The 288358-nt window shown below is 34.1% G+C and overlaps 1 long non-coding RNA gene across 2 annotated transcripts; it reads left to right on the top strand.

Moving 5' to 3' along the window:
* Positions 1–140839: 140839 nt before the first annotated feature.
* On the top strand, positions 140840–272952 carry LOC141498270 (uncharacterized). 2 transcript variants are annotated; one of them, XR_012471598.1, is made up of 4 exons: positions 140840–140892; positions 181624–181727; positions 234251–234358; positions 272775–272952. It is a non-coding gene; the product is annotated as an uncharacterized LOC141498270 (long non-coding RNA). The 2 variants fall into 2 exon arrangements; XR_012471599.1 differs by lacking the exon at positions 272775–272952 and adding an exon at positions 251215–251284.
* Positions 272953–288358: the final 15406 nt, after the last annotated feature.

Here is a 288358-nt window from a genome sequence, read left to right as displayed (position 1 = left end):
AATTAGTATTATTTATATTTTATTGAATTTTTATTTATTTTGTTCAGTGTTTCTCAATTACTTTTTTATCTGGTTCAGATGCACTTGAGAGTTTTTGCATAGGCGTTTGACACATATGATTATAACAATCCAAATCTGAAAAAGAGTTCCATCTTTTGACATTGCTCATAAGGATCATCCAGCTTCTATTAGAATTTCAGTGATGGACTATTCACTAGCTAATAAAGTGCTTCATTCCACTTTGAGGCAGTCCTAATTTTCAGGAATTTATTCTTTTTATTGAGCAAAGTATTACCTCTGAAAGTTTTACTGATTATTGTTTCTAGTTCTTGACTGTCACGTTCAAGCAAAACAATTCTTCTTCCATAAAATGGACTTTGAATTATTGATAAAAACAATTAGTTCCATTTTAGTCTTCCCTCCAGGTTAAATTATCCAGTTCCTTAAAATAATTATTTATGATAATCATTTGGACTCTCCTCAGTATTCTTGTTGCTTTTTTCTTTGCTCATTCAAGCATGCCCATGCTCTTCCTAAAATTTAGCATTCAAATTTTAATACTCTACTCAAGAACTAGAAACAATGCTTATAACCAACAATTATAGTGATTATAGAGGCTAATGTATAGTAGAATTGTAGCCTTTTTCTATGAATATTATGTATTTATCACTACCCACAATAAAAGACTGGTTATTCTTAATTTCCCCAAAAATGGAATTAATGCAAACTAAAATGCATTAACTTGTTTTGACTTCGAACCATTCATTCATTCAGTGTTTTCCTCTCTCTCTCTCTCTCTCTCTCTCTCTCTCTCTCTCTCTCTCTCTCTCTCTCTCTCTCTCTCTCTCTCGATAGTATTACCTGTCTCATTTACTTTCCAAGTGCCTCCATAACTCCTTTCTTCTTAAGCATTTTCCTTTCTCATTCCTTCCATACTCTGGGATTCACTGAGATTTGGCTTTTTTATGATGATAACACACCCTAGACCACATTATACAGAATTACTTGCACTTTTGCTTCTATTCTCTGGCTCACTGGTTGTGGACTATTATTAGATTCAGCATATCACTTAGAATCCAGAAAATTTTGGTCATTGATTCTGCTGTCTGATACATAAGCTAAGCAACCTTGATTCAGAACAACTGAAAATTTGGTTAATGTGCCATCTATACTGTCATCCAACTTATTGATTTAAATGATTAACTTAAAAATACCAAGGATGGAGCACTTAAAATTGATACTGATAAATGTTAGATTCTTCAGCATAATCAATCAATTTTAATATACTAATTTTACTGTTGTCTAGCCCTCATTTCTCAATTTTATCAAAAAAGTATGTTTTGACTTTTCTCAAAGATTTGCTGAAATTTAGATTTATTTTTCCAGTCTCTAAATCTAGTATTCCTGTCAAAAACAGAAATAATATTCACTTGGTATAATTTCTAGGGCAATTTTAAGTTACTAAAGTTTAAATCTACTCTGAAACTTTTGGAAAATAATAAACTTGAAGAAACCATGAAGACTTTTAGTAACATGACTTCTTTATAAGTTCTCTCAGTAATAGTTATCAACCAAAGTTTAAAAACATACTCTAGAATTCTATCAGCAATTAAAGTCAAGCTCCTTAGCTCATAATTTGAAGACATCACTTCCAATTTCATTCCACTTTGATTAGCTTTTTAAATAACCAGGATACTATAACCCTCTTGAGTTCTGTGGCGCACACACACACAAATACATAAATATACACAAACACACAAACTTACACATATAGACACACATTCTTTCTGTACTTGAGAATATTGTGCAGGTACATGACCATCCAGTTTGGCATGTCCCAAAATTCTTGGAGTAGATTCAAACTTTAGAAGCTAAAAATAATGAGTAGGAATAAAGTTAGGAATAAATGATAGTTTTGGGGGAAAGATAATGACTTCCATTTTGACATGTTGATGTAAATTATCTAATGGATATTTAGTTCAAGATAACTAAAAGGCAGTTAGAGATGAGAAATCAGAGGTCAGTAGAGAGATTCAGGTAGGAGAGGTAGATTTGAGAATTAATTAACTATTAAGCATAGGAAATTAAATCCATGGGAGCTAATGAGATCACCAGGTAAAGTAGAATAAAGGGAGAAGGGAATAGGACACAGTTTAGAATCCTGTTCACCTGTGGTGAAAAGGTGAAATCTGCAGGAGGATCTAGCAAAGGAAACTGAGAAGAAATCATCAGATAGATAGAAGGAGAACACAGATAGAGTGGTGTCTCCCTCCCACCACCACCACCACCACCACCCCAAAAGAAGAGAAAACATTTCAGGCAGTTATAACATAACCAAAAGCACACAGATAGGAAAGTACAGAGTTCTGACTTTAGAGAACATAAAATGTTTTAATTTAGCAGAAAAAAAAATAGAATCAAAGATCTAAAGCTGGAAAGACCTCCAATCATTAATTTTATTTTATTTTTTACTGTATAGAGCAATTTATTGAAAACTGTCAGAGATGCAGAAACCATTTCTATTATCTTGGGGTTAGCAATATTCCTTCGATCATGACAACAGTATAAAGAAAATGTTTTTTGTTTTTTTAATTGCTTATAATTTTTGTTTTTATCCATATTTTACTTTTCCAAATACATATTATGAAAGGTTTTTTTAACATTTATCTATATGCCTATGTATATTTCTAGGTTACAAAATTTCATTTTGCCCACACGTCCTACCACCCTCCCTTCAGTGTCGAACAGTTAGGTTTAATATTGCATTTATACTTTTATGTTAAGCATATTTACAGGTTACCTATTTTTGGTATGAAGAATTAAGATTAAGGGAAAGAAATTGAAAAGAAGTTTTTCTTTTTAAAAAGTGAATGCAGGGGTAGCTAGGTGGTGCAGTGGATAGAGCACCAGCTCTGGAGTCAGGAGTACCTAAGTTCAAATCCGGCCTCAGACACTTAATAATTACCTAGCTGTGTGGCCTTGGGCAAGCCACTTAACCCCATTTGCCTTGCGAAAACCTTAAAAAAAAGTGAATGTAGTGTTCCTCGGATTCTGAAGGATTTTTTCTTTTGTTTTGCTTTTCTTCCTCTGGATAAGGATAGCATTGTTTAATTAACATTAATAGAATTTCCCTAGTTCTCTGACCTACTGAGAGCAGCTGCACCCAAATCCCAATGTTATTAATGTGTACATTGTTCTCTTGGTTCTACTTCCTTTGTTCAGCATCAGATCCTGTAACTCATTCCATGCTTCTCTAGGGTCCAACCATTGTTTCTTATAGAACAATAATATTCCATAGCATTCATGTACCATGAATTATTTAGCCATTCCCCATTTGATGGGCATCCCCTCAATTTCCAATTATTTACCACTACAAAAAGAGTTGCTATGAATATTTTGGAACATGTGGGACTTTTCCCATTTTTTAATTACTTCTTCTGGGTATAGGCTTAGAATTGGGATTGCTGGGCCAAAGGGTATGAACAGTTTTATTGCTCTTTGTGCATAGTTCCATATTGCTCTCCAGAAAGGTTGGCTCTGTTTCTAATTCCACCAGCAATGCATCAATGTCCCAGTCCTCCGCTCTTCCTTTCCAACAATGATCATTTCCCCTTTTTGTCATCTTAGACAATCTGATAGGTATGAGGTGCTAACTCATAGCTATTTAATTTGCAGGTCTCTAATCAATAATGATTTGGAGCATTTTTTCATATGATTGTGTTTAGTGTTAATTTCTTCATTTAAAAACTATCTATTCATATTGTTTGACTATTTATCAATTGGGGAATGACTTGCAACCTTATATAACTGATGCAGTTATCTATATGTTTTAGAAATAAGACCTTTATCAGAACTCCTAGGTGTGAACATTGCTTCCCAGCTTTCTGCTTTCCTTTTAATTTTGGCAACATTGATTTTATTAGCCAACTATTCATTTTAAAGATAAAAAATTAATTATAGTATCATATCTCTAATAAACAACAGATGTGAGATTTGAACTTTCTTTCTCTGACTCCTGAAACATAAAAATTATTTTAGCACCTTTTATGAGAATTATTTGAAAGAACTGGGAATATTTGACTGTAAAAATACTGAGAGTGGGTTATGATATTTGTCTTCAAGCATTTTAAGGTCTGTCAAGTCAATGAAGGTTTCAATTTGATCTGTTTGACCTGGAGAAAAATATGGAAGTGTGTAGAAATTATAAAGAAATATATAGAGACAAAGTCAATCTTGATATAAATAAAGACTTTAATAATTAGATCTAAATAAAAGTAGAATAGGCAAGGGGTATACCTCATTAGAAATTTTCACACAATCAAAAGATGCTTTTTCATCTTTGGGTTAGAATATATGGTCCCCAATGGATAGAATACTGGCCCTGGTTTCAGGAAGACCTGAGTTCAAATCCAGCCTCAGACACTTAATAATTGCCTAGCTGTGTGACCTTGGGCAAGTCACTTAACCCCATGGTCTTAAATAAATTTAAAAAATTTTAAAGGAATAAATGGTCCCTGACATCCTTAAACTTTGAAATTCTGTTATTCTGATTAGCAAAAGATAAAACTGTAAAGGTAGGTTAAAACCAGATTGTACATAGACTGGAATAGCAGGCAAATGAATTTGGACTTTATTCAGTAGGCAATGGGAAGTCTTTACAAAGTAATTTATTTATAAGTCATAGAATTTGATTAACATATCTTCACAAATATCGTAGATTTGGTACAATGCCCTCTCATATTATAATTTCTCCTAATGTTATTTCTAATAATTTAAACAGTGTAATATCATACATAATACATGTCAATATACTTTGCCAATAAGAGATGTGATATTGCTATGCTACTCTTTCATATTTAAGATGCATGAACTTGAGACTTAAGAAAAGGCTCTCACATCCTGTTAACCAGAGCAGCCAGAAAGATAATTGTGAGTAAAGTTAAGTGAATAACTTTTTCTCAGCTAAAAGTTTCATTACTATGAGTTTGAGAAGACTACCAGATTGATGTGATTTCTTTTAGTGTAATCCTTCTAAGGAAAAAAAAAACGAAACAGTAGCAGGCAGTTTTCATATATTAACTTGGTAAAAGGAATAAAATATTTGAAAGGAGTGAATATGTTGCTAAATGTCTAGGCAAAGGATGAGCAAACAGGTGTGTCTTAAGAGGGGATTAGCAAATCACAATATGTCCTAGGCATCATCTTTCATCTCTTAAATTTAATTTCAAAAAAAAAAAAAAGAAAGAAGGTATTGACCTTGGTATTAGGTGAATATGAATCCAATTTATGTCTCTTAGTAGTTTTGTGGTTCTGGGCAAGTCATTCTTTGAGCCTTAGTTTCCTTATCTGTAAAAAAAATGAGATATGGGCATCTAGGTGGCACAGTGGATAGAGAGAAAGTTTGGAGCAAGAAAGACCTGAGTTCAAATACAACCTTAGACACCTCCTGGCTATTTGATCCTGGGTACGACATTTAACATTTTTACCCCAGTTTCTTGTCTATAAAATGTATTAAAGAAGGAAATGTCAAGTGACTCCAGTATCTTTACCAAGGGAAAAAAGACCTCACATGGATGAGACATAACTGAAATAACTGAACAACAGATAACAATGGTCACTAACTCATGACTTGATTTTAAGCATCAAAGGAGATGATATACACAAACTGTTATTTGATTGCTAGCTATTATTACTCTGTGGGTGTTTTGCCACCTCTGTGGTTAAAACTCTATTTAATTCTGAATTAATATTTCAATTTAGATTGGGGGAGGGGATAGTAAATTACTTGGATTCATACTTTTGAGACTTTATCAAATGAACTACACTCCTTCCACCTTTTCAGAATTTCATAAGAAATATAAAGACTTAGAACAAATATAGGCTAGCAAGAAGAAATTCCATCATGTTGGGTCTCTGAAACTGCAGAGGATGGAATACTTGTAAACACGGTACCTTGAGCAATAGTTGCCTTATGTCTTATAGTTTGAGGCCAAGAATAGCATGATAAACTTAGAATGTGTTTATCTCTTGGCAGCCTCCTTTCACTTGCAAGCTGGGAGGGACCAAGACCAATAATTTTCCACCTACAAAGTGTATCTATGCTGGCAGGCAGTTCAATGAGTAAGTCAATTTGAGCCTTCAGATCACAACCACTCTCAAAGACAGATGGACATTTTTGGAAATGATGATGCTATCTTAAAGCAGAGTTTGAGGTTGCAATGTCCTATAGGACAGGCAAATAACCAAAAATCATTAAAAATTTAACACACTTTAAGCTGTGATAAGGATGAGGAAGTACATGTCCCAATTTTCACATTACAAAATTCATTGCTAATGGAAGCACATAGAATGGTACAAATCCAGATGTTTGATTTTTTTTTCTTTTCTTTAATTCTTCTGCTTGACTCTTGTGCTTTCATATTTTGTTTATAGAAAAAAAAATATTCATTGCCTGTCCTTCATTGTTACTTGGTTCTTCCTTCGTCTTTTACTTTCTTTGTTCCTTCCTTCCTTTCTTCTCTCTCTTTGTCTCTCTTTTCTCTGTCTTGCTCACTTTCTCTCTCTCTCTCTCTCTCTCTCTCTCTCTCTCTCTCTCTCTCTCTCTCTCTTTCTCCCTTTTTTCTTTCCTTCCTTTTCTTTCCTTCTTTCTTTCCCTCTTTCTTTCTCTCTTTCTTCCTCATTTTCTCTTTCCTTCCTTCTTTCTTTCCCCCATTCTTTCTTTCTTCTTTTCTTCCTTCCTTCCCTCTTTCCTTTCTTTTTTCTTCCTTCCTTCCTTCCTTCCTTCTTTCCTTCTTTCTTTCTTTCTTTCTTTTTTCTTTCTTTCTTTCTTTCTTTTTTCTTTCCTTATTTCTTTCTTTCTTTCTTTCTTTCTTTCTTTCTTTCTTTCTTTCTTTCTTTCTTTCTTTCCTTCCTTCTCTCTCTTACTTTCCTTTGTTCTCTATCTGAAACATGATAGAAATGCAAGAATACTCATTGACCTCCTCCCACTACATACTGTCACAGAAGCTTTGACTTGTTCCATTTCTGACAGGAATAGTAGCCCTTTAACTTGATGACACCCCCCCCCCCCCCGCTCTCAAGGAACTACCAAATTGATGCTGGACTTACTGCATAAGAGATTGTCCGCCTCAGTACTTCTGAGGTAGAAAAACAGGCATGTGTACCACCTGTTTATTTCAAAAATAACACTATGTTTGTAGGGAGGGAATAACTATTTAATAAATGCCTATTATGCACCAAGCACTATGTAAAATGTCTTACAAGTACTATCACATTTAATCCTTATTGCAATCCTGTGAAGTAGGTCCTGTTATTATTCCCCTATTGCAACTGAGGAAACTGAGTCAGAGTGAGGATAAATGACTTAACCAGGTTCACAGCACTTAAAATTTTCTAAGGCCATATTGAAATCATGTCTTATTGAATCTATGCTATCTAGGTAACTCTGACATAGGCAAGAAAAGTTTGAGAACCACTAGCCTAAATGTCCTCTAAAGTGTTTCCTGAATGTTTATGATCCCAAGGTGACTCTATTTTTTCTTTCACATTACTGTGCCCATGAACAATATCAGTTATTAAAAAAGAGCCAAAGGGCAAAAAAGTTGCCATTTAAAGGACTGTTAAGGAACTTCTTGTTATAAGCATTTGAGACATCTGCTAAAGTTAGGTTTATTTGTGTATTAGGGGTGTTATGTTTCAAATTACAAGAGATATTTTGAGATCATAAAATAGAATTCTTTTTTTATCCCACTGAGTTTGTTTTTTTTTCAATACAATCTTCCATTCCACTGACACAAGTTAATTGGGCAGGATTTACAAGTACAGGTATAGCAACAACTTATAAGTAGAGGTATAATCTCATTGCTTAGGAACTTCATTTTTTTGCATTTTTCCCATAACAGATCTAGTAGAGCTAGAAGATTACAGCCCCCCAAAACTGGAAGATAAAAATAATATTTTCTTTTAAAGAAATACCTTTAATTATAAATTTCCAAATTCAATTCAAATTTGATACTATTTAAGGAGACAGATTTGTTCATCTGATTTTCTTTCTTTAACCTCTTCTTTTCTGGTTGCTATACATTTGTTCCATATGGAATAAAGTGAAATGATTTGTCATAGATTTCACAGGATATTAAAAATAATATTTTGAATTGATCAAGGAATATCTAAAGCAACAGATTTTAAGAAGTTCCAGTAGGAGAGTCAAGGTTCTGTGAATAATTTCATAATGAATTCTTTAATAGAAATTAGCATCATTAATTCATTTTTTTACCTCAGGGCAAAACTAAATAAATTATTTGCTAACCCAGTATGTTCTGCTTTGTCTCCACACCCAAAACACAGATATACCCTACTATCCATTTTTGCCTTGCTAACATAGTTTTATTATCGTTATTTGTTAATACCAGACATATCTGTTGTCAGACTATTCATCTGGAAAAGATCCTTGATAAGCATGTAGTTTATCCTCTGATTCAATGTCTGCTCTCCTTTCACTGGAAAAATAAGCCCATAGGTTAAAGATTTAGAGCTTTAGGAAGCCACTAGGACAAGCTCTTTCATTTTACAATTAGGGAATCCAAGATTCAGAAAGTTTAAGGCATTTTCCCAGGCACACACAGTCAAAGATAGGATATTTGAATTGGGCTTCTCTTACTCCAAGACTACCTATCTATGCTAGGAACCTTCTAATGGTCAGTATCACTACAATGCTTTCTTTGTACCTGCTTTACTCACATTCTTTCTCTAAGAGAGTGTTCCAGTAGATTTGTGATATCATCAGTTTGGGTTTATCCTTCTGTGGTGAAGATTACAACCCACCCACATGTTCTCACCCTATTTTACTATTGTATATTTCTTGCCATAATTTCATCATAAGGAATTCATTTGGTATGCTAATGAACTTCCTCTTGGTCTTTCAAAATTAATTGTGTACTAATTCAATCCAATTTTATCTCTCTAAATAGTACCATGATTTCTCTAAAATAGACAAGGAATTTTCCATGTTTTGAATATATTATAGTAGACATAAAGAAAAAATACCTTTATAGCAGGGACTGGGGACTTCTTGCCTGTTGACCAGGTGCTACCAAGGCAGCTTCAGATGGGACTCAAAAATCAATAAATCCAGAACCTTTTTAGGATTAGGGTTTTTAAGAAGATACTTTTATATGGCCTATGAATGACATTATAAAAATCCTTGGCAGAAACAATGTTTCCTACCCCTGCTTTAATGAGTCACTTAAACCCCTTAGAGGGGATTAGGTAGCTCAAAGGATAGAATATTTGATATAAAGTCAGGAAGAGCTGAGTTCATATCTCACTTCAAACACTTAGTTTTCTTGTTATATATAGTGTGAATTTCCAAAGTTTGAATCTTTGGGTGTATCAAATACTAAGTTATTATGGTCCTTTACAATTGTGCATTGTGTACCTAATTTATTCCACTGATCTACCTATTTCTTAGTCATTACTAAATTGTTTTTGTAATTACCACTTTGTAATAAAGTTCAGCATTGCCAGGATGCTTTTCATCAACAATTTTTTATGTCTTCCCTTGGTAATATTAATATTTTTACAAGTGAATTTTTTTTATTTTTTAAATTAATATAGGTAGAAATTTCATTTTTATTATATTGGTTCAATCAACTCATGATCAATAAATATTTCTCAAATCATTTGATCTATATTTGTGTAAAAGATGTTTTAGAATTGAGTTCATAAAATTCCTTAGTTTGTCTTGGAAGACAATCTCCCAACTATATTATATTATCTATAATTATTTTAAATAGAATTTCTTTATCTCTTGCTGCTGGATTTTTGCTGGTGATATATACATATATATATGTTGATGTTTTCTATGGATTTATTTTATATTGTTTCAACTGCTTTTAAAATTTATTCTCTAGACCCCCTAAGTATGCCATCATATCACATGCAAAGAAAAAGTAATGGATTTGTTTCTTCCTTGTCTATTCTAATTCCTTCACTTTCTTTCTAATATAATATTGAATAGTCGTAGTAATCACTTTACCCCTCATCTTACTGGGAAGGCTTCTACCATATATACATTGCAGATAATGCTTTCTCCTGGTTTTATACTGATTCTACTTTAAGAAAGGGTTCTTTGTTCCTATGTTTCCTAGTGTTTTTACTAGGAATGGGTGATGGGTTTGGTTAAAAACTTTGTATGCATCTATTGAGATAATCTTATGATTTTATTGGTTTTGTTATTGATATGATCAATTATGGTCAATTGATATGGTCTATTCATAAGGTCAGCTGTGATAATATTAAATCAGTCATCCATTTCTGGTATAAATTCCACTGATCATAAAGTATAGTTTTGTATTATATTGCTAAAATCTCCTTGATAATATTTTTATTTGTTTTTGAATCAATATTCATTAAGAAATTTGGTTTTTAGGTTTTTTTTCTCTACTATTGCTTTTTTCCTGGTTTTGGTATCAACATCATATTTGTGAGATAAAAAAATTAGTAGGACTACTCTTATATCTATTTTTAAATACTTTATAAAGTATTAGAATAGTTGTTTAAATATTTAATGGAATTCACTTGTGAATCCCTTTGGTCCTGGGACTTTTTTCCTAGCTGACTCATTTATGCATTGTTCTATATCACTTTCTAGGATAATCTATATTCTCTTGTTAATTGGGCAATTTATATTTTATAATGTTAATTCATTTTACTTAGAGTGACAGATTAAACAGTATTTGACTGGGAAGCACAACTCCTATTAATTGATGGTGAATTTATCCTTTTCATTTTGATTCTGATAATTTGGTCTTCTTCTTTACATAAAAATAACCAAAGGTTTATATTTTATTTTTCGCAAAAATAACTGATAGTTCTGTTAGTTCAATGTTTTGACTCAGTTTTTAATATTCAATTTTATTAATTATTCCTTTGATTTTAAGAATTCTCCATTTGGTTTTTAATAGGGATCTTTAATTTGTTCTTTTTCTAATTTTTTTTAATTCAACCTAATTCATTGAACTGCTCTTTCTCTATTTTATTTAACTAAGCATTTAGAGTTATAAATTTTCCTTTGAATACTACTTTGGATGTACCCTATAAATTATGGAATATTGTAGCATTGTTGTCATTCTCTTTAATAAAATTATCTATTATTTCTATAATTTATTCCTTGACTCATTCATTATTTAGGAGTAGATTATTTTTTCTTTTATTTCAATAGATATTTATTAAATATATTTTGTTGAATTATCATCTAAAAATATGTTTATGATATTTTCATTGTATGTGAGATTTTAATGCCCTAACAAATGACCAATATGGGGGAAACTGTCATGTAAAGTTTAGAAAAAATGTATATACTGTTGTATTCCCCTGCAAGTTTCACCAGAAATCTACCATATATAATTTTTTAAAAATCAGATTTATCTCCTTAACTTCTCTCTAATTTATTTTATAGTTAGATTTATCTAGTTCTGAGAGGAAAAGTTGATGTCACCTACTGGTATATTGTTATTGTCTATTTTCTCATTTAACTCATTTGACTTTTCCTTTGAAAATTGAAATGCTATGCCATTTGCTGTATAAATATTCACACACACATACAAACACAGACACAGACATATACATACACATGCACACACATATATGTAAATACCAAATATATTTATGATTTTATTTCATTTTCTATGTAGTTACTCTGCTCCTTTCATTTATTTAGGCTCCTTTTTATTTTTGTGTTGTCTGAGATCATGATTGCTACTGCTCTCTACTTAAGTTGAAACATAATAGTTTCTGCTCCAGTCCCTAATTTTTCTCTGTATATCCTTCTGTTTCAAATTTACATTGTTTCAAGGAAACAACATACTTTTGGATTCTGGCTTTTAATCCATTCTGTTATCAAAATTCATTTTATGGGTGAGCTCATCCTATTTACAAAGTTATGATGATTCGGGAACAGCTAGGTGACACAGTGGATAGAGCACCCACCCTGGAGTTAGGAGGACCTGAGTTCAAATCTGGCCTCAGACAGTTAATAATTACCTGTCTGTGTGACTTTGGGCAAGTTACTTAACCCCATTGCCTAATAAAAAATATTTATGATTATTAACTATGCATTTGCTTCTATCCTTTTATTTTTCTTGTTTATTCTCTTCTCTCTCTCTCTCTCTGTCTCTGTCTCTCTGTCTCTCTGTCTCTCTGTCTCTCTCTCTCTCTCTCTCTCTCTCTCCCCTCTGTCCCTCCTCAAAAGTCTATTTTTCTTCTGAAGTTACTTGCCTTAAACTACCCTCTCTTCAATCAGTGCTCTCCCTTTATCCCCTTCTCCTTCAATTTCCTTGAGATAGATTTCAAATAAATGTGTAAGTTATTTTCTTTTTGACTCAGTTTCTATGAAAATAATGTTCACATGCTTCCTAACTCTCCTTTTTTGTGATTTTTTTTGAGATATAATTGTTCCTATTCTTCCTCTCCTTCCACTTTCTCTCACTACAGCATTCTTTTTTATCCCTTCATTGTTTTAGATCATAGTTTTTATAAAGTAACATCCCATCTGTCTTTCTAACTATCTTATAACTTCTAACTATGCTAATAATGACAAAGCTCTTAGAAGATACAAGTATCATCTTCACTAGAATGCTTGAAAATCTTTAATTTTATTGAACGTTCATTTTTCCCCTGAAGGATTATATCCAGGTATGTTACAATTGTTGAAATCCTAACCCTTTTTCCTTGTGGAATTTCATATTATGAATCTTTTAACACAGAAGGTGCTAAATCTTGTGGAAGCCTGATGATGGTTCCATGATATTTGAATTGTTTCTTTTTGGCTCACTTCTTAAGGAGAGACATCATGTATTTAATTTGTGAGGTTTCTGTATAGTAGTTAAGATTGGGGCCTATAAGTCCTTTCATTTCTTAAGGCTGAACTGTGTATTCAAACTTGTTGAATAGAGCTTTGCTAGTTTCTTGATTATTCATCTTTCCTACACTATATAAACACTTACATTGAAGTTGTTTGTATGAAGATATATGGTGACCATTTGGAGCATCTTATTAGGTTCTTCAAAGAATTTCTCTACTTCCTCATGTCCTACAGTAGATATTGTGTTGTTCTGGAGCAAATAAATAAGCTAACTAGTCATTCATCTCTTCAAATAGAAACTTGAGGTAGGGTGGTAGAGGGGGTTCCTCATTCCCCTAAGATGCATTGTCCTTATATCTTCTGATTTCAACTGTACTGCAAACAATAATATAAGTATGATCAGTTTCTTGCATAAAAATAATGAATTGTTGGTCATTGAATATATTGAGTATATTAAAAATTAAATTAAAAACTGTTATTCTTAATTACTGAAGAGATGGAAGGGAACTCCACAGGATTAAGGACCATTTCAGTTTTTTCCCCATCATATTCTGGGTCATTTTAACCCATGAATTAATTCTCTGGTGGCAGGCTATATGTACTGGTTCTTAAGCAAGGAAAATAGTCTGTCGTGAGGACTAAACTCTAGCCTATTCTAGGATGATATAAACTATCAGAGTTTACACTCTTCTGAGTTAACTTTTGTAGACCCATGATGCGATAATATAGTTAAAATTGTGCGCATACATGCCAGCAAACATTTTACAAGTATGGAAATTGAGTCACATAGATTATTTGCCCACTCCTGTATAGATAACAAATAAGAGATACAGGACCAGAACTCATATCTTCTGAATCCACAACTAGAGTTTTTTTCCTATTAAGGCAAACAACATCATTGTAATAGTTTCTTTTTAGATATGCTACAAGAATAAAAACTAATATGAATTGACATTTTTACATACTTGTAATTGCTGTTTTTACAAATTTCAACTAAAATCTTACCTTAAACAAGAAACTTTTTCCCACCCGCCCAATGCCTTTCCTCTGTTGATTTTCTCTAGTTTATCCTGTATATAGCTTGTTTGCACATATTTGTTTCTATTTTGTTCCAATTAGTTTGTGCCTTAGTTTCCCCAGAACTTAGTCCAAGATCTTGGATGTAGTGTGCACTTAATAAATGTTTGTTTATCTGACTTAACAGCTATATATTTTCTGAAAGAAAACATGAATAGTTTCCTGCACAAAATAAAACTCCTTGAGTCAGGGATTATTTATTTTTGCTTTTATATTCCTAGTATCTAGCACAGGGTCTTACAAAGAGTAAGTACTAATTAAAATCTTACCAGTTGATTATTTGGCACTTTCAGTGAATTTTATATTTAATAACATATCTATTACAAATTTTAGATGAAGAACTTTAATCACTGTATAGATAGAATATATAAATGACCAAAAAAGATGTTATTCAAAGTGAATTTGATTACAAACATGGAAACCAGGCAGGACAATTCTAAAAATAAACCTTAGAATCTTTATCAACAAGTAAAGCATTCTTGGTGAAAAGAGAAACAAGAAACATAGAGCTTATCCGCTATTGCACTAGATGTCAGAATGCATTCATATGAAGGAATGTCAATGCTGAAGATAATTCTTATAACCACATAGTGCATAGGAGCATGTACACTAATGGGAATTCAGACTTGAGATGATTAATATTGGCACAAGTGAAGTGGACTGGAATATAATGATTCCAACTCACTTCCCTATAGGGGAAGTAAGGAAGGAACAGAGAACATATGTGATTGTTGGCGTGGCCAGCCTATTAGGCAATCATTTAATCAACAAACATTAAGAAACTACACTATGTGCTGGATATATTTTTGTAGGTATATTAAGACAAAAGTGAAATGATCCTTATCCTAAAGGAGCCTAGATTCTATCTAGAGTGATTATATGTAGAACTGGACATGGAACCAGATAGATAAGAGTTCTGATTTACCCTCAGTTCCATGACACTAAACAAGTCATTTTATTTTGTCTAAATTTCCTCATTTGAGAATTGAGGATAATAATAATACTTAACATCTAGAATTGAGGATTAATGAGATATTTATAAAATACTTTGAAAACTTTAAAAGAGTCATATAAACTCTATTATTGGTTATCAATGAAGGTAATTTAGGGAGATAAGTATTAGGAGAAAGAAAAGGAAAATACTCCATTTTAAAGAGGATTGTATAGCTCCAATGGAAAATTTTCTTGATGTTAAAAACTGTACAGCTAAAATCATCTTGACAAGGTAGTTGCTCTCATTTCTTAATGAATATAAGCTTTTCTCGTCTGAGAGGATAGCTATTGTGATGGAGTCTTGTTAGCCCAACCAGAAATGAACTTCAGTGCTTTGGGGTACCTCAAAGGATAGACAGAGATGAAGATTGCCTCCTTTTTTTACTGGAGAAAACATTTTTCCAGAACAAAGTAGACTTGGTAGGGAAAACTCTAGTATTATATAATCAACAGAGAAGACCAGAATATAAAACACCAGTTTCTAATGCAAAGCTCAGCAAAACTTTTTGATCTTAAAATCATCTTTGCTGAGCAAACACAGAACAGGAAAGCAGCTAACTACCTTTCAATTTGTTTTCGCTTCCATTGGCTTGGCCTCCTGGAAGTTTTATGTTAACTTAATTTAGCCTAGCACATTGTCTTACATATAGAAAGCATTCAATAAATATTTTTTAAAGGGAATATGAATTAGTTATTTCTTTGTATCAAATCTGCAAGAAGCCATCTCGATTTGAGTGATGAAGAAGTACTGAGAGGCAGATTGTATTGTTTGGCTCTGTTTCATTCCATTGGAAAGAAGGACAAATGTTTATGAAAGCTTTTCCTTGGCTGTACTTTACCCGCACCTGTATTTTATGCAAAGAAAATGTTTTCTTTTCTAGGAATATTTATTCTGTTTAAATTCAAAATATATAGAGAAAATTTGATAGTATTGTGTTAAGAAACAGGTTATCTTGGACAGGACCAGCAAAGATAGTACAAAGGGAAGAAATAGTGCAATCTGGTTCTACTCATATTTGCTCCACAAAGATTTAAAAGCAACAGACAAATTAGTGATTAGGAAATCTAAAAAGAAAGCCCAGAGGGCAGTCTTCCAGTCCAAGATCATTAATTCAGTTCACAGGCAAGTGATGAGGGCAAGGACTGTGGAACAAGTTGATCTACAACTCTGTTAATCTGACAGTAGTGTGGACTTGCAAATTCAGATCCTAGTTATTGGATGAAAAGGGGGAAAAGGCTCACATTGGGGAAGAAGGGAAGGGAGAACATGTCACATGACTAGTATTCAAGATTAAAAATATATATACAGATGAGAAGAGGGAGAGATAATAAATATAATAGGATACATTAATCTGAATTGATAGAAAAAGGAAAGGCATACAGATTCACAAAAAAAGTTTGCTTTTGGAATACAGTCAATTCAACAGGGAATTTTGGAAAATGGGAAGAGAGAAACTAATGGATGAGAGGAAAAGAGGATTCAATATAATCAAAAAAAAAAACTCCAAACTTGGAGGGTAGAATCATAAATTGGAGTACAAAGGGGAAAAAAGGGGGACTGGGTTTTCAATAAGGGAAAAGAAAGGGGGAGGGGCATCAAATTTGATTACAACAAGCACAAAACACTTGTCCTTTTTAAATAATCATTGTTTAAAGAGGGGTCAGGAAGCAAAAGGAAGAAGAAAAGGATGGAGAGAAATACATGATTAACAATTAGGCTTACCTAAATCCATATGTGTATCATAGCTACAAACATAAATGTGAATGGGAAGAAACCACTCATAAAATAGAAAAGTACAGCATGATGGATTAGAAAACAAAATTGGAAAATATGTTGTTTACAAGAAACAAAACTTACAGTTATAACAAGGAACTGTAACAAGATTCATTTATTCTTGAAATGAATTCAAAATGGCAGATGTAAAAATGATCTCCAACAAAGAGATAAAAAATAGATGATTAAAAGTGATAAAGAAACTACATTATGCTGAAGATAGCATAGAAAATGAATTTAAATTAATTAATACTTATTACATATTCACTGATTGTTATATCATGCAAATATTTAAAGGAAATGTTTAATGACTTTTAGAGAGAAATAGACAGTAAAATTTAAATAGTGAGATACAACAACGTTCATATTTCAGAACTAGACAAATCATTTTCTTATTTTCCAGAAGCTATGTTTCTCTTAATGCAACCCAAGAGAACATTATATTTCTAGGATACCATGTTATGATATGGTTCATAATGAGTTTTCAATCCATTAAACCCACTTTTTCCCTAAAAATTCCTATCTCACCATTCCTAGCTCATCTAACATTAGCAAAGCCCATTTTTAAATATCCAAGTATAAGATTCACATTTATCCCTATTAATCTTCATGTTATTTGATTCAGCCCATAACTCTAACCCATCAAAATATTTACAGATCCTGACTATGCCATCTATTTTATTGGTCATTCAAAATAGATTTATATCTAATTTGATAAGTGGACAATCAATACCAGTATCCAATCTATGATTGAATCAATCTATTATTGGATCAATCTATGGTTGAATTAAAAGGTAGATGTGATACGAAAAAACAGAATTAAGGAAGCTGCTCTAATTTCTAGAACAAATAAAGAATTTTAAAAATATTTGCCAATTTAACTGGTTATTTTGTAGTTGTGAAGCAAAGCAGTGTTCAGATTTCTTGGATTTGATTAAAATACTGTAGTTTCTTCCAGATGATATAAATTGATTGAAATTGCTTTGCCAAATATTCCTGTGTGATTTACTTATGCAAAAAAGATATGAAATGGAGTACTCTACACAGCATGGGTAATACCTAGGAACTATTCCATTGAACATATCCTGTTACACTGACAATTTCTAGAAACATGTGGCTCAACTTTAAAAGACTTGCACTTTGAGATAAAAATTTAATCCTCTTTGTAACTACTCTCTCCTTCTCTCTTCCTTGCCTCTTTCAGTGTCAGGACTCTTAGGTCCTCTTTTTAAAAATGATAGGAGAATACTTATAGCTTCCCTCCCCATGTATGTCAGTAACAATGCAGCTGCAAGCAATGCTAGTTATGGTATACATGTAGACTTAGGTAAGCCTCAGTCTAGTTCTTGAGTGCCTAAGTATTGTCTGCTTTATGTTTCTTTCTGAAGTATGGATGATTGAATCAAGAACTTGAGATGACTTTTTAAGGGACTGATGCCTTCTCTATTTGGACTCCCTGGCATCTACTTTCCCACTTTTTGGAGCTGGGTACATGTAGGAAGGGCCTAGAGGAAGTTGTTTTCAGAACCAAGGTGGAGATAAATTGGTGCAATGGTCCTGCAAAATATTGCATAGTTTTGAGTTCTTTCCAGGAAATTATTGCAGTAATTATGCTATTACTGCTGATTATGTCTTTATTAACGTGTACTTGTAAGTTCATTGTACCAAATATTTATTTTGAAAGAACAAAGTAAATAGCTGCCCTATACCTTTTGCACATTATATACTAATTATCTTTCTACTCTCACCTCATATCTTTTCTCCTTTGAATATTCCCTTCTTGACGGGAACCAATATAAGTAATATTCTCTGGAGTTTCAGAATAAAGATGTGAAAACATAGTAAGGGCAAAAAAAAAGCCAAACTTTCCCCAAGACTGAACACAGTCTTGTATGTGAGGATCTTAAACTGAGCAAGATCTCATAGAAAGAGAAAATGAATACTCCAGTCTCACAGATGTCAATAGCTGTTCAAATTGTTTTACATATTCTCAAACTTGAGAAACATGTGAATATATAAATAAATGTATACATTATTTATATGCATAATAAGAGGTGATTTTTTTCCTCTTTCATCAAGAATAACTTTCATGACAAATGACCTATTACCAATAACCAAAAAAATTAAACTGTTTTGTAAAATGAATTTTAAAAATGTATACATAATTTAAAATTTTTTTTAAATGCTTTGAATTTATAAATCTCCAGAGTTGTACTACACAAGTTTCCTTAGGTAGCTCACTTATCCCTTGGAAGTTTGGCTTTTTCATTGGCAGGATAAAATGTATTGAGGAGAGTTCTTTACACATAGGTGTCTATGAATTTACATGTGTAAAATACGACATCTAAAGTAATCACCATTTTAAAAGCACTAATTGAATTTAATTATACCTAGAAAGTCTATATAATTGTTCAAAGATACCAATGAGATTCTTTTTGCTTGCATTTAAATTCTTAGCATTTAACAGGGCCTGCCTTAAAGTAAGGTTTTAATAAATGCTTATTGACTAAGTAAGAATAAAACATTTTTTGCTACTTTCATGCTAGGACAATTTCGCATGCTAATTCATATGGATTGGTGGTCTTTTAACCAAATTAATAATATTTCATCTTGTGCAGATATTGGAGATATAAAAACTTAATGGGTCCAATATATAACCTTTTTAGAATTCATGAGTGTTGTTTTCAAAACAAACTTGAATTTTTCTTCAAGAGCTGGCTTGTTAACTATTGGCAAAATAAGGCAACCAGTTTTTAAGAAGACTTAAAAAAATTCTCTTGGAGCAGCTCTAAAGACTCCTTGGACATCAAATGGCTCCTAAGAATCAATATTTTGATGATTTAACCATAATTTAATCATAAACATATGGATTCACTTCATTAAATGACATATGATATTAACAATTAAGGCAAAATGTTCTTGGCATAATTCAGTTGGGGTTTGAGCTCATCAAAAATGTTGAAAAATATTTGATTCTGAGGTGTTCAATATTCCAAAATACAGCTGGGTTTGCCCACCACATTTTAAATGGTTCTTCCTTTACCATCTTTTACTAAGGCTCAAGAAAGGCCTGAACTGCATCCCTCAAACAAATCATACTTTCATACTTAATGAGTTTCCTGGAATGTTTTAAGCTTATTGAATTCACTTTTAAAACCATATTGTTGAATGATGCAAATGATACTATGAAGTTTCTGATGAATTGCCTTACTTTCAAATATATTCACAAATAGCAAAAACAGCTCACAATATTTGTGCACTTGGCAGATTGATAAGCTTAGCTTGCTTATGGAGCAGTAAATTGAGTTTGAGTCATGCATATCTATGATTTTCATAGCTAGTAAAAGATCTAGAGATGTATGCAGTCATTTAACCATTTGGTCAGCTGTCCTCAACTTTTCTAAGTTTGAGGACTTCCATATGATAACAATCTCTTAGTATCCCCTGATTGATAAAATAAATAATGATAATCTGACAGTGTTCGGTATATGCATAGATCCAAAGTTATATACTCAATAGTTCTACATATAGACTCAATAATTCAATACTTCTAAATAATTATATACTCTACCACTTCATATGACTTGAAGTCATCTCAAAATATCTTTAAGTTCCTGTTTAAATTTTCACTAAGTGTATTTAACAGATTAAAAACAAGCACAACTTAGAAATATCAAGTATTTAGAAAAGGGATTAGTTGTACAAAGAGGAACTATGTCTTTTGTTCTATGACACTCAATCTCAGTGGGTAAATTGACCCTTCTCATGCCATTTTATTTCATGTGATCCTCTCACCAAAAAATGTTCTTCTCCTTGAGGTTGCTGGCTAGATGCTTTATTGCCTTTTTTCGCTTCAGTTGACTTATATGAGATTCTGTTCCAGCCCCTTACTCATTGTGTATGTGACTGTGTGTCTTCTTCAAGTATTACTTATAAACAACCTATTGTAGGATTCTGATTTTTTAATCCTCTCTACTATCAACTTCCACTTTAAAGGTAAGTCCATCCCAGTCACATTCATAATTATAATTACTATGCATTTCCATCCTGTTTTTTCCCTGCTATTTATCCTTTTCTCCTTTCCCTCTGTACCTCCTCACCTGTGTTTTGCTTCTAACCATTGTCTCCCCCGATCTTTCTTCTGACTAGTCCTACACCTTTTTCCTACCCCCCCTTTCCTCTCCTATTTCCTTTAGGGTTAGATAGATTTTTGTACCCAATGAAGTGTGAATCTTATTCCACTTTGAGTCAATTCCAATGAGATCAAGGTTCAAGTGAGGTCCACTGCCTACCTCCATATTTTTCTCCGCTATAATGAAGAGATACTTATGTGCCTCCTCACATGAGATAATTTACCCCATTTTACATATCCCTTCCTGTATTCCCAGCATAATACTTTTTCACTTCTTAATGTTTCTGTCATTCCCTCAAATTCTTCTTATCCCTGTAGCCTCCATACATTCCTTCTAATTGTACTATCAGTGGAACAATTCTTAATAATTACAATCATCATCTTCCCATGGAGGGATACAAACAGTTTAGCTCTATTGAATCCCTTAGGTTTTTCTTTTCCCTTTTAACCCTGTTTCTCTTGGGTCTTCATATTGAAGATGAAATTTTTTGTTCAATTCCATTCTTCACTGTATGAAGACATTTTCATTGCATGACCTTTTTTTTCCTTTAAAATTATTAATTTATTAAGTTAAATGCCTCATTAAATATGCTTAATTTTCCTTATTTATATTATTAAATGTTTATTTAAACATGTATAATTTTACTTATAGGTGATTTTTGATTGTAGTCTTGGTTCCTTTGTCATTCAGAATATCATGTACAATGATCTCTAATTCTTTATTGTTGCAGTATCAAAGTGTAATCTTTATTATGGTTCTCCGATATTTGAATTGGTTCTTTCTGGAAACTTGTATTTTTGCCTTCATCTGATGATTATGAAATGTGAGTATATTGTTTTTATTTTGAGATCTTTTTTCTGAGGTGATCATTTAATTCTTTCTTTTCTTTAATTTTTTAATCAATTATTTCTGCAAATACATACTATGAAAATTTTTCAGCATTCATCCATATGAACACATACATTTTAAGTTCCAAAATTTCTTTCACCCTTCTTTAACAGTCAAGTTAACATTGTCTGTACATTTTTGTGATAAACATGTATATAGATTAGTAATTTTCAAAATGAGGAATTAGCATTAAGGGAGATACATAAGAGATATTTTTTGTAAAGTGTTCATCAGGCTCTGAAGGGTGTTTTTTAATCTGTTTTGGTTGGGGTTTTATTTCTTCTGGATGGGGATAGCATTGTTCATAGCCGGTCTAATACTGTTGTTCTAATTCTCTGAATTGCTGATAGATGCTGCTTCCATCAAAGTTGATCATCTCACACTGTTGTTGTTAATGTTCTCTTGTTTCTGCTCCCTTCACTTAGTATCAGATCCTGTAACTCATTCCAAGCTTCTCTAGATTCCAACCATTTATGGTTTTATATAAAACAATAATAGTCCATAGCATTCATTTTATATAAAACAATAATAGTCCATCGCATTCATGTCCCATAACTTGTTCCATTCCCCTCAATTTCCAATTCTTTGACACTTCAAAAATTGCTGCCATGAATATTTTGGATCATGTGGAACTTTTCCCTTTTTTATGATTTCTTCTGGATATAGGCCTAGAATTCAATTGCTGAGTCAAAGGGAATGAAAAGTTTTATTGCTCTTTTGCATAGTGCCATATTATTCTCCAGAATGGTTGGATACATTCACAACTCCATCAGCAAAACATTAATGTCCCAATACTCCCACAACCTCTCCAACATTGATCATTTAACCTTTTTTTTCACCTCAGCAAATCTGATATGTGTGAGGTAATACCTCAGAGTTGTTTCAATTTGCATTTCTCTAATCAATAATGATTTGTAACATTTTTTCATATGCTTAAATATAGCATAAATATCTTCATTTGTAAACTGTCTATTCATATCCTTTGATCATTTATTAATTCTGGATGGTTTGTAACCTTATGAATTTGATTCAATTCTCTATAATTTTAGAATTTATTTATCAGAACTCCTAGTTGTAAATATTTTATTCCCAGCTTTCTGCATTACGTTTTTGGCAGCATTGATTTTATTAGTACAAAAACTTTTTTTATTTAATATGATCAAAATTATTCATTTTATACTTTATAATGTACTCTATTTCCTGTTTGGCCATATATTTGTACCCTTTCTATAGATCTGATAGATAGAGTATTTCTTGGTCTATTAATTTATCTATAGTATTACCCTGTATGTCTAAATCCTGTACCCATTTTGACCTTATTTTGATATAGGGTATGAGATGTGGATCTATGCCTAGTTTTTGCCATACTATTTTCCAATTTTCCCAACAATTTTTGTCACATAGTGAGATCTTATCCCAAAAACTGATGTCTTTTGGTTTGTCACTCAGTAGATTGCTGTAGTCATTTACTGAGATTTCTTTTGAACCTATCTTAATCCACTTTTCCATTACTCTATTTTTAAGTAGTACCAGGCAATTTTGATGACTGCTGCTTTATAGTAGTATAATTTCACATTTGGTAGAGCTAGGCCACTTTCCTCTACTTATTTTTTTCATCAGTTCCCTTGCTATACTTGACTTTTTGTTGCTCCAGATGAATTTTGTTACTATTTTTTCTAGCTTGGTAAAATAGTTATTTGGTATTTTGATTGATATGACACTGAATAAATAACTTAATTTGGTTAGAATTGTCATTTTTATTATATTAGCTTGACCTAACCATGAGTAATTGATATTTTTCCAATTATTTAGATCTGACTTTATTTGGGTTTATAATTGTGTACATACAGTTACTGGTTTTCTCTTGGGAGATAAATTCCCAAGTATTAAATGTTGTCTGTAGTTACTTTAAATGAAATTTCTCTTTCTGTCTCTTGCTCTTAGTTTTTGTTGTTCATATATAGAAATGTTGATGATTTATGTGGGTTTATTTTCTATCCTGCTACTTTGCTGAATTTTTTAATTGTTTCAAGTTTTTTTAAGATGATTTTCTTGAGTTCTCTAAGTATACCATCATATCATCTGCAAAGAGAACAATTGCCAGTTCTGATTCCTTCAATTTCTTTTTTTTCTCTTATTGCTAAAGCTAGCATTTCTAATACTTCATTGAATAGTAATGGTAATAATGAGCATCCTTGTTTCACACCTGATTTTATTGGAAATGCTGCAGTTTAGCCTCATTACATACAATATTTGTTGATGCTTTTAGATAGATACTATTATTACTTTAAGGAAAATTCCATATATTTCTGAACTTTCTTTTCTTTTAATAGAAATGAATGTTATATTTTATCAAAAAATTTTTAGCATCTATTGAGATAATCATATGATTTCTGTTGGTTTTGCTATTGAAACATTCAATTATGTTGAATGTTTTTCTAATATTGAACATCCCTACCTACCTGGTATAAGTTCTAACTGATCATGGTGTATGATCCTAGGAATAATTTTCTGTAGTCTAATTGCTAAAATTTTATTTAGGATTTTTGCATCAATATTCATTAGGGATATTGGACTTTAATTTTTTTGTCTGTTTTAGTTCTTCCTGGTTTAGGCATCAGCACCATGTTAATCTCATAAAAAGAATTTGGCAAAGCTTCTTCTCCTATTTTTAAATAGTTTATGTAGAATAGGAACTAATTTTTCCTTAAATGTTTGGTAGTAAATCCATCTGGACATGGAGACATTTTCTTAGGAATTTTATTGATGGTTTCTTTGATTTCTTTCTCTTAAATGTGGTTATTTACCATTTGGGGTTTTTTTTAATGGTAATGAGGTTAAGTGACTTGCCTAAGGTCACACAGTTAGGTAATTATTAAGTGTCTGAGGCTGGATTTGAACTCAGGTTCTCCTGACTCCAGGCCCAGTGCTCTGTCCACTGCACCACCTAGCTGTCCCTGACATGGGGTTATTTATGTATTTTATTTCTTCTGTTAATCTGGGCAGTTTTCATTTCTGTATATATTCATCCATTTCACTCAGGTTATCCAATTTATTGGCATACAGCTTGGCAAAGTTGTTCCACATTATCTCTTTATTAGTGATTAGTTCACCCTTTTCAATTTTGATACTGATAATTTGGTTATCTTCTTTCTTTTTTTTAAATCAGATTAATCAAAGATTGGCCTATTTTATTGGCTTTTTCATAAAACCAACTCTTAGTGGTTTAATTACATACCCAATTCATTGATAAGCTGTTTCTCTGTTTTATTCATATAGGCATTTAAAAATATAAAGTTTCCCCTCAAATCTGTTTTAGTCAATCCCATAAATTTTGGTATGATGTATCATTAATATCATTTTCTTGCATATAATTATTAATTACTTCTATTAATTGCTGTTTTATCCACCCATTTTTAAAATTAAGTTATTTAGTTTCCAGTTAATTTTGGTTTATTTTTCCATAAACCTTTTTTACATGTAATTTTTATTACATCGTGGTCTGAGAAGTGTGCATTTATTATTTCTGCTTTTCTGCATTTGATTATAAGGTTTATGCCCTGGTCCATGGACAGTTTTGGTATAGGTAACATGTACTGCCAAGAAAAAGATATGTTCTTTTCTATTCCCATTAAGTTTTCTCCAGCAGTCTATCAGATCTAAGTTTTGTAATATCTCATTCAACTTCTAAACCTTGTTTATTTTGTGGTTAGATTTATCTAGTTCTGAGAGAGGATGATTGAAGGCCCCCATTATTAAAGTTTTGCTGTCTATGTCTAATTGTAATTCACTCAGCTCTTCCTATAGGAATTTGGATGCTATGCCACCAGGTGCATGCATGTTTAAAAATTACGTAGTTTCATTACTAATCATGTCTTTTAAGATGATGTAGTATCCTTCCTTATCCCTTTTAATGAGATCAATTTTTGCTTTTACTTTATATGTGATCAGAATAACTATCCCTGAATTTTTTTTTACTTCAGCTAAAGCATATTATATTTTGCTCCATCCTTTTACCTTTACCTTTTGTGTAGCTCTCTGTTTCAAATGTGTTTCTTGTAAACAACATATTGTAGGATTCTATCCACTTCCATTTTATGGGATGGTTTATCCCATTCACATTACAATTAAAATTACTAATTCTGATTTCTTTCTCCATTTATATTTTTCTCTTTCCTTTCCTCTTATTCCTCCTCACCAAATTTTTACTCATTTTCCCTTTAACTTTTCTTTTTTAAAATTTAATTTTCAGTTTATTTTCACTTATACCTTCACCTTCCCTTTTATCAGTCCCTTCTTCCCTTATCTTTCCCTCCCCCCATTGTCCCTCCCTGTAGATTAGGATAGATTTTTAAACCCAAATAAGAATGTATCTTATTCCCTCTCTGAGTCAAATCTATTGAGTTGAATTTACTCAGTGTTCACACCCTCACTTCTTTCCTTCTAAAGCTATAAATCTTCACCAGATGTTATTTATCACTCAAATACTATTAATCAGGTATCATTAATAATGGCTTAATTAATTAATTTATTGTTTGATAAACTCATAGCATTATCAGAGTACTATCACAGATTGATTGCTTGATTGCTTAATTATTTGATAAACCTCATTGTCTCATAGTAACTAAAGTACCCTCCCCTCTTCTGCCTCATTGAAAGTATACTTTTCAAGAGACTTGAATTACATCAAATTATAATCATTTTTTACTTTATCCCTTTTTCAATTACCCTCCAAGGAAACACAATCCTCATGACTCAAAGAATCATCCAGAGCCAAATTATTTCATGAACTATTTGTGCCCCTTACCCCAAGAATATTTTCTCCCAATATTTACCTCCCTCATCCAGGGGGTAAATAAAGTAAGGATTAAATCCAACCCTGATTTAATTACCCATAAATATCTCAATGGCTCTGAAGGTTTCACTTGAGAACTTGACAAATGATTGTGACTTATAAGAGACATTGACTCAGAATTGCCCAGAAGAATTAAAGTGTGTCAAAGGATATTGAGATACTTCAGTGTGGTGTCATTTTGGACCTCTTCAATGGAGAGCCAAGACCCAACTATACCTCTATCTTTGAAATCCTGTCTCTTCAATTATATTCAATACTTTAATTGTCCTAAAGTTCTAAAGAATTAGAAGTGTTGTGTCTTCCCTTTTAAGGTTGTATACAATGTGCTGGTCTTGATCAACATTTGTTTTGTTTTGATTTGCTTTATTTCTTCCTCTTTTAGTTTACCTTTTTATGCATCTCTTGAGCCATGAATCTGGCTATTGAATTCTCTGTTCAGTTCAGGTCTTTGTGTCAGCAAATTCTTGAAGACCTCTTTTTTGTTGAACATCCATCTTTTCCCCTAACAGTACATACTGAATTTTACAAGGTAGCAAATTCTTGGTTGTAATTCCAGGTCCTTTGCCCTACAATATATTATATTCCAGGTCCTTCAGTTTTGAGGCTGATAGGTCCTAAGTGAGTCTGATTATGCTTCCTTTGTATTTAAATTGTTTCTTTTTTTGCTGCTTGCATCATCTTCTTCTTTATAAGAGAGTACTGGAATTAAGCTATAACAATTCTTGGAGTTTTTATCCTGGGGTCACTTTCTGCAGGGGTTCTGTATATTCTTTTGATGGTTATATAGTGATCTTGTCCTAGCAGATTTGTACAGTTTCCCCTAATAATTTCCTGCATGATGTTTTCTAGGCTCTTTTTCTTCTAGGCTTTCTAGTAGTCTGATGATTTGTAATGTATCTCTTCTGGATCTATTTTCCAGGTAATTTATTTTTCCCATAAGATACTTTATGTTTTCTTCAATTTTTAAAAATCTTTTTATTTTACTTCAAAAAATCTTGTAATCTCATAGATTCATTGGTTTTTTATTAGTCCAATTCTAATGTGGGGGGGGTTTATTTTCTTCAGTTATTTTTGTGTTTCCTTTTTAAAGGTGTTGAATTGTCTGGTCATTTTTTCATAATTTTCCTGCATGACTCATTTATTTTTTCCATTTTTTCTTCTTCCACTCTTCTTTGGTCTTTAAATTCTTTTATAAGCTCTTCTATGAGCTTTTGGATTGGAGTCCAATTCATAGACTCTTTTGAGACTTCCCTTGTGATTGATTTTTCACTGATTTCTTCTTCTGATATGGTATTGTTATCTTTATCTGCAAAGTAGTTTCCTATATTGAGTACTCTTTTAGCTTTTTTGCTCCTGGGGTATAGGGAATATAGATTCAAGCTTTTTAATGGTATGTCTGGGATCTTATCCTGGGCTTATTGTTGAACAAGATGTCTATGAAGTCCACATCTTGCCTTTGAAGAAGTAAATTTCCTCCTTGTCCAGCTTCTGACTGAGCAATTTTTTGTTCCCAGTCCAGTCCTGTCTTTTGCCCCAGTGTTCTCAGGGTTCAGATTTTGTTTGGAGCTGGGAATCTTCCCTGATGGCTTGCTATCTAGCTGCTGGGATCACTGCTGTTGTCAAACTGTCTGGACCTAGACTGCACCATGGCTAAAAGCCTTACCCTGGCTTTCCCACTCTCCTACCTCCTTTACTTCCTCTTTTCCCCCCCAAAGAGACAGACCTTCACTGAAGATGCTCCATGATGTTTACCATTGAAAACTTCTTTGGATCTTCTCTTTTTCTTGGCTCTGTAGCTTGAATATCAGTGCTAAGGCTTCATTTGTCTCTGATAGGAAAAAGCTCCAGGAGTATGCTAGCTTCACACCACTATCTTGACTCTACCCTGGAAATCCTCCTGGGAATTCTTTCAATGACTATTTTGTGCTCTAGTTCTAGATCATCAGAGAAATTTTCCTTGATAATTTCCTGAAAGATGTTGCCCAGTCCCTCCTTTTGATTATGGCTTTCAGGTAGTTTAATGTTTCTTATATTGACTCTTCTTTATCTCTTTCCCAGGTCATTTGTTTTTCCCATATGGTGTTTAACATTTTTTTTCTATTTTTTTCATTCTTTTCATTTTGCTTGATGGATTTTTGGTGTATCATAGCATCATTAGCTTCCACTTGCCCAACTCCAACTTTTAACTCAGCTTAACTCTAAGTTTTCCTTTTGTACCTCCTTTTCCATTTGGCCATTACTTTTTAAGCAATTTCCTTTTTTTTCCAAACTGATATCTCTCTTTTTTAACAATTCTGCTTCATCACTATCCATTACTTTTCCCAATTTTTCTTCTACCTCTCTTATTTTATTTTAAACTCCTTTTTTGAGCCCTTCCATGTATTTTTCCCTAAATGAGCACACTTCTCATTGTTCTCTGGGGTTCATTGTTGCCCTCTTCTGAGTTTGTATGTTTATCATTCCTGTCACCCTAATAATTTTCTATAGTCAAATTCATTTTTGGTTATTTTTTGTTCATCTTTTTTGACCTATTCCCTTACTTTTAAATTTTTAACTCTTCTTCTAAACACTGTTTCAGGCTTCTTGTTCCAGGAGCTGCAGGTACTGATTATTTATTTGGTGCTGCACTGTTGTTTCTTCAGGTCCACATAGGATCTGTCTGACTTGTGCTGTGCTGAGGTGGGGGTAGGAGGTGTCTGGCACTGCTTGAGGTCATAGGGGTTTGGTAGATTATCTCAATGAACCAATGACCCAGAGATGGTTTCTGGTATGAGCTAAGGCCAGTGGGGTGTTCCTGTCTAGGTTTCTGCCTGCTTGCTTGGGGTGGCACTGAGACACATGGCAGACCTTGGTATTGGTAGTTGCCTCTTACCTGGATGTTCTGGGTTATGTGTGGGATCCTGGCACTTATGTCTGCCCATTTGCTTAGCCACCTGTCTGTTCCTGTCATTGGCATCTATTGATTTGCTATGTTGAAGCACGTGGAGGTTCTGAAAGCTGCCATCTGTCCATTCCTTTGGCAATGCTGAGGCATGTGAGGAATCCTGCTGTTGGCATTTGCCTATTCCACTGCAAGGGGAACTGAGGATCTTAAATTGGTTTGCTGAGGCAGGAATAAGTGCAAGCTTGTTGGGTTTCATCCTGTTTTAAATTGTGTTCCTCTCTTATCTGAGAGAGATAGACTTTTCCTGCCAACCTTTCAAGTTTATTGATGTTTAAGATTATATCACCTATTCTTTTTGCTGATTCTGTTTATCCAGGATTTGTTTAGGAGCAATAGTTTATGTTTGTTTTGAGTGTAATATGGTAGAGCTATGATGTTTTCCTATTATGCCACCATCTGGGTTCCCAGAAACCCAATTATCATTCTAAGAGTTATTTTATTCAGTTATATTTTTGTAAACCTCTTTTTCCATTTGTACAATTCTACTTATTAAGTTATTTTCTTTTTTCAAACTCTTGACACTTTTTTCATGATTCTCTTTCATCTCATTTCTTTTCTTAATTTTTCTTCTACCTCTATTATTTGATTTTAAAAAGAAATCTTCAAGGAATTCTTTTTGGGCCTGAGACCAATTCACATTTTAATTTGAGACTTTGGATGTAGACATTTTGACATTGTCCTCTTTGAAATTTGTATCTTTATCTCTGTCACTATTATAACTTTCTATGATCAAGTTCTTGCTGGTTTGTGTGAGGCATTTTTGTTCATTTTTCAAGACTACTGGGGTAGAGGAAGTACTGGTCCAAGCTTCCTGTGCTGTTGTTAGCAAGACTTAACTGCTTGCTTGGTACTGTGTTAGGGCTTTCAGAGAGCCTATTTATTTACCTGCTACTGCACCATGGGTGTCCTAGTACTGCACGGGAGACAATGGGAGCCTATTCACTCACCTGGTATCTAGTGTTACACCAGGACCCAGGTGAAAAAGGTTTGGACTATTTGCCTGGTGCTGCACCTGTCCACAGGGCCTTGTCACTGAACTGTGCTAGACCTCCAGGTCTCCCACTGGCTTCCTGGAGCAGAATATGTTGCTGGCTTGTTAGGACACTGTTTGTTTGCATTGGGTCCCCCTTTACACCTTAGGAAAAAGAATTTTTCTGTGAAATTTCAAATTTGTGTTAGAATGGAAAGCTGTTTTACCCTAGCTTTTCTTTTGTTCGGCTCATCCAGAATTCATTTTGAGAGAGCAATTATAATTGTTTAGAGGTGAATTTGGGAGAGTTGAAGATATTTCTTACCTTAATCATTCATGTCGACTACTGGAAGTCTTTACTGTCTCATTCTTCGTATTGCACTAACCCTCCTGTCTTGCTTAATGGATCTCCTTCCTCAAGTCTCTCCCCATTCTGGTCAAGCCTTCCTACTGTTGCCAAAGTAATTTTCCTTAAAGATAGATCTGTCATGAAACTCAAACAACTTCTTAAAGCCCATAGAATAACTTAAACCCTTCTTCTAAAGATCTATACTAACTGTCTTCAATACATTTTTCTAGCTTTATGAGACATCACAATCCGTCTTACACTCATTGATCCAAGCAAATTTGCCTTTCCAATGTTCTTTATCCATGAAATAAGTCTTCCATCTCTACATCATTGTACTGTCATGCTGCCTATGCCTTATGTCTCCCTTCTTGTTTTCTTCTTTTCATTTAAGATGCAGCACAAGCATCAACTTGTACAAGGAGGTTTTTACAATCTCTTTCACCTTCCCCCCCCCCCCTAGTTCTTCTCCTACTCAAATCCAATTGCTAGTTTCCTACCTCTCAAACTACTTTGTATGTAGTTAGGTAGCATGGTGGATAGAGTTCTGATCCTGATGTCAGGAAGATTCATTTTCTTGAGTTCAAATCTGGCCTCAGACACTTATTGACTGTATGATCCTGGGAGAACCAAGATATTTACTCTGTTTGCCTCAATTTGCTCCTCTGAAAAATGAACAGGAGAAGCAAATGGCAAGCCACACAAAATCTCTATCAAAAAAGCTCCTAATGAGGTCATGAAGAAACAAACATTGATACAACTGAATAAGAACAAATGCATTTATCTGTATTTATGAAGTTTATATCATATATATTTTATTGAAGTGATTGTCTCTCCCATTAGAATGAAAACTCATTATGAGTATGTATCATCATTATATTATTTGTATTTGTTTCTCTGATACTCATCACAAAATAAGTATTAATAAATATTCAGTTTTTACTAATTGAGTTCCATTGTCCACTTCCATCCAGACCATCTTCAGCACATTATAGTGTAAAGGGTAAGCAGAATCAGAATTCAAACCAAGATTTTTTTTTCCTACAAATTCAGGCCTATCTATAATATTTCATGTAATTTATTTGATCTTGGATGTGGCTTCAGTATCTCTATAACAAGTCAGTTGGACTAAAAAATCTGTAAGATCCCTTCCACATCTAAATCTATAATCTTGTGATCCTCTAAAGAATAATAACCTACAGAGTCAAACTATCCCTTAGAGAAGATTTAACCTATAAGGAAAATTTTTCCTTTTTCATAAGTGATGTTAAATAACATCTCTCCTAATGGTCTAGCATAATGGAAATGTGTTTGTCCTTTCTGGGGCAGATGGTCCAACCCTGTGGAAATCCTCATTCTCTACTAGGAACCAATTTTAGGAAACAGAACTTGGCTTGGTAAAATGTCAGCTCTTTCATTTAGGACTTTACTGGGGCAGAAATTCAAAAGGCTACAGATATGAAATTGCTCTCCAAAGTTCATCTCAAGTCATGAAATGACTATGTGATTTGGCTGAAAATTGTAGTTTGTGATACTATTTTATAAAGCCAGACCCTAAAGAAGGTCTCCTGAACATCTCCCCACCAAGACCCTCCCAATACCTCATTTCTTTTTGACTCATAAATCCTATCTCAGATAATCAGATAATTTTTGAGGGGGTATATTTAATATAAGGTATCCTCAAAATCACATAACATACTAATGATGGTCATCATATTCCTATACTCAGAGAGGAAAATTAAGTAAAAAAGTAAAAAAAGAGCAATTATTACAAGATTCAAAACCAAAACTTATATACATGCTATATAATCTGCTCATAGACTGGTGATTAGCATCAATATATATAAAATGCAACGTGGTTAGTGTCAATATATATAAAATGAGAGGAAGGAATTCTGCTAATTCACCATTTCCTATTTCACCTCTTTCCTGAGCATTTTCCAATACCAATCTTGTTTTTATTTCTGATGACTCCTCTCCAGTGTCAATTTTTTATACCATTCTAATACTACTAGAAAGGTACTGCCTCCTGGGTACTTCCTCCTAAAGGCTTCCCTGTCTTTCAATAGGGATTTAACAAGGACTTTAACCAAAGGAAAGAAGACCTAAAAGGGAGTAAGCTCCAAACAACACTGACTTTCCAAGGCAGGAAATGTGTTCACAGTTGATAGCCAAGGGGGGAAAAGGGATCCTTTTTCTACATCCAACCCTTAAATAGTTCATTCACTCTCACATGTATAAACTAAAACAGAAAAAACACATCAACAAACAATTCAAGAGTGTGATGATCCTTTTATAGATCCACAGAGTTCCAGTTAAGTGATCAATTACAGAAATCATCTTCTTATAATATATATCATCATGTCCAGCAGTAGGCAGAGAATATGCATGCTTCAAGTACTCGTTCTAAAAGACCATTATACTTGTTAACAGAAAAGAAAAAACATTAAATTATGCTTTCTTCACTCTGTATCTGTTCTTAGAAGTCTTCAGCCTCATTTCTTTTAATTTCTCACATTTATTATTTCTTTTATACACATGTTTCTTGCTCACTTAAACTAAAATTCCTACTATAAATATTGTGATATATATTATCTTATTGCTATCATTCTTTGATATAGTTTATTATGCCTATGCTTTCCATTCAAATCTGTATCTTTCTGTTCTCTGAATTAATAACCAAAGTAATTGCAAACTACAAAGAATATGTTTAATATTTCTGTGCTTTTACTTTTGTTCATACTATTTTTCCTGTAGAACATGATGTATTTTGATAAAAGCATCATAAACTACTAAGATAAGTGATAGATGATTTATTGGAGCCCTATTTTATTTCAATCAATTTTAATCAGTTTGATATGATTCCACAGGAATGGTGATTATAAGTTCTGAGAGAACTCAGAGCTGTGAACTGCAGATTATAAACACACTTGCTTATTCATTGAAAGCCAATTCAAGGACCTCAACTTTTGTTTTGCTTTATTATCTTGACCATGCTGAGCATGACAAAGCTTATTCAATTACATGGAAAGTCCCTGAGCTATCTTTTTTAATCCCTCAGTCCTCTGTCTTTATTCTATTGACCAACTTGGGAGAAGACCATGAGAGTATAGCCCAATGACTCTGCCAGGCCTGACATCAATCCTTCTATAAACTCTTTGGTTCATGTAGATATTTTGGAATATGCTTAACAGGCCAACCCCATGGACCTACTCATAGGCTTGGTAAGACTTTCCTGAAAGGTCAAGATAGGTGTGTAAAGGTCTCCTCGCTAGCCTGTTAGTCAACCAATGGCATTCTTTGGGTAACAACAATTAGTATTTGTATTTTTATTTTTGACCTTTTCCACTGGTATTGTCTAAGTAAGTGCTATAAAACTAAGGCCCTGGAGGAAATGGACATCTTAGATAGGACAGAATGTGTGAGGTCAACTTCATTAAAGGAGAACATGGAGCCTAATGGTTCCATAAAATGACATTGTCTCAGAAGTCTGCCTCAATGTGTTTTGTTTTGTTTTTTGCAGATTGGGCAGTTTTAAATTTGCTCTAGTATTCATATTTTCCTCACTTTTCCCATGAAAATATACCTTAAGTCTTTCAAATCTAATTTGTTCAATAGCTTGATCAGTTCTATATTTTTTTGTTATTTATTTTTTTCTATTTGGTTTACTGAGTGATTGGCATTAAGTTTTTCTACATTAAATATGTAACTGTGTCTTTTTTAAAATTTGGTTAACTAGAGATCATCCTTAGATGGTCTCCATTACCTAATGGTGGTTACCATTAATGGTTCTGTGGATTCCAAAAGACAAAATTTTGAGAGGGGGACTGTGCCTCTGTTTGGATGCTGACGTGCTCCATGGAAGGAAACAGGTCCTTGGTCTATAGTCAGTAGTGTTCCTTGGGAGAAAAGAGGTATTGGGGAAGGCTTTGTTCCACAGGTTTGGAGGGGTAGCAATGTGCCAGAGGAGCTTCAGTCTTCTGGCAACAGCCCCAGAGCACCTGGCAGCAGAAGCAACAGACCAGGAGAGGTACTTGTGGGAGTATGCCAAAAATACTCAAAAGCTCAAGAAGCACCCCAAAACCAGGCACAGGCTGGGGAAATGAGTAAAGAGAAAAAAGGAACCTGGCCATACACAATTACTTTGGTCCCATGGAGGACCAAACTAAACAATCTGAAGATGAGAAAGTCCAAGCTTCTTCATCTCAAGATTCCAAGAAATATAGAAGTTGGTCTCAGGCTATGACAGAGCTCAAAAATGACTTTGAAAATCAAGTAAGGGAGGTAGAAGAAAAAAATGGAAAAAGAAATGAGATAGATGCAGGGAAATTATGAAAATGAAGTCAATAGCTTAGTCAAGCAGAACCAAAAAAATGAAGAAAATAACATTAAAAATCAGTTTAGGTCAAATGGATAAAACAGTTCAAAAAGCTGTTGAGGAATAGAATGCTTTAAAAAGCTGAACAGACCAAATGGAAAAGGAGATAAGAAATCTCTCTGAGAAAAACAAATCCTTCAGATGTAGAATGGAGCTAAAGGAAGCTGATGACTTTGAAAGAAATCAAGACACAATAATTCAACACCAAAAGAACGAAAAATTGAAAGAAAATGTGAAATATGTCATTGAAAAAAAAACTGATCTGGAAAACAGATCCAGAAAATATAATTTAAAAATTATTGGACTACCTGAAAGTCATGATCAGGAAAAGAGCCTTGACCTCATTTTTAAAGAATTTCTACAGGAAGATTGCCCTGATATCCTAGAAGCAGAGGGTAAAATAGAAATTAAAAGAATCAACTGATCTCCAGAAAGAAATAAAAAAAACAACCCCATGAATATTATAACCAAGTTCCAGAACTCCCAAGTCAAAGAGAAAATATTACAAGCAGCTAGAAGGAAACAATTCAAATATCATGGAGCTATGGTCAGCATTACCCAGGACTTAGCAGCAGCTACATTAAGGGTTCATAGGGCTTGGGATATAGTATTCTGGAAGACAAAAGATCTTGGAATGCAACCAAGAATCAACTACCCAGCAAAGCTGAACATCCCCTTCCAGGACAAAAGATGAACTTTCAATGAAATAGAGTAATTTCAAATGTTCATGTTGAAACAACTAGAGCTGAACAGAAAGTTTAATCTTCAAGTCCAGGACTCAGCTGAACCATAGAGGGGGTTGATGAGAAGGGTAAATTAAGAGGGACTTGTTGATGAACTGCATGTATTCCTGCATGGAAAGATGATACTGATATTATTCATATGAACCTTCCCATTTAATAGAGCAGGTAGAAGGAATTTTTATAGATGAGGCTTAGGAGAGAGCTGAATTTGAAGATATAATACATTGTCAAAAAAGGAGTCAATGGGTAAAAGGGAAATATACTGGGAGTAAGAGAAAGGAGAGGTAGAATAGGCTAAGATGTTTCATGTAAAAAATATTTCATGTAGCTTTGCAGTAGTATGGAAGGGGGAAGGCAAGGGGGAATGAGAGAGCCTTCATTCTCATCGCAAATGGCTCAGAGGGGAAACAGCATACATACTCAATGGGGTATAGAAATCTAGAAGAAAAAGCAGAGAAGGGGGGTGGGGGGAGGGAAGGGTGATATGGGTGATAGAGAATAGGTTAGATCATAGGAGAGGATAGTCAGACATAACACATTTTCTTTTTTTTTTTACTTTTTGCAAGGTGGTGGGATTGGGTGATCTGTCCAGCACCATGGGGATGGGTGGTTTCAGTGCTCTGTCTGCTCTGCCACTCAGCTGTGCCAAAGCATATTTTTAAAGAGGGACAGAATGAAAGGAGAAAGAAAATATAATAGATGGTAGTGGGGAGGAATGGATGGAGGGAATTATAATCAGCAACAGCAACTGTGGAAAAATATGGAATTAAGTTCTATGATGGACCTATGATAAAAAATGTGATCCACCTGAGACAGAGCTGATGGTATTCAGAAGACAGATTGAAACACATTTTTTTCTCTCTTTCATTCACTTTATTTCTCATGAGGTTTTATATTTTTGTAGGGGGAGGGAATATTATGTTTACTCTTAAAATAATAATATTTTAATAATGTATAAATAAATTAAAGAAAATTTAAAAAGTTATAAAATAATTTAAAAATTCAGTTATTTCCTTATAATTTTATGCTATATCATTTGTTGCATCATGTATAATAATAATAATAATAATATTGTTCCAAGGTCTGTGGCACTTATAAGCATTATGTAATTTTTCTTTTTATGTCTCTTGACATTGCAATTTTTTGTTTCTTTCACCTGAAGAATGGCTGCATCTCTTGCTCTGAGGGAATCATTTAATGTGTGGTAAATTTTGTTTAGCAAAATTGTTGGATTTTATTTTCTTACCCATTTTTATATTCATTCTTACTTTATTGTATTATTTTTAAATTAATGGCTATGATTGTGTTTCCTTGAACTTATTTCTTTTGTATTTATTTTTTTAGGTTTTTGCAAGGCAAACGGGGTTAAGTGGCTTGCCCAAGGCCACACAGCTAGGTAATTATTAAGTGTCTGAGACCAGATTTGAACCCAGGTACTCCTGACTCCAGGGCTGGTGCTTTATAAACTACGCCACCTAGCCGCCCCTTTTGTATTTATTTTTAACCCATTACTCATTTAATTCTTTATCCCTATGATTACTTCTGCTTATACTAATTTGGCACTTGCCTGTTTTCATCAGTTGTACCTCTCCCATTATTTTATCTATCTCTTCTAACTCAAAGTATCTAAAAAATATATATTTCCCCTTACTTTTGACCCTTTTGTTTCTCTAGCTTGGTAAACAAGTGATTCAAAATCCTCCCTTTTCACTCTTGAAACTTCTTACTTTAACATTAATTTCTGGCACACTTTATTTTAATTCATTATTTTCCTCCTTATTTTTGGTTATTATGAGGGATCTTCTTAATTCCATTTTCCTACTCAGTGACTTTACTCTTAGATATTTTGTATATACCTTGTTCATACCGAGTTGTTTGCATGTTGTCTCCCCTATTCAATTTTGAACTCCTTGAGGGTAGAACTATCTTTGCTCTTTAATTATATACTCAACATTTAACACCATGCCTAGATGCTTAGTATGATTCTACTATCTAGCCTTATCATCAACGCTTCTAAGACAAGTCCTAGGTCTTTTCATCTAATTCGCTATTACTAACTTAATATTTCATTTATGAGGGAGGCAATTCTCAAAAGCAAAAGCTTTGCTTGGAGAAGATGGGCTCCTACTATATTTATTCCCTCCAGATGAAGCCCATTATAAGGTTGAATGTCTCAAAACAGACACAAATGTGCCCTCTCCTCCTCCACTAAATTGGAAACCTTCATTGATATCACCTTTTTATCTCCCTTTCTAAACTAATGCTTGCCTTTTATTTCTCACATCCCAGACCTTCCCTTTCCTTTTTCTTACCTTACTTTCATTCTTCCACATCCCATTTCTGTAGAGACTGAAAAAATTAATATTCATTCTCTGTTCACTTATTGACTGATTTGATATCTGCAGATCCTCTCACTTGTATTTATTTTCATTTTAATGAAATGCATGTGATTTTCTCTGTCTGACATTGTCCTTCTATTGTTACTTTTCTCTATGAACATTGGACTTGTACATTTTGTAGTTCATGCAGTAAGAGGGGCTTAGGGAAATTCAAGGAGAGGTCTTGCTCTTAATCAGAGAAAAAAGAAGAGGAGAGGAGAAAGGAAAATGAATCTGTGGGTGGTCAGAAATATGTAAGCACATCCCCATGGGGTTAAGAAAGCAGCTGGTTTGACTGTGTCCCTTACATGGTCCCAATTAGAGGAAGAGTTCACCCTATAGACATCTGAGGCAGTGCAAGAGTAAGGGCCTGAACACAGAAGCAGAATGGTGCAGGAGACTGTTGGGAATTAGGAATGGGCTCTCCCTTACTCTGCTCCATCACTTGATTCAGAATATGCTCCATTTAAGCAATTAGATTTTCAGAGAGCAAACATCTTGATTCTAGGCTGCTTTAAGTGCTGCCTTTCATTTTCCCTCAGAATCTTTTCCCAGAAGAGATCTCAATCTGTCGTAGGAGAAGCAAATAACACCTAGTCCATTTATGAAGTCACTTTAGGCAAGTGATTTTTTTTTATTTTATTGAATTTCTTCCTGATCCTCTTTGATCTGGCTAATGAGAGAGAGAGAGAGAGAGAGAGAGAGAGAGAGAGAGAGAGAGAGAGAGAGAGAGAGAGAGAGGAGGGAGAGGAAGAAAGATGTCATCCATCCATTCACTAGTATTTAACACAGTACCTTGTGAATTTTTATTGTCCTTTTTTTCAGTGCTGTACAACTCTTTGACTCCATCTGAAATTTTCTAGGCAAAAATTATGGATTGGCTTGCTACTTTCTTCTCTGATTTTCTTTAGAGGTGAGGAAACTGAAACAAGTAATGTTAAGTGATTTGTCCAGGATCACACAGCCAGTAAATGCCTGAGGGCACATTTGAATTCTGAAAGATGAGTATTCCTGACTCCAGGTCAACACTCTACTGGCTGCACCAACTGGTTGCCCACCACAGCCCCTTTACTGATTGTTTAGTGATTAATTACCAAGACTTATTGTTTTGGAAAAACAAAATGGCTAAAAATTGTGACTCAAAAGTGAATCAGAAATGATTTTTTTAATATGGATATGCAAATGGTGATGAAAATAACAAAAGTTCCAATGATTAACTTTGCAGTAGTTGTGTATATATGCACCCAAACTAAGATCATTCTTTATCTCCTGCCTCCCTTTCCTTTTCTTTTTCCCTCAGAAGTGTTTGTTTTCATGAGGGTGGAGGTTGTGGGAAACAAAACTTTTGTTAAACCCAGAACGGTCTTTATTTCTTATATTCTACAAATATCCATGGTTAATTGAGTAATTCTACTTTTGGCCAAAAAGGTGTACAGAAAGAGGTAAAGGGAAAGTGGGGAATGAAATGGCTGAAGTGAAAGTCCAGTCCTTATAAGACATCTACAACATGAAATACATATGACAATTTTCCCCGTGGACTTCAGAGCACATACAGATATTCTATGACTGTGTTTTGCTCTGTATCAAAGAAAGACAGGGCAGCTAGACAAAGCAGTAGACAGAATATGGGTCCTGGAGTCATGAGGACTTGAGTTCAAAACTATTCTCAGGCACATAATACTTACTTAGCTATGTGGCCTTGGGCAAATCACTTAACCCCATTGCCTTGCAATATAAAAATGACTTTGGGTTTGACTGTTTAACTAGAAGTGGATACATATTCAAATATCCCTATAGACTTGACTTCACTCTTCTTCTTGACAGTGACTGGGGCAAAGACTGGCTAAAGAGACAGTTAATAACTGTCCCTGGTGTCTGGTATGTTTTCTACACTGTATTTCTTTTAAGGTCCACAACCTGGACCCAACCCAATTTTCCAACCTCATTGTACAATATTTCCTCTTGTACATTGTGATCCTGTTAGACCGTATTTCTCTTAGTTCCTCATATACAACATTCCATCAGCCATCTTCCTGCCTTTGCAATAGCTTCACGACATATCCAGAAGAGTCTGTCCCTACTTCAGCCTCAAAGATGATTAAAGCACTTTTTGTCTCTTCTTCAGGATGAAGGTTTTCCAGATCCTCCCAAATGCTATTAGAGAAGTTAGTTGGCACAGTGTATACTATACTGGGTCTAGAATCAGGAATTCTAATTTGACATTTCCTAGTTGTGTGATCCTGGAAAAGTCACTTAATCCTTGTTTGTCTCTGCAAAACATGTCACCTATCTCATAGATTTGTTTAGAGAATCAGATGAAATAATATTTGTAATGCATTTTACACAGTATCTGGCATATGCTAGGTCCCTTTTTCCCTAGTGTCCTCTATCCCTAATTAACTTGTATATAACAAGTTTGCATTTGGTTTTTTTATTTGTTTTGTATTTAAGCTCTCTGTTGTTATTGTATAATTTTATGTCCTCTTTGTCTCTCTTTCCTCTCCCCTTCCCCTTTAGAATGTTAGCTCCTTATGAGGTGAGATTATTCCATTCTTTGTTCTTTTATCCCCTGTAATATAGTGCCTGGCACATAGTCTTGATTTACTGATTGGTTGATAAATTGGTTGATTTGTTTGGTGGGTTAAGTTGTAGTCAAAATGGATACAGCTACAAAAAAGTTATGTATGTAATGATAGATTTTAAAAAATGGCTTCTCCTTCTCAGACATGTAGTAAACTCTACCTGAACTTAGAGAATGGAATACTTTCATGTCATTTGTGGGAAATATTTTTTAAGTCAGGGTAATGAGCAATCTAGAAATAAGCAGAAATATATATATTATATATTATATAATATATAATACATATTTTTATAATTTCATTAAACAATCCAACAAAGTGTTTCTAAAAGATAGGGTTGTAAACTGATACAGGTCCCATGGATAATGAATGTTTTTTTTTTCCCAAATGACAACCTATATTTAAATAAGGGCCAGAAGAGGTTATTGCATACCACATCATTGGTATTCATAATTTCCACAGTGTCATCCTCTAATATAAAAGGTCACAGCAATAAAGCATCAAAACCTATGTAATAATGGCATCCTCCAGATTACAGTTTCCATCTACCCCTAAATGGTGACTTTGCTTGGTCAAGAGGGTTTTGAGTAGCAGATGACTTTAAAAGCCATTCTTCCATGCCAAGCACATTACACTGTTAAACAAAGCAGTAAGCCAAGGAAGAAATCTATTTGATCCTAATGATGAACAAAAGTCCTAGAATTCCTACAGTTCTGGAAGCTGGACAATATTTCCTATGCTAAATGGCTAAGAGGGTATGTGGCTAAAGAGAGAGGTTCCAATAATAGCATATCTTTAAAATGTTTACTAAATGTTATATCTCATAGCTATAAAGCATACAGTATGTAAAAAAAAATAAAAGTTCACATCTATAAATTCACTTAAATTCCCAGAATCTCTTCTATAAAACTAATAATGTTTTATATTGGGCAGCACTAGCCTCTTACAGATAAAGAAACTTACAATCTATACTCACATACTTAATGACTGACAAATGTATACTCACATACTTAATGACTGACAAATGTTCAACTAACAGATTTAACTCTATTTAGTATGCTTTTAAAAACTTTGTAAACACAATCAAAAGCAGTGCTAGAAGTAAATCTTTGGGGGGGAAAAAGGAAATGTCCATCTATTGCTTATAAGAAAACTCCTAGATGGAGAATATTTACTCTGTGTAAATCTGCATACCCAGCTAAAGTCCATCAATATTAAAATAGATAGAGAAACTGAGAAAATTAGTAAAGAGTGAAGGATTTAGATTATTAATCTTGCCAAGGGAAACCACAGAAATGAATTCACACTTATTTCTAATATACTAAATAATATTTTATGGATTATGAGTTCCAAAGATTTTTTATATTGAAAGTTTCATAAAGACTGAATTCTTATGCAAAAAATATTTGTTTCCTATTTTCTGGAATATACAATGCTGTAAGAACTTACTTATGAAGAATTAAGGGATTTATGGGAAAGTTTAGATGAAATGAATCAGAATGATATAACCAAGAAAATAATATATACAATGTAAAAGGAAATAATAATAATTCACACTGAGTGCTATATAAATATAATGGACAATCATAGATTTGGAGAAGAGTAAAGAAAATTATTATCCCTCTCTTTGTTGCAGAGGTAGAAGACATGGGTTCTAGAACATTAAATACATTGACATGCAATTATTTGCTTTGGGTAAAATGTGTGTTTCCTTCACTTTCTTTTGAAATATTTCTTACAAGGAATGGCTTACTGAATAGGGAAGTCAGTAAGGACATATTAAAAAACAAATGATATAACCAGAATACATTCATTTTAAAGTAAAATGGTGATGATGATGGCGATGATGATAATTCCCCAGTTCCTTGAAATATCAAAACATAATATTGCACACCTACATTCAAATCAATTCCACTTAAAGACTAAATTTGAATTTCTGAAATGCAAGCAGTCAAATTCATGGCATATTATGTGAGCTTGACAATGAATAAAATGGAGCTTTTTGCAAATTTTGCTATCCTCTGTTTAGGTACTAAAGAAATTCTTGATCTAAATAATTCCTATACAGTAAGAGTTTCATCTTGTTTACCTGTTCTGAGATCTATAATCATCCAAAAGCTAAGTACCCAAATGTTGTGCTGATCTCTTGAGAGATTAACCCTTATTCTTCCCAAGTGGTATAAAAAAATGTATCCCAAAGCAGACTTCATGAGATAAAAATGCCAACTGCATCTCTTTAAACTTTCAAAAAAGACTGATTCATCAAAAGATAAGAAAGTGCTGCTCTTTCATTAATTAAGCCTTTTTCCATTTAAATTAATCACTTTCCTCAGGTAGGATTTGCTGAATGTGATTTATGACAATTATGGGATTCAGGTTTCCAGTTTTATGCCAAAATCCCATAAGGGGGTCTTTGGGTCAAGGGAGTAGAATAGTATTGAAAGTATTATGCCAAGATTCAATTGAACAGATATAGTATAATGTGATGATGATATTTGTCCTTCATTTTTGAAGAAGACCATGATATCAGGGGAGATGATACCATGGCAAGCACATGAACTGGGTTTTTGCAACTGCTGTGCTGTCACCATCTTCACTTTCTCCTCCAGAGCCATCTGAGTCCAGTGACCAGATATGAATCAGGACAACTGGATAGCCCTGGATTCAAAGCAATCAGGGTTAAGTGATTTTCCCAAGGTCCCATAGCTAGACAGTGTCAAGGCTAGATTTGAACTCTTCTCCTCCTGACTCCAAGGCCAGTGCTCTATCTTCTGTGCCACCTAACTGCTCCCAACTATAAGATCAGGGGTGGCTAGGTGGCGCAGTGGATAGACCACTGGTCCTGGAGTCAGGAGTACCTGAGTTCAAATTTGGCCTCAGACACTTAATAATTACATTCAAGTGGCCTTGGGCAAGCCACTTAACTCCATTTGCCTTGCAAAAACCTAAAAAACTAACAAAAAAACTAACTATAAGATCAGAAGAACCAAGATGGGAGAGGGTTAGGAAGCAATGCAGAAAATTTTTCTCTACACAATCCTCCTAGAAAATGTACAAGACTGAATTCTGATGGGAAAATTCAAAAAAACCATACAGTGAGTAATTTATTCAAGTCAGTTCACTTAGGAAGACAAACAGGGAGGTCTGTGGATAATGCTATATGGGTCAAGGTAGAAACAAACCATTTCAAAACAAGAGGCTGCACATCTACAAGAGGTGATTTCAGATCCATACTGAAGCATCTGCAGTCCTACATTGAGTAGCTTTATTGGGGACAAAGCAGATTCCCACTTCGAGTGTCTAGTCAAACATATAGAGGAATATCAAAGTTAGAAATTTCAGAAGCTTAAATTTCAATCTCTCAGTACCTTCATGTGGCTAATAAGGGCAGAGTCCAGTAGCAATCTATCTTGCTCAGAACCAAATTCAGGTCAGGAACTTGCAGAGAACTGACAGAAAGACAGCAATAAATTTGTCCTGAATCACTCCACTTTAAAGTCAGTGAAAGCTTGTAGGATCCTAGAATAACAATGTCTCAAAAAGTACTAACAAGACCAATCCAGATCTTATTTCTAGTACTGCAGAGATAGGTACTAATGTCAAGTCTAAAGTTAGGGAATAGATTAAAAGAATGTGCAAATAAACAAGAACCCCATCATGATGAGCTATTATGGTGACAGGGATGCTTAAGACATCAATGAAAAGAATGACTTCAAAATATCTAAAAATTGTTTCAGAATAAAATACAACTTGGAAGATATGAAGCAAGTTTTTAAAAGAGTTTTAAAAATCATTTTAATAAATAAAATTAAAATTTTAAGAAAAAATTAAAAAGAAATGAGAGCTATCACCTTATTATAAATTATGTGCCTTTGTGAATATATGATAATAAATAGGATTCTAGATACTTCAAGCATTGTGATTTCAATTCATTTTTATTCAGTAAACAATTTCAATTACCTTTATTCTAATTCTAACCCAAACTTGGAACAGTACCCTTCTAGGAGGGAAGCAATTATTTATTCTGAAATATGACTCTTAGTGGCAACAGTTATAAGAGAAAGGAATAGACAAGGATAGAGGGAAAAGAGAGGGAAGAGAGTGCAAAACAGAAAGAGGAAAAATATGACTATGATATACATTGTAGATCTAAGTATTCAACTTAAAGAAATTTTAAACATTTTTTGGTTTTAATTAAAGCTCATTATGTTGAATTATGTGTTATAATTCTTCAGAATAATCAAATATTGATGTACTAAATGGCCTAATGGGAAATGACCAAATATGTCATTGCCATAAAACTTTGAGTTCTCAGACATGTCACCTTACTTTTTTGTTTTATTGATGTCTTTTGTTTTTATATCACAGGCATTTGAGTATATAATCTCACATACTCCTATCCCAGTAAATCTTTCTTTAAAAAAAAAAGGTGAGGAAATTCAATTAGTTCTTCAATTACATTTGAGAGTATCTACAGTCTTCATTTCAATATCTCTAAGAAAAGCAGAAAGATGTGTTTTCTCATCTCTGCTATGGAGTTGATTGATCAATAAATTTAAACTGCCACCAACTTCTTTAATTGTTCTTTTCCTTAACATTTTTATAGTTGTATATATTGTGTTCCAAGTTTCATTTGCTTGATTCTGAATCAGTTCATTCCAGTTCCTCCATATTTCCCTGAATTCTCATGCTTATCATTTCTTACAATGCAACTCTATTTTATTACCTGCATATATCACAATTTGTTTAGCTATTCCCACCAAATGGAATTCCCCAAGCATAATTATAGCTGGTGAGCCAACTGAATGTTAGTGGTTCTTGTAAGTAATAGATTAGTAAAGTATATTACACTTCTAGCAAACAAATAATTAGATGAAAACAATTAGAAGTTTGATAATACATAAATATCAAACTTGAAACTGCAAAAGGAAGAAGCCTACATTTTTAAGTGACATATTTAGCAAAAGAAACAAATGAAAGACCTTATGGCAAGTTCATTTTGCTTCCAAGTGTTTTCTTTTTTTCTCAGTAAGGTGACAGCTTTAAGTTAAAAATATTGTTCAGAGTCATTATTTTTATGGCCTAAATGTTATCATTTGAAAATGTATATTATAATCATATTTAGATAGTGCTTTCTTTTGTTTAGAAATTACTTAATATGATACTTAAATAAGAAATATATTTCTGATAAGTTTTATCTCATCACATTGGTTCAAGTAATGACCATTTTAATACTTTTAAAAAATGAATTAATCATTTACACATGCATTCTTATCATAAGGTTTTTATGTACAAAAAATTCCCTAAATCATTCCACCATGGTAAAGAAGAAACAAATTTTGTTTTTGCTTTTTTTCTTGTTTTGTTTTTTTAAACAGACAAAAGAGTAGATAGAGGGCTAGCTTTGACTTCTTGAAGATGTGGGTTTAATTTTTGACTGTCATATAAGCTGTGTCACCATTGGCAAACTACAACCTCTTAAGTGATTTCCCTAAGAGAACTTCCTAACTTTATTAACTCCAGACATGTTGCTGGTGTTCTTAAGTGGAAGGATTAACTAATATTTTCCCAAATGTTTAAATCTGAATCTATTTATGTTAAAAGTATCTTTTGTAAATTTGTTCATATGATTCCTAGGTATTTTATGTCAATAATTGTTTGGTTTTTTTAATGTAATTTCTCTTTCCATCTCTTGCTGTTGGACTTTACAATATATAGAAGTGCTGATGATTTATGTGAATTTATTTCATATCCTACAATATTACTAAATTATTAATTTTTTCAAATAGTTTTATAAGGGGATTTTCAAAGAATTCTCTAAATATGATCTTGTAACATCTAAAAAAAGTTATAGTTTTGTTTCCTCATTCCCTATTCTAATTCCTTCAATTTCTTTTTCTTCTCTGTTACTGTAGTTAACATTTCTAGTTCAATTTTGAATAACAGATGTGACAATGGCCAACCTTGCTTCACTCAGGATTTTATTGGGAAGGTTTCTAGATTGACCTCATTACAGATAATGCTTAGATAAATATCACTCAGTTTTAAGAAAGCTCAATTTATTCATATGAACTCTAATGTTTCAAATAGAAATGGGTACTGCATTTTGTTAAAGTTTTTTTCTGTATCTGTTGAGATAATCATATTATTTCAGTTGATTTTGAAATTGATATGACCAATTATGCTGATACTTTTCCTAATATTGAATCAGCCCTGCATTTTTGTTACAAATCCTACCTGGTTATAGTGTAAGATTCTTGTGAAATATTGCTGTTATTTCCTTACTAGTATTTTATTTTAAAATTTTATATCAGTATATATTAGGGAAAATCACTTCTAATTTTCTATTTTGATTTGTCCTGGTATAGGTATCAGAATCATATTTGTCTCATAATGAGACTTTGGTAAGACTCCTTTTTCCCCTATTTTCCTATATAGTTTCTATATTGCTGGAATGCATTTTTCTTTAAATGCTTTTGTAGAATCCACTAGTGAATCTATCTGACCCTGGGGATTTTTTTCTGCAAGAGTTTATTGATGGCTTATTCAGATTCTTATTTTGAAATATGGTTATTTATGTGTTCTACTTCTTCTGCTAATTGAAATAATTTATATTTTGCATATATTAATTCATATTACATTTAGATTGTCAAATAAATTGACATATAATTGGGTAAAATAGCTGCTTACAATTGTTTTAATTCCCTCATCAGTGATGGTAAATTTTCCCCTTTCTCATTTGATACTAGTAATTTGGTTTTCTTCTTTACTTTTTTTTTAAATCAAATTAACCAATAGTTTATTTGGGGTTTTTTCATAAAGACCGTTTATAGTTTTATTTACTAGTTCAATGGTATTCATACTTTCAAGGCTATTCATCTCTCCTTTGATCTTTTAGATTTCTAATTTGCTGTGGATAACAGTATGACAAAGACTAGGTATAGACCAACATCTCTCACACTATAACAAGTTAATATATAATAATATAACAAGTCAAAATGAGTGTATGACTTAAAGAGAAAAGATGATATCACAAGCAAATTAAGAGAGCATTGAATACTTGATTTATCAGAACTACAGATAAATAAAGAATTTAGAACCAAAAAATAGGGTGAAATTATTTTTTAAAAAAGTAGATAATTTTGATTAAGTAAAGTTAAAAAGGTTTTGTACAAACAAAACCAATACAACCAAAATGAAAAGGAAAGCAGAAAATTGGGAAATTTTTTTACAAATATCTCTGATAAAAGGGTCATTTTTAAACATATAGAGAAATGAATCAAATTTATAAAAATGCAAATCATTCCCTAATTGATAAATGGACAGTTTTCAGATGAATAAATCAAAGCTATTTATAGTCACAAGAAAAAATATGCTCTAAATCTTTATTTTTGGAGAAATGAAAATCAAAATAATTTTGAAGTACCACCTCACATCTACCAGATTGACTAAAATGATAAAAAAAAAAAAGACAATGATAAATGTTTGAAGAGATGTGAGAAAATTGGGACACAAATCCACTCTTGGTGGAGTTGTGAACTACTCCACCCATCCATTTTTGGAGAACAATTTAGAACTACACTCAAATGGCTATAAAACTATGATATCTTTTGATTCAGCATATATTTTTGATCTGGATGGGTCTAAATGCCAAAGAGATCATTAAAAGGCGGCAGGAGGGAGACTCACATGCGCAAAACTATTGATAGTAGGTCTTTTTACAGTGGCAAAGAATTGAAAATTGAGGCAAATTAGGGAATGTTGAACAAAGTATGGTATGTGAATGTGATGGAGTTCTATATCTCTATAAGCTAGCATGAGGATCAACTAAGGAGCATAGTGGATAGAGCATTGGCACTGGAGTTAGGAGGACCTGAGTTTGAATCCAACCTCAAAAACTTTAAACTAGCTGTGTGATCTTGGGAAAGTCACTTAACCCCATAGTCCCACAAAAATAAGAAAAGAAGAAAAGAAACCATGAGCAGGAGGACTTCAGAAACACCAAAAAATTCTGCTAAAACCGATGCTGATTGAAGTGAGTAGAAACAGGAGAACATTGTACTCATTAACAGCAGTTCTATATGATGAACAATTATGGTGGACTCAGCTCCTCTCAGCAGTTCAGTATTCAAGAATTCTAAAAGACTTGTGAAGGAAAATGCCATTAACATTCAGAGAAAAACTATGGAATCTGAATAGCCAGACATGCTATTTTCACTTTTTTTTAAAACTTGATTTTGAGGGGCTTTTTTTCCTTTTTCCTATGGATTTCCCCCCTTCTTTCACAATGTGACTAAGATAAAAAATGTGTTATACATGAATGTACATGTATAATTTATACCCTATTGTTCACTATCATAGGTAGAAGGAATGGAAGAGAGGTAGGAAATGTGGAACTCAAAAGGTTTCAAAAACACGAATGTTGAAAAAAACTGTACATACCCTTTGCCACAATATCAGTTCTAGTTATATATCTCAAAGATATTTTAAAAAGGGGAAAAAGGACATTTTGTACAAAAATATTTATAGCAGCCATTCTTGTGGTAGCTAATAACTAAAACTCAAAAGGATGCCTATCAATTGGACAATGACTGAACAAGTTATGTTATGGGTGTGATGATATATTATTGTACTAAAAGAAATGATAAGCAGTATGATTTCAGAAAAACCTGGAAAGATTTCTATGAAGTGATGCAAAGGGAATGCAGAAGCAGGATAATGTTGTACATAGCAATTGTGAGTGACTAAACAATTCTCAGCAATATAATGATACAAAACAATCGCAAAGGATTACTGATGAAACATGCTATCTACTTCCACAGAAGGAACTGATACTATCTGAATACAGATATTTTTCAATTTTTTATTCTATTTTGAGTCTTTTTTACAAAACAACTAATAGAGAAATGTTTTGCATGACTGCATATGTATAAGCTATATCAGATTGTTTACCAACTCAGGAGCAGGGAGAGAAAGAGACTTTAGAACTCAGACCTTTAAAAATATTTTAAAAATTGTTTTAATATGTAATTGGTGAAAACTAAAATATTATATTAAAAAGTGAAAGGAGTCTCCATCTAGGAAGTTTCTTATACTAATGAAATCACAAAATGCAAAATCAAAAAAACAAAAACAAAAAGCACAGCTGTAAAACTCAGACATTTCAATAAAGAATTCAAATAAATTTGTCTCAACTAGTGGATATTCATCATGAATAAATCCATCTAATCACAAAATATAAAAAATGTGCACAATGATGCCATGAACTAATAAATTCCCCCTTTGCACCATAGACAAAGGTTTTAAAGACAGCTGATGACCCAATAGATAGAACCCCCAGTTCTAGGATCAAGAAAATCTGTGTTCAAATCTGACCTCACTCATTAAATGTGTTGGGCATCCTATTTCATCTGCCAATGTTTCAGCTTTCTCATCTGTAAAAAGGAGGTAATAAAAGCGCCTATCTTCCAGAACTGCTGTGAGGATAAAATTAGACAATATTTCTAAAGTTCTTTGCAAAGTCTAAAGTTCTGTATAAATGTTATTTGTTACTGTTGTTGTTATTAATATTTATTATTATATGTTTGATTTATTATTATATGTTTGAAAGAGATAGCATGGCTTAGATAGAAGGCCAACTTTGGAGTCAGAAAGACTTGAGTTCAAGAACTGACACATTTGATATATATGTATCCCATGATCAAATGTGTAAAGTACTTTGAAATGTTTATATATATATATATATATATATATATATATATATATATACAAAGATATATATGTCAATTATTTGTGTTGTCACTTAATAACTCAGTTCTCTAAGCAACTCTCTCCATTACAGATGAGTGGACAATTTGTTGAAAGAAATTTTCATCCTGAGAATTCCCCAAATTTATATAATTAATGTAATTATATAATTAATACAAATTTTTATACATTAAACTCTCCCTATTTATTATGGAGTGTTTCTTAGTTAAAATAAAATGATTAGACATATAATGGGATGACTAAGATGTGGACCTCTTTTTATTTTCCTCTCTTGTTCAGGGTAGGGGCAGTTAGGGGTTCAGTCAATAAAGCACTGGACTCTGAATCAGGAAGACTGTTCAATTTCAAACTCAGACACTTACCATATTGCCCCATGTATGAGATGCACCTTAATTTGGGGCCCTGAAATTTACAAAAAAAAAAATTTATTACTCAAGTTTTATTCATCATGAAATTCAAGGAACTTCAGGCTTCTTTGGGGCAAGCCTGGTGCATGGACACATGATTAATCCATTCTGTTTCATGAACCTGAAGCACCAATTGTGTCCTCCTTTGAAATAGGTCACTTCTTTTTTCATCCTGCCTCCTGCTGAACCATCTTTGTGGATACAGGAATTCCACTTGCCTTTTGCTCTTCAATTCCCTCTCAAAATCAGGTCATTTTCCTGAATTGCCTCTCATGACCTTCTTCTACCGTGATGTTTGCAGTAGGGTTTCTTCTTCCTTTAGCCAGTCTCGGATTGTTTTCTCAGTTGGAGGAGGACAAAACTTAACTTCAGCAGAATGATTGCCATTCCCTTTTGCAAATTGGATCACTTTTCTGTATGAAAATCTTTACTGAGCCATTTCTGGGCAAAAAGTGACAAAATTTAACCTAATATATACTGGTAACAAATGCAAAATAATGAGCACAAAATCCAGTGTGAAGAAGCAAGTAAAAAAACCTACAACCTTTGTTGAAACTCCCAGTTTTATACCCCAAATTTTTTTAAAAAATGGTGCATCCTATACATGGGGAACTATAATACTAGCTGTGTGACCTAGGGCAAATCACATAATTTTGTTTACTTCCATTTCCTCAACTGTAAAAAGAGTTAGAGAAGGAAATGGCAAAACACTCCAGTATATCTCTGCCCCCCTCCCCCCAAAAAACAACAACCCAAAATAGGGTCAAAAAATGTCAGCCATGACTGAAACACAGCAAACTCTGGGCAGAGAAGACAATGGGTTTCCTGGCTTAGATGAAGAGAAGCATTGTGAAAGAAGTACCTCTTAGGGTCTTTGAATCTGTTCTTTGGCATCCCATTCATCTCACCTTTTTCTTTGAACTCCTGTTCTCAGCCCCCTTCCTCTGCCATCATATAGGATCACAGTGCTGTGCATGTCCATTCTGAAAAACAACTCCTAAAAACACATAAGCATATAATTAACAGGACAATAAGTGATTGAAGAGTCATAATTTGATAGAATTTGGAGTTGGAATTGTCTGTAAACTTTTGTAAATTAGTCTTTTAACTTCTCCAATCAGGTAGTTGAGGTCCATCCTGAGATTCTAAGGTTCCTGACTAAGCCCCAGAACTCTTTCCACCACCCATTTATCTCAAAGGTTAGCAAAATAACAAGCCAGTGATTATTTGCAAGCTGATTATACCTGTACAGTAGGGGTCTGAAAGTTGAAAGAAAGGGCATTGTTATTTTCAACCTGGAAAATAAATGATCAAAAAGTCAGTTTTTGCAACTACTGTTAACTCTAAAAAACAAACACACAAACAAAAAAGAGAGTGCAGATAGATTGTTACATCCAAAATTAATTCTGAAAAATATAATTACAAAAACAAAGTCAAAGGGATAACAGTGATCGTAAGGAAAAGATTTACTTTATTCCATTAGAGGAGGGAAACTAGACACATGCCAGGAACTCAACTGATAACAAAGAGACCTCTTTAGTTTGGGCAAATTTCAATAAGTATGCTAGTGACTATGTAGTGAGTAAAAGACCTGACAAAAGAAACAATGAGACAAGTTTGATTCATAGAAGGGTTTCATGACCAGAACAGGGGTACTGCAGGTGCTTGTCCAAGCTCAGAGACTACCTAGTACTGGTCTGAAACAATTCTGGGATTTTACTGCAAGAGAGTTCACCCAGAGAATGAGCACAAAAGATTGTGGCTGTGCCAAACTTAGGACACAGTTTGCTTGCTGTCCCTTAGCTCTGGAAACTAGGGTTTCTTCTAATAGTAAAAAGAAAGATATTAAAAAGAGTTTGGCATGGGATCCTAACAATAGCTACATTCTTCTTGTCTGTTGAAATTTCAACATTAAAACTAACTTAAAGCTTAGATTCATAGTGAAATGTAAATACTCTGAACATATGAGACTTGAAGCTGTCATTAGATTTTTTAATATGAATAAAGAATCAGAAAACAAGTTTTAGCTAAGAAGAAAGGGATGAAAATGAAAGGATTCTCTCTCAAAGGGATAAAAGGAAATTTAATTTAATTTAAATCATAGGAAATTTAAGAGCCCTCAAAGACAAACCTTCTCAATGACATGGTTTTACCTTATTTATGCCTTAACATTGATAATTTTTATGGACTGTGATATTGAATTTTGATTATCTAAATGTGATAAAATGTGGGTCCTGGCTTTTAATTATGAACCATGAATTCAACATTAAAGCTTTAACTTAAAAGTTTTGATTCATGGTAAAATCCAAATATTCTTTATATTGATAATTCTTAAGGCTGTTATTGGTTATTACACTATAGTTTGTATAAAGAATTTAAAAACAAATTTTAGCGAAGAGGAGTAGATGAGTCTAAATATTCTGAATATCTCCAGGGGAGAACAAAAGAACATTCATGGAAAGTTGTGTGTCACCAAAGAAACTGTATTTATGACAAGGCTTAACTAATGTGGGCTCTAGCATTGGTTCTTTCTATAGACTGCCCTGATTTATTCTCCAAACATAAGAGAAAAATGGCTGCTGGTTTTTTCATAGGCATAAAGAACTTTGTTCTCTGTCATTATATCTTATACTTTACATATTCTGGTAGTGTCAATAATTTTTTTCTCCTTTCATAGAAAAAGATCTGTTCTGAGATTAAACCATCAACATATAGTAATGAGGAGATTTTACCTCAAAAAAAATCTTTTCTTAGATGTCATCACTACCCCTCACTTCTTTAGGGTTCATTCTCATGAACCCCTCAGTAAATCTTTCTAGATCTATTGATGCAGCACTTTTGTAACAATTTTAAGGGAGAACAAGTACAGATATATGATAGGCTGCTCCTCGGGATGGAATTAGCATACTTAAATACTACTTCTAAGAAGAATACTGTTTCATCGTGTATCTTAGTTCAATTGTCAATTATCTGTAACAACATAAAATGTCCCATGATAATATAATAGCAGTAAAGCCTATTTTTTATAAATGTTAAAACCTAGCCAAGTGGACTATCAACACTGCTGTCAATTAATTGTCAATTACTTTTACAAAGGTAAAGGAGAGCAGTTTGTTTTCTCTGCAAACAGTTCATTGAGAAGATTGTTTTAATTATAAACCTCTCACGTCCTTCCACATTAAGTGTCTTGCTAGAGGTTGAACAGTCATTAATGTCTCTCAAAGCAGAGCTTTTTCTGCAATTGTTTAACAGCTATTTTGCAATTATAAGTAGCATTCCACTTAAAACAAAATTACAGTCCACAATTATTTTTGTAATGAAATGGAAATATCGAACTGCATGTAACTATCTGGAAGTGGGAAGATACTTAATTTCACTTAACTTCCCACAGAGTAAAGGGTTAATTTATTAAAGTATATAAGAAGATTACTGTAATTATTGTGTATTGGCTTCTTGGTAAGTGAGAATAGCTTTTGCAAATTTGAATTTGAAGTTTTTTAATACACTATGCATATTACCTGAATGTAATTCTCTTAAGACATTAAAAGACACATTTTCTGTACCTTGTGTGCTCAATTACTGTGCATGTACCTTCAGCTAATGGAAAATTTCAAAAATTAATTTTGATGCTCTGAATGTATTGTGAAGTAACATGTATTTTCAATTCTGAGTTGTAATCCTCAGATATTTTTATTGTTATTTTTATTCTTTTCTACTTTACAATTTTGTAAGATTAAGATTTAGGAAGAAAATAGTTTAATTATTTAAATTGCATCAAAGAACAGAACTCAAATCCTTTGGATTTTCATACAAAGCTACTAGTTTTTTAACCTGTATGCAATTTCTTGGGTACAACATCCTCAGTCCTTAAGAACTGGGGGAAAATACCATATAACCTGCTCAGCTTAGTAGTTCAACTACTCTTGTTCTTAATGGACTGAGCTGAGTAGGTATGTATATGTATATGAATACATGTATGTACAGGGACATTCTAATAGATGTGCTAGGATTTAGGAAGGGCATTTATAAAAGAAGGACACATACAGGACAGGTACAAAAGAATTGCTCTGAACTAAGGATAGTGTTAATAAGGTCAAAGCCTAGACCTAGAGTGAACTCAGATCTATTTTCCAAAAAATTCTAAGTTCAATCCAATTGGAATTTTTAAAGTACGTTCAAATTAAGTAGAAGAATAAGGAAGAAAGAGGGACTGTTAGAAGGCACAAGTTAACAGCAAAATCATTATCAGTTATTTTCATCTCTATTAAGAATTATCTTCTAACTGAAAGATGTAGTGTTCAATTAAGAAAGGATTGGAGCCCAATATAAGTGAAGAAAACATGACAAAGTACTTGGCAACTTGAAAGGAATTGCTTTGCTTGAAGTTGTTGTTACTGTTGTTACTGTTGTTACTGCTTCTAATAGCAAATTACATGAAGATTATTCAAAGAACTTGAAGATGTGATTACTTAACCACTCCTAATAATCTCTCAGGCAGGGAGGACAGAATGCTAGACAAAGACCTGATTTTGAATCTAAACTCAGATACTAACTGAACCTAAGCAAATCACTTCACCTAAACCTCTGTCACTGTTTCCTCATCTATAAAATTGGAATAATAACAAGAAGGAAGAAAATAGTGGTTAAGTCTCTACTATGTTTCAGTATGGGGTAGCTAGATGAAATAGAGGATAGATGCTGGGAATTGGAGTCAGGAAGACCTGAGTTCAAATTTGGTTTCAGACTCTGGGCAAGTTACTTAACCCTGTTTGTCTCAGTTTTCTCATCTATAAAATGAGCCAGAGAAAGAAATGATAAACCACCTAAGTACCTTTACCAAGAAAATCCCAAATGCGGTCCTTAAGAGCTGTATAGTACTGAGGTAATAGAACAAAAACAAAATGTTTCAGTCATTATACTAAATACTTTCAAAATATTTGTCTTATTTGATCCCCACAATATTCCAGGTTACCATTAGTATCCCCATTTTACAGTTGAGGAAACAGAAATAGTTATGGATTAAGTTACCTGCCTAGGATTTGAGGCCAGCATCCGAAGTCAGAATTGAACTCAGAGCTTCCTCACTACAGGTTAAACCCAATTCATTGTGCTACCTAACTGTCTCTTATAGCAGCAGACTGGAAGACCTAACTCTATACTAAGGAAAGGCCAATCTTCCCTTGTAGATAAACTGTGACTAGGATCCCTGCTTCCATGTGACTTATCACAAGTGTTCCCCCTCTGTACTCTGTCCTGAAACTATGATTCAGTTACTTGTGGAAAGCAGAGTTGTCCATCTGTACCAGTTGTATCCTGTGCCAGTAGAGTGCCTTGTCATCTCTATTTTGACCAGTTGTCCAACTCCCTTACTATTTTTGAAGCTGCTGTTGTTGCTGCTACTGCAGCTGTCTTGATTATCTCCAAGGTCCCCTACTAGTACTCTGGCCCTACTTCAGACTTACAATCAACCTGGTGATGTAAATCTCTCTTTCAGGCCTCCTAAATTGTCTTAGTCTAGAAAAACATTTCCCTCTGATCTTTTTCTGATTCTGCCACTCCAAACTTTGATTTGAGATGTTATTTTAAAGTTCTTTAGAGGGGGATGTTAAGAGAGTTCAGTTAGGTCTTGCCATGCTTTGCTGTCTTGGTTTTATCCCAACAATATTTCTTCTATTGTACATCTTTAATTGAATAGTTTAAAAAGTAAATTTGTGAATTCCAGAAGTCAGAATAAGTTCACCTAAAATAAGTAATAAATAATCACCTCAATTCTTCTCTCCTCCACCTCTTCATCTTCTCCTCCTCGTTTTCCTCCTTTCTTGTTCTTGCTCTTCTTTTTCTTGTTGTTCTTCTTCTTTGTTATGTCAGTGAAATACTATAAGAACAAGGCAACTAGATTTGAGAGAAAAAATTAGAAAAAAGTCCTTCGTGATATACACATGGACCAAGTAAGATGGGCTGAATATCAGAAGGAACATAGAAATAAAGTTACATGACTTTTTAGATAGTTGAAAAGTCTTAACCAAAAAGTTTTGAATAAAGAGAAGAGGGGTTCTCTGAGTAGCATGTGGCAGGGCTTTGATGAAAGCAGTTCTATTTTATTCAACAACGTTAATGTCTTACATAAATGTGTAGAAAAGCATATGTATTAAATATTTAGATAAAAGATTTGGAAGGAATAATTAAAATACCAAAAGAAAGATAAAGATCCAAAAAGGTATGAATATATAACTGTGCCTTAAATGCAAGATGGAATCCGATGGTTTAAAAGTTATTGATATGATGCTCTTTGGAAACAGTAGAGTTGTATTAATGTATATTTAAGTATATTCTAAATTTAGTACCATTCATTATTAAACATTCATTAAACATCTACTATTTAAGGTATTGTTTCAGGGGCTGTTATATGGAAAGCTTCATTCATAAAAGTCAACTCCTTCAAATCTAAAAATCAATAATACTGACTGTATTTGGTACCTACTAACTGTGTAAATGAGTCACAATCCCTAGTAGCTTTGATTTTCTCATCTTTAATGTGGGTATAATAAAGAACAATGGACTTAAAATAAAAAGACTACTGAAGACACTTTTGAAAAATAATCTGAATTTGGAATAGTAAAGTCCATATAAAGTAGAATAGAGCATTGGATTGATTACACATATAAGACAAATTCACTGAATAATATCTTAATTCTCTACTGATGTTTGGCTGTGAAGATTAAGATGAATGAATAAAATAAAACAATATAAAATTGTTCTCTATAGAAATGTAGAACTTAAGTGGAAATACTTATGAGTCAAAACTTCTGAAACCGGGGGGCAGCTAGGTGGTGCAGTGGATAGAGCACCGGCCCTGGAGTCAGGAGTACCTGAGTTCAAATCCAGCCTCAGACACTTAATAATTACCTTGCTGTGTGGCCTTGGGCAAGTCACTTAACCCCATTGCCTTGCAAAAAACTTAAAAAAAATTGTGAAACCATTTGATTTGTCAAGCATATATCAAAAGATATAGCTGTTTATCTGGCTATATGACCCAATACTAAAAAGTATTAAATTTACTTGATTCTAGGACTATATTGCATATCTATCATGATACATATTCACATTTTAACTAATGATTATCATCATCTGAGTAATAAGCAAGAACATGTGGCTAGAGAGAGACAAATTGGAAAATTGCTATTGGCAAAAGGTTTTAAGCAAACATCCTATTGATGATAGGCCATTTTAATCATTTTTATGTTATAAGAAAAGTTTTTCTATCACATATTTACCTTTTTCCTATACTTGGAAACAGTTTGGATTTGAGAGCTCTCAATGAATAATCAAAGGCATCTATTATATAGTTTACCATAAAAACTTAAAGATATAATTATAATTCACATTTATGTACTCAAAGATGTCCCCATGACTGTTGTTAGATGATCAGACTGTATTAAGTTTAGAGAAGTAAAAATTTTGGTCACATTAACTCTTGAAAATTAGGTATAAAATTATTGCATGGAATATGATTTACCTCACCTTGAAAAGGGAATACTTATACTTTTTAGAATCTTGTACGGAAGTGTTTGTATAGTGCATTGCATTTTCCTCGCAACATTTTAGTGTTATTAGGCTTTAAAAATGAATGGATCCTGAAAATTGTTTGGGCTAACCCATTTACTTTACATTCAAGAAAACTGAGATTAGACAGATTTAGTGACTTGTCCAAGGTATCACAAGTATTAAGGAAAAACCAGGATTGAAACCTAAGTCTTTGGATTTGTCAATTCAGTATTCTTTATTATCCCAATTTAATAGATAAGAAAACTGAAAATTAGAATAGTTAAGTAGAATTCACATAGACAGTAAGTAACAAAGGCAGGGTTTAAATCTGGTTTTCCTGACTAGTATCAATCAGATGTTCTGTTGGATTCAAATCTGTTCTACACAAAAGAGGTATACACTGAAAGGAAGAGTTAAAAACTTCAAGGAAGTATAGCTATTTTTCTCCTTACATAATTTCTTTGCACCTATAAAAAAGGCACTGAATTGGTCAGTGCCACTTAAATAATAATCTGCTTCTAGAAGGGCTGATCCTAGAAGGAAGTCAAAGAGATATATGAGTATATGGGGAAATGATAGGGAAACCAAAATTCTAAAGTTTAATGCAGTAGCTGGTTTGCAGTAAATCACAGATTACTAACAACTTATGCAAGTTTTACATGTCTATTCCATCTGCTATTCATTAAAAAAAAACTTATTGCCATGGCAACTGCCACATGCCATGGTATTTATGCTACATCTGATGTACAAAGCATAGTTTGTGTAGGAAGGAGTGTGTGTATGTATATGATGTGGCAGCTGTCGTCTCTGCCATTTTGTTGCTGCTGTAGAATCAAAGCAAGTAGTGGTTATGAATACTCATTTGAGTAGTGATATTTGTGCTCATTTTACTAAAGCCTCAGACAAAACTCAAATGATAACACCTGATTGGCCTGTGGCTGTAATTTTCTTTTAGAGATTGAAAATTGGATGATTAGTTTGATAGAAAAAAAAAGTTTGTTGTTTTTTCTAGTACAATTTCCTGATGTAAAGTTAATACAACTAGAATTATTTCTTTTAATAAAAAAATCAGTCATTGACTTGGTGGTATTGATAACACCATCAATAATATAACTAATAGTACACATTTATTTTGAACTTCGACAGTTAAAAAATGCTTTTAATATTCATCAAATCCTCATAATCTGGAGGGATTTTATCCCTATTATAATGAAGAAACAACTAACACTCAATGAAAGTAGCATGGCACAGTGAAAAGTCAGTCAAAAGAAAAGCATTTATTAAATACTAAATATGATCCAAGCATTATGCTGAGTGTTAGAATCACAAAGAAAAGCTAAAAAAACAGGTCAGGACCTCAAAGAACTCTCAAACTAATGGAAACAGAGCAATGAATTTAAATTTGAGGTTCAAATTTTGTCTTTACTATTTATAATCTGTGGGACAATAGACCACCAATTAACTAATTTTGGCTTCATTTTCTTCATCTCTAAAAAGGCAATTCTAAAACTATGGTTCTATCTTTTGACCAAGCAATATTTCAAGTCAGGTAAATTTCATAAGGCTTAAGACCAGATTGCTGACTTCAACCACAGGTTTCATTCTAATGCACCACACGCCCCCCACCATAGATAGTAGAGCCTAGAATTATAAGGAAACTTGAAGTTCACTGAGTCTCAATCGATCTTTCTGTTTAAAGAAAATTAGACTGACATTAAATGATTTGTCCAGAGTCTCTAAAATACTAAGTAGTAGATTTAGGATTTTAATACAAAATTCCTTATGTCAAATGCAGGACTTTTTCCTAGCACAATATTGTATTGTCTCCTGTTATAATGGTTCAAATTTCATTATAGTGATAATCAATGGGATTTCCAAATCCAAAATCCTTTGTTGATTTGGATTTTTATTTATTTAACATTGTTAGAAATGAGTATAGAATCAGCAAAGACTTGAACATCTTTTTCACTATTCAAACATGATTGTACTAATGATATATTCAGCATAAGTAGATATTGTCTCTAATTTTGTAGGTTATTCAAATTTGAGAAAGATATCTATTAGTATTAAGGATTAGAACAAATACAAATTGTTTTATAAATTCATAGAGCTAGGAAAATTAGTGTTTATTTAACTTCATTTGTTGGTAAAGAAATTAAAACAAAGAGAGGTAAAATGACCTATTTTTTCAGGGTCACATAAATAGATAGGTGCAGAAATTGAATGTGAACACATATATCTTAACTCTCAATTCAATGATCTAACCAATAAACCCTACTGTTTCATGACTCATACAATATATTGTTAATAACTCTTTTTAATGGAATGGGTTAAGCATTCATACACAAACACATATTCACACACAAAAATAAAAATTAAAACAATAATCTTCTTAAACACCAGTCAAATCAAAAACATGACATTTTAGTTAACAGACATTGCCTGCAACTACTGAACTTAGTCAAAAAAGCTGTTTTTAGAATTTTTAGGTCAATCTTGATGGAAAAATTTGGACATCTCAAGATAGCTTTTGAGGTTCCTATACTAACCAGGGTTTTTTTTTTTTAAATGAAAGATCATATGCAGTTTTTGATGCCCATCTGAAGTAAATCAAACTTTCATAACACTGGAAAGCATTTCCAAATCTAGATATTCAAAAAGAACTAAACTAGCATTTTTTTAAATTATAAATAGAAAAAAGTAGTATATAGTACAGATAAGATTACAGTGGCATCCAGATCATCTTAGTTCAAAGTATCATTGAGTTTTATTGTTGTTTTTAATATAGCTTAATACATTACAAAGAAAGGAAAAATTAAAATCCCTCACATTTCCTCAGTGGTGGGAGTTGTACCCAGGCATGAAGAAATACATACCATCATCCTCACAGTAAACCAGATTTAATAGAGTGATCCTTGACTTTTCCTTTTCCCTCTCTTTTAAGTTATTGCAGCTACATGGTGTAGTGGATAGAATACTGGCCTTAGAATCACGAGGTTGGGAGTTCAAATCCAGCCTCATACACTTGACACTTGATGTGTGATCTAGGACCAGTCACTTAACCCTGATTGGCTCACATCCAGGGCCATCACCAGTTTTCCTGATTCATATCTGGCCAATGAACTCAGCTGGTTCTGGAAGAAAAAGTGACTTGACATAGCATCTCCTCACCCAAATCAAATTCATGTGCTAGTCATGGCATCACATCCCTGGTGTCATAGTCTTCTTCAAGAATAAAGAACAAACATGATCAGGTAATTGCTAAGTTCTGAAAATTCTAAAAGCACAGGACTCTACTCAAACAACCACCCTAGTACAAAGTTAATCATTTCCTTACAGTAGATTTGTAATGGGTATTCTTAGTTCCAGTTTCTTCCCTCTTCAAATATTTTGGGGAAAGATCAAAATAATCTTCTTAAAGCATTCATCCATCCAGATTAAACGCCCACACACCCCTGGCTTTAAAACTATAAGTGACTATTGCTTCTAGATGAAAATAAAAACTCTTAAGCCTAGCCTTTGACATTCAATAATCTGGCTCTGATCTATTTTTCCATCTTTATTTCAAGCTACTCAACTCTTCATTTTCTACTTTCCAATCACAGTGTTCCCCAAATATTTTTTTTAGAAAACTAATCATTCCATGTATAGTCCTTTATCTCATCCCCTCGGGTCCTTCTCTTTCTCCAAGACTGAGCTTAAGTATTATGTCTTCTAAATCATTGTTCCTGGACTAGCTGAAAACATTCTTTTAATTGACATATTATCCTAGAACCCTCAGTATGAATCTATTTTTTGCTATCATCTCTAAATTTCTTGTTTTCCTGATTACTTTATGGGTTGTCTCTGCTTTCCTCTTTGAAGAGAGCAGTAAGATACATATCTTTGACAATATAGAATGCACTTAAATATTTTTAAAGATGAATCAAAACAAGTTTGCAATTTTTTTTTTAGGTTTTTGCAAGACAGATGGAGTTAAGCTATATGGCTAGGTAATTAAGTGTCTGAGGCCAGATTTGAACTCAGGTAGTCCTGACTCCAGGACTGGGGCTCTATCCACTGCACCACCTGGCTGCCCCCTCGTAAGTGTGCTGTTTGCTTATAGATAGATAGATAGATAGATAGATAGATAGATAGATAGATAGAGATAGAGATAGAGATAGATAGATAGAGATAGAGATAGAGATAGAGATAGATAGAGATAGAGATAGAGATAGAGATAGAGATAGAGAGATAGAGATAGAGATAGAGATAGAGATAGAGATGTATAGATATAATAAAAATATATACATAATCAAATTAGATAACATGTGAAATACTTTGCAAACTTAGAAGTATTTTAGAAGTTAGTGACTACTACTCTGGGAAGATGTAGCATCTCATCTGTGATTTTACAGTCATGCAAAACTACTGATAAGGAAAATTATTTAATCAGTGGAGATCTATCTCTGTTCTGCTACTTATTTTTATAGTGTTCCTGGGGTCTTGAGGAGTTAAATAATTTTTCCCAGGTTCAAACAGCCAGTATTCTGAGGTCAATTCTCTAATACCCCATCCCACTGCATTTCTATGTATCCCAGTCATTCAGTCAAGCAATGCAGTGACATAAATCTATTAGTGAATAGCCTTTCAATTCAATCCTACATACAATTCACTGAATAAGATGTATGGTGAGTACTGGGAGGGAAGAGTACTAGGGGAGATAAAAAGATGAATAAAACATAATCCCTGCCCTCAGGAAGCTTTATATCTAGTAGAGGTTAAAGAATATACATACCTACTATACAAATTAAAATGTGGAAATGCTAACTTGGAAGAATCTGGTGCAATTTCATGAAAGAGCTGTCATTTAAATTTGAATTCAGAAATTTCACGATTAGAGAGGTGAATGACAGTGCAGGGGAGGCTATGATGGGCTGTTAAATGTTTAACTAACTACTGTCTGAGGGAAAACTGTAAGCATAGCACATTTTCAAATCTAACTCTTATTAACTTTTTTTCCCAAGCTTCCCCTAAGACAACTCTGAAGGGAAGAAATTCCCTAGTATAAGGAATAACAATAGCAACTTGGAGGGAAAAAGAATTATTTTGTGGGAGTTGGCAACAGACTGATGTAGTCAGGGTGTAAAATATATGGTGGACACTAGTATGAGGTAAGAATGAAGACGCGGGAGGACATTATATTTGTAAAGTTCTGTTGAGTTTGAGAGGTTTATACTTTATTTAATAGGTAACATGGAACTGTGGAACAGTTTTTGAACAAAAGAATGAGATAATTACAGCTGTACATAAGGAAAATTAAGCTAGCAACTGTCATGATGAATAGATTAGGATCTGGAGGGGTAGGCATCATCCTTTGTTTTCCAGGAATATGCTATTATATAAGACACTTAATATTATACAGGGCAACTCTTAAGACATTCTTGATGATACAAGTAATCAAGAAGGGTTTATTATAGTCCCTACTGCACATTCACTGACAATGACAAATCTGCAAACCTTCTGAGAGTGCTGCATCATTGAAAATGAAGCAGAGCTCATGGGGCAGAGTTATCACTTGCCTAGCTTTCAGCTGATTTTCACATGCACCAGTTTGACCCATTTGTGAAGGGTTGTGTCCCACAACAATCCTGGCAAATAGACATGTGATGATGCCAAGATGCCTTGATCTGAAATTTGATAACACATTGTGGTAACAAAGTCAAAGATCCTATCCATACTTGTATATATGTGTCCACTCTTTGTTCAATATAATTAACAGAAAACATATTCAGATTAGCTTCAACTGAAAAAGTACAAATTTTAAAAGTTCATTAATTCAATTCATTTCATTGTTTTAACTGATTTTCATCAAGACCCTTGACACAACAAGATGGCACAATGGATATATTACTAAGCCTAAGGGAGAAGTACCTCAGTTCAAATCTGACCACAGGTACGTAGTCATTGAGTGACTTCAGACAAGTTATTAATCTGTATCTCCTTCAGTTTTCTCAATTGAAAAACTGGGATAATGATGGTCCTATATCAGAAGATTATTATAAGGATCAAATATGACAACCTTTGTAAAAGTTTAGCATGGTGTCCTAGCACATGATGCTTAATAAATGTTTTTAACCCTTGCTGCCACGGCAAGATTTGTGGGTCTTCTCCCTCTTCAATGAAAGTAGTGTGCATAAAAATCATAGCAACAACAGCATTAGAAGCAAAAGCAGTAATTTTTCATTTTCAAGATTTCTGATTTAACTGGGCTAAGAAATACTGATTGAGAACTTTCTCTACCAATGCAATTTGACAATTTCTCTTCGATTTAAAGAGCCCTGAAAGTGACCCAATCCATCAAGAAAGATGAGAGTGAGATAATGATGATGATGATGATGATGACCTTCCTCAAGGTCCAATGAATCATCAGTGAGAGGAAGTACAAAAGCAAAACAATAGAAAGCCAATCAGATTTCATGAACCATAAAATCATTATTAGCTCCAAAGGCTGCCCAGGAACCTGTAGACATGAAATGTAGACAGAAAGGGCTCTGACAAGAGCATTTACTTTACTATTGAAACAGGTAAAATATAATTGCTCCTATTAATCTAAAAATTATTTGAGATAGCATAGGCTCACTCTGCTTAAGAATGTCATAATTATCAACTTAGTCTGCTTCATGTTTGATACCATAATAAATTGAGACATTAGGGTAAATCAGAGATTTCCAAATTAATGTTAATATTAGGTATTAATATGACACTTGCTGCTAATGTTTTGGTATAAATGATACTGACCACTAAAGTGGTCAAACTATATAGAAAATGAGCTAAAGAAATTAATACCTTTTTTATCTACCCATATCATCCCTGGAACAGAATTGAAAACATATCTAATCAATTATAGGCAATGATTTCTTGTTGTGCTTGGAAGGTTTTTAGATCTATTATATTCTTATCACCAAGTTATACAATAATATATATCAGATCATGAAGTATATGTGTATATATCAGATCATGAAGGGTGTGTATATATAGGTATATGTGTATATATATGTATATTTATGAATGCATATGTGTATATTATATATCCACATGTATGCATATATAATGCATAAACCGGTACATATATACATATATGTGCATACATACACAAACATATGGACACATTCTCACACACATATGTAATTTCATTCTTCAGTATAGTTTAGATGAAATAAGACTGGGAATAAGGAATCACAGATCTGAAATGGGAAAAACTGAAAGCAATGAAAATCTGTACTTAACATAAACTCCAGATTTGCTACCAAATAATGAAACACATGACAAAAACAAATAAAATGTCTCAAATGATTTTGAAAAGGAGATGAGTATACTTAAAATGGAATTTCATAAAGTCTTCCTTGAGCATGAGATCAAAATCCAACAATTAGACTAACTAAAGTAAAACAGAATAATTGTTATTGCTTTTTAATATAGTATATAAAGTAACCAATAAAATTATTTTAAAAGAGTTGAAAACAATTAGGCACCTTACGCAATAAGCATATAATGTAGTCATTGCCACCATAAGTACAATAGAAACATTTTAACATATTCTTAAAAATGAGTATCCAATGTTACAAAAAGCAAAAATGACTTGAAGAAAGTTTTGGAGAATTGCAGAAAACCATTGGAATATTATATTAATATCTAGCTTCTGTAAATAGCATACTGGAAAGGAAATGGCATACTATTTTTGTCAAGAAAATCCCATAGACAAAATGGTTCATCAGATCACAAAGAATCACACATGACTGAACAACTGAAAACAATTAAATACTATGAAACCAGAATAGCACATCATTCAATTAAAGGTGAAGAAAGAAAAATAATTGTAATACAATCTAAGGAAGGAGAGCAAAATACAGTGTGTCCCAAAAGTCTTAGCGCAGTTGCAAGTTTTAAAGTTATTATTTTGTAAGTTTTAATAGTTTTTAGCTGTACTGAGGTGTCAGACTCTATATTTCAGAAATTCTTGATCTTGTTAACCAACAATAAAAAGCAAACACTTAAAGGTTGAGGTGGTACTAAGAGTCAAAAAAAATACACAAATTAATAACAATAAAATTTTAAAGAAATAAGCAAGAGAAAACTCTTAAAAGAAGATGTGGAAATTTTCTTATCTTCTATATGGACAAAATATGCTCAAAACAGTAAAAACAAAAACTGGATCAAGCAAAATTAAGAAAGTAAATTCATAATTAATATAATGAGTGCATTAATATAATGATGCAATAATAATTGCAACAAGGCCTATGATTAAAACCAATCTTTCTGCAAAATTGCAGGAATGCAAAGACACTTAATAATTGCAATGACAAATAAACGACTAGCAAAGGACATTTTCACCATCCTCTTAGGAAGAGCTCTGATCCCACCTTTCTTTTTTTTGATTTTTGCAAGACAAATGGGGTTAAGTGGCTTGCCCAAGGCCACACAGCTAGGTAATTATTAAGTTTCTGAGGTCAGATTTGAACTCAGGTACTCCTGACTCCAGGGCTGGTGCTCTATCCACTGCGCCACCTAGCTGCCCCATCCCACCTTTCTTAACAAAAGACATTACATATTTATTATCCAAATATGATAACACCAACAACCCCTAAAATATGAGTCAAGTACATGTTTATGTACTATCTATAATACATTCACAGTTTTTATCACTAGAAAAATAATAACATGGCAAAAAAATTAGTATGGGTCAAAATGGAGTAATAAAAAAAAACAACCAAGTTGGGTAAAGAGCACCATATCCCTGGGATTTGGGCTCTGTATGTTGATCTATTTTCACTTGGGTCTGTTAGAAGGTTGTGGAGATTGTTTCATTTGTCTAGCACATGTTGCTTCATCTCCTATTATCAGAAAGCTTGTGATTCAGTTACAGACTAATGGTTTATACATGTTCTCCAAACATATAATACACAAGTATAAGGAGAACGATTTAGTATTTGATATCCACAGGGGAAAAATGTTCACTAAAATTTGTCACCATTTCACCCAAAGGCAATAAAACTGTGTATATTCTTTGATCCTGCACTACCACTTCTAGGTCTGTATTTCAAAGGAATCATTATGCAAATTCTTATAGCAACTCTTTTTGTAGTAGCAAAAAATTGGAAATTGAGAGGATGTCCATCAATTAGGGAATATAAATCATGTTATATGAATATGATGGAGTATAATTGTTCTGTAAGACATCATGAGTGGCCAGACATCAGAAAAGCCTGGAAAGACTTGCTTGAATTGATGTTGAATGAAGTGAGCAGAACCAGAAGAACCTTATACACATTAACATCAACATTGTATGATGACCAATTATGATGGATTTGCTTTTCTCAGCAGAACAATGATCAAAGAAAATTCTGAAGGACTTATGATGGAAAATACCATCCACATTCAGAGAAGGAACTATGGAGTCTGAATGCAGGATCAAAGCATACTATTTTCAGTTTTTAAGATTTGTTTTACTTTTTTTCCCCCCTCTAATGATTTTTCCTTCCTTTCTTTTATATGTCTTCTGTCATATCATGATTGATATGGAAATATGTCTAACATAGTTTTTTCATGTATATAAAAGTGAGTTAATTAATATGGAATTTATATATGTTTATTCATATAAATATAAATGTATATATAAAACCCAAAGTAGATAATTCACTGACAAAAGGAGAGGGGAGGAGGAGAGAGGGAAAAGAATGTGGAACTCAAAATCTTACAAAAAAAATGAATTACTGAAAACTATCTTTGCATATAGTTGGGAAAATAAATAAATAAACAAATGAATGTATTTTAAAAATTGTTACCAAAACAATCACATCAAGAATAATTTATGTAAAATGTGAAATTTTTCAAGGAATGAATTTGAACCCATTTTGATTCTACCGAGCTTTAAATCCATTATTACTTGTCTCAAAGAGACTGAGTATGTCTCCCAAATGAAACACGGAGGCCAACCATAATATTATACTTTTTCTTGATGAACTTAGATGGCATCAAGTAACATGGCTCTACATAGTCATTGAACAGTACCTTCATTTTCTGGAATCTTTTTTTCAGTACCATTTGGACTTTATTAGCGTAAAATTTCTAATGTACAACCAATGAAGACAGAGACTGGAAACAGGGCCTGATATGAATTCTAAGATACTCAATTGCCCACATTTATTCAAATACCTCACAGTGTTGCATTAATTAGTTATTATTAAAATACTTTGACAGCTTCCTTTCAGGAAGTAACTTTTATCATACCTTTCTTAACAAAAGGCATCATATATTTATGATCAAAAATTAAAATACAAGTCATATCTCCAAATCCAGGTCAAGTGACAATTTTGAAAGGTCAAAAGTCTAATTTAAGCATATTTTTTACAACCATTCTGAGTGAATGAAAAAGCATTACTAAATGCTATATGTGAAGTTCAGGGGATACCAATAGAAAAATAAGACCTGTTCTCGGAGAGCTCGTTTTATGTGGAAGACAACACATATAGGAGGTTTAACTATAAGGTAGAAAGCTGGGAATCCTTAGAGTATAGCAGCAAAGCAGGTGTTAATATTTCTTTTATGCTATTTCTAATGATACAATAAAATCCATTTTTCATGTTAAAGAATTTGTCAGTACCAAGGATTTCAGAGGTCAGAATTTTCTTTTCTGGGTCTTCAGCAACTGAGACAGTTATAGAAGTGGAGGGCTACAATCTGAACAGAATAATGGTTGCTACTATCCCTGGGATTTGGGCTCAGTATCTTGGTCTATCTTCACTTGGGCTCGTTAGGATTGTGGATATTGTTTCATTTATCTAGCACATGCTGCTTCATCTCCTGTTTTAAGGTGTGTTCCAGTATCAGGTTGACTCTCTTGCCAGTCCAGTCAGTGGCAATTAGTTGGTAAAGCTCTATATAAGAGGTGCATGACAATGAGGGCTCAGGGATAATGAATGCTTAGGTAGTGAACCTGGATGGCAAAAATGGTAATAATGCCCTTAAGAGAAATACAAAATTTCATAAGGATTTGGAGGTTATGAAATGAAATCCACTTTGGACATGTTTATCACCATCTTATAAATGTTTTGAAGTGGCTTTAAGAGGTCAATTTTTAAATACTCAACAGGTATTTGGAAAGAATGACTCTAGCCCAGAAGATAGACTAGGAGTAGATAAATATTTGGAAATAACCTGCATACTGTTCATAATTTAACCCACAAAAATGGAAGAAATCTACAAATGAAAAAATAAAGAATAGAAGAGAGCTAAAGACAGAAACCTGGGTTACACCAACAGTCTAAGGACAGTGAAACAAAAAAAGGAGATGGAGAAGATTTGTTCAGACAAGTAAGAGGTGAAACAAAAGTGAACAAAGTCACAAAAATACACATAGAAGAGGATGTCCAGGAGGAGTGATCAAAAATATTAGATGGTGCAGAAAGGCTAAAAATGATTAAGAATGAGAAAATGCCAGGAGATATGATGGATGGCTCTACAAAAATTATGCCAAATAGCGCTCTCATCTTATGAAGTCTTTTCCCAAATATATCAAAATAACACTTGGGTTTGATGATTATAAAATCATTCATATATGCTGAGAAAATATCATAAAGAGTGAAAGTTTTGAGCTTAAATCGGTAAGGTCAAATTAAATGAGGAAAACATAGAAATTAATCAAATTAAATATGTATTTGTTGTCATTTGACTTAATAGTTCTTAATATACTTCTTTGCAACTGTAAAATAGATCACTATAGATTTAAAAAGTATTCTCAAAATTATTACAATAGTAATGACTCAGAAAGCCTATAATACTAAGGCAGCCATAGAAAGATTAATCCTTCTTCATCAAACAGTAGTAAACTGATTGATTTAACATTCTCAGAGAACATGATAAGCAAGTTAAAATTTATAATAATACTTTTTAAATAATGACATCCTTGAGTAATATTAAAGTTTGATCATAGGCACACTACATTTAATTATCTTTCAAATGGTTGATTATAATTAAAAGAAGTTTACTTCTGGGTGTAGTCTATGAAGAGGCTATGAACAGGAAAATCTATGAGTGACATTTGCATGAAAATAGCCAAGCATATCCTGATAAAGAAGTATTAAATAATAGGTAAAGTAATGTTTATTTATGAAAATGGGGAGAGGAGGAGTTATCATGATAATTAAGAACAAGTCATTGGGACTGGAATTTTAATAAGAAATATTTATCCTTGAGGAGTTCATACTTTGAGATCAATGTAAATTAAGCAAATAAAAAGTAGAAACTGTACAACACACCACTACAGAAATGTAGCACTTCCCAAACACCTAATTAGAAACAGTAGCTAGAGTTTTACCTATGAAACTTTCTTTCATGAACAAAGAGCCCTGAAAAAAGGGACTTGCTTGCATTTCGATGTGTATTCCAATGTTTAGAATCCTGCTTTGCACAAAATAAATGCTTAACAAATGTATTTTCACTCAAATAAAGTAAAATAGTTCTAGTTGATCTTCATAACATTTCCAATAGAGGAGGCCAAGCTTTAAGATATTTTAAAAGATAAGGAAACTGAACCTTCTCCTTAACTTCTCCAAGGTCACAAACTTAACAAGTATCACAGGTTGAATACTAAGATAAAATATAGATATGGCTATAGCTATGTGTATAAATGTGTATGTATGTATGTATGTGTATGTATGTATATATATATATATATATATATATATATATATATATATACATACATTCACATAAAAGTACATATATTAAATGTTCAGGAAATACCCAAATTGGAAAACTTCAAGGATGTATTAAATTCTTTGCACATAGTTGATACAAATTTCCTTTCTCTTCTTATATGATACTATTGTTACAAAAATTGTATAGATGCATGTTTACACACACATGTATTTCTCAATTTTGTAGCTAGTGAAGCAACTCTTCTTTGTCCAATTTCTATTCATGTAGTTTACCAAATTTAAACTTTAAGAGAAAAATTCAGGGGGTGGTAGGAAACAGTTCATAATTTGCCAAAGCACTTGCCAAGCTGTAATTCAGCATGAATTAACTGGTATTGATACAGAGAATCATGGGCATAGGAAATATTAAAATTAGTTGGAAACAAATTTTGTAAAATCTTTTATTTGTACTGTTAAAAAAAATCTTCACTCTTCCTCTATGACTCTGTTAAAACACTCCATCTTGACCTCCAGGCTGACCTTGACCACATTCTCATTGGTTAAGCAAGAAAGATTATGCAAGTGTTGAAATATCATCTTGAGACCACCCAGGCCAGAATCAGAGACCTTCCTGAGAGGGGATTTAAAGAGATTCTTGCAGAGACTTTTTGCTTTCTGCTTGGTCTTGCAGCTGAACTGTCAGGATTAAATTAGCAATCCACGTGATTTTCTTTAATCTCTAACTTCTCTATCACTTTCTTTATATTGTAACTATTTCTCAATAAATCTCTTATTTTAAACTTGCATTCCTGGGTCAGGTAGTGATTCTTCACAGGAAAATACCGAATTCCACTGCAACAGTATAATTAAACTGTAGATTTTTTTTCCCACCACGTCCATGTAAGGTGCACACAATTTGTCCATATACTACTAGTATAGCTACATTAGCCAGTCAAGCTTGTACAAATCTCTCTGAGTGTCCAACCACACTGGAAACTGCCAGATGGAATTTCAGGTGTCTACATCAACATAGCTGTTATTAAATTATCTTTTGTGATGGTACCTTAGGTAGTCATGTCTCCATGCAACAGGGAGTTAGGGAAGCATCTTCAGCTTTTCAAGCTATTAAAACCTCTTGCAGGTGTGTTTGAGAGCAGCACAGCACAAATTTGGTTCCACACTATAGGGCTTCAATAATGTGGAACCCATTCACAAAGGGGCAATTAACACAAACAGTATGGGGGGAAGAAACAACCAGAGTTGCAAACTAAACAGAACTTACACTGCACTTGTACCCCCAATTACATTGCAAAGCACAGATGTTTATCCCACAAAATAAATGGCATTGGCAGTTTTGGGCTATGATACAATCCTATGGGGTCTAACCAATGTGAATAGGTAATTTCTACTGAATTTGTTTTTCTCCAACATTAAAAAAATCAAATTGGTATTCTCCAATATTTTTGATGATTTAACACTCAAAGACTTTTACCATGCATTTGCTGCAATTGGCACCCTCTCCTCTGAACTATATTGAGAATAGAATTGAGATTCTCATGTGAAGTTCACAAAGTCTCAGATCAAAGAGAGAAATGAATGCACTTAATGAATATGTCACGGAAAAAGTGTTGGCATCATCTTCTATGATTATTTTTATTCCTGGATTTGAAACACTACTCTATTACTTTTGAATATTGAAGAATTCTGATTAGCCTCAGTTGACAGTGATGATCATGGTCAAACATCTTCAAGCTGCCCAATGTTATTTTCTAGCTTATGTGACTTCTAAAAGAAACTTTGATTTTCTCAGTATGAGATCTGTCCTAGTAGTTTCCCTGAGACAGAGGTTAAATGACCTGACCAACTAGTCAGTGTCAAAGGCAGGATTTGATTGTATATCTTACTGACTCCAAGTCCAGGCCACTTATCGACCACATGACATTGCAGCAAAATAATAACAACTTTAATTTTCTCAACATATTTGCAATGCTTTCAATAGTACATTTGGAGTTTTCTTAGCAAAGATACTAAAATGTTGCACATTTCCTTTTCCAGTCCATATAACAGATGAGAAAGCTGAGGCAAACAAGGTTAAGTGACTTGCCTAGTGTCACAGCTAGTAAATATCTAAATATCTAAGATCAGATTTTATCTCAGATCCTGCTACGGCAGGGCCAGTGCTCTTTCCACTGTGCCACCTACTGAGCACAGGTTGAAGGAATCTAAGAATTTCTTCTAATGTCAAATGAAATGTCTTTTTTAAAAAACTTTTAATCAATAACAGCTGAAAAAGTTTGATTATTGAATGAGAAAGATAAAGAAATGAGAAAAAAAGATTTACATATATATATATATATATATATATATATATATATATAGACTTGTTACTGATGATGATTTGGAAAGAATATTAGTTTTTGAGTTGGCATATAATTATTTCATTTTTTAACATCATTATGCTGATTCTCTGACAATTTTGCTTCTCAAAGAATTTTTTCTCTTTTGATTAATGATGCTTAATTTTTTAAAATCCAGTTTGTTGCTATAAAGAAAAAGAAAATCCCTTGAGCCAGTAGTGAAGTATCTTATGAAACAAAAATGAGAAAGGTTAATTGCATCATTATCCAGTTTTTAGAGTGCAAACATTACTCAAAGTAGTCTATGCCCTGCCCCCCTCCCCACCTTTTCAGTCTTCTTATACCTTACTCCCTGGCACACATCCTTGGATTCAATGACACTGGCTTTCCAGTGTCACATTGGGCATTTTTTCTAGCTGCTCCTCTTGCTTGAAATGCTTTTCCTCCTCATCTCTGCCTTTTAGTCTCAACTAAAATTCCATCTTTTGGAAGACTTTCCAGATTTTCTTAATTCTAGTGCCTTCCCTCTTCTATTTGCTATTTATCTTTGGACAGCTAGATGATATTGCATATAAAGCACCAGAAATGAAGTCACAAAGTCTCCTTTTTATGAGTTCAAATATGACCTTAGGTACTTACTTTGTTACCATGGCCAAGTAACGACCCTATTTGCCTCAGTTTCCTCAACTGTAAAATAGGAGGAAATGGCATACCACTCCACGATTTCTGCCAGGAAAACCCCAAATGGGGTCAAGAAGATTCAGACTTGATTGAAACATCTGAATAACAATAGATTTATCCTGTATAGAGCTCATTTTGTATAAATTTGTTTGCATGTGTCTCCCCCATTAAACTGTGAGCTTCTTGAGGGCAGAGACTGTCTTTTTTCTTTTCTTTTTTTTTGTATTTCTAGCATTTGGTTTTATATCCTGACACAAAGCAGGAGCTTAATAAAAACTTATTGACTAAACATTGGCTGGAAGGAAGTTATATATGTTGAAAGATGTATTAACTTTTCCAGATTTCTAGAGAGATGTGGCCTTGTTTTAATTTCAGAATTATGCAATTCCAACATCTCAGCTGGTTTGATAGTACATACAATCCTTCCCATATCTACAAGTTCACTAGGCTATTCATCTTAGTTTTAATAACTTCCAGGTACAGGTTTATATGTGCTTTCTTTTCTATAACCTTATAAGGTTGTCTACCAGAGAACAAAACTAAGAAACAGTCTAGTATTTTTTTTAATTTTTAAATAACTTGTGTTTCCCAACTCCAAATCTTTTTTCTTGCTACACAAAACTTCTTTCCATAAAAAAGGAAAGTATTTACTTCCCTCCCTATTCCACCCCATCTATGACTAGACCACATAGAGAGAGGAGACTTAGACATTTTTTTACTTTCCACAAATGGTAGCACTAACTTATTATTTTGAAATTCCTGAGTAAAACCAACATGAAGAACCCAAAAGTGTAAAATCCTAGCCTTAACTTTCTCCAAGTTACAAGCAATATAGCAAGCAAATTAAAGAGTCAATACCTAAAACCAGCTCTCTTAGGCACAAATGGTAGTGCCACAATGAAGAATAATTGGCAATTGATCCTACTTTTTTATAGTTTATAAAGATGTTTTAGTCATCTATTTCTATATACAAGTGCTTTACAAATTTGGTCCTCTCATGTGAAACATAACATTTTTAAATTGAAGAGAAAAGACTTTTTAAATGCAAATACATTTTAATTTATTTATGGTCACCACATTGCCTACATACAAAATGCAAACTTCATAAAACTAAATTTGTGATATCTTAGTTAATGTAATTTTCAGCTTCCCTTTAGGATCTAAAGATCTTGGTTATCCTTGATTGTTTAACTGGCTAATAATATTTCTTGTTCTTCATTTTTCAGTCATGTCCAGATTCCTCATGATACCTTTTGGAATTTTCTTGGCAAAGATACTATGGTGGTTTGCCATTCCATCTCAACTTCATTTTACACAGGAGGAAACTGAGGCAAGCATTACATCTAGTAAATGTCTGAGACTGGATTTGAACTTCCAAAGAGCAGTCTTCCTGATTTCAGGCCTGACACTATTCATTTGCTAACTGTCTCAATTAATTGTCATATATTCAGTACAATTCAGCAAATTACCCAGCACTATGCTTGGCACTGTGACTACTAAGAACAAAGGATAACTTCATAAATGCTTTGTGCCAGATTCAGGAAGGGAAAATGCAAGACAAGTTCTAATATTAGAAATTTATTTATAAATTACCTTTCCACTAGAAACAAATGTCCAAATAAAGAAAGAAAAAAGATTGTTCATGAAATTGGTATGTACTTTTTTTTACCATACATAGTTTTAATAAAAATTCAATATATTAAAATATCTCCCTACTTCTTTGTGTCCCTTATATACTTCCTTTAACTCTTATTTTTTAATGATTCATCAGTTTTTTCTCTTCCTCCTTTTATTAGTATTATATATCTCTACTTCCCAGTACTCCTGAACTTCACCCTCTTTCAAGAAGTTCTTTCTATTAACAAATGAACTATACTCACAGAAAGAAAAGACACACATTGACTACATCTGAAAATTTATAATCCATTCTTCATCTGTAGTCTAACACCGTTCTATGAAGCAATGGAAAAACATCATCAGTATTCTGTAGCTGTGATTGGTCATTGCAATGGTCTTTTAAGTCTTTCATTTTTATTATTCTTTCTAAAGTTCCAGTCTTTAAAATTATTCCAATTTTTTCTCTAAATTCATCATATTTAGTAAGATAAAATAAGATGCTATTATATCCACAGACAATAATATATTTAATCACTCATCAATTGAAATACCCCCCCCCCTTTGATTTCAGTTTTAACCGGAAGAAAAAAGTGCTATTATAGTTTTGTACAAATGAGTTCTTTCTCTCGTCTATCTTTTTTGAGTATGAACCTAATAGTGGAATGATGATCTCTTTTATTTAGTTCACCAATGCAGTCCAGAATAGTTGAATCACTTCATAATCCCATCAATAGTAAAGTCCTCCCACATCCCATCTTAGTATGTCATTTAGTTGTTGTATTATTTTTTCAAATGTGATGTATGCATAATAGAATCTTAGACTTGTTTAAATTTGCCTTACATTCATTATTGATTTGGTTATTGATAACTTAAGTTTCTGCCTCTCTAAACTACCCGTTCATATATTTTTCCCATTTATCTATTGGGGAATATAGAATTGAATTACCTCCTAAAATATCACTAATATCAGATTATTATATGAGAAATTAGCCCCTGAATTTTCCCCAAATTAACTACTCTTTCTATTTTTAATTGTATGAACATTGTACAGAAACTTTTTCATTTTATGTAATCAAAATCTTCCATTTTTTTATCTACTAATGTTTTTCTCTGTCAATTGTTTGCTAAAGAATTTTTTCATAGCTTCTCTAAAATATTTCTGATATAAACTTTACATGTCTAGGTCCAACATTCATTTGAACCTTATTGTGTTATGTTTTAATTTTTTTTATTGTGTTATTTTATATGAATTGATGACCTAATCTGCATTCTACCAGAGTCTATACCAGATTTCACCCCCCACCAAATAAATTGCTGAATAATCATTCAACCTTTACTTCAGTTTCCTTAGCCCAAATCTACCTTCTCTCTAGTCTCTCTAGAGACTATCATTTTTTATAAGACCACGAGAATCATAATTAATCAATATATGGGCCAAATTATGTAAAGCTTTCAAAATTATGGAATCTTAGAATTGTTTCAATTTATACTTCTCTAATCGTGATTTAGAGTACTTTTGTCTTACAATGTTAGTTTTTGCAAATAGAAGTGGTGATGACAGACATCCTTATTTATACACGCTTAATTGGAAAATATACTCACTTGTATATATAAAACCCTTGGATTTAAATATATGCTATTTACCATTTTTAAGGAAATACAACTTTTCCTATTTTCTAGTATTTTTAATAGAAATGAATGTAGTGTTTTATCAAAGTTTATCGGCTCCTAATGATATAATCATGAATTAGTTTCTTTGGTCATTAATAGTTAATTAAATTTGGAGTTTTTCTAAATGAAACCACATTGTATTCTTTTATAAAAGTGTAATCTCTGTGATATATTGTTTTAGTCTCTTATATTATATTTTATTTAAAACAGTTGTATCATAGTTAACTAGAATTACTGGGTTTTTAATTTTCTTTTGCTGGTTTAACTTTGTTTCATGTATCAAGACCATATTTGTGTTACTGTGTGTTAGAAGTTATTTGATAAGCTCTATTCTTTTGCTACCTTTGCAAACAGTTTATTGCAATATTGAATGCTTGGCAAAATTGTGAATTCATAAAGTACTGGACTTTTCCTTTGGAAGTTCACTTAGGATTAGTTCAATTTCTTCTGAAATCTGATTGTCCAAATTACTTGTTGTTGTATTAATGTGGTTATTTTATATTTTGGGGATTGCTTTTAAGTTATCAGGTATATTGGCATATGTTAGGACCAAAGCATTTCTACTAATATACATGTTTTCTTTTTTCATTTGTTGTGAATTTTTCATTTGATAAATTTTTTAAGCTATTTTATTTTTCCTTTTTCTAATCAGATAAGTTAATATTATGTGAATGAAAATGTATAGATATGGTCCTAGTTTTCATTCAATAACTCAATGATTTTATTCTTGTTATGTTTGATTATGATAACCTCTAAGTTTTAGGATACCTTTTTTTGGTGGTTAATAAGTATTTTTAATATTTGACTTTCTAGCATTTTTAGCTGTGTTCTCAATCCATTGAGCTAGTCTTTCTTTTTTATTTTTGGTAAAATTGCTTAGAGATAAAATTAGGTACTGCTGTGATTCTGTTGCCTAATTTTGATATCTTCTCTCAGCAACATCATTATCTTCAGTACAGAGATTATGTAATATAATTTTAACGCACTCTGATCAATACTATTTCATACTATTTCAGTCTTTCTGTATTTGTTTTCCTAAGACATTATCAATTTTGTTTATCCAACATAAAGCTATTATAATTGATAGTTTCTTGAGTTTGTATACCCTATTCTCTTTCACTAACCATCTTTTATATTTTTAACCAGTTTTAATAGTTTTGATGATTATAGCTTAAAACTAAATTGTGGAATTTGGTTCTGATTGACACTCATTTGTTCCACTTTTTTTGATTATTACCTTTGAGATTAGTGACCTTTTGTTTCTCCATATGAATTTTGTTATCAGTTTTTCAACTGGAATAAAACTGGAAGTTTGACTTTCTGTAAACAAACTATAAATTAATTTAATATTTTCATTTTAATTGCTTTGGTATGGCCCACCTATTGGTAGCTTTTTTTCTCCAACTATTTCAGTCTTTATTTTTGCAAAAATTATTTCACAGAAGTATTCATATTTAGTATGCATTTCTTGATAACTAAAGTTCTCAATATTTTATAATTTTGAAGTGAGTTTGAAAAATATTTTTGTCAATATAGAGAACAAACAATGTTTATATGAGCTTAATTCATATCTTGTTATTTATTGAAGTTATTCATTGTTTTAATTAATTTTAGCTAATTTCCTAGGGTTCTCTAAGTAAACCTTAATTATTTCACCTCAATCTATTTTCCTAGTCAGTTGCTTTTCTGATGAAAATTTTCACACTTCTATTTTCTTTTGACTTTATTTTGTTTCTTTAAAGCTCAGAGTCATTAGCTTTCACTTGCTTAATTCTAATTTTCTTTTTTCTTTTTTTTTTTATGTTTTTGCAAGGCAAACGGGATTAAGTGGCTTGCCTAAGGCCACACAGCTAGGTAATTATTAAGTGTCTGAGACTGGATTTGAACCCAGGTACTCCTGACTCCAGGGCTGGTGCCACCTAGTAGCCCCTAATTCTAATTTTCAAAAAAAAATATTTTCTTTAGTGAGAGTTTGAACCTCCTTTTCCATTTTGACAATACTGTCTTTTAACTTCTTTTCTTCAGTATGTTTTTGAGCCTCTTTTACCATTTGATCAATCCTGTTTTTAATGTTATTTTTCTTCAATTTTTTTACTTCTTTCCAAAGCAATTAATTTTCTTTTAATAATTTAAACAAAAAGGTCGATGTCATAAGTAAATGAGGGAAGTATGCAAGATTTTACTTGTCAGATTTTTTTTATAAAGGGAGAATTTATCCCAAAAAGGAAAAAAGACTTTACATACAAAAATATTTTAGTAGTTTTTTTTGTGATGACAAAACATTAGAAATTAAGGGGATGCCCACTAAACAAATTCTGGTATATAATTGTGGTGAAATATTATTGTGCTATAATCAATGATGACAAGGATGATTTCATAAAAACCTGAAAAGTTATACAATAACTCATGCAAAGTGAAGTAAACAGATCTAAAAGATAACTGAAGAATAGTGTACACAGTAGCTACATTATTGTACCATGATCAAATGTGAATGACAGCTTTTCTCAGCACTATAATAAGTCAATTCCAAAGGACATATGAATAAAAATGCTATCTACTTCCAGAGAAAGAACTAACGAGCCTGAATGCAGATTTTTAAACTTATTTGGGGTGGGGGTTGTCTGTGTTTCCTTTAACAACATGACTAATATGGAAATATGTTTTGCATGACAGCACACATTATAACCTATATTAAATTGCTTGCCTTACTAGTAAGAGAACAGAGGGGAAAAGGCAGAAAATTTGTAAGGCAAAATTTTTAAAAGTTTACATCACTTTTTCAGGTGATTTTAAAAAATAAAATACACTGCCAAAAAAAAGGAACTCAAAATTTTAAAACACAGATGTAAAAAACTTTTTACATATAATTGGAAAATTATATATATATATATATATATATCACAAATACATATATACATATGTATACCTGCATGTATATATATATATATATATATGCACATATACATATATACCCAGATAAAGAGCCAAAGAGAGAGGCAAAGTCAGAATTACAGAGAAAGGAATAGAGAGAGAATAAATTTGAGATGATTTCAGAGTAGGCACTGAAGTTAAGGATGACTGAAAAAGACTTCTTGGAGAAGATAAGATTTAAGGGAAGTTAGGAGAACAAGAAATGCTTAAGAGAGAGTTTCAAGGAAGGAGAAGAACAATCAGAGAAAATGGAGATGTAGTGTCTTATGCAAAGACCAACAAGGAGGCCAATGTCACTGGAAAAGAAATGAGTTCATGGATGAAAGTCATGAGTGAGAAGATCAGAAATATAGGAAGGATTGAAGTTATTAAAATTTAAACCAAAAGAGCAACAATAAGAAAATGTTCCTGCTTAAATATACATATTATGTGACCAGATCATCTTGAAAATATCCTTCATAGCAAGAGAATATTGGTTTTAAATTTGTTTGGTAAGACTTTAATATTATTGCCATAACTACTTAAAAGTTCCTTTGAACTTTTAAATTCTTTTAAAAACTAAAGTGTGTGTCACTATTCTGTTTAAATTTGTTTCATTTTTCAAATTAATGTGATAATTTCCAAAAGGAAATCATATCAGAGATTTCTTTAGCAAGGCCCTTGATATCACTGATGGGATTGAATTGGATGATCTCTTTAGGTCCTTTCAGGCTATAGGATTGTCATAGTGAATGCCTTCATTTGACACAAATCAGTTAAATGACTTGCTCAAGACCCCACAGAGTCTAGTAAAGTGTTGATTCAAATTTAGTTTTCTTTCCATCATATCTACATGCAATTATTGTGATGGAGCTATAGCAAAAATCTGAGAAAATAACCTTTAATTTTCTCTTTGCCCAAGACTTACTCATTCATTAAATATGAGACATAAAATATTGTGCCTACTCTTAAAACTAACCCTCTTTTCAATCTCTCAACATTTCTTTTAAAACCTGGGAGAGGGCTCTAAGTCACTATTGATTAGAGAAATGTAAATTAAAACAACAATATGGTAACATCTCAAACCTCTCAGATTGGCCAAGATGAGAAAAAGGGAAAATGATCAATGTTGGAGTGGTTATGGGAGGACTGGCACATTGATGGATGCATTGCTGCTAGAGTTGTGAATGGATCCAACCTTTGTGGAGAGCAATATGGAACTATGCCCAAAAAACAATAAAACTGTTCATACCCTTTGACTCAGCAATTCCAATTCTAGGTCTATATCCAGAATAAATCATAAAAAAAAGGAAAAGTCCTGCATGTTCCAAAACATTCATAGCACCTCTTTTTGTAGTGGCAAAGAATTGGAAATTGAGGAGATACCAATCAATTGGGTAATGGCTAAACAACTTGCGGTACATGAATACAATAGAATACTAATATTCTATAAGAAACCATAAATGGTCATATTCTAGAGAAGCATGGAATAATTTATCATATCTGATGCTAAGCAAAGGGAGTAGAACCAAGAGAACAATGTACATATCAACAACAACCTTGATAGAAGCAGCTCCCCTCAGCAGTCCAGACAGCTAGGAAAACTGTATTAGACTAGCTGTGAACTACATTATCCCTATCCAGAGGAAGAAAAACAAAATAAAACAAAACACACACACACACACACACACACACACACACATACACACAAAACAAGCCTTCAGAATCTGATGAACACTTTATAAAAATTATTTCTTACATATCTCTTTCCCTTATTCCTAATTCCTCATACCAAAAATTACTAATCCGTAAACATGTTTATCAAAATATGTACATACAATGCTAACCTGACTGTTTGCCACTGAAAGAATGGGGTTGAGAAGGGAGGGTAGAAGGAAATTTTGTAACTTGTAGCTTTGTAATATGGATGAAAGCAAATAAATAAATTTATAAAAAAAGTCAGATTTGAACAAAAAAAAAAACTTGGGAGAGCTTCTCAATCTTAGATTAATATGGGACTGTATTTGGTCACCTCTTCTAGGAAACCCTGGAAGCAAAGCAGGAAAAATTGAGTTGGTAGCAAGGTCCTTGAAAAATTAACAAGGGCTAGGTACATAAAAGAAGCAGAGGTTTCTTTGAATAATTGGTACTTATTTACTGTCATCTGAAAGTTTGCAAATTACTAGAATGTATTTTGGAATTTACCTAATGGGAATGAAAGATTGAGTATTTTTTTCACTATGAAAATTCAGTAACTAGTCCAAGAAAATTTGAGCTCTCAATGAAGCACTGTGCTTAAATACTAGGAAAATGCTAATAGTAATCATATTTTTAGACTAACAGGGTGCTTTTCCTCCAAAGGATACAAGCATTTTAACTTCTTATCTCAAAATCCTCATCAGATTATTATAAGGAAAATTGAAGTAAGGCTTACTGACTTGCATCTCCCGTGAATTGTGTTTTGGGGTTTTTTTCTTAATTAATTAATTTATGTTCATCTATATGCACAAGCACATTCACAAGTTACAAAATTCCCTCCACCCTCCCTTCTCACCCCTTTCCTCTCAGCAGGGAACAGTCAGGTTAGCATTTTACATACATATTTTCTTTTTGGGGGGGGGGGTTGCCTAGGCAATGGGGTTAAGTGACTTGCCCAAGGTCACATAGCTAGGTAATTATTAAGTGCCTGAGGCTGGATTTGAACTCAGATCCTCCTGACTCCAGGGCTTGTGCTCTATCCACTGTGGCATCTAGCTGTCCCATTTTACAAACATATTTTGATAGACATGTTTACAAATTAGTAATTTTAAATATGAGGAATTGTGATTAAGGGAAAGAGATACCTAAAATGGGGATAATATAATCCATAGTCAGATACCTAGATGGGGATAATATTATCTATAGTCAGCTACCTGAATGGAGATAATATAATCCATAGCCATTCTAATAAAGTTATTCTAATTCTCCGGACTGCTGAGGGGATCTGCTTCCATCAAGGCTGTTCATCTCACAATGTTCTTGAGGTGTACTTTGTTCACTTGGCTCTGCTCCCTTCACTCAGCATCAGATCCCATAAATCATTCCATGTTTCTCTAGAGTCTGACCATTTATGATTTCTTTCATAACAATAATATTCGTGTGCCACATAGTATAGAACATAGTATTCCTGTACCACAAGTTGTTTAGCCATTCTCCAATTGATCGGCATCTCCTCAATTTCCAATTCCTTGCCTCTACAAAAAGAGCTGCTTTGAATATTTTGAAATGTGTAGGATGTTTCCCTTTTTGATAATTTCTTCTAGTATTAGACCTAGAATTGGAATTGCTGGATCAAAGGGTATGAACAGTTTTATTGCTCTTTGAGCATAGTTCCATATTGCTCTCCAGAATGGTTGGATCTGTTCACAACTCTACCAGCAATGTATCAATGTCCCAATACTCCCATGACCTCTCCAACATTGATCATTTTCCCATTTTCTAATCTTTGCTAAAGTAATAGGTGTGAGATGTTACCACATTGTTGTTTCAATTTGCATTTCTCTAATCAATGGTGATTTGGAGCATTTTTTTCATATGATTATAGAGAGCTTTAATTTCTTCATTTGATGTTCACATCCTTTGACCATTTATCAATTGGGGAATGACTTGTAGTCTTACAAATTTGATGCAATTCTCTATTTATTTTGAAATGAGACCTTTATCAGAACTCCTGGTTGTGAAGATTGTTTCCCAGCTTTCAGCTTTCCTTCTAATTTTGGTAGCATTGATTTTGTAAGTACAAAACTTTTGTAATTTAATATTGTCAAAATCATTCATTTTGCAGTTTATAATGTGCTCTAATTCTGGTTTGGTCCTAAATTTATCCCTTTTCCATAGATCAGAGAGATAGAGTATTTTTTGGTCTATTAATTTATCTATGGTATCATTCTTTATGTCTAAATCCTGTTTCCATTTTGACCTTATTTTGGTATAGGGTGTGAGATGTGGATCTATGCCTAGTTTTTGTCCTACTACTTTCCGGTTTTATCAACAATTTTTGTCAAATAGTGAGTTCTGAATTTTCAATAGAGCACCAATTATTTGCTTTCTTAGGTATAAAGATCTTTTAGTTTGTCTTTTACTTTTATCCAGAAGGGAAACACAATTGTGTGTGCATGCACAATATATATGTGCATGTATTCATTCAATGATTTATATTATATTTTACATATAAATTTATTTATAAGTGTATAAGTGTATTTGTGCATATGTGTATTTGTCTGGCATGAGCAAAGATTACCCTAATTACATAATTACATACATGCATATGGAGAGAGACATATACAATATATATGCACATAGACACTAATTGGATAGTGATCCTTATATAAACATACTATATGTGAATATACATATATACATATACATGTGTATGTACATGCTTAATTATATATGTATGTACTAGTGTAGGCATCCTATAGGCCCTCCCAAGACCCAAGATTATATTCAATTAGAACTATTCCATTGCAGATTTTAGTGCCAAGAGAAACCAGAGCTTCAACTTTAAAAACATAAAATTTGGAGGAAGGGCCAGTGATTTTTCATAAGTAGGATGCTAATTTGTATAACTCCTTAATTAGTAGTAAAAGGAGAGCAAATTTGGCAATCATGAGACATGAGAAAAACAAAGGCCAAAGTCAATGATTACATGCTGGATCATTATCAGTCATCTTGACCTTTGTCCTGCCACTGGACTCTGATGACTATAGAAAAAGGGAGACTGAAGTTGATGACTTTGTGCAGCTTTGCCTCACTCAAATCCAATTTCTGTGCAAGTCAAGAAGACATCAACCTCATGATGTTTTTGGTCCTCTTTGAGAAAGAAAAAAGACAACAACAACATTCTCCATGTGTTCCACCTATTATAATGTCATTCTAATTTCATTCAAAATAAGCACAAATGTTGGAAAACCAAGTCTGGGTTTTATCCTCATTCTAAAATACCAGTATCACTTCCTGGGAATGAGGAATTGAATAGAGCATTGGTCATGGGGAACTAGAATACGGTGATGAAGAGTCTAGGCTGAGGACCTGGAAGGATTGATGACTCAGTAGTTGCTAAGCCAAAATTGAATATGCCAATATAATGATCATCTTTCTCTGTCACCAATCTAGGCTACTGCCACTGATGGACTACTTCTGACTCTAGTTGTTGGGAAGGAACTACCTTTTTAAGTACACAAAATCATAACTTTGCTGATTCTCTCCTCAGATATTCATTCACTTATGATCATAGAAGAATGAACACAAAAACAACAGAGAAACGATATATTTATGTACAGATGGTGTACTAGTGGAAAATCTAGTATCTTCCTCTATGCAAGTAACTGATAATAGTTATTCCTCATTCTCAGACAGAAGTAAAAGAGAAAAATGCCCATTAGAAAAGTCGACCATTCTTTTCCTATGAACACTCAATTCTAGTTCAACAATTCTTCATCCACCACATCTTCTAAACCTCAGTCATCCAGTGAATTCTCACTACACAGTCCCTCAGCTATTCATAAACCAGAAGGAAGTTCTTCAGTTCTCTTGGTTGAATTAGAAGCTGACTGAGAATATCCATGAGTGCTCTAAAAGCTGAAATCAGGTATGGAATATCTCTACTTGTGGTCAGGATTGTCCTCCATTGTCTAGTTGTCTGGTACAAGTGAAAAATAGTCTGGATTAATTATCATAGAACTGCACCTAGACTATATACTTCCCCTTCTCTGATTCATTCACAGTACTCTAGAATTCATTTTCAATGTTTGATTCAAACATTGAAACTCCTTGAGATGAGTACATCCCCCTAATCCTCAACTTCATTCACAATTCAGACTTAATGAAGATTCAAATAAATGAAGTTTATCCTTCCCTTTCAAAGACCATGAAATGGATTGAATTTGAGTGAGGGGGTGCTGTACTAAGTCACCAGCCTCACTATCTCCTCTGGAGTCATCCAAGTCCAGTGGTCAGATATGAATCGGGATGACTAGAAATAGACTTGTCATGAGACAATCAGGGTCAAGTTGTTTACCCAGGTCACACAGCTTGTAAGTATCTGAGATAAGATTTGAATTCAGGTCTTTCTGCCTTCAGGGCAGGTGCTCTACCCATTGTACCAGTTAGAGCTCAAAGAAGCTCATAGGTAGGACAAGCAGAAGCTAAAAACACAGAACTGAGACACAATAAGGGATATATTACAACTTTATTTTTTTACTTCACATTTTTATACCAGAAAATCCTAATCTCCATAATGTGTAGATGTTTACATTATGACAAATTTCTTTGTTTTGTTTTTTATAAGGAGTCAAGGCATCAGACCTTGATATACAGGGTAAACAATTTTCAAACCATTGTATGTCTTATAAATGCTTTGTTCTGGCACCAGATAAGTTATGCTAATACTTAGATAATTTTGACTGGGAAGGAAAGATACAAAGGTGGTTTGGGTTCTTCAGGTACTTTCTAGGAGGGCAGACCACCAGAAGGAAGGGACATTGGAAGGGCAGTTAGGAGTCTAGGAGACAAGACAGACACCATAGCAACGACATTCAAAAAGAGAGGACATCAAACGCAAAAATGGCCTTCTTAAATTTTTGCCTAGGGCCTTGTCTATAAGTCACCAAAAACCATGATTAGCTAATGAGGGACTCACTACTGTGTATAGGAAAGGGTAGGGCTCAATACCTTCTCATGGGTAAACTATATTAAGCACATCCAAAACTAGGTCATAGACTGAATGACTATAAATAGTGTGATTGGAGAACCATACTAGTAGAATAAGAGCTACAGGAAATTATAGCATTGGGTCTGTAAACTCATTGGCACCATTAAGCAATCGGAACAGTGTACACTATAAATCAGCGATTTTCAGAAATGTTATGAAAGAGTCCTGCTATGTTACAGCCTTGATTCTGCAACTCCTGATATTTTGGTAGAATTAACAAGAGCTAAATACAGTTATGTGCCCTGCATTTCTGAAGATGTTTGCCCTTTGTGGATTATTTTTAAATAGTAATTAATAGTCTGTAATTATCATTGGGCTTTCTTGTGCTTATTTGCAAATTTAGACATGCAAGCACATGTATATTCTAAAGTTAAAAACTAAATGATATAATAATAGCAGTCTAGATGAGACAGTGCCCCCCACCATCCGTCATAATACTTACCCAAAACTGTAGTAGGTAAGTATCTAGTAGGAGACAGGACTTCAGAAAGCTACAGTAATTCACACATCATTAGTCTGGTAATCCAAAAGGGTTGAAGCATTTCTCTTATCCCCCACAACCTATAGTTTATTGCTTTTAAATAATGCTTGAGGTGGGAAAGAAGAGGACATTGCTATAAACAATACTTTATCTTGCCATTGACAGTCAGGGACCATAAGGATGTCTGAAATTAGCTGCTTTTCTTAGCTGATTATATTAGATTTTGTCAAGGAATATACCTGCTACCTCAGAGATGTTCCCAGATCCCAGCACTCCCAATGATACTACTATATGTTCTGAGATAGCAGACTATGAGTCTAGTTATTAAGGATTTTTTTAAACAGACCATCAAACAGTGATTTTATTGGTATAGTTTCCTCCCAGTGAGGAACACCTCTACCCAACCAGAATGGTGTTTGCCTTGAAACTTAATCTTTTTGAGACTTTGTTAGGGAATTTAGATGCTAAGTGGCTTGGTAATGGTATGTGTTAAAGATTGAACTTGAACATGAACTTCTTTATTCTGAAGACAATTCACTATCTCCTGTACCATGTTGCCACTTATATGACTCAGAAATATTCCATGAAATAAAAGGCAGGCACTTTTTAAAAATCCCTTCGGGCTAGAACATATTAACCATATGATAACTAAATTAAGAAATATTTTAAGAAAGTTTTAAATACATACAGCATAACTACTATACATGCATATGCACAAATAACCCATTTTCCCAAGGCTGGAATTCTATAAGCCTAGGGAATTTTAAGAACTTGCCATGAAACAGCACAAATTAAACTCAAATTAAAGTTCACTTCCATACAAGTAACCTGGTCAAAAAAGATCACAACCAAGGTGGCTTTGCAAACAGCTATAAAATAACTGCCCCTATAGAATAAGTTCTAAGTCCAAAGGATGAAACTGTAATTGCTGAATATTAGTGAGGCCATCTTTTAAGTTCATGATGCATGTCCAGAGCTGCAAGATCTATTCCTTTACTGAGAACTGGGTGAGAAATGAGAATCTTAGTGCCAGAAAGTGAGGTAACACATCAAAATCCTGGCCTGAGTGTAGAAATGGAAAGAAACTCTACTGTAGCACCCTGCTCATTCTTCTCACTTCATAAATGTAAAGGCATTAATCATTGAAAGAATTTTCACATATCAATTTCATCTTCAAGTAATGAGGTATACAAGCATATATATGTATATATATTTAATATATGTAATATATTTAATTTATGCAGTTTTCCTGTAAAATAAAATGAAACTAACTTTCAAGCTACTATCAAAGCAAACTCCTGGCCTGAATTAAGTAGAGTCCTAAGAAACCAAATTCAATACAGTTCTTTCATTATAACATACTTTCCTCTAAAGAGAAATAATTTTATTTGTTCTTTAACCCTTAAAATGTCTGAATTTTTCCAAAGTGACCAAATGCCATTTTCTTCCTATCAGCCACTATTTGGATATCCAAGTAACCACAAATTTGTCATTCACTTTCTAAAATGTTCACCATAAATAGCTTCCCCATGACCTTCAAAGGCACAAGAACAATGAATATCCTTCTTCTCCCTGTAGAGCTAAGTACTGAATCTGTTGCTGGGCTGGCTTAAAAAACTGCTACCACAGGATAAAAAGAAAAAAAGAGTTGATGACCTAATCTAAAAGGAAATTCTAAGGCATCCTGTGTCTGACTGAATGACACAGCTTGACCAGGTCAAGCACACTGAGCCCCACCCTACAAAACTGCCATCATTCAGTCATCAAAGGAAGTACATCTGATTTTGAACAAATGGCTTCCTTAACAGACTTCCTAAGCATGAGAATTATGACTAAATATACATTTCTTACTATATATCCATATCGGATGGTTATATTTACCTTGGGGGTTAAGGAGGATGATTTAAAGAAATGCAAGAGGAAGATATGACATGTATAATTCTCCCCCTGGGATCCCTCGAATTAATTCAATCATTTTGATGTCTAGTTATAAAATATGACAGGAAAAAATTTGTCTGAATCACAAATGGTAACTTACACATAAGTTAAGAACAACAAAGTCCTGATCATAAAAGAGTTGTCCTATGCCATCTGTTTGAAATATTGCATTTATTTTACATATGAGACTGATGCATTTTTCAGTGAATTTTGTAACATTTTAATCTTAACTTGTTTTCAAATTTCTAAAACACCTATCCTAAGAATACTTCAAAAAAATCACTTAGGCTCATATAAACATTGTTCTGTATCCATTTTAGCTACTCACTGTATATGGAGTTTGTACTTTCTTCCAGAAAGAATTCACATTTTGTTTAATTTGCTGACATCAACCTGAGTACATTAAGTGGAACTCACATTAGATAATCAGTGCTTTATTAAACATAATCACTTTCTTAGGAATCACTGGGAAAATGTACATTAAAAAGAAACAAGTAAAATGAGAAATAAATACAATCAACTATCAGTCAGAGAACATACCTGACAAACTCTGCTTTCAAATTATTATTGCCATAGCCACTCCTTTAAAAACTTTGTTGAGGGGGCGGCTAGGTGGCGCAGTGGATAGAGCACTGACCCTAGAGTCAGGAGTACCTGAGTTCAAATCTGACCTCAGACACTTAATAATTACCTAGCTGTGTGACTTTGGGCACTTAACCCCATTGCCTTGCAAAAAAAAAAACCTAAAAGAAAACTTTGTTGAGAAAGTATTCTGAGAAAATGGTATAGAACTTCCACGGTCTCCAGATTTCCTCACAAATAAGTCAAAAAAGCACCTCATGGTGAATGTAGAGAGGTAAAAATTAAACAAGATTTGGGGCAGAACAGTGGTCCTCCCAGGGTAATGAGAAAAGAATCTGAAGAAAGATCCCAAGACTGACAGGAGGAATGAAGTGAAAACTTCTCCAGGCTAACTCCCTGAAAGCACAAGAGATGAGACCTAAGGACAGTTGATAGGGATTAAGGTGTCTGAACCCAGGAAGAAAGTGATGTGATAAGGGATGCCACCTGTGCTGCTAAGAGGTGGTCCTGGACAAGAAATAACCAGTACAGAAGTAGCAACTTCAGATGCTGCTGGTTGTGAACACCTATAGGAGAACTGAGTTCCTGGTCTTGATTCTAGGCCAGAGGGGAGGATTGAATATTATAGACAATGAAGAGTTAGCAGAGAATAAGATAATTTGCAGCAGTATATGGAGATGCCTCAATTGTCACTTGGAGAAAGAAAAGAGTATAGTGGTTTGACACTAGACAAAGTCCCATCTTCCATATCCCATGTTTAGCAGGAAATGCAACAAGAAGCAGATAATAATAATAATAATGATAATAATAATAATAATAATTTTAAAATAAGCAGGTCGAGGAGAAAGAACCCAACCATTAAGAGTTATTTTGGAAATAGAGAAGACTAGAGTTCATCTTCAGAGGAAATACTGAAGAAAAAAATTCCTCTTCTACCTCAAAAAAGTAATATCAAATGGTTAGCTTTTCAAAAAAAATACATAGAAGAACTACCAAAACAAAAGAACTTTAAAAATCAAATAAAAGAGATTGAATAAAATCTAAAAAAAATCAATCCAAGGAAAACAAGAAGATTATGAAAAGAAAGTTAACCAGCTGGAAAAGTAGATCCAGAATCTTAAGGAGGAAAATGATTCTTTGAAAATTAAAATTGGGGGGTGGCGTAGTGGCATAGTGGCTAAAAGCACTGGCCCTGGAGTCAGGAGTACCTGGGTTCAAATCCAGTCTCAGACATTTAATAATTACCTAGCTGTGTGGCCTTGGGCAAGCCGCTTAATCCCGTTTGCCTTGCAAAAACATAAAAAGAAAAAAAGGAAAAAAAAGAAAATTAAAATTGGGCAAGGGGAAGTCGGTGAAGTTATGAGTCCAAAATAAAATAAAATTAAAATATAATAAAATATAGGGAAGAATGTGAAACATTTCATAAGAAAAACCATTGATGTGGGAAATAGAAAAAAAGAAGAGAAAATATAAGAATATATGAAAATTACAATAAAAATAATATTTACAATATTACTTAATATTGAAGAAAACTGACCTAAAGTGTTAGAACAAGAGAAATTTAAAAGAAAAAATCACTAATCACCACCTGAAATGGATCCAAGGAAGAAAATATCATAGCCAAATTCCAAACACTCCCAGGTTAAGGAGAAAATATTAAGAGCAAAAGGAAAAAATAATTCAAATATGATGGAGCCACAATTAGAATTATACAAGATTTAGCAACAACTACATAAAAAAACAATAAATCTTGGAACAGGTCAGCATAATCCTGAATAAAAAAATGGATATTCAATGAATTGCCAGACTTTCATAATTTTTTACAAAAAGAAAATCTGACATACAAGATTCAAGAAAAATATAAATGAAATATAGACAAATTACAAGAGATTTTTTTTTTCCCAGTTGACCAATTTTACTCATTGTTTTTTTCTGGTAATTTTTTCCCATAATTTGTTGCATGATTCTCATTTCTTTTCTCCGTTTTTATTCTTTCTCTCTTATTTGGTTTTTAAAATCTTTTTTGAGCTCTTCAAAGAGGTATTTTTGGATTTGATACCAATTCATAAATTCCTTTGAGGTTTTACTTGTAAGTTACTGTTTTTCTCTTCTGAAAGTGTTTTATTGTCACTAACAGCATAGGGGCTTTTATAATTACAATCTTTTTTTTTTGCTTTTTTTGCTCATTTTGATTGTTAAGTTCAGCTCCTAGGGCAAAAGGGGCATGGTCCCAAGCATTTTGTTGGGGTCAGGGGTCAAGTCCCCCACTTTCTGTCTGGCATTTCAGGTGCTCCTGGTTTGCATCCTGAATTAGGACAGCCTAACCCAGTCATTACTGTTGTACCAGAGTTTTTAGGCTGAAACTTTGTCTTCTGAACTTGGATTGAGACCATCAGTGCTGGCTTGCTTGAGTCAAGCCCTGAGCTGTGCTGTGGCTAAGAGCCTTCTGTTAGCTTCCCAGTTCTACAACCTACACTGGGTTACGTTTCCCTTTTACCCACTTGAATCATACCTTTTCTGAAGTTCTTCCAAGATATCTTCATTTGAAAAGTAGATTCATTCTATTATTTGGGAGACTCTGCCAATATAAGGTCTGTTAGAGGCTTTATTTAAAGTTATTTTGGGAAAAAGGTCCAGGAGAATCCTAGCTCCCATAAATAATTATTATTTAAGGGGAAATGGGATAAGTACAATAGAGTAGGTCAGACAGAGGCATTTGATAGAACAGAGCTTTTGGCTCTGGATAGCACTAGAGTAAAAATAAAGAAATAGAAGTGGATCAAAGAAGGAATTTCACAGAGGAAATTGCACTGTAGAGAGATAATGAAAGAAAAGGATATCAAAAGTTGTAGATACCGGTGGAGTAGGAAAAGCAGTGGTGGGAGATCACACATGAACGAAGTCCAAAAACGAAAAGAGGTCAGGAAAGAGCAAAAGCTAGAGCTTCAAGTCCAATTCAACACTCACAACAACCTTCTTCAAATACAGTAGCAAATAAAATGACATAATACTGGCATTACTTTTGCAACCATTCTAGACTGCCAGCTCCTCGAAGACTAGGAAAAGAAATGAGAAAGATGAAAGAAAGTCATGAAAAGAGAATCATCAACTTGGGAAAAGAGTTACAAAAATCTGCTGCAAAAATTCTTTAAAAGGAAGATGGTCAAAAACAAAAAGGGGTACAAAATTTCATTGAAACAAAAAATGCATTAAAATATAGAATTGGGGGTAGCTAGGTGGTGCAGTAGATAGAGCACCAGCCCTGAAGTCAGGAGTACCTGAGTTCAAATCCAGACTCAGACACTTAATAATTACCTAGTTGTGTGGCCTTGGGCAAGCCACTTAACCCCATTGCCTTGCAAAAACCTAAAAAAAAATGTAGAATTGGCCATATATAAAAAGTGGTACAAATGCTCAATAAATAATTCCTTAAAATTTGTAATTGGTCGAATATAAGGCAATGACTTTATGAGACATGTAAACATTCTAAGCATAATTGTCCCCAAAATGGAAAAACATTTTCACTTGTCTATAGAAATCTATCTTGCCTTACAGGGAAGTAGAAGGGAAAGGAAGATAAAACTAAAGCGGGGATAACATAAGGGAGAACAAATTAAAATAGGTAGTCATAAGAAGCAAAGCATACTTTTGGATGAGGGATAGGAGAAAGAGAGAGAGAGAGAGAGAGTAGAGATGAAAAATGAGAAAAATAGACAGAAAAGTGAATAAGATAAACTCACCCATAAAATGGAAATGGATAGCAAAGTAGATTAAAAATTAATCTAGGGGTGGCTAGGTGGCATAGTGGATAAAGCACCAACCTTGGAGTCAGGAGTACCTGGGTTCAAATCCAGCCTCAGGCAGTTAATAATTACCTAGCTGTGTGGCCTTGGGCAAGCCACTTAACCCCATTTGCCTTGCAAAAAAAAAACCCTAAAAAAAAAAAAAAAAATATATATATATATATATATATATATATATATATATATAAAATCTAAATCTATGCTGTTAACAGGAAACATAGCTGAAGCAGAGAGACACACGGAGTAAAGATAATGGCTAGAGCAGACTATATTATGCTTCAATTAATGTAAAAAATAGCAATGATGATGATATGAGCCAAGGAAAGATAGGTCTAATAAAAAGATAAGCATGGAAACTACATTTTACTAAAATGTATCATAGAAAATGGAGTAATATCACTGCTAAACACATACACACCAAATGCTATAGCATTCAAATTCTTTTAACTTAACAAATTTTTATTTTTTTCTGCATGTATATTTATGTTACACTCCTCTCAATGGTGAACAGTCTAGTGAATGTTGTACATTTTTTAATTTGCTTGACATATTTACAAATAGCCATTTTGTAAATGAGGAATTAGGTCTAAGGGAAAAGAAAGAAATCCATGGGATAAGAAGTGAAAACGTAAGATAATTTTTTTTAAAAGCTAACATAATGATCATTCAGATTCTGTGGTGTTTTGGTTTGTGGATTTTCCCCCCCACTGGTATGTGGATGGCATAGTCCATAAAAGATCTCCCAGGGTTGTCTTACCTCTCCAAATTGTTGAGAGTAGCTGCAGCCATCATAGATGATCAATCCACAGTGCTGTTGTTAATGTATACAATGTTCTCCTGGTTCTGCTCCTGTTGTTCAGCATCAATTCATATTTCCATGCTTCTCTAGAATACAACCATTCAAAGTTTATTATAGAACAATAGTACTCCATAACATTCATATACCCTAACTTGTTCAGTCATTCCCCAAATGATGGGTATCTCCTAAATTTTCAATTATTTGCTACTACGAAAAAAGAGCTGCTATAAATATTTTGGAACATGTGGGACCTCACATTTTTTATGATTTCTTCTGCATATAGAGCTAGAATTGGAATTGCTGGGTCATAAGGAATGAACATTTTTATTGCTCCTTGGGCATAGTTCCAATATTGTTCTCCAAAATGGTTGGATCTCTTCACAATTCCACCAGCAAATGCATCAATGTGCAATCCACCCACAACCTCTCCAACATTGATCATTTTCCCTTTTTCTCATCTTGGCCAGTCTGAAAATATGATATGATCCCTCAGAGTGGTTTTAATTTGTATTTCTCTAATCAATAGGTTTGGAACATTGTTTCATATGATTATATATATAGCTTTAATTTCTTCATTTGAAAATTCTATTTATCTCCTTTGACCATTTATTAATTTTAGAATGATGTGCAACCTTACAAAATTTGATGCAATTCTCTGAAAAATTATACTTTATCAGAATGCCTAGTTGTGAAGATTGTTACCCAGTTTTTTGCTTTCCTTTTAATTTTGGCAGCATTGATTTTATTAATGCAAAAACTTTTTAATTTAATATAGTCAAGCTAACTGAAGAAAATATAATCCTCAAATTCATTTTGCAGTTTATAATGAGCTCTAATTCTTGTTTGGTCATAAATTTATCCCCTTTCCATAGATCTGATAGATGGAATACTCTGTGTCCTATTCATTTATGTTTGGTGTCACCTGTTATGTCTACATCCTGTACCCATTTTGACCTTATTTTGGTATATAGGGTGTAAGATGTGGGCTTATGCCTAGATTTTGTCATACTATTTTCCAGTTTTCCCAACAATTTTGTCAAAGTGAGCTCTTTTCCCAGAAGCTGCTGTCTTTCAGTTTGTGAAGCAATAGTCATTTGCTGTAGTTTCTTTTGAGCCTATCCTAATCCAATAATCCTGTACTATAATGGGTCTTCAGTTCTCACCACCTGGTGTTATTTATCCACTAATGACTAGCTTTTTCTTAGTATAGTCCTTTATATGTTTGTATTATTTTAACCCTGCCTTGTGCTTACAACCCCTTTGTTAAAATACACTCCTTCTATCTATCTCGGTAGAAGTACTTTTCTCAAAGTTTGATTGATTGATTACTTGATTGATTGATATGCAATATTGTGTCATAGTCACTAAGTACCCTCCCCTCTTCTGTCTCTTTAGAAATACACTTCTCAAGAGACATAAATCACATCAAATTACACTCACTTTACACTTTACCCCTTTTTCAAATACCCTCCAGAGACACACAATCCTCATGAGGCAAAAGCATCATGCAAAAACAAATCAACTCATGAAACATTTATCCCTACCCCCAAGCACTTCCAATTGCAGCCAAAGTGTCAAGCAAAACAAAATCTCTTCATAATATTTTCATTTGCAGTTCCTCTAAGAACACTCTCTCCTTCCTTCTCTATAGAACTCCAACCATAATTCAACAATCCCCCCAATCAAAGTATCAGGTACACTGTCTCCCTTTGTCTTTTTAGCACCCCAGCATGTATCACCCTCATCAGCGAAGGTTCTGTAGTCCATGAGGAAGTCAGAATTGAAATAGCTCAAAAGAAACATGAGATATGTAATTTTCAAGTAAATACCCCAGGAGTTCACCTGTACTATTTGTGTCCAACCTGTGGAAGAACATTCTGAGCTCATATTGATCTGATCAGCCACAGTCAAAAACATTGCAATCTGTCTGAAAAATGGTGATGTCACTTTGGTCTTCATCAATAATGAGGAACAAGGACCAACCATACAATTCCTTGAACTATATTCAATCTTTTAACTATCCTAAGAGATATAAAATTCTCAAGAGTTATAAGCATTATCTTCCCCTGTAGGTATATATACAATTTAATGTTCCCGATTAGCATTTGTCTTTTATCCCCTTTCTGTTTACCTTTTTATGCAACTCTTGAGTATTTTATTTGAAGATCAAATTTTCTGAGTTCTGGTCTTTGTATCAGAAAATTTTAGAAGTCCTCTATTTCATTGAAAATTCATCTTCCCACCCCCCCCCCCCGACAGAATATACTGAAATTTTCAATAAATTCTTGGTTGTGATACAAGGTCTGTTGCCATCCAAAATATCATATAGCTGGCCTTCTGATCCTTTAATGATAAAAACTGATGTCTTGTGTAATTCTGAATATGTTTCCTTTGTGTTTAAATTGTTTCTTTTTGACTGCTTGCAGCATTTTTTCCTTTATTTGAGGAATTATGGAATTTGGCTAGGGTAGTCCTTGGAGTTTTCATCTGGCGGTCTCCAGACATGTTTTGTGTATTCTTTTTAGGACTGTTTTGTCTTCTTGATCTAGTGTATTGGGACAGTTTTTCATGACAATATCCTGAAAGATATTTTTCAGGTATTTTTTGTTCTATACTATCTTATAGACCAATAATTCATAAAGAAACTTTTCTGGATCCATTTTCCAAGTTGTTTATTTTCCCTAAATGGTACTTTACATTTTCTTCCATTTTTTCCTGCCTTTTGGCTTTGCTTAATGGAATCTCATAGATTCGTTAGTTTCTTTTTCTCCAATTCTAATTTTGAGGATTATATTTTCTTCAGTTAGCTTTTGTGTTTCCTTTTCTAGTTGGTTATATTTTACTTTTCAGTAAGTTGCTTTCCTGTTCCAGCTCATTAATTTTACTTTTTGCTGAGTTGCATTCCCTTTCCAGTTGGTCAATTTGACTTTTAGATGAATTGAATTCCTTTTCCAGTTGGTCGATTTGACTTTTAGATGAGTTGCATTACTTTTCCAGTTGGTTGATTTTATATTTTTGAAGAATTGCAATCCTTTTCCAGTTGGTTATTTTTACTTTTAAAGGAGTTGATTGCTTTGGTCATTTTTTATAGTTTTCCTGCAAGGCTCCCATTTCTTTTTTCCATTTTTTCTTCTTCCTCTCTTCTTTGATTTTTAAAAATCTTCTTTATATTCTTCTATGAGATTTTGGATTTGAGTCCAATTCATAAACTCATTTGAGACTTCACATGTAAGTAATTTGTCACTACTTTCTTTTTTCTGAGATGGCATTTTTATCATTTTCATCTGAATAGTAGTTTTCTATGGTTAGTGTTCCTTTTTTGCTTTTTTTTTGCTCATTTTGATTATTGAATTCTGCTCCCTGGGTTCAAAGAGTATAGTCCCAAGCTTTTTGAACTAGGTTGAAATCTGATTCCAGATTTATGGCTTGCCAAGATGTTGTCTCTGGCAACCGAAGTTTTGCCTGTGCGGAGGTTTGCTTCCTCCTTTATGTCCAGGCTATGCCTATGCAGTGGTTGATCCCAACCCAGTTCTGACTGTTGCTCCAGTGTTCCCAGGGTTCAGACTTTGTCTGTGGATGGTCCCTCCCTACTAGCCTGCAGTCTAGTTGCCAGGATCTAGGCTGCTATCTATGCCATGTTAAAAGCCTCCTCCTAGTTTTCCCACCCTCCAGTCTAGTTGGGCTGTACCTTCCCTCTCCACCCCCAAAGAGAAAGATCTTCACTGAAGTTCTTCCAGAATGCTTACAGTTGAAAACTTTTTTTTCATTTTGGAGGTGGGATCTATAATTTTAATGTCTGTGTAGAGGCTTCTTTTAATGTTGTGGTTCAGGAAAAGCTCTGGGAACATGCTAGCTTCAAGTTGCCATCTTTGCTCCACCCTGGAAGTCTCTACGTTCAAATAATTAAAGAAGAAACTAAATGAATTTGAGGAGAAAATCATATAACAATATTTTGGGGGAAACTCAATTTTTCCCTCTCAATACTGGATAAATCTAAGCAAAAATAAACAAGAAAGAACTTAAAGAGATGAATAAAATTCTTGCAAAGTTATACATGACAGACCTCTGGAAAAAAGCTGAATAGAAATAGACAGAATTATAACTTTTTTGATGGCACTTACAAAAAAAAGACCAAGTATTATAGAATAAAAATTTCTCATATAAATACAGAAATGCATGTACCCTTTTCAGATCATAATAAAATAAATAAAATTCAAATTTAAAAAAAGACCATGGAAATATAGATTAAAATTTAATTGAAGCTAAATAATCTAATCCTAATGAATGAGTGAGAATAAATCATAGGGAAAAAAATCAACAGTTGCATTAAATAGAATGATAATAATGAGAAAACCTACCACAATCTATGGGATGCATCCAAAGCAGTACTTAGGGGGGAAATTATTACTCTAAACACTTACAGCAATAAAATTGAGAAAAAAATTAATCAGTGAATTGGCATTCAACTAAAAAAGAACCAGAAAAAAACAAATTAAAAGTTCCCATTTAAAAACCAAGTTAAAAAGCCTAAAAATCAAAGAAGTGATTAATAAATTTGAAAGAAAAAATTGAATTAATAAATAAAACTAGGTGTTAGTTTTATTTTTAAAAATATAATAAAACATTAATTAATGTGATTTGAAAAAAGGAAAAGGAAAATCAAATTAACAATGTCTAAAATGAAAAGATTAATACCCTATCAATCAAGAGAAAATTAAAGCAATTATTAAGAGCTATTTTGCCCAATTATACACCAGCATAACTGATACTTCTAAGTAATATAGATAAGAACTTACAAAAATACAAATTAACTAGATTAACAAAAGATGAAATAGTCCTATTTTTAAAACTTAATAACCCTATTTTTTAAAAAAAAAGGAAATTGAACAAGCCATAAATGAACTCCCTAATAAAATATTCCCCATGGGGCGGCTAGGTGGCACAATAGATAAAGCACCAGCCCTGGAGTCAGGAGTACCTGGGTTCAAATCCGGTCTCAGATATTTAATAATTACCTAGCTGTGTGGCCTTGGGCAAGCCACTTAACCCCATTTCCCTTGCAAAAACCTAAAAAAAAATCCCCATGAACAGGTAGTTTCAAAAATGATTTGAAAAAATAGGTAAAAGAGTCCTAGCAATTGGCAAAAAATAGAGAAAAAAAATTGTAAATCAATTTTCCCAAATGAATATTAATGCAAATATTTTTTTAAAATACCATCAAGGAGATTATACTAATTCTTCACAAAAATAAAATCCAGTCTCAGATAATTAATAATTACCTAAAGATACATCTATTTATATCTATAAATTTATTCTAACAATAGAAAAATTGTTTTATAAACTACAATACTTCCATTTAAAAACACTGGAAAGCATAGCAATAAATAGTATCAATGAAAAAACATTAGCAAGCATTATCTGTAAGGGGGATGAAGCAGAAACATTTCCAATAAGATCAAGGATGAAGTTAGGATGCCCATTATCACCAATGTTTTTCAGTATTGTCCTAGAAATGCTATCTATAGGGTGGCTAGGTGGCGTAGTGGATAAAGCACCAGCCTTGGAGTCAGGAGTACCTGGGTTCAAATCCACTCTGAGACACTTAATAATTACCTAGTTGTGTGTGGCCTTGAGCAAGCCAGTTAACCCCATTTGCCTTGCAAAAAAAAAACTAAAAAAATGCTATCTATACCAATAAGAAAAGAAAAATATTAAAGAAATTAGAATAGATATTGAGGAAACAAAATTATCACTCCTTGCAGATGATATGATATCGTTAGAGAATCCTAGATAACCAAATCAAGAACTAGTTGAAGTAATTAACTTCAGTAAAGTACCAGGATAGCCATAAAAACCATCAGAATTTCTATATATTACCAGCAATGTTCAGCAGATAGAGATAAAAAAGATAAATTCCATTTAAAATGAATTATAGACAATATAAAATATTTCAAAGTCCATCTGCCAAGACAAGCCTGGGAACTATATGAAAACATTACAAAATGTTTTTCACCCAAATAAAGTCAGAGCTAAACAAACTGGGAGAATGTTAATTATTCATGTATAGGCTGAGCCAATATAATAAAAATGACAGTTCTATCTGGATTAATTTACTTCTTCAGCACTATTCCAAACCAATAAAAAATATTTTTGAGAGCTAACAACAAATAAGCAGGCAAAACTCATCTAAAAGAATTAAAGGTCAAGAATGTCAAAAAAGATTCTCTAGTCATACAAGATCTCATCTGCGTCAGAAAGTAGTAATCATCAAAACATTATGGTGCTTGATAAGAAACAGAGTAGTTAGACCAGTGGAAAAGACTAGATGCACAATACACAGTAGTAAATAATCATAGCCATCAAGTATTTGATGAACACAAAAATCCTAGGTTTGGGGAAAAGAATTAATTACTTGACAAATTTGGGGGGCGGGGGACTAGAAAGTGGCTTGGCAGAAACTAGACATAGACCAACATCTCACCCCATATACTAAGATAATGACAACATGAGTATGATATCATGAGCATATTAAGGGAGCATGAAATATCTTAACTCTCATATGTATGGATAAGGAAGAATTTATGACTAAATGAAAGGCAGAGAGACTTACAGGAAATAAAATGGATAATTTTGATTACATTTAATTTGAAAAGTTTTACATAAACAAATCCTAAGCAGCCAAGATAAGAAGGCAAGCAGAAAAATTGAAAATATTTTATCACATTCTCAGAAAAAGATCTCATTTTTCAAAAATATAGAGAATAGAGTCAAAATTATAGGAATATGAGATATTCCTCAAAAAGAAATCATCAAAAGATGATTTTTAAAAGAATAAAGGATGATAAAAACAGGCAGTTTTTAGAAGAATATATTCTGCCATCTTTTTACATTTTATGGTTAAGTTTGTCACATATACTATAATGATCATAATAATGCCATTCAATTCCATTCTTTTATGTTTATTCTCCTCTTCTTTCACTTTTTTGATAAAAACATAAATTTTCATATCTTAATTTATTTCCAATTACACACAAAAATAATATGTAACATTCACTTAACTCTCAGCTGTGTTTGACACCTTCACAAAAAAATGACTATTCAATAGGGCACTAAATACTTCATAACCAAGTGGAGAAAAGCATAAATATTAAGCATATCTTTTTAAAATAACCATAACTAAATAAAATTGCATACAATAAAGGGCCTTTGAAGTATTGATAAAAAATTAATTGGATCCCCCAAAAATCATTAAAAAGGGGGTAAAGATCATCATGTACAAAAATATTTATAGCAACTCTTTTTATAGAGCAAAGAGTTGGAAATTGAGGAAATGCCCAGCAATTGGGGAAAAGCTGAACAAGTTATGGGCTAAAAATGCTAAGTAGTACTATTGTTCTGTAAGAATTATGAACAGCCTGACAAGAAAAGTCTGGAAAGATTTGCATGAAATGATGCTTAATGAAGGGAATAGAACCAAAAGAACATAATAAATATTAACAAGGCCATTGTAAAATGATCAGCTATGATGGACGCAGTTCCTCTCAGCAGTTCTAAGATCAAAGAAAATCCTGAAAGACTTGTTATGGAAAATGCCATCCATACTCAGAGAAAAAAAAAATAGAGTATGAATGCAAAGCGAGGCATTTTATGTTCATTTTTTAAAACTTCTTTTGTATTGTTTCTTTCTCTTTCATTATTTTTCCCTCTTAGTTTTAATCCTTCTTTCACAACATGCCTAATATGGAAATATGTTAAATACAATTGTACATGTACAACCAATAGCATATTGTTCACTGCTGTGGAAATGGTGGAAGTAAGGGATGGTGGTAGAAAAATGTGAAGTTCAAAACTAGCAAAAGGATGAATGATGAAAACTATTTTTACATGTAATTGGAAAAAATAAAATTCATAATCCTACTCATAAAAATTAATTGGAAACTAAATTTAACCAGAATGAATGATTCAAAAAAATCATAGAAATTATAATTTCGCTAAAGATAACTGGAAAAAATTGGACAACATACCAAAATTTGTAGGCTGTGGCCAAAGTAGCAGGGGGCAATATCTGTCTCAAAAGTCTTTCATCAATAAAAGAGATAAAGTATAAGCCAACAAGTTGAATATTTTAGTAAGAAAAAAATCAGAAACTAAGAAACTGGAAACCTTTTATTACACATAAAAATAGAGATCCTGAAAATCAAAGAAGAGGTTAACAAAATTGAAAGAAAAATTATAAAAATAACTAAAAGTAGAAGCTATTTAAACAAAATAAAATCAATGTATTTAACTGATGTGATTACAAAAAAGAACATAAACATACATTCATGCATATAGAGAGAAAGAGAGACAGAGAGAGACAGAGACAGACAGACAGAGAGAGAGAGAGAATTCAGATTGACAGAAAAGGAAATAAAAAGTTTAAATATCTTTGTTTTTTTGGGGGGAGAATCTAACCAATCATAAATGAGCTTTCCCCTCCCCTCAAAAACTCACCAAATGGATTTACAAGTGAATAATATGTAACTAAGAACAATGAGTTGCAATATCACGTAAGCATGCCAGGTTGTTTTTTTTTTTTAATAGATATAGAAGTGATTCTAACCAATTGCTTCTATGACACAAATATGGTCAGGGTGCCTAAACTAGGGAACATCAAATAGAGAAAGAAAATTATAGAGTAATTCTCCTAATGAGTATTGATAGAAAATATTTAAATAAAATGCTAGCAAAGAGAGGACAGGAATATATTATAAATATTAAAGATTATGACTCGAGTGTATTTATACCAGGAATGCAGGACTGGTTCAGTATTAGGAAAACTATAAACATAATTGACCATATCAATATATTTTAGCTTTTTTGCAAGGCAATGGTGTTAAGTGACTTGCCCAAGGCCACACAGCTAGGTAATTATTAAGTGTCTGAGGCCAGATTTGAACTCAGGTACTTCTGACTCCAGGGTCAGTGCTCTATCCACTGTGCCACCTAGCCGCCCCCTGACCATGTCAATTTAAACAAATGATTTTTCAAGGGATGGAGGAATTTTTTTTTTACAAAATCACAATACCCATTCCTTTTTAAACATTAGAAAGTATAAGAATAAATGGAACTTTCCTTAAAAATCATGAATAAATCTATCTGAAAGTAAATGTAAGTATTGACTGTAATGTAAATATGTATACCATAATGTATGTTGTAAATTTAAAGCTTTTCTAGAAAGCTCATAGGTGAAACAAGGAGACTCTATCATTACTAGTAGAAATTCTGGCTGTGTAAATATGACAATAAAAAGAAATTTAAGGAATAAGTATAGACAACAAGGAAACAAAATTTTCATTTTTTGTAGATGATTTGATGATTTAATTAAAGAACTTTAGAGAGTCAATTAAAAAACTAAAGAAACTAAAACCAGTAAAGCTGCAAAATATAAAATTCTCTCAAATCACCAGCATTTCTGGATTTTCCAACAAAATCTAGCAGGAAGAGGTAGAAAGGGAAATTCTATTTAAAAGAGAATTTTATTTAATTCTATTCAATTCTATTTAAAATAGAATAAAAATTGTATTTAAAATAGAATAAAAATTGTATTTAAAATAGAATAAAAATTCTATTTAAAATAGAATAAAATTCTATTTAAAATAAGAAATATTTGCAGCATATTTCTCGGATAAAGGTCTTATTTCTAAGACAATATAAATTAAAAACCTACCAAGAGACATACATTAACTCAATTACAAACTATTCTTAACATAAGTACACATAATCTAAATAATTGGAGAAACAAATTGCTCAAAGGTAAGCTGAGCCAATATTATAAAAATAACAATAATACCCAAATTAGTTTATATGTTCAGTGTCATACTGAATGAAGCTACCAAAGAATTACTTTGTATAGCTAGAAAAAAGGGAACAAAAGATCAATAATAGAAAGGTCTTAAATGGAAAAAATAATAAAGAATAAGGTCTTGTAGTACCAGGTCTTAAACTGTATTTTAAAGCTATAATCATCAAGTCAATTTGATCTGCAGTAAGAAAGCAAGCAGTGAAACAGATTAGGCACACAATATATGAAATCAAATGAGTACAGTACTCTAGTGTTTGATAAACCAAAAGTTCCAACTATTGAGGAAAGAACTTACTATTCACAAAATTCTCAAGAAAAATAGAAAGTAATGAAGGGGAATACAAGTAGAGATCAGCATCTCACACTTTATACAGGAAAAGTTCAAACCGAGTACATGATTTAAGCAGTATAATCAAATTAATAGGACATGGCTGGGAACAGTCCATAATAAACACAAGAAATAGAGAAGTTCACTGGAGATGAAATAGATAATTTGGATTATATAAAATTAAAAAGCAGAAAATTGGGAGAAAATCTTTGCAGCATATTTCTCTGATAAAGGTCTTTTTTCTAAGATAAATAGAAAATACTGTCATTTACAAGAAAAGAGTCATTCCCCAATTGGTACATGGTCTAAAGATATTCATTGGCTGTTTTCAAAGGAAGATATTCAACCTATCAAAACTAAAATGAATAAATTTTATAAATCACCAATAAATATAGAAATGCAAATTAAACACTCCAAGGTATCACATATCAGACATTAGATTTTTTGAGATGAGAAAATGAGAAAAAAAGAAAATTCTAGATTGATTATGGGGAAACAGATATACTAATGCATTGTGGATGACACTGTGAACTAGTCTATCCATTCTAGAAAGCTACTTGGAATTGTACAAAACGCATTAAACTATGTATCCCTTTGATCTTATGATGCTACTGTTAAATCAATATCCCAAAGAGATCAAAGAAAGAGGAAAAATGATTTGCATATACAAAAATATTTATAGTGCCTCTTTTGGGGGGGGGGAGGCAAAAAATGGAAGATGAGACAGTCCACATCATTTGGGGATGAGTGAACAAGTTATGGAATATGAATTTTATAAAATTCTATTACACTATAAGAAATAAAGCAGATGTTTCAAAAACTCTGGGAAAACTTCTATGAATGGAAGCAAAGTGAAGTAGATAAATCAGGACAATTTTTACAAAACATCAATTTTTTAAAGATGATCACATTTGAAAGATTTGGTAACTAACTGGCACATTGACCAACAACAGTACCAAAGTTTTCATGACGGAATATGCTAGTCACCTACAAAAAGATCTGCAAGACACAGAGTGCAAATTGAATCATATTATTATAAGAAGGTTTTCACAGATGATTTTCTAAAGCAGATCACATCTATCACCAATTAATTAATCAAAAAGCATTTTAAAGCATTTAACCATGTGTCAAGTACTGTGCTAGTCACTAGGGACTCAAAGAAAAAAAAAAGAAACAGCTGTTAGAGTTTATATATTCCAAATATGATATGAATGCAACATAGTATAGAGTAAGACTAACCTAACTCAATTGAGTCACAGTTGTAAAACTGTCAGAAATCAAATTATGTTATTTGATTATCATGTCATACCCTTGATCGATGAGTGTACAGTTTTTAAATACTCATCTTTTTCAATATAAATTTATTTATTTTTCCCACTACATGTAAAGATAGTTTGCAACATTTATTTTTGTAATATTTTGAGTTCCATATTTTCCTACTTCCCTTCCTTATATAACTCCCCTCTCCCTAAGTCAGTGAATAATCTGTTACAGGTTATACAATGTACAACTATTTTAAACATAATTCCATATTAGTCATGTTGCGAAAGAAGAATCAGAACCAAAAAAGGGAAAAAACACAAGAAAAAAATAGAGCATTAAACAAATTTTAAAAATGGAAAATAGTAAGCTTTAGTCTGCATTTAGAGCCTATAGCCTCTCTGAATATGGATGGTCTTTGATCATTGTATTATTGAGGAGAGTGACTCTTTCATAGTTGATCATCACTTAGCATTGCTGGTAATATGTACAATGTTCTGCTCACTTCACCCATCATCAGTTCAAATAAATCTTTACAGGCTTTTCTAAAGTTTTCTCGCTCACACACATAAACTACAATTTGTTCAATCATTACCCAATTGATGGGCATCCCCTCCATCTCCAATTCTTTACCACTACAAAAAGAGCTGCTATAATATTTTTGTACATGTGGATCTTTTCCCCTTTTTATGATCTGTATGGAATACAGATCTAGTAGTGGTAATGCTGGATCAAAGAGTATACACAGTTTTATTGCCCTGGGAACATAGTTCTATAATGTTCTGGAGAATAGTTGGATCAGTTCACAACTCCACCAATAATGCATTAATACATTCATTCTTTTTCGCATGAATTGTTATTTGACCACAAGTACCCCAATCCTATATTTATGTATCTTTTGATGCACATGATTGAAGGATAATGATTACAAAACTTTTTAAAACAAAATGCAACTTTAAAACCATTGCTATCCAACAAAATATCTGTCAAGTTTATGTTAAAGACATAGAAGATATTTTATTAAATAAAAATATAGACATAATTTGTCAGTATCTAACAAGGAATAAAATATAGAGATATATGAAGGACAAAGTTATATATCCTCCCTTGCTATGGAGAAAGTCCATTTAGAAGAGGAAATTCCTATTAAATAATGGGAATAATAGCTAATGAAGAAAAACTAATATATGCAGTTTTTTAAAGTTTTCAAACAAGGAAAATAATTCAGTATGTTACATGTTGTCATTGGTTGAGGTTTTTAACTTGAGAAAAGAGGATCATAAAAAGATTATTTGCTCTTACCTACAGGGTCTCTAAGTTTAATGCTCTTTTCAGTGCTTCCTTGAAGATATTAAATTGACTCAATGCATACAGGGAAAAAAAAACACATGTGGATGGAAAATATAAAATTCTCCATGGCATACAATTGAATGGTCAGACTATTAAGTCATAAATCTTGAATGGGTACTAACATATGAGCAATATGCAGACTTATTATTGAATAAGAAAAAGAGTTGAATTATGTTTTGGAAACTATAAAGGTCTTTCAATGAACCCAAGCTGCTCTCTGCTCCTAAAATCCTTTTAAATCATTAACATTCCTCTGGTAATGCTGTACGATTGAATATAATAGACTAATCAATTTCCAAAGAATTAAAATTGCAAGTTACTCACATCACATTGGGAATAGGTAAGCAAAAAATAGTGTATGTATGTATGATACTTGCAAGGAATTGGGTAAGGAATAGTATTTGGGAAACTATTTGGAGTAATTCCATCTGGGATTTTATTGACATTGTGTCATGTAGATCTTCATTTGTTCTTCAATTTAGTGTCTTAAACATTTTCATTGGGAGCTTAGAAGTTATCTACTATGTCCAACATCACACAGTCATTATATATGTAGGACTTAAAGACATATTCCATATGAAACCAACTCCTATGTACTGTACCATGCTCTCTGTACCTAGGGAACATAAGAAAAGGAATGAACATATGATGATAAAATGGATAACCAGATTTTTATACTGGCATAGCTAAAACTATTAATTTTGGTACCTAGACAAAGTATCATAATCTATGCTCAGGGAAAACTTCACAAATAGTACACTCAAGTCAATGTTTAGGAATAATTCAATTGAGGGCAGAGTGGAGAGAGACCAAAGGAGGAGATCCCAAGACGCTGTGAGTATGCTACTAGAGAGGCCCTAGGTTGGGAAGATTAGAGTTGATACAAAAAAGAATTCTTTTGGGGTTGGAGATGGTGAGAAAGAAAAATATAACAAAACAAAAAAAAAAAAGCAAGGGTAGTTGTCAGAGGACATGAGATACAAGTCAGCAAACTGGCCTGATGTAGAAAGGGTATAGGAGAGGTGGACTGAAGAGCAAGGGGTAAGTGGAATTCCTGTGTCCACAAACAAAGATGGTACAGCAGGAGTCAAAAATTGCTGATGAAGAAGAATTGCTGATGAAGAAGTTAATGATTTCAAAGGACATAATTGGTGCTTCAGGTTCATGACACAGAGTGAACTAAGCATTCATCCATGTACCAGCCTTGCCCAGAGAGAGCTTGTGGTCAACTCCAGACCAGAACACAGGCAGGAGAGCCCAGTCAGAGCCTCTCCTAAGACTGTGATTCATCATAAAACACAGATGAGAACGAGCTAATGGATAGGAGATTTTACAGTGATGACGAGTTGTATGAATTTTATGATGACAAAAACTTGAGTTCAATAACTTGGTGTGCCTTATACATGGGGATATATGGTAGTTGAAATTAGTTGTTGAGATGCAAGTAATAGCAAGCAGAAACATTTTCTCATAGATTTCTTAAAGGTGTCTTGTTTGTTTATTTGTTTGCTGTTTATGGCTTTTTTAATCTCTCTGAAGTTTGAAAAAATGATTTTACTTTTTCATTTTATGCTTGATCTGATTAGTTAAAGTCTTCAGAGACTATTTCAATTTCAATTGTATATTTTTATCAGGATTCCTAGAAAGCATTATAAACCTGTTCATGATTTATCTAGTTATTGCAATGAAGACTTGTATGTATATTAGTATTATAAGCACTCCCCTTCATCCTCCATTCAGAGTCCTATATCTCTCTGAAGCACACTGCTCCTTTATCTGCATCCCAGTGAAGCTAAATATCAGGGTAGAGGCCAATTAGAAGATTTTTGAGATAAAAGGAAGCCATCTAGTCTAACTAATCATTTTGTACATGAGAAAACAGAAACAAAAAAGGTTAAATGACTTTCCTGATATCAAGTAGTGACCAAGGCATATTTTGAATTGATATTCTCTCACTCCTTCCATTCTACCACCCTTGGGATCAACAGTCAAAATCTAGTTGTATCAATCTTCTGCTTATTCCTGATACAGAGGCCCTATTCCCAGGGTGCAGGTTACAAATCCATTTCTATTTGATCTAAAACCCTAATCCAAGCTAGTTCCCTTAGATGCTTCTTCTATCTGAATTGGAACTCTGGACACTGACTTCAGCCCACTTACTTGAATTTTGAACTTTGCCTTCATTTTCCAGTTTCCAGTTTTTCCAGCTACTGACTTTGATCAAATTTTACAATCTCTTTCTGAAAAAATTTGGTCTTTCTGTACAATCTGGTCTTTGACCTCCTTGGGTTGTGATATCTGGTCACTACTCTTGACCGAATACTGAAACTTATCTTAGCAACACCATTCCTAAAGGCTAGTACAATTTCACTGGCAAATAGTCTATCATCTTGAAAAGAATGAGTAAAGTTCCATATTTAAAATTCATTATTATTAATAAGAAGTTATCACACTACAACTCCTTGCTATGGTGATTAGCCTTTAGGTACAACTTCATCTTCTAACTATAGAAGAAATAGTTGAAAACAAGTCAAGATTCATCAAACTCTTTTAATAGAATGATAAATATTTACTATCTTCATAGGACAGTAGTTGGCTACACAGTATTATTTTTTAAACACATTAAAAGCTATGAAGGAAAATGCAAGCCTTCTTGGTCTGGTTGCTTTGTTATTGTTCAGGAAAAAAAAGCTATAATTATTTCATCTAGTTTAAAAAGAGAACTTTTGGGGGGCTGTGCTGAAATAAAGCTAATTTAAACAAAGTGTCCAAATAAAAGTAAAAAAAACCTGGTTCTGTTAAAATTCTAGGACTTCAAGCCAACATATTTAGAAGTACTTCTGCATTTTTTTATTTTGCAAAATGTACAATTGTCCAGTGGAAAGGATCTTTCAGCTTTTGTGCCTGTCTCCTCCCCTCCTCCCTAGAACTTAGTAAAGTTATTGGTAAACAGCAGAAATTTGATAAATGTTTATTGAACAGTATGTAAGCTATGAATTTGAAAAGAAATATTTTAATCTCTAGGTATATTAGTCCTTTCTGGCATGGATTTTCATTGTAATAATGCCACTGTTAAGTTATATCTTTGTTTCATCCTCTGGGCTTGTCACATTTTTGGGACAAAAACTAAAAGTCTTAGGAAACTTTATTTACCTAGACTGGAATTTATTGAACTAATCTTCACAATTTTCACTACACAGAAAAAAACATAAATAAAAAGAATAAAGCATAGATGGAATTAAGTTGGGATCATTCCTTGATCAAATAATAAAATGTCAGATCGATGCTGGCAAAATAAGGAGATAAGTTGAGATAATAATCTAGAGGAATCAAATCCAGACAAAATATTTCTATTTTAAGTATCTAGATATTTGAAACAAAGGTCCATCTTTTTAACATCAGTATTCTTCTGATTTTGCTGCATGATTGTTGGTCATGGAAAAGTCTCTGAAGAAATTGAGGACTCCCAAAGGGTACATACCATATATGAACCTGAAACATACTTTTATAAAAAGGAATTATGAAGAGTTGCATAAATAATATTATTAATGAAATATATGCAAAGACAGTAACAATAATGTAAGCAAAACTAAGAAGTAATTGGCATGGCAATTTCAAGATAATGGAAGTGTTCAACCACAATTAGTGATCCTTTCTTGAAAGAATTATAAAATAACACAGTCACAAATCACATAGGATAGGCAGGCATGAAGACGTAGAAAAACTACATCTTTGCAAAGATAGTAAGGTATTAATTATCAAGACATCAACATTTATCTGGATGATCTATCCTTCATTTAATACAGGTGTGGTCTTAGATTACTTTCCCAAATGGTAGGATTTTACACAAAGGAATTTGTATCATTCCACTCTTATTGTTGAATTTATTTCAAAAAGAAATGAGATGTTATTCATAAGAAATCCTGAGAAAATAAGGATAAGAAGTCATCATTTGAATGCTTTGATTCAAATTCAGTATAACAAGGATCATTTCTAACCTAAATCTTCAGTTAAACTGTCATCCCTTCTGAATGAATCCATTTTTGTCATTCACCATAATTTTTCTTGATCATTTAAAAAATGTGTTTTTATCAATATCACCAATGAGCTTGTCGGCTCTTTTTGTTCAAATATTCTTCAAACCTATGCCTTGCTCTCTATTGTCATTTGCCAAACTTCTCTCTCTTACTCCCGATCTCCACTTCCAGACTCCTTTGCAGATTTGTATGAATCAAAACATAAAGATAAAAAAGCAAAACCATACCAAATTATATTAACTATACTGTAAAGAACAATGCCTCACCACTTTCTAGCAGACCATTGATGAAACAGGTTACCTATTTCCTGAAAGAGGGGTAATAGATTCATGGTATAAAATGAGACATATATGTTCAAAAGTGTTCAGTATGTATAATTGTTTTATATTTTGTTTATTTTTAAAAGTGTTTTTTAAGATGGGGGTTATTTGGAATAAGGGATAAGTTCAAGCAATACGAGGGGGGGAAGAAAGAAAACTGGGTAAATAAAACATTTTTAACGCACAGAAGAGAACAGAAGAAAGTTCAAAAGGATACACGAGCAGAACAGATTTGAAACTAATGTGTTGAATTTATTATATACTTTTTAAAAAGCAAGCTGTACACAATAAAGATTTGCAGTTTCATGCAAATCCTCTTCTTATGTTCTCTTTTGTATATGGAAATGTTCATGTTTGTTGGCATTTGTCAAGTTTAGAATAATAAAAACTAAAAATTATTTTTGAAACAGCATCTAAGGCTTTCTTTTGCCTATCTGATCAACCACTTATCTCAAAATGACATTTATAATAATTCATAATTATACTGTACTTCCTCTATCTGATGTCATCTTCCTCTCTTTACTAATAGGTGTATGACCTTCATTCCAGTCAGATCAACTACCTCACTGTCTCCTAAACACATCATATTTATTTCTCCCTCTTCTCCTCTGTTATAAACCCCATGTTGCAATGTTTATTTTTCTCCAAGATCCTCATCATTTCTACTTTAACAAAAATTATTTCCTCCCTGTTGTTAAAGTACAGATACAAAACAACTATGTTTTGAGGGATGAACTTTTGGAACAGAGAGAGCTCCATCAGATTTCTGAATAGCTGAAGTACTCCAACATAACTGAATCATATCTCTGTGTCAGCCTTTTGTCTTTTTCTTGAACTCTTCATTTGTCGCTACCTTTTTTAAAATATATCAAGTTGTTCTAAAGAAGGCTCCAATGAGAAGCAATAATCAAGTGCATCAAATTCTGCCAAAAATAGTCAATATGTAAACAAACAATAAGGGGGGAAAGGTGACAAGCCATGGAATTTGGTGATTAGGACTTCTTTGATAACTTTTGAAAAAGAAATTACAGTAGAATGCTTGATATTGAAGTCAGAAGTTAGGGGAAAGGGTAAATGGTGAGAAAACAGAGATATCCAGTATTAACAGCCTTTCTGAGAAGTTTGTGGTTTGTTTGGTGAGATGATTAGACATTGTTTTTATTGTTGTTGTTCTGTCATGTCCAACACTTTAAGACCCCATTTAGGATTTTCTTGGCAAAGATAATAGAGTGATTTACCTTTTCTTTCTCCAGCTCATTTTACAGATGAGAACACAGGGTTAAATAACTTAAACAACTAGTAAATATCTGAGGATAGATTTGAACTCAGAAAGATGAGTCTTTCTCATTCCAGTTCTGGCACTCTATTCATGTGCCACCTTGCTGTCCTAATTAGATGGAGCATCCTTTATTCTCCTCTTCCCTGCAAAGCCTTTTTTATAATCCTATAAATAAGGCTTTGGAATAGCTACCAATTCTGTTCCTCAGTTTTTCTTCTCCCCTCCTTTCCTAAAGGTTTGGCACTAGAACTTACTATACCAATTTTAACTAAAAACTGTAGAATATGCTATGAAGAAAAACTCTTAAAAACACCAAACCCTAAAGTTGTCCTCTCATAAAATAATTGAGAAAATTAACAAATCTCTTTTTTTCCTAATGAAAAGCTCTACACCCTTACCCCTACTGTCTCTTTCCATCTGAAATTATTATAGAAGCAGGTTTTCTAAATAAAATTATTAGAGGTAATCTTGTTTGCTAACAATGGAGGAATTTTAATTTACTAATCAGTCTTTCTTTTGCTATTATGTAAGTCTTAAGAGTTCATAAAATCAGAACCAAAAGTTACAAATAATCATGGATGAATTCATATAATAGCAAAATTGAGTAAAATAAATTATCAAAAATAAAAACCATTACAAAAGCATATAAAACATTTTACACCATGCAGACAAAAGTAAAGATGGCATATATATTTTCCAGAATGCATGTCTCAGAGAAATTCCTTAATTTGATTTCTCTCTGAGTTGCAAATACTATAGATATGAAAAGACTAACAAATGTACCTTTTTAAATCTCAACAAGGTTATATCTTTCAAAGAGGAATTTGGGGTTCTTTAATTCATGATTACAATAGGACTGAAATAATGTAGTTAATTTTTGCTTAACTAAAACTAGTTATTTTCAACTAACTTGAAATCATTCAAATGAAGGTAATATCTATAATCTGAATGAAATTTTTGAAAGAAAGTTTTTTACTCATTGTTTTGGAATTACTCAGCAATTGGGGAATGGCTAAACAATTTGTACTTTAATAATGTAATGCAATACAATTGTATCATGATGTAAAAAGGGATGCTTTAAGAGAAACCTGGGAAGTTTTGGATGACCTGATAAAACATGAAGTAAAGAACTATGACAACAATTTAAATAAAAATGACAAAGACAAATAACTTTGGAATTTTTTAGATATCTGATTAATGTAACAACCAGTTAAGATTCCAAGAACCAAATGATAAAATATCTTTAGTGCATACATCATCATCCATTGTCAAAGCTTTGCTATCTTTCTATATTTTCATCACTTTATTGCAAGCCCTCATCACCTCATGCTTTGTAAATAAATAGTCTGATGGTCAGTCTCCTTCCATCCACTCACTAAAGTGATTTTCCTACCCAAGTCCAATCATATTGCACCCATTCCCACTCAACAAACTCCTTTAGCATATTATTGCCTGCAGTATCAAATACAATTTGCATTCAAAATTCTCCTAATCTAGACTTCTCCATTTTTCTTCCAGTTCTTTTATACCTTACTTCAGACCACATACTCTTTAATCCAGTGACACTGACTTCCTGGCTTTTCCATGAACAAAATCATCCACCTTTCATCTCTGGATATTTTTCTGGCTGTCCCCCATGCCTGGAACATTCTCCCCCTCCTCTGCAATAACTAACTTTAAGTCTCAACTAAAATTACCCTTCTATAAGAAGCCTTTGCTTGTCCCTCTTTTAATTTTACTGCTTTCCTACTTTCAATTATTTCCTATTTATCTCATATAGAACTTCTTTGTGTGTATATAATATATATATATATATATATATATATATATATATATATATATATATATATATTTTCATGTTGGCTCCTCCATTAGATTGTAAGCTACTTGGGGGTAAGTACTGTCTTTTGCTTATTTTTGCATTACCGCTGGAAGAGTGGGTGTCTATTAAATGCAAATTGAATACATACTTATATGCATTGTATGTGACCAAATACATATATTTGCCCATGCACATATATGTATATATAATATAGTCATGCATATATGCATTTACAAGGTATTCATGCATTTATGCTTGTGAGAATAGATATACACACTGCGGGACATGGTTATGAAAAATATATCTGTGGGCATATGTGTGCACTGTGTATAATATACATTTATTTATATGTCTCAATGTACACATATAGGCTTATGTGACACTAGTTCATAAGATAGGTTGAGAGCTGGTATAGTATAATGATTAGATCTTTGACTTTAGAATCAGCAAGCTATTAACTCAGTCTTGCCTCTGCTACATATTATTTGTTATGACCATGGGCATCACCTAAACTTTCAGAGTGTCCATTACTTCTCTCAGATAGTTGACTTAAAGAGATGTGGCCAAGAGGAATCAGGGAAAGGAGTTTTCATAGTGGTAAATATACTAATGAAGTCATAGGTCCAGGTTGAAAATAAGTAAGTTCCTTAAGGAAAACCTCTATATCATCTGTATTTCTTCTCTGTCATTGGTGATATTCAAGTCAAACAAATCTAGATACTCACCTTTGGACCTGCCGTACTCTTTCTTTTCTTTATGTTTTCAAATATGCCTTTCTTTTATAATGATGATGATGATTACTTCATCACTGTGCCATAACTATCCCTGCCTTTAAAATCCTGCTTAATCTTTGTGGGAAAAAAAAGTTACCACTGTTTTTCCTACCTCCTCCAGCAATTCTGTCAAACCCTGTAACTTTAAAACATTTCATATTTGCTTCTTTATTAAATGTACTTGCAAGTCTTCTGTGGAATGTTTTTTATGTGATTCTATCTCTTTGGTTTGTATTAAACTGAGTTTTTTAAAAAGAGGAACTTTTCCATTTTGTCTTTTTTTTCCTGAACACTATGCAATAATCTACAGAGTGAACAAATTGTCGATCATATCAAATGCAGATAGAAATGGAGGGGGAGTGGAAAAGAGTCAAGTAAAGTGTGCATGAGAAATCCTACAGGTCACATATTGACTTAGAAAATAATATATTACATTCTTTGAGTTCTGTTATATTTTTGTTTAATATTTCTCAGTTACATTTTAATCTGCTTCAGACTGCACTAAGCATATTTTGCAGCCTTTGGGTTACATAATGATCACTTCTATTATACAAGATCATGGAAGTAATCAACTGCTCACTACTTTGTCTCTCACATCTGACTATCGCTCCATTCATGAAGTATATGATTATCATACATGCATTGTATATGCAAGCATGTATGTGTGCATGCATATGTGTATATAAAGTTATACATTTTATATTTGTATAAATATTCATATGTTTGTATATGGCATGAAATTCAGAAGTCAGGCTAAAAAGTAGTATTATGGTGGTTACTTTATTATAAATATTACTGTATTATGCAGTACTTGTGTGCTTAACGCTATGTTCAGTATTTTATAAATATCTCATTTGATCCTTACAATAATCTTGGGAAGTAGGTTTTTTATTATTATTTTATGGATGAGTAAAATGAGACAAATAGAAATTAAATGATTAGTTCAAGGTCTAGTAAGTGTCTGAGACTGAATTTGAAATCTGATCTTCCTGACTCTAGGCCCAGCTACATATCTAGAGGAAGTACCTAGTTTCTTCTATATATGTACATGGCACAACATGTTTCATTTCCATAACTTTGTATGGTCATCTTTTATGCTTGGACTGTGCTAATTCTGTGCTAATTCTAATCTCTCTCTTTTAGATACAATCTTCTACATGAAACCTTCCTGATCCTCCCACCTACTTCTGTCTCCTTCCCAAAGTAACTAATATAACATTTAACTACTTTGTGAATATGTGGATGTATACATAAATAATTGTGCTTTTATCAAATTTATATTTCTGTTATATATTTAACCCTCCCATTGAAATTAGACTCATCATGGTAGAAATTGTTCAGTTCTTCATTATAATCTCTTCTTGTATCACTCCCTTCTCTTCTCTAAGGCAAACGTATCACCTCAGACAGAAATTCTCTCCTTCCCTCTTTCTCCTAGATTCCCTGATTTCTTTCAAGTCCCAACTAAAATCTTATCTTCTATAGGAAGCCTTTCCTAATCTTCCTTAATTCTAGTGCCCTTCCTGAGTGGATGATTTATAATTCATTCAGTGTATAGTAGCAAGATTCTTTTGAGTAGAATCTGTCATTTACCTTTCTTTGTATCTTTAGCACATAGAACATTGCCTGCATGTAGTAGCCACTTAATAAATGCTCATTGTCAAGTTCCAGATATATCCTGTTTCTACAGTACTGAATACATAGTAGATCATTAATAAAACTACTTTTTAAATGATTGATGACCTCAAAGTATACATGGGTGAGCAGGGAGAAAGAGACACCAATAACCAAAAACTCCATATATGCTTCAGAACATGTCACTTGAATTCAAGTTGTTCAATAGGTCATTGGCATTTCAAGTACTTTGAAAAATGTAAGTACATTGATTTATATGGCCTTTCTTAAAGAATATTATTTCTTGGGGCAGTTTAGTGGCACACTGGATAAAGCACAAGCTCTGGAGTCAGGAGGACCTGAGTTCAAATATGATCTCAGACACTTAATAATTACCTAGCTATGTGACCTTGGGCAAGTAACTTAACACCATTGCTTTGCAAAAACAAAACAAAAAAGAATATTATTTCTCAAGGGGAAGCTAAATGGCACAGTGGATAGAGAACTGGCCCTGAAGTCAGGAGGGCCTGAGTTCAAATCCAGTTTCAGACATTTAATAATTACCTAGTTGTGTGACCTTGGGCAAGTCACTTAACCCCATTGCCTTGCAAAAAACTAACCAAAAAACTCTTCTCCAAAAATAGAATATTACTTATCTAGTAATGAAAGTCTTTCTTTTCAACCAAGTACATAACTTATAGAGAGGTCCTGTAGGCAGGAAAAGGCATAGCTGTTAAAAAAAATCAATCTTGATAGTCAATGGAATGAATATCTCAGATCTAGATTGACTTCAAATCCAGTTTTCTAGAAAGCTTGAGCCATTAATATGACTCAGAATCATAAATGAGGAAAAATTAGCTTCAAGCAACACAATCTGGGGATTGTGACTTCCTCCACAGCTGGGAATCAGATATTTTACACCTGAAGAAAAAAGCTACCTGTCTGTTATCAAACCTTCTAGCATTTTCTGAAATCCAATGTTCATCTAGGAAGACTATATCTATTCAAAGAGCTGTCTGTTGAATATATTTTGATGATTATATCAAAAATAAAAATAATTTCCATTAAATACTTTCAAAAAAATCTTCAAAAGTTTGAGGATTCAAACACTGATAAAATCAGGCCTCCTTTCTGCTACTGGGGTAAGAATCTGACTTTTCAGGAAACATACTCTTATAATAATCAGAATTCAACGAAGGGCCTAAAATACATTTCATTGGTTATGAAGAGGATAAGAGGCTGTTTGAAACACATTTTGAAATAAATGATTCACTAAAGAATATGAAAGGTTCCCTTTCTACAGATTAATCACAATAACAGATTGAATAAAAAGATATTCTCATGGAGAGTTTTATAAAAGAATACAAGAACATTTCTACTTTGCCAATTTTATAACAGCAGTCAAATAATGCTAGCTACCACATCTCTTCCCAGAGCTGCTGAAAGCTATAAAAATGATTACTACAAATAATGTAGTTTTTATTCTTTGTTATCTCTTCCTTTTTGAAATAATATTGCTGATAACTTAGCTATCTTCCTAAGGGACATTTCCTAATAACATTTAAATAATTTCCCTCCTTTAGAAAACATTTACTAAAAGAGAGAAATAATAATTTATAAAAATAGAACAGTGCTATCCTTAATAATTCTTCTCTTTCCAATGATATTCAACATGTCTGTGATAAATTTTGATTAATTAACAAATATATGTATAATGTCTCATTTCTTTGTATCTCTGAGGTTAACTAACATGCTTTTTAAGACAACATTTGTTAGGTTCTCAATTTCTAAGGTGGTTTTTTTTGGTTGAACTAATGTAATGTTGCATATTCATTTGAAAAACAAAGACACATGGGCAAAAACTTCTGCAATATTGTCTGTCTAGGGACAGCTATGAGAATTACAATATGTTCAGCATTCACTTGTTTTTTTTAACAACTTTAGAGATGGAAACTTTAGTTGAATTTCAAGATGGATGCTGATTTTTTTAGCACTGATTTTTCTTGGCAAGAAATTTCTAGGTATCTTAAGAAGGAGCAATTAAAAGTACAAAGAAAATGGAATTTCTGATTTTTTTGCCTTTCATTTAGATGAAAATGAGCATAGAAAAATTACTGTGATAATCTCAAAGATTCATTATGAAGATCATCTAAGGTTTGAAAATTCTTCTAAAAGTTGCACTTGATTATGAAGTTTTCTTGGGACTGTGCCTGCTTTCTTGAACCTATAACTAAACTACTCTTTATTCCACACAGGATCACTGAACTGTAGAATCACATTTGGAATGGACCTCAGAGACCAGCAAATCTAATCCTCAGTAGAAGAAAATGTCATCTACCTGAGAAGCAGCCATTCCAACTCTAAAGAGTTGGTGATGGAGTTTCCACCCAAATCATTGTATTTCACTTTTAAAGAGAGGTCAGTGTTTAGTATTGCCTTTACATCAAGTCAAAGTCTGCCTTGCTGCTACTTGTGTTCATTGCTCCTTGTTCTTTCCTCTTTATTCAACAGGAAAGTTTATATCCTCTCTCATCTGACAGTCCTCAAATGTTATTATGATCATTGTCACCTGGAGACAACCCTCACATGGTTAATTAAATTAGCCATAAATTATTATTCTTTGAAACTGATCAAACAACAAATTCTTAATTCACTGAATTATGTTCCATAACCCACAACACTCCTTTCAATCCACAGGGATATGTGCTTTGAAAAAAATTGAGGCAAGGAGGAGGAAATATGATGTATTAGAGGCAACAACCCACCTGAACTCTCTCAACATTCCCCTCCAAACAACTTTTAAAAACTCTTCAAATCAAATTTTGGAGTGACAGCCAATACAAGGTCAGAATGATACAATTTTCCAATCTAAGAAAATTTAGGAGATCTTCAAGAAAGATCAATGAAACTGGGGAGATAGCCTATCCAGAGCATACATATGCTTCAACAGCAGCTACCCCAGTTTCAGAAGCTCTCAACTGAATGTATGGGTTTCATAGACCTAGTTAGAAAGAGATTATAGAAATCATGTTTCTGGCTCTGGGCACAGATTTTTTTTATAAGCAATTCCATTGTTCATACATACTTTCAGGTTACATTTCCAGGGCAAAGATGAGCATTTTTAAGTGATCACAAGGAACCTGATCACAAATCCAGGGACAAGAGAAGTATAAGGGATCAAAGCCCCTTTATCTCCCAGGGTAAAGCTGGGAACACAGACCAAGAGAGTAGTTACCACATCTCTTCCCAGATCAAACCACCTTGCAAGTACCAAAAGTAATTGCATACCAGAAGAAATATCTTTAAAAACAATACTATGAAAAAAGGTTCAACTTGGGTTTCTCCCAAGCCTCTGGTGATCAGAGTTCAATTTTAACATAAAGTTTAAAGTCAAGAAATAAGCTAGAAAAATAAGCAAACAAAGAAAAAGAACTTAACCATAAAAAGCTACAATGGTGACAAGGAGGACCAAGACACCCACTCAAAAGAATACAATAATGTGAAAACATTTACAACAAAAGGGGGAAAAAGTGACTAGACACAAGTCCAATAAGAATTACTAGAAGAGTGGATTAAAAACAAGAATCCTACAAAATGCTGCTTACAAGAAATTCATTTGAAGCAGAGAGATCCATATAGAATAAAGGAAAAAGGTTGGAGCAAAATATATATTTTTCTTCAGCTGAAGTAAAAAAAGCAGGGGTAGCAATCCTTATCTCAGACAAAGCAGTTGCAAAAATATATAGTGTTAAAAGAGATAAGGAAGGAAACTATATCCTCCTAAAAGGTACCATAGACAATAAAGTAATTTCAATACTAAATATGTATGCACCCAATGATATAGCATACAAATTTGTAGAGGAGAAGTTGAAAGAGCTACAGGAAGCCATAGACAGCAAAACTCTACTGTTGGGAGACCTCAGTCTCAGATTTGGATAAATCTAACCATAAAATAAACAAGAAGGGAATTAAGGAGACAAAGAAATTGTTATACAACCTAGATATTATAGACTTATGGAGGAAACTGAATTGGAATAGAAAGGAATATACTTTTTTCTGCAGGACATGGCACTTACGTGGTATTGATCATAAAGTAGGTCATAAAAACCTATTGATCAACTGCAGAAAGGCAGAAATAGTAAATACATGTTTCTCAGAACATAATGCAAAAAAATCACATGCAATACTGCACCAGGGGGATATAGACCCAAAACTAATTGGAAACTAAAAAAACCTTATTTTAAAAAATAAGTGGATCAAATAGCACATTATAGAAAGAATTAATTATTTCATCCTAAATAATAACAATAATGAAAAAACATACCAAAACATTGGATTCACTCAAGGCACTTGTCAGAGGATATATCATATCTTTAAATGCTTACATGAATAAATTAGAGAAAGAGGAAATCAATGAACTAAATATGCAACAAAAAAAATTAGAGAAAGAACAAATTAAAAACCCCCACTAAAATACCAAATTAGAAATTCTAAAAATTAAAGGAAAAATTGATGAAATCGAAAGCAAGAAAACAAACTAATAAATAAAACCAAGAGTTAGTTTTATGAAAAAAACAATAAAATTGATAAACCTCTGGTCAATTTGATTAAAAAAAAGAAAGAACATCAAATTGTTAGTATCATAAATTTAAAAGGTGAACTCATCACCAATGAGGAGGGAATTAAAGTAATATCAGAATTATTTTGTCCAACTCTATGCCAATAAATTTGACAATCTAAGTGAAATGGATGAATATAAGTTGCCCAGGTTAAGTGAAGAGGAAATTAAATAACTAAACAACCCTATTTCAGAAAAAGAAATTCAACAAGCCATTATTGAACTCCCAAGAAAAAATCTACAGGGCCAGATGGATTCACAAGTGAATTCTATCAAACATTTAAGGAACAATTGTTTCCAATTCTATATAAACTCTTTGGAAAAATAGGTGAAGATGGAATTCTGCCTAACTCTTTCTATGAGAATAATATGGTGCTGAAACCTAAACCAGGAAGAGTTAAAACAGAGAAAGAAAATTATAGACCTATCTCCCTGGTGAATATAGACCCAAAATCTTAAATAAAATCTTAGCAAAACAATTACAAGTTATCACTAGGATAATACACTATGACCAAGTAGGATTTATTCCAGGGATGCAGGGTTGGTTCAATATTAGGAAAACTGTTAGTATAATTAATTATATAAATAACAAACCTATAAGAAATCATATGATTATATCAATAGATGCTGAAAAAGTTTTTTGACAAAATACAGCACCCATTCCTAATAAAAACACTAGAGAGTATAGGAATAAATTAATTGTTCCTTAGAATAATAAGTATCTATCTGAAACCATCAACAAGCGTTATTTGCAATGGGGATAGGCTAGAGGCATTCCCAATATGATCAGGGTGAAACAAGTATGCCATTATTACCAATACTATTTAATATCATATTAGAAATGATAGCTTTGGCAATAAGAGAAGAAAAAGAAATTGAAGGAATTAGAATTGGGAAGGAAGAAACAAAACTCTCACTCTTTGCAGGTGACATGATGTTATACCTAAAGAATCCAAAAAAACATCTAAAAATCTATTAGAAATAATTAGCAACTTTAGCAAAGTCACAGGATATAAAATAAATCTACATAAATCCTCAGGATTTCTATATATAACTAGCAAGATACAACAGAAAGAGCTAGAAAGAGAAATCCATTCAAAGTAACCTCAGACAATATAAAATACCTGGGAGTCTATCTGCCAAGGCAGACACCAAAACCTTGTGAAAACAATTACAAAACACTTCTCACACAAATAAAATCAGATTTAAATACCTGGGCAAACATCAACTGTTCATGGTTAGGTCAAGCTAATATAATAAAAATGACAATTCTACCAAAACTAAACTATTTGTTTAGTGCCCTACCAATCAAAATTCAAAAAAATTACTTTAATGAGTTAGGAAAAATTATAAATAAATTCATATGGAAAAATAAAAAGTCAAGAATTTCCAAGGATTCGAGGGAAAAACAGTGCAAAAAAGGTGGTTTAGCCTTACCAGATCTAAATTATATTGTAAAGCATCAGTCATCAAATTGTCTGGTATTGGCTAAGAAATCGAGTGGTGGACCAGTGGATTAGACTAGGTGCAATAGCAGGAAATGATTATAGTAATCTCCTATTTGATAAACACCAAGAGTGCAGCTATTGGAATAAAAACTTTCTCTTTGATAAAAAAAAAACTGCTGGGAAAATTGAAAGTTAGTATGGAAGAAACTTGGATTTGACCAACACCTCACACCCTATACCAAGATAAGATCAAAATGGATACAGGATTTAGACATACAAAACAATATTGTAAGTAAACTAGAAGATAGAGTAGTATACCTGTCAGATCTATAGAAAGGGAAGCAGTTTATGACCAAGGAAGAGATGAAGAACATCATTAAAAACAAACTAGATAATTTTGATTACATTAAATTAAAAAAAATTCGCACAGACAAAACCACTGTAACCAAGATCAAAAGAAATGTAGTAAATTGGGAAACAATTTTTACAACTTGTATTTCTGAGGGGGAGGAAAAGAAGATTGGGGGGGAAATTGTAAAACTCAAAATAAATAAAATCTTAAAGAAAAAAGTATTACATGAAAAAAAGAAAATTAGAATTGGTCAAGAACAAGCTAATCACTTCATGAGACATCAAGAACATTAAAACAAGATGAAAAAATTGAAGAAAATGTGAAATATTTCATCAGAAAAACAACTAGCCTAGCACAGATAGAAGAGAGATTATTTAAGAACTACTAGATTGTCTGAAAGTCATTATCAGAAAAATAGAGCCTAGATATGATATTCCAAGGAAAACTGATCTAGAAGTAAAATTGAAATAATCTACAATTTGCTTCCTGAAAGAATATCATAACCAAATTCCAGAGTTTCTAGGTCAAGGAGAAAATATTGTAAGTAGTCAGAAAGAAAATTCAAGTATCACAGCACCCTAAGATTTAGCAGTCACCATATTAAAAGAGCAGAGAACCTGGAATGCTTCTTGACCTTTGGTATCAAAGAAGACCAAAATGATAACACTATGTTTGAGAAAAATTACAGTGTATCTGACTGTGACTGATCAGACCAATACAAGCTTGAAGTGCTCTACCACAGATTGGGTACAAATAGTCCATGTGAACACCTGGGTTGCTTACTCTAAACTTACAGATGTCATCTTTCCTTTGATCTGCTTCAATTCTGCCTTCCTCAAAGAACTCAGCACCCTCACGGATGAGGGCACACCATGCTGGGGGGTCCTGAGCCAGAGTCTCCCATGTTGAACAATCAGTTCTAAAGTTTTTCAATGAGACATTCAGGATATCTTGATATTGGTTCTTTTCACCCTCTTGTGAGTGTTTGACCTGGGTGAGTTCTCCATAAAATATGTTTTTATTTTTTTGCAAGGCAAACGGGGTTAAGTGGCTTGCCCAAGGCCACACAGCTAGATAATTATTGAGTGTCTGAGATCAGATTTGAACCCAGGTACTCCTGACTCCAGGGCTGGTGCTTTATCCACTACACCACCTAGATGCCCCTATCCATAAAATATTTTTTTTTGGGCAAGTGTATGTCTGGCATTCTAACAGCATGTCCAGCCCATCGTACTTACACTCTCTATTTAGCTCAAGAAAGGACTTCAATATCTGGTATCTTCTCCTCCCAATTGTCTTCCTAAGACAATTTAAATGGAAGTAATTCAGTTTCCTGACATGGTGCTGGTGGACAGTCCAGGTTTCATAGGCATATAGCAGTGAGGTCAGTAGCACAATGGCTCTGTATACCTTCAGTTTTGTAGTTAGTCTAATACCTCTTCTCCCCTACACTTTCTTTCAGAGCCTCCCAAATACTGAGCTAGTTCTGGTAATGCATGTGTCAACCTCATTGTCAATGTGCACCTCCTTGGAAAGGACACTGCCAAAGTAAGTGAACTTGTCCATAGTACTCAAAACTTCTTCATTTGCTGTAATCAATGGTTACACATATGGATCGTGTGGTGCTGGCTGATGGAGCACCTGTGTTTTTTTGGTCTTAATCCTAAAACCAAAATTAGCACAAGCAGCAGAGAATCTATCCATACTATGCCACATCTCAGCTTCAGAGGCTGCAAAGAGTGAACCATCATCTGCAAACAGAAGATCAGGCTGTAACTAGCCCCCCCTTAACTTTGGTCTTGGCTTGTAACCTTTTCAAGTTAAAGAATTTGCCATCAGTGCAGTAGCTGACCTTGAGACCATGCTCATGCTCATTGAAGTATTTGATAACAAGACTTAAAACATCATGCTATAAAATATGGGAGAAAGGACACATCCTTGTTTTACTCCATTATTGACTGGGAAATCTCGAGAGCATTGTGCACTATCCAGAACCTGGGCAAGTATGCTGTCATGAAGTCAACTTACAATACTGATAAGCTTCTCTGGACAATTAAATTTTGACATAATTTTCCATAAATCCTTGTGACAATGGCATAAAGATCTACAGCTCTTGGTCAGATCTACAAATGTTGCATACAGACCTCTGTTCAGTTCCTAACATTTTTCCTGGAGTTCTAGTGTGGCAAACACCATACTGACTGCTCCTCTACCCTTTCAGAAGCCACATTGGTTCTCAAGAAGATTACCAACTTCCAGGTGAAGGATCAGCCTATTGAGAAGGAATCTGGCAAGAATCTAACCAGCAATAAATAAAAGAGAAATACTCCTGTGATTGTCATGGGACAATCTATTCCTTTTCCCTTTATAGAGATGGACAATGGAGGCATCTTTAAATTCTTGAGTGGATAACCTCATGCCATATAAACTGGAAATTTTCATTCCATTTTTGGATAAGCAATGTACTCTCCACCTTATAGACCTCAACTGGAATAGAATCAGCACCAAGTACTTTGCCACTTGAAGAGAGTCTAATGGCATTCAAAATCTCTTCTTCAGTTGGAACTTCAGCTAGGGACTGATTGACTTCAGTTCGAGGTAAGCAATCAATGGTTTCTACATTGATTGAAGATGATCTGTTAAGAACAATATGGAAGTGTTCAACCCATCTCTCTAGGATCAATTAATTCCCTATCTTTAATCAATGTGAATCCAACAGCACTCAGTAGTTGCGATGCACCATATGTTTTGGTCCTGTGATATTACAGGAAGCAAAACATAAACTACCCAGCAAAACTGTATATGATCCTTCATAAGAAAATGGACATTTAATAACATTGTGTACTTTTAAGCATTCCTAATGTGAAGGCCAGTGCAGGAAAAAAAATTGGAAAAAATTGAAAGATTCAAAATAAGCACAAAAAGGTAAACATGAATGAAAAATCCAAGAGATTCAAAAGGGTTAAACTGTTTACATTCCTATAGGAGATGATACACATAATTCATAAATATATTATCATTATTATCTAAAACAAAAAAGAATGAGAAAAAAGATGCATTGGAAGAGCAGAGAAGGGAGAGGTAGAATCAGGAAAATTTTCTCACATAAAAGGTGTGCAAGGTAGAGCTTGTTCAATAGAGAGGAAATGTAGATGAGGTGGGCAATGCTTGAAGCTTATACTCATCAGAGAGGGAGGAAATAGATGTGTGTTTGTGTGTGTGAGTGTGTGTGTATTTGTGTGTGTTTGTATTCTTTTGTGATTGAGAGATCTATCTTGTTCTGTGGAGAAATAAAAGAGGAAGATCATAGAGGGAGGGGGAAGCATAGAAGAGAGTCCGGATTAAGTGAAGCAGTGTTAGAAGCAAAATGAACTTTTTTGAGGAGGACAGGACAAAAAAGAGAGAAAGAAGAAAAACAGAAGAAAGTAAGATGGAAGAAAAAATACAATAATCATAACTGTGAATATGAAAGGGATGAGCTCACCCATAAAATGGAAAGAGATAGCTGAATAGTTTAGAGACTAGAATATAGCAATATATTGTTTACAACAGACACATTTGATACAGAAAGATATAAACTAAGCTGGAAAGATAAGAAAGAACTAGAGCAGAATATAAAATGCTTCAGCTATACTAACAAAGCCAGGATCGCAATCATTAGATTAAATAAGACCAAAAAAAAGCAAAAATAGAACTAATTAAAAGAAATGGTCAAGGAAACTACATTTTGTTAAAAGATATCAAAGACAATGAAATAATATCAAAATATTTTATAGCAAATTCCTTTGAGAAAGACCTCATTTCTCAAATATATTCTGAGTATAGAACAGTCAAATTTATAAAAATAAGAGGTATTCCACAATTGATAAATGTTAAAAAGGATATAAACAGATTGCAGAAGAAATCAAAGCTATCTATAGTAATATAAAAGCTATCTATAGTCCTATAATCATATCTATAGTCATATAAGTCACAGTTGATTAGAGGAGTGAAAATTAAAAGAATTCTGATAGGTAATGACAAATTTTAAAGGGATTGAGGGATGATCCCATTCTAAACTGTTAGTAGTAGTAAACTGTTCCAACCATTCTGGAGAACAATTGAAATTATGCCCAAAAAACTATAAAACTGTATAGTCAGCAATACCATTACAAGCTCTGTAAATCAAAAAAAAAAATCAATGGAAAAGGAAAAGATGTACATATACAAAAATGTTTATAGCTCCTCTTTTGATGGTGGCAAAGAATTGGAAATTGAGGGAATGTTCCTCTGTTGAGGAATGTCTAATAAGTTGGGGCATATGATTGTGATGGAGAACTATGGTGCTATCAGTAATGAGGAGGAATGGTTTCAGAAAAACAATGCAAGACTTTTATGAACAGATACAAAATGAAAGGAGAAGAACCAGGAGATCATTGTGCATATTAGTAGCAATAATGTAATGATAACCAACTATGACAGACTTGGCTATTTGATCAATATAATGATCTAAGAGTACACATGTTGAAAAAATGTTATCCACCTTCTGAGAGAGAACTGATGAGTGAAAAATTAAAGTATAATTTTTCAATTTATATTTTTGCTTTGTTTTTGCAATATGGCTAATATGGAAATGTGTTTTATATTATTTCACATATATAATTGATATTATATAACTGGCCTTCTCAATGGATGGGGAAATGTATGGGAGGGAGAGAGAGACTTTGGAACTCCAAATTTCAAAAAAAAGAATGTTTAAAAATTAAATAATAAATTCTTTAAATTTTAGACACACAATAGTTACTACATTCCCCAACTCCATCAGACTAACAGTTTTGTAAATAAAAAAGTTAAAGTTATTCAAACATTACTAAATATCTCTGTGATCACTACTTCTTTTTCTAGGTATTTATTGATCATATAATTATACATTCTAGAATATTACCAAGAGTGAAAATTGAAATATCAACTGGTCCCTTACCTTAATAAGACAAGACTTTCACTCCTTCCAAAACTGCTTTCCTCTGGAATATGTTTAGTCCCTGTGAAAGCTCTTTGAAACCTCCTCTCCTCAATCCTCTCACACCATTCCTTTTTTTTGTTTGTTTCTCTGAGTTGAAAATCTCACCTCAAACTCTATTGAGAAACTCCACTAAGAAATCACTCCCTGTGAGTTCTCTTTTCTCCCCTTCTCTACAACTCAAAATCCTCTGACATCATCATCCATTTATTTCTCTTCATATCTTTGCCAAGGTCAACCTCTCTTTATTTTCTTTTGATCCCATCCTCTCCTGTCTTCTCCAGCATATAGTGTCTTCACAGCCATCTCTGTTTTCTCTAATTATGTCTCTCACCATAGGTGATGCTAGTGGTTAGAGGTCTGGACCTGGAGTCAATAAGACCCTGAGTTCAATTCAGACCTCAGACATTAACTGTATGACTCAGGGCAAGTCACTCAACCTCTAATCACCTATGACAATAACACCTATCTCCCAGAATTACTGTGAGAATCATATGAGATAATAGTTGTCAAGCATTTCAAAAATCTTAAAGCAGTACATTAACTTTCACTATTATCACTATTCCTACATTTGGGTTCTTTTTAACCTGCCTACAAACATACCCATCTCCTCCACTTTGAAAAAAAAAATACCTTCTTTAAATACTATCATCACCTCAAACTATCATCTTATACTTCTATTTTTTAAAACAAATGAACTTCTCTAACAATAAAGCTATAGCTTTTGCTGCCATTTCCTGTCCTCTCACTCATTTTTCAACCTTTTGCAATCTAGTTGAGCTGAGTTGAGAATTGGAGTAAAATGCATTTTATAAGAGACAAATGTGAGACATGAGTACTTTACAGGCAGTTAGCAGACTGTGCAAAGGCAAATTTAAGGGAGATTGAATGAACAAATGAGAAACAGCAAAAGGCCAAGTCTGGCTAGATCACAGAGTGTGTGAAAGAAAATAATTTATAATAAAACTGGATAGAGGAGTAGGAAGCAGACTATCAAGGACTTTAAATGTTGAACAGAGAAGTTTGGAACATTGCCTGTTTATGTATACTAGGTTTGTGCTTGTGTTAGGGAGAACAGTGGATCGATTTTTTTTGAAATCATCCTCCCATCATATCACTACTGCTAAGAAACCATCAACTATTTTTTATTGTTTATGTATACTAGGTTTGTGGTGTTAGAGAGAAGAGTGAATTGATTTTTAAATCATCCTCTCATATCACTATTGCTAAGAAATCATCATCTATATTTTATTACCTTATAACATAGCATATAATCATTATTATGGTATGCAAGGGCTTCTGGCCTCCTAAAGTATGGTTCTGAACTAACTAAAAAGTATAATCTCCTCTTCCTTCTCTACCTGAACTTTCCACTCCAGTCACTAGGGGTTTATGGCAATGAAATTTACATTTTAAAAGATATCCTAAAAAGGCAATACTAAAATCCATAAGCTTGATCCACTATTGTTAGAAACTCAAAGTTCAGTAACCAGTCAGTAGGTAGATTTGGGGATAGGGACCTTCTTTCAGTCACTGTTAGCTCCCAAAGTATATATTATCTACCTAGATATAACAGGGTGATCCTGGCCACTACTTAAACTACACTGCCTCTATAGTGAAATCTTTTTTTCCAAACAACCATCTCTATTTCTGTTTGCCTGCTATATTGGTCTCATGAGAATTTAACAAAGTACCTTGTCAAGGATATTGTGAGTGAGAACAACAGTGTATAAAACCAACTATTATTTCACCAAGATTACTAGGACATTGGGGTGTGGGTGCGTGGGTGTGCACAGGGAGCCTGTGAATGTGTATTGTGACTTCTTCCTCTAACTGCATTGGTAATTTAGAAAATCCATCTTGCCTAAATGACACAAATTATCTATGGAAGTCATTAATAGTCTGGGAGCATAAAAATTGTCTAACAAGATGCAGAAGAAATAGTTTCATTCTACAGAATCTTCCAAATGCACATTATCTTTATTATCTACAAAGGATTGCAACTTAAAGGAAATTGGACCTAACTATGTATCAGTAATGGGCTACATAATGTTTGTCTTTTAAATCACTGAGCTGAAACTTGCCTTGGGTAAATAATGAATGAAAGCCACTATAACCCACAGCCTCAGGGCAAAATTAAGAAAACTACATAAACTCTGAAGCAAATCACAGCAGGAAACTAGTTCTCAGTTTCCCTAAAGATTAAAGACAGAATATATACTATCTTCCCTCTCTGCTCACATTAGGTGTGTATGTTGATATAAATAAGTATAAGACAACAAAATTGTTTCAATCTGATACTACTATTAAGAGTCTTTTCATAAGCAGCATTTTTATTTACAGCATCTTTTACTATTATTTTTATGGGTTGAAAAAAACAAGTTTAGTAGCTTATGCTTCTTTATTGGACTGAGTGTAAGAAGAGAATCCTGTCTCTACTATTTAACTCTCTGTGTGACCATGGGCTGATCATTTAGGCTTTGTAGATTTCAGTTTCCCCATTTGAATCATTAGGATCAAAACCTGAAAGTTATAAGGAAAGTTATAAGTTAGAAGCCCTCTAGCCTTGCTCCTTCACTTTATAGATAAGGAAAGTTGGTTGGTTCTTGTCCTTCCTTATCAAAGAAGACTAAAATGTCATCACTATGTTTGTGACAAGTTACAGTGTGTTCAACTGTTCAGTCCAATATAAGTTTGAAATGCTCTACCACAGGCTGGGCACAAATAGTCCATGCAAACAGCTGGGGTGGGTAACAGATGTTGTATTACCCTTGAGCTGCTTCAATTCTGCCTTCCTCATAGAGCTCAGCATCCTCACTGATGAGGGCAGACCATGCTGGGCAATCCCATGCCAGTGTCTCCCATGCTATACAATCAATTTTAAAGTTCTTCAAAGAGACCTTTAGGGTGTCTCAGTATTACATCTTCTGGCCTTCTTATGAGCTCTTGCCCTGGGTGAGTTCACCATAAAATAGGGGGGTTTTTTTTTGGCAAGTATGTCTGGCATTCTAACAATGTGCCCACCCCATCATAGTTGTGTTGCCACTGATAGAAGATCTAAGTCCACTGAAAAGTGAAAGAATTTGCACCCTCCCTTTGGGATTTTAAAACTGCTCTGGATTTTATTATGAAATATAGTAAAGTAAACAGGTTAAAAATCTTTTCCTCCCAAAGGATCAATAAGCACTTTAGGACAGAGTGAATAACAAAAGGCTTCACAGGGTTGCTTGGTAGTCAGAGACTGAGACAGAGAAAGGGAGATAAAGAGAGGTAGGGATAAAGACAGTCAGAAAGAGTTGACCAGATCAGAGAGAGAGGAGCATCCCCTAGCAGAAGTCCAGCTCAGTTTTTTATAGCCTTGCCCCTTCTCTGGGCACTGAGGGCAAAAGGGAAAATCCTTCCCCCCCCCAGTAACATTATAGAAACCAGGTAGAGGGTTGAAGACTGGGTGTTGCAAATGAGGAGACAGGAAACAAATTTTACATTAAACAATGAAACAATAAGACACCACACCCTTAACAAGATTCCCAAATTTTAACAGCATTAAAAGATTACAGAACTCATTTCTGATTATAATTTTTCTATATTCATAAGTCTCTGCATTGTTTACACTCTGTATAGTAATGTTGGATTGCTAGGCAGTTTACCCTGAGAAAGGACCTCTGGTCTGATATCTTCTCCTGCCATGCAATCTTCAGATTCTTCCTAAGACAATTTAATGGAAGTGATTCAATTTCCTGACATGGTGCTGGTAGACTGTCCAGGTTTCACAGATATATAGCAATGAGGTCAGCACAGTGTGTCTATAAATCTTTAGCTTGGTAGTCAGTCTAATTCCTATTCTCTACCACTCTTTCTTTTGGAGCCCGTCAAATACTGAGCTAGTTCTGGCAATGTATATATCAGCCTCATTGGAAAGGACGCTGCCAAGGTAAGTGAACTTGTCCACAATACTCAAAACTTTATTTGCTATAATCTGTGGTTCCACAAATGGATGGATTGCTAATGGAGCACCTATGTTTTCTTAGTTTTAATTGTTAGACCAAAATCAGAACAAGCAGCAGAGAATTGATCCATACTTTGTTGTATCTCAGCTTCAGAGGCTACATTGAATTCACAATCATCTACAAACAGAAGATCGTGCACCAACACTTGATATGGTGTCTGCTGTCCAACAACTCCAGGAAAAATACCAGGAACAGAACAGAGGTCTGTATACAACATTTGTAAATCTGACCAAGGCCTTTGATACTGACAGTCATGAGGGTTTATGGAAAATTATGACAAAATTTGGTTGTCCAGAGAAGTCCATCAATATTGTATGTCAATTTTATGATGGCATGCATGCCCAGGTTCTGGATAGTGGATGATATTCTCAATATTTCCCAGTCATCAATGGAGCGACGCAAGGATGTGTTCTTGCTCTCATGCTTTTTAGCATTACGTTTTCAGCCATGTTATCAAATGCCTTCACTTATGATGAACATGGCCTCAAGGTCAGCTACCACACTGATGGCAAATTGTTCAACTAGAAAAGGCTACAAGCCTAGACCAAAGTGGAGGGAGTGTTGGTGCACAATCTTCTGTTTGCAGATGATTGTGCACTCAATGCAGCCTCTATAGCTGGATCTAAGATTAGGAAAGTATGGTTTAAGGGATAGGTAGCAATCTATCAGGTAGTGAGAGATGAAGGCAGAATTTGCATCCAAGTCCTCTGCCACCCCCCCCAGGATCTCTGGCCCCAATGCTCTTCCCACTATAGCACCCTCAAAAATGAAAGGATTGTATGGAAAGTATTTTTAAATCCCTCTCAACACTAAATCTATGAAATAATTGTGTGATTTAAAGGTAAATAGCTCAAGGTAGATGCTATTTCAATAATTTTTCTTCCTTCCAAACTCATGGCCCTATTCCTTAACTAAAGTGGAGAATATAGTATTTTCCTTTGTTTTACATGCACCCTACTTTTCTGGCGACATATTCCCATTCTGCAGTAGATCATTAAACCAATGAAAACCTTGCTAGAACTACAAAGAAAATGTTGCTTAGGGGAGAGAATTATCCCTCTTAAAATTCCATTATTTGGGGTATGTTTGCAAGCCTAGATATGTAGAACATGCAACAAATATATATAATATCCCAACTCAATGTATGGTTACTGACTTCTAGTTGGATAATACTTGAATAGCAAAAAATTTTCCCACCCCATCTGACTTTCTTGGAAGATGAACTCTAGAAAAGAAAAATCTGGAATTAGTAAACCTGAAAGAAAAAAATGCTGATCTTTACATAGGACTTTGATTTACAAAGTAGTTTTGCTACAACAGTCCTATGAGATAGACTGTGAAAATGTTTCCAATTTATAATAGAAACTGGAACTCAGAGAGGTTGTTACTTGCCCATGGCCAACAAAATAGTGAATAGAGAGCAGGTTTTCTGACTTAGGGTAAAGAGCACATTTATCATCTCTTTAATTCCATTCTGGAATGATTGACCACGCATAAAGATTTATCTAAACATTTGTATGCACATGAACATATTGTGATTACATACAAATAAAACTATTTCACATGTGGCTTAGAGAAATCAGCTCCATTCTTCTATAGCTATACCTTGATATACCTGATAGTGCACAGATGTTATAGCCAATTTCTTTTGGTGCATTGTATATACAAGTGAATGAGATGAATATTTGAGAAATCTTACTACTCCTTGGAAACAATTCTGTCTTTAAAAGTGTGTTTACATTTATGAAGCACTATTTAAAACACTGTTGTTTCCAAGGAATAGTAAGATTTCTCAAATATTCATCTCATTCATTAAATAAACAGAATACATGAAAGGGAATAAAACAAGAAGAATGTGAAAGACAGGGCTGCCTAAGATGTTAGGGCCTTGAATGCCAGGGTGAGTTTATTTGATAAACTTTTGAATTCTGTAGTAGCTGCTAAAGATTTTTTTTAGGTTTTTGCAAGGCAAATGGGGTTAAGTGGCTTGCCCAAGGCCACACAGCTAGGTAATTATTAAGTGTCTGAGACCAGATTTGAACCCAGGTACTCCTGACTCCAAGGCTGGTGCTTAATCCACTAGGCCACCTAGTGGATAATAGTAATTTCTGAGTCATTCTCCCTTGTCCAGTAGGCGTTTATGTCTTTACAACCAGTTAGAATGTAACTCTTAAAGGATATAAATGATGTGAGAAATGCATTACAATAGCAAAGAATATGATGGATTGAAAGAGCAGAGCTAAAGTCAGAAAGATGGGATACAATAGCAGACAAGGCAAGAAAAAGATGAGGTTATGTGTAACTAGGGTGATTATGGTAGAATTTTGATAGAAGGAATAAGTAGACTTTAAGAACTTTCAACAGGATGCTATCAAAACAGAACTTAACAACTATGTGGATATATAGGAAAAGGTAGAAAATGAACCTGAAGATAAATCCAAGACTCTGACCTGGATGATTTGGAAGATGATCATGAATCATGAATGTGTCATGAATAGAAATTAAGAAATTAGGAAGAGGCATAAGTAGAGGGGAGGGAGGAGGGAGGAGGGAGGGAGAAAATCTCAAAATGTTGTCCAAGTTATCAATGGGTCATCTGAGGAGAGATAACCAGAAATATCTTAGAAATATGTAGCTGAAGTTTTGGGGAGAAGTTTGAAATTGACAATATAGATTTGGGGGTCACCTAGAGAAATGTAATCACTGGAACCAAGAGCAGGGGGAGGTTCCAAATATTCCCAATATTCCAGAGATAGATAATTCAGAATTATTATCCTGATTTTACAAATGGGAAAAATTGAATCTCAAAAAGTAAAATGTTTGATCCAAGGTCACACAAGTAATAGGTGTCATCACCTTTTGTCTAGACTATGGCAATAGCCACTTGATTGTTTTCTTTACATCTTTAATCCATTTTCTATACAGAAAAATTGTTACTCCTAAAATTCAAGTCTGACCATGTTGGTTTAACACTCAAAATAGTTTCAGTAGCTCCCCATTGCTTCTCCAAAAACAATACTTTTTTTTCCTGTTTGTTATGGTCTATCGCCATGTTTCATGTCTAGTACCAACCTACCTTTGCAAATTAATTTTACATTGTCCCTCTTCATTCATTCTCATACCAGTCAGACTAGCCTCTTGGCTATTTCCAATAGAAAACTTACAATTGCTTTATTTCTGAGCTTTGAACAGTTGGAGTCCCATATCTTTGCTCCACGGCTAAAATACTCTTTCTGATATCTTCCTACTTTCTTTCAGGTATCAGATCAACCAGCTACAGGAGAAGTGGAGAGGGAGAAAAGGAGACAGACAGACAAGAGTCAGAGACAGAGAGACAAAAACAGAGAGAGACAAAGATAGAATGAGAAAGAGAAAGAGACAAGGAAGGAAGGGAGGAAGGAAGGAAGGGAGGAAGGAAGGGAGGGAGGGAGGGAAGGAGGGAGGAAGTCTCAAAATAGCATTTTCACCTGTGAGTAATCTACCAACTAATGGTGCTGATCTTATCTGTGATGAGTTCACATAGAGCAGGAACAATTACAAAAAAGTTCAAATTAATCCTTGATAGAGGGAACACATTTTTTTTCTGATATTAGTTAGAAACACAATAAATTGATGTGAAAGTGTTAACAAAAATCAAACCTAAAGAGGAATCTCGGCTCCCCACTACTGTTTCATTCTATTCAAAGGCTCAGGTAAATGCTAAATCTATATCTATTCATAGAACAATGAGTAGCCAGACTATTCTCTAATGCACCACATTATGTATACTGACCAGATCTCTACATAATCTTGGCAAGCATTCTTTCACCTGTTAGGAAACTAATTCATTTCAGTCAGACATATATTTATACTTTATTTATGTCTATTGGCCAAAGGATTATTAAACAAAGTGGATGTTAAGATAACATTAAAGTTCTGACAGTAGACAGAACTTTAGAGTTAAGGCTTTTCACTCCCTCCTTAACTCAACCCATTATACCTGTCTATGTTGGAAATCTTGAAAACAGTCCACCAACCCAGCTGTCATGATTGTGGGGGAGGGGGATAAGAATAGGTTAGAGAGAGAGAGAGAAAGAAATCTTGCCTTGTTTTAAAGCAAAATCACAAACAATAAATATACATGCCTAAAACAAAATATATGTATATATGCATTTGTATTATATATATAGTCTGTTTTGTTTCAACATTCTGTATTTGTTTTTTCTACCAGATTACTGTTCTAAAATCTACCTGTGCTGCAAGGTTCCCATAGGTAATCTGCTGTTTTAGAGGCACTGTCCTGATTTGCATTGGCTGCCGGTGACCTACCTGCAGGCAAACCCCTGCAGACAGCCCCCTGGAAGGATAGGGGGAGTTAAAAACAGCAGTCCTGCCTGTATGATATTTTTAAATTGGTAGAGTTAGGAAAAAGAAGAAAAAATTACTACTAAAATGATTCATATGCTTCCAAAAGGCTTCAAGAATCTCTGGGAAAATTTAGCAACCCTCCCACTGAATTTTTATTATTTAGATTTGTTTCCATTTGAATAAAGTGATTTCTTTCCAACCCACATGTCCGAGACATCCTTATTATCCTCAGATTGGTAACATGACAGATGGTAATGGTTCCTTCTGAGGCAGAGTATATGTCAACAGTCAGCCTGGAGGGAAATTTTATATCCCAGTTAGATGCTGCAGAAGAAACGGTAACAGACCTTTGAGTACTGCAAAAACCCTGGCCCCACTGTTTCATCATGTGCTCAGCTCCACACAGCTGAAAATGACCTCAAAAGTTGTGTTGGATGATTTAACATAAACATGAATTTTCCAGAACTATGGATAATTAAGGAAGGACTAGAGCATTTGTTTTTGCCTGAATTCACTGGATAACTTTTGTGGTGAAGGCATGATGCAAGAGTAAAAGGCAATTAGACCATAGATACAGACATAAGCAAGCTTGAGGTGTACCAACCCTTCTTCAGGCAGAGAGATGGGCTTCCAGATACTTAGTTCATAGACTTCTGATTATTGTATTCCCTACAGATGTGAATGAGTTCGGCTCAACAAAAGGGGAAGGATCCCAAGATTGCAAGAATATTCAATTCAGAAACATTAGTTTAAGTTTCACTCAAAAGAGAGAAAGCATGGAAGCCTAAGCATAACAGCAGATTGTGGAGTGGTAATTATGTAAAGAGAGAAAGGTTATTCAACAGAAGATATATATGTGAGCCTGAGATTGTGGCTGTTATCTATGTGGTTTGATTTGCCTTCAAGTTTATGGCCTCTACCTATCAAATCTCCCTAAGGAGAAGGTATGACTAAAATGAACTAGAATTGAGATCTGCAAAAAAGAAAGGGAAGTTTTTTAACTTCTCCTTTCTTCCCTCTACCCCTCTTCACTCATTTATTTCAAGGTTTTCTGTTCTTAACATTGTTCAGATTTTCAGAAATATCTCCAATTTTGTCTTATTGATCTAAAACTATGAAAGGTCATAACTATTTGATTTGTGTTTGTTCTTAATTGTGAACAGGGAAAGAGCCAGTGAATGGTTTGTGGTTAGATACAAAGGAGATACAGATTTGGCTAGGTGACAAAATTTTTAGAGTGCCAGGGACTAGAATCATGAAGACTCGTCTTTGTGAGTTCAAATCTGGCCTCAGACAGACGCTGTGTAACCCTGAGCAAGTCATTAAACCTATTTGTCTTAGTTCCTCATTTGTAAAAATGAAAATGAAAAAAACAATATACTACTCCAAGATCTTTGGCAAGAAATTGTAAAATGGGATCATGAAGAGTTGGACATGACTGAACAACAAGATGAAGAAGAATCGATATTCTGGGTTTGGGGTGGTGGGGGAAAGATTTGTCCTAAATCCAATTGAAAGTTTAAGTCGTCTGAACAAATTCCTTGCTTTTTTTTCTAAACTATCATCTATATCTTTTAAAGTTCTTTAATGGGAGGGAAAGATGTGACTAAAAAATAAATTCCTAGACCATGGATTAAATAGAATAGTGGTTATAAACAGGTTGAAGTTTTTCTCTGAGGCAAGCAGACTTAGGAAAGCTCACAACCTTCATTGTTCCTTTTCTTGTGAAGCAATCTATTCTTTGGGCAGAAAGCAGCTAAGTGGCTAAATGAATAGAGCACTGATTCTGAGTCAGGAAAACCTAAGTTCAAATTCAGGACCAGACACATTTGTTGTTGTTGTTGATCCTTCCTTTTCAAAGAGAGCCAGTGATATCATATCTTGACTTGCCCCTGAATTCAATGTAAGTGAGGCAGAGGTGTGCAAAGTCATCAGTCTCATTATTGCTTTCAAAGTCATCAAAGAACAGTAGAAGGTCAAGAGTCAAGATGCCTGGCAATGTCCTGGGATACAGTACAGAGCCTTGGCATCTTTAGTGTCTGATCAAGCTCTAAGTCCTTCATAGTATCTGCTTAGCTACCTCCACAGACCTTGAAATAAATTATTCCCATCCATCAATTCCACTGAGGGAAGTCTTCTTACTCTTGGGGTAGACATCCCCTTAACACCCCATTGGGTTTGAGGGTTACCAATCTAGTTTAGCCCATCTGCTTTGATGGTTTACCAGGGTATGGCAGTGGAGTAAGGCAAACAGAGGTTAGGTGGCTTGCTCAGGTCATACTTGCCCAGATGTTTAGAGAAGACACCTCTAGTATGAGGGCTTACTGAGCCCTTTCCAAGGCTGCTCAACCATGTTTGGTGTCTACCAGTCATTCAACTCTCACCTGTGACTCCAAGATGAGAAAGAACTGATGAGAAAAAATGAATAGAATAAATAGGTAAGATTTTCATTCATTCTTGTTGCAAAATTAAATAAACAAGCATAAGTAGCATGATTTGAAAGGTCCAGGTAGCCAAGGAATGGAGTAATATCATAAAATTTTGCAATGTGACAACTAACAGAGAGCAATTTCCTCAAATTTCAAATAAAAAAGTTGTGACCCAAATAGAGTGACTTGTTGAGATCACAGGTGCAGGGGGGTATTAGATACAGATCAACTGACTAAATCCAGTGTCCTTTATATAATCTGACAACATATATTTATAAACATATATGTATGTACATACATATACATATATTGCTTACTCAGATCTTTATTCATCAGGCCACACAATAGCACCATCTATGGAGATAAAGACTACATCTGAACTGTACTTAAATTGACATCTTAGACAGAATTACCTCCAATTACATTTTCCCTCATACCTTTGAATTTACAGACTTCAGTAACTTAATATCTACCTTCAATGATAATCAACATGTCAATCTATAGTGATGTGGATCTTTTAAAGATCATAAATATATATCTTAGGGAGTGGACAAAACTAAATTGGCAGATTCAGTATTTTTTCTTTATAATCTTTCTGGTAGAAAGGCATACCGATAACCACTGAGACATCAGGCTAAAATGTATCCAGAATATTTCACCATCCAAATAGCTGGGAAACAAGGATGCAAGTTTGAAAAGTATAAAGGAAACACTAAATGTCAAAAGAGAGATGATGTCATTCAACTAGAAAATAATTTCTTGTTTTCAATAAATGATGATGATGCAGCCCTTCTTAGAAACGCTCCAAGGAGAGGAAACTGACTCCCTCCTTAAAAAGCTCATTTTACTTTTGGACAGCCTTAAGGAGGCTGGGAAGTTTTCCTTCTATCAAGCCAAAATCTATATCACCAAAACTTCCCCACATTCTTTCTGGGTCTGTCTTTGACAGTCTTTATACAACATGAACTCAAATAGCTTCATCTCATTGATGCCTTTCCTAAAAGATGGTGCCCAGAGTTGAACCCAACACTTAGACATGATCAGAACAGAATGCTCAGAAATTTCAATGCTCTAATTCTAAACGGTCTGCCTCTCTGAATTCAGTCTTGTTACTTTGTTTGCCATCATATCACACTATTGACTCATTGATTTCACAAGGTGAGGAAAGAAGAGAGGGAAAGGAGGGAAGGAGCATATATTTAGCACCTTTAGTGCCAGCTACTTACTGAGTACTTTACAATATTATCTCATCTAATCCTCACAGCAACCCTGTGCAATAGTAGGTACTGTTGTTATCTATATTTTACATTGAAAAATACTGAGGCAAACAGAGATTGTGACTTGCCTATGGCCACATAACTAATAATGATAACATTTATATAGCATTCATTATGTACAAGACACTGTGCTTAGTATTTTACAATTATTATTCATTTGATCTTCACATCAACCCAGCAAGGTAGGTACTCTTATTATTTCCATCTTGCAGATGAGGATATTGAGGCAATCTGATATTAAGTGACTTGCCCTGAGATACACAAATTATGAGTATCTGTGAGTCTGAACTTAGGATTTCCTGACTGCAGGCCCAGCACATTATCTATTGCACTACCTAGTTGACAGTCAAGTAAAAATTTCTTTTTTTTTAGATGACTGCTTCCTATTCATTCCCCTCTTGTCTTACACTCATGAATGTGATTGTTTAAGGTGATATTTCATTTATTGATATTGCATTTTAAATTATAAGCTGCATCCCATGTTTTAGCCTGGCAAGGTATTTTTTGATCCTGACTCAATCCTTCCTGGTTTTACATCATTTATTAATCAGAAAAACATAACTGTTTGTCTTCCTAGATAAGCAGCCTCAAAGTTAAGAAGACATGAATTAAAGTTTGACTGCTGACATATATTTGCCATATAATCCTGTGCAAATTAATTAACCTCACTTTGAGCTAAGCAACTATACAACCATGATTTGCAGAAAAAGATGTCTACATGCATTAGAATAGGGAATTTCCTCATTTAGTAAGCTCCCCAAACTGATTTCTATTCCTAGCCTATCTATATGACTTTATCCATGTACTTGATGAAAGTGTAGACAGGATAGGGCTAAATACAGATCCCTGAGGCATTTCATCAGAATTTCATTCTGAGTTAACATGAAAGTGTTAATGACTACTTTAGGGCTCTGGTCATGTAATCAGTTATTCAGTCATCTTAACTGTAATGTCATCTCTCCTATTATTCTAACCTTTACATACAAGAATGTGTCCAATGCTCTAATAAAGTCAAGAAAAGATGTATATTCCTGATCTGCCATGACAGCAATTCTCTCAAAAAAGGACATGAAGTGGAGGCAGCTTGGTGGTGCAGTGGATAGAGCACTGACCCTGGAGTTAGGAGGTCCTGAATTCAAATTTGACCTCAGACACTTAATAATTATCTAGCTATGTGATATTGGACAAATCACTTAACTCCATTGTCTTAAATATATTTTAATTTTTTTTAAAAAAGGACATGGAGGGATAGCCTATTTTTTGATGAAGCCACATGCTGATTCTTTGTGGTCACTGCCTCCTTTCATAAATGTTTACAGATCTTTCTATGGTTTGAAGATTCTATCCTCTACCTTTTTATATCAAGTACCATTTATCCTTCTGCAATTCTGTGACATCACTCTTATTCTCTAAATTTATCAAAGATCCCAGACAATTTCAGCAATCACTCCTACAAATTCATTTCCATTTCAGTCAGTTCCTTTGTTTTTGTGAGAACTAGATACAGAACAAATATCTTTGCATTTCTTTCTCTTCCTTTGGAAATAATAAATTAAAATATTGTCTGGGATGATGAAAGACATTGTCCTTGGACTTTGTTGATAACTGCTGAAGGTGTTGTCCTGGAACTGATGTTTTCTCTACTTAAAGGTATCTGTATTTGTCCTGAGTTATTAAATTGGTACCCTGGCTAGTTCATATCACTGGACTGCACTTCAGAAATAACTTTTAAAAATAAATATATGTGCATATGACAGACATATGACTGTGGGAAGATCAAGCAAAAAGATGCACTGGGAGATGGTTCCTTAGAGGATACCCAAGAGCACTGTGTATTCCAAGGAAAGATATGCCCCCAGGGAACCATATACCTTAATATTTAAGAGCAAGTAAAAGTAGTGTCAGAGCATGTTTAAATACCTTGGTCAAGGTAAATGCTGGATGAGTTTGAGCTCACATTGATAAATTGGCAGCAATAGAGTTGGAGTCAGACCTAAGGAAAAGCTAGAGACAGGGCCTGAACAGGAAGAAGAAAGCTTGGAATTTACTCTTCATTTGGAGTGATGATTATGTGATGATTCAGGAAGACTGGTCAACTATTTAGTCTATTTCTTCCTAGCTAGGATGGAAGAACTGGTTAAAATAAATGTTAGGACTATAAGTATTGACTATTACCTAGGTGTCTGAGCCCTTTCTCAGGGAAGGAGAGTTGTGGTGAATATTGTTTTTTTTCTTTTTACACACATTTATTTTTTCAGCTATATGAAAAGATAGTTTTAAAAATTCATATTGTATTTGTAATATTTTTAGTTCCACATTTTTCCCTTTCCCTCTCTTCTATCCCCTGACCCTTTAATAGTGAATAATTTGATAAGGTTATACATGAACAACTATGTTAAATATATTTTCATATTTCTCATGTTGTAAAAGAAGAATCAGAACAGAAAAAGGAAAACAAACCATGATAGGGAACAAAAACAACCTAGAGCATAAAACAAATTTTAAAAATGGAAAATAGTGAACTTTGGTTCATTCAGACTCCATAGTTCTTTGTCTTAGGGTGAATGGATATTTTCCAACTAAGTCCTTCAGAATTCCAACTAAGTCCATTAGAATTGTCTTTGATCATTGTACTGCTGGGAAGGCCTATATCTATCATATTTGTCCATCACACAATGTTGCTATTAATGCTTACAAGGTTCTCCTGTTTTTTTCTCACTTCACTCATCATCAGTTCATATTTTCAGAATAAGACTTTTTTTAATGAAATCTGCCCTTTCATGATTTCTTTCAGAACAATAGTACTCCATCATGTCCATATATCACAACTTGTTTAGCTAATCCCCAATGATGGGCATTCCCTTAATTTCCAATTCTTTGACACTACAAAAAGAGTTGCTATAAATATTTTTGTACATGCGGGCCATTTATCTTTTTTTAGGATCTCTCTGGGATACAGACCTAGTAATTGTATTGCTGGATCAAATATATGCACAGTTTTATTTCCCTTGGAACATAGTTTTAAATTGCTCTCCAGAATAGTTGAATCAGTACACAACTCCACCAACAATGCATGTTTCCAGTTTTGCCACCTCCCCTCCAACATTGATCATTTTCCTTTTTTATCATGTTGGCCAGTCTAATAGGTGTGAATTGGTACTTCAGAATTGTATTTCTTTAATCAATAATGATTTAGAGCATTTTTTACATTTGCCTATAGATAGCTTTAATTTTGTCAGCTGAAAACTGCCTGTTCATATCCTTTGACCATTATTAATTGGAAAATATCTTATAAACATGATTCCATTCTCTCTCTCTCTCTCTCTCTCTCTCTCTCTCTCTCTCTCTCTCTCTCCATATATATATTAGAAATGAATCCTTTATTAGAAATGCTACCTAGAAAAACTGTTTACCAACATCCTGCATTTGTTAATCTTGGCTACTTTGACTTTGAGAAAAAAACTTTTTAATTTAATGTAATCAAAAATGTCCATTTCACATTTTATAATTTCCTCTATCTCTTGTTTGGTCATAAACTCCTCCCCTTTCCATAGAGCTCTCAGATAAATTGTTCTTCAACTGGTTTATGGTATCATCATTTATGTCTCAATCCTACACCTATATCTTAGTCTAGGATGTAAGATGTGGGTTTGTGTCTATTTTCTGCCATACTATTTTCCAATTTTCCCGGCAGGTTTTGTTAAAGAGTGAATTTTTATCCCACAAACTAGAACCTTTGGATTTATCCAACAGCAGATTACTAAAATCAGTTACTACTGATTCTTATTCTTTTATACCTAATCTGGATTACCACCACTCTATTTCTTAATCCATATCAAAAAGCTTTTATGACTGCTACTGAATAATTTAATTTTAGAAATAGTATTATTTGATCCAGCAATACCATTACTGGATCTAAATCTTGAAGAGATCTTGAAAAGGGAAAATATTCCCACATGTTCAAAACTATCCATAGCAGCTCTTTTCATAGTGGCAAAGAATTGGAAATTGAGGGAATGTCCACCAATTGGGGAATGACTGAACAAATTGTGGTATATGCATGTGATGGAACATACAAGAGGGATGGGATTTCAGAAAAACCGGGAAAGACTTGCATGAATTGATGCTGAGTGAAATGAGCCAAACCAGAAGAACATTATTCACACTAATAACAACATGGGGTAATGATCAACTGGAGGGACTCATTCATTTCAGCAGTATATAAATCAAAGACAATTTTAAAGGACTTGTGATAGAAATATCCATATTCAAAGAAGAAACTAGGATATTTAAATGAAGACAAAGCTTATTATCTTCAATTTTTAAAAGTAGTCTTATGTATTATGTATTATTTGGTATCTCTAATTTTTTCTTTCTTCCATTTGGATCTGATTCTTTTCTCACAACCCATTCAGTTTCAATCTATGTCTAGTGTGGTTACAAATGTAAAGCCTGTATCAGGTCAATTTCTATCAGGGGGAAAGGGGAAGGAAGGGAGGGAAGGAGAAAAAGTGTAAAACTCAAAACCTTGCAAAAAAATGAATGGTTAAAAACTACCATTGTATGTAATTGGAAAAATGGATAAAACATTTTTAAAAAACAAAAAAAAAAATAGTATGGTTAGACTACCTTCCTTTGATTTTTTTTCATTAGTTCCTTTGATGCTCATGTCATTTTATTCATCCAGATGATTTTTGTTACAATTTTTCAAGCTCTGTAAAATGATAGTTTTGGCACTGAATAAGTAACTTAATTTAGGCAGAATTTTCATTTTTATTATATTAATTCTACCGCAAGTGATATTTTCCCAATTATTTAGATCTGATATTATTTTTGTGAAAAGTGTTTTATAACTGTCTTCATATAGTTTCTGGGCTTTTTCTTGGCAATGGATTCCCAAGAATTTTATGTTATCTACAATCCCTTTAAATAGAATTTCTCTTTCTATCTTTTTTCTGCAATTCTTTGCTAGTAATATATAGATGATTTATATGGGTTTATTTCATATCCTGTAACTTTGCTAAAGTTGTTTATTGTTTCAAGTAGTTTTAATTGATTTTGTAAGATTCTCTAAATATATCATTATACCATCTGCAAAGAGTGAGCCTTCTGTTTCTTTTTTTGCCATTTCTAATTCCTTCAAATTCTTTTTCTCTTCTTATTGTTAAAGTTAACATTTCTAATACAATATTGAATAATAGGTTTCCTTTTTTACCTCTAATCTTATTGGTTTTAGATGGAAACTGTCATTTTAAGGAAAACTCCTTTTATTCATATGCCCTATGTTTTTAATGAGAATAAGTGTTATATTTTGCCAAAAGTTCTTTGAGCATCTATTAAAATAATCATATAATTTCTGCTAGTTTTGTTATCAAAATGGTTAATTATACTCATATTTTTCCTAATATTGAATCACTCCTGTATTTCTAGTATAAATCCTACATGATCATAGTATATTATCCTTTTAATAATTTGATGTAATCTCTTTACTAATATTTAATTTAAAAATTTTGCTTCAATATTCATTAGGGAAATTAGTCTATAAATTTTTTTTCTCTCTGTTTTCATTTTTCTAGTTTAGGTATCAGCGCCATATTGGCGCCGTAAAAGGAATCTGACAGAACTTCCTCACCTATTTTTTTCAAATAGTTTATTGAGAATTGGAAATGTTCTTTAAATGTTTTATAGAATTCAATTGTAAATCCTTCTGGGAAATTTTTCTTAAGGAATTCATTGATATTTTATTCAATTTCTTTTTTGAAATGGGGTTATTTATTTATTTATAATTCCTTTTCTGTTAATTTGAGCAATTTAATTTTTTGTAAATATTCATCTATTTCACTTAGATTATCAGATCTTTAATTTATTCCTCATTTTGGTGAACTCACTCTTTGAACTTTGATACAGGTAATTTTGTTTTATGTCTTCATTTTTTAAATCAAATTAACCAAAAAATTGATCTATTTTATTGTTTTTTTCTAAGATCAACTCTTAGATTTATTTATTAGATTAGTTGTGGTGACTATTTATGGACAAGTACTTCACTTGTCTGGATGGATTCACTAAAATCATTTTGATGGTCAGTGTCTAGTCAACATGAATAGTTGAATGGGAGCTGGGAATCCTTCTTAAAATGAATCAAATTGTGATGTTCACAGGAAAATTAGCCAAAGAGTAATATTTAATATGAACACCTCAAGATTCAGCCAATTGTATGCAAATACAGAAACTTTTCTTAATCAAGTATTAACCACACAATGGCAAATAAACAAAAACACTATTCCTCTATTTTGGGAAAAGAGATAAACAGTAGTTAGTCACATAATTAAAGTTTCCCAATTATTACTGTCTAAAGATTCCATGCTAGGCTTTTGACCTATTTCTAGAGCTCTTTCTTTATTTCTTCTCTCTATTCAAGTAGTCTCTAGTAGTCTCTAACAACAATATTATTTCTGTGATTTGACTTGATTGAGATTGAGATAAATGCTGAAATCACCAGATTTTCTCCCTTTGGTTTTTGGATTTTTATAATGAGCATCTATTTTTAAAAAGACAATATTCCACTTTTTTTTGGACTTTAAACCAAGATGGCAGAGCAAAGACAGGCACTGTTCTAAGTGCTTCTGGTTCCCCCCTCAAAAATAACATGAAAGAACCCTCTTAAAAGAAATTCAGTTGACAAAACCCAGAAAGAGAAGGTAGGAGAAAAATACCTATCAACAAGGTCTTCTGGTGGGGGGAGGGAGGAGGAGGTCTAGTGAGCCCCAGTGAATAGAAGGGGGAATTGCAAAACAGAGCATGCCTGGAAAATGACTAACTGGGCAAGGGAACTGAGCACCATACTTTTAACAGAGTCCTCTTCCCAGAATGAACAGTAATGCCCCCTCACCCTCTCAGGCTCAGGTTTGGGCAATAGAGTTCACTCAGCTGAAAAGGAGAATAACTCCCTCCCCTAGGGCCCAGCCCATTGTTCAAGGTCAACTCAGACTCTTCTGGCCCTCCTCAATCCCTACTCCCTCCCTCCCTACCCTCCCGGCCCTTGGAATTACTAAACAAAGTAAACAAAGCCTCCAGCATTCTCAAAAGCAAACCTCTGAGAGCCAACCCCTCCCCACCAAAACAAGATCCTAGAAAAATGAAGGAAGGCCAGCAAAAACAGGGTCCCATGAGAAAATATTTATAATAAATAGATTCTAACCCATAGAGATAGTGCACTTCTGAGGAGAATATGAACTGGTCTCCAGCACAGAAAGACTTCCTTAAAGAAATCAGGAAGGAGTTTAAAAATCAATTGGAAAAATTGGGGAAAGAAATTCAGGAGAAAATTAACATCTCACAACAAGAAAACAAATCCTTGGAAAATACAATTGAACAAATGCAAAATGGGAATAACTCTCTAAGATCATCAATTGAGCAAAAATGCAAAAGGAAAATAACTCTCTAAAATCCTCAATTGGACAAATGCAAAAAAGAAAACAATCTCTCAAAACTGAACTTGGGAAAATGGAAAACTCCTTCAAAAATAGGATTAACCAATTGGAAAAGGAGTTGCAAAAGGTAAATGAAGAAAATTCTTCTCTTAAAAAAAGATAGGAATCTGTGGAAATTAATGACTTCATGAGACAAGATTCTGTTAAACAAAACTAAAAGATCAAAAAAAAGAAGAAAATGTGAAATACCTCATCAGCAAAATCACTGATCTCAAGAATGGATTGAGAAGGGTCAACCTGAGAATTATAGGGCTTCCTGAAAACATTTAAGAGAAAAAAAAGTCTGGACTAAATATTACAGGATTTAGTGATGAAAAATAGCCCTGATATTATGGAACTAGAGGGCAAAATAGTTATGAAAGAATACATCAATCCCCTCCAGAAAGAGATCCTAAAATGAAAACACCAAGGAATTTGTGGCCAAATTTCATAACTATCTGATAAAAGAGAAAGTCCTGCAAGCAGCCAGAAAGAAACAATTTAAATACCAAAGAAGCACAGTAAGGATTACACAGGACCTGTGTGCATCAACATTAAGGGATCAAAGGGCTTGGAATGAGACATTCTGAAGAACAAGGGAGTATGGAATGCAACCAAAAATACACTATCTGGCAAAGCTGAGCCTTCTCTTCCAGGGGAAAAGATGGATATTTATCAAAAATGGGAGTCTGCCATTCTGGGATTCATTCAAAGCAACTCTCAGGGGATATATTATAGCTCTAAATGCTTACATGAATAAATTGGAGAAAGAGGAAATCAATGAACTAAACATGCAACTAAAAAAAATAGAGAAAGAACAAATCAAAAATCCCCAATTAAATACCAAATTAGAAATTCTAAAAATTAAAGGAGAAATTAATAAAATTGAAAGCAAAATAACTATTAATAAATAAAACCAAAAGTTGGTATTATGACAAAACCAGTAAAATTGATAAACCTCTGGTCAATTTGATTAAAAAAGAAAGAAGAAAACCAAATTGCTAGTATCATAAATGAAAAAGGTGAACTCACCACCAATGAGGATGAAATTAAAGTAATAATTCAAAATTATTTTGCCCAACTCTATGCCAATAAATTTGATAATATAAGTGAAATGGATGAATATTTACAAAAATATAAGTTGCCCAGGTTAAATGAAGAAGAGATTAAATACCTAAACAACCCTATCTCAGGAAAAGAAATTCAACAAACCATCATTGACCTCCCTAAAAAAAAAATCTCCAGGGCCTGATGGATTCACAAGTGAATTTTAGCAAACATTTAAGGAACAATTGGTTCCAATTCTATATAAACTCTTTGGAAAAATAGGGAAAGATGGAACTCTGCCTAACTCTTTATATGAAACCAATATGGTACTGTTACCTAAACCAGGAAGAGTTAAAACAGAGAAAGAAAATTATAGACCTATTTCCCTGATGAATATAGATGCAAAAATCTTAAATAAAATCTTAGCAAAATGATTACAACAAGTTATCACCAGGATAATACATTATAATCAAGTAGGATTTATTCCAGGAATGCAGGGTTGGTTCAATATTAGCAAAGCTGTTAGTATACACAATTATATCAACAACAAATCTATCAGAAATCATATGATCATATCAATAGATGCTGAAAAAGCTTTTGACAAAATACAGCATCCATTCCTATTAAAAACACTAGAGAGTGTAGGAATAAATGGACTGTTCCTTAAAATAATTAGCAGTATCTATGTGAAACCATCAAAAAGCATTATATTCAATGGGGAGAGGCTAGAGGAATTCCCAATAAGATCAGGGGTGAAACAAGGGTGCCCATTATCACCACTACTATTCAATATTGTATTAGAAATGTTAGCCTCAGCAATAAGAGAAGAAAAAGAAATTGAAGGAATTAGAATTGGGAAGGAGGAGACAAAACTCTCACTCTCTGCAAATGACATGATGGTCTACCTAGAGAATCCCAAGAAATCATCCAAAAAACTACTAGAAACAATTAGCAATTTTAGCAAAGTTGCAGGTTATAAAATAAAGCCTCATAAATCCTCAACTTTTCTGTATGTCTAGCAAGATACAGCAGGAAGAACTAGAAAAAGAAATCTCATTCAAACTAACCTCAGACAATATAAAATACTTGGAAGTCTATTTCCCAAGACAGACTCAGAATCTTTTTGAAAACAATTATAAAACACTTTTCACACAAAATAAATCAGATTTAAATAAATAACTGGGCAAATATCAACTGCTCGTGGATAAGTAGAGCTAATATAATAAAAATGACAATTCTACCAAAACTAAACTATCTGTTTAGTGCCCTACCAAAATTCCAAAAAATTACTTTAATGAGTTAGAAAAAATTTTAAGTAAATTCATATGGAGAAATAAAATGTCAAGAATTGCCAGGAGCTTAATGAAAAAAAAGTGCAAAAGAAGGGAGCTTGCCCTACCTCATCTAAAATTATATTATAAAGCATCAGTCATCAAAACTGTTTGGTATTGGCTAAGAAATAGAGTGGTGAACCAGTGGAATAGACTAGGTGTAAAAGCAGGAGATGATTATAGTAATCTGCTGTTCGATCAACCCAAAGAGCCCAGCCATTGGGATAAAAACTCCCTCTTTGATAAAAACTGCTGAGATAATTGGACGTTAGTATGGAAGAAACTTAGATTAGACCAACACCTAACACCCTTTACCAAGATAAGATCCAAATGGTTACAGGACTTAGACATAAAAAACAATACTATAAGCAAATTAGAAGATCAAGAACTAGTTTACCTGTCAGATCTATGGAAAGGGGAGCAGTTTATGACTAAGGAAGAGTTGGAGAACATCACCAAAAACCAGTTAGATTATTCAATTACATTAAATTAAAAAGCTTTTGCACAGATAAAACCAATATAACCAAGATCAAAAGAAATGTAGTAAATTGGGAAACATTCTTTACAACTAATGCTTCTGACAAAGGACTCATTTCTAAAATATACAGAGAACTGAGTCATATTTTTAAAACAAAAAGCCATTCCCCAATTGACAAATGGTCAAAGGATATGCAAAGGCAATTTACAGATGAGGAGATCAAAGCAATTCACAGCAATATGAAAAAAATGCTCTAAATCATTAATTATTAAAGAAATGCAAATTAAAGCTTCTCTGAGGTACCACGTCACACCTCTCAGATTGGCCAATATGACCAGAAAGGATAATGATCATTGTTGGAAGGGTTGTGGGAAATCTGGGACACTATTACACCATTGGTGGAGCTGTGAATTCATCCAACCCTTCTGGAGAGCTATTAGGAACTACACCCAAAGGGCAACAAAAATGTGCATACCCTTTGACCCAGCAATACCACTACTGGGTCTATATCCTGAAGAGATGAAGAAAAAGGGTAAAAACATTACTTGTACAAAAATATTTAATGCAGCCCTGTTTGTGGTGGCAAAGAATTGGAAATCAAGTAAATGTCCTTCAATTGGGGAATGGCTTAGCAAACTGTGGTATATGTATGTCATGGAATACTATTGTTCTATTAGAAACCAGGAGGGACAGGATTTCAGGGAAGCCTGGAGGGATTTGCATGAACTGATGCAGAGTGAGATGAGCAGAACCAAAAAAACACTGTATACCCTAACAGCAACATGGGAGTGATGATCAACCTTAAAGGACTTAATCATTCCATGAGTGCAACAATGGGGAGCAATTTTGGGCTGTCTGCAAAGGAGAGTGCCATCTATATCCAGTTAAGGAGCTGTGGAGTTTGAACAAAGTTCAAGGACTATTCCCTTTAATTTAGAAAAAAAACAGATTATCTTATTGTCTGATCTTGTTACCTCTTAGAATTCTTGTCTCTTCTCTAAGGATATGATTTCTCTCTCACAACACCCAATTTGGATCAAGGTACAACATGGAAACAAAGTAAAGACTGATAGATTGCTTTCTGTGGGGGTTGGGGGGGAGGGAAGTAAGATGGGGGGAATTGTAAAACTCAAATAATATAATAAAAATTCATAAAAAAAAGAAATTTACCATCAAAAACAAACAAAAGGAGAAAAAATGGAAGCAGTGCCAGTTTTGAAATTTTTTTAGTCACTGCATGGTGACCCCAACCATGAAATTAAAAGATCCTTGTTCCCTAGAAGGAAGGCTATGGCAAATCTAGCCAGACATCACCTGTTGACAAAGGTCTATCTAGTCAAAACTAGGAGTTTTTTTCTGTAGCAAAGAATGACTTCGAGATTTGAATTCTAAGGAAAGATAACCACCACCGAATTGATGCTTTCAAATTGTAGTGCTAGAAAAGACTTTTGAGAGTCCCTTGAACAATAAGGTACAATTGGTTCCAATTCTATATAAACTCTTTGGAAAAAAAGGTGAAGACAGAACTCTTGCCCAGCTCTTTCTATGACAACAATATGGAGCTGATACCTAAACCAGGAAGAGTTAAATCAGAGAAAGAAAATTCTAGACCTATCTCCCTGATGAATATAGATGCAAAAAATCCTAAATAAAATCTTAGCAAAATGATTACAAGTTATCACTAGGATAATAGATTATCATCAAGTGGATTTATCCCAGGAATTCAAGTTTGGTTTAATATTAGGAGATCAAACCACTTACTGCTTAAATAAATTAATTCAAGTTATTTACCCAAAGGTGGAATACTGAATCTTTGGTCATTTAATGAGAAGACAGGATTTATTGGAAAAAACTGACATTAGGAAAGATTGAAGACAAAAGGGAAAGGAGACAGAAAAGGATGGGAAGGAAAGCTAGTGCCAGTAAGCAATGAAATGAATTTAAACAGACTTTGGGAGATAATAGAAGAACCTGGCATGCTAAAGCCAATAAGGTCAGAAAAAATCAGAAACAACTGAAAGACTGAACAACATTATCCCAGAACTGCATTTCAGTCATAAGTGTCAGTAAAGCAAGCCACTATCAGGTCAAATACATATTTCCTATTATGATATGTCACCTTGCTCATTTTCCATACTTTGTACAATTGTATATTGACATTTGGGACCATGTCTTTTATTGCTACCCACTTTCTGATAAATTTTTGGGTGTCACCACTGCTTTTCTCCTTCTTTCACTGTAAGTAACCTAAATTAAAATTGGTTCCATTGATATACATTTATACATAAGCTGCTTTCTCTGTTCTCTCCATCCTTCCCTCTTCGTTTTCAGTTTAAAGTTTTTTGATTATATTTGTAAGATGCCAATGAAACACATCATGTGCTAAGCACTGAGGTTATTTTTAAATGGGAGAAATTTGATGACAGACTTTCCAGTAATCTTTCACCTTCTTTACAACCACTATAACTAAGCTATATATCCTAAGGAAATTCTCAACTGCCTTTGAGATTACAAAAATTGAGATTACAAAAATTATATGAACTCTACAAACAGGCTATCTGTTGGGGATTGTCCAGGCATCATGACTACTCCTTGGCAGGTCTCCAAGGTTATGAAATGTTGTGAGATGTCACCCAAGTAGAATTCAATATAATCTCTAGGCTTTATGACAGAAGTTCATTCCACTGATCATGGATTCAAATGAACCTTTCTTGCTTTCTAGCTGCTTAACCTGACATTGTTTCCTGAAATGAAATTTCATTTGGTCCAATCTCTGAATTAATTTTCAAAGTTTACAAAACTGCGCTACGCTGAACTCATTTTCTATAAACATCAGTTTCTATGTGTAATTAATTCCCATATTTAAAAGCACAAAGGGAGACCAAAGGTGTGATATTTCAGGTTTGAGTAGACCTTCTTTCACATATTACTGAATCAAAAGAGATATTTTTTTAGAAATGTTAGTTTGGCACAAGAGCTAAAGAAATCATTTCTTTCCCTTCTTGCTTTTTCCTACTGTTACCTCCTGAGAAGAAATTTGTTCTTTTAATTTTTAACTCTTTGATATTGCTTTGTGAAGTTTGCTGTTGATGACTTCATCAAGTAAGATTGGTGTTTCAATTCAGTTAATCAACAGCTGAATTCTGCAGTGCTTGAAAATCCTTACATTTCTAAACTCCTAAAGAAATTAGCACCCAAAGATTATAATCATAGAGTGGTTGTAGAAATAATTTTCCTGTGTCCTTCACCAAATATATGGACAAATATTTTTAAAAAGCAAAGCAATGGGAACAGCTAGGTGGTACAGTGGACAGAGCATGGGCCCTGGAGTCAGGAGAGCCTGAGTTCAAATGTGATCTCAGACACTTAATAATTACCTAGCTGGGTGACCTTGGGCAAATCACTTAACCCCATTGCCTTGCAGAAAACAGAAAGCAAAGCAATGAAATATATTTGTTTCATACAAAATTTCAAGATATTTAAAACTTTTATAATTTCTACAGATTTTTCTCCATTTTTGAATAGATGTTTGGTATCATATAAACAAAACCTTTGTCTTGGAAATCCTTGGAAATCTAAGTTGTAAATATATGGATCAAGTTTTATCAATACTATTTTCACAACAGTCACATCAGAAGCAAACATGCAGAAGCAATTTTATTTGGCATTTTTAAATGTGTATTTTTTATAAAACTTCATCATATATATATATAATATATATGTATATTATATATATAATTGATAATAATATTCTGACCATGGGGTCATAAAACGTCAGAAATAACTGAAAGATTGAACTACACTATACCAGAACTGCATTTCAGTCATGAGTGTCAGTAAAGCTTATAGAATAAAGCTTATATATATATATATATATATATACATATATATATATATTATTAGTTTAAGAAATAAAAGACTCCTCTCTTAATTTTTCATTTATTTGAATATAATCTGCTTTGTCAAATGAGTAGAGAAATACTGGGTTAAATATTGGAGAATTATTCATTAAAAAAATTTCATGACTTATTACTCCCAACCAGGTAATCTGAAAACAGCTGAATCTGGTTGACTTCTAGAGTATGTAGGTCAGTTCATTTGTGAGAAACCAAGGAAACCAATAAGCATTTTAAACAAAAACAAATTTCTTTTAAAAACAAGCTCACAGCATTAGTAAGAAGTCGTAATATAAATTGAGTTAAAACAGTCTTTGATTAAGTTTGTATCAGTATTTCCTCTCACACCACTCTTTCTTTGTTCATAAATTTGATGTGATCCATGAATTCTTATATGTAGGCTGCCTCATAAGTCAGCATGCCTTAGGAATACTGATGTCACTCTGCCATGACCAACCAGTGATTTCTGTCTGATCCCAGTTCAGAATTTTCTACCAATTAATTTAGACTCAGGAAAAATTGTGCTCCATAGGACCGAACACTCCTGAACAACAAAAACACGAGAAACTGAATACATTTTTCATCTTTTTAGAAACCTATTTTTCCTCTTTGGTCTTTTCTCTATTATATTTAGCTGTTCTTAGATTCAGGGAAAGTTAGTAGACAACAGTGGGCATGAAGTTAGAAAGACCTGAGTTCAGATTTGATCTCAGGTACTTAATAATGGTATGACCCTAGACAAGTAGTTTACTTTCTATTTCAGTTCCCTCCAGTATATAATAGGGATAAATAAGTACCTACCTCCCAGGATTATTGTGAGGATCAAACAAGATATATTTTTAAAGTTCTTAATACAGTACAGCACATAGCAGTCTTAATAAATGCTTGTTCAGGAGGCAGCTAGGTAACATAGTGGATAAAGCACTGGCCTTGGAGTCAGGAGTACCTGGGTTCAAATCCAGCCTCAGACATAATAATTACCTAGCTGTGTGGCCTTGGGCAAGCCACTTAACCCCATTGCCTTGCAAAAACCTAAAAATAAATAAATAAATGAATGAATAAATAAATAAATAAATGCTTGTTCAAACTCCATTCCTCCACCCCAATTTTCTTTTTTAACCAATGCCTACTACACAAAGTATTCTGGAAAGTGGAACCTATCAATTTTGTTGTCTTATCTCAGTATCTGATATGCTCATATTTGATATTATAATCAATGAACTAAGTTCCAAAACTTGAATGAAATTGACTTCATTAACATTGCTTCCAGAAACTTGAATTTTAAAGTAATGAGTACTTAAAAGCCAATTAGAAATAATATCTTAGGAAGTTGCGACAGTCTAATTGTTATGCTGGTGGACTATTGACTACTTAGCTGTAGAGAAAAGCAAGTCCCTGATATTTGTATTTGAATAATCCCATTTGAAGTTGATATGTCCTCTATGTCGACAAATCATCAAAACGAACTGTCCATAAGAAGCAAAAGAGATTGCACCTCAGAAGATATCCTAAGGAAATATGTAAAATAACTACAAGTTCACCTAGGTCTGAAATAAAAAAAAGATAGAATAAGTACTAAAATTTAAAAGCCCTGGAATGCAAAGCAAAAAAAAATTCTGGAATTCTAGACCTAGCTCTATCCATTAAGTAGGTATGTAACATTGAGCAATAGACTTTGCCTATGCGGTAAAGTTTTGAGAGAGAGAGAGAGACAGACAGACAGACAGACAGAGAGAAATTTATAACTAGGGGTTTCATAGGTTCTACTCAGATTCTCTCACTAGGATTCTTTTATCTAGGCTCTTTGGGGTCTTTCAAACTTAGCAGGGTCAACTAAAACCTCAACCATCTGCACTACCACCAATGAGTGATAGAGTTATATTCTTTCTGATTTGGAAGATCTGGATTCCAATCCTGTCTCTGCCACTAAATAGCTATGTGAATATAAGCAAGACATTTCTTTCCCTTCTCTGAGCCCCAGTTTTCTCACATTTCAAGTGAGGGGTTTGAATAAGATGATCTCACAGGACCTTTCCATCCTTAATGACCCCACAGTCCTTGGGGTAACCTCAGTGGGATGTGATAATGGAATCTAAGTCAATTAACCTGAATTTCCTTTACTAATTCTCATTTTTTTTTTGTTACACTGAAATGCATTTACACTCCTGAATCAGACCTTCCAGTTCTACTCCTACTGTGAAGAAAAAAAAAAGTGCTTAAGCTATCTTGGGAATTTTCAAGATGCTGTGCATCTTGTACTTGTATGATCATAAGACAGTCTGCATTTTGGTTTATATAACTTGCATTGCAATTCATAGGTTAGTTCTTATGGAGAGTTTCAGACACTTTAACATGCATATGCTTAAAGGAAAAGCAGTCATAAATTACAGAATCCTCTGTCATGAAGGCTTGCTCATTCTTGGCTCACTAGTTCTTCCAAACTCTTTTCTTTCCTGATATAAATGATTTGTTGGGGTTTCATTCATTGCCAAAGCAAAGGTTTACTACCCCATTATAATGGTTTACACTGGCTACAGAAAATTTCCCATTCAAGGCTTAGTCAAAAATGGTTTATGTTGACATGACTCAGATCCAGACACACTCTTGCCTTCATTTTCTTTCAATTTATTTTTTTTTAAATGATGACATATGTCTGCCTGAAAGCCAGATACCTTCCCCACAATGACTTGGAAATTCCTCTAACCTATCACCAGTTTTATGTGAGCTACAAGGCCCAGTTTGGATATGGAGCTATTTTAACAACAGATAGTTGAAGCTAGAATCCCACAACAATTTCATGCATATTGGCTGTTTCAGCAACCCTGCCAATATCTATGGTTGATTAAAGATAAAATAAAACATAAAACTTAGTAATTAAAGTATTAAGGAAATGTGGGCTTGCCCACATTTGAAAGATGAGAATTTAGAACAGAAAGATTCAGAATAATAGAACAGAAGTTGAGAAACAGAAATAAAGAAATGGAAATCTGTATAGAACTTAGTTATATGGCTTCAATTGCACACACACACACACACACACACACACACACACACACACACACACACACACACACACATAAATCTTTTCTCCTTAAAGGAAAAATAACTCCAGAAAACAAATTATCTAAATATCTAAATAGCTTTTCATGAAACTTTTAAAATGTATTTGCAGCTTCAGGTTCAGTCCAAACACTTTAAAATAAAAAATATGCATTGATGATCTACTACATATAGGTGGCCAAGGACTTTCAGGAACATCTAAAAAGAATTAAGAAACTACTAATCTTCTACCAGAAAGTTTACAATCTGGGGGGGGGGGGGGATGTAAAAGAAAGCAGCTCACATAGTATTGTATTATCATTTGTACTACAAGAGGAATTTAAAATACATTAAAAATCAATATGATGTATTTATTTGTTGGGGTTTTTAAGGGTAGAAAGAAGAAACCAACTGAAGTGTTGACTCTACTATTTTCTAGTTGTGTAACCCTGAGTGAGGTATCTGACTTCTCTGGAACCCAGTTTCCTCAATTATAAAATGAAAGAAGTAGGTAACTTCAAAATTGCTTTTTGCTCAAAAACCTTTGCTCCTGTGATCATTTTGAGATTCAGTTTGTCATAAAGTCTGTTACATGGGATCCTCACCTTTTCCCATAGTTGGTCACCAAGGAATCATAAATTTGGAAGGGACATTTGTGTCCTTGAGTTTAGCAACTTAACTCTTTGCCTTTCACAGACCCCCTGTGAGTGTCTGGTGAAGATGTTTCAAAATAACATTATATTGTCTAAATTCATAGCTGAAAGAAATGTTCATTTTTAGTTGGAAATCAATAAAAATAAAAATGAGATTCCCCACCCCTCGCCCTTCTACGTTCATGAACCTTCTGAATTCTAACAACAGGTTTCAGGAATCCTAGGTTAAAAACCCTTGATCTAGTTCAACACATGCATACCTATAAATGTATATATGTATGCTTGATTTTATATATATATATATATATATGTATGTATTGTGTGTACATGTGTATGTATGCAAATATTGTGTACATGCAAGTACACATTCCACAACATACCTGACAAGTAGATGTCATTTATTTAAAGACTGGTTATCTTAAGAGACAGGAAAGCAGGAGCATTCTAGAGCAGGGTTATAGTGGCTTTCTGGAGAGCAAAAAGATTGGCAAATTTTCTGTCTGCATTCATGTCTTGGAGATCAGGACTTGATTTATTATTGCTTTGATTGTGTAGGACACCTTAAAAAAGTGGTGGAGAAAATGTTAATATGGTTGATTACACTTTTAAGTGTATCCTACCTACATTTTTTTCCCCAGAGAGTTGCTTGTTAAACATTTATAAGCACATACATTTACCACCTCCTAAGGCAATCCATTCTTCTTTTGTTATTGTCTAGTTATTTTCTCAGCCCAATTTGGGATTTTCTTGGTTGTAGTGGCTTGCCATTTCCTTCTCCAGCTCATTTTCTACAGATGAGAAACTGATGGGATTAGGTGACTTGTCCAGGGTCACAAAGCTAGTAAATATGTGAGGCCAGATTTGAACCCAGGAAGATGAGTCTTGCATCCACTTTTGAATGACTAATTTTAAGAAACTTTTTGGAATGTAGTAGTCTTTCAGGAATGGTTCAGAGAAGTTGCCTTTATAAATGCTCTGTTTCTAAAAAGATCTTGGAAATAATATTTCTTCTCAACTTTAGAAGAGAGGAAACTAATGTGCAAGCAGGGATTTAGGGTGGAATTTTTGGCTATAGATTATAGTGGGAGTTTTAAGGGTCACAAGAGAGAATAAAAACACAAGGACTGTCCAGAGTTGGTATCATTTCTTCTAAGGTCACATGTACCAGTAGCCACATGAGCAGCAATAGCAACACTAGTAAGTTGCAATATTTGAAGACATGTTGCAGTTCCATCATCTCCTAGAATGTTGCCCGGAAAAAAAGCAATGGAATAAATACTACCACCCTGCAAAAAACAGCTCTTACACTCATATCACACTACTGACTCATACTAAACTTGAAGTTCACTGAGATCTCCTATTTTTGGAGTATGAGAATTTGTATCACCAGTCCACCAATGGCAGGAAATGTTGCAGAGTATCCCCATCTGGGCAACTTGCGAATCCACATCTCCTTAAAACTTTGGTTACCAAAGTTATTTTACTCACTCAATATTCAAGGAATCACCATTGGATTCTAAATTCAATTCATCTCCTGTTAAAATGGCTCTATGTCAGAGTTAGACCTGGTAGCTCTCATTAAAACTGATTTTTGATGAGGTAAATTTTCCATCATAGTTAACAAAGATTATCTTAGAACTGTCTTTTTAGTTCCTCTTATTCTAAGTAATATCTTGGACCCTGTTTTGCTGTTTAAGGGGTAAAATGAAAATAACTTGACCCTTTCCCATGCACAAAATTATTTAAGCAGAAAAGTCATAGTAGAATATTTGTCCCTCTCACATTTAGCTATAACCAATAAAGAAATGACTTCCAATGGACTGAGAAAATAACAATTGAGTCAATGAACAATGAGGACAGTGATGAATTCAGGTCACTCCTCAGGGTCAACACTCCTATATGGAATATGTCTACTGGAACCAAGTCCTCTATCCCCAAACCCTCCTCCAATGGCAGTGGAGCTGAAGACCAAAGGCTTATCTTTCCTCCTCCAAATCCCAGTTAAAATCCCACCTCCTACAAGAAAGTCCTTTCCAATCTCCCTTAATGTTTGATATTGTCCTTATTTTATCTCAAAGATTTAATTTATCTTCATATATTATTATAAATGGGGAGTCTAGGGGCCTGGAGTCAGAAAGACTTCTTCCTGAGTTCAAATTTAGTCTCAGACAAACTAGTAATCTTGTTTGCCTCAGTTCCTCATTGATAAAATGAGGTGGAGAAGGAAATGGAAAACTTCTCCAGTATCCTTGCAAGAAAACCCCAAATAAAGAGTTGGACATACTGAAAACAACAGAACAACAAGATTACATAGATAATATATGGAGATAAATTATAAATAATTTGCATATTGATTATATTTATATATAAATTGATATATAAACACAAATTGCATAAAAAACAAAATTGTATATTTATGCAAAAAATAAATTATATTTTATATTATATATATAACATATATATATATATATATATATATATATATATAAAATAAATCTTGTTTATTTTCCCCATTAGTCTAAGAATTTGAGTTTTTGCAGGGAGGGGAATATATGTATTTTTTGTTTTCTTTGAATTCCCAATGCTTAGCATGGAGCCTACTACATAGCACTTACTTAATAAATGCCTGTTGACTCACTAAACATGCATCATCATTTGATAATGGAAGTAACAGTCACATTAAGGCTTCTAGAATTTTGTTATTTGATCTTGCTTTCTTTCTCTATCATTATTATGTTCTGTAGACTTCTGAGGGTATAGAAGGCCAGTCATTTTCTCCTTTCAGATAGTAGAATTAGCAAGGCTTAAATCTATAGCCTTTCTTTCTTTCACTATTCTGTCTTCTTTTCCCCATTAAGAAAGTAATATGTTCTAGCTAGCAATGCATTCTTAACTACATCTTTAATGTATTTTTTAAAGTACAGGATTTAGATTCAAAAAAATGAAATAAATAGTAATATATATCTTCTCCAAGTGGGTCTAGGATAGAGAATCCTAATTCCAGAAACAATTGTTAGTCTTTTATTTCTAGGATGATTGCTGAGTTCTTTTATTAGATATATGATATATATATATATTTTTTTAATTGAGCTAGTCTTTCCCCTAAGGGTTTGTGTGCTTGGTTGATAACCATACTGGGTTATTACATTCATTTCTGTGCTAAGAATTCATTTATAGCCAATTTTCTCTGATTGTCTATTAAATACCTTCAACTCTTTATTGAATGTGTACCTGGGTGTGTTTAATTTGGGATAATATGCTAAAACCAAAATAATCCCAGAAGTCTTGGCCTCTCCAACATATCTGGTAAAAAGAAAAATCAGTAAGTGGAAGAAATTGTGAGATTTCCCCCATCCATGAGTCCCCTTAATAAGCATTTGAAATAAATATTCTCTTGATGGGTCTTATGCAAACTTGGGTCTAAAGCAAATTTAGTGTCTGAATGAATGGAGAGGGCATTCCAAGCTAGAATATTATAGAAGGATGAAAGTTCCTAAAACTAATAAGATAAATCATCAAAGAAGAAACTTTGAATATAATATTGAATGACTTGGATTTGAATTATTACAGGTTCTTGTTTTGGGATAATGAAGAGATTGACTTACTGAAATTAATCTATTGACTCTCTTGGGAATCTTTCCCAGACAAATTAGCTTGTATTGTGAGAAGAATGAAGACCTAAGGACATTTTACAGTTTTTTAAAGAATTTTCCTTACAACAACAACCTTTTTTTCCACATTTATACAGAGCCTTATTATAGCTTATAAAGCATGTTCCCTATAACCATATGAGGTATGTAATGGACTCAATATTATCCTTATTTCAAATATTCAGTAATCAAGTTTTACAAAAGGTCATCCATTGCATAAGTGAGTTAGGATTTGAACTTGGGTTTATGAAAGTGCTTTGCTTTTTTTCTTATATATTTATTACGTTAGGAAAAATATTTCTAAGGTTGAAAACTTTGGAGATAGGAAAAATGTAGTTATTTTTTGAGAGAAATGAAGGAAATGAAACTTTTGGTTAAGATGGAGGCATGGAAAGGTCAAAGAAAAAACATCTCACATAGATAATCAGTAACCTAAAAAATCAACTAATTAAATTATCATCAAGAAATTAAAGGGAAAAACTCATGAGTTTCTTTATTCAGTTCAGGAATGATCAAGCCAAAAACCATGAGAACCAGAAGGGATGTCCTGCCAGGAACACCAGTAAAAGTCAAGATAAATAGGTTGATAGTCAAAACATCACCCAAATCAGATATAAAATAAACCCACACAAGCTATCAGTTTTTCTAATGATTTTTCAGAATCTAGAAGGAAGAGAGAAAGAAATTCTATGTCAAATAACTTCAGTACATAAAATGTTTGTGAGTTTTTCCTACCATCCCCAATAAAAAAATTAGATGACTACAACTTCAAAATACTTTTATAGATATAAAACCTGATCTAAATCATTTGAAAGATATAAATTGTACATGATTGGAGTGGGCCAAAATAAAAAAAAGGTAGCATTATCCAAATTAATTCAATGAGTTTTCTATTATAATCAAATTTACCAAAAGTTTACTTTACAGAACTAGAATGCATTCTCTTTTCTCCTCTATCTCTTGGAATCTTTCTCTCCTTCAATACCCATTTCATATATCAACTGCAAAGGGAAGCATTTCTTAATTCCCCTAGTTGATATTGAGTTTTCCCTCCTAAAATTAGTTTGCATTTACTTATCTTTTCATAGATTGTCTCCACAGGAATGTAGTAAGGCTCAAATGAAATAATGGCTGTAGAATTCTGTGAAAACCTTAAAGTAATATATAAATGTAATATATATAACATAAATATTTAATAAATAAATGTAAATATAAACTAGTGTCATTATATTAGCCTACAATCACCAAGTCTCCAGTCTTGGAATGACTTCATTCCCTAAGCCTTCACCTACATTACTACCAAATTCAAGGAAATTTAGACACCAATACAATGAATCATGTTGGTAAATGTTTAACAATTGGTTTTCTGAAAAAAAAAATGATATGGTAAATACATATATACATACTTTTAATTTAATTTGCTTCATTAATCCTTTATTGCTTCTTGAAATTCAATAACAATAAATCAAACTCTGATTTGTAGGAAGCTGATTTCTTAGATGCAAATGTTCACAGTGAAAAGTTGATTTTGTTCAAGCTAGCACTATCTATCACATCCAATTTCCTTCATCCCCAAACCCGCCATCCCCCAAATAAAGATCAAGCTTCTTGAAGTCAGGCTTATTTTTCCTTTTTTTTGCTTTGCATTCTTAGCACTTAGTTGATTACCTTATACTTAATAAATTATTGTTGAGTTAAATAGGGGTTGAATATTGCTAATTTGGAATATCTTGTTAAGTTCTTTATAAAAATTTTTCAGTAAAAATTAAAGGGGTATATAGTTTCACTTTTAAAACACAAGTTCCAAGACTAAAATGAATTGATGCTGAGTGAAGTGAGCAGAATCAGGGGAACACCATACACATTATCAGCAACATTGTGAGATGATCGTCTATGACAAACTTAGTTTTTCTCAGCAGTGGAATAATCAAAGACAATTCTAAAAGATTTGTAATGGAAAATACTATCCACATTCAGTGAAAGAACTATGGAGTCTGAATGCAGACCAAAGCATACAATTTCCATTTTTAAAAATGTGTTTAATGTTTTTTTCTTCCCATGTTTTCCCCTTTTATTCTGATTCTACTTTCACAATATAATTAATATGGAAATATGTTTATCATAAAAAGAATGCTGAAACTATCTTTACATGTTATTGGGGGAAAAAAGCAAAATAATGAGTTCCTAAATGAACTCACTTGGAGCTTTGCCTCTTTTTTCTTCACAGGAATTTTCTCCTTATTAGTGACCAACTGCCCACACAGATTTTTGTCCACTACCTATTGACCTATTGTCATACTCTTCTGATGTCCCTATATGATGACTAATTCCATTTGATGATCTTGTCTACATCCTTTTCTTCACTTTAATAGGTCCACTTTGTCACCAGTCGCTAGCTACCTAACTTCCATCAATCAACAAGCTCTGGTGCAAGTATGATGAAGGGATCCAACAATTTCACTGAACAAATTCAAAGGAGTTACAGAAAAGCTAGCTAGCTTCCTGACTCAGAACTAGACCACTATAAATGGCAATCTTCTGAGATTAACAGAACAAGCTTTTCTTCCTGTTCACCAAAGCTAAGCAAAGGCAAATATAAAGGTACCTTGTTCTGCCCTCATGGGACATATCCTTCTAATTTCACTCAGTTTCCTAAGAGGTAACTGTAGGGAGTCAACAACTCTGGATGTTAATAAACTATCAAGGGACCTCATGGGGAAGATGCTAAACCTGCAGAATAAGCATACTCTGAGCTAATTTCTTGTTCTTCTAAGCCCTGCCATTGTCTTTGAACGCCAAAAGTATATGAAAAGGAGAACCAGAGTCTTGACAACTCTTCAAACAATTAGTAGTGAAGTTTCCATAATTTAGATGTTATTGTAGTTAGTTTTAGGAAGAATGATCTCACCTTTGTGCAAAACTGTAAGGTCATTGTAAAAATATAGAGAGTGTGTCTTTATTTGACAAAAGGTAGTGCATTGATGGAAAATAAATCATCAATTCAAGTTCCCTTGAAAAACTTTTTAAGTGACCCTACAAACATACAAAAAAGCATAACAAAATTCTAAAAAAGATGGTTAAAGCTGACAATTGGAGGTTTTTTTCAATAACATTTTAGCTTTAGGTCAAATATATAATGCAAAACATTTTAGATTTTACATGCCCCTTGATCATTTTATAAAACATTGGGAACTCATATTTTAGTACCTATTTCATATTAATTGGGAAGATATTTTATACACTGATAATAGCATGTTGCAGTTATGGTTGGGGTTTTTTGTTTGTTTTTGCTTTTTGATGTGTTGTTGTTCATATTTGAGGTTTATTTGTGGCCAAGCTCTTCACTTAGGAAAACAATTCCTAATTATAATACTGTTATTCTTGGGGCTGGATGAGGGGAAGGAAGGATCCACTTTATGACAACTAATTTTATTTCATGGATTCGAGAAACACATTGTAGTGAAAAGCAGGGCCTGGCTGTGATAGCTGATTGAAAATAACAGCTTTGAAGTGTCTGTATTTCATTTGATTACCATGTTAAAAGAGCCAATGGGTTCTTTTCTTTACATTAAGGGAGCTAATGTTCCTAAAGAACTAATGAGTTTCTTCATTAGTTCTTTGTTCCCATATAAACCTCCTTACAGAAACAACATTTGCATACGGCCTTGGTGCCTTAGAGAGGGGTTCATGTGGGGCCCCGTTTCTGGCCTGAAGATAAGAGAATCCCCTCCTTTCTATTTTAGCCAACAATAATAGTTCCAAGAGAAACAAAAGGAGAAAGGAAAATCTGCCAGAAAAGCATACACAGAGATAGAACAGCCTGTAGAAAGATAGGGAGTTAGGCTTTATGTCAATAAACTAGAGATAGTAAAACTCATGTTGGGAACAGCATCCAGAAAAGATATTAACAAAGGCTGAGGAAGTTAGGAAGGTTTCCATTGTTCAAATAAGGAGATTAGAAGCAAGACCAGGGAGGTCTTTTCCTACTAGTTGAGGCAAGTGTGAAGGGTTGGAAGTATATCATTGAAGACAATTTCTCAGTGAGCCAAATATAAAGATATAGAATTCCAAGATCTAAAATTTAAAAAGAATGCAGATACCATCTAGTACAATGCCATTCAATATAAAGATGAGATGAGTGAAACCCAAGGAAGTTAAATGATTTGTCCATTATATAAACAATCACTGTAAAAAAAGCATAATTTGAATTTAGGTTAGCTGACTTCTATCATTGTTCTTTCCCATATAAACATATAATAGGGATCAAATTTTCCAAGCATGGGAGTCCTTAACTACTGATTCAGGGATAGATTTCAGATACTTCATGGATTTAGGGGAAAATTTATTTAAAAATCAAATTTAGATATTCTTCAATTATTCCTTTATTTATCAATACTTCTTTGATTATTATATTTTGAACTTAATAATATTAAATAAAATGAGCATTCCAAATGCATATAATAAACAAGGCAGGGAAAAGATTGTACATGGAACTCTAAATCTTTATGTTTGGGTTTGTTTTTCTTTTAAATATAATCATTTCCATTCATAATAATATAAATTATAATAAATCAAAATGAATTTTAATATAATAAAGTCATTATGTAATTTTAAAAACAGTTCTGCATTTCTATGATGATTTCTGTCAATATTTTCCTACTCAATCCTCTTTTAAAAATCAAAATCTTGAACCCATGTTATATCATAAGCAAATTCATGCTAGGGAAATGTGACTGATTTTTACCAAACGTATTTAAGTAGTTCATAATATACCTCAGAGTGTGGAAAGCTAAGGACATGTGCTGGCTATGTTGAATTTAGGATACCACTTCAAGGATAATAAAAATAGACATGGAGCTGCTGCTGCTGTCCACTTAATTCTGCTTATTGTTAATAAACATTTTTCACCCCATAAATCTATCCCAGAATATATTGCCTCAATTATTTAAAAACATTATTATAGGGGCGGCTAGGTGGCGTAATGGATAAAGCACCGGCCTTGGAGTCAAGAGTACCTGGGTTCAAATTCGGTCTCAGACACTTAATAATTTCCTAGCTGTGTGGCCTTGGGCAAGCCACTTAACCCCATTTGCCTTGCAAAAAAAAAACTAAAAAAAAAACATTATTATGAAAAGGGGTCTATAGGTTTCAACAGAATGCTAAAAGGAGAAGATTCTCTTATCTTCAGGTTACAAACATTCCAATCTCCCAGCATTCTTTCAGTCTATTACCAACTTATGTCACCTATTAGGTAACAAACCCACAGGTCTATGAAGAACCAATCATAGTTGACTTCCTACATTTCCAATACTGTTCTTTCAGCTATTTTCCATCATCTTATTCTTAAGAAACTGCTACAGAGAAGAGATATTTTAGAAAGATAGACATTTTTCACCTCATAGAATAGTCATGCAGAAGGAGAATAATAGGCATGAAATAGCAAGAAGCTAGTTGGACTATTAGATGAAACTCTATTTTCTTTGATTAGAAAAGACTTCATTATCAGATTCAGGGAATGCTCTATGGCAAGCAGGGACCCCAAAGGTTCTGGGACAAACCATTTTTTGATGATCAAAGGAGGAAAAAAAGATTGACGGAAAACATTGTTTCGCCAAATAGAGAAGCTTCAGTGACTTGTTGGACAACTCTTTCAAAATAGTATTTTACTTCTTATGCTTTTACCCATAGAAGTATCAATGATCTTCATTGCTGAGATAATTTTAAATTTTTATAGGGTCTCTCACATCACCTAGCAGTATCTTACTTTACAGTTGTGTTCCAATCCTTTTATGTGTGAGACCCTGGTCAAGTCACTTAGCCAAATTGTAACTATATTCATTCCAGAACTTCATACATTTACTGTTAAATGAGCACAAGTCAAAATAGATCCACATGGCCCTCAACTCCCTCATCTACAAAACATGGGGAGTAGTCAAAACAAATTCCAAACCCTAAATCCTATTATGCTAAGTCAATGAAAGTATATGGAAAAGGAGTTTATGGAAAAGGATGCATATAGCAAATGTTCTTGTCCTATGAAGAGCTGTTATTTGATCAATTTGCTTTTTTATAGCCTTTTGAGTTCCACCATAAGATACAAAACATTTAGATATCAGATGATAAATTATTTGTAAAATGAAGAGATACACTTCAGTGTGGAAGGTGAATAGAGGATGTATTTTTTTATCCCTTTGAAGAAAAAAATATATAACCAATTGAATTTTGAACAAAACAGAACTGGCTAATATTTCCAAGAGCACACACCTGAGGAAGGAATACATTATCATTAAAAAAGAATTCAATTTCAATGCAAAATATATTCTATAACTTAGTAGCTCCTTAGTTGAAATCACTAGTGTTTCTTGTAGCCAGGGGTAGTATATTCATCTATATTATAGTGAGAAATGAATGAGTCTCAAGAAGTTGTGAAGGATTTGACAGTTTCCAAAAATCTATGATTTCATCCAGAGTTCCACAGGGCATGTCCTACTTAAGCCATTTTTGACTCAGTCACTTCCCTGAGTTCTCAAAATCATTAAGAAAAGTTGAAATTAAAAATTTGAAATTAAAAACAGCAATCTTCCTTCCTTCCCATCAGCAGAACAAGACTCATAACAGGATGTTGTAACTTCTAGCATTGGCCTCTAAAAATCTCAGTCTCACCTAAGGGACTGTGAATTCCTGTGCTTAAAGAGAATGATGAACCCTTTTTTTTAGTATTTTACCAAAAAAAGAAAGTTGGTCATTTTGAAGGCATGTAAAACTCAATCCTATTTCAAGAAACGGTGAAATCAAACATTGGGTGCTCACTGTGAAGTTTGCAACATTTGACAAATTGTAATTCTGTTCTTCACAAACTTCTAAACACTTCCTGCTAAGTGACAACAAGCCTCAGCAAGTTTCCACAAACCTTCTGCAGTTTCTTCATCTCACTATAAAGAACAGATGCTGTTCTGGGGCTGCTGTGAGCTTTTCTGTTCTCTGTACAATATGCACATGTAGAGGGAGGAATTCACATCAGATGAAAATGTGATAGCCAAGGCCTTCCAGAAAGCTTTTGCAATAAGTGCACAGCTCTCCAACAGCTGGCCTAAATCTAGGGCTCTCTGTCAATCACAGAGAAACGTGACAGACTTGTGACTTGGTGGCAAAAGTGACAAAATTTACAGTTTGAGAGAATTGCATCAATAACAAAATCATTTATGTTGTTAAAATATACAGAGATGTTCAAAATTGTTTTCTAACAAGTTTAAATAATGAAAATGATGTCTATTTTCATATTTAATATTAGAAAAACTGAAGGAGTAGGTAAATAAATACAGTCTTTTGAAAGGGAAGCATAAAGGAACTGAGAAAGATTTTTAGCACTAATTCTTACATAGAGAGAAGGATCAGGCCTGGACCTCTGATTTCATTAATCTACAAAATTCTCAGATGAGGTAACTCCCTCTATCAATTCAGATCAACACTTTCCATACCATTTATTATCTTAAGAGGGTTGAGTAGAACATTAAGTGACTTGGCCAGATTATGGCAGCTTACTGTCTCCTAAGCCATTCTTCTCTTTTAAAAACCAAGATAAATTTCAAAGACTTCAAACTCTTACATCAGAAGAAGTTAATTCAGAAAAGTTCAACATTTCTAGGGAAATAGAATGAAATTCAGTTTTGCCTTTATCACCTCAAACCATGAATAAGTTAATGAAAGTCCCTGTAGAATGAACAATTAAATTTGGGAAAATTATGGTCAGTTGAGAAAATAAAAACAAGTGTCAACTTTTTTAAAAGTGCTACAAATAAAAAAGTCTTATATTTTTAAACAAGTTTTATTTCTTACATTATATTCTCCTTTAGACAAAACTAATAGTTCATCTAAAAAATGGGAAATTGGGAAAATCAAAATAGTGAACAAAAACTGTTTCTTAAGAATTTTATCAAGATAGAAAGGTCAAAATAATAATGAAATTTAACAGGTTAATAGAAAATTCCAAAAAAAGGGAAAATACTAAATTATCACAGTACTACTCAGTCTTAAATTAACTGAGACACTTATAATCATCCCCTAATTGAATTAGAAATAAATCAAAGGTCTTGAGAGTTAGGAAGTAGTGTGAAGACCCTTGAACAAAAGTCAAAATTTATCTAAAACTGTGAAGTTAAGAGCTAGCATGCAAAGATTATACCCTTTAGGTGGTAAATATGGGCAGCATGTGTCTTAACAACCAAAATCACACTCCAATTTGACTATTTTAAAGCCCAAATATAGTGGAATGATGGTGGGTAGAAGTTCCAGTACTGCAATTATCCTTCACCAACTGTCAGAATAAGAAAGTGAAATTTCATAATACCCTAATCACAGTTATTGTCCATAATTCCTCAAACAATATTTTCCAAATATCTTCCATAAAGTCCCTTTCAAAACTAAAAATAAAATTGAACAATTGAAAAGTCTTTAAAAACCTTATATGTTATATGGACACATAAAGCAAAGCTATGGAGATATAAGTATACTGATATCTCTATGTATATAGCTTTGCTTTATGTGTCCATATAACATATAAGGTTTTTAAACATATATGTATATAGGTTTGTGTATGTATATATAAAATATACATGCATATATATATATATCTTCAAACTAGCTAAGAGACTTTTACAATAGACTGGAGTGAATATGATAAAATCCCAATTAAGATAGTAGTTATGAATGGAGAGAAGGGTATAAATGTATTTTTAAAGAAAGCTGTGCAAGATTTGAGGAGTTATGGACAAGTATAAAGGTTTAAAAAGTTGCTCTCTAAATTTATTAAACTAGATGGTGGGGCAGGTAGGTGGCACAATGGATAAAGCACTGGCCCTGGAGTCAGGAGTACCTGGGTTCAAATCCAGTCTCAGACACTTAATAATTACCTAGCTGTGTGGCCTTGGGCAAGCCACTGAACCCCATCTGCCTTGCAAAAACCTAAAAAAAAACTACATGGCTAGAAGTATGATGCTACCCTTAATCAGAATAGTGAAGTTAGGAAGACAGGGGGGTTTGAGAGAAAAGATAATGAGTTCTGTTCTGGACATGGTCACTCTAAGGTGTTAAGGATATCCAGTTGGAAATTTTAAATTATGGCCCCTCATTGCCACAAATGGGATGACATCTCTATGGCTTTGATGAGACTTAAAATGAAGAAATGTGATCATATTCTTCTATTCACTTCAGTTCTTTCATGTGTAGTAAATATTTCTCCAAATTAGTGTTGATGTGGCAACCCAAGTTTCTATACTAGGGAAGAGAGGGGAATTCCATACATAATATTTACATGTCTACAATAAATTTAATGAAAGAATTTCTTTATAACCAACCATTTGTAGATAAGAACAGGATGATATGGGTCTTCAAATACGTATCCAGACTGAAGCATTTGTTTATTAGTTTCCTAAATTAGAGTGGTGTGGCAGCCCCAAAGATGACCACCCAATTTGTTTGATTATTTTATATAATAAAACAACAACCTCTGATTTGTATTAGATACTCTCCATCTTTCTCATGAGTTCCAGGATGGTGATAGGTGGGAAGCAAAATGTTATATACTCCCTTTATTTCAAAATATATGCTTTGAGATTTTTGAACATGGTAATTGCATGATAGGAATGATAATACCAGACTGAAATATCCCCTGATATACCCAATGTTGTTAACTAACTAGAGGGATATGGAGGGTCTTACTAAGATGTCAAGTTATATAGGAACTTTTTAATTCAGTTGGGAGCTTACCAGTTTATTTTAAGTGTAAAAAGTAAAGGATAGGTAATACTGATAAAGTATATCATAATAGATTTTGGTGAAATTTTCAGGGATTTCTACCTCTTGATTAACCTAGAAAGTATCCAAAAATGGTCAGGGGTTGTTCTTCAAGTGATAGATTAAATATCTTATAGAAATCAAATTAAATATCTTATAGAAATGTTTGCTTTTTTCCCCTTTATTGACATATTCAACATGTGAAATGCTCATTCATATTCCAGAGAGGAAGGGAAATAAGTTTCCAGTGAACAAATAAATTGATTAAAATATTTTATTATAGCTATGTATAAATGTATATGTGTATGTATTCATGTTGACTCACCTAAGTCCTCAGGGTAAGGAAGCTAACACATAGAGATACAAGAGTAAAAAAAAACATTCTTATGCACTTGATAAAAAAGAGTAGAGAACTACAGAGAACTAACATTATGTGGGGGGGGAATTACTGCAGATAAGGTTGTGTTAGTCCCTTCTCAATTGTTCAATAGGTTGTTGATGATGCTAAATTAGAGCTTAGAAGAGAGGCCTGGGTTGGTTATATAGATTTAAGAATTAAATAAGATTGTCAATTGCACCAATGGACAAGAGTGAATGTGAAGAGAGAAGAGAAGAAGGTCCAGGGCAAAACCTTGGGTACCATTATGGTTAGGAAATGAGATGGATAAAAATTTAGTAAAAGAGGCTGCTGAGAAGGGGCTAGAGCAGTTAGAGTAGAACCAAGAGAGAGCAGTGTTAAGAAAACACAGATAGGAGAAAGTATCCAGGAAGAGAGTGTTATCAATAGTATCATGTGATGCACAAAGGTCAAGGATGTGGAAAGAGAAAAGGACAGTAGATTTGTCAATTAAGAGATAATTGGCAACCTTGGAGAGAGCAGTTTCAGTTGAGAGGTGAGGTTAGAAGAAAGAGTTCAAGGGATTGAGAAGGGAATGAAAGGAAAAAAAGTGTAAGAGTTTTTTAAAGAAGACAAGATGATAACTCAGGGTATTGATTTTGTTTTGCGATTTGTTTTGATTCAAGTATGAAAAACACCTCTACATGTACACATTAGGCAGCAAAGGATTAGAAGATAGGAACAGATTGACAATTAGATGATTATTGAAGATGCAAGCAAGTTATCCAAGGAATCAAAAAGGGATGACATCTAAGCAAGAAAAACCTCTTTATTAGATACTGTAGTAAAGGAGGAGACAATGAATATAGGATGATTAAATGAATTGAATGAATTGAATAGCTTGTATTCTCCTAGTAAAGTATGAGGTTAGGGAAAAAAGAAGTGGAATAGGGATTTTTGGATGAATGTTCATCTTTGATATGTATATGTGCTATTGCATATATTTCTCTAACATTTAGAATCACTTCTGGATCCAAAAATCTTGGGTGCTATGTCTCTATCTCCCTACTAAGATATCCTTTAACTCAGTATATATGTTCAGTGATCCTTTAATACTATGGGAATATCAACACTCAAAAAAGAGGGCTAGGCTCTTTTTTATCACACTGGTTAGTTCTTTATATCCCTTAGCCTAGAGCTAAAGGGAAAATTACTTATAAATGAGGTTTTACTCATGTGAAGGAAATCCTCAAAGGAAGTATTTGAAAACTACTCAACTTGACATATAAATCAAGGATGAGAAACTATTGCCCTAAACAAAAGAAATACTTAACACACCTAAGACTGACAGGAGCACATTGACGGAAAGATTGAAATAAGGTAAAGTAACCTATAACTGCTGTTATATTCTCCCAAGACACTGAGATATAAAACCATTAAAATATATAGTTTGTTGAATGACTATTGAATAGACTTAATTTTTTTTGCTGTTTTGTTTTTAAATTTCCCCTTTGTTCTGAACTGTCCAAATAATTCACTTTGGCATCATACTGCTCAAATAATTGCACCTAAGCCCATGTATCAAATCAGACTGAGCTCTTCCCTCAGTATTTATAGTAATCTATCAACCCAACACTATGTCTCATGGCACAGTGAATAGAGCACTGTTCTTGGAGTCAGGAGGATGGGAGTTTGAATTCAGTCTCAGACATTTACAAGCTATATACTTTGGGCAAGTCACTTAACCCTGATTGCCTGACATTCAGGGCCACCTTCAGTTGTCCTGATCCATATCTGGTCACTGGACCAAGAAGACTGTTTCTTTTTTGGTTTTGGTTTTTTGTTTTTTAGGTTTTTGCAAGGCAATGGGGTTAAGTGGCTTGCCCAAGGCCACACCCACACAGCTAGGCAATTATTAGGTGTCTGAGGCTAGATTTGAACTCAGGTACTCCTGACTCCAGGGCCGGTGCTCTACCCATTGCGCCACCTAGCCGCCCCTGACCCAGATGACTCTGGAGGAGAAAGTGAGGCTGGTGACTTAGCACAACTCCACCTCTCTCAAATCCAATTTATGTGCTTGTCATGGCATTACCTCCTGATGTCGTGGTCTTCTTCAAGAATGAAGGACAACCATTATTATTATTATTATTATTATTATTATCAACATCTCTCAGCTCTGATTGATGGACCCAGAGCCTCTAGAAAACTTAAACTTACAAGAGGGCTTCTAAAGCTAGAAACATCCATCTCAGGATCACTGTTTGGTTACTTAAAATAAAGTAAAGAAATACAAAACAGAAAAGACCTCTAGAGGCCCAGACTGAAGGATTGATTCCCCCCCCCCCCATTCCAACAGCCATGTGAGAGAAGCCTTATCCCTTCACCCCCACTAAGGATAAATTCAAACATTATCTGTACACCAAAAAATAAGAAAGTATCCAATGACAGGTCACTCAATTTAAAAATCGTGCTTAATGGCCAGTAAGAAAGTTGAATCTTCATCTCAAAGTATCAGATCCTTCAGCAATGAATCCCATGGGTTCCTGGAATTTCCAAAAGATTCTAGAGGAGCTCTCTAGTGTATACCTCCTGGGATTATTACCCCATAGGCCCATTCCTTTGAATACTCTACCTGCTACCCAAGATTATAAGGTACTTATAAATTTAAAATCACCATGTTCTCATTTTCACAACATATTTTGATATAATGAATTATTTATCTTTGTCATATTTAATAATTATTGGTCTGAATTCCTCTTTATCATGAGTATCACTCCTAAATTCATGATTCAATTCTATCATACTATATTTTAGACCACTCTTTTACTTTCAATGGATTTAGATCATTCCATATTAAATTAATTTTTGTAAGCAATGAATTAGTAGGTTCTGCTTTTTAATATCATGTGTGACTATATTTGCTATAAAGATTAAAAGTCAGGAAGACCAGGTTCAAATCCTGCTCATAGTACTTTCTAAATTAACATCGGCAAGCCATTTCTAGTCTCTGAATCTCAGTCTTCAATCTGCAAATTGGGAATGCAAATACTTGTAACATTTATTTTACAAGGCCTTTCATTAAATCATAGTATAAGGGATCTTAGAAGTAATCTAGTACAACCCCTTCAATTTATGTATTAGCAAATCAAGGTCCTTAGAGGTTAAGTAATTTGTCCAGGGTCATATTGGTAATATGTGGCAGAACTGTAATATAAACTCAAGTCCCCTTGATGTATAGATACTGCTTCTTAAGAAAAAATGTTTTATAGATTGCAAACATCTGAGTGTCATGTAAATGATATTACTTATTATTATCATTCAGTCTATTTGTGTTTGACATTAAAATTGATAGTTTGTGATCCATCAATCAGAAAAGATTTTAGACTTTCTTATTACTGAAGTTTTTTATTTATCTGAAATTAATAGAACACTAAACAGAGTTCCTCCTTGTTATTTGTGGAATACGTTAACTTGGACTTGCCATTCATTAAAGATAGAAGCTTTACTTTGAAATGATCCTTCTTTCTTCCCTTTTCTCATCTTATTTCTTTTATGTTTGTTTCTCTGAAACTTCTTATAAAAATGTTGGTGATTTAAACAATACATCATAAACCTTGTGTTAGTAGTTGTTATTTTAAATGTTTTATTTTTTTGAAATAAAATTCAAAACATAAAAGCAATTGACATAAATCTGTAAGCCTAAGAGTCATTCTCCAATAGACATATGGTCAAATGACATAAACAGTTTTCAAAAGAAATTCAAACTATCACCAAGTATATGAAAAATGCTCAAAATCACTAATCATAAAAGAAATGCAAATTTAAACAACACTGAATTATCACCTCCCACCATAAAAATTGGCAAAGATGGCAAAAGATGAAAAGAGTCAATGTTGGAAGACTGTGAGAAGATACTGTAGGCACACATTCACATTCTTTCGCTGCTATAGAACTTTGAATTGGTTTTTAATTGTCCTAAAAAATAACTTGGAAATATGCAAGAAAAGTTACTAAACTGTTCATATTTTTGACCCAGTAATCTCACTTCTGGAAATATACATCAAGGCAGTCAATTACAGAAGGAAAGCTCTGGCAAGTTTTTTTCTTAGGATGGAAAGGCTTCAAGTTTGGACCTGGCAATGCATTGTATGTCAGCCGTCTGAGGACCAGCTTAGCTAAGTCGGAGAGGCTTGTCTCTAGTTTGTCTATAGGGGTGATGAATTTTTTGGTCACAGAAACTCTCAAATACCATCTGTTACAGCTTAGAGAGGTCCACCAGCCATCTGTGTTTGTGGATGGAGTACCCACAATGAAGAGATCACAGATGCTTGAAGTATTAAAATATGCATATGGGGCATAGTATTAAAACTATTCATTTTTTTGGCAAACATACATACACATATATACATATACTTCCTTGCTCCAGTGAAACACTATAGTAAAACTTTATAGAGGACATACAAAATTACATGAAGATATACATACACATACTTACACACACATTTCAATATTTCAGTGACACTAGACTCTCAAATTTTTTTCTAATCTTCACATTCTGTGTGATTTTTCCCATGTCCTTCTAAAGATCCTTCAGATATAATCTACCCAAGACAGAAAGCCTTCCTCTGTGCTTGAGAGCCAAAATTTGGCATCTAAACTAGACATTTTTGATTCCTGTAAGTACATTTTTGGTATTATATATTCAATAATATGCTTTATTTCACTTATTTAGCATACATCATCACTGGAAATAATTATAGCCTACTTTCTAAACTTAATTATCATAAAGTTTCACTAATAAAATATTTGTGTTAAAATATGGGCAATTTTGCTCAGGAGAAGAAATTAGTTATTATTAAAGAACTTAATAACATACCAAATATAATCCAAATTATTTATCTATAGTATAATGTGGTTTTCATCCATTTAGTTTTTCTAATATGGATTGTTAGAATTTCTCTCTCTTTTTTTTTAAGAATTTCTCTTTTTAAGTCATCTCAGATTATATAGAGAAAGTTCAAATGCACAAACAAGAGAATCCTAGAATCTTCAGGGAATTCCTTTTCCATTTGTAACTTGTTCATGACAGTGTTCAACATCTTTGGAACATACTATGTTTCTCTGTTTTATGCTTCATTTAACATTAATAATCAGCGAGTTGTTAAATGATGTAAGAGTTATTATATTAATGTGCTTGCACTTATCAGTGAATTTTCTATTATCTTACACAAAGAAATTCATTGTTTAGGGAAGTCTTTCAGTGATTTTTTTAACTGTATGAAGTCAAAAACTTTCTTTGAATAAACAAATTCAATGGTATCTTTTATTCTCTGCAAATATTAGTCAACTGTATAACTATAAAGTTATATAAGTCATCCTATTCAAAAACCTGCTTATTTTATTTTCATATTTTATCAAGGATACCATTGAAAGAATACAGATAATTCATATAATGTCATATAGAGACATACAATGTGAAAGAATGAGTGATAGTAGCAATGTAGATTAAGAGAGAACACTTTCATGTGAGAAATCCAGGAACCAGAGTTGGTAAAGCATTGTGAAAAACATTTGAATGAGGCTCAGTGAAGGGGAAGCAAATGGCAGAATTAAACACAAACATTACTTGAATATGTATAAATATACATATTATATAATTATATGTATAATTCAATGACAAAATATCTTAGTTTCTTCCTTCATTGACTTTCATCTGAATTCTTTCCATTATGTTCCCCTAGTTGGTTACTGTATTTCCACATGCACAGACACATACACACACATTTTGTTGAGTCATTTTTCATTCATGGTCGACCCTTTGTGACCCAATCTGATGTTTTCCTGGCAAGGTATTGGAATAGTTTATCATTTCCTTCTCCAACTCATTCTACCATTAAGGAACTGAGGCAAACATGTTAAGTGACATGTCTAGGCTCACACAGTTAGTAAATGTCTGAGATCAGAAAAATGAGTCTTCCTGACTCTCGGTCCAGAACTCTTATCTACTATGTCACTTAGCTGCCCTAAAAACACACCCACTAATAAACTAATGCAATGGGTTGCTCATCCAACATGGTTTGGGCAATGTGATTTTTATACATTTTGTTAAGGATAGTTAAAGTAATCTTATTTTCATTTCCATGTACACTATTATACAATGTACCTCAATATTTTGGGATCTCTTATTTTCCTGGAACTGCCAATGAAGAAACTCTCAAAATACAAATATGTAGCTTATAATCAGAATATTGTCATAATATGTCATAGGAAGGTCTTGAACTCAAGTCTTCTTGATTACTAGAAAGTCTTTCTCTGATGCACATCTAGATCTTTATATAGATATATAATTATGAATATCTATGTAGATATATAGACTCAGATATGTATTTCTAAATGATATAAGTATGTTTGGAGGCATGTATGAATATATATTAATATATTTTTGAATGGACACAACACAAGGATAGTGAGACAGTATGCAATTAAACACTATCAATCAAACTGGATAATACTCAGAAAATTGCTTAATATCATAAAAGTATCTCTTTAATACCAATATTTTCATGGAAGTACTATATGATTGCATAGAACCTCACATTTTTTAAGAATTTAGAATCCTGAGTATTCCCAAATCTAATACAAAAGGTACAATGGGTACAAGTAGGCTCCAAAAAATTTGTATGTGAGGAATAGTATAAAATATATTTTGACCCAATTAAATGCATGCTTGGTATAAAATATATCTAAAATGGTTAATTTGACATATAACAAGAGTGAAAAGAAAGATGGCTAAATGGATTGCTATATTGATTCCATCAATATATTATAAGATTCAGTAGAAATGACCATAGTGGATCCTCTATGAAGAATATATGAGATTCTAGAATTTCTCTGAGCAAGGTGCACCTTCTTTGCAAGTAATATATGGACAATTGTGACAAGGAAATAAGCAGTGGCAAAAAAAACAAGTTGGAACAGTCAAACTGGGCTCCTCTGGAGCATGTCAAATATTTTATTTTGGGAAAGAGTTCTGGATGAAAGTGATGGATGAATTGGTTGAAAATCAGCCTAATGTGAGACCCATCTCTAAAGAGAGAAAAGCAGTGGGTGAAAATTGTCCATTCCAAATTTTAAAGTAAAAAAATAAATAAATAAGCTATTATATTTGCATTTGGGGAATATCTGTATACTTGGAGAATTATTTTTTGAAGCATCCTCTAAACCTATACACCTACCCAGAACAGACCTGTCACTGCTTGCCTTCTTAAAACATCTTTTGACCTGCCTAATTAACAAGGGACTATGAATGCAAACCCTAGCTTGAAAAATAAGAGCTGAGATCTCAAAAGTGAACAAAAATATTCTCTAACAATTCTTCATCTACTGCTCTTTGATTCTCTCATTTTAAATGGAAAAGGGTGGTAAATGACAAAGATGTAATCATGAAAAGAGTGTTCCCAGAGATATATACAGGTAGAAGGCAAATTTGATCGCAGAGAGTGTGGTGTCATCCCCGTGATGAAGGTTAGTTGACTTTTCCAGTAGCATTAACAGGAATTCTCTGTGTGTCAGCCAGGTCTGTGTGCTGTTTGCACTCAGCCTTGAGTCTCGGTTTTGAAATGTGTGAAAATCACCAAATTAGAAAAAGTGTCATGTGAGACTATGAACTTTTTTTCCTTTCTTGTTTTTAATTATTAGAAATTGTAATTGACCGGAATAAAGTGATTCTTCTGTGATTCTTAAATAGCTGAGCTTAGATGCCTACTCTTTTCATTGTTAATGAAGAAAGGAGTATTTACTAAAGTAATCAAGAGTGTGACGAAAATGTCAACTATGAAAAACGTTGCATTTTTATCCATGGAACAAAAGATAATTTTTATGGTGGATTTTTGTTATGGTACACACATTAAAATGAACCAGATGATCTACAAGTCTGATTTAGTTTATACCTTTAAAAATCCTAAGGATTAGAACTGCCTTTGTGTCTTAATCACTTTGCTTATTTCTAAAATCAATAAATGTATTTTTTAATAATCAATTTGGATTCAGATTGTGAATTCTTCGATAGCATCATGCCAATACCTAAGGGATATATAACTGGTTAGTTTGAGTTAGGAATGATACCAGAGAGCTACACTTCATTTTGTTTATCCCATTTGGGCTATCCCACAAGGTAAGAGATTTAACCAATTTCTACTCTAGCTTGTTTGTGGCTTTCCTTCCCACTATTTAAGATGTGGGCTCCATTAATTGGGAAATAGCTGAACAACTTATGGTATATGAATGTTATGGAGTACTATTGTTCCAAAAGAAATCATGAGTGGTCTAACTTCAGAAAAGCCTGGATACCTTCTGTGAACTTATGCTGATGTAAGTGAGCAGAACCAGGAGAACACTGTGCACTCCAAGAGTAACTATGTGAGATGATCTACTATGATGGATGGAATCTTTCTCAGCAGTTCAGGGCTGAGAAAGACCTGTTAAGGAAAATGCATACCCAGAGAAAAAACTAGGGATTCTAAATGCAGAGCAAAGTACACTATGTTCACCTCACCTCTTAAAACTTCTCTTATATTTTTACTTTCTTTCACATGTTTTTCCTCTCCCTTTTTTTTACAATATGACTAATATGGAAATATGTTAAACACAATTGTACATGTAAAAGTTATCTCAGATTGCTTTCTGCCATGGGAAGGGGCGAAGGAAGGGATGGTGGTAGAAAAATGTGGAATGCAAAAATTTGCACAAGGGTGAATGTTGAAAACTATCTTTGCATATAATTGAGAAAAAATGGAATCATTAAAAATATAAATAAAAAAGAGACACTTCCAAAAATATGATATTGTGAAATCCACATTTTCTACATCAGTAAGTACATGAGATGGGAATCTGAAAGTGTCACACTTCTCTTTATTCATAGGTCATTTATGATTTGGTAGTTTCTCCGAAGACAGAAGGACATCTGGAACTTCCATTAAGAGTTTTTCCAATTCCATCAAGTATTATCACAAAGTTTATCCTCAGGTAAAGTAGAACTATATAAAATAATGACTGTAAAACAGCATAAGCAATTTCTTTGCTCCATTTTGATGAACCAAAAATAACTAGTTTAACTATCACTATGTCAAAATACTCACCAAGGATATAAACAAATCCTCTGTATGATTTGTGATTTTTAAGAATGTTGATAGGAATGAAGAAAACATTTAAGATGAAACAAAAAAGAATCACAGTTTTTTAATCTGGAATATACTTCCCAACTTTATAAGAATATTTGAGGATTTGTAATCACTTTTTTTTTTCCTGTTTCTTCAATCTCCGTGATAGACACAATCATTATTAATGCTGGGCAGAGAGGAAAAATTAGGGAGAGATTAGAACTAAGATTTCATTGGGACAAGAAACTCCCAATGAGAAAATTCTCTCTACCATTGCAAATTGGCAGCTGTTCCACAACTTAACAGTTTGAAAGAGTTGCCTAGAGCACTGATTAGCCTAGTCACACATACAATGTCTATCAGAGGAAGAATTTGAACTCAAGTCTTTCTGACTCCAAGGCTAGCTCTCTGTTTATTAACACCATACTAACTCTCATTTCCAGCAGATTGTTAATAAAAACAACTTTTTAAATTTATATTCCTCAAAATATCCTTATGAAGTAGGTCAATATTATCATTCCTTTTTCCTCAGCTCATGTGATACTCCTCAGGGACAAAAAATGCTGCCAGAGGGAAAATTGAAAGATGCAGAGGAAGCAAGAAAGAAACAGAAGTTATTTATGAGACAAACAGGCTAGACCAGGAGTCATGAAATTTTGTGAGATTCAAGAAACTTTGCTATGAGATGAGGGGAGCAGAGTAGCCATGAGTTAACAGAAGACCAAGAAAAGATATCCCTAGCATTCATACAATTTTCATTTTAGAAACTGACCATGAGATGGGGTGAGGGGAGATGTAAGAAGACATGCCTCTCAGAACCCATGGTACAGGACTGGTTGTCCCTCTGCTAACCCACATTACCTCTACATTAGAAGTTTCTTTGTAGGACCAAGGTTTCTATATACACAAATTAGGCTGCAGAATTCAGTTAAATTAAAAAAAAAACCTTCAATCCAAACAACCTCTGTGGATTTAGTAAAACAACCTTTTTGGGTCTTCATGATGCCAAGTATCTGGCATGACTTGAATTTTTTTTTTGGTTTTTCAAGTGCTTTCTTGGTATTATATGGCATTAAAAGAAGTCTTCCAAGATAAAGAAATCTCCAAGAGATTTTATCACAAAGGAAAGAGGTTATGAATATAACCTATGATGGACAGTCTAGCCTTTCACAGTGGAAGAAGATAAGGAACCTTTCTTTTAACCATTTCTCAAGTTCTCACAGCTTTCTATAAAACAAGTTGGTGATATACACTCAGTTTCCTTTAGGCAGGCATCCACATCATGAAAATCTAACATGAAATATGTCCAAGGAGACCCTTGGGTTCATCTATCACTTGTTAAAATGAGAAATCTTTAAGGCTTCATGGAGGCCTATGAGGAAAGCCCTGGTTGAGGAAACAGAAATTAATGCTGTCAGCTAAAAAATGTTCTGGTCCCCAGTGGTAAAATAGTTAGTGGTATTCTGTGGGACTTTATGGCTATTTTTATAACACTTGTTCCAGCAATAACAAAGCCAGTTCAGTTTAACAAGCTAATAAATATTTCTTGAATGACCCTCTTTGTATCATAGCACTATCTGGAATTAACACAGAGTAGAGCCAAGTAAAGTAGGGAATATTTAATTGAAAAGGATCTGGAGGCAAAACATATTTAGATTTTTTTTCTTAAAATCTCTGAAGAGTTCTATTATCCTTAACAGAGACCCATAACACTACCCTTTCATTCTATGTTTATTATATATTCCAATCTGTAGCTGAGAAATGGTGGCTAATATAGAAAGGACACTGAACTTGATATCAGAAGAGTCACTTCACATTCTACTTCCAACATTTAGTAGTTATATAACTTTGGGCAATTGGCCTCTGATCCTCAACTTCCTCCTCCATAAAATAGGGATGTAAATATTTACTCTTCCTACTTTATAGGTCACTTTGATGGATCATATGAGATTGCATATGTAAAATGTGCTTTGTAACGATTAATAGTCATATAAATGGAAAACATCATTACATAAAATGCTTTTAGGAAAACATGGAATTTTACTTTGGAGGCAATCAGGGTTAAGTGATATGCCCAGTGTCACACAACTAGTAAATGTCTGAGGTGGGATTTCAATGCAGGTCCTCTTGACTCCAGGACCAGTACTCTGGCTATGAATAAAAAAGATAAATATAAATAAAAAACCTATTTATGCTATAAACATACTATCTCTATTGTGCCAACATGTAAAACTTTCCAAAAATTGAAGTGACATTGTCAAGTAAATCATTCTTAAATAGTACCACATAAAATAAATATAGTAAATAGCTAATTTTCATATGGTGAATAGTATGTTCCAGGCACTTTGCTATTATTATCTCATTTATTGCAATTATTTTGCAATTATGATCTCATTTAATTCTCACAACTCTAGAAGAAAGGTGATATTGTTATCCCCATTTTGTGGCTGATAAAACTGAGGGAAACAGATTAAATTACTTTTCCCAAGGTCCTAGAGCTAGTAAATGTAAGAGGTCAGATTTGAACTTGGATCTTCCTGACTCCAGCTTTGGTTACACTATCCATTGCTCCATCTCATTGAGTTATGATTCCATATGTTCACAAATCTATATGAATATGATTCTATCAACTTTTCTTCCTTAGCCTGGTTCTCCTAACTGATGGCTATCTCATTCATTATTAATGTTGCTATATGAAAGTATTAATTAATGAAACATATAAACCCTGGATATCCTATATTCATATTTAAGAGATAGTAAGTAATATTAAGAAAATATGTATTGAGAGTCTATTATGCTAGGAAGTGTTCAAAGTACAAGGATGAAAGTAAAAATGTGTTCTCCATTCTTGAAGAGTTCACAACCTCTTTGAAAAGATAAGACATACATGCATAAAAAATAAAATTGCAGTTTAGGTCAGTATATGATTAAGTGCCAGATAAATATTATAGATGGTCAATGCAGCTTAGTGGATAAAGTCAGGAAGTCTCATCTTCCTGAGTTTGACTTCAGTCACAGCCCCTTCCTACCTAGGTGTCCCTGGGCAAGTCCCTTAACCCCATTTGCCTCAAGTTCTTCAACTGTAAAATTAGCTGGAGAAGGAAACAGCAAATTGCTGTTGTATCTTTGCCAAGAAAATACTAAATAGGGTCACAAAAAGTTGCCTGAAAACAATAATAAATATATAATTTCCATAGATTGTTGGAATTAAGAACATCTGAGTGAAAAATGGTCATTTCATTTGAGTATTTTAGTGGTCAAGTATTATTATCTATACCTTATAACCCTAGATTGTTTTGTCATTCTTTTTCAAATAAGTAAGATTGACACAGAAATGGTATATAGTTTCAACAGAATCTCAGAATGACTTCATTCCCCCAAGGTGATATATCACATTTGTATTTTGGCCTTCTACAGAGTTCAGTAGACTGCCATTATCATCAAAGACCAAATTAAGTTATTAAACTCCTAGCTGCATGTGTTTTGAATATATGGATACAGTACAAAATCCAGTAAACTAACACAGATAGAGCTACAACACTTTAAAAAGGGTGCAGCAGAATAAAATCATTAATCTAGTGTACAAAAGTGGAGAGTCAAGGTATTTACACTGGACCCAAGTCTAAAGGATCCATCCTTGAGAAGCAGGGGACAATTACGGAAGTATGAGAAAACAGCTGTTGATGTTTCAGACCTATGGTATGCTACTTCAGGTTCCTGCTGGCTCTTACTGGAATTTGTTTTCATTAGTAGAAGTAGAACTATATCATTGAGCCCTAGGTTATATTATGCATCTTCTGACAATTGCAGGCCCTGAAGCTATGAGAATTAGCATATTCAAGGTATATTACCATCAGTCCTCTGGAAAAAAAAAATGCCTATTTCTCCAGCACTGGGAAGAATGTTATCACCTGATGGAAAGGCAGGAGCTATATCTTGTTCACAATGGAGTTTGCACTTAGGGTTATTGCCAGTGATATCTCAGTTCTTCCCCAGGTTGTTGCTGTTTGACTAAAGGAAAACAATTAGGTAGAAATATACACTTACAGAAATAGTAAATATTTTATAGATATGCAGCAGGGATCCATAACTCCTTGGAGCCTCAGTCTTTTCATCTGCAAAATGAAGTGATTGGATACTATGGAGATTCCCTTCAAGTCCTAAGTCCAAGAATTTTTGGTATTCAAGCAGAAATCTAATTTACCACTTCCCTCCTAAACACACACACACACACACACACACACACACACACACACACACACACACACACACACACACAAAAGACAAGAACTAAAACAGAATCCAAAGGGGGTGGGGGAGAAAGGGAAGGAGGTGGCTTAAAAAGTCTCACTAAAGATAAATCCCTTAAGAAGAGGTAGCTAGCAGCCTGGGATTACTTAAAGGGGTTGTTTGCTTTAGAGAACAAAAGAAGTCAGAGGCTCAAATGAAATTTAAGGTTGAAAGAGAAAAATGGTCATATGAATTTATAAAACTTGATACTATGAAAGACAACAGATATAACATAGAAATAAACACAACGGAGGGAGAAGTGCCAATAATTCTTAAAATGGAAAAAAAGAAGAAGAAAAAAAGAAAAAAGTCCTTAATATCTCATAGACACATAAATTGATAGAGCAATAGACAGATAGATACGTATGTTTATGTCTATATAGAAAGATGAATATAGTTAGATATATACATCTGTATATATATCTTGAATTATATAAATATTTGTGCAATATGCATCTGTTTTTGCACATATGCTTATCAATCAATAAATATTTCTTAATATTTGACCTTACTATGGGCCAAACACTATGCTAAACCCTGGAGATTCAAAAACAAGCTCCTCAGAAACAAGTTCCCTCAAGGAACCTGTAATCTAACTGGGGGGACAACTTGTAAACATATACATATATAAGTATGTATCCATATATACATATGAAGTAGATAACAGAAAGAAAGATCTGGAATTTAGAAAGATTAGGGAAGATTGCCTATAAGGTAGGATTTTAGTCAGGATTTAAAGAAAAATAAGGAGAGCAATAATCAGAGGGGAGGAGGTGGAGCATTCTGTGCATGCTGGATGAGTAGAGATGGTCAGAGCTGAGTTTGCTATATTTGATGAATTTGAATTACTAGAGTCTTGTTTTGAGAACAACCAGGAGGCCAGTATCATTGAAACAAAGAGTACCTGTAGGGGAGTAAGTATAAAAAGATTGTAAAGATAGAAGGGAATTTGAAAGGCTTTGAAAGTCAGGAGGTTTTCTATTTGTCTTTGCATTTGTGTATGAATGACATAGATTCACACCTATAAACATACCTATATAGAAATGTTTGTCAATATATGTGCATTTACACAAAGCTATGGCTTTGAAAATCAGAATATTTAATATTCATGTGTATATGCATATAGGATATATGCATAGAGACCATGGTCTAAAGAATGCATCCCATCTTACTCCTTAACACAGTGAATGTTATAAACATACCTGGGCCATTTATATTCTGAATCTAAGCATCCCAGTGATCCTCATCCCCTCCCAGGACCCTGGGATTTTAACCTGCCTTGCCTCAGGTCTGGAAGGCCCTACTTCTTTATATCCAACTCCTGTCCATCTGGGACCCCTTAGTCCACAGATATAGGCACAATCATGACCCAGCTTCAGTTGCCTACATTTTTTTGTAATTTTCCTTTTAAAAAAAGCAAAAAATAACAAAAATATATCATATTGTAAAAATATCAGCATTTTTATGTACATAGATATATAAATAGGATTTAAATGAAACAATATTGTAAAAAGTGGCTATTGCATTACCTGAAACATAGTAAGCACCAAGTAAATATCAGCTATTACTGTTACTTTTAAGAATTGTGTATATAATTTAAAGTATGAGATAAGAACAAAAGAAGGTGCTGTGGGGGGAAAAAAATTGACCCTGGAGTTAGACTTGATTTAAATCTTCCCCTGCAGCTATTTTCTCTGGTGGACTACAACTACAGAATTTACTCTGTAAACTTGGCAAAGTCATATAATCCCCAAGACTGAATGAAGTTTTGGCATCTGTAAACTTGGGAAGATAGGGTGGGAGGAGTAGATGAGATCCTTTCTAGTCTTATATCCATGATCCTATTATCATGTGATCAAGTCAACAACACTGATAATTTGTGGAAATTTGTGCCTATACTGTGGCAATGGAAAAGGATACTTGAGACATCTTAAATGGCTCAGTAGAATCCAAACTTAGGAAGAAATGATTTCCAATCCAACCCTACACCATGGACTAGCTTTGTGACTGGAGAACTCATTTAATGGCTGCCCCAACTCAGTTTCCTCTTCTATAAAATGGGGGTAAAAAAAATAGGAACTACCTCCCATATTTTCTCCCATAAGAAAATATGTTAAGTACTTTGTCAAACATAAAGTACTATATAAATGCTAGATGTTGATATCATTGCCCTATTCCAAACCAAACAAAATCATCAAGGAGAGACAGTATATAGCACTGTTTGCTAAAACAATGTATCTAAATGGAACAAAGTGAAATGCATTTGGGTTAAGAAAAAATGAGAGAAAAATGGAAATAATATGAAATGGGAAGACTTTGGTGTGGAGACCGGTCTTTAGTGTGTTCTATTTGACCTTCCTGGCAAATTAAACGGAGCATAAACAATATTTCTTGTCTGGATTCAATCAAGAAACAAAGACTTGGTTAACATCTATGAAAGAACAAAGGCCTGGGAGATATAGTGGCAAGGACTTTTCTGATTGGCTGAAGAAACAGGACTAAGTTTGAATGCAAAAGATGAGCAAACAATATCTCACTCTGTTCTCTGGCATCTTAGTTACTCCTGGGATACTGTTGGTTTCCAAGACAGGGCTGAGCAGGTGGACCTGTCATTTACTTGGATACCATATGTCAGTGAATGTATGGTCCTACTATTCCCTTTGTATCTATTCTTTTCAGACTGTAGACAAATGAATATTTGGAAATGGAATTGATCAAATTATGATCTTGTGAGCTTCTAAAGATCCAGAAAGTAATCAAAAATCTCTTCAGCAAAAAAGAGTTTGCAACAGAAACAAACACATTGGAGTCAATAGCAGCAATAGTTGAGTATAGTAAGGAGCTAGTCCTGAGAATTGACCTTCCTGACCCAGTCCAGCAATGGACTGACCTATTAATTGAGACACTATGTCCTACAAGGAGTTAGACGAGCTGAACAAATGACCAACTGGTCAATCAGCAATGCTGCACTCAAAACAAATTTTTTAGGGGGGGAAAGAAGTTAAGGGGAAAGACTCTGAGGAGGGAATAAATCTCAGGACCAGGAGATATGAGGAACTCCTCATATAACATATTTATTTATTTATTTGTTTGTTTGTTTATTCATTTATCTATCGGTATATATGTGTATTATATACATATATATATATATATATATATATATATATATATGGATATATAATGAACTCTGTGGGTATTTGGAGATGAAAAAAGGTTGCTCTCCTGAATTAGGGGAAATGTTTTCATAACTTCCATCCTATCTCTACTTTCTCATCATCAAAGATAATTGCTTTCAACTGAGTAATATTAGAGTAAGTATATTCAATGGGGACTTGCCTGTGATAATATTAGAAACTCAAACTACTCTAGATGACTTTGAATACCCTGAAGGGAGCTAGTTTGGCCAGTTACCCTCTAGGGACACAATTTGCCACTGAGAGTGGGACTTCGGAGGATGAATCCAGGGCAGGTAGACAGCAATAGCTTGCATTTATATAGTGCTTTATGGTTTTCAAAGGGCTTTACAGATATTATCTCATTTGATTCTCACAATTCTGGGAGAAAGTTGCTGTTTTTAATTCCCACCTTATTGTATCCTTTATCTGCCATCTAGCATATTCCTTCAGGTTCATGCCATCCATGAATTGGAAAAACATTCCTTTTTACTGTAGATATTTTCCAAAATATCCTTCTCCATGATGAGCTATCCAAAAATGTGGGTGTATTCTACAGATCATTTTGCCAAATGAAGCACAGTTTTCCTGAAAAAGAGCAAAATACTGTCCCAGTGTCAAGATATGGGAGATCATTTCCAGTCCATTCATTCCTAAATCTTATTGCACTAAAAGCAGAGCATTTGATAAATTCCTAACTTGCCTCACGAAGACTTTGTTTTCTGAGAAGATATATGGAGAATTGAGGCTCTGTTACTTTCTATTTACTTCTAACAAACACAGAAAAAATTGATAAAGAGGTGATAGCACCCTTGTGACACTAATAGTGATAGAAAGCCACATTAGACATAACAGACATATACATTAGAAAGTAGGAAAATATATTCCAAAATTTTAAGAGAAAACATAAGTGTCGTACCATGAATCGAATAAACTATTAGGTATTTCAGACATGTTTTTATAAATGAGGACAGAATATTTCAAAAAATGTAAAGACAAGTAAGGAATACCATAGAAACAATAAAAAGAAATACAACTCAAAAAGAACAGAAAAATCTAATGATACTAAAATTTTATGATCATGACAAACCTGCAAATTACAGTGGAACTTGCACAGGCTCTGGAATCAAAGCACCTGATTTCAAATCCCAACTCTGAAGTTTACTATTCATATAACCTTGATTAATTCAGTTAACTTCCCTGGCCTCAGTTCCTTCCATCATAAATGAAGGCAGTTGAATTAGTTGACCTCTGATATTTCAAACTATATACATAATGAATGAATCTGATGAAGAAGAAAAAGGGACAATATTTTTTAAATCAGTTTTCATATAGAAGTAGTTCTTTAAATAGAAGAGATATGAAAATGGATAAAGCCTGATCCCCCTTAATGCCAATGTCTTACCTCTGTGCATTATCTCTAACTTATTCTGTATATATCTTATTTGTATATAATTGTTTATATGTTCTCTCTCCCATTACACTTAGCTTGTTGAAATCAGAAATTATCTTGTGCCTTCCTTTGTATGTCTAATGCTTAGCATAATAAATGGGATGTATGAGGGTTTCAGGGAGGACTAGCACCTCTGGAGTAAGGACCTGCCAAGCCCTTTTCAGGCTGGTTATCCACCTTTGGATGGGTAATTTAATCATCTTATTAATAATGTTCAGAAAAGGACAGTCAGTTGGCCATCTCTCTGTTAGACCAAAGACAGATCTGGAAAAATGTATATATCCTTTGAAGAGTAGATATTTACCAAGATGGAATAAACCCTGATTGGTTTATAATTAATTAGAGAATGAATAATTTAGTGAGGGGCTGAATCTGAACTTTAAGTCATATACATTTGGGGCAAAGCTATTCAAAGAATTTATGTCCCAACCAAGCCTGAGCAAAACACAATAGCTTCCCCACCTAGGTGGGGTCTGAACAATGTCCTTCAAGAGATTGAACTTTTTAAAAAATCAGAACTTTAGAAAATGGAGGAACTCAAAATCTCCCCAAATCATTGGTTATTAATAATTATTCCTTTCAATGTGACCAGAATCTTAGACCCCAAAGGTCATCTAATCCCATACTTTAACAAGGATCTTCTCTTTGATATTTCAAAAATAGTCACTCAGTATCAGCTAGAAGTCCTCCCAGTGAGAAGACATTCTTAAACTATAACCCATGAAAAACAGTTGAGAGAAATGAGGATATATAGCATGAAGAACAGAAGACTAGGCTTAAACATAATCCCACATTCAAGTACTAGAAGAGTTGCCAGGTGGGAAAAGGAAGAAGCCTATAGTAACACATGAAGTGTTATCCTCACATTTCAGAGCAGATTCACTTCGAGGAAGGAAAATGCTAGCCAAACTTTTTTTTTAAATCTTTATCGAGATATTATTTAGCTAATATTTAGGAGCTTAGGTTTTTTTTTTCTTGATGCATTCACTGACAACCCCTTTGAAAACAAATTTGCCAACTAAGTGCAAGAAAAGATGATAAGGCAATATATTTGTACCAATGTTTAGAAATTAAAGGGAGGTAGCTTTAATCTTAAGGGAATTATTGACTATTGGAGCTATGCAAGAAAGCAATGGGATTTTTGCAACATAGTGAATCACTGGAAATATTCAAGTAAGGGCTGGATGACCATCTGTCATGGATATATTAGAAGATATTTCTGCATTGGGAGGAAAACTGGAATGGATGACCTTAAAAGTTTCCCTCAACTCTAAGATTCTTTGAATTTAAAAGGACAGGAAACAAGCAGGGTGCACTTTCTCCAAATGCAGTCTGATCAATATAGAACATAATGAAACTATTATAGCCCTGAATTGTTTATTGCTAATAATGTAGTCTAAAACTGCAGAATCTTTTTTAAGCACCTGAATTACTCAATGTTAACTGATAGCTTGTGGTCAAACAATGCCTTCAGGGTTTTTATTTGTTTGTTTTGTTTTGGTTTGGTTTGGTTTGGTTTTTTACACTGAAATGCTCTCCAAACAGTTCTCCCCCAACCTGTACTGTATAATTGATTTCTTTTTACAAATATAATCTCCCTTGGGATATAGGCAAAGATAGTAGAATATCTGATTCTACTGTGATGGTTTCAGTGTACAGAAATTGGAACACCAACAATAGGAATGCAAACTTATGAAAATGAAATGAGAGGAGGCAGCAGGGACTGGGCCTTGATGAACAAGGATGCTGAATGACGCCCCTGTCTTGACAGCAGGTTTGAAATACTTTTGGCAAGTAGGAAGGAAAAGCTTAGTCAGCTGCTGCCTCTGATGAGCTTGTTTTGTGAATAAACAAAAACATCAGCGCCCACAGGTGTCAGCCTGGCACCCTCCCGGGAAGCAAAGTTCACCTGAATGTGGTTTTGATGTGTCTTTCCATTCTGTCACTGCTGTGTGAAAAGTTGGGCTGTCTGCCTTCCCTTTTCCCTCTCCCTTTTGCTTCCTGTCCTAACCACCCTGAGAGGAACATAAAATTCAGAGAGATACACATCCCATAACTAATAGAGTCTCTCAACACCCTTTGAGAGTCGGGCTCATATCCCTTCCCACATTTAGAAAAAGAAAAAAAAAAGAAGGAAAAACCTAGCTAGCATGACAATCAATATCCAAATTACAACTTCATGATAAGAAATGCTGTCAGAGCAGCAATGACTTGTTTAAACATTTATTAAATCACTTCACAACAAATAGTAACACATGAAGTGTTATCCTCACATTTCACAGTAGATTCCCTTCGAGGAAGGAAAATGCTAGCCAAACTGTTTTTTAAATCTTTATCGAGATATTATTTAGCTAATATTTAGGAGTTTGGGTTTTTTTTTCTTGTATGCATTCACTGACAACACCTTTGAAGACAAATTTGTCAACTAAGTGCAAGAAAAGATGATAAGGTAATAGTATTGCTCAAAAAACAAATACCTAAAGATCACAAAATTCAGTATCAGCACTCCCATGGAACAATCCTTTGGTTTGATTTGAGAACCTTCCAGAATTCCTGTATTTTTTGGTAAACTTTAATGAATTATTTATGAATGGGTATCAGAATTATTATTTACATGCATGTAGCCCACACAACTTGGACTTTTTTTTGGTATAACTACTTTGGATTTTCTATCTTATCTCTTTTTTTTTCCCCAATTTTCCTTTAAATTCAAAAAGAAAAGAATCAAAGAAGAGTTGGGGAGGGGAATAAAAAAGACAAAGCAAATAACATTCTTGTGTTGTTTTCAAAAAGATGTATGTAAAAAATCTGATTCTCATGATAGTATTTATGGGGTTTTTTTTTCAGAATTGATTGGTTCCCTTTCGGTTTAAGCACTTTTATAGTCAAGAAAAAGGAAAGTTACTGATAACTTTTTTATTTGTTATTTTTTTTTTAGTTTTAAAATAATACCTCTTTGGGACTTAGCTCTTTTCAGAGTTTGTACATTTTACATATCTAGATTAGGCAGTCTTACTCTTCCCTATGTAGGAAAGAGAATGTCTTTTTATTCCTGAGTAACAAGCAATTGTCCCCAAGCACATGACTCAGAAGTTCTCAGAAAGCAGAGGTAGCTTCATTCTTGTGCTGTAACCCCAGCTCCCAATACATCTCTGAAGCATGTCCTCTCAAAACTTGTCTCATAGTTGGTAGGTGCCTAATATATACTCATTGACTGAGCTCTTTTGTGGTACAGGGCAGGTTTCACCTTTAAAACATTTTCCATATGTGGTGGAGTCCATTTTTCTCACTGCTGTCTAGAAGCACATAATGGGTAGCATAACTTCAGATAAAAAGCTTTAGACTAAAAGAAATAAGCCTTTCATCATTAGAAGGTCATCTTGAGTGATGTTGCCCAGAAAGTGTGTTCTCACTGGCTGGAGAAATTTAGCAACATCTTATGGGACATCTCTAAAATAGGAGCAGTCTCTCTTGTCTTTGGTAAATGAGTTCCATTTCTTAGTTAGAAAACTAGGAGAATGAACTCCTGAGTACCAGCAAGCATAGGCTAATTAATGCATCCTAAACTAGTCACCAAATAATCCTCAGGTCATCTCCCACTTCTTTTTTTTTACTTTTTGCAAGGCAATGGGATTAAGTGGCTTGCCCAATGACACACACAGCTAGGTAATTATTAAGTATCTGTGGTCATATTTGAACTCAGGTACTCCTGGCTCCAGGGCCAGTACTCTATCCACTATGCCATCTAGCCACCCTCATCTCCCACCCCCCCCCAAAATGGGGTTTTCTGGTTCTCTGTAATCTTGCTCCAAAGCATCAATGACTCCTTTTAAAAATGTTCATTAGCAGTATCAAAACCTCAAGCAATTCAGTTCATATTAAATGCCAGATGGCCATCCCAGTACTGCATTTCTGAAATCTAAAAGAAATACAAGATTACAGGAAAAAATCTTATCAGTTAAAGGTTACATGTAGTTTTTTTTGGTTCAAGGAATCTTAGAAGTAATTTCCCCCAAATGACTTCTACATTTTAATCATAAATAAAACAAGACCAACTGTTGTTTGAACCTAGGTCCACTAACTTTAGTCCTATTGCTCTTTTCACCTGACCATTGATCAAGACATAATTGTATCTAACACAAAAACTCTTGAGTTCTTTCCCTAAATAATCAATACAAACAAACAAAAGAAAATAAGGGAAAAAATCCTCACATTGCCACAGCAAGGCACCACAAATTTCCTGGATCCTCATTTAGATACTCATTTCAGATAGTTAACCATATAAAAAAGTGAGTCATTTTGACAATTGTTTACCAGTGTCGAATATAGTGCAAACCTAGTTTAGACTCTAACCAAGGTGCAGGAGGAGGCTCCAAAATTGATCTCTAGTGTGAGACACCTTCAAGACATTCAGGGGAGATGTCAAAAATTATCCAAAGTGGCAAGCTGGAGATATTGCCTCCCTTTAGTATGAAATCAGAGCTTTCTCTCATTCTAGTGCTTTCAGATGTTTTTCCACTTCAGTTAAGTTGTCCACACAAACCCAGGTTAGTCCAAAAACCTTCAGATACTCAATATTACATTCATTGCTTACAAAGTTACTTCATTGATATTGTGAAAAAGATTAGACATCATCATCCTTTCATATAATCCATACTGACAAGAATGGGAAAAAAAAAAAGAAAATAAGGAAGCAGAAAAAAAAATTGAAGGTGTTAGAACTGGGAAGGAGAAGATGAAACTCTCATTCTTTGCAAATGACATGATGTTATACCTAGACAATCCCAAAAAGTCATCTAAAAATTAATAAAAATAATTTGCAACTTTAGCAAAGTAGCAGGATATAAAAATAAACCCTCATAAATCCTCAACATTTCTATATATGACTAGCAAGATACAGCAGAAAGAGCTAGAAAGAGAAATGCTATTCAAAGTAACCTCAGACAAAATAAACTACCTGGGAATCTACCTGCCAAGGCAGCCTCAAAACCTTTTTGAAAACAATTGCAAAAACACTTCTCACACAAATTAAATCATTTTTAAATACCTGGGCAAACATCAATTGCTCATGGATAGGTTGAACTAATATAATAAAAATGACAATTCTACCAAAACTAAACTACTTGTTTAGCACCCTACCAATCAAAATTCCAAAAAATTACTTCCATGAGTTAGAAAAAGTTGTAAGTAAATTTATATGGAGAAATAAAAAGTTAAGAATTTCCAAGGATTCAATGAAAAAAAGTGCCAAAGAAGGTGGCATAGCCTTACCAGATCTAAAATTATATATAAAGTATCAGTCCTCAAAACTGTCTGATATTGGATAAGAAATATAGTCATGGATCAGTGGAATAAACTATGTGCAATAGCAGGAAATGATTATAGTAATCTACTGTTTGATAAACCCAAAGAGTCCAGTTATTGGGATAAAAACTCTCTCTTCAATTAAAAACTGTTGGGAAAATTGAAGTTAGTATGGAAGAAACTTGGATTACACCAATACCTCACACCCTATACCAAGATAAGATCCAAATGGATACAGGATTTAGACATTAAAAACAATATTATAAGTAAACTAGAAGATCAAGGAGTAGTTTATCTGCCAGATCTATGGAAAGGGGAGCAGTTTATGACTAAGGAAGACATGGAGAACATCACTAAAAACAAACTAGATGATTTTTTATTACATTAAATTAAAAAGCCTTTGCACAGATAAAACCACTGTAACCAAGATGAAAAGAAATGTAGTAAACTGGGAAACAATCTTTACAACTAATGTTTCTAACAAAGGACTCATTTCTAAAAAATACAGAGAACTGAGTCAAATTTTCAAAACAACAAGCCATTCCCCAATTGACAAATGGTCAAAGGATATACAAAGGCAATTTACAGGTGAGGAAATCAAAGCTATCCATAGTCATATGAAAAATTGCTCCAAATCATTACTTGTTAGGGAAATGCAAATTAAAGCATCTCTGAGATACCACCTCACACCTCTCAGACTGGTCAATATGACCAGAAAGGACAATGATCAATGTTGGAAGGGATGTGGGAAATCTGGGACACTAATACATTGTTGTTGGACCTGTGAACTCATCCAACCTTTCTGGAGAGCAATTTGGGATTATGCCCAAAGGGCAACAAAAATGTGCATACCCTTTTACCCAGAAATACCACTACTGGGTCTATACCCTGAAGCAATTATGGAAAAGGGTAAAACCATAACTTGTATGAAAATATTCAGAGTAGCCCTGTTTGTGGTGGCAAAGAATTGAAAATTAAGTGAATGCCCTTCAATTGGGAAATGGCTTAACAAACTGTGGTATATATATGTCATGTAAAATTATTGTTCTATTAGAAACCAGGAGGGATGGGAATTCAGGGAATCCTGGAAAAAATTGCATGAACTGATGCTGAGCAAGATGAGCAGAACCAGAAAAACACTGCACACCCCAACAGCAACATGGGGGCGAAGATCAACCTTCATGGACTTGCTCATCCCTTCAGTGCAACGACCAGGGACAATTTTGAGCTGTCTGCAATGGAGAATACCATCTGTATCCAGTGAAAGAATTATGGACTTTGAACAAAGACCGAAGACTATTACCGTCAAATTAGAAAAGAAAAAATTACATTACTATGTAATTTTATTATCTCATACTTTATTTTTCTTCCTTAATAATATGATTTCTCTATCATCACATTCAACAGAGATCAATATATAACATAGAACCAATGTAAAGACTAACAGAATGCCTTCTGTGGGGGGTGGGGCAGGGAAGCAAGAATGAGGAAAAAAGAAAATAAGGAAGCAAAAATTCTGAGCTCACAACATTAACAATCCACATGCCATTAGAAGACCAAGGAAAAATATTGGAGGAAGATCTTGTGACAGAAGCAGAATTATTTTCAGGATGGTCTTCTTCATATGCACATATAGGCATATATACCAGACATAATAGAATGATTTTTTTCCCCTTAAAATAACCAGTTCACTATATGCTTTAAAAAGAGACACATAATTTCCTGATTCTTTGCAAATCTTTTCACACTCTTCTAGGAATAACTGGAGGAAAACCTCATGAATTCAATTTTCTCTGTAGTATAGTTGTTTCTTTAATGTTTTGTTGTAGGGTTGGGATTTCTACACACAGAAAGCTATACAAACCAAGAATAAAAAATACAAGGAATTGTTGAAGAAAGGTTAGGAGAGGGGCAATCTTATACATAGGGAGTTTGGTTGCCCTGCGATACAATTGTCCTGTGTACAAGTTGGTTACAGATCAAGAAAATGACTTAGACTCCAATCAAACTGACAATATCACAAGCTCTTGTAAATAAATATAATGAAAAGCTGTTGAAACTTTTAGACTCTCGGGATGCTAGAACCCTAGTATTTTAAAACCTGGAAAGAAATGGAGATATTAGCTAGACCAATCCCCTCACTTTGAAATTGAGGAAATTGCCATTTCTTATAGACAGTTTTAGCAGAGGGAATCTCGTATAAATGTTTAACCTGGGCAACTAGGTGGTATAATGTCTAAAACTCTACCCTAGTCACAAAGGTTAAGTTCCAGTCCAGCTTCAGACATTTACTAGTTCTGTGACCTTGGGCAAAGCACTTGACCTCTGTCTGCCACAGTTTCTTCATTTGTAAAATGGGGGGGGGGGGAATAGCACCTGCCTCCCAGGGCTATCGTGAGGCTAAAATGTAAAATGTTTTGTAAACATTAATATTATTGATAGTGTTATTATTAATAATAAATGTCTATCCTAGAGAAGGCCACCTGTATCCAGGATAATCCTAGTTCCACAATCTCCCTGCCCTATTCCCTTCTGCTTCTTAGACAACACCCCACCATAGATCTAATTCCAAAGAACCTTCATGGGATTATAGTTTTTCAGCTGTGGTTGACTCTTCACCCCATTTGAGACTCCTTGGCAAAGATACCAAAGAAGCTTGTCATTTCCTTTTCTAGCTAATTTTACAGATGAGGAAACTAAGATCAACATCTCCCAGGGCCACAAAACACTCAACTAGTGTCTGAAGCTGGATTTCAACTCAGGAAGATGAGTCTCTAAATACTGTATCACCTAGCTGTTTTAGGATTATAGGATTATAGATTTAGATGAGTAAGGGTCATTTAGAAATCATCTAGAATTGACCTAAATCAGATTAAAGTATAATCAGGAAATATTTAGTAAAATAAATAAAAATACAAGGAAGCATACATAAATTTACTGAGTTTACTGTGATTTCTAAATCAATATGAGATCCAACGGCATCCTTAAGTATAGATTAGTGGCTCCTTTTCTATTTGAGCTTGACATCACTGATCAAGTTCACTACTCCCCTCATTTTACATATGAGAAAAGTGAGCAACAGAGAGGTAATGACCTGCCCAATGTCCCATGAAAGGATAGACTAAGGAATAAAATCCAGATGCCTTAATTCCCTATCCAATTCTCTTTCTACTTTACTACCTGACACTACTCCTACTACTAGTGACAATAATTATTAATGACAGTAATGAACACAAACATTTTTATAGTGGTTTGACATTTGCAGAGGTTTTACATATATAATCCCATTTTTACATGATAATGTTAACCTCAAACAGCTTTACAAGGTAAAGGACAAAGCATTTCCATTGACTTCAGAGATCGTAAGGGGTCTTTCCTCCTCTTAGCCCCTCCTTTCTCAACCCCACCACCCTGAAGACAGTATACTGAAACAATAGGCTACTAATTTAAGCGATCATTTTTTTTCTCGTTTGTGTGTGTGTGTGTGTGTGTGTGTGTGTGTGTGTGTGTGTGTGTGTGTGTGTGTTTGACTCCCAGGGCTTTAGCAAATTGCCTTGGACATAGTAGATGGCAAATAAAAATTTGTTTCAGACTGATGTTACACAGCCAGTACTTGCAGTTCTGTTATTTCAGTTGTGTCTGATTGTGACACAAGGATAATTGTTAGCAATTTACTTCTTCCTTCTCTTGCTCATTATATAGAAGATGAAACTGAGGCAAATAGGATTAAATGTCTTGCCCAGGGTCACAGACCTAATAAGTATCTGGAGTCAGACTTGATCACAGGACTTCCTGACTCTAGGCCCAGGGCTCTATCCACTGTGTCACCCAGTTCCCCCATTTGATCAGTGAATACTCATCACTGAATGCAGAATTGACTGAACCTTAATAGGAGTAATTCCAAATTAGGCACCTAGCTGTCCTCTAGGATACCCAGATTCTTAAGGTATAACCTGGCAGCCTTTGCATGAGAGTATGAAGAACTGAGGGTCATCAACACAATGTAGAACACCAGAAATCGATTAACGTATCAGAGAAACTTCTAAACCTGGAGCTATTTTTATAAGAGCAAAGATTAAGGGCTAAGAGAGATCCATCTAGTTCAGCCATCTCATTTTACAGATAAGGAAACTGAGGTAGAAGTGAAATGACTTGCTCAGGGTTACCTAGCTAAGGCATGTGTGAGATACAATCTGAACCCAGGTCTTCTTGACCCAAAGAATAGCACTCAATCCACCAAAGCAGACTACTTCTTATTTCCCACTAGTCTTATAAAATATGAGATGAACTTCATATGGAAATTGAGTCACCAAAAATAATACAACCATAAACCATAACAGTACCCAGCAGCTTTAGATCAATGATCTTAAGCAAAGTAGAGAAATGTAGAACTTTAACTCAACCATCATTCATACTTGAAAAAAATGAAACTATATCACAGAACAAATTAAAAAGTGAATGATTTAATATTGTAATTAGGAGTGAAAAATCATAAAATTTAGTCATTATTTAAGGAAACATATGTTTAATGTATTAACTGCAGCTATTAAAGCTGTGCCATGTTATTTTGTCATGTTATATAATAAGCCTGTTGGTTTTTTTTTTCCTAAGGTACAAGCTACTTCCTGAAAATGAGTTATAAACTTTCATAAGAAGTATTCTTTTAGGTCACTATTTATTGCAAGTTACTTTATATATCACCTCATACACTCTTCCTCTTCTCACAGTGCTATGATTAGAATTCTTCCCTTACAAACACATAAAAGAGTGGGGCAGCTAGGTGGCACAGTGGATAAAGCACTGGCCCTGGAGTCAGGAGTACCTGGGTTCAAATCCGGTCTCAGACACTTAATAATTACCTAGCTGTGTGGCCTTGGGCAAGCCACTTAACCCCATTGCCTTGCAAAAACCAAATCAAAAAAAAACCACACACACACATGAAAGAGATAATGAAAGCTACCCCAGACACCATCCCTCCATGAAACTTATCCTTTTACCCCCAGGCTTTCACTTTTCACTGATATATTCAACTGTCCCTCACTCTTCATGACTCCCTTTCGGTTTTGGAGGGTAAAGATACTGTTAGCAGTCTGCCATTTCCTTTTCTAGTTCATTTTACATCTAAGGAAACTGAGGCAAGCAGGGTTAAGTGATTGCCCAGTATCACACAGCTACTAGGTGTCTGGGACTGGATTTGAGCTCAGGAAAAGGAAACTTCCTGATTGCAGGATCAGCACTCTTTCCACTGCACCACCTAGTTACCCCTCACTAATTTATAAACCTTTCTTAATTGCATAATGCCAGGTACAAACAGCTCTTAAAACTTCTTGGTTCCTCTCCCTGGTTGACCTGTGGGATTGATGGATCTCCCTTAAGCTATCCCTGATATTGCTTAAAAAAACTGATCTCTTTTTTCTGAGACGGCCACCATAACTACATGTTGCCTCTGCCATCTTTCTCCTATTTTCTTTCCACACTTTTGCCATCAGAAACTCCAGACAACAAAGGGATATTTCTAGGATTAATTTTCAAGGGAAAAGAAATTCACAAATTAAAGCACAAGATAGAGGACTTATTAAATAAAATATTCCAACACAACCTTAATTTCTAAACTACTCTATAGATTCCCTGGTCTACTCTGGCCCATTATTCATTGCATACTTCTAGTCAAGAATTTTCAGATTCCCTCGAAGAGAACAGAACCTTGTAGGAGAGAATGTCCCCATAACTGGCAAACTTTTATCTTTGTGGAATGGGAGGCTTACTCTAAACCTCCTGATTACAAAGAGGATTTGGGGTGCTTTATCCAAGGGGCATCTAGACCTGTCGTTTCTTTGGCACAGGAAACTCACAGTTGGACAAATCCTCCTACCAATGCAAATGAGTCTTAGAGTCTTGGAGAATTATCCAGAGCACTAAAAATTTGAGTTACTCAGTGTTACACAGTGGATATATCAAAGGCAGAACTTCATTCCTAACTCCAAGGTGCTATGCACCAATTCACATGCTTATTTTTAATCACCTAACTAAATATGAACTTCTCTCTCCAATCTCAATCCCCAGCCCAAGATATTGGTGAGGAGGAAAGGTTGGTTAAAAATTTTTTAAAAATTCACATAAATTTAGCCTTTTCTTACCAAATCAAAAATAGAATATCACACTAACTCTGAAAGTACACAAATCAATCACAGCTATCACTTACAACCTGTGATGCTCTAACTCAATTAAAAAATAGCAATTGGTGGGGGGGGTGTATGTATGTGTGTGTGTGTATAAAGAGCAGAATATCAAGGTGCTGTCCCTTGAGGAAAATTATTTAATGTCGGTAATGGAGTCCTATCTCTATATCTACCATTTAAGACTAGATTAGCTAAATTCTATGAGGCTCATTAACAGAGAATTGACAACCCAGATGCAAATAGATGGATAGGTGATAGATAGATAGATAGATAGATAGATAGATAGATAGATAGATAGATGATAGATCAATAGATGGCAGATAGATGATATGCATGTGTATAAGCATCTACATGCATATATTTACATATATGCATATAATAATATTTGTCCTTAAGTTTTGAAGAAGACCATGACATCAGGGATATGATGTATGACTAGCAAGTGAATTGGATTTGAGAGAGGTGGAGCTGTGCTAAGTCACCAGCCTCACTTTCTTCTCCAGTGTCATCTGGGTCCAGTGACCAGATATGAATCAGGACAACTGAGATGGCCCTGGATGCAAGGTAGTCAGGGTTAAGTGACTTGACCAAGGTCACACTGCTAGTAAGAGTCAAGTGCCTGTGGCCAGATTTGAACTCCTGTCGTCCTGACTCCAAGGCCAGTGCTCCTTTGCACGTGTGTGTGTGTGTGTGTGTGTGTGTGTTATATAATATATATGCATATAAATGAAGTATATGTGTAGTATATATGAATAGATATAGACACATGGATGTGTGTGCATATGCACATGTAAACCTATATGGAATTACATGTATGCATATATATTTGTATACACATAGATATATCAGCACACATGTATACATCTATGCATACACACACACACACACACACACACACACACACATATAATTCAACCATAGAAATGAAAACATTCACCAAGGTACAGGAGTGTTATAATTTGATTTGGAAAGAGTGACTAATGAAGTCAGCATCTTTGAAATACTGAAGCAATGAAATGTGAGAATGATAGGATCCACAGCCTCAAACCAGATGACTTTATTCAATCTCTGTCAGAAACCAGAGTGATTCAGGAGCTTTCTGAACTTGCCTAGATTTCTTCTGAACCTGGGAGAATTGAAGGAAGCCAGAGTTTCTATAGCCTCCCCAGAGAATTCTCAGATGGTTAAAGATGCCTGTACCCTGGGGAAGTCTAGTAACTTGTCCTCAGGAAGGCCTTTCTGCTCTAGTTGTGTTGTGTCCACTTCATCAGTAAAGTCTTAGCTTTGCAAAGGTTTCTTGGTGGAAACTGGAAGCCTGGGGAGACCATCCATGTGAGCAAATTGTACATTAAATTGGAAAAAGATTTCAATTGCTATTGGCATCTCCTGAGTTTTAGACTCAGTTCTCGAAAAGCAGACCTTTCCAGTTTCAGATCCTTGTTTTCTCTTCTATGAAATAAGAGTTGAACTTGTGGACACCTGGAAAATCACTAACTTCCCTCACCTCAGTTTCCTCAAAGATAAAATGAGAGGATTGGCCTATATTGGGGTATTATTCTAGATTCCTTTCAGATCTTCACCTATGACCACTCTAACTGGGTAAGCAATGAGGTCCCTTTCAGCTCTCACATTCTGCATATATTGGGGTTTTCATAAAAATGATGGCAGTAGAATCCACTCTTTCAAAGCTACATACTTGGTATATCTACAGGTATACAAGTGACAAGAGTATCTGTATAACCAATTAACTATCTAAATAGAAGTCTTGAGAAAAGAAGGAAAATATATATTATAATGATAAACCTTTTAAAGGAAAAAAAGTATTCATTGTCAAAGCATTTATCATTCTCCATTTGTCAATGAATTCAATTATTCATGTGACCATGTATGTCTTTTATTTATTTAGTAGTAAAAAAATTTACTTTTTGTGAAAATATGTGATTTTCCCCTCACTGTTTGGAAAAGGAGGTATAAGATAAGGATATAAGGCCATGTTTCTTTTTTCTCCCTTCTGAGAAATCAATCCAATCCTTCTTTCTCACTCTATCTTAATTTTATTCCTATTTCTCTGTGTAGAGAATTTAAACATTCCTAAGACACTCACTGACTTGGGTCCAGAGTTAAAATGGCATAACCTGGTTTAGGAGAGTCCCTAGTGGATAGTTAAAAGGGGTAACTAGGTGGCACAATGGATAGAGCACTGACCTTGGAGTCAGAAGGACAAGAGTTTGAATCCAGCCTCAGACAACTGACATGAACTAGCTGTGTGACTCTGCGCATGTCACTTAACCTGATAACCTCACATCTAGAGCCATTTCCAGTCATCATGATTCATATGGATGGATTAAGGAATCCAGATTCAGCTAGATTAAAATGACTCTGGAGGAGAAAGTGAGGCTGGTGACTTAGCACAGCATCCCCTCACTCAGATCCAATTCACATGCTTGTCAAGGCTTCACCTTCTTTGAGAATGAATGACAAGTATTATGGGTTAAGGTTCAGAGTTCTTCCAATCCCTTGAAGCATTAGATAGGTAAAATAGAGTCTAGCAAAGAGTTCCTTCATTGTGTGTCTTGGGTGTTTATCTTGTTGATTGGAAATAGACCTCTTATTATAATATCTCCAGTATCTGTGATAATCCTACCAAGTTGTAAATAAATGACTTGCCCATGTTCGCATTACTCTTGCCAATGGTCACATTTGAACTCAAGTCTTCCTGACTCCAAATCCAGTATTCTATCGATTACACCATGTTATCTGCTTATATTTTCCTCTGAATAAGGTTTCTTCCCAATGATTTCTGCTCATGTATAGGTTGGACTAAATGACCTATTTACATGCTTTACAAATAGTATTTCTCTAGTCTTTATAAAGTCGCATCTATGTTTTATGACTTAGATTCATTTCAGTGACTATCAAAATGGAGAACTGGGGTAGTAAGTAGCCTCAACTTTCTGCTAATATCAGAAGGGGCACTTGGCATAGGAAATAGAAGTGGAAAGTCTCCTAGAAATCCCTAACGTAACAATAACACATGCAACCCTGGAGGATTAACCAACCCTCGGTTTTAAAGTTTGAAAAACTCAGTAGCAAAATGGTAAAGAGCTATCTCTGAGTCCAATCAGTGACATGACTCCTAAAGAAAGTATCTAATTAACTGTGACTGTCCCACAGTTCTTCCTTGCTTCATGATAGCTAAAAGGATTTGTGCCTTGATAATTGTTTAAAGGCATCCTCATTCAGATGAGAGATCTGAAAGCTCATGTTTATGTGGTCCATCTAGCTTAGTTACTCCTGATGTTAACAGGAGACTGCCTCTCCTGTAAACCTCCATGTGCCAGTCTTCTCTACTAATTAGAACAGTTGCCATGACAGTAAACTATTTCAACCTGCTTATCACGCACATCAGAAAAAGTGGGTTATTCTACTGCCTAGATGAGGTGAAAACTCTGAGAGTTTTGCAAGAGCCAAAGAAAATGTCAAAGCAGTCACTTTCTAGAGAGAGTGGCTCAAAACCTGAAGTCATTGTTCGATCTCTATTTCTAGATGAGACAGAAACATGTACAACACATAAAGGAAAAGAAACCTAAAATATCTAATGTTGTTATAAAGGACAGCCGAAAGCAATTTGTCAGTGTTTCTTTCTCATCTGTATGGCTTCTGTAGTATGGCAGTCAAATGCCATTGTCTCATTTGCTTTCCTATTGCAAAAGCTATGATTCAACTAGAGAGTTATGTTGCAATGTCTAGATTCAGATATGATTGTATGACCACTGTGTACTGGCTTCTTTTAACTCTCAACTGAAATCCTACTTCCTACAATAAGCCTTCCCTGACCCCTTTTAATTCTGGGCCTTCCTTCTATTAATTGCTTCCTATTTATCCTGTACATAGATGACTTTTGTATATATGTGTTTGCCTCTTGTCTCTCCCGATAAACTGTAAGCTCCTTGAGGACGGGGACTGGCTTTTGCCTCTTTTTGTATCTCAGTACTTACATAGGAGTTGAAAAATAATGGGCACTTAATAAATGTTTAATGAGTTAAAACTGAATTGTGTTATGTATGTTGTTTTACTGTGAACCTTTTTATTGGATGGGTGCCATGAGATGCAAAGGGACCTTAGAAGTCATCCAATTCCACCTTGTCTTTTGATTAATTGATGTTTGTCCTTTGTTTTCAAAGGACATCAGGTGATACCATTTGAATTGGATTTAAGTGAGGGGATGCTGTGCTAAATCACCACTCTCAATTTTTCCTCCAGAGTCATCTGGATTCAATGGCTAGATATGAATCAGGATGACTGGAGATGACCATGGATATAAGTCAATTAGGGTTAAGTGACTTGCCCAAGGTCACACAGTTAAGTGGCAAGTGTCTGAGGCCATATTTGAACTTAGATCCTCCTAACACCACATAATCTTTTAACAGATGAGGAAACAAAGGACCTGAGAAGTAAAATTACTTGACCAAGATAACACCAATGGTGGAGCTGGGATTAGAACCAGGTCTACTAAATGAAGTAGATCAGAAGTTAGTAACTCTTGGGGAAAAAATCCAATTTGGGTTATGTGGGAGTGGAAGAGTTTCTTCTTCCTGCCCCTGCTCCAGTTTCCTCATTCACCCATCAATTTTCCCAACCCTTTCCCCACCATGGGATTTACAGTGCAAGTACTTTTCTACCACACAGACCAGATCCTTCTTCGCTGGGTAGGGATATTGTCCCCTGTACAATTAAAAAGGAACAATCAGAATAAATGATGGTTTTTCCTTTTCAGAAAGAGGGTCAGAGGTATTGTCTCTTTGTAAATTAGGAAACTAACCTATAGAAAGGCTTTCCTGGTTGACTCAAGGCTATTCAACATACCAGTCAAGGACTCCAACATAATATCCAGATAGCCTTCCTCTGGGCCAGTGTTTTAGCCAATTGACCACATTTGCTGTAACTATTTGCCCTCATTTGTCTTTTCTCAGTTCTGTACTGATTGTCTGCCTGACAAAAAGTCTACAAAAGCAGAAAGCCAAAATATCCTTATGTGGGCATAGCTGTCTCTTCGTGGTAGAGCCAACTTGGATCTTCTCCATTGGCAGGAATGTCCCAGAAGCAGCAAGTTTCAGTTCAGTCTCTTAAAAACTCTGTATTAAAAATAAACATTAGAATTTTCCAGGGTTTAAGAAATAATAAAGAGAAGAAATAAGGAGAAGAATATCACCTTCTTACTAGAATTAAACTTGAAAAGGCCCAGGATGTTCAAATGAATCATATACTGATAAATTTCTAATTGCCTAATGCATTCCAGTTTATGTCAGTTCCTTTCCCAGATCTTTTCACTTTCAAACTCTGCATAGACCTTCTCTTCCCCTATTCTTCCCATCTCCATGATCTTTGCTTTGTCTTCCTGGACCCTAGTATTGCTTGAAGAACTCTTATTCTGAATTCTAGTGACCAAGATCTGTATAGGTGACCAAGGTACAGTATAGGTGGCTAAAATAAATTCCTAGAGTTCTGTACTTGGTAAAAAATTAAATAAAATTAAAATGCCAGGACCCAAATTCCAAGTCCAATAATAAAAAATCCTTGAGTGAGCTAGGCAGATTCCAGAGTCAATTCAAAAAGTGCTAGTAAGCAAAATTGTATTACTTTTATTTAATACTACTTACCTAGATCAAATAGGACTAAAATCTTAGGCCATTTCTGGAAAGTTTTTATTGGTTATGCCTAATCTGATTAAGAAAATATAATCCAGGGGCAGCTAGGTACACAGTGGATAGAGCACCGGCCCTGGAGTCAGGAGTACCTGAGTTCAAATTCCACCTCAGACACTTAATAATTACCTAGCTGTGTGGCCTTCGGCAAGCCACTTAACCCCATTTGCCTCGCAAAAACTAAAAAATAGAAAGAAAGAAAGAAAGAAAGAAAGAAAGAAAGAAAGAAAGAAAGAAAGAAAGAAAGAAAGAAAGAAAGAAAGAAAGAAAGAAAGAAAGAAAGAAAGAAAGAAAAAAAGAAAGAAAGAAAGAAAGAAAGAAAGAAAGAAAGAAAGAAAGAAAGAAAGAAAGAAAGAGAAAGAAAGAAAATGTAATTCAGATCCTTATCTTCCTCTTGTAGAAATATAATGGTGATCTAGGAAAATTGTAAAACTCAAATAATAGCTTTAATAAAAATTTTTAAAAAAAGTCATTCCCCAATTGACAAATGGTCACAGGACATGCAAAGACAATTTACAGATGAGATCAAAGCAATCCATAGTCATATTAAAAATTGCTCTAAATCATTAATTATTAGAGAAATACAAATTAAAGCTTCTCTGAGTTACCGCCTCACACTTCTCAGACTGGCCAATATGACCAGAAAGGACAACAATTGTTGTTGGAAGGGTTGTGGGAAATCTGGGACACTATTACATTGTTGGTGGAGCTGTGAACTCATCCAACCTTTCTGGAGAGAAATTTGGAACTAAGCCCAAAAGGCAACAAAAATGTGCATACCCTTTGACCTAGCAATACCACTACTGGGTCTATACCCTGAAGAGATGATGAAAAAGAGTACAAACATGACTTGGTCAAAAATATTCATAGCAGCCCTGTTTGTGGTGGCAAAGAATTGGAAATCAAGTAAATGTCCTTCAATTGGGGAATGGCTTAGCAAACTGTGGTATATGTATGTCATGGAACACTATTGTTCTATTAGAAACCAGGAGGGTTGGGAATTCAGGGAAGCCTGGAGGGATCTGCATGAACTGATACAGAGTGAGATGAGCAGAACCAGAAAAGCACTGCACACCCTAACAGCAGCATGGGGGCAATGATCAACCTCGATGGACTTGCTCATTCCATCAGTGCAACAATCAGGGACAATTTGAGGCTGTCTGCAATGAATAATAACATCTGTATCCAGAGAAAGAACTGTGGAGTTTGAACAAAGACCAAGGACTATTACCTTTAATTTAAAGAAAAAAAACTGATATCTTGTCTGATCTTGCGATCTCTTATACTTTATGTTTCTTCCTTATGATATGATTTCTCTCTCATCACATTCAATTTGGATCAATGTAAACCATGGAAACAATGTAAAGACTGACACATTGCCTTCTGTGGGGAATGGGGGCGGGGTGGGGGGAGGGAAGTAAGATCAGGGGGGAAAATTATAAAACTCACAATAAATAAAATCTTAAAAAAAAGAAATTATCTGGTTTAACCCTCTGCTTTATTGGAGAATTATTCTGTGAAGCTAACAGCAAGGAAGTTAAGTGACTCCTCCAGAGTTGTGTAGTTGGCAGGCAAATCCAGAACTCAGATACCCTTGTCCTAGCCTAACATGATCAAATGAAAATAGCATTGGAATTTAGATTCAGAAGACCTAGATTAATCTTGAACAAGTCATTTAGCCTCTCTGTGCCTCAGTTTCGATCTCTGTGAAATATATTAAACTATTTACCTCACAGGACTGTGATTTTTTTTTTAAATGTGTTTTATAGCCCTTTTTTCCCATTATTCCATGGGACTCCCATGGAATTTCTGGTGACCACTTTGCTACTTTAAACTCAAGGAAACAATATTAATCTGGCTTCACTGAAGTATCTCTGGCTAGTTACTTCATGAGTTTTGGATCTGATAAATAATAGCATTACTTCTTACATTGCCAGGGAACAAATTAACCCAGAGAGATTGGCAAAACGATTTGGGATTAAGCTGCAGGAGACAGGCTAAAGAATGGTCAGGGAAGTAAGTCTCATATTCTCTAACTTTTCTTGCCAAGGGGAAATGCTAACCTGTTCTTTTCCAGTATCTTCAAAAAGCACTTGAAGATCTTTCCCAAGATAAATGAGAATGGAGTAAGCATAAGGCCTTAAGGAAAAGATTCTTTCTAGAGCATTGATTAAGCACTTGGATCTGATACATGACACCTGCTCAAAACTCAGAGAATGATCACAGACTTTGCTGAGGAAGAAAAGACAAGAATTATGACTGCACACAAGCTCATGCTTCAGCAAGTCAATGTTTTTAAATCAATGAAAAACAACCCAGTGATTGTGTTTGCTTCAGAAAGAAGGCAATGTAAGATGACAGACAGTATTTCAAGCTGTTCAGATTACTGATGGCAGAATGGCAAGATATATATCCATTAAACCAAGGAGTTCTTTCTAAGGATGTTGGTCAACAGAGAAAAACAGTGTTTTGTTGAGGCCAAAAGAAGAAGGCATTTCTGATCTACCAGTACTGGAACCCCTGATCTACTCAACTAGAAGAATCCTTAAATCTCAATTTCTTAAGTAGAGTGCAAGTTCCTTGAGGTTCTTTCATTTGTGTCCAGAAATTTCTATTTGATGCTTGTATTAAAAAATGTCCAAGATGCAATAACCAAATTACCTTTATCCTTCTGACAAAAGACACTGATTGTATATTGGTTGTATATATTTTTAAATGCTGGAGTAGTTTGCCATTTCCTTCTCCAGGTTATTTTCACAAATGAAGAAAGTAAGACAAAGAGAGTTCGTTGACGTGCCCAAAGTCACACAGTCAGTAAGTTTCTAAGACCAGATTCGAACTCAGGAAGATAAGTTCTCCTGACTTCAGGCACTGCAGTTCTGTATTGAGGTCTCACCTTTTCTGATGTACATGGGTGATCAAATTAGCCTGGCTAATATGTGCTAAATATAATGACATCTTTTACTAGTTAGACATTAGTAGGACATTCCTGGGAAGAGCTTAAAAAAAAAACCAAGGGTCTATGGAAAAAAATTGGCAAGTATCAACTCTTTAGAATTGAAGGAACCCATCAAGATGATCTAATGTGATCTTCTTACTCCCTCTCATGTGATAAATTAGGAAACTGAGATTCAGAAAGTTTAAACAATTTACCCAAGGTTACCCACATAGTTAGTGGCAAAGATAAGGTTTTAATTCTAGCCCTCTAGTTCAGAATCCAGTGCTCTTCTCACAGATTCAGGTGGGGCTTGTGACTCTATTCTATTCAACACTTATAAATAAGCAAAAAAAAAAAAAAAATAGAAATCCAGGCACAAAAGGGTGTATTTCTATCCCCACTATTTCACACAGCATCAGAGGAGCATGTAAGTATCTGAATGGCTTGAGGCCCCCTTGATGTGAGTGAGTTCTCTTTTCTGATCCTCCTTGATGTTCTTGAGAGGGCTGGCCTAATGGCCCATTTCCCTAGAAAATCGACAAGCCACTATATCATAGGATTTCCAGCTGCTTACTATCTGATATATGTTCCTTTCATGCAAAGATTTTGTGTCTAGAAATGAAGGCAAAAGACTATAATGAGGTCATTATAGAAGGATCGCCATTACAATAAACTCCCCAGTCCCACCCTTCTGTCCCTAGAACATGTGTTCTTCTCGTGCCACACCACTAGCCATACTGAGACCAGCTGAGGACTCAGCAGGGGAAAAACAATCCTTCCCTCCTCTTAAACTGTCCCAACAAGTGTGAAAGAAAAAAAGATCATCACTTCGATTTTCATCAATGTCCTAGATGATGTAGTAAGAGAGGGGTATAATTTGAGGATGATTCAAAACAAACCAGGAATATAATCTTTTTAATAAAGAGAAGTTAGTAACAAAATTGAACCCTCGTTTACTTCTTGCCTGGACAATTACAGTGGCTTCCTACTTAGACTTCCTACCTCCAGACTTCCCCCCTCTCCAATCCATTCTCCATATAAATGATAAATGATTGTGTTTTATTCTAAGGCATTAGGGACTTATAAAGGTTCCTTAATTGAGGAGAAACTTGGTAAGACCCCTACATGAGAAATATCAAAAACTCTGGTTTTTAAGTCTTTCAAAATCAAGTTCTGACATATCTCTCCAAAATCATTTCACATTATTCTCTCTCACGTATTCTCCAGTCTGATCAAATTGACCAATTTGCTGTTTTACAGACATGTCATTCCTTTTCCCATCCATATAGCTTTGAAGGCTATATGGTATGTTTGGAATAGTTTCCCTCTTCATCTCTTTTCTAGCTCCTTTCAAATCTCAGTTAATGTATCTTTTCCATTTAATTCAATAAAATAAACATTTAGGTACTTAGTGCTGGGGTCTACAAAAAAAAAAAAAAAGACAATCCCTGCCCTAGAGGAGGTTATACTTTAATAAGGGAAGATAGAAAAGTGAAGGAGAGGGACCCATGGGGGGAGGGGGGAACTTGATATAGGTGCATCTTGTTTATAAAACAGGCTACAAATGCAAAATGAAGAGAGATACAAGTACAGATTTTGACTTGTATAAGGGAAGGAATTGGGATTAGTATTTAATCCTCCAACCACCCCCCATCTCCACCTTTTCTCCTCTCCCCTCCCCCTACCTCTTCACCTGCCCCCCCCCACTTCCCTACCCCAATCAGAGGGGAATATAGGCAGGAATGTCGTATTCAAAGTTAGCAGCATAAAGATGAGATTAGAAGTGATGAGTTTATCCTGGTAGGGTCATCTTGTTAAGTGGAGTTAAAAGCAGGCAGAACTACTACATAAGGGCTTTCCTAATCATTTCCCAGTGAACTGCACTCCTGTATACTTTGTCATCATTCCCTAGGAAATTCATCATCCTGCAAGATCACTTCAGTCCTGGAACTCATGCTTCATCAGTAATCCCTGTTCTTAGGATTCCTTTTTTTTTTGATAGACAATGTTGAAGATAAAGAGATCCTCCTCGATTCTCTATGTAATAAAGTTGCCCAGGACAGTCATCTCTTCCTTTCCCATCTGATTCCATTGCTCTAGATTTCATCATCATGCCTCCCTAAAGAGAACCTTTCCCCTCAGTCCCTTTTCAATTTCCTCTTGTATGTTGTCTTTATTCATTAGAATGTAAACTCCTTGAGGGGAGAAACTGTCTTTTTTTTCATTTTTTTTTATTTTCCCAGGGTTTACCTGGTCCACAATAAATAATGATTAATAAATGTCTTTTGACATTTCATTGATCCTTTCAGTTGTTCAGTATTTCCCCAAATACACTCCAAAATTGCTTTTTTAATGTTAATTTTTCTTAGATGTAAAATTGCATGTATTCAGTCAGCTTCTTGAAAGCAAGGGTCATTTAATTTTTGGTATCAGAAACTTGTGCATAGTAGTTGTTTAATAAATGCTTCTTGAATTAAATTGGATTAGATAAGTGGGGGTAAGATTTGGATAATCAATATTCTTTACTTCATAGGCAATCAGATGGAGTAGTGAAATGAGAGCTAGACCTGGAGTCAAGAAGGCCTGAGGAAGTCACATAGCTACCATCTTCCTCAGTTCTTCACCTGTAAAATGGGAATAATAATACCATCAACCTCCTAGGATTGTTGGGAGGATAAAATAAGATTTATAAAATGTTTTTCAAACTAAATGGTAAAAAGGGAAAATAGGAAAACGATTTGTATATATAAGGTGAGAGGAAAAGATGGTGTCAGTTTATGGTAGTAAAAGGAACACTGAATTTGAAGTCAGAAGTCAAGTCTAAAAAAAAGTTAATGACCCACTCAGTGTAGGATTCTTTGTTAGGTATTGGGAATGCTATTTTTTTTATATACAACCTCTTGCTTTAAAGAGCTTACAATCTACTTATTTTGGTGTTGAGGGTATTAACACACACACACACACACACACACACACACACACACACACACATATATATATATATATATAAATCAACATACATACATATATTTATATATGTGTGTACATGCACATATGTTTATATATAGATATGCATTTAAACACACATGTGTATAAGCATGTACATGCACACTACAATAAATACAACAGAAAGTAAAGGTTAGTTGAGGTGAAGATGAGATCTAAAAGAATGCTCTAAGGAAGGAAAGGGCACTTACAGGTTAGGATTGGTAGCAGGGAATCAAGGAGAATTACATATAGAGTTATTGATAATTAAAACAAGTCAAGGACTCTGAAAGGCAGAAATAATAATGATAATCGTGATGATGATAATATTTTTGTTACTCTGCACTAGATATTATGCTAAATGCTTTACAATTATTATCTCTTTCAATGCTAACAAACCTAGAAGGTAAACATTATTATAATGGTAGCTGAGGAAAATAGTAATTTAATGACTTTCCTTGGATCATATAGCTTATGTGTGTCTGAGGATGAATTTGAACTCAAGTCTGCCTGACTCCAGAACCAGCATTCTATCTATTGTTGCACCCAGTAGTGCTTCTTCAGACTTTCCTAAGCATTACACCTGGATCTCTCTATCACCACCACTGCCCCTTATTTTTGTTATAATTTTGGGTTTCTGAATGTCAATCCCATTCTAGATAGATTGTAAATTCCTTAGGAAGGGAACAAATTCAAGACTTGGAGGATATCACCTGACCCCCCCCAAAAAAAAGACAGTAACTGCACATAAAGTGTGAGCAAGCTTAATCGAATCTAAATTGGTTAGAATGTTGTAGGATGTGAAAGGAAATATAGTATATATTGCCTGGAACCCAGATTGAAGTGTTACTTAAGTGCCAGATTAAGTTTGTATTTTTTACACAAAACAAGAGGGAATGTCTGATGGTCAAATTAAGCTGCTGACGCCTTGGCCCAAATGATGCTGCATGAAGATGATTTTAGTGTTTGTATGAAGAAAGAATTGGAGAAGAGAGAGACTGGGAATAAGGATACCAATTATTATAGAAAATTGCTATAATAATTATAACAATAAATGATAATAATAATAGTTACCATTTATATAAATTTTTGCAAAGCATTTTATTTTTGCTTTCTTATTTGTACCTCATAATTTTGTGAGATAGGGGTTAGTATTATCTCCATTTTTCCAATGAGCAATCTGAGACTGAAAAGGAATAAATGATTATCAAAGGTCAGAAGCTAGTTAGTTACTAAGGCGGGATTCAAATTCAGGTTTTTTATGACTTGATGTCCATCATTCTATTCAATTTGCCACCTGATTATATTCCATTTGAGTGGTCTGAAGACCTGAAGTAGGATTGTAGCAATGGTAAGAGGAAAAGAGTTTCTACGAGGTAAAGTTGACATGACATGGAAACTAATTTTAGTAGGGCGATAGTAGAGAGAAAGGAATCCAAATGACTTGAGGGTTTCAAAACTATGGTTGGGAGGATAGCAAAGTTTTGAAGAGGAGAAAGTTTTGGGGTCTAGTTTAAGCCATATTGATTTTGAGGTGAGGTATGTGACTGGATCTCTCAAGAAGGCATAAGTAATATAGAAGCAGATCCAGGATTAGATAGATTTGGAAGTCATATGTACAGAGATGAAAACTGAACCCATGGGGAGAGATAAGATCTCCAAGAAAAAGAGTTTACAGAAAAAAGAGGAGGGACCAGGATAGAACCAAGAAAGAGGTAGTTGAAGAAAGAAGGACTATCTATACAAAGGTAGGAAAATATAGAAATTGTAGACAGGGTAGAAGAAAATGAAGAGAATTTTCAGGATCAGGAGACAATCAATAGCACCTAAAGTCATAGAAAGATCAAAAATAAGAATTAAGAAAATTCCAACATACATATAGAGAGAAATTTCAGTAGAACTTTGGGATCAAGGCAAAATTTAAATGGTTTAAGCAGAGTAAGTGGAGGGAGTAATAAAAGCAGTTACATAATTTACTTTTTCCAGAAGTTTAACAATTGAAAGGAAGTTAGATATAGACAAATACCTTGAAGAATGAAATCTTTTTTAAGATTGGGGATAGTTAAGAAAGTTTGAAAAATAGAATGATACCTCTCATTAAGAGGTGGGAATAATAATGAGGAGGACAGTACTTAAGGTACAAGTTATAAAAAGTGACACATAGCAAGAAGGGACATGTCATTCTTTGAGACCTGAAGGTTAGGAGGAAAGGATGGGTAAAAAGAGAAAGACATTTCAAGGTTATTTAGTACTTAGATGAAAAATCTCATAAAGAGCAGTCTTCTCAGTAAAGGAGAAAACATTCACTGGAGAAGATATGAAGAATGAAGTCAAAGACTTGAAAGGGAAAGTGTGGGAAAATGGGGGGTGGTAAATAAGAGAAAAATGAAAGTATTGCATTGTAGAGGTTAGGGTATGGAGATTAGATATCAAGAATTGAACTCCACCCAGTCAGCATAGTATAATGACTTTGTGGAGTATCATTCACTGGCTAGGGAGTAGGGAAGAGATAGTAGGAAGTGGAAGTGACATAGGGTTGAAAATTAGTAAGATTTACACAATAAAAGAAAAAGGAGTAATGGGAGGAAAAGGGAGTGAGGGTTCACTAACGAAAGAGTTCTTTTTCTGCAGGGAAATCTAACATTTTTGCATGTCATTTGGTGAAGTCTATGGAGCCTTTATCAGAATACTGTTTTTAAACAATTGAAAGAAATGCTAAAATTCGTTCAGAATTCAGCAAATATAAATATATAATTTTCCCCATCCAAGTTCTCTTGGAACAGTTCTCTTGAATACCATGATGATGATGATGATGATGATGATGATGATGATGATGATGATGATAACTAGCATTTGTATATGACATGAGCACTGTACTAAATGCTTTATAATTTGATTTGATCCTCACACCAGCCTTGGAAAGTAGATTCTATTATTGTTCCCATTTTAAAAATAAATTAACTAAGGCAAACTGAGATCAAGTGACTAGTCAAACTCAAACAGCTTAAAAGTGTCTGAGGCTGAATCTGAACTCAGGTATTCCTGACTCCAGACGGATTGAGTGTGCTCCACAAACCGTACCCCTTGATGCCTCACAAAAATGGAGAGGAGTATATTCCACAGTTTAAGAATCCCTACTTTAGACAGTGAAAGAAAGTGAGACAAGAACAAAGAAGAGAACAGGGGAGATTGAGGTATTCAACATTACATTGAGAACACAGTCTGTTTAGGAAGACTAATTTTCTGGAAGAGATAGAACAAATGACAGGAGAACATAAACAGAATAATTTCAGAGTTCAGACAATTTTGGGGTAATGAGTGGTATCTAAAGTTTGGCAAACTTTGTGGATAGCTGAGATATGGTGATGAGGGAGATCATGGGAATTTAAGAAATCCTGAATTTAGGGGCTTAGGTGTTTGACAGGTTATTTTAAACCCACCCCAAATATGTCAGGGTTTGGAGTAAAGAGAAATATCCTAGCTCAGATCTTAAACTTATTAACAATTGAGAGAGAATGACCTGGAGGTCAGCAGATGACAGTAATGAGCATTTGAAAAGAGTGATATAAAGCAATGTAACAAAGTTACTAAGTGTTAACAGCAGAAAAACCTGGAATTGGTAGTGTAGGTCAAGGAAAAGGCTGATTCCTCTTTTTGGCCCTTTATATCCTAATGCAAGGGAAAGCCAGGCTTGGATAGGGGTGGCAAACAATGAGTTATGTCTCCAAGAGAAAGCCAAGTCCTGACTTGGCTCCTTTTCCATGGGATCTTGGACTACTCACTCCCCTGCTCTGGGTACCAGTTTCTTCTTTTGTGAAATGAAGGAATTAAATCATATGATCCATTCCAGCCCTAAACCTATGATCTTAAGATCTGAAGTCAAAGTGAAACATAAATTGCAACATCATAGGACTGCTTTGGGGGAAAAAATGATGTTGCTTTGCCTAAAACAGACTCAAATCTTTCCATTGTATTCAATTCAATCAGGTCTTTAAACCAATACAGCAACAACAAATATATTACTGAGTGCAGAACATCACAGAATTGGAAGATATACAAGTTTTAGATGAGGTATAATTTCTACCTCAAAAGTGCTTATACTGAGGAGGGGTGGTGGGGATCGGGAAATAAGATACCCCCCAAAATAATAACTATATTAATATTACAATTCTTTCACTGCCTAAACTAGGGATTCTTGATATTACGAATAGTTACAAAACAAAGAGGGTTTAGAAGAGATTCATTAAGAAAAGTAAAATTTTAGAAATTAGGCTGAGATAATCTTGTTGTTAAGCAATGCAGATGACAATGCTTCAAATATTGACTGAGGTTGAAAAAGGGATTCTCCCCACCCAAACAAAATCCTTTACTAACTTCTCCCTCAGATTGTTGAAAACTTAAATTCCTTAGAGATTTTAAAAATTTTATGTAATAAATATACTTTTGGATGTGACACTCAGTCCCAAGCTCCCCAAAGATTTGTCATTATATGAACCTTGTCAGATCCTGGGTACCTAATCTTAAGAGAGTCAATTACTCCTTTTGTCTTGTTGCCTCCACCCTAGAGTTTTTCTCTAAGAAAGTCTTAAAATAAAATCTAGGCATAGCTTTTGCCTCAATTTCTACAAATGAAGAAAACTGGGAAGAGAGAATTTAGGAAGAAAAATAAAGACCTCTTTTAAGTATATTGAATTGCAGCTAACTATGATTTATCTAGCTCAAAATATTCCAAAGCAGTTAGTGATGTGAAATTTAAATTTAGGAAAGAGACTGAGGTGTAGTAACCCACAATTAATAGGCATGACCTGGATGAAGATCTAGCAAAGGAAAATGAGAAGTTATCAACTTGCCAAACTTTTGTCTTAACTGCATAAGGAACTTTTTCATGTTTCCTCCATTTATATGTTTTGAATGATATTTGAGTTCCATTTTTCTCTGAGAAAGGTTAAAAGGAGGGAAAGAGGATAATCTCATACTCATTTAGAAACAGGTCCTGAACTGGTTTTCTATTTGATTTACTTTTTAATTCAGTTACCATTATACATTTTGCTTTTTCAATATATGCTTGTTTCCTGGTCTGTTGCTGGTAGCTTTTATTGTTTTTGCTGCATTGGTCTAGAACTGTAATTTCATCATTATCAAGATGGTGGGAACTTCCTTTGCCAAAGCAGACTAGCAAATATTATATAAATTACAATTTTAGAAAGTTGTCTGTCTCATTTAGAGGTTAAGTGACTTGCCTATAGTCATCTGATCATTTTGTATTGGAAACAAGAATTAAGTCCATATCTAAACCAAATGCCTGGACAGACCCTGTTTCTATTATATCATGCTTTCTTACACTATTCTTATTAGCATGAAAAATTAATAGAGGCCCAGTTGAACTGGGAGATGGAAGGGGAAACTAAGGCAAGTAATTTAGCTATTGAGGTAACATCATTGAAAATCCTCTTCACCCGAACCCTAGTCCATGTGAATCCAAATATAGGTGGCACATGAGTTCCAACATAATAATCATCACCTACATACAGAGGATGGTAGACATCTGTTGTCTATATTCACTCAAGCCAAAACAAGAGGAAATGGATTCAAAATTCAGTATTGTGGGTTTAGATTAGATCCAGGGATAAATTTCTACACAGAAAACAGAGACGTTGGACACTGAGATAGGCTTCTTCTCAAAAAATAAAAAGAAAGAAAGAAAATCACCATCTGGAAACCTTTAGCAAGAAGCCAAATTCACATGTGTGTGGGATGATTAAGGTGTAATCTTTCCTAAAATTCGAAAAGTGGACTTGATCGTTTTAGGTCCCTTCCAGACTCTATTTCCTCCCTGAAATTTGACTCAAGAGATGCTAAAGATATTTCAAACAATTAGAAATGAAGGATGGAAACATTGTAATGACAGATAAGATTTGTCTTTGGCTGAAGTTGAATGTAGTGCAATAAAATGTTTCCAAAATGCAATCTGAGTAGAACTTTCAGGCCAACTAATTGATTTATGTCCAGTGCCAGAAGTCCACAGCATCATGTCAAAAGTACCATAGAGGGAAATGTTTTTTCAGGGTAATGAAAAGAAGTCAAGGCTCTTCTTTACAAGAACCAACAGCCTTCATGATTTCTTTTTTAATCCTAAAATATCTTTAGTCTTTTTTATACCATAATTATTTACAAATATATGATTCCCTTCCCTCATCCCAGGCCATAGGATTTTTCATTGTTGTTGTTCAGCCATGACTGACTCTTCATATTCTCATTTAGGGTTTTCTTAGTAAAGAAAATGGAGTGGTTCACCAGTTCCTTGTCTAGATCATTTTATAGATGAGGAAACAGAGGCAAAGAGTAGCAATAGCTTGTCTAGTGACACACATCCAGTAAGTGCCATGGTTCAAATTTGAACTTAGGTCTTCTTGTCTCCAGGTACAGTATTTTATCCACTGTGCTGCCTAGATTCCCAGAATTTTTTCATTATAATCAATTAATTTTAAAGCATTTAGGGACTTTTAACTATGGGCCCAGGAAATGAAACCATATCTGCCTTCAAGAAACTCATATTTTATTGGAGACAACTATATGCAAAATGAATACAAAGTAAATTGTTATCTGTAGGAGAGGAGAAATCAATATGTTTGACAATATGTGGGAAATTCTGCTCCCATGATACCCAGTCTCTCTATAGAGAAAAGGGAAGCATAACCTGCCCACTGTTAATAGTATTGGATATTCCCTCTATTTCTTTCTATGACCCCAGGTCAGCTTGTCCTGTTGCCCACTTTAATAAAATATTTAGACCTACCCTTCTCTGAAGAGGACCCATGTTTGTCAATCATCTCACTCTCTCATAATTCCTGATACCTAATCAAACTCTTATTCTCACAAAGTATATAATTACATAATTACTGAATCAAAGGACCTAAGAGGTAATCTACTTCAACTCATTCCTTCTTACAGCATCCCTGACAAGTGATCATCTAACCTACTTGGGGCCCCACTACTTCCCAAGGTTCACGTTTAGGAAATGATGGGGATGAAAACAATCTAATTAAAATACTCCACAATAAATGACTGAATGATTTAGAGGTTTAAATCTCAGTGAAAATTCAGAAAGAAAGTGCCCAATGCTACAGTCAAGGATTATTAAAAGATTATTAAAAGACTTTTGAATTTAGATCATTGATAACCCTAAATATTCTTAGGATAAATTTCAATTGGAATAACAGTCTTTTTGTTTGTTAGTTACATTGCTAATTTTCAAATTAGTTTTAATTTTTAACAGCATTTTGAAATGAGTATATTAATCATTAGGGGTTTTCTTGGCAAAGATAATGAAGTGGTTTGCCATTTTCTTCTCCAACTCATTTTACAGATGAGGAAACTGCAGCAGAGTACATGATTAGCTCAGGGGCAGCCAGTGTCTGAGGCCAGATTTGAACGCAGAAAGACAAGTTTTCCTAACTCCAGACCTGATACACTATCCATTATGCCACCCAGCTCCCATGATTCTAAGCAAGAGTCTTTCAAAATTATCTCACTCATCTACTATTAGGTCTTTTTCCCAAGGAGATCAAGGAAAAATGAAAAGAACCTCTAAGCTCTGAAATATTTATAGATTTTTTGTGGTGTCAATGAACTGGAAATTGAGGTGATGCCCAACAATTGGAAAATAAATGACTAAAGAAGTCGTGGTATATGATCCTGATGGAATACTAATAAGCTATAAGAAATGAAGAGCTGGTTAATTTTAGAAAAACATGAAAAGACTTGGATGAAATAGTAAAAAGTGAAATGAACAGATTCAAGAAATCATTGTATACAATATCAGCAATATTGTTCAAAGAATAATTGTGAATAACCAAATTATTCTGAATATTCCAAATACTCAAATCAAGTACAAAGGATGTATGAAGGAAAATATTGTCTACCTCCAAAGAAAGAAATGATAAATAGAAATATGCACAGTATGGTTTTACAAATATTTATAAATCTATATCAAATAGTAGCCTTCTCTAGTACAGGATGGGAAGGGGAAGAGTGAGTCAGTTCAGACTTTAAAATGTAACTAAAAATGAATTAAATTTAGGGGTATGCAAATTAGAAGACACTAGCCACTTCTAAAAAGTAGCTAAATCCTATTACACATTTAGTAGAACTCTTTTGCTGTTTAGTCATCTTCTTTTATACTTTGATTTGACTGGTATAGGAAATATCCACCCCCAAACCCCTATGCAGATCAGCGGTTCATTTGGAAATTCTGTGCCACAAGAGTTTTCTATGGCACCAAAGTGTCATATAACTTGCCATTGGTCTTACAGCTGGCAATGTGTTATAATCAATAGTTGAATTCGAGTCTTTCTAACTCCAAACCTGGCCATTTGTTCTCTATGGCATTTTGTCTCTCCAGGAAATTAGAGGACTTAAAATATCTGGGTACATTATGTTTGAAGATGCTGCCCATGGATTTAACTGGAAAGTATAAATGAGAGAATTCTCAGAACTACTTTGCTACTGAGCATATACTCAGCATGTATCACTCTTCTATTTCTACCCTTCTGGAACATACTTGTCAAAATACATGAATTTTTAAAAACCAGGATAAATAAGATAAATTTTTTCCTTCAGTCTTGTGTCTCTTTTCTAAGAGCCTAAATTAGCATTATACAGAATTATCAACATCATTAGGACAATATATTGGTACCATTAATGGTCCTGCTTAGGTCATTACTATTATAAAGAGGAAAATATTAATAAGAAGGTATTTTTGTTTAAGTCATGAAAAATAAATATTAATCTGAAATTTTTTTGAAAGTACATTACAGATGAAGTTAGATTTTTTTTCTTCTACTTTTAAACTTTGAATTATTTCATGGGAATGAAATTGTGGTATGAGAAAAATTAACAACAATCCCTAGCAGTTGAAACTGAATTGAAATTATTATCTTAAACAAAATTCTAAAGAGAATTGTGTAACTTTTATTAGCAGCAATCGTAAAACTTCTCTTCCTTTTCGACAAAATTTCAACTTTGGTTTCACACTGTGATTTTTAAAGGTCTTATTTGTATATTATTTCAAATTTTCATTATATATTGTGCTCCTTAGTATTCTCCCTGATTATGTTTTCACTGAACAGATGTACTACAGTTTCACTGAAGCAAATTCTATGATCCATAATTAGATGTCAATATGTTTTCTTTATGAACTAAATACATTTTTAGTTACTTGGACATTAATTAAAATCACATGCTGGATTGTTACATCCTTTCAACACATTTTTGAGGAAATATTTTTGGTTTACTTGAATGCTATAAAACACTTCATTTTAATACTGTATTAATTCTTTTCCTATATGATTCTCTTCCATAAGAGCAGATATTGTAACTAATGTATAAATATTAATTTTAGACTTGCACCCAAGAGGCCATTAATGAGATATAACCATTCACATGTATAAAAAAGTTGCATTTGATGAATTAGGAAAAATAGGATGGTTTTCTTGTTGTTGCTTTTTAAATATACTGCAATCTGTGTTTTTATTCAAATAACTCCCAGCAAAATGAATGAAATTAAGTAAGAATTTCATTCAGTAATTTAACAGTATTTAATGAAATACCTACTATGTGCAAGATTTAGAACTACAGTCAGCAAAAAAAACTCTGTTTTGTACTTCTCTAATTTGTTTATAATGCATTATTGTTTTCTGTGCTCATCTCTGATCTCCTTAGGTATAAATTCTATCAGAGCAGGACCTTCATCTTACTTAATCTTTTCATCTCTCCAAGGACCTACTACAGTGCTTTTACATGCAGTAATCCCTTAATACATGTTTGTTCAATTTAAATTTATCATGGATATTGATTTATGAATCAGAGGTTAAGTTTTCCTTTGAGCTCAGCCATTACAAAAATGTATTTTGAAATTGTAAACATGAAGTTCACTTCTCCCTTTGAATCATGTTAGAGAATAATTCCAGTTTATTAGGCACAAAGGTAAAAAAAAAAGTATTGGGTTTGTTAAAGCAGCAAACAAAAGCAGATCTCTGAGGGGACAGATACCGACTTTAAAAATACATAATTAACATTATTTATGTTGTATTATCTCTTTTTTATTTATTTTATTAAACATTGCCTATTTATATTTTAATCTGAGTTAGGCCTCACTTGGGAATTTTTTCTGCTTCAGATGCTTCAGTAAGCATGGAGTTTGACACCTCTGTCCTAGAGAATAGATAGCTATCCTCTTTAAAAAAAAATCTGCTAAATGAGGTTTTATTCTACTTTTCTGTGTTTAGTGTATGTAAAATTTGGTAAAAATTGTGTTAGTGAACAGTAAAAAGACTGGGAAATCCAAAAGCCATGAAGAAATGGAAACTGTCATCCTAGAATAAATCCTGCATTAAAATCTCAGGTCTACTGTTTTATTCTCAATGTGATCTTCCTTTCACCAGCAAGATAATGCTCTTCTTTTCACCAGATCTTTGTTTCCCTATCTTTAAAATAAGAGAATTTTAATAATGTGTTCTCTACTAATAGGGACACTGAATTTGATGTGTTGCCTGTACTCATGAGTTTAGTGTTGCAATGAGTCAGCTGAGCAGATGTCCACAATAGGTCTCTAACAAGCCCCCATTAGTGAGGAGCTATTGACTGAAGTAAAGGGTGAAGTTGGTCAAAGTTCTGTGCTAATAGGCACTGTAGTCATGCCTCTGAATGACTACTGTAGTTCACAACCTTGATGAGATGGGGGGGGGCGAACTAATCTTAAAAAAATAAAATGAAAGGATTAACTTCAAATTATCTCTGAGGGTTTTTTTCAGCTATAAATTTATAATCTTTGTTTGTATAAGCTTTCATAAGAGCTTGGACTTAGAAGGAACTTTAGAGAGAATGAAAACTGCCACAAACCCCATCCAAAGCATAGATTGCTTTTCCCCCAAGAATTTGGACCTGTGATTTTGGTGGTATAGGGGCTCTGAATGTGAAAATCCAGATTGAGTCTTGCTCGTTGTCACATAGCCAATAAGAGCCATGAAATCAATTTTTCTACTTGGTCTTGAGAAGAATTATTATATGGAGAAGAATGAATCAGAATTAAATTCTAGAGAGCTTTTCCACAGTTGAAATTATATCTTGACAGCCAAAGCATTTGCTAGAAGAAATAAAAGATGAAGAATCTACTTCTTAAAAAAATTCAGAAGTAGAACTGAAGGAAAAGTGGTTCTTGAATCCTCCACACTGGATGAAGAAAATTAGGTTCCAAGATTATAGCCACAAATAACTACACATGTTTATATAGTCCCTCTGCTTCAAAGAGAAAAGGGTCCAACTAGATGCATCAATCAAGAAGCAACTATTAATTGAGCACTATACTGGATTAGCTCATGTACCAAAAGAGTTTACTGGGATGTAGCTGCTGTGATCCTAGAGCTTCTTGGAGTCACTGGTGAGGGTTAGGTGAATCAGGTTATTACCTGCTTTCCAGGCAGGTAGTCCTGAAAAGGGCTCCACAGTCAACACAGCAGGTGCTAGTCTACCCTAAACAAACCATTCAAAAGAAAGGGAAGCTGCACAAATTTAGAGAATTCATCCCAACTGATCATATGGATTCTTGTGTCCAACTTGTGACAATGTATTCTGAGTTTGTATTGGTCAGATCAGCCACAATTGAACACACTGTAACTTGACTCTAACCTTATGATATCATTTTGATCCTCTTCGAGGATGAAGGATAGCAACAAACCAACACAGCCGTATAATGTGGAGAACTAAAACTGGGTACATTATAATGGGTTCAATATCTTTCCACTCAACATGAATTAGAATCTCAGCTCAGCCACTGACCTGCAATAAGTCAAGTTACTATGGCTACCAGTTAATTCAGCCATAAAATAACTGGAGTGAATTAGTATGAACCTGTGGCTATCTAAAGAAAAACTCACTCCTGCCTTCAACAAGTAGCCTAGCTAGAATGAACACAGTCTTGGAGGAACAAGTAAGTTTTGAGAACTATGTTTGGCAGCTAGGTAGCTCAATGGAAAAAAGCATGGGCCCTGGCAAAAGGAGGACCTGAGTTCAAATCTAGCCTCACATACTTTATAATTAGTTAGCTGTGTTACCTTGGGCAAGTCACTTAATCCCATTGCCTTGCAAAAACTGAAAAAGAAAAAACTATGTAGAAGTAAACAAGATAGGGCATCTAGGTGGCCTTGGGCAAGCCACTTAACCCCATTTGCCTTGCAAAAAAAAAAAGAAGTAAAGAGGATAATAATTTAGAGAAAAGAAGTTATCTCACATTCAAACTATTTCTATAGAAGTAGAATGGAGGTAGAAGGTAAAGGTTGAATTAAATAAAGTTCAACAATTAAAGGAAAATGAATGACTTTTTCTTTCCTATTGATTTTATTGAAAATTTTTCCTGATTTATAGTTAAATGGTTTCATTACAGATTTGTAAATAGTTATAGAATACCAAGGACTATATTTTGAACATAAACATACAAAAAAGACAAAACAAATTGTCGACAAGTTTCCAAAGTCAGTATAAAGCTATAAACTTGAGATTAATCCATATGTCAATTTTCTTCCAAGGAAATTTTTTTCCAGCTTAGATCTTTTTTTTTTGAGGCATCCTGGGTTAAGTGACTTGCCCAGGGTCACACCACTATTAAGAAGTGTCAAGAGTCTGGGGTTAAATTTAAACTCAGGTCCTTCTGACTCCAGACCAATTGCTCTATTCACCTACATACTCCACAACTAGGATCTTTCTAGTCAATTCTCAGTTTAAAACTGACAATGGATTCTGCTACCTCAAATCTGTATCATTGGAGGAAGTTTTCGAACTCAGAATCCTCTACACTGCCATTATAGGTCTTGGATTCATTAAGAAAAAGCATTCATTCTTCAGGTGGAGATGACAGCAGGTTATACTCTCTCTTAAGTCCCTTCTAATTCTAAGCTTCAATGAAATACCACATTATAAATCATAAGATCACAAATATAGAGTTGAAAGAAACCTTAGAGGCATTTTGTGCATGCATGAACTATTATCCAAAGAATTGCATTAATCTCATTCAACTCAACATATTTTTTAAACATCTATTGTACACAGAAAACTGCTCTAGGTAGTGAAAAATATTAAAAGTTTAGCTAAGGTGGGTAGCTAGATGACACAGTGGATAGGACACTGGCCCTGGAGTCAGGAGGACTTGAGTTTAAATCTGGCCTCAGACACCTAATAATTACCTAGCTGTGTGACCTTGGGCAAGTCACTTAACCCCATTGCCTTGCAAAAAAAAGTTTAGCCAAGAAAGCTGCTGTTGTGAACTTGGTCTGTCTTAGGTTTTATTTTCAGGAGTCTTATTTTCAAAACTGGAATAAAGAGACACCAATAGGTTTATTCAACTATTATAATTAACAATTTATTTTGTCAGAGCAGGACATAAATTCAACAAAGACATGAATGAGGATACCTCAAGTTGATTCCGATGAGCTAAGCTTACTTGCCAGAATTGGATACCATCTTCCATCAACCAAGTATCAGAGTTGCCCAAGGCTGTGATGTTCCTGGAACCAGGAAAGTGGACAATCAATGGATAAACCTGGTTAACCAGAAAGTGATCATAACCTGTTTTTTAGTTCCCTGATTTAATCATCTCTCAAGGATGGCCTCAAAATCTTTTAAGGAAAAACTAGCCTAAATACATGAAAAGATGGGTTGAGATATTGCCCTTACCCCAATTAACTCATGAATATTAAGAAATCTACATATTAATAGAGAAATAAAAAATGATCTATTTAGGGGATACTAGAAGTAATGTGTTGGATTGAAACACAGGGAAGAATAACACATGGTCTCTTCCATCTGAGAGCTTAGAGTATGAGAAATGCTACATGTAAAAAATGAAAGTTTATCATCTATTAGACTAAGATGAAAGAAAATATTTATGATCCAAGAAATGAACATGTGAAGCCCCAAGTGACATTAAATCAATCAGTAAGGGTCGGCGGGTGGGGGGGAAGAATCAACAGATGCTGGTGAGTTCAAGATATAAAATGCTGAGGGAGCTATTTATTCATTGGCATTAAGATATCTATTGTTTCCCGTAATGTGTTGAGATAAAAAGGCTCCCAAGGAACAGAGATGATTTTTTCCCCTTTATGATAGAAAATGGGGCAGTTGGAGTGGATAACATACAAACCTGGAGTCAGAAAGATTCATCTTACTGAATTCAAATCTAGCTTCAGATACTTGTTAGCTGTGTGACCCTGGGCAAGTCACTTAACACTGATTGCCTCATCTATAAAATGAGTTGGAAAAAAATGGTAAACAACTCCAACTATTCATGTCAAGAAAACCCCAACTCATTGAAAAATGACTGAAATAACAACAACATTGGGAGAAGGCAGGATTCTCAGAAAAGAAACATTTTTGAAGGAGATATCTGGTTAAGAAGATGATATGTCAAAGTAGCATTTGAATTCTAGGCATTGACTTAAAATACAAAAATGATGGAAGAGTAGTATAGTCAATAGAGACAGCTTTCAGGTAAGAAAATCTGGTGCTGCCTGTCAGTTGTATTAGTTGTAAGCAAGCCTAAAGTGGAAAAATGAGTTCAAGTGCAGAGAACAGAATAGTATCATATGGGGGCGGCTAGGTGGTGCAGTGGATAGGGCACTGGCCCTGAAGTCAGGAGTACCTGAGTTCAAATCCAACCTTGCCTTGGGCAAGCCACTTAACCCCATTTGCCTTGCAAAAGCCTAAAAAAAAAAAAGAATAGTATCATATATGAATAAGATATGTATTTATAAGGAAAGACATGGACCAGGAGAGGAAGCATGGTACAGAGCTATTAGGAGGTGGCAATTGAGTTAGTAATCAAAATGTATTTATCATTGAATCATATAATGATATGATGAAGATCATCTTAACAGAAAGAGAATTAAATGAATTTAGAAAAGAGATCATATATCCTATACAAAAGCTTACTAAAGTAATAGTGACAAACTTCAGGCTCCTAAATATCTGTCTGTTTTTCCTGACTCTGTTTCTTGTCTTTTCTGACTCTGTGTGTTTGTGTGTGTGTGTGTGTGTGTGTGTGTGTGTGTGTGTGTGTCTGTTTCTGTCAGTCTGTCTCTCTTTTTCTTCTCTCTCTTTCTTAGATTAGCAGATAAAGGATTTTGACTTGCTTTAATGTCAATTCATCTTTCAAAAGGAAATCAAAGATAGGAACTACAGTTTGAGTCTAAATCTGTTGTCAGTAGGAAAAAAAATTCAAACTCTAAGTCATAAAGTGGTAAGATTTCAATAACAAAGAAAATTTTTTTAATTTAGTCATTTATTTTTTAATTTTACAATTTTTGAATTAATATCACTTCCCCCCCACCCCCCAAAAACAACATTGTTTGTAAACAGGAGAGATACTTTCAACATCAATAAAAAATTACCAAGTCTGATGACAGGATTATTCCACATTCACAAAAAATCAAAGAAGAGAATGTAATAGAAAGTAGGATCCGAAGGTACAAACATCAAACCATACATTGTCTGGCAAAGTTGAACCTAAAAAGCAATGAAAAAATTTAAACTTTCAGCCAAGCAGAAGAATTTGAGATATACTTAGGAAAAATAATTTTAAAGCCATGCCTGTTTATAGGCCATAAGGAAAAATAGAAGGAACATAAGCAATAGATATGAACCAAATAGAAATTCAGTAATGATATTCTGAATAATTAGTGGACCAAAACAAATTATAGGAAAAGTTAATTACAATATATACTATATGAAAGAAATTTATGCAAATAAACAACATATCAAAAATTTTTGATACAACTCAAGTTCTCAGAAGAAAAACTTTATCTCTGAAAGTGTATATTAACAAAATAATTTAAAACAAATAGTAATTTTTAAAACTAGAAAATAAATCAAAATAACCAAAAAAGGATAAATATTGAAAATTAGGAAAATATTTATATATGTACTTGCTTAAAATCTCTCTATATATACATATATACATGTAAATATTGGAAAATATACTTTGCAAGAAAGGATGAATAACAAATAATTGTAGAAATATTCATTTTTCATAACTTGACCATATCATTAGAATAAAAATTACAGTAGAACCAAAATTCATTTTAAGATCTGTTACTATTTTAATTAAAATAACAAAAAGGTACTTCATAGAACTAGAAAAAAATAGCAACACAATTCATTTTAAGGTTAAAAAACCCTCAAGTAAAATTGAGGAAAAAAATTAGGAATAATAGGAGAATTTCACTTTTATATCTGAAGTTATATGAAAATTAAAAACCATCAACATTATTTTTATGCTAGTTAATACAATCAAAAACTCTCGCAATGAATGTGATCAAAAATATTTCTTAGTAGTTTTCAAAAGAATTGCAAACTATTAACAAATTATGAAAATTTCTTCAAACTACCAATGAGATGACAAACATAAATTCTGATTTCACTCTTCACCTAACAACTTGACAAAGATGTCAAAAAGCAGCTATAGACTAAAGGTGAAGGTGTTGCAGAAATTCAGGGACAGTTCAGGGAACTATGAATTAATTAGTCTACCCATTCTTAAAAAAAAGAAGAAATAACTAGAGTTTAGGATTGGGAGGATAGTAAGGGAAGATGGTTTTTCTGGAAAGACAGCTATGAAAAGAGAGAAATGACAAAAAATTTGAGGGCTGCATGGGAAAAGTGATTTTTTTAAAGAAAATATTGTAAAAAAAATTAGAGAAAGGAGTAGTTTATTAAAGAAACAAGATCTCAGAGTAAGTATAGTGGAATCAAGAGCATTAGCAGAGGGTTTGGTCTTGTACAGGGAAAGGACTAGACTAAAAAGACTAGAGCTAAATGGCAAAGAATAGTTGATATACTTAAAAGGAATTGAGTTATAAAATTGGAAAGAAGGAAGAGCTCACATAACAGATGGCCTCAATCTTCTTAGCAAAATATGAGGTGAAGTCCTTTTGTTGAGAAATTTAATGATGTTAAATTTAATCTTTATGAAAGTTGTGTGCTTAGTTTCAGAAGATTAGTTCTGCAAGTAAAAGATGAGGGAGTTCTAGATAAAAATCTCACCTATTATTTAGTAATTATATAACCACAGGCAAGTATCCTAACCTGAATAAGTTGCAGGTTATATTTTTATTCAATCTTAGAGACCATTTTTACATACCAAGAAAATCACAAATCTTTTGTGGTGGTCTCATGACTACAACACTATTTATGTCCTAGGCAAGTCATACCTAATATGTTATGTTCAATTTAGGACATCACATTTTTAACATATATATATGCATATATATATATATATATATATATATACAACAATCTAAATAGCATCTAAAAAGGAGAATGGGGATGATGAGGAAACTAGAGATCAAGTCACAAATATATTAGTTTAAGAGCTAGAAGTGATTAGCCTGGAAAGAGAAGTTTTCAGGGTAACAAGCAAGCCCTTCTGAAGGGACTTCCATATTTGCCATGACTGACTGAAACAATTTTAGTCTTCTCACTGTAGTTATTTCTTTAAATCATTTACAATTATAGAAGAAATGGTAATAGAGTCTCTCTCTCTCTCTCTCTCTCTATATATATATATATATATATATATATATATATGTGTGTGTGTGTGTGTGTGTGTGTATACACACATTTCCCAATAAATGCTTCTTTTCCCCCATTCTTTTTCTTAATACCAAACCTGTTATTTCACTATGATTGGAACATTCCAAAAAGTAACTTCCTCTTCCAATTCAAGTTAGTCATTGTTTTTAAACTTATTAAGTTCCCTGGCTCATGGAGATGTTAAATGATTTACCAAAAGTAACACAGTTAGTATGTGCCAGAATTAGGACTCGAATACAGATCTTCCTCCAGAGGACAATGTTTGACCCATTATATCACATTGCATCTTAGTCTTTTGTAATGTAAAAAGGGAAAACAATTCTTTGGTTTTACATTTCGGCAATGCTTCCTTCTTTACTCTTTGTACCACTGCCCTTGTTAATACATTTATCATCTCATAACCTAAATCACTACAACAAAATTTTACTTGGGTCTCCCTTACTCTATAACCTAGGATCCTATAGAAGGGTAACAAGGTATAGTGGAGAGAATTTTGGTTTGGGAGTTAAACTAAATTCAAATACTATCGCTATCATTTATAACCAGGGTCACTTTGGTAAGTCAATTTCTCTGGGTCTTAGTTATCTCACCTATAAAAATAAGGGGTTTGTATTAAATGAGCTATGAGATCCCTTCTGGCTCTAAATTTGTAGTTCTATGATCCTATGACGTTGAGGTCCTCCCATGAAATTAGTTAGAGGTCTAGCAAGTTAGTCAGGCACCGACCTGAACTAGATTGATGAGCAGATTGGGGGTTGGGAAAAATAAGTCACATTAACATTGGCTCCCTAGAAAGACAATTGATTTAAAATGCCATGGAGGCAGCAGGTAAAGGGGTAGTGAGAAGGTAGTTTTCATATTGTGTAATGAGTATTCATGAGAGGTAATATTCATATTGGAATTCAAATATTAGGATTCTGGTATATGAGCATCATTTTTATTCATTTTGCTCATTTCTAGGGTTCTTGAAATATTTTAGAGATATGCATTATTAATCAGAATCCCCTATGAGAAAAAAGAAAAGTATCTAGGAAGACTGTCTGCACTTCAGAGTGAATTACTCAGAAATTTGTACTTGAATCAGTTTCCTTGGCTATGAAAAAGGATAGGAAATGGACCTTTGTGCTACCCTGTGAATCACTGTCAAGAATCATCAGACCTTGTCAAAGTTCCGGGGGGAGGGGGCACAAAATTTTCATTGGTCCACCCCAGGTTCACTGATAATACCTCCACCCTTTCCTTGCTAACTTCTCCTCCAGCAGCTCTTGATAGCCTAGAACAAAGGAACTTGCCTGCAAAAAAATCACTGAGTTTTCCCTGAAACAAAGGTTTCCATAATAAACTAAAAACAATATTTTTACATGGTACAAAGAGGAGGTGAATATATTAAATTTCTTTCAGTCCCACTACCTCATTTCCATTTTGACTATTCTTATATTTTTAGGTTTTGGGCACATGGATCAGTGCATATTTTTAAGACTGTATTATATCCATTTTTATAGAAAGAATGATCAAAGCACACAGAAGTTAGGGAATTTGCCCAATCAATGAGAGAGCCAAAAGTAGAATGCCAGTCTCCTACTCTTATCCTTTGCTCTAACCACTCACTATTCCTCTCTGTCTCCTTTGTAATGATGACTAATGCCCCCCAAATTTATAGCACAGTGATGATTCAGAAAGAAGAGAAACTATAAATACCTTTCCTCCACAGGAACAATGGAGAGATCTCTATTCCTCTGTCTTCACCCACTTCATATGCTGTTTCATATAAGTAATCCTGTTTTTAAATAATACATTCTCCTGGTTGAAGTATTCTCAGCTCCAGTTAAAGTTATTTTTTTCTAGTAAACAGTTTATCCCCATATTACAGTTCTCTGTGTGCTTGTCTCTGTGTTTCTGTCACTGTTTGTCTCTGCCCCTGCCTCCATCTCTATCTCTATGTTTCTGTCTCTCTCTGTCTCTCTTTTTCTGTCTCTGCTTCTGTCTGCCTTTCTCAAGCTCTCTCTCTCTCTCTCTCTCTCTCGCTCTCTCATAACAGTAGATCCAGTGCAGGATCCAGGGTGACAATTTGTATGCCCTCTACTAAGTCTAATGGAGAGGAATCAGGGTTTTTCTCACTGTCTCTAGATCTTTATACTTCCACTCGAGTCTCTGGGAAAATCGTGTAAAGCAAATGTAGGTTTGGCTCATTCTAAAGGTAAAATACAAATCAGATTCATATAGGATAGTTACTCATTTCTTCACATGTACATGCTGCCATTTGCTAGCATCTGTGCAGCACTAGGGAGAGGAATCCCTCTCCATCTGACCTTCTTGGAAAGTCCTAGAGGGAAAATGTCCATTCCAGAGAGATAAAGAAAAAATCAAGTGGAAGTTTGCTCTCCTTTTAAAGCTTATTGAGTGGACAGCTCCTCTTTGCTGAGTGCAATCCAATTTGTTGCTCTCTCTTTCCCAGCCTTGACACCATCATAGGGATCAAAGGATTATTATACTCTCCATAAATTCCTAGTCCTTCAGTGCTGAGCCAGAGGCTATAAACATGTCCAATTAGAAGTGGTTTAACTCAATTCCATGCATGTTCTAGTGGGATTTACTCTATACAGAGCAACTGCAGTAAGGGACTGATTATCGTCCCCCCTGCCCCATTATGTCTAAATCAACCATATTATCACTGTCTTTACTTAGGGGTCTTAACCCATTTTTGGGTCACATTCTCTTTTGACAGTCTGGTGAAGCTTCTAGATCCCTTCTCAGGATAATCTTTTTAAATGGATAAAATGAGGTCTGCAAGGATTTACAGTGGATGGAGCACTCTCCCTGGAGTCAGAAGGAAGTGAGTACAAATTCAGCCTCAGACCTTGATACTTACTAGCTTCACAAAACTATTTGCTTCACAAAAACTAATTTTAATAATAATTATTAAAATTTTTAAAATAAATGTATAAATTAAATATGCAAGATTACAGAGATCAATTATGTTAACATATATATTTTTAACCTTCTAAGTTCATGTCTTCTTTGATATCTATGCATAAGCTCCAAAAGACTCCATTTTAAATGTAAACATACACACACACACACACACACACACACACACACATACTATACGTGATTATTTTTTTAATTGGTGAAAATATTGCACAGAGTGAGAATAGCATTCATGTTTCTAAGTAATATCCTACTGGGTTAATCAGAAGAACATTAGGAGTGTGATGACATTTCTAATGTATTCAGAAAATTATTGCCTTTTTCTAAGCAAGGGATAATACAATAGACTAGAGATAGAATGGGTATCAGAGATCATTTTATCAAATTCCCTGATTTGATTGTGAGAAAACTAAGGTCCATAAAGGTCCAGTAATTTGTCAAGGTCATAATGTCAGTGGATCAGTCAGTAAACATTTATTAAATACCTATTATTAGGCACAGTGCTAAGCACTGGGATATAAAAAGAGACAAAAGGCACATCTTGTTCTCAGGTAGTTCACTCAAAAGTAAAATTTTCTACCAAATGATTGATCTATAAATTATCCCTTTGAATACTATTTTCACTATTGAAATATTTGATTAGGAAATGAAATAGTAATCAGTCAATAAGTAATTATTAAGTGCCTACTATGTGCCAGAAAGGAAGCAGCTAGGTAGCTCAATGGAGAGAGAACTGGACCTGAAGTCTGGAAGATCTGGATTCAAATCCAGCCTCAGAAATCCACCAGAGAAGGAAATAATAAACCATTCCAGTATCTTTGCCAAGAGAACTCCATGGACAATAGGGAAGTTACAAAGAGTTGTATCCAACTGAATGACCAAACAACAATGACAACACATGAGCAATTGTCATGCTAAGTGCTGAGATATATACATGATAAATAGAAATATTCAAGAGGGAAGATAGTAACTTTAAGGAAGATCATGAATGATTTTCTGTTAAGTCAAAAATATATCTCATTGTAAAACTAGGCTTTGAATATTTCAGCAAAGCATATAAGTATAAAATTCATAGCTGCTACTCTATACAATTGTTGCTACTCAGAAATATCCCAGTCAAAATCCTTTATGTACATGAACCTGGGGTTCAAGTTCATTTGCATGTGACTCATATTTTATCCTGGACAGAGTTACTGAGAACTTGCAAGAGAAAAGAGCCTTCTTCTGGTTTCTAACTTCCAGAATAGAAAGATGAGGTATCACATAATCTTATATGAACTTTGAAAAACTAGTAGTAGCATACTAAATGACTACGTTAGAACTAAAACATTTGAGGGGTTGTTTTGGGTAAAATTACCATTAGGGAATGTCATCAAATAGAAGCTTCTTTAATTCATTAGTCTTGCAAACAAACATGGAGCACATTACCTAATGAGGGAGAAATGGAACCGGAAATGTAAATAGGACAGTGGTGAAATGAAAGGTAGATTTTTGTTGACAGGTTAATTCAGAACTTACTGTATTCTGGTGGTTTAAATCTGAAATTAAGAATTTGACTAGGAATTCAGCAAACAGAAGGCAGGGAAATGAGAGCAGATTTGTGAATTTCCCCCCTTCTGGAATAACTTTAAAAATAGGATGGCTGTAAGTCTTGCCTATGAGCATAAGGTAAGCATGACTCAATTCAACTTACTAGTTCAACAAACATTTATTAAGTGAGTAGCTGAAAGACACTTAGATTTGAAGTTAGAGAGACTGGTTTGAAATTTGATGTCCCACTTCTTTGACCTCAGTTTCCTCATCTGTAAAATGAAATCAGTTAGATTAGTTGCTCCTAAGAAAATTCTTTCCCATTTTAAAGCAATAATCTTACGTAGCTATATGTGTTGGGCCTTATGTTGTGGATATACAAAGACAAAAACAAGTCAGCATCTCCTCAAAAAACTTGCATTGGATTGCATCATTTGAAGTTTCCTCTAACTCAATAATTACTTCTTCAACAGTAGGAAGAAGAAGACACTAGTTCCCTTAAATTAAGAGAGAAAACAGCATTGGTGGGGGGGGGCGGCGGGGGGGGGGTCTCTTACCTGATACAGGAATTAGTTCTACTGCAGAGGGTGTTATTTATGCCACAACTTGCTACTGTAATTATCTAGATTGGACAGAACCACTCTGAAGTGTTAGTGGGAAATGGAGTGTCACTTCAAAGGACAAAATTAGAATGGGTTTCCTACCCAAGGGAGTAGATAAGTGGATGTGGACTTGACTGCCTAACAGTTAGATGCTTTCTGACCCTTTAAATCTCTGGATTAGGCACCTCAGCTCAAAAAGAAGGTTAGGGAATTGTTTTCTATTTGTGTTCTGTTTGTTTTCCTGGGGCATGAATGTTTCAATTGTCTTGGCCTCTGTCTCCTGATTTTACTTTTCCCCCATTTGACCAGAAACAACAGGTTTCCTTTTCCATAACTGTTTTCTCAGTGACGATGGCAATAACAACAGTATTTCAAAAGATTTTAATGAAGACTTGGTTATACTTGTGATTTTGAGATTTTTACACAACAGATCTCTTTAAAAAAAATCCCAGAATAACAATAGCTAACATCTATAAAACTAAGATTTGTGTGTATTATATATATATATATATATATATATATATATATATATATATATATGTATGTAGGCATTTATAGCTATGGTTATATGCTATGTCTATATGTACATATGCATAAGTATATAATCTCATTTGATACTATAATCTTATGAAATATGTATTGTTATTATCCCCATTTTCCTGAGGAAAATGAGGCTGAGGTAGTTCCCTGGGGTCAATGATAATAACTGATTGAGGCAGGATTAAAACTCAAATTTTCCAGGTACCATGTCCAGTTTTCTAATTCCTCTGTGTCACTTAGCTCCTCAAATTCTTGTTTATGACAAATTGTCAAGTTATTAATTCATTCAACAAACATATTTTGAACTGCTACATGCACAACTCTAAGCACAAATGAAAACACAAAAAAATATATATAAATTTTTCAGGCCAAGTCATACTTGGTCATTGTTTGGCCCCAGATTAACACAGAATGGTTTAGAAATAACATAACAATTGTTTCTGTTTTGGTCAGAAACCCAAAGGGATTCCCCTCCCAGACTGATTTTCTTTTTTATTTTTTGGAATCGGTAAAAGAAACAACTCTTTATTTCATTTTTTCTTAACTAGCTAGATCAATGAATACATAGTGCCTCTGTCAAACTGAGATTTGTTAAAAAGTCTAAGCCTAAAAAGACCAAGGTCTCTCACTGCATCCAGTGCTATATCCAATCTCCCTGATCCCTATCTAGCCACTAGACCCAGATGAGAAAGTGAGGCTAGTGACTTTGCACAGCTTCCTGTCACTTAAATTCAATTCACTTGTATGTGACTGTATCACATCCCTGATGTCATGGTCCTCTTTGAGAATGGAGGACAAACAACAGTAGAATTATAAGAGTATAAGACAATGAATTCTGTCCTTCAGGAAGGTTCTAGTTTGAGAAATAAGGTACACATACACATAAGAAGCATTTGAGTAATAAGTCAAAATATGTGTAAATGAAGTCTGGGGAGTAATGACAAAAGGATCTGGAAGTCAGTTAAACATAAAGGATTTGGCATATAACTAGATTTGTGGTAGTAAAGGGTCATAGCCAGGAGACCAAATGCAATTGGAAATAGTGTGCAAGTATTTGAGGATCAAATTCCAAATTCAAGAAATCCATTTTATAAGGAGGAAACAGATGCAGAATGCATTCCAAGTAAGCATACTGAATTTGTTGACTTGGTTTTCAACATGGTTAAGAAAGACCACAAGGCAGTAAGTTCCAAGTAGGCAAGCCAGAATACAGTACAGAGAAGAGGGAACAAATAGGAAGCAAGAAATATTTAGGGTTTGAGCATTCAGAAGTTAAGCACAGATAAGTTCTTAGATCTAAGGTAAAGCTGACAGACCATGATCTTTGGATGATGTCTTTGTACTGCTCTCTGCTGACTAATCAATGAATCAAAATCAGGTATCAAGCACCTATCATATACCAGGAATTGTTCTTTGCACTGCAATACTAGTTCCCTTAAAATAGGGAAGAAAACATCATATGGGAGTCTCCTACCTAATACAGGAATCAGCTCTACAAATGAAACAGTAAATACCCTCAAGAACGTTATATTCTATCAAGGGAATAACCATTAAGGAGAGATGAACCCCAGGAGAGAATTTCTAAAGATGAACGGGTAGGGGAGAGGATGTCATATGTGATTTCATCTATTTGAGGAATTACCGAAGTTGAAGCTCCCTTCACCAATTTTGATTACACCCTAAAACTTAAAGACTTGCCTGGGACCCTAAGAGATAAGTCACTAGCCCAGGCCCACACAAGGTGTTTGTATCAGAAGCACAGGAAACCAGGTAATCCATAGCACACTGCCTCAGTAAAGATGGACATGTGTAAAAGGAAGTTCAGCTGCTCATTTTACAGAGCAGGAAACTGAGACTCAGCAGAATAAACAACTTGCTTGAGGTCATATTAGTAGTAAATAGCATATTAAGATTTGAACTCTAATCTTCTAATTTGACCATTCTTTTCCTTAGAAGGTGTTGCAAAGATTGAACAAATTACTTATAAAGAAGTTTGAAGGGAGTTCAAATCTTCTACTTTTAAAGAGATAAGTAAAACTATTTTTAAATCAGTGCCAGTCAGATGAGAATTAAAAAACATTTTAGACTCTATCTTTTCAAACAAATCATCAAAATAAAATCTATATTCAAAGCTCCATGAGAAAAAATAAAATTCAATTTGATTTGTTTTAAATGTTATGAGAGATTTCCATTAAAAAAAATGGAGTGAGCCTAAAGGATGAATTAGTAGGGTACATAATGCATGTAGTCCTTTAGTTTGGAATATGGCTTTGTAGCTCCAGCTCCCAGTACAGACAAACCCAGCTAGGTGGTACAATGGATATAGCACTGGCCTAGGAGTCAGGAGGTCGAGTTTGAATCTAGCCTCAGACACTTGACTATTACTAGCTGTGTGACCTTGGGCAAGTCACTTAACCCTGAATGGTTCACATCCAGATCATCTCCAGTCATACTAATTCTTATCTGGCCACTGAACCCAGATGGCTCTGGAGGAGAAAGTGAGGCTGGTGGCTTAGCACAGCCCCCCCCCCCCCCACTCAAATCTAATTCATGGGCTTGTCATGGCATCTCATCTCTGATCTTGTGGTCTTCTTTGAAAATGAAGGACAAAAAAAAACTTAAGCCAAGTTCATCATTTCACCTCTCACACCAGTCCCATCTGAGGTTCCTATTTCTATTCATACCCAAATGACTGCCTCACTTGAATACAATTCACATTCAAGTCAAGATCATCCCCTTGTAAAGTCATTGATCCTCTTCAAGAATGAAGGACATTGGCAAAATAAATAAATAAACCACAACCATATTCTTGGTCACTCAGGCTCAAAACTTAGGGATATCAGAGTCCATTTAATCTAACCCATCCCCAAATAAACTTCTTTTCTATAAGATATATGTAACAAAGGAAAGAATAACAAGTGGTCACCCAGCCTTTGTAGGAAGATCTGCAGCAATGTAAAGGACTCCAACATTATGCAGTATATCTGTTCCCCGGAAAGGAAAATATAAGCCACGCTCTAAGTATTGAAGTGCTGAGGGTATATCATAGAGTGCCACATCTCATCAGCTTTGCTTGTGAGCCCAAGCTACCTCGGCCCCAAATGTCAGGGTTCTATTGCTTTTTCACTATTGATTTTGCACCTTGTTCTCGCATCATCGCAATACACCTGCTTCAACTCAATTTAGTCAAATCAGTAACTCAGCAGTAAATGTGTCTTCATGAATATTTTATGAAATTGATTTTAGCAAAGATTTCAAAGTGACTCAAATTCTTATCTTGGATCTTGCATATATACACAACTGTGTATCAAATCATTTCTAGACAGAAATGGAGACTGCCAACTCTCAATTATCTGCAAGTGAATTATTCTATTTGTGGATTGTCCATAACAATCTGAGGCCTTTCCCTAACTCCCCACCATCAGGCTCTGAGAAATCATCAGAGATGAGCCAGGAGCTAGATAGGTTTTTACCTGAGCATGTATGATTTATATTTATGTATGTATATGTGTGTGTGTGTGTGTGTGTGGTGTTCATGACTGAGCAAATAATCATTATAATGATAGCTAGCATTTAAATATTACTTTAATGTTCACATTCTATCAACAATTATGTATATTATATAAGAAAACTATGAATGTCCACTGAATTAGTTGCTGTTTTGATTTATGTATTTAGAAACCTTATCTAAAACAGCAATCAAAAAAACTGACATTTTCAAATGCTGCTTGTCAAGTATAGCAAAATGGAAAGAGGATTAGATTTTACATCAAAGGGAAGAGAATACACACTTATAAAAGCACCTACTACGATGCAGGTATTACGCTGTGTTTGGTTTTGTTTTTTAACAAAAATTAAATTGTTTGATTTTCACAACCACTCGATGATCTAAGTTTTACACATGAGGAAAAACATACATACACATGCATGTGTGCATGCATACATATTTATATGTATGGATAGACATTATACCAATGATTTCCTCATTGCTGGAAATTCCTGGGTGAGAAAATTCCTCCAATAGATGTAGATCAATACTTTCTCTTCTACTTAAATTCTAATAGAGTTGCCTGGAACACTGAAATATTGAGTTGCTCCAGAGTCAGAGAGCTGTTATATATCTGGGGAGGGTCTTAAACCCAGGTTTTCTTAGCTTATGGGTATTACAGGATCCTTATATATCCCCCAGTTCATTGCACATGCCTGATACTGTGCTTATTGGCTTGATGTCTAGGTCAAGAGGTTAGTTCTATATCCTCTAGACTTTCCTTTTCCTCTAATTTTCCTTTTTTCCTTCTTCCTCACTTCTCCCTTTCTTTTGTCTCTCTCTCTCTCTTATAATTATATAATAATAATTATATATTAATATAGTCATACATAACAAATATACATCTATTATCCATATGTATATAAAATGTTTGAAAAGGTTTGTATGTGTGTATATTTATGTATGTATGTATATATATATATATAGAGAGAGAGAGAGACATATTTGGGTTGCATAGCCCAGTTTGAGGAAAACAGAATGAGGAGAAAATTAATAAGATTAGCTCTAGCATTCCCAGGTCCCTTCCCAGCTAATAATGAGAAAGTCTCCATTCTTTTCAAAATCTTCACAGTGCAGGTGCTTATTCTAAATTTCATTTTGCTTCTCTAAAACTATAAAATTCCAGCTGAAAATCTCATTAGAAGTTAAGAATGGTCCTCTCTTAAGACCTTCAGACTTTCTGTTTCCATCGACAGTAGGGCTAAGTTCCTTTCCCCTGAGTGATTAGGTTTCAGGGTCCCAGGCAGTAAGACACTTAGGCAAAAGTTCTCTACAGAAACGAAGTGCTCCCTGGAGAGTGGACTGTAATAGCTAAAAGAGATGCACTGTTTCCCTATATTGCGGCATTTTTGTCCCAACTCAATCACAAAGTGAGAGGAAAAACTGATGTGGGGCTGGGGCTTTTTTCAAGCCTCAGAAAGATCCTTTAGCAGCTCAGTCTTTTCATTTTTTCCATTGTGGTAACCGTCATTTTGAGGGAGGGTAAGTAAAAGACAACAAAAGAGCAGTGTACAACTCTTTTTTGAAGCTTCTGAGATGTTGAAAAGTGTCTCTATTTTAAAACTCCTGACAATGATTGGCAGGATCTGAGGAAACCTCACAAGATGAACTCCACCCTCTGACAATTATTATCAAGAGAACAGTAATTGGAGAGCACCTAATCCATTCTTCTAACAATTGGGGGATTATAACCTAATTGCTGCTTCCAAGGTTCTCCTCAAATGTCTTAGGAGGGAGGTGAACAAAGCACAAATCGATATCGAGCCCTCTTGGAACTGGAGGAAAGCTTCATAAGAAGGGGCAAAGTTCTAATTTTCTGAATTAAGCTGACAAAATAAAAACAAGTTAAAATTGCATTGATTGATTGAGCGAGTGAGTGATTACTAACAGGCCCATCAGACCAATGTCTCCCCAAGCACCTGACATTTAAAATCACGAATAGGACAGGCCTAATTTGAAAATTCATAATTAGGGGATTTAATTTAAGTGTGCAGGAGAACAGAGGTGTATATATCAACCCAAATTAGTACAGTTAGAAAAATAGACATAAATGGAAATTAGCAAGTCAGTTCAGAATAGACATAATGGAGAGCATTTATAGTTGATGTAAAATAGTTGTTTAGCACATTGATGGCCCACTATGAGTTTGACCTTAGGATCATTTAAATACCAATTTTTGAACTTCTTTTATTTCTCCAGAGCTTCCATTAATAATAGAGTCCAAAAGTAGAGGGATCCTAAGACACTGAGTCAAATTCCTGCCAGAACTTGTCACTCTATGATAGATGGTCAATCAAATAATTATACCACAATCTTTCAGACAACACTAGTAGCACCTTTTGGTGCAGACCCCCGTAGTATAGTAGGTGTTTAATCACCTCTCCAACAGACATTCATAGAAGCTGAGACCCACATCTGCTGGTCTAGTATAATGTCTACCCGGGGAATCCTAACTCATGCTATATGAGTCAGTCATATAAACAAGTCTTCAAATAGAAATACTCTGAAAAAAAATCCTGAGCCTTTGGCATTAAATTATAATCTTTTAATCTTTTGAAATTTCTAAAGGTATCCTATAAAAGACATTATTTATAAAAAAAATTAAACTTAAATATTCAAGATTAAAATATTATTCCCTCAGTTTTTATCTTTAAATTTCTATGAGAAAAGATCTATTGAATGCTGGAGTTTTGTTATTGCAAAGCTATCAATGTTTACCTGGCTCTGACAATTATTTAAGAACAGATTGAGCCTTTTGGAAAGAATTTCTCAAATGGCTATAAGGGAACAATAAAAACATTCTTTAGCTACCAATATATAATCATGTCTTTCTTCTCTACCACACAGCAGATGATATTTGTTTTTCTTTCATTTTTTGCTTTCTAACCCAAGCCACAGGCCAGATTCTCCTCCTCAGTAACTCTGCAGGGATTCTTCTGTTTGTACCTTCCATTTAATTCTATTTGGCAGTCGAAATATGGCTGTTTCTTCTAGGTTACATGTTCATCTAAAGACCTTCAATGTGGTAAGTCCCAGTGACAAGGAAGAGGTTTAAAATCAGAATAAATTGAGTATGTTAAGAGGTCCAATTTACTATAACCTTTTGTTTTTCTTCTTTATCCTATCAGGGTGAAAATGTTCTACTTTCAAAAAATTAATTTTGTCAAATAGCAATTTATTCAGTAATTTAGCTTTAGAAGTACTGGACAATCAGGAATGGAGGCACATGGTAATCAGGAATGGAGGCACATGATTATAATATCAGCTTGAAGAGCAGCTGAGGTTGAGGAATCTCTTGACTTTAGGAGTTCTGAGCTTCAATTGGTTCTGCTATTTGGGTGTCCATATTAAGTTCAGTAGTAATATGATGAGTCACAAGGAGGAGAGGACTACGAGATTGCCAAAAGAGGGACACACTTAGGATAGAAATGAAGCTGGTCAAAGTTCTCATGCCAATGAATGAAGGAATCATGTCTGTGAGAAGCCTTTACTCTTCCAAACTGGGCAAGATAGGGAGACTGGGTAAAAAGAAAAAGAAAAAGTTTCTGTCCAGGAAACACAAATTTAAAGGACTATATATTTAGTCAGTCACTTTATATACAACCTCAATACAGTAAGATAAACATTTATAACATACTTGATATATACAGGTTACTTGCTTTCTAACAGTTTCTGATGAACTCATCCAAAATTAATTTCTGATCAACTAAAAGGGAATTTTTCCAAATGAATTTTCCAATTTCTAATTCAACTAGTTCATATTTCTTCAGAAATGTCCTGATAATTTTTCATTGCTCAGATTGCAATATCCTAGATCACATTACTGAGTAACATATTCCAAGAATCAGGTCAGATTCTTAATTTTTTCCCCAGATTGTTTCAAGAACATTCTTTCCTCAGTTTGGATATCTTTTTCAAAATAGTTATGTGAAGTGCCTAAATATATGGTTAGGGGGCCATATAATCATTCAAAATACAGTTACATCTTCTGCAGTCTTTCTTAATCTTTAAGCTCATTACTTTTCCCTAGTTCTTTTTTATGATTCATAATAAACCTGGAGGATACCCTGAGTGTATTTATCCATGGAATAATAAAAATTGTCAAAACATGTTTTCTTTTAGCCACTGCTCCCATGTATCTTATATAGAAAACACATTCTGTCCAATGAGCATTGATTGTATTGGAATTCAATAGCACTCCATATAGAGAATGTTTCATATATGTGAAATTATTTAGATTTAAGCAAGAATCTATTTTTTACTAAAACAATATTTGATTTTTTAAAAACTAACAGTTTTCTTGCTTCAGAATTTAATACTTGGATTTTATAACTAATTTTATTTTACTTTTATTTTTATTTATTTTTTTTTTTTAGTTTTTGCTAGGCAATGGGGTGAAGTAGCTTGCCCAAGGCCACACAGCTAGGTAATTATTAAGTGTCTGAGGTCAGATTTGAACTCAGGTACTCCTGACTACAGGGCCGGTGCTCTATCCACTGCGCCACCTAGCTGCCCCTATAACTAATTTTATAACTAGATAGTTGACATATGAGTTTTGCTTTTAAAATAAAAATATACTAATCACAAGTTGCTCCTACTTAATATTAACTAATAGATCCTTTTGCATGCTAATAACTTCTCTTCTTCATATTTTACCATTCCACAAGCATAAATATGCACTTAATATTTTACATATTATACATGTTATACATGTAAATGTCCATATGTGATTGAGAAACAAGATGATAAAAAAGATAAATAGGCAACTTTGGACTTAGAACTAGGCTCAAGTCCTGATTGACACATAATGGATATGGGATCATCAACAAATCACAACCCCCTCAGAACATGAAACAAATTTTGGAGAACTCCAATCTGCATTGGTAGAGGGAGTTTTCACATCAGTTCCTTATGCCAAAGAAATCATAGGCCAAATTCGCTTCACATATATGTAGATAATATGCATGTATATTTGTATTCAATATTTATAGATATATATGATGTGTTATATATGTATATGTAAAATAATTTGGTAAGTATGTAGCATATACAATAGTTCTATATGTCACATGTATGTATAAATTGATATATTCCCATTCTGTGATTGTGAATGTGTAAAGGTTACTAAATTACATACATGCACACACACAAAATGCCATCATCAAATTCTTTTATTGTCTCTAAATTCTTTTATTAACTTGGTTTCATCCCAATAGCTAATTCATTTTTGTAAAGATTTACTAGAATTGGTCCAGAGATTTAACAAGACTGAAAGAATGTGTGTGTGTGTGTGTGTGTGTGTGTGTGTGTGTATCCTCCCTATAGGAAAAGCAGTGAAGCATTTGGTAGTTCATATAACTCACAAATTAATTAAATTATAAACATCAAATAATGCCCATGCCCCCTGTACAGGGGTAAGAATTGAAACCAAATGTGTATAGTTGCCTGAAACTTTCCACAATATTCAGGTTTAAAGAACTTCTGTTTGGACAATTTTTAAGGAAGGAATGTAATGTGGATAATTTTCCTTTTTAAAATAGAAAATGAAAACCCCACGAGGAATTCTTTTAGTGAGTGTCAATTTCTGCAAACTCTCTACAATACTCAAATGGCAATGAGTATGAACTCAAAGTATTATTGTTAGTCCAGATTCTCTCAGCCATGGAAGCCACTCAACTAAAAAAAAAATGTTTCACAATAAAAAGTAGAAATGGCCTTTTATAGTCATTTAAGTAGTTATAGCAAAATAGCTACAGCATTTTATGAAATATTACCACTTCTGTGACAGATTTGATTTTTTTTAATACTGTTAGATATGAAAATAAAATTGCTTTGAAATTCTTAGGAGGAATGCATTACTCCAATGAGTAATGGACTAAATGCATGAGAGCTCAATATTTGTTTCTTTGGGTAATATAGATAGAATTTTGCAGTTCCAAATTCTAAATGTGTCATGAATACCAGGGAGCATAGCTCTGATTTCACCAAGAAGCAGGGTTTATACAAGAAAAACAGGCTCTACCATTTAAAATAATGATATGAACCTTAGAGCCTGAAGAGGCTATATATATATATATGTATATATATATATATATAATGTATGTATATACACACATATATATCAAATCAACAATTCTCTCATTTAATAGATCAGGAAGAGGACACCCAGAAGGGCTAGAGCCCATGTCTCCTAACTGCCTCAGGGACACTGCTCTCTCTGCTACATCATGCTGTTGCTACTGACTACTGTTTTACCAAAAGCAACTCATTTAATTTCTAAGCCTGTTCCTTCATTTGTAAATATAAAATAATAATATTTAGATGATCTACCTCAAAAAGTTATTGTAATGAAAGTGCTCTTAAAACTTATCTTCCCTTCTCCCAACCCTGTCATCTAAGAATCTAGCTCCATACACACACACACACACACACACACACACACACACACACACACACACACATAAAATTTGGTTTTTGCAAGGCAATGGGGTTAAGTGACTTGCCCAAGGCCACACAGTTTAGTAATTGTTAAGTGAGGCTGCATTTGAACTCAAGTCCTTCTTGACTCCAGGCCAGAGCTCTATCCACTGCACCACCTAGCTTCCCAAGCCTTATATTTTACTAGAGGTAAAAAAAAGGCCATTTTCAGAGAACTCCCTTTCTCCCTTCATCTTATAGCATACAGATCTCTTCTGCAACTATCTCCTTCACCTCCATCTTACAGGAAGAGACAAGTGATTCTTCTCCTTGCCAAGGTTAACCCCCTTTCCATAAACACATGATCCCATAGTTTGCTGCCTCAGTTATCCTCATGCTCTCACTTATCTTCAATCCTTGCCTGTCTAGTGACCTCTTCTCCACTGACTACAAACAGGCCCATGTCTTCTCTATCCTCAAAAACTCCTTACTGAATTCATCAATTCTTGTTATCACACTATATCTCTCATGTCTTTTGTGTTCAAATTCTTTGAGGTCAACTAAAATAGTTATTTCCACTTCCTATCTTCCCTCCACTTTTCAGTTTTCTTTCTTCTTTAACTTTATGCAATCTTTGAAACTGATGATTACCCTCTTTAATATTCTTTTTTGCTTGCTTTTTGAGATTCATTCTCCTCCTATATACCTGAGTACTCTTCAGTTTCATTTACTAGATCTTGAATCATATCTTGTCCACTGGTCTTGGATACCCCCAGGGCTCTTTCCTGGGTCTTCTCTTCTCCTTTTACTATTTCACATGAAAAACTCATCAGTTCCCACATGCAATTCCAAGATCTACTTGTCCATCTCTCACCTCTCTTTTGACTGCCAGTGTCTCACCTCTAACTTATCAATAGATATATCAAACTGCTGATATCTTGAAATCAGCATGTTCCAAAATAAATATAGATAGAATTTAGCTTCCCCAAATTCTAGATGTGATAATAATATGAGGAGTCATACTTCTAATTTCACAAAGAAGCTAAGTGATATAAAGGAACGTAACATAATTCTGACTCTAGGATAATTATATGATTTCTAGGGCTTGAAGAGACCTTAGATAGCATCCAATCAACAAGCCTCCCTTTTAACAGAATAAGTAGAATAATAGAATAAGTCATTATCTTTCCCCCAAACTCTCACTCCTTCTAAAATTCCATTCTCAAATCTCTCAATTTATTAAGTACCTACCATGTACTGGGTACTTAAGCACTGAAAATAGAAATTTAAAATATGAAAGGAAAAATTGTCACTCCACTCAAGGAACTTACAATCTAGTAGAGAAAGAAAACATTCAAACAGAAGCCCAAAACTGGGGAATGGGAGGGGGGGAATGGAGGCCCATGTTATTCCATACAGTTTCAACCAAATAGAACTGTTCATATAAAATCAAGAGGGAACTCATTCTCCCCCTTCACGCACAAATTCTTCTCCCTTCCAAACTTCCCTATTTCTCTCAAAGGCACCACATCTCCCCAATTCCTCTAATTCACAATCTAGATGTCATCCTTGACTCCCCACTCTTTCTTACCTCCCATATCCAATCTATTTCCAAGGCCTGTCAATTGTATCTTGGAAATATCTCTAGTATAGCTCCCTTTCTCTTCTCTAATGTTGTCACCATGTTAGTGCAGGCTCTCATTAACTCAAGTCCAGTTCATTTATTGTAACAGTCTCTTCATTAATTTATCTGCCACAAGTCCCTTCCCACTTCAATCCACCCTCAACTCAGTTAGCAGAGTCATCTTCCTTAAGTACAAATCTGATCCTACCCTCCCTTTATGAGAACTTCTATAATCTCCAAAGGTTCCCTGTCACTTGTATGATCAAATCAGCAGCATCTGAATGCTTTCTCACCCCTGCTTATTCAGAAGGCGAAGAAGAGGAGGGAGAACATTCCAGGTATGAGAACAATCAGTGAAAATCCTGGGAGTCAGGAGAATGAGTATCTTGTTTGGGAAGCAGCAAGGAGACTATTGAAGGGTAACTCTATATTGCAGAGTAGGTTATAAAAGGCTTTGAACTCACTTGCTGGCTTCCTTTTAGTCCCAGCTAAAATTCTATCTTCTACAAATTCTTCTTAATTCCCATTTCTTCCCTTTACTGATTATTTTCTATTTATATTGCCTTAGATTATATGTACCTAGTGATTTGTATGTGATCTCCTCACTTAGAGCCTGAGTTCCTTGGGGAAAGGAATTATCTTTTGACTTTCTTTTTAACTCCAAAACTTAGCTCATTCCCTCACACATAGTAGGCATAAATAATTGAGTGTTTGTTTGAATTGTTTTGAGGAATCAGGGTTAAGTGACTTACCCAAGATCATACAGCTAATGTCTAAGATTGGATTTGAACTCAGCTCCTCCTGACACCAGTGCTGTATCCATTGTGCCACCTAACTGCCCCTAAATAATTGTTTATGGATTAATTGAACTTGTAAGGCTTTATAGAACTGTGTATTATTATTATTTATGGTGTTTATTATTATTTATATAAAATATATTTTAGCAAAGAATATGTATTGCCATCCAAAAATATTAACATATCCACTATAAATATATTACCTTTTGCTTTGCAGTTTACAAACACATTCACATGTGTGACATCATTTAATTCTTACTATAACCACATGATGGGCAAGTTAAAAACTATAATTATTATTTTATAAATACAGAAACTTATGGGTAACTTTTTTAAGTTTAAATAATCTGTTGAAGGAAAGTGAAGAGGCTGATAATAATGAAATTAATATTAGAACCTAAGTGGTTTCATACCCAACTCATTATTCTCTAAATGACTCCTGATGTCTGAAAAGGTGAATTCTTTAATATTTTACTAGCAAATGTACTTTTCTTAGTTGTAAGTACCCAAATTACCTTTCATTAACCAACAGCAAAGTGTTTGTCCTACTAGATCTGAAATAAATTAATCAATGGATAGATCTAGTTATATTGTCAACAGACAAAATTCCTAAAAATATCTATACTTCTGAGAGTCCTCTAAATTTGTTTATGTTGAATTTGCTTTGTAAATAGCATTTCTAAATAGTTTGCACAGATAACGCTCCTGTTAAGTCCAAATGGAATAATTAAACTAGTAAAATCCTAATTAATGGGGATTTACTGATAAATTTAGCAATTAATAAATATAGCTGTGAAAAGAAAGCTAAGGATACTCTCATATCTATTTCAGAATTGAAATATTCTGAGATAAATGCTTAAAATTCTCTACACTATGAGATTTAATTGTTGACAGACAAGCTACTATTTAACATTGTCTCAGATGTATGATTTAGGCCTTGTTCAGAGTGGGACTTGGTGATTTTTAAAAAATTTATTCTATTCACTATAGACTCACAGTATTTGAATAGTGCCTTATATATTTCCAAAGCAAGTAAGAACTTGAGAAATACTGAATGGCACAGTACTTTATTACTTGAACTGCCCCATGACTCACTTATTTACCAATAGCTTTGTTTTTCTTTAACTTATTCTAAAATGGTTTTTCTCTTGATACAATATATTCTTGTGGAATACCCTCAGGATTTTGAAGCAGGAACTTAGTGGTGCTAATAAAGTTAACACATTTTCAATTCAGATAGCTATCACTCAAGAAACAGGCATGACTGATATGTCTTCAATAATAATAATATGTCATAGAATTTATGTGAGAATGTTTGATATCTATAGTAAATTCAAGGGGCAAGTGCTGAGAAAAATATGTTCCAGACTATTGTAGATGTTCTTAGATAAAATAATATTTATATGAAAAAAATAATTTGTCATGTTTAACTGACCCAAAAGGAGGGTTCAGTCATCTGGCCATGTTTCTCATTACTTTAAATCTGATATTAGGTCTTTGAGGGCAGGATCAGTGTCTTAGTTCAACTTTGTAGCACTTAATTTCATGCCTGAAACATAGGAGATGTATAATCAGTGCTACTGAATTGATTTGAATTTCTGGTATGAGAATTTGTAGGTATAAAGTGTCAGAATAAAATACTATTTGCATTTGTAATATATTTTAATCATGTAAAAGAATATAATGACCATGATATCTTCACAGGTTCATAAGATTTAGAGCTACTTGGAACCTTGGGGAATCAAGAAGTTCAATATCCAATTTTAAAAATAAGGAAACAAAGGTACATAGAAATCAGGTGAATTGACTAAGATAGTAAGAGAAAAAAAAGCAAGAATTCAAAAGCAGATATGTTGCCTCCAAATGCAATACTCTTAAACCTGTATCATCATCATCATCATCCTCAATTTGACCATCATAATTAACTTTACCTTTCCTAACTGGTCCACTGATTACGAACCAGTTAATTCATTCAGCAAACTAAAACAATGAGCAAAGCCACTCAGTGTTGAAAGAAAAAAGAGATGATGAAAAATTAGACAAGAAACTAACTTATGAAGGAAGAACATAAAAGAAATGAAAGAGGCTATCTGTCACAGTACTTTGTGTTTGATTTGGTTTATTCCATGCTGTTATGCATCTTTATTATAAACCTAAAAGGCAGGCCTTTCAGATTTAAAAAAAAAAAGACAACAAATAAGGAGAAAACTGAAGATGAGAATGGATCAAAAATATAGTAAAGACATGGAAGGAAATTTGTTGACTTAAAACCTCAAGAGGAAACAACAATGTAATGTGCTGATACAGCATCTAATCTTGCATTAAGTATCCATGTGAATTACATTCTGAACATAGCACTTTATGATGGGTGGTTCCAGGAGAAAGTAGCTGATAGGTTTTAGAGGTGAGAAGGTAGGAAGAATCTAGTAACCAAACCATACAAAGATGAGAATCAAGGCGTGGGAAAGTTTGACTTGAGAAGAATTAGTGAGGATAAGAAAGCCTCCTTCTAGCAGTTGAAAGGTTTTAATACTGATGAGAAGTTGACATTCTATGCTATTCTAGAGGATGAAACTAGAACCAATGGGTGGAAATTTCAGGGTGGCAAATTTGTATTCAATATCACAAGATTTTTAGGTTACAGACCAAAATTCCATTGTTAGAAAACTTCTAAACTGCCCTCACTAGACATGGATTAAGTAGAAGCCAAATAACCATCTGTTGGGAGTGCTTTGGAACAGATTTGTACACTGGGTAGAAAGGTTGGATTAGACAATCTACACAGTCTATTACAATCCTAAAATTCTATGAAAATGGGAGAGGAAAGCTAAAAAGATGATTAAAAGACCCTGCAAAGGAATGAAGAAAATGAAATGGGGAGCCTTAATAAATGGAAGTTGGAAATGAGAGGTAGAGATTCTTTGATTCAGTGATTCCAAGCCTTGGGTGAAAGTAAGTTTTCAAAGCCGAGTGGACTAATGTGACATTCAAAGGAAAAGTTAGCAAATGCATTTGTAGAAAGAACTTAGGGTATACAGGACTAAAAACTTTTAAATGTTATATGTCGGGGAATAGATCAGGTAATACTGTTTTATGAGGTTTTAACTGGAATTTTATAATATGAATGTGACACATGGGAAAATGTTGAATAGGTGGAAAATGTTAGCGAAGTAAGTTTCTTCAGAATCCAAGGGAATGAAAAGCATTAAATAAATATAAGATATTATTACATTATTATCATAGAGTCATTTAAACACAGTCTGCTTACATGGAACAAGTTACTCTAGAGAATTAGTATAATCAAGATAAGAATTTTCCCTAAACTTTTATACCTAATACATTAACTGCAGTCATTTCACCAGCCAAATTAATCAAACAGATATATAAACTATTTAAGACGCTTGAGTGGGAGAGCCAGAGCCACTCTTTCTAAGCTCGGTCTGCCAAAAACCATTGGAGGCGTCTCTATTTCTAATATTAGATACTACAATTGGACCTCCGCCTCCTGTCTCCAGATAGCTACTCAGTAGGGTTGACTTTCTCTTTGCTTCCGCAAAAACAGAACCTGACAAGGTTTCTGACATACTGAGATTTTGCCAGGCTTGGGTGGGCAGTAAGACCAAGGCCAAAAGCCAAGTGACAATACTCTTGTCCTGTGTTGGATCAACAATCATATTATTTGTATTTAGAAAGGAAGAAGAAAAAAAGGGAGAAAAAAGAAGGAAATAATTTACTTTTTGAAAGTGTTACTCTAAGAAAAAATAATTCCAAGTTAAAGCCAATGTACTGGGGAGGAAGAAGGGAAGCTAAAATAAAAAAGCTTAGCTTTAGTTCATTAACTTTAATTGGTTTTTGTTGCCTCTTTTCAGGTTTCCTGGATCTTTCAGCTTTCTCCTCCCCCAACTCTCTGCTTCCCCTTCTTCTACCTCTCGCCTCCTCCCCCTCCAATCTGGCTTCCCCTCCTTCCTGGCAGCCTTTTTAGTTTTAATTTGATAGTAAAAAGGCTGAATCCAAAGTTACAAAATACTTTAGATTCAACTTCTTAGGGGAAAAAAACAGAGAGACTAGAACTATAGTCAATTTTCTATTTACTAGCCATTTCTTGACACAGTATACACAGAAGAGGACAGATTCCTCAATAGGGTCAACCAACTTCTAAGCAACTGTAGCAATTTAAAGTTTCTCTGCACATTGTCTCGCTAAGCTTCTAAACAATGTTCTAAACAATGTTAAAAAATAATTTGCATTAAAATCTTTTATTTTTTATATCACCTTCATTTTCTAAATTATGACATTGCACTCCTACTTCTGGAGTTATCCTTTACAACAAAGAATAAAAATAAATCAATAAGCAAATGCAAAAAGTTCATCAAAACTGACCAACACATCAAAAAAATTGCTGCAATATTCTAAACTCACAATATTTCAACTTAGGGGGAAAAAAAGAAAAGAAAAAGCATCTTCTTTGGAGCTAAACTTAGCCTTTATGATTTCATAGCAATCAAATTTTAGTGCTTGTTATTTCATTTTTTTCACTTATACTGTAAACATTTGTATATTTTCCTTTGTTTACTTATTTTATTTTGCATCAGTTCATATAAATTTTCCCCGCTTTTCTGTATTTATCAGTTATCAATTCTGGGTATAAATATATTTCATTATATAAGGTATCTGCCTAGTACTTCCAGTCTTGCTATTTCACACACCTAAATTACAAAACAAAAAAAAAAAAAAATAGGATCCTGAGCACTTAAAAATCTGAGAGAGATCTCGGAAACCATCTGGACTGAAGGTTCTTTGTCTTGTCATGGACCCCTTTGGAAATGTGGAAGCTTTGAATTTCTTGTCAGTACAAAGTTTTTAATTGTATTAAGCAAAATACACAAGATTGCAAAGAAAGCTATCATTATGTTGCTATACAATTGTCAATTTAAAAAAATATATATGTTTAGCAGGTTAAGAATCCTTTATCTCCTAGTCCAACCCCCTCATTTTAAAGATAAAGAAACTGAGTACTGATGAAGTTAAGTGCCTTTCCAGAAGTTTATAATTAATTGACCGAGGCAGTTTAATTTCACCTAACTTTCCACTGCTTCATAACTATATTTCATGAAAAGTTTGATCTTGCTGATATTATGTTAGGTAATTAGTTTGCAAAAAAAAAAATAAAAGTTTCATTCCATCTTTCCCTGAAATCCTGCTCAATTGATACTGTCCACATATATGGATAGAGCACTTGACCTGGAGTCAGGAAGACCTGAGTTCAAATTTTATTTCAGACACTTATTAGATATGTGATCCTGATCAAGTCACTTAACCCCGTCTGCCTCAGGTCTTCTTCTGTAAAATAAGCTGAAGAAAAATCCCAAATGGGGTCAAGAAGGTTTTCAATTGAAAAACAACTGAAAAACAGCAGCAACCACATTTCCCAATCACTCAATTAAGGTATCTAAGTGACAGCCCAACCCAGAATCCTAAAACTTGATCTTCTCTGTGAACTATGACTCATCTTCCCAACTAAAGCAGACACTCAAGAATTAAAGTATAGTTTTACTCTATCTCTTCAAAATAATGCATTGAAAATTGAGACAAGCAAGTTTATTATATCATATTTGAGATGTGAAGTTGTATAAGATGTTGCAAAATGGTATATTCTTCCAGGCAGAGATTTTGCTCAAGATCCCACAGCTATTTAGTGGTTCAGCTAAGACTAGGATCTAAGGCTTCAAATGAAATTCTCTTTCTCCCTCTGGGCCTTTGTTTCCTCATCTGTAGAATGAAGAGACTAGCTAACATGATATTTTAAAGTTCCTTTATTTAAATTCTATAGAATTTTTGATGAGTAGGTGACCTTCCCAAATCTAAAAGGTAAATAGATGACAGAAGAGTTTGGATAAATTGAAAGATTATTTAAAATGAGTTAAGAGGGGGAGCATCTAGTTGGTGCAGTGGATAGAGCACCGGCCCTGGAGTGTATCTGAGTTCAAACCCAGCCTCAGACACTTAATAATTACCTAGCTGTGTGGCCTTGGGCAAGCCACTTAACCCCATTACCTTGAAAAATCTAAAAAAAAAAATGAGTTAATAAGCTCAGATTTGTACCTTGATGCCACTTGATAGAGTTGGAGGTTGAAGATAAATCAATACATAGTCAGTATTTGAATTTTCTCAAATTATGTAAGCAAGAAAGAGAAGGAAAAATACCTGAAATTTAAAAATAAACAATACGCAGCTAGAAAATGTCTGGTGTAGAAATACAATAAAGGAAACAAGAGATGGCAATAGAGGGGGAAGAAAGGGAGAGGGGGAGAAAACAAAAATTAAAATTTAAGGGCTTAAAAGAAATGAGAAATCTAAAGGGATGTTTGAGGATCACTAAACAGACACAAACTCAGAAATACTAAAGTGCAAAAAAATCTGAACTACCCAATAAAAGTTGAGATGAAAGTAGGAAACTATAAATGCAATAAATATAATTTATGTCCATGCCCTTAGAAACAAAGCCCCCATTAACTTTAAATGTGTAAGACCAAATTTTTCCCTGGGAGCTGTTCTAAGGGCCAGACAACAGAGATTTGATTTTTAGTGCCATTTTTATCACTCATTCAAAAGGTAGAAAGGTTACCATGCTTCAGTTTCCTCATCTTTTAGATGAAGACAAAAAAAGGAAAGCAAATACACCATGCTGGTGAAACTTTTAGGAGGGGCTATGTGGTACAAGGGATAGAGCACCAGGTCCAGAGTCAAGGAGACTCATCTTCTTGAGTTCAAATTTTACTTACTATCTGTGTGAACCTAGGTAAATTGTTTAACTATTTGCCTTAATTGCTCATTTGTAAAATGAGCTGAAAGAGGAAATGACAAAACACTCCAGTATCTTTGCCAAGAAAAGTCCTCATGGGGGTCACATGCTAGGCAATACTGTGCAAATGTCTCCCATGTCACAGAATCAGTTCCAAAGTTCTTCAGAAAAGCTTTGATTGTCCTCATATTGCTTCTTCTGATCTCCATGTGAGTGCTTGCCTTGTGTGAGTTCTCCATAAAACAGTCTTTAAGACAAGCATGTGTTTGGCATTTGAGCATTGTGACCAGTCTATAGAAATCGTGCTCTCTGTAGTAGAGTTTGAATGCTTGGCTGTTTAGTTCAAGAAAGGAGTTCAGTGTCCAGGACCTTATATTGCCAGATGATCTCCAAAATCTTTCTAAGATTTAAAATAGAAGAGATTCAGTTTCCTGGCATGACACTGCTATACAGTCCAGGTTTCTCAAGCATGCAACGAAGTCAATACACTGACTCTGTAGACCTTCAGTTTGTCAGCTAGTCTAATATCTCTTCTCTCCCACACCTTCATTTGTTATCTTCCAAACTTTGAGATTTCTCTGGCAATGCATTCAACCTCATTATCAATGTGCATCTTCCTGGAAAAGATACTGCCAGAAAAGGAGAAGAGAGATGTGAAACACAAGCTTACATAAATCTCTGCCTCTCCTTACCTTCTCTTTCTGACCCAGGACATTAACATGTAATCATTTTTTATCTCTTCTTCATCCTCTGAAAAAAGGACAGGTGGTAGGGATTGGAGAGGGAGATAGTAATCAACTTAGATGATTCTAAATGAAGTTCTTTGGGGCTTTTTATAGCTTTTCTATCCTATCATGTCTTATAGTTATTTTTCTCCTTTATGACTAGATTTAAATGTCTTAAAGAGTAGACTCTGTGTCATCTACACCTTGTAGCTTCTTGTAGTACCTTGCTTTTTATAGAAGGCACTCAATAACTTTGATAAGAATATAATAATAAATGGGAGTAGTTATATGAAGCAGAGAATGGAATGCCAGGTCTAGAGTCAGGAAGACTCATCCTCCTGAAATTAAAACTGGTCTCAGATATTTTCAAGCTATGTGACCCTGGGCTATTCAGTGAACCCTGTTTCAGATGTTTACAGATGAACCCATCTGTAAAATGAGCTAGAAGAGGGGCAAGCCACTCCAGTATTTTTGCCTAGAAACCTCCAAATGTAGACACAAAGAACTGTTCAAAACTGAAGCAACTAAAGTACAAAAATAATAATAATAAATAGAAAAACCTAGAATTGACTTGGGAGGCTAGATGGAATTAGAAGAGGCTGAGGTTCATTCTGAAGATCATTCTGACCAACAGTACCCATTATCAGGGCCAAAAACACAGTCAGTATTAGTGGATTGAGAATCCCCATTGAGAATCAAACTTAAACCATGTGAACATCATCACTGAGATCATCACTCACCACCTCAGAGATATTAACCAAACTAATGGAACTTGGTCTCAAACTAGTTGTGAATAAAAACAAATTTATGTTTCACTGTCTTCTCTTTTGCACACTGCATGTTTCAAGTAGCTGAAAATTTGCCCTGTACCTATTAAAATCACATCCTAGAAAAAAATTCTGAAACTCAATTTAAATAAGATGTAACTAACAGATCTAGATTTAAGAGGGGCTTTAGAGGGAGAAGCTAGGTGGTTCAATGAATATAGCACTGGTCCTGGAGTCAAGAGGACCTGAGTTCAAATTCTACCTCAAACTCTTAATAATTGCCTAGCTGTGTGACCTTGGGTAAGTCACTTAACTCCCATTGAATTGCAAAACAAACAGTTAGAAACAGTTACTCAAACCCTATCTTTTATTCATGAGAAACCTGAGTTCCAGAAAGCTGGGATTCAAAAGACCTACTAAAGAACAAAAGATTTTCATGGAGAGGAAAGTGTTAATATAAAGAATGAAGCTCTACTGTTGGAATTTCAGAAACAGTCCAGCAGGTAGGGAAATTTGGAGGATTGGAGGTGGCTGGTTGGTACCAGTGGCATGCTGGTAAATGTTTAACAAGTGACTCCCCCGCCCCAGTGTACATGTGACACACTCTAAGTTTCATCTGAATTAACATCCTCTCCACCCCTTCTCATAAGACCAGACAAAATAGTAAATCAAGTCCTATTTGTAGTATTTCTCTATTTCTGAAGCACAAATACTAACACTGAAAATTTGACAATTGACTCTCTCAACAGGTTAGAGCTGGTTCAGCCCATTCTACTCACTATTGTATATGCAGCTACCTCAAAGTCAGAACCTCCCAGTGGTCTCATTTTCAAGTAGGGCTCAAAGTTTATTGTGATGGACAAATAGCTGACTTGAAAGTAGGAAATTGTAAAATATATTACTTACATGTTATCTAATTAATAACATGTCATCATAAATGTAACTGATCCTCCTAAGTCTCAAACCAAGTGGAAATAAAATGCTTTCATAGTAGTAGTAGTAGTAGTAGTAGTAATAGCAGCAGCAGCAGCAGCAGCAGTAGTAGCAGCAGTAGTAATAGTAGTAGTAGTAGTAGTAGTAGTAGTAGTAGTAGTAGTAGTAGTAGTAGTATTCCTAGTATTTCTATTTTCATAATAAAACTGAAGGCCTAAGACTTGAACTTGAGGCTTCTGGTTTCTATTTCCATTTTTTAAGAGTTTTTTGTTTCAATAATAAAAAATAATAGATGGCATATACCATTCTTTGACTTGGATAAATAACATACTTATAAAGTATTGGAAAATATGTTTTTCTAATCAAAAAAAGAAAGAAAAAAGGAGGGCAAGAAGGGAAATTAAAAAAAAAACAAGGAGGAAGAGAATAGAAAGCAAGAGAGAGGAAAGAGAAAGAAAAGATCAAGACAGATGGGAAAGAATAAAGCAGGAAAGGAAAGGAAAGGAAAGGAAAGCAAATACTTTAGAAGAGAAGAAAGCAAATACTCATCATTTTAATTCTTTTTAAACATATGTATTCCTCTTTGTTATTTGATATGTCTCTCAAGGAAGGGAAGACAGACAAACACAGAGAAAATTCAAGTGCTTAAAAAAAAACATTAAGAAAGATTAATTTTCAGGGCGGCTAGGTGGCATAGTGGATAAAGCACCAGCCTTGGAGTCAGGAGTACCTGGGTTCAAATCCGGTCTCAGACACTTAATAATCACCTAGCTGTGTGGCCTTGGGCAAGCCACTTAACCCCATTTGCCTTGCCAAAATAAATAAAAGATTAATTTTCAATGCATTAATTAACTGTTCTGTACTACATACCAAACCTCAGTCAAATATTAATTATTAAATATTTCAGTACTAAAGATAAGAGACAGCATGAAATAATGGAAAGAGATTACTAGAATTTAAGTCCAGAAGTTATGGGTTCAAATTCTGCCTCAGTTACTTAATAGCATTATAATGCTGAATAAGTCTTTTAAATTTCCTGTGTCTCAATTTTCTCATGAGAAAAAAAGAGGGGATTGTACTCATTGATCTCTGAAGTCCCTTCCAACTATAAATCTATGATTTGCATGATTAGCATTCTGACAATCAAACCGTCATTGCTCTATCATGAGTATAAATATGAGAAAGGTAGAAGAGACTGGGGACATACTTGGACATTGTTTTTAATTGAATAGATGCCTCATATTAATAAAATTTTTGTTTTGTTCCTCCTAGAAAAGTTCCACCATTATGAAAATTCTTATATTGTATTTATTATATTATATATTATATTATATATATTATATATTATATTGTACTATATTATATTATATTGTATTGTAGTTAATTGTGTTTAATCTAAAGATTTCATTAAGAGGAAAAAAAACTTGATATAATAGACAACTGCCTAGGAATCACTATGATCTAGTTGAGTTCACACATGCCACCAATTCATACTGATCAAGCCTCTGTGAACAAGTCACTTAATATTTAATAGAACAGGGGAAAAAATGGAATTCATATGGAAGCAAAAAAAAGGTCAAGAAGCTCAAGGGCTATAATTAAAGGAAGTGAGAATGAAGGTCAAGCAGTGCTGAAATCTCAAACTATATTACAAAACAAATTACAAATTCTCAAAATAATTTGTTTCTGGTTAAATAAAATAGTAAAATTAAGTATGCAACCTAGAGAGAAAATCTATCTTACAGATTAATATTTCAATAAAAAGAGATCTCAATTACTAGGATAAGGACTATTTGGAGGGAGAAAAAACTGGGAAAATTGGACATAAGTATTGAAGAAATTTAAGTTACACCAATGTATATTGCAGCTTTTAAAAAATAAACTCAAAAAAAATCTAAAAAAAATAATAAAAAAATAAATTCCAAATGGGTAAATGATCTAGATATAAAAGACCATATCAGATGCAAATTAGAGCAAGAAGGAAAAATTACCTATCAGATTTATGGATAGAAGAAAAGTTCATTGACACACAAATGGAGAGATAAAAGAAGATAAAAATGAATAAATAGGATTATATAAAATTTAAAACTAATTTGGACAAATACAATAAATCTAAGATAAAAACAGAAAATAACTGAAAAAACTTTGCAACACATTTCTTTGCGTAGGATCTCATTTCCAAAACATATAAAGAACTAATGCAAATTTATAAGTGTAAGATTTGTTCCCCAATTGGACTGGATGAAAAAAAGACAAAAAAATGAAAATGATAAATGTTGGAAAGACAATGGAAAAATGGGCAAGTTCATACTATGTTGGTGGCAATATGAATGGGTCCAGTCATTTTAGAAAGTAGTTTGTGATTATATGCCAAAAGTTACTCAAGATTGCACGCCCAGCTATACAATTGCTAGATCTATATACTCCAAAGATAAAAGATCAAAGAAAAAAGTCTCATATATTCAAAATATTTATAATAGCTCTTTTTAAGTGGCAAAAGCCTGAAAACTTAAAAAAGATACCAATCAATTGAGGATGAGTTGAATAAGCTGTGGTATATGAAGGCTAAGGAATACTATTGTGCTGTAAGAAATAAGGAAACATCATTTCAAAGAGATATACGAACAAAAGTAACATAAAGTAAGAAGCAGAGGAACTATGTTACATTTTCATTATTATAAGAATAAAAAAATTGACAACATTTATAAACTGATGAAAAATCTAATGGACAGAACCAGTAAAAGTTATACAACAACACTTTTTTGTTATTGTTCATTTATTTATTCATTCATTTATTTATATGCTTGTTTGCTTATTTAATTATAACATTCATTTTTTTAAAATTTTGACTTCCAATTTTTCTGTCTCCTTCATATTCTTCCCATATCCATTAAAATGGCAGGTAATTTGATAAAAATTTTGCATGCAAAGTCATACAAAACATATTTCCATATTAACCATGTTGAAAGGAAAAAAACAAGAAAAAGCAAGAAATAAAGTGAAAAAATTTGCTTTGATCTGCACTCAAAATTCATCTCTCTCTGCAGTCAGATAATATTTTGCATCATGAATCCTTGGTAATTATTGTTGGCATTGTATTGATCAGAGTAAGTCTTTCACAATTGATCATCATTACCATATTGTTGTTTCTGTTCTGTTCACTTCATTTTGTATCTTCCAAAGTTTTTCTGAAATCGAACTCCTCAGCATTTCGTATAGCATTATAACAGTACTCCTTCATAATCGTATACAGTTTGTTCAGCCATCCTCCAATTGATAGAGATATGTCTTCAATTTCTAATTCTTTGCCACCACAAAGTTGCCATAAATATTGTTGTACATATACATCTTTTCCCTCTTTCTTTAACCTTCTTGAGATACAGACTTAATACTGGTATTACTAAGTCAAAGGATATGCATAGTTTTCTGACCCTTTGGGCATAGTTTCAAACTATTCTCCAGAATGACTAGACCAATTTACAACTCCAAAGAGCATTAGAATAACATTTGAAGAGATAAACTATTTTGAAAGCTCTAAGAGTACAGTGCAGTGAACATCCCTAATTCTAGATGACCAGTGACATAACATGCAATGCAATTCCTGAGAGAAAGGGGATAGATAGGTTAAAGGTGAAGGATGAGATATACATAAATATATTACGTAAAAATATATGTGTGTGTGTATTAACAACTTCTTTGCATATATATATATATGCATACTTATATGAAGAAAGAGAGAGAACACAGAAAAAGACACACACACACACACACACAAAGCTATGAAAAGATAGATGAGAGAGAGAGAGAGAGAACCAATAATGGGGATTTGTTTTGTTTGGCAATACATATTTGTTCCAGTGAATTTGTTTTTCTTTCCACCTTTGGATTGGGATGGGAGGGAGAGAAATAGATTTTCATTCATTAAAAAAATACTGAAAACAAGTTGAGGGGAAGACTACAGGTTCATAATGTTGCTAGTATGTTCAAATACCTGCAGTTAGATTTAAAAAGTCAATTCAGTTAAGGTTTTAGCAGCACAGGAAACTCTTCAAGACTTTTAAGCTGAAAAGCAGGTGACATTGATAAATGAAGTTCCCTCACCAGACATTGTCTACAGCAATGAAAGGTTAAGAGAAATCAGGCTTGTTCTATCATTGGTATCTATAATCAAGGTCCAGTGGCCAAATGTGAATCAGAATGACTGGAGATAGCCCTGGATGTGAGGCAAACAGGGTTAAGTGACTTGCCCAAGGTCACACAGCTAGTAAGAATCAAATGTCTGGAGTGGCTAGGTGGCACAGTGAATAGAGTACCAGCCCTCTAGTTAAGAGTACCTGAGTTCAAATCCAACCTCAGACACTTAAAAATTACCTAGCTGTGTGGCCTTGAGCAAGCCACTTAACACCATTGCCTTACAAAAACTTAAAAAAAAAAAAAGAATCAAATATCTGAGGACAGATTCAAACTGCCCAAATCCAATCAGTGCTCTACCCACTTCACCACCTAGCTACCCCTCCCTTGTAATCACTAGCTGTTACTATGTCGAACAGCACTATGTACTTTACTCATTCTCCCTCCAAAACATAAAAGGGTGGGAAAGAAAAATCAACATCACAGACCACATCTATTCCTGGTCACAGGGGCTTGCTTAGGACAGAACTTTCAATCATTCAATCAATAAACAAATATTAAATGCTTACTCTGTGCCAGGTACTATGGTAAGAGTTGGGAATACAAAAAAAAAGACAAAAAATAGGCAGTCCTGACCTCAAGGAGCTTACAGTCCAAGATGGGGAGGGAGGAGGGAACAACATGCAAACAAATATATTCAAAGCAATCTGTAGACAGGATAAGGAGGAAATAATTAACATAATTTAACATAATTAAATAATTAACTAGAAGGAATTCCCTTCTAGTCACCTTCCATGTTCCATCTTCTTCCCACGTGTCTAGGTCAGTTCAGAAGGGGAGGCAAGCCCCAGGAGCCAGTACAATTTATTTGGCTGGCTGAGTCAGGGGCAGTCATCTGTTTTGTTTGCTCCTTTGTTTTTTAATGAATTTTACCGTCTTCTCTTTTGCTGTCTGTCTGTTGTCTATCTTTCTTGCTTCTGTCAGGGTGCTTGCCTCTTGAAACAGCCCTTCAATTCCCTCCTCCACCTTTAAATGGATTATGAATCCAGAAAATAATCATTCTTATTAGAAGTGTGTCTAAAAGCAGTGTTAATAGGATCTGAGTGTGGCGCACAGAGGGTCATTTTCTCTGCCTGAGTAAAATGAAAAGTGTCCTGGACATCCTTTAAGGCAGCTCAGAAGTCACTTTTGCTTTCTTCTTGTTAATCTTAGCTGCGATCTGGATTTAGTAAAACTAGATCCAAGGGACAGATAAGTAACCCCTGGAAAAAACAGGTATTACTCTAAATAGAAAACTGTAAGTAAAGGGAACCTTATGTCATGTCTGAAGGCATAGTATCTACTTCTAGGCTTCTTTTCAACAGCTTTTATTTTTCCTAAAATAATTTTTTATTTCCCTATACTTTTTCCATGCCTCCCTTTGAATATATTCCATTCAGATAATAAAGATTTGTACCAAAAATGCAACCTTGAATTTATTTTTTTCAACTATCTCCCTCGTTATTCGAATCTACCTCGTCTTCTCTCTTCCCCGACACACACACACACACACACACACACACACACACACACAGGACTTGAAAGGGACTGTGGTTTAAGAGCAGGCAGATCTAGGAAAACAACCACAAGCTAACCAGAGGCCTCCTAGAGGTCGGATCGCGCCCCCCAGCCCCATCCTGGAGAAGTAATCTGCCACACATTTTATCTGCCTACTACCTCTGGGAAAAAGCTTTGCTTGTCTTTGCTTATGCTGCTTACATAGTATTTCACCCTCCCAACCTGTCAATCTGGTACCTTTCAGTGATTACTAAGTACACAAACAAAAAATTCAAAGATAACAAAAACACGATTACCTCTGTAAGGAAGACAGCAATGAGTGAAATATGGATACATTATCGCTGATTGCTTTTAGTTTAATAGAAATATTTTTGTAACAGCAACTTGAGTTATGTACATATCTGTGATTGTGATTGCTGTATACAAAAAATAATGAATGCATTTTTTTTTACATTCTTTCAGGCATATAATCAAAACTCAATAGTTTTAAGGGATTGTTTTAAAGCACTCTTTCCTATTTCCAATCATGTAAACACACTAAAGATTTCCTTGTGGCTTAAAAAAAATGTATTTTTTGAGTGGTTTCCCCCTCCATTTTTAGTTTTCTAATTGGTTGGATTTTCAATAAAAACATATTTCCTGAAAGACCTCAATTACATGTTATTCTTAAATGTTTTCCATTGCAAGGATTAGAGGTGATAAATCACATTCCGTTTATCTCCTACGGTTTCTTCTAGCACATTGTCAACTCCCCTCTCACCCGCGCTCACACACACCCCCTGCATCGTGCCTGCATATGGGACACTGGAAAGGCTGTGGGATAAGTGACACCATTAGCACAGTGTGGTGGCTTTGATGTGTGGCTCTCCGCAGGGTTGCCAGCAGAGTGACAGACTCCTGCTCTAATGCAAAGATCATTTCTATTCATTTCATTTCTAATAGTCCTATATTACCATCAGTGGCACAAAGCATACTGAAGTGCTTCATAGCTTAAGAAAAAAAATCCCATATCCCCCAAGGATTAGCTTTGGCCTCTGTGGGCCATTTCTCAGGCGTTCAGAGGACCTTTACCAAAAGAAAAGAAAAGAAAGAAAAATAAGCAAAAGCAAAATAATGATCTTAATCAGGTCATTCATTATTACCATTCTGATGAACAAACTCTTAAGAAAAAAAAATTAAGCTCCAACTTTTTACTCTTCTTTTCTGTGGTGAGGGTTAAACCAATATTGTCTGCATGTGCCTGTCCCAAGGAAAGGCTTTATTTTCCCTTTTTCCCAGTTCCTAAGGAACTTTTGCAAAATGCATCCGTGAACAAGTTTGTGTTTGGTCTTTCTTTTGTTTGGCTTTGTTTTCTTTTAATTGGAAATTCAAAGCTAAAAATACCACCTAAGTTTCAGAATTGGAAAAGATCAAAAGAAGTTTAAAAAAAAAATTAGGTAAGAGTGGTTTCCCCTGAATGTGAATGAATGAGGAGTTAACCAATGAGCAGTTAACCAGCAGGTTTAAAAGTAGGAGCCACAATACCTATAAATGTGGGAACATTTTATGTGTGAGAAAGCTGTTAAAGGGGACTTAAAAGAACAAAAAGTACCATTTGTTCCCCTAATTAACTTTGAAGAGTCTAATTAAGGGCAACATAAAAGCCTAAGAAATGCTTGTTATTAGGCATGTACTTTCACTTGATCAGTGAGATGGTATTCTTGTAAACAAAGATGCTAATTTAACCCAGCCCAAAATAAACCTCTCTGCAAATATCTCACAACATAAGCATGCAATACCTTGGGAGCAAAAACCCCATCTAGTGCACATTACCTCTTGAGGGTCCTAATTTTGGGCATTAATGGCACTCAATTTAAAAATGCAATAGAGGATAAAGAACATTCCGATCATTTAATCTCCTCCACTCGGCCACCCCAGAGGCCTCCATGAACATAGGTTGTAACTAAAGGAGACTGATCTAAGTATTGACCTTTTCTATCTAAAGCAGATATAACTTCATGTGTTTGGATTTGATTGAAACATTTTATCAATATTCACCAAAGGGAAGCATTCAGGTTGTCCTATTGGACTGAGAACATTGTTGGATTATTTTTTTTTTTTTTTGAGGCTAGCTTCACTATTCAAGACTAGGGAAGGGAGATGACTTTCCTGCTTTGGAAAGAATCTTTTATAATTTTTTAAATCAAGAAAATATCCATATAAGGGATATGTTATAGAGTGCCCAGTCCAGTTTGAAGCTTCCAGCTTTCTAGGTTGAGATGTGCATCTGATCAATAAGTCATCAGCTCTGAGGTTTTTGAGTTCCTCTCAAAACCTCCCATCAGTTTCACATCTATAAAATGAACTCAAAGACTTTAGTTAAGAATAACTCATGGGGAGATAGAGGGGGTAGCCAGCTAGGTGACACAGTCCCTGGAGTCACAAGGACCTGAGTTCAATTCCAGCTTCAAACACTTAATAATTACCTAGCTGTGTGATCTTAGCAAATCACTTAACCCCTTGCCTTGCAGAAAACGTAAACAAAAAAAAAAGAAAGAAAGAAAAGAAATGCTCATATTAAAAACAAAAAAGATTTCTGCCTTGAGCTTCTTGTAAGAAAGGTATTCTATGTATGAATATTGTAAATATTGATTGATTGATCAATATTGTAAATATTCCCCTACAAGGAAGTAGGAAAGGAGAAGATAATGGATTAGTAATAGAAAAACACCAAATCTTATTTCTAATCCTTTTCAGTATGTGAAATTAGTGACAGCCTATAGTAGAAAGGATATCATGTCATTAAAAATTAACCCTATACCTTACAAGTGGGGGGGGGGGCTGCAAAGTTGTGAGACTTCTATCCTAACACCAATATTAGAAAGGACAGCTCTCAAGAAAGGGCTGTGTCTAACAGCCTGGAGCATAAAGTTTATAGTCCATAAATAGAACAGGCTTTAAAAATACAGTTTGGCATGCAGAAACTTCTAAAGATTTTACATTACTAGATCCACAACAGCTGACTTTCCTTGTATTTAACCTGATAAGTGGAAAAAGAATTCCTTAGTTGATGGTCTCATACTGCTTGAATCTTGTTCCTGGAGGTTCAGTTACATACCTGGATATTTGGGAGACCAAGAAAAAAAATGATACAGAACTACCTCTGTATTTGCCTTTCTTTGCAGAGTTCCATCTAAAGAAAGTCCCCCAGGCTTGGTAACAGAGCCACATACAAAAATGCATGCCTTAAGGGATGCCTTTTATTCCTTCTTGCATCATTATAAGCTTATAGAGTGCCCAAGGTGTGCATAACATTGTAATTTAGCACAGAGGGTAGCAAAGTAGAAGGGGCATAATTGGCATAAGAAAAGTGAAGGTGGAGGAAACAAAAAGCATTGCCTTTAAGCTAATGTCTTTTGGTCAGGCATTGCAAAAGTGTTTTTTTTTTCACTTCAGAAATCATTAGAGCCTCAACACATCCATGGGTCCTGTCAACAATACATACCATGCCCTTTCTCATGAAGTAACTCCCTTCTGTCATTCCTTTTCTTTCCCAGGAAAGGATTGTTACAGTACAATCATCTAACTAGAGTAAGTATCCCAAGTTATCTCTATGGACACAGATTCCCATGAAAAATAATATACGGGTACAAAGAAGAGAAATACTTTCTATATATTCTGAACTTCTTGCCTAATTTCTTTCTATTATCTTAACAGTATTTTCTTTTTTAATTGAATTATCTTTTCTGTTGTTAACCACCTACAAAAACAAATATTTCAATAGGCAAAGGATAAAAAAGAGGCTGGTATAAAAAAACTGGGCAGTTTGGTGACACAATAGAGCACCAAACCTGGACCAAATTCAAATCTAGTCACATGGCTTAGTAGCTGTGTGACTGTGTGAGACACTTAACCCTGTTTGCCTTAGTTGCCTCATTTGTAAAACTGAGATTTTTCTTTGCCAAGAAAACCCCAAATGTGATCATAAAGATCTATTGGACAATAACAATGAGAAACTGAAATCTTACATTGTGCTTTTGAATCCAGTATGTCACATATATGGCTATACTATCTCTATACAATGGGAAAATAATAAGATGTACTATATCTGTGTGTTACATGTACATTTATTAAAGTTCTCTGCATATGTAATTATTTGACCTCCCATGATTGCTTTTAGGCCCTGGTATGCACATCGCCATTTATTATTTCTATGAATCCCATAAGATCTTAAGAATAGACACTAAATAAGACTTGTATACAAGAAGAGATTCCATTTCACTGAGATAAGAAAGTTTCAGCTGGTCAGATCTCCCTTCCTAATTAACAGCCACTGGACAATCCAGAAGGGCATGGCTTTCATTGGACCTGTACCATATAAAATCATACCAGGCATGTGTGACTTTCCTTGCCAGTAGTGAGAGACTAATTTAGTGCTAATTGTTCAGTGTTGTCTGAAACACCTCCCTACCTATGCTTAGCACACTGTTGGAAAGCTTACTCTGAACACATACATATTTATTTGCTTTTTTGATTCATTTACATTCTTCATTTATGCCCCGCCTACTCTAAGGATATTAAATAAAAAGCTTGAGTGGATATCTGGAATACTTAGTCTGGTCTCCTACATCTAGATAAAACAGAGATAACCTCCCATAATGTTCTGAATTTAGCAGATTAACATAAAGGGCAACAGAAAATTCTTAAAATATTATGGGGTTCTTTTTTGTAATTACATTTTTAAAACTTCTTTAATTTAGATTTTCTTTTTGTAAAAATCCATTTCCTTATATATTTATATGAAAGTTGTGCTCTTTTAATAGTTAAAGTGATAAATAAAAAAATTACGGTACAAAATGATCCCACAGTGCTCAAGTCTAAAATGAAAACAAGCACAATTTCACAGCCTCGATAATATTAAAAATAATAACAATAGCATTTATGTAGCATTTTAAGTTTTGTAAAGTACTTTACATCAATTATCCTATTTTTTTTTCCTTCACAACTACCTTGGGAGATGGGTACTATTATTATTTCCATTTTACAGATAAGGAAGCTGAGGTTTAGAAAGATTAAGTAACTTGCCCAGAGGCATACAGCTAGTAAGTGTCTGAGGCTGGATTTCAACTTCAGTTCCTAATGCTAGGTCCAACACTCTGCCACCTAACTGTCCTTAATGTCAATAAAGTGCTTTACGTGTTTCCATTTGATCTTTACAAAAACTTTGGAATATAGGTGACAATAATGCCCCATTTTACACATGAGAAAATTAAACTGGGAGAAGTTAATGACTTGTCCAGCACCATACAACTATAAATCATAACATTCATTTAGGTCTTTCCTGATTCTAAGACCAAAACTCTGTCCACTGAACCAACCAGCTGTTAAAATACAAAGAGCAAGTATCATCTTTGTCTTCTCTCAGGTACCAAAATTCTGTGTTTGCTTACCCAGATTTTTATTCTGCTCTTGAAATCAGAAATGTCCCATTAAGGATTTACTCTCTGGTTCATTTAATCTGCAAATTCTGAAAAAAGAACATCTCTGCATCTATTGCAAGTGGACCTTTGACTAGAATTTCATCAAATAACATTTTGCTAAATGGACTTCCATGACCTCCCAGTACAAGTGCTACATTTGTATCTGTCCACCCTCCTTTTATACCAAGATTTAAGAACTCTGAGAACTTCAACAAATTCAGATGATGTTGAAGACAGTCTTTTGACTTTAATGTGCCAGCAGTAATATAAGTTCTCATATTAAGCCTGATTAAGTTCTATTCACAACAATACACAATTCACAATCAATTTATTAAAATATTTATTATGTGTGAAGCACCAGAAATAAAAACATGAAAATCCTATGCCCATTATTGAATTAAGTTGGGTATTCTATAATGTTCCTGATATTACAGCTTCCTCTCTCACAGAAAGAAACACCTAGGTTTGATAAAATAGAATACTGGTTCAGTAAGAAAGGGCGATATTAAGAAACAACACTGGATCTTCAATAGGATTTCCCAGATTTCATTCATGGGTTTGTCCAGGGGCAAACTGCTTCAAGGCTTTGGTGCTCATTTTCTTCCTCTATAAAATTATGGTTGTGATAGATAAGATTTTGACCAACTTGAATATTCTACAAGGCCCTCATTCCTAATTCAGAACCATCTCCATATAAGTAAAACATATATACACCTATGTTCATAAACACATGCACAATTCACCTACAAAAATGTCTCATCTCCCTTTTTTTTATAAATTGCTGTGAAAATTTTGAATGTTTGTGAATCCAGGACACATACTGAGACTTGATACATCAAAAAGCAAAATACTTAGTATAACAGAGTTTCTGAAAGTTTTTTTTTATGGATCCCCTTCTCATTGAGAAAAATAAATGCATAAAATAAAATACAAAGAATTTCAAAGAAAACATACTGGGAAATGGCTATCATTTTTTTTTGTTACAGAAAAATTCATGAAACCTGAGTTAAGAACCTCTTAATAGGGAATTGGTATGGCATTTGAACTCTCCCCTAGACATTTTTCATCAGTGACAATACCAGTGGCAAATATATGTCTCCATGTTTTAAGTCTCACTTGATCTTAATTAACAGATAATATGAAACAAAGTTTTATCTTTCATATCCAACATATATGCAAGAGAAGCAACTTATTAGTGAAGGCATTTTAAGGCCACTTTTTGTTTTTCTTAATAAAATACTCTTTTATAGTCAATAAAAAATAATGACAGTGGAATCTTAACATTCTTTCTACCTTTCTACCTTTTCCACTTTTAGTGTGTAACTATAAAGATTTATCTGTTATATAATATCATTTTCAAAAGACTGCCGCTCTCCTACATTTTCATTAAAAATATCATCTCTACCCATATAAATTATTCTCAAAACTGAAGAGTAAATGAGGTCAGTCTTTATTGATATCTCCCTAAATACCATTTTTAGAGTACTAATGGCCATGCTTTCCCCCAATCATTTGATATCTCATCCCTCCTATTCCCCCTCTTTTTAAAAGAATAAGAACTATATCTGAGCTAGAATAAAGAATTCCTGGATGAGGAATTTTTTTTCAATCAAAACATGTCATTACCTTCTCAGCAAATAATCATCTTCTAAAGTCATCTAGAACTCACAGAGGTTAAGTGACTTGCCCAGGATCACACAATGTGAGAAATAATGAACTTGTCTATCCTTTATGCCTCTCCCATTCTCTTTAATAAAAATAAATAATACCATAAGGTTTCATACTGCTTTCCAATTTATAAAGCATTTTACATACATTATCATGCAATGTAGAGATATAAAAGTCATTTTTGATATCACCCCACTCAGTCCTCTCATTTTATAGTTTAGGGAACTGAGGTTAGTTAAGAAAGGTAAGTCACTTTTCCAAGGTCAAAAGGCCATTTGCTAGCAAAACTAGGACTTGGACCCAGATACTCAGATTCCAAATCCTGTGAATTTTTTTCTTTCTGTTTTCCCAATACACATTTGCAAGGTAAGCATACCTGTACAGGGATACATACATAGGCAGCTAGGTGATGTAGGGAATAGAGCACAGGGCCAGCCTGAAGTCAGAAACACCAGAGTCCAAATAAGGTCTCAGATACTATTAGTTATGTGACCTGGGGCAAGTCATTTAACCCAGTTCTCCTCAGCTCCTCTGTAAAATGAGCTGAAGAAGGAAATGGCTTACCTCTACCATATCTCTAATAAGAAGAGTCCAAATAGGGTAGAAGAGTTGAACATGACTAAAATAACTGAACAACAAAAAAACCCATACATGCCAAATCACTTTTCTACGATTATAGGGTTAGAAAGATGCTTAAAGGTCATTTAGTTTAAGCAACTTGCCTAAGATCCACAGGTTTCCAGTGGCAAAGCCTGAGTTTGAACTCACATCATATAACTCCAGGTTCATCAGAAAAACCTAAACATGCTTTTTCCACTGCACAATATTACCCTTATTAAAATTTTAAGTTATGCCCCAGGCAGGGACCTGTTTTATTCATGTTTGTATCTCTCAAGATTCTGGCATATCAAAAACATTTGATAAATGTTTTTTTTTAAATAAAAGAATACAATTGAACTGGAAACCAGGTTGGCAGTAACTATGCTTAACTACATAGTTGAACATAATTGAGCATGATTCAAAGATTTTATGCTCACAACAATCTTTTTTTTTTTCACAACAATCTTGTAAGGCAGGTAGCATAAGTGTACGAGTCTTTTTAAATCTTATTTTACAAAGGAGGAAACAGGTTGTGACTTTCTCAGAGTCACATGGGAAAGGACAAAGTTGGAGCCCAAGCCAAAATTTTCTCCACTACATCATCCTCTTTTCCTTTTCCCAGGTCCCCATCTGCAGAATATTTGGCAGAATTTAGGAGGATGGCCAGTAGCCCCAAAACAGGGCAAAATTAAACTCTTATGGGAATGGAAGGAGAGTCCAGGACCTTCTTAGCAATGCCCTTCTACCAACTGAACTAACCAGCTGATCTGGGAAAGGTTTGGTGGCAGTGGGAAAATATAGGTGAGACTTTGTATGATTTCTAGTCTAAATAAACATTGGGTAAAACTAATGATCTCTTGTAGATCCAGATAAGCCTTATGAAGAGATTTCAAAGTGGGGTGCCAAAGCAAGCTACCGGTGCTTGCTGAAAAAACGAAGGTGTGAAAGAGAAAAGTACAAATCTGTATGACTTCCCCTAAAAGTTATTAATTATCCGCATTGTGAAATACCTGAAAACCATTTGTGATTTCTTTATGATTTATTTTTTAACAAAATTCTGCGTTGGTGTTAAACAGATTTCCAACCCTCAACAAACCAGATGGCTAATCCAAAATTATTACATGAAATATGAATAGGAAGCTCAGAGCTGTATTCTGCAAAAAGATAATGAGTATTTTTCGGCCTTTATAACTTAACAAATAAATTACATTTCCATTTCACTGGTATCTACTTTTAAATTGTAACAAATAGTTCCAGTGATAATTACCAAATGTCTATATTTAGTGAAAACTAGCACATGTGTATAATAAATAATAGCACAATTTGATATTTCTGAAGTGCCTGTTTCTCTCGATATAGACATTTGGTAATTATCACCAGAGTTGGCATGTAGAGAGGTGTTTAGACAATTTTAAAAATGCATATTGCTTACTCAATAGAAGATGCACTCATTACATTTGGTTATGAAAATCTATATCCAGGTATTTTACAGGGAGATGGGTTCTTGACCTGGCAGATATTAAGGTAGAAGTAAACATTTTGGCTTAGTGGCCATCATCCCTGCATTTTAGAATCACTGCTGTAGACATGACTGACAGATTACTTGCTAATTTAGTAGTGGTTTCAAGGTGGAATTACTGTGACCCTTCAAGCCAAAATGTTTACTGTCTAAGTGTTATTCTTGTATCTTGGCACAAAACCCTCCATTAATTCAGCATTGCTATGTCTGCCTCCTGCATCCAGTTTATTGTAAGACTGGCAAAGAGCAATTTACAGCAGAGACAAGCTTAGCACAACTTGGCCAGAGTGAGGATGCTTTTGGCTCATCACCTGGTAGAACTGATGGCTGTAAAAAGTTCTCTTTTCAGTTCAGGTAATCGGCAAGAGTCTGAGCAGACAGCAGATGAGAATGAGACTTGCTTGTATCAGCCTGTTTTAGTAACTGGCCAGTTCTTGGCATAAACAGCTCTTGTAATAGCACAGTGATGTAGGTGAGGCATCAATGACTACATAAAGCCATCAGCCACAACATTATCAACTGAGATCAGAGTAATGGGGATTAGGAGAGAAGAAGAAAGGAGGAATCAAATGGCAGTAAATAGTGATAGAGTTTTACCAAATTCAATGCCACTGCCTAGAGAATGGCAAATGCCATCAATAATGGTAGCTGAAGCTAAAGAAACCAAGATTGAGACTGAGAGTTAAGATGCAAGCAAATAAAATCATGAGGAATCACAGTATAAAAATCAATTTCAAACCCAGAAAATCAGTAACACCAAGGGTTAAAAACCTAAACTATAGTCAGGTAATAGAAGAGCATAGATTATTACAATTACCAGAGTTTTAGAGCAATCTAATTCACACCCCTCATTTATAGTTAACAGAAGCAAGACTCGGGAATGAGAAATGATTTCTACAATGTCACACAGACAGCAAGGCTGAATCTAGAACCCAGTTTTCTTGACTTCCAAGTCAGTGTTATTTACGATTAATAAATTATAATTTTACTCCTCCCTCTATTTTAAAGTTTCTCTTTTAAATCACTGATTAAGGAAACACTCAATTGTTAGAGGTTGAAGTGAAATATTGCTTGGATGGATAATTTACTTTTCATTTGTGCAAGGCAGAGATCAGAGAACTACATAGCTAGAAGGAATTTTAGAAATTATATTGCCTCCTTTCAACAGATGAGAAAAAACATTGACCCAAGTAGTTAAGTGAAGTGTTGAAGGTCACAAAGATAGTCAGATGCAGATCTTCAGCTCAGGTCTCTGAGAACGATTTGCTCCAACAGCCATGAAGACAAAAGAAGCAGGAGCTGTGGAGAACTTAGAGTTTAATCAGACGTTGGAGATACCTAAGTCATCTATTCAGGGAATTTTGTTGAACTTCAACGACTCTGGTAAAGAATTATACATAATTCTGCCTCACTTAAATCCAATTGACACACAAATCAATACATCATCCCGTGATTTCATTTGTCCTTTGAAAATGAAGGATGAACAATTGGTTGCTAAAACAACAAAAATTGGTCCATCTCAAGCAGAGTAGCGGTAGAAACTGGATAAGTAGTAGCAAGAAGCTCAGATCAGGAACTGTTGGAAGTGGAGAATGGGAAGTATAGTTATTTGGAAGACAAGCCCCAAGGTGGACTATAACTAGAAAAGTAGGCTATGATCCATATTCCCTCTCCCCGATTGGTTGGTCATTTATCCTTTGAGGTCCTGTCACCCTACCCCTCAACTAACAAGAAACCACAGCACCTATGTTGGAGAACATGGTCTTTTGGCAAATGCCAAACAGTAGAGAGATTCATTCACAGACACTGACAAATGAAAACAAAGAAAGGAATAAGAAGATAATTGGGTGGTTGAATTTCCTCTGAGTAGTTACCCAAACTTTGTGGAATTCAGGGACAAGATTCACACAGTTTGAGGAAACTGAGGCATATTGCATTAGAGGTAATACACAAACCAGTGAGACTACATATTTATACATATGATTATCTGAGTTACCCCACTGACCCTAGTTATAGTTGGACTTCTGCTACACAGTAAAACTAGTATAACATTGGGGGGGGGGGTTCCAAATTCCATTACCGGCAAATATTATTATGACCCTCACAAACTCTAGGGATAGCTAGGTAGCACAGTGAATGAAATGCAAGGCCTGGAGTCAGGAAGATCTGAGTTCAAGTTTGACCTCAGATATTTACTAGTTGTGTGACCCCTGGGCAAGTCACTCAATCTCTTTACCTCATTTGGGAGGGGGGGAGAATTCTATTGCAGGTCATATTAGACCTCCACAAATTCTAGGGATAGCTAGGTAGCACAGAGAATGAAATGCAGGGCCTAGAGTCAAAAAGACCTGAGTTCAAATTTGGCTTCAGATACTAGCTATGTGACTTTGGCCAAGTCACTCAATGCTCTTTGTCTCAGTTTCCTTATCTATAATATGAGCTGGAAAAGGAAATGATAAACCACTTTAGTATCTTTGAAAGAAAATCCTAATTGGAGTCACAGAAAGTTGGATATGAGTGAACAACAACCACAATACAAATTATAAAGTCCAAAGAGTCAAAGGAGTTACTATCAACTTTACCACTGAAGTGGTGAATAAAAACAAAATTCCCACATGCTGGTCTTGCCCAGGAAGAAGCAATCCTGTATAATTTACAGGATGAATTCAACTCATTCAATTCCTTAATCTCAATAGGTCATTTTCTATGTTACTGGGTTTTTAACTAAAAGTGTCATGGTAGACATTCTGTCTTGTCCATAGTTCTGCAAGTCTCCCTGTCCCCAGATATTCTCATCCCTGACAATATTATTACTGAAAAAATTCTTCATTATTAGAATTTTGTCTGAAAACACAGTAATATAAAACTATCCCCATTAAGAGTATGTTCCAATGGAAGTCTACTTTTATATTTAAATAAAATATCATTTTAATTTAAACACAAAATATTTCTAGTAATCATAATTAGCACCAGCATCATAAAGGAGAGGACCCTGAATTTTCCTTGACACTGAAATCAGTTCATTAAAATGAATTTTCAAGGGTAAAAAATAACTTAGGTAAACAAATGTTTAAACTCAATTCAATACATAAGTTTTGGGAAGGGTTAATATAGACATTTCTTATCCTTGATAAAATACCTATATTCATTGGTTTTGTTTTCCAGTTTCATTATGCCTATAATAATTTTATCAATTCAATGGGGTAGGGGAGGAAGGAAAAAGGAACTAGAATTTTGCCCCCAACAGTTTTAGAAATTAATATTCAAGTAATTTTTTTTATTCCACAGAGGGACAAATTCAGTTCATTTAGTTTCTGCAACCTCTCATTAACTATTTCTCTATCTCATTCCAATTAAGTACAAAAATCTAAATGAAAAATTAGTGATATATGTGTATGTATATATATATATATAGCAGAAATATACATATATTAAAATATATGAGTACATGTATTTGTGTTGAGTAGAGTTACTGCAATCAAATGTCATCTCCATGTGACCAACCTGCTGGATAATGAGTATACACAGACCGGATTGATGCTCAGAAAACAGTCTTCTGTTAGAATTTGGTTCCAAGTCTTTCCAGCAATCAAACACTACCAGAGTTTGATCTCTATAAATATAGCTCTCAAGAACTTGTGGTCAGTCACCTCCCCACCAAGTTGAAGAACTGGTGTAATAAAAGTCTTCATGATAATGATGGATCAAAAAAAAAAGGTGAATTCTCATGCAATGAAAATAAAGAATTGATGAACAATTCTACTACATTGTTATCCATTCAGTGCTAAAAATTCTTGGGCAAGGATTCTTAACTTGGGATACATGAACATAGTTTTTATTTATAAAATATATTTTGATAACTATATTTCAATATAACTGATTTTTTTGTAACATCATGCATTTTGTCCTATTCTTTTATATGTGTTATTATAAGAAGGTGTCCATAGATTTGCCAGACTGCTAAAGGGGTTTCAGGATTTCAATGAAGTTTAAAAACTCCCAATCTAGAGGAAAGTCCCAGGTGCTCCACACAGAGATTGCCCAACATCAAACTCACAAAATGAGGTATGAATAAGATACAAACCATATCCTTGAAAGGAGGGCTCATATCATTGAGATCACCAATCCAAAGAAATGCATACTTGTATTACTTTCTAACACAAACAGTAAATAACTAGGCTGGCAAAGTCATTCATTCATTTCTTAATTCAAACTGATGCCAGTGAGGAACCCTTAGGGGATCTGTCTTAATAAATGGTAAGAGTGATTTGCAATTAGCACATTAATTGCTTGTATATAAAATTGCTGCTTCTTAAATGCCTTAAGGATGCTCGAAAACAGTTTTTGTTTTTCAATATTTTAAACATCCCAGTGAAATCTTACTTATACTATTAATTTACTTTATTGATTAAGAAAACATTTTCTAGGCAAAAATACACTTCGCTTAACTTCTGTCCAAGTGATCCCTAACTCCTACTTGGTGGGATATCTTAAGGTTTTACTGTATTTCAAAGCTATTACCCCCAGCACTCTCCTGTTAATAATTTTTAATGGTAGAAAGAGTTACTGTTGGGGAGACTTTCACTAATATTTCTTCTAAACTTGCAAAATTTTAGGCTACTTCTTTAAATTGCATCAATTCCTGTAAATCCTCTGTTTTTTTTCTCTTTCACATGTATTCACGGACAGCAGTTTTCTCCTGACCCTTCCTTTAAAATTTGTTCTACCCACTTGGTTGGTATGTGATGGATGTTTATCATCAAATAATCAGTAAAGCCAAAAATATTTGCCTTTTATATTGAAAATTAATCTCCTATTTCAGAAGCTTAGTGTTTTCAAGGTTGAATAGGATTTCTGATTAGTGGATAGCTAGAAGGGTTCAGCTTTTTTCAATACCCAGAGCAAAGATGACAGGAACTGAGATATTGGTACTCCAAGCAATTTGGGAGAGCTTCCTAAAAACTGAAGGAATAAAAGAATTAATGCTGGAAATAAATCAGCAGACTGATGGTAGTAACTTGCTTTTTAACTATCCTTCCAGTTTTTCTTTGACATTTATCTATTTTGGGTACCCTCTCCTTCCTTTTCTTAGACCTAGATTACACATTAAACCTCAAAGACTGAGATATTATTTTTTTCTAGCAAGATCATCAGACACAGACAGTACCAAAATAAATCTGGCTTATAGCCTCTATCAAACAGGATAATACAAAACTCCTTCTTGATATGTCCAAGGAATTTTTCTCTTTGGGCACTAGTTTTTTTTTTTAATTTTTCCTTAAAATTCTTGTTATTTTTTAAAGATATAAATGAGAACAATTATACCTTTTTTCTTAGAGGTGAGAAGAATCAAGTTTATCCAAAGACTGGTGTATTCAAGAGCAGTTGAGGTGAGTGGGAGGGAGGAGAAGTCTCCTTTTGAGGCCGCCTTGTGGTTTTACTGCAAAGCTCAGGAAAATAGAAGCTTTCTGTGTCTTAATAAATGTGGCCCTATGTCATTCCCACCATAAACATGGGTGCAGTTCTGCACCCATATAAAAATCATAGACCTAGTTGATTTACTTGTGTGTCCATCCACACACCTAGACCCCAAAACCCTGACCACAGGACCCTCTTTAGCAGGCTCACATCTTGTCCTGTTTGCCCTGTGATTTGGAAAACCACATGTAGCCCAAACCTTGTACACAACTTTCATACAAAAAAAAATTATTTACAATCACCCTTGACATTTTCAATGACCATTTTCCCAAAATAGCAATAGTATGTTTTGATTTCCAAATCCTTTCTAGACATAGACAGATAGAAAGGCAGAAAGAAGTGTTTTCATTTCTTGCCCTAGGAGGGCCATGGAGAAATCATGTTCCCAAAGCTGGATGTAGGGTGCTGCCTGTAAATGTTGGAGCATGTTTTCAACTCAGTTAAAAAAAAAAATTTCAGCATCAGTTATGTTGACAGTACTGTGCTCTGGCTTGGTTGATGGTAAAAGTTTAAATCTTATTTAGATATGAGGTTTTTCCTCATGGTGTTTATAGTCTAATAAGGAATTATAGTATCATAGATTTAGAAAAGTAGGGACCCCAGGAAATCATCAAGTATAATTTGATTATAGAGGAGGAACTAAAGTCCATAAAGAAAAAAGGGAAATGTCCAAAGTCACACAGGTAAAACAAGTAACAGAGTCAGAATCTGAACTCAGGTCTCTGACTTCAAATCCATACACAAATACAGAGAGAGCTGAGAGGTCAGTCAAGTAACAAGTTGACTTACTATTATTAAGTACTTATTTGGGTTGGCCTTGGTGTTCTTCACAGGGCAGAAGTCTGTCAATAAACATATTAAGTGCCTATTATCTATCAGGTACTTAAGCAGTAGGGATACAAAGAAAGACAAAAAGAAACTCTCAATCTAATGAAGGAGACAAGATGCAAAAAAAATATGTGCAAACAAATGTACAACACAAATGGGAAATGATCAAGAGAAAAGGACTCAGAATGAAGAGGTACTAGATAAGAAAGGTTTCCTCTAGCTGAGATTGTTAACTGGGATTTTAAGGAAACTAGGAATGTCAGGAGGGGTAGATGAGAAGGAAGAACATACTAGACATGGAGGGCTGCCAGAAAAAATACCTGGAACTTAGAAAGAACAATATGGAGGCCAGTGTGACTAACTTGAAGAGTACACTGGGAAGGATGGGGGGAGAGGAAAAGTATAATGTGTGAGATAACCAAAGAAGGAAGGGAGCAGAGCTGAGGGCTAAGTTAGGAATGACTTTGAACCCTGAATAAAAGATCTTATGTTTCTTGCTGGTGGTGATAGAAAGCCAGGGGAGGTTATTGAGTAACAGGGTAACATGGTCATTCTTTAGAAAAATCACTTTGTCCTCAAAACAGAGGGTGGATTGGAGTAGGGAGAGCCTTGCACCCAAGCAGAACAACCAACAAGCTTCCAGGGTCATGGCAGTTTCAGAGGAGAGAAAGGGACATATTTGAGAGATGTTGCAAAATTGACAGACTTGGTCAACAGATTGGATATGGAGGATGAGGGGAGGGGGAAGAGCTAGTAAGTAGTTGAGGATGACCATCAGGCCTGGGAGGATGGTGATACCCTTGATAATAATAGGCAAGTTTGACAGAAAAGCTTTAATCTGAGGAAGGAAAGATCATTATTTCTTAAGGGACTCAAGGAAGTTTGCCAAGTAACAAGAAGCATTTGAATTGGGGAAAAGAGAAAAGGCATAAGAAGACTGTACAAGACAAGTCATTAAAATGGGCAAGTATGCTGGTTCTTGACCTTCGTTATCAAAGAAGACCAAAATAATTGACCATGTATGGCGGATAGCAAATAATTCATTTTGGTAGAAGTATAGAGAACATGCATGGAGGAAAATAGCATGAGAAAACTGAAAAGTTAGGATAATCCTATATTGTGGAGGTCATGGATTCCAAACAAAGTAGTCTGAATTTTATTTAATAAGTACTAAACAGCTGTAAGGATATGAGCAGATAAGTAACAGCAACAACAATAATAAATAGCTAATATTTACATAGCACTTACAAGCTACCAGACACTATACTAAGCACTATATAATTATTATCTCATTTGGTCCTCACACAGCCCTGGGGGGGGGGGGTATTATCAACACCATTTTATAGAGGCAGGTAGAGGCTAAATGATTTGGTTAGGATCACAAAGTTGAAATTAAATTCATACTCAGTCTTATTAATTTAAGCCCTGCTTCTTATCCTTTATCAATGAAGATCAAAAGACATGACTATGTTGGAGACGAATAACAGTGTGTCAGACTATGATTGATCAGACCAATGTGAGCTTGGAATGCTCTACCACAGGTTCAGCACAAATAGTCCATGTGAACACCTGGGGAGGGTATTCTAAAATTTGTGTATATGTCATGTTTCCTCTGAGCTGCTTCAATTCTGCCTTCCTCATTGCACTCAGCCCCCTCAATGATGAGACACACCATACTAGATAATCCTGTGCCAGGGTCTCCCATGTTTTTCATTGAGATCTTCAGTGTGTCTCGGTATCACTTCTTCTGACCCCCTTGTGAGCTCATGCCCTCTGTGAGTTCTCCATGAAAGTTTTTTTGGTAAATGCATGTCTGGCATTCTAACAACTCTGTATTAATGTTGGAATGCTAGGCAGTTTAGCTCCAGAAAAGACCTCAGTTCTGGTGTCTTCTCTTGCCAGATGATCTTCAGAATCTTCCTAAGACAATTTAAATAGAAGCGATTCAGTGTCCTGACATGGCACTGGTAGACTGTCCAGATTTCACAGGCAATGAGGTGAGCACAATGACTCTGTAGACCTTTGGTTTGGTAATTGGTCTAATACATTACTCTTCTCACCCATATTTTCTTATGGAGCCTCCCAAATACTGAGCTAGCTCTGGCAATGTGTGTGTGTCAACCTCATTGTTCGTGTTTACCTCCTTGGAAAGGACACTGCCAGGGTAAGTGAATTTGTCCACAGGACTCAAAACTTCTGCACCACCTAGCACACAAGTAGCATGACTTGATCTGTGTATGAGGATAATAAATGTTTCAGTGGCAGGAAGAATGTTTTGAGGAGACAGTTTCAGTGGGAATGGGAAAGAATAAAGATAGAGGAACTGATAGGAGAGCAATGTAATAGTCCAAAAGAGAGAGTCTATTTTAGGTATTTGTAGGAATCAATGGAAGAGAACAGAGGCTAAAGACAATGTACACGTCTGTCATACCCTTTGGCATCTGTTCCAAACTTCTCAAAAGATATTCACACCCATCCTAGCCACCTTTCAGCAAGAGATCTTGAAACAAAACTGAAGTCATCCATCACTAGCTCCCACTTTATCCCAACACTATACCTTAAATTATTTTAATATCATACTACATTTTTACTTCTTTTATTTTAAACTTAAAGAAAAAGATCACCTTTCTACTTGCCAAGGCCAGTGTTTCTTGTGTCTGTAATCCCTTGCTCTCCTCTGACCTCTAAGTGCTTAGCCCTTCAATTATTATCTCATTTAAAAATAGTATCTTCTAACCTACTAGTTCTTTTTGTTGCTACCTAAAAAATATAATTAAATGTTCTTACCCTCAAAAAACATATTCATTCAAGCTTACCATTTCCTCAAGTTATTATCCTATTTTCTCCTTCCTTTCAGAGACAAACTCCTAGGAAAAATAATGTTCTTTCAATTGTTGATCTATTCCAAGCACCTTAAAGAGTATCTAGAACACAGTAATCATTTAATTTCATGTTTGTTTAATTGGAGAGTCAAAGATAACCCCAAGTTTTTGATCCAAGAAGACCAAAAAAAATCCCAGGAAGAAATATAACAAATTTAGCTTTGTGGATTTAGTGAGACATCCAGATAGAGATGTCCCGTAAATATCTAGGAATACAAACAAAGGTTTTGAAGGTTAAGGAAGGGATCAAAAGAGAGGCTAGGAACTATAGATTTGGAAGATGTCCACGTTGAACTACTCATAAGGTATAGATGCTTCCTTGGTGAAAATACTGTTCCTTGACATTGGGGTAACTAGTTTAAGAGATGCTGATAAAAGGAAGAGGGGAAAAGTTTAAGTAAATTTTGTTTTTACTTTCAACAGCAAGAATTTGCCTGAAAGGTATCTCAGCTATTGACTTAAAGAAGGATTTCTCCTGTGCTGAGTTTTATAGGATAGAATTCCAAAGAACTATTTCTGATGCCAAAGTTACCTCAAATGCACATGCGCACAAAGTAGCTTAAAAAATTAATCTTGAAATGTGTTCAAAATGGAAAGTATAAGATTCATTATCATTAATTAGCTAACATGTAATAAAACCCACTGACAAATTTGTGGGGTTTTTAAGCTTTGCATCAACTCTTTGTACTGCAGTATTTTTTCTTCCTTAAATGCCACAGCTGTTTCTGATTCCTTGACTATTGTTTTCTTTAGTAACCAAGAGGTTTGTTTTTGGTTGTCATTTTCTTATATTCTCAAACTATTTGCAAGAAACCAAATTCTAATTTCTGCTTTGGGTGCTTTGCATATTAGGCAGTAGTAAGAAGTGAACTTTTTGCTTGTATTCTGAACTAGTTTAAGTAAAATTATTTCTACAATTGTTGATTTTTTTTTCCTCTGAGGAAAAACAAAGCCTAGATCCTAAGGAGGAAATAACTTGTTTCACTTACTGTATAGTTCAAATGAGTTCAGTTACAGAAAAATCTTAATTTGGTGAAAATAATCCAACCACTATTTTCCTGGAAAACTGGGAATTTCTCTCCCCCCCTCACCAAATCATCAATAGGTCCTTAAAGGAGTCTGTGAAAACAAACAAACAAACAAACAAAAACATTGAAGCCAAGAGTTCACAGAGGAAGGAAAAAAATAACAATCCCAGACACACACCCCCCCAAAAAAAAATTCAAAAATTGCCTGGTTTATGGAGGTCATAGTGTTTAAAAGGTTTAAATGTTATAGTGAAATATTTTACACAATAGGAGTAAGCTGAAGGCAAATATCTGTAGGTTTGATAGATTTAGTTAAAATTGGATGCCAGAATGAAAATAGGAATTCAGTAATTTACAAGAGACAAGTAGAAGAATGTCAGCCCCATCTTCCCTTGGTAAGACCTCTTCACTTCTTTCTCAAGCTCTGGCAGACCTTACTCAGCACACCTGGTGACAAGCCCAGCATTCCTGACTTTCTCCCCCTGAGAATTGAGTTCTCCCACAGGCTCCTGCTCTGTTGGGATAATGGCAAAATCCATCACCTCCAAGGGCTTATCTCTCTGTCACAATTATCGCCATAATACCCTCTGGAATCACATAATTAACTCTGTCACCAGAAAATACTGTTTATGCTTTTAGAAATATCACTTCTGTCCCTGTACTTGATGACCCAACCTCTGTTAATAGTAGCCCTGCTGGTTTTGTTTTGAGGTATGATTATGATCCATCTGATAGGGATGATTATGAAATTCATCAGTAATGGGGAGGGGGCTGAGCCTTGTGGGGAACTGCCAATCATAGAACTACCCAAATATGTCAGAAAACCAGACACAAAATCCTTGTAAATAGTAAAGCTCTTCTTTCCCAATCTCCTGTCTCCCAAATTTGAATTACCTTTCTTCCTCTAGGCAAAAATAGGTTTTTTTTTCTTTCCCTGAGTGAAATAATTTAGGAAATGATACAATTTTATACAAAATATATGAAACAACAGCATTTGAGAACAGAAGTAATTTATCTTTGATAGCCTAAAATGTGTATGTAATATAATTCTATGTTCTCATGTCTTCTAATAAATTCAAAATTAGATACAAATGCCAATACTTTACATGTTGAACCAGCTTCTAGCATTAGAGCAGTCATGGATCGGTAAATCACTGGGAGCATTCCTAAAGTTCAAATGATCTGGGTATGAGGCCTATGTCTGACCCATACTGATCAGAGAGATAGACCTGGGTGCATCTAGATGAGCCCATTGACCACTCAGGATCATAGGCAGCCCTCCACAATTAGCAATAGCAGAAAAGGGGCTCACCTGCATTTGTAAAGGGAGTTTTATGTTTTTGTTTTTTTCCATCCAGAAGTTCCTTAGAGAAATGAAATCACAGATCCAGTTGCTATTCCTTTTGTATGAACTACTTTTAGGTTGTGTTTTTTGTTTGGTTGGTTGGTTAGTTGGTTTCTGAGAAGAAAAATAAAATTCAGGTCATGAAAAGAAGATGAATTAGTTTGGGACATTTTAGTGCAACCTGTTGATTAACTAGCAGTAATCTATCTTGTGAGGAATCCCATTCATTGCAGAATCTGTGTTGTCACCTCCCAGAGTGCCCCACTGCGAACTTCAAGTTCATGGGAATGACCAATGCAAACGATCCCTGAACTCTTTCCCACAGCCAAATGACAGCTGTGATTCTTTGGCCCCAGCTTGCCTCCTAAAAGCTGATTCAGCAGTAAATTTATGGCATTTCCTTCACAGTGTCCCATGCTGGTTCTGGATATTTATCACTCTGACCAATTATCAGAAGATCTATGGTTTCTCCATCACTCATGCATGTTGATCAAAATTCCAATTTCCTAGATGGGAGAAACAACCATAGGTCAAGGAATATTTGAAGTCCTATATGAAGTCCAGAACTTTCTTTAAGCACAATGACAAAATGCTTTCCAAAGGGGCTTCACAACAATCCCAGCAGGTAGGAACTGCAGACATTATTATCATCATTTTACAAATGAAGAAACATTTTTAATTCAAAGGAGTTAGGTAATTTTTTTCTTAATTTCAATGGAGTTAAGTATCAATTTTCACAGAAATTTTAAGTTTTAGAGACATAATTTGAACCCAAATCCTCTAAGTACAGTATTCAGTTTACTTTGCCACATTACTCTATTATCTAAGGAAATCTTAACTAAATACATCATAATGAAAATCCATAGAAAGTCAAGTTGTAGTCTGAAAACACCCCAAAATATGTGAAGGATGAGATTTTTAAGAAAACTTAGAAAATGCATAACAAACACATGCATACACACACATACATCATACATGCACAAACATCAAACAGTTTGATTACATATAATAACCAAAACTAATTGAAGTATTGAAATCTGTTCAACCTAATCAAAGAAATAGATTAAAACTTTCAAAAAAAATTTAAAAAATAGTGGATCAGTGGTTAAGTATGATGTCTTTTCTTGTTTTGTTTACAGGTGATAACATGAGACAATTTACATGGAAAAATTATAAAAGTATAGATTACCTTATTGAACTCATGTAAAAATTTGATATTACTATGCCATAAATAGTCAGTACTACTTATTATGATGTGATCTGAGGAAGTTTTTCCTATATAAAAATATCTGATGTTGGCTTGCAATAGAGAAGCCTTCTCTTTTTATCTCATACTACCAAATTTAAGTAAATAATGGTTTAGGCAGCAAAGGTTAGACAAAGTCATTTTCTCCAGAAGGGCACTATAAAAATATACAACTAATATCTTGGAGAAAAGCCAACTGTCTTCTGACCTATCCCTCTCCCCTTAGCACATTAATACAAATTAGGTGGAAGTGAATTGTTTGTTTTCTTCTCCAACTGACTGTGTCACTCTTGAAGGGCATCTTTGTTCCTGGTCCTTAAGAAATAAGACAAATTGTAGGCAAGTTTCAACTGAGGAGAGAGGTATCTTGGAGAAGATATCACTGACAAATCTTTCTGAGGTTGTTAGTTATACTATGAAATATTTATGGAGAAGAAAAATCTGGTTAGATATCTAATGCATATGGCATAGGAACATCAGAGAGCCCAAGATAAGTGACAAAGTATGAATATCAAAGTCAAAATATTCCATACAATTTTTCATCTACATAATGAAAAGATTAGACCAAATAATCTCTAAAGTCACTTTCAGTTCTGATGTATGATCCTACTTTTATAATTTTTTTCTTTTTTTTTTAGGGTTTTTTTTTTCCGAGGCAAATGGGGTTAAGTGGCTTGCCCAAGGCCACACAGCTAGGTAATTATTAAGTGTCTGAGACCGGATTTGAACCCAGGTACTCCTGACTCCAGGGCCGGTGCTTTATTTACTACACCACCTAGCCACCCTTTATAATTTTTTTCTAAGGGAAGTAGTAAGTACTTCTAAGTAGTACTTCTAAGAAGTAAGGGAATTCCCTCTCTTCATTTACTTAAGGAAATTTCAATAGTCAATAAATATATATTAAACATCTACTATATGTTATATGGGTGGAGTGGATAGAGCACAGGACTGATGATAATCAGGAAAACTCATCTTCCTATGTTCAAATCCGGTCTCAGATACTTACTAGCTATGTGACCCTGGGCAAGCCACTTAACCCTGTTTGCCTCAATTTCCTCAACTGTGAAACAAGCTGGAGCAGGAAAAAATAAACCACTCCAGTATCTTGGCTAAGAAAACCTTAAATGAGCTACATTCTTGAGGATTCAAAGAAAAACAAGTCAGTTCTTGCTTACCTTTAAGGTGTGCATCATTTAGTGGAGAAAAGAACACATTAAAAAGTGGAAAGGGGGGTAGAGGTGAAGGAAGAAAAGTATCCAGGAAGGAGTCGTGATGAAATCCAGAAGAATACAACTGAGTGGTACATAAAGAGATGTCTCTCCTTGGCTCCTTTCTTAAATATCCTCCACACTCTTAGGTCTGATACAGGAAAGGGTCTCAGGAATGAGGCAATGAGAAGGAAAGATATGAGTTTCAGAATTAATATGATCTTACACAATGATGAGTTTCAAGAAATTATGATGAAGATCAGGAATGGGAATGGAAAGCATTTATATAGTGCCAGGTCCTTTGCTAAACACATTGTAAATATTATCTCTTTATCACATATCATTCAGTAGTATGTTTTGATGGTTCTCCTGGAAGAACTTCCTCTACCAATCTTCATCAATAACTTCTTGTCTTAGAGAGTTGTGTAATTCACTGAAAAGATAAGTAGTTGTTCAAGGTCACACAGCCTGTATGTATCAAGGTAGAATTTGAACTCAGATCATCTTGGCTCTGAGGTCATCTCTATCTACTATGCCAACCTCCCTCTTGGTAATATAAATTTTGTTGTTGTTGTTTAGTAGTTCCTGACTCTTCAAACTCCATTTGGGGGTCTTCTTAGAAAAGATAGCAGAGTAATTTCCCTCTCTAGTTCATTTTATAGAAAAAAAAAA

The sequence above is a fragment of the Macrotis lagotis genome, chromosome X, assembly GCF_037893015.1.
Source record: "Macrotis lagotis isolate mMagLag1 chromosome X, bilby.v1.9.chrom.fasta, whole genome shotgun sequence".
NCBI classification, from domain to species: domain Eukaryota; kingdom Metazoa; phylum Chordata; class Mammalia; order Peramelemorphia; family Peramelidae; genus Macrotis; species Macrotis lagotis.
Note: the sequence above shows the minus strand (reverse complement) of the source record. Positions and strands in the feature narration are given on the sequence as shown.